The sequence below is a fragment of the Diorhabda sublineata genome, chromosome 9 (genome assembly GCF_026230105.1).
Source record: "Diorhabda sublineata isolate icDioSubl1.1 chromosome 9, icDioSubl1.1, whole genome shotgun sequence".
NCBI classification, from domain to species: domain Eukaryota; kingdom Metazoa; phylum Arthropoda; class Insecta; order Coleoptera; family Chrysomelidae; genus Diorhabda; species Diorhabda sublineata.
In genome coordinates this window covers 11,781,306-12,034,001 of record NC_079482.1, presented here as the reverse complement: position 1 = coordinate 12,034,001, position 252,696 = coordinate 11,781,306, and the positions used below count along the sequence as shown (strand labels likewise).

Here is a 252,696-nt window from a genome sequence, read left to right as displayed (position 1 = left end):
ATGAGGATAGACTGTTCCGTTTCCGCTTAACACTGGTTTTTGTCACGTTAGCTTTTTCTTTCTTTTGCTTGCTTTTATCAAGATTTGATGTGTCTTGCAAGGTTAGACTTTAGTTATAAGATTTATTCCTCCGAAATAATATTTTAGCCAAGTGTTGCCAACTTATCCGTTTTTCGTAATCTCCTTTTCTATTATCAAATTAATATCTACTTGCAGCTCATTTTTTAGAGAGATTCGCCAAAAACCACAGATTAGCGTATTTTTTGCTCCTCTTCTTTTAATGATGGCCACTGGAAGTAGAAATGAAAAAGAATGAAAGTTATCAACAGGTGAAATAGTTTGGGGTGGGTCAGGAGCCAACCCTCAAGTGGTAGTAGCAGCGGAGAATGTGAGTGAGTCAGGAACACAAGCTGATTGGGGCGTAGCAGAGGCAGCGGCAGATCTAGGTGAATCCGTAGTCTTTTAGGGTACATAGTCATGGTCGGTGCAGGTTACTTGTTTGACAGGTCAAATTCCAGTTTTCTGAAAAATGGTGATTGCCGTTGACATAGTTTCCAATATCGTTTTCATATAACTGGGACATTTCGTAAAGTGGAACAACTCATTCTGGCCACTTCCTGATAATAAAAAACAAGGTTTCACAAAACTCACGTCAAATGGCTACAAGCTATGGGTGTGGTGGAGTGAAAGGCATAACAAAATCCTGTTTTGTCCTTTGGTGATCGATTATATCCATGTCCTTCGTGTGGGTGAAATACACAGCCAAAAACAAGAGCATAAGTACCTCTTCCACAGCTCTGTTTCATTCTACAAACTCTTTAAGCCATGTATAAAAATTATTGGACTGTAGGTAGTTCGAGCTCTAGAAAATACAAGGGAGCATATAGGAATCAACAGGAATTAAAAAATACGGTTTTCAAATAACTATGAGAGCTTAAATTAGTAAATTGTATATTACACCACAAGGGCTGAAAATTGAATTTTCGGCCCATGTAGTGTAGTCATTATGTTACCCATCTTTACTTCGGTTTTTTAATTATTTTATTATATATGCATACTTATGTTTAAGAGGATAATTAGCTTCTCTTTCAATTGAAATAAACTATACATAATAGCCAAAGCAATGGTGAAGACGCCAAATTGTCTATGTCGAAAGTCAATTATAACAGACCAACGATGGTGTCCTTCAAGAACTTCTAAAGGACTAACTACAATCAATTTCATTTTAAAAATTATAATACATGAAAAATGATGAAGTTGGTTGATTTATGATAGAAGTAAGTTGCTTTTGAAGTTCGAAAAAGATTTGTAAACATGTGGTATTTTAGTTTCAAAAACCCAAACTAAAATACCACATATATATATTGGGGTAGTAAAATAACAAATTTTATTACACTTTATTATAATTTTATAATAAATCGTGAGAAAGATACAAATCGCATTCAATTCATTCATTATTGCAGTTTAGTTTTGTTCCTAATTATTATATTTGATTTAGGAATTTCTATTCGAAATAATTATTATTACAGAATATTTTTGCTGCAAGAATTTCTGTATTAATAAGTTTTTAGGACATAAATAAACAAAATATTTTGATTGGTTTTAGTTCTGTTTTCAGAGTGAATATATCAAAACAAAAAACCTAAATGATGTGATTGTTCTGATTGTAATAGCCGTGGCAACCCTGATAATGACCGTTATGACGTGGGGAGGAGGAGACCACAAGTCACTGATTCCAGTTTGCACTGCACTTTTTAAGTACTACTTCAAGTTAAGTATAACTTGAGATTCTCATTTTGTTTGTAAGGACTGTTAAGCTATGCTTAACATAGCAAAGCAATCCTTAATTTTAAAACCCTCTCGATCGGATACTTAAGGAGTTCTTGGCGATAAATCTAGAATATAATCTACATTTTTTGACGTTTGTGTGCAACTTCCAATATTTATTTATAATGGATTTGAGATATTCTAGATACAGTTGACCATGAATTTCCCAAATTAAGTATAAATGGTCAGATTATTTACACGAAATGGACGAATTTAATTTTTATAAATGGTCTGGATTGACAAAACAGACAGTTTTACAAGTTTTATTCAAATTGAAAAACGTTTGGAATTTGATACTGATGTGTGAGATGACTAAATTTTTGTTAAATAATCATAAACATAACGGTATGATAACAATATTTTTAGAAACAATAGTGTTTCTCCTATGAACCAGCTGCTACTGACAGTGCGTTTCTATGCTTCATCGGGTCACTTTATATCTATGACTGACTGTTTCAAGGATAAAAGTATCTGCTGCGCTTGCAGGATTGAGCCCTCAATAGATAAAAAAGTTTGAGATTCAGGCAGAGATACAGCAAGTGCAAAATAATTTTTTGCTATTGCTTCATTCCCTAAAGTGAGAATACCGGGTGTAGACGATGCTAGTTTTCAGGAAAAGTAAAGTCTACTTTTTTCTAAATGCTTAAGTAATATCAGATGCAAGGTTGCAAATTTTGGATCTGTTTGCCAGATGGCCTGGTTCCGCTCATGATTCTACAATTTTTAATAGTAATAAAATACGAGTTCTTATAGAAATAGAAATAAATGATTATTTCAATAATTTATAGAACAAATATATGGGCTATTGGAAAACTTTGTATTATTAGTTTCCTTTTTCAGTACTCAGTACTTGAAAAATCGCTAGTTTTTATTCAAGAATATCTAGCGACATTCAATTTCACTATTTGTGATTTTATTATCGTTTTTTGATGGTATACTCAGTTTTATTTATTAATACCAATTCTACACTGATATTTAGAATTTTCATTCAAACATCGGTTCTTCACGCCTCAGAACTCAACAGTGATTGTTTTTATAACAGCATTTGTCTCAATCTGACTATTTATTACTTCCATATATTGTATATTACTTTAGATTGATTTTGATGAATTGAAGAGTCCCTTAACTCCAATCTGAGAGGAATCTCAGTATTTGGTCCTATTAATTTGTTATTAATTTCTAAAATCTTTTTGTCCTATAATATATAATACCATGGAAATATTCGTGGATGCCAAATAATAGGAAAGAGATGAAACGATTTGTATTCTAAAATTCAGAAAATGCTGTAAGTGTTGATTGATATACAATATCTTCAGTACCCAAAGCTGTCTTGATCTGTATGTATATTGATTCGAATAACGTAATTTGATTAAGTTTTTTTTTGTATAATATCAGGTTTAATAATTGAACGTGAACTACTGGTATCTACAAGTAATTTTAATTTGTATAAAATTTTCATTCTCTCTTTTGTCATAGTTTGAGTGTTCGACAAAGTATGTTTGATTGGGATCATATCACCAGTATTCTGTTTCTGATAGTAATGTCGTTCGTCTGATTGATCATAGTCCTTTGTGAATAGTTTTTGGAAGTGAAATTTTAATTTTGTACATAATTTCGGAATAGTTGATTTTGATTATACTTGTTATTATTTGGCCATCTTTGACTTTTTGATAATATGGAGGGACTTCTGGAAGTTGTTGACATATGTGTTAGTTTAGGAAGTTGATTCATAGGTTTTTGGTTTGCTCTAGAAACGTTTTGTGGAGGTCCAAATACTTATATGTTCGTCGGATATCGTCTGGGGACATTTGTCTAGGTTGGATATTAATAGGTTGACTAGGGAATTGATTAGCTGGTTTATTATAGTCAAAGGAGTGATACGAGGGATGGGTTTGGCTTTGACGATAATACTTGGTTATGGGTAAGATTGTCGATTATTACCATTAATTCTGGTAGTCGATGCTCTACCGTTGTTATCTAGATTGCCGTATAATTTATCAAATTTTTCAAATTCATTAAAATAGGCCGTCGCATCTTGCAGTGAGACTAGATTTTTGAGATGCAGATATTCCTTATGGTACCACTACAACCTGCTATGAAAGTGCAGACATAATAGTTTATATGGCACATTTTCTCGGTGTTAGTAACGTTAAGATTAATAGTAATTTTCTATGCGATACTACTTTGTAATAATTGAATTCGACTTTCAAAGTTCATCAAAGGTTTGTTCCTAAATAATCTCATACTCGTGTTTTTGGACTAAATAATCAATATTTCTATGAACAGCCAAACATTGTACTAAGGCTTCTTTTAATTTAAGTCACTCTATTAACTCATCATGATTAGATAATTGTGCATTATTAAATTACCGGTAATCATTAATGAGGTCTCCGCACCTAATTAGAAATTTATTTAATGTGTTACTATTACTATTATATGGTTTAATGTTATCAATTCTAGATTTCAAAGGAGTCCAGTTTTAGAATTTATTATTTTTTTAAGGAATTGGTAAGTTGTTTATCAAAATTCCGTTAAGTGTTAATATTATTTTCGTTATTTAATTCTATATTTGAAATTTCGTGTTATTTATTTCATCAATATTGCTCATGAAAATAAATTGAAATCTATGTTTATAATAAGTAATTGTTCACAATGATAGAATTTAACTATCTTTATCAAAATCGTTATACTGTGGCAATTATTTTTTATTTTGCCAAACAGCAAGCGGCAGCTGTTCGTCTGGCGGCACTGGATCGTGGTTCAATTGAAAAATTTCAATAGTTACATTCAATATTTTGAGCGCCACAGAATTTTTGATGGCGTGGTATTCAGAAAGTTCTGAATTACTTGAGATAGAGTATTATGAAATAATAGTCAAACGTCCCCAATCATACTTTATTGTTCATAGGTGAGCAATAATAGTGATTATATACTATTATATGTAGTAGTGATTGAATGACAAAAAATGTGGTTTTCTGGACTAGACAATAAAATTCTCTAGAACAAAATTGAAAAAGAGATAATCACCAAAGCCACAAAAGCCCTGATAGTGTGCAGAATGTTTGCAGGGATGAGCTGGGGTTATAACCCAAAGATCCTTCGGTGGATGTACATGACAGTTGTAAGACCAATCATTACATATGGGGCAGTGATTTGGAATACTAGAACTAGTCTGAATACTACGAGGAACAATCTTTCAAAGGTACAAAGACTGGCTTGCTTATGTGCAGCTGGGGCCATGAAAACTTGCTTAACTGCTGCTCTAGAAGTGATTCTAAACCTCCCACTTTTTGACATAGTTCTGGAAAACGTGGCAGAGAAAACAATCCATTAGAATATTCATCAAACAAAACCCGTTCCTAAATAATGTCCAACCTTGGGACGTGCCTCAGAACGTTACATCGAAAAAGTTTAGTTTTGAGAAAAGCTTCATATCAATAATAAACTGTGAAAGCTAGTTGGATCAGATCAAAACACCATAAAAGAAATGAACAGAAATGCCATTAAATGGTATACAGATGGATCAAAAACAGCAGATGGACCTGGAATAGGAATGAAGGGAAATGGAATTGCTGATAAGCTCGCTAAAGCAGGGGCAGACAAGCCCTTCATGGGACCTGAAGACTTCTGTGGTATCAGCTACAGAACAATGGGGAAAACACTGTAAAAGAAGGTGGATAGGAGCAAAACTAATTATTGGGACAACCTACAAGGAATGAGACAGGCAAAGATTCTTATGGGAAACCATAACCAGAGTAGATCTACTCTACTGAAAGAATCAGAATGATCTACGAAAGCTAACAGGAATTATATCGGGCCATTATCGCCCCAATAAACACCTTAAGACGCGAGACTTAGCAGATAATGCAGCGTGCAGGTTTTGTTGCACATAGGACGAAACCTCTATCCACATTCTTTCGAAGTGTGAACACTAAGGAGCTCCAGAGAACTACATCTGGGAGCGGATGAAATAGGAGACGAATATCTCTGGCAATTAAATCTATCCCACACTCTAGACTTTTTAAAAGAAGTGGGATTGATGGATCAGCTGTAAACAGTGGGTTCCCCATTATTGCAGCAAGAAAGAAGGGTCGCAGTGTATACGAGACCCCAAATCCATACGTACATATATATATATATATATATATATATATATATATATATATAAATTGTAAAGAAGTCTTTGCCAGCTATATTATGAGTGGTTTTTTATTGGGAACGTGGCAAGAAAACACCAAAGCGGACTAACTTCAATATATATTCCGAGCTATCGAATACTCATGTATTCATCGTCTAGGACTTAAAATATGGTCAAGTACAATATAAAATGTATAAATGTATAATAATAATAATAAAATTTACTTACAGTAATTAATTTAGATTTGCGGTTATTTCGAATTTTGTTGATTCTTGTAAAAATCTTGAATCCATGGGTTTCAAAATGCAATATTCAAAATAACTTTTTATAGGAATATTTATTGATTGAAGTATTGATTCTGGTTAATATAGAAATCGTTATCAATTTTTATTAATGGTTAGATTATGAGTGACGATGAATTTTTATATACTAGGTTTTTATGAATATAGCTGTATATTTATTATTTCGATTTTAAATAATATTAAATTTTGTAGGTTAGGTCGTTGTGAGTGAAGTAAAGTGAACTTCATAGGTTAGGTGAAGTTAGTTGGTTGTTGGCATTGAATTTTCATAGAATTTGTTTTTTATTTCAAAATCTAAAAGGTATGTATAGGAATATATTGAGATTATTTAAATCAGTTAATACATAGATCACTTTGAGAGATCTATGTAATTTCTGATAATAGATGTTTTTTGTAGTTTATCTCAGTTGTATAACACATCTGAAACTGACTTCAACATTGAATTGATATTATCTTCAAACGTCAAATCCGTCATGTTTATCTCACCTATTTATACACCTTCATCATATATAAAGTCAGTTACCCCTAAACTTTTCGGAATCTTTAACAGCACAATATTCAGATAGCGTACAGTCAAACCCTTAATATCCAATCTATTTTTACTAAAGTAAAAGATAAGACTACAATCAATACATTGCCTAACATAGTATATGAAATACCTTATCTAAACTGTGACAAAAAGTACATTGGTCAGTCGAAAAGGTCACTGATTAGTAGGATAACTTCCCACAAGAGTGATAGCCGATTATATCCTTATAGATGTTCATTAGCGGCATTAATAAGAAAACTGATTCAAATAACCTTAGTGTAACCTATGCATATCTTTTAGAATTTGTGAAAACAGATTTTATAAAAATTCAACTTCATTAACAACCAACCAACCTCACCTAACCTATGAAATTCACTTCACTCACTTACAACGACCCAGCCTACAAAATTTAATGTTATTTTGAATAATGAATTTTGAAACAAATGAATTTGAGATTTTTACAAAAATTAACAAAATTTACAACCAACCACCGCAAATCTAAATAATTATTGTAAGTAAATTTTATTATTGTTATAAATTTATACATTTTATATTGTACTCGACCATAATCTCAGTCCCAAAAGATGGATATATATGAATTGTAAAGAAGTCTTTTCCAGCTATATTATGAGTGGTTTCTCATTGGGAACGTGGCAAGGAAACACCAAAGTGGACTAACTTCAATATATCAGGGAAATAATTAATTAAGATTTCCAGTGATTTTTGATATTATTAATGCTTGTAAAAAATTCATAATTCAATATAAAATGACGTTGATAGAAATATTTCTATATATATTGGCTTCTACGTATTCATTCAATCTTCTAAATTCAACTAAAAAATATCAATCTATTCATTCTTCAATCGTTAAAAAATATCTGTCATCATTCAACATTCATACATATTCATAGAAGGAATGAATATTCTTTCAATCTAGTTTTTGGACAAGATAAATTTCACTGATTTAAAAATAAAAGTAAGCAAAAAACTGTCTTATACATATTTAAATCTTAAAACACCTGACATTTTTATGTGGGCCGGCCGACCGGCCGGCCGATTGATAAATAATCATTGTAACTATAATTTATCTTATTATATGAAGAACAAGAAATATTTATCTATAAATGGATTCATTCAATATGTCTACGTTTTTTACTATTATAATCATAATAAGTTCTTCAATAATTCTACTTAACTAAGTAACGAATTACCCCTGATAATTTATTTTAATGCCTTACTATATGAACTTCTCCACATTCCACCATGAAAAGGAGGCTATAAAATTTAGAATAATGACTGAAATAAAAATAAGAAATATACTTATCCTCCACAACACTGTGAACACTAACACTATTACTGATGGTTTTGACCCAATTTATTTTTACGGCTTCCATTTTCTTGGTTGAACTCCAAGGATTAGTTGAGTTGTTGGATTGATAAGTGACCTTTTGGATTGACGAGTGTACTTTTTGTTACAAAATAAACAAGGAATTTCATAATAATAATAATAATGGATTGTAAGGTGATGTTTCTTGAAAATTCTGATATTATGTTGTTCCAAGATTTATGTAATATTATATTGAGCTCATATGATAATAAAATTCATATACACCAATTTCCGCTTAATTTAACGAAGTAATTTGGAATATTTCCATATTTATTTACAATGTTCATATTTAAAATTACAATGTGATATTTTTAGTCCAAGATGATGGATACCTCGGAATATATACAGAACAAAAGCATGCCGTGGGAATCGACAACAATCATCCTTCTGTAAGTTTCATCACTTTCATTTTTCTCAAAACACTACCACTATACCAACACTCATAATTGCATTGTCGCGTGTCGATAACCAAATTATCTTCAAAAATGAAATGAAATTTCTTGTATTTTTTCCTGCTGTCGTCAGGATAATACAATTTGATGTCTTCTAACGGTACTTTGAGTTTCAGAGTAGGTAGCATGTCACTGGTAATTTGACTTCAGTCCTAGAATACAAAATTATTTATTTTGAAACAAGTTCAATATATTTTCTCCTCCCAGTTCATCAAGCTTTTATTCAGTCTTCCCTTTTTCTAGAGTATATCTTGAGCTAATAGTTGTAGGATAAAGAAATGGAAAAAATGATTTCAATTATTTGAGTTCCCAATTATCTCATCTTTAGAAATTATTCTCTTACTATGGAGATCCCTGAACATTTCTTAACATTATATGGTAGAATTTTCACTTAAAATACTGTATTAGCTGCCAGTAGTAGCTTCATTGTATTTTTTCCAAGAGATCTTTTTATTCGAGATATATCTTTTCTCAAGCAATTTTTTCATCACTCTCTGGTGTATGAATGTTTTTGAGCAGAGAGTAAAACCGATCGATATTCATCGTGAGATCTGTGAAGTTTACGAACAAAACTTTATGAGTGATGGAATGGTAAGGAAATGGGTGTGAGTATTTAAAGATGGGGGCACAAATGTGAATGATGAAGAACGGAATGGGCGTCCTTCGGTCGTTAATGAAAATTTGGTGCAGAAAGTGGACGAAAAGGTGAGAGAAAACAGACGCTTTATAATTTCGTCATTATGCGACTACTTTCCTCAATATTTTCGTAGTGTTTTGTATCGCATTGTGGCCGAGGACTTGAAATACCGGAAATTGTGTTCACGTTGGGCTCCAAAAACCCAACGTTTAGGCATTGCATTGACTTTCCTTGAGCGGTACCACAATGAAGGTGAAATTTTTTTAGACCAAATTGTTACTGGTGACGAAATATGGGTGGCCTACGTCACACCAGAATCGAAACAACAGTCCATGGAATGGCGACATTCATCATCACCCAAAAAAGTGAAGTTTTAGCAAACAGTTCCTGCCCGGAAAATCATATGCACAGTTTTTTGGGACAGAAAAGGAGTATTGCTAGTGGAGTTTCGGCCTCGTAATGAGACAATCAATGTAGCGTCTTTTTGTGAGTCATTGAACAATCTGCGTCGTGTAGTCCAGAACAAAAGACGTGGCAAGTTGAGTAAGGGTATCGTTTTGCTGCATGACAATGCCCGTCCACATGTGGCTAATCGGGCAAAAGATCTCATCAAATCTTTTCAATGGGAAACTCTAGATCATCCTCCCTAGAGCCCTGATAGAGCCTAGCGACTACCATTTGTTCCTGCACTTGAAGAAACTGGGCGGTCAGCGTCTTCAAGACGATAACGAAGTTAAAACAGTTGTGATACAGTGGTTAACAAGTCAGGTGGCAGAATTTTGTGAGGAGGGTATTCAAAAACTGGTGCGACGTTATGTCAAGTGCCTCAATATTCACGGAAATTATGTAGAAACGTAGATTAAGGTGCAGGCTTTCATGTAAAAATAAAATTATTGCGATATCTTTTATTAATTATTTCAATTCCAAAACGGTACTTACTTAAAAAATATGCCTCGTATATACAGTTCAGTAAATGAACAATCCAAGCTACAATTGATTGAAGAATTTGCGTGATCCTCATCCTGGAAGGTCATTAACTTCCTTAAAACATGGTGTGAGCTGTTTTCTAAATGAATGTTTCCATCTTAGCGGGTCAGAATATCAAAATCAGAATTTCTACCGAGAAAACTTCGGCAATGTTTTTCATCCAATAACAATCAAATGTAAGCAAGCATATTGTAGAAAATAGGAATACTCCCATAAATTATCACAAATTTGTAGTGAAATAATTCAATATTTATTCTGCCTTCACAATAAATAGAATTAATACTATCATATTCTGTTAAAAGAATCCGATTAAAAATAGCTATTTTCATACCAATTCAAATTCAAGGAAACTTGAGCTGTAAATTTTGCTCTAAACTGACTAATTAATGATAAAAATTCTGAAAACTTGTTCCAATGAGAGAATGAGACAACAAAACTATATTTTAATCTAGTCGAAAAATCAAAATTCTAAGACTGAAATGATTAACAAGTTATAAGGTGAACTAAACATAATATTTTAACCAATATTCGTTATTAAAAAATATGATTATATACTTTTGCGTTTGACGTAAAAACCTCAAATAAAATAATCATCTGATATGACTCATGCTGTGGTTGTCGCAGGTGAGATTATTGTATTACAATTAGCGAAGAAGATCATTTCTGTTTTATTGTGAGCGTTTGTTAGAAAAATAGAAGAAGAAGGTGGTAGTGGTAATGACGTTTAAGACAGTTGAATTTTGTTCGGCATCCTCAGAAATTTTAGTGATTGAATTGTATAACAAGGCTCCAGTGAAACATTTTTTCAAGAAAAATTGTTTTTAGTTTTGAACACAATACTAGTACTAACTACGTCCTGAACGCGTACATATTATAAGATAGATCAACGTAGAAATTGCATTAAAATGAATATATAAAACAAACATAGTAAAAATGAATCCTTAAGTATACACAGATTTTCTCTGAAATAAACGAATTTAGATCTCTCTAGAGATTTAGTAAATATATCAGCATTATTCTCTCCGGAATTTCCAAAATTACATGTTTAAAACGTTTAATATTTTCATAATTTTTAATTTTATGGATTGCTTCCTGATTGCCCGTCCACTAACAAAGAAAAAGTATAGCTGTTCTTCAAATCACTCTTCGTAATAAATGATTTCACATAGCGATACGCGCAACATTAGGATAGCAGGCATGATATTGCAAGTTCAAGATGATAAAGAACGGGCTAGACCATACTTCAGCAAGGTGCTGTTAAAGATTGACAAGAAAGAATTACTCCTGGTCATAGTTAAGACCATTGCAATACTTCCATAAATACCTGTACGAACTTTTCGACTAAGGATTGACTATGCCTTTGACTTTTAAACTCGAAGAACCTAGAGAGATAAGTGGCATGTAGATTGAATTAATTCAAAAATATCAGTACAAGATTGAACACAAAAAATACCAATTAACCGATACTCTTGATGCTTTCTAAAGAAAACTTGCAAAACTGTTTGCAAGCCATCAGAAATAAACAATTTGATGATGACGATATTGGGTCTTTCTTCCCAAACATTTTTGTTTTATAGACCACTTCAAAAAAATATTGGAATTGCTTGTTAGGTTTAATTATTTGATAATAAAATCAAATTAACAAATTTTAAATCAAATTTTAATTGATTGTTCTGTGAGTGGATATCAAAAAGTGAAGCTGACAAATTTTATCTAGAGAACTTATGATTGTCATAGCAGTCGTAGTATTATCAAAATTAAACACTATAATGTAATGTAACTTCTAAAATGGTAATTACAAAAAAAATATAATTTTAATATTTAATAATAATTTTATATATAAATTTAATTATTAATATTTGAATTTTTTCTTTTCCCTTCATTAGTGCTAAGCTCGAGTTGCTCCTCTTGTAATATCACATAATCTCTTCTTCCGTTTCTTCAAATGAATTTATGATGCATGATTTCCATCAACAGAATATTTTCAAATTTGATTTTAAAATTATCTTGCATGGCAATCAAATGATGAACGTCTGAATAAGTCTGAACAAGTTTGAAAATTGTCAAAATATTTTCCTTCATAAATTTCAATTCATCATACTTTTATTTTTATCACATTAATTGTAAGTTGAGGTCTATAAATTTTTTGTCAAATACGCAAGTCTGCTTTAAAATTGATGAAGTTTTCTTCTAAATAAGGATCTTCACTTCCCAGAAACTTCAAAACTAAATTAAAAAGTAAATACCATCTTGATAAACATGCACCTTTCGACAACCAGCGTATTTCGGTATGTAACATCAATTGTTGGAAGTCTTCATGTTAATTGTACAATTGTGCTAAGAAGCGCGTATTCAATGCATTGTTTCTTATTTTCTTAATTGTACAAATCACAAATTGAAGCGATTGGTGCAATCTATCACTCAAATTTCTGACTACTGGATTTTGTCGGTTTATAACACAGTAAATTGCAGTTTCCTCTTTTTTCTTGAAAAAAAAAAAATAACTCAGGACATTAAATATTGATTTACCTTCAGTGTTCGTTTTCAAAGTTTGTGTGAATAGTAGCTTTTCATGAATTTCTAAAACTAAAGAGAAATAGAGGGAAAGAATCTATTAGGTTGTATACAAATATGTAACAGATTATTGTAGTGTAGTCCGTAGTCATCAAAAAACCGATCATGGGATGTCATGAAGCAGTATAATGTGAAGTCACTGTCACCTTATGAAGATATATTGAACCACGAATAAAGAGAAGTAGTTGCTGCATCAATGTGGTCGGAGACTACTTCGGTATATCTACGTACTTCTCAATCAGGTGAAGCCTTGGCGGAAATCATTCAATTCACTCAGTGTGATATTGGAACTTTCCGATAAGAGAGTGAATTTCAAATCTCAGGTGTTTCAGAAGATTTGCGAGATTGTGGGAATGAAGGCGACCCTCTGGTACCCCAAATTCTACGCAGTGGTGGAAGCATTTATTGAAAGAACCAGTTTCTAAAATTTTTTTAGCAAGTTTATTGGGAGGAACATATCACCTTGATACTGATGGCTTAGGATCGGAATTTTATATTTTACGTATGGTTACTGGTGACGTTGATTTTTTTATACAAATATCGTCAACAGGCTTACAAATAGTACATTATGTTACTAGGAGTAGAAGGCTATCATTATTGTTGAGCGCAGATTCTTGCACTGCCGAGGCGTTAGCTGAGGTTATGCAAGCGGGACGAAACATATAATGGGTTAGGTTAGGTTTCTGCTCCGAGTGACATATACTATTTTTTCTTCAAGCATAGGTGTACATTAAAATTAAAAATATTGTACAATGAAATTAAATAAAAATTAAATGACAGTTCTTGCCTACTTGGTTACAACGCTCATAATAAAACGTTGCTATCGTTTCTCATTATTTTGTTACTAGTACTATAATGAGCGTTCATTATTCTACTAGTAAAAGAATAGGTTATTTCTACGATCTGTTTTGCCGAAAATGATATAGATATTATTATACGCTTGAAGAAAAAGAAAATTGTTCGTTAGGTTAGAAGTGTAAGCATCAATTTGAAATAAACTTTTATCAGTTTTCCGGAAAATTGTTTATTGAAGAGACAATGGGACCTAATTTCTTTTTGAAAATTACTATTTCACTTATATATTTTATTTAAAAAAATTCTACTTTGTTCAAATATTGTTATGCTGATATTTTATTTGGAATTGTGTTTCCATAAATAAAGTTTTGGATTGAAGTTTGATTTTATTATATTGTGAAAGTTATGGTTCAAACTTTTTTATTCCATTATAATATTGAAGCTGTGTTAAATACGTTTTATAAAAGGACAGGTAAATCTTTTCAGTTGAAAGTCATTCTTCTTAAACGTTGAATGCAAAAATTAATGAAACGAATAAAAAAGTCATCGCACTCTCAGCGCGATATAGCGCATTTTTCACCGTTAGCAATTAGTAAATAAATATCAAAAACTCTTGATTTATTTAAGGAAGTTTCCATGAAAATTAAATTAAAAAAATATAATAAATTTCATGTATTTAATAATTTTGTCTCCATAATTTCTGACAATTCTCATATTAATTGGTTTATTATTATCGTGATTTAACAAATTTTAGTGGTGTTGATCTATTATTATTATTATTATTATATTAGGCTAGGTTCACATAATGAGCTTGCGCACTGTGTACAAGTATTCAATATTACAGCCTTCTGGCGATGCTATCGTCTTGGAACAACCGACCGTTTATCCTTATCTCATATCGACTTTTCGTGCGATCACTCTTATCTTGTTAAGGACTTCAGCTTGAATGAGCCACAATTGTCGTAGCAATTTTGGAAGAATCTTTGGTGTGAAGTTCTGGTTCCGATGGAGTACCAAATAGAAGGTCCCGTGGTGTATGCATATCCGATCCTAAGTCATCAGTATGAAAGTGATGTGTCCGTCCCAATTATCTTGATGCTTGCTGATAAATATTAGAAGCTGGTTCTCTAAGATTTCAATAGATGCTTCCACTTTCGTTTCCGCTTTTATTGACTAGGGACTTTACTACAACAATCAACCACATTTCTGTTGTATTCAACCCAATAGAATCTTTTCTTCCTATTTCTCTATTGTTTTAATCACTCCGAAGTGTGGCCAACTAGTGTAAGCACCCCTCGTTGTTTTCATGTGGACACGTTCGTTTAGGGTCTCTTCTTCTGGTCATCACAGCTCTCTTATATTCTCCATTAAGAGGGCTTGTAATAGGTTTTGCAAGTACTTTTTAGAAATCATCAGGAGTACCGTGTAATTGGTATTTTCAGTGTTAAATCTTGTATTGATATTCTTGCAACCATTCAATTCATCTTGCTACTTATCCCTCCGGATTCTTTGAGTTTAGAAGCCAAAGGCAAGGTCAATCCTTAGTCGAAAAGCTCGTACAGCTATTGCTCGCTAATGTTGATTGCATCGCTATGTATCGGTATTTATGTTAAATATAAGTTCGCAATCTGTTCTAAGATATGCCAAAATCTGGGTTGAAAACAAGGCCGCTTTCAAGTTGTTAAATGCATGTTGGCAATCTTCTATCTTCTGAAGGGTTTGGTCATTCTCAGTAAATTAATCGATTGGTCTAGCCACCTCAGTATATAACTAGATATTTTCCAGATTTCACATATGTTTTATATACACAAAATCAATCTCTAGACTAGAACTCTGCTTATCCCCCAATAAACGGTTTTTCCTCGTCTTCGAGTATTTCGACCCATCAGTATCTGTTTACCATGTACATAGTTGAGAATCATGGTGCATCTGCCAGAGAGTCAAAGATGTAATCAGTTCTTGACATAAAACACGCACCAAAATTTCTTTGTAAATAAAAGAGATATAAAATTGTACGATTGGTGATAAAAAAAAATTATACAAATTCCACAATGACCTTTATTAGAATTGTCTTAGATACATAAGCAACAAAGCGATACACAAAACTTTTACGGTTATATATTTAATATGTCAAGCTTAACCTCGAAATTTATTTCAACATCATAAAGATACTTTAGATAAAGATACTTTAAATTTCGTTTTGTTATATCTGATTGGTAAACATCCCTGTATACAGTTCAGCATTTCTTGACGTCATGCTCAAGAAACTTTCTCCACGCGGTTTTCTCCCTCCGTCTCTCACAAACCCACACCTATCAACGTTTTCTCAACGCTGAGTCTCATCATCATCAGAGCCAAATTAACTCTATAATCCAATCGACCATCCAACAAATCCCCAATCTCTAGGAGCATCTATACATTTTCATCTCCAGCTCTTCCCCTCTTCCAGTGGTTTAGATAATCAATTCAAAATATCCCTTCCTTGTCGTCTGTCACTAATTCCTGCTACTCATGCTCAACATCGTATTCATACTGGACACAAAATGGATTTCAATAGAATCAAAACATCGATCCACTTCGCTTCTTCAAGTCCAGAATAATTCGGGACGCTATCAAAATGGAAAAACACACGTCCAATTTATCTAAACACAAGGGATAATAGCCAGAAATTACCGTCAACCTGGAAACATCTTCATTCACCTCTTTCCGATGCCACTTCAGCCTGTTCCAATGTACGAATAGTAACATTTTCTCTAAAACTCTCGAAAAGCCGAGATCCAGATTTAATGTAGGTTTTCTGAACCCCTACACAGACCATTTCACACATACATCAATTTCGTCACTGCCCTGTACGAATGTAAGAGATTAGATAATGGAAGAACTCAAATTGAATTTTCTTATTTTCTCAGATCTCAAAAACTCAAAGAAATCGTTCTTCTCCAAAAAATAATACTTCGTTTACTTAATCGTCCTCATTTAATAATTGGTCTCCAAGTCCACAAGTTTTTCAAAATTTTAATAAAACACAATCTTAAGGATATAATATCAATCAAGATCTCAGTATCAAAATATATACATTATATACCAAAAACCAAATTAGAATTAGAAATTAGAATTATTCAATATTGAAGATACTGACGACCCTAAGGATTCTTCTGATATTAATCTCCAAAACTAACAATTTGAAGAAACTCAAAATTTTCAATTACGAGCTTCGGAATCGAGATAAATAATATGATTCAGCTGAAAACTTAGATTTATTCAACTTTCAAATTTAGAATCAGAAATATTGATTGATCCCGGTGCAAGCAATTCAATTATAATTCTTGAACCAGCTATACACCATATGTTTATCGTACGATAGATTCGATATATTAATAGGTAGTCAAGATTTCTATGTATTAAGGGCACTTATTAATTATGAAAAACATTTATTACATATAAACCTTATCAAAATACTCTCATATTTGCAGGTCCATCTCAACTTATTTACTTCTTATTCAGAATCTCTCAACAAACATTTTTCAAAAATTTTAGTGAATATTTATAATACACTGACTTACTTAAATAATATAATAATTCCCGAATATATAGCTTTAGCTAAAAACGGTTATTGTAGAATGCTTATTGAACAAGAAATCTCATTAAACAATGTTTTCACAAATTTTCGTGAACCTCCTTAATTTAAGCCCAAGTCATCTTAGAATAATATTAACATTTACAAACTTCTTCCAACAGATCACCTTAGTCCGGAAGAAAAATATGTAATCATTTCTCTTTGCAAAAATATATAAAAAATTCAAACAACGTTCACTTATCTAGCTAATCATCATATAAAAACTGTTGATGATACCCATTTATTAAAAACCATATAGATGTTCTTATCATTTGAAACAAGAAATTCAAACTTAGATCCAAAAACTGGGTCTAAGTTGTTAATTTTATATATTTAACACAAGGTTTTCACCAAATTGAGATACACCAAGATACAGCAGAAAAAACTGTTTTATAGTAGACAACGCAACGTTTCATTAACACAAATCTCCGTCCTTTTCTCTATAAATCATGTTTGGTATGTATAGTTGATATAGTTATCTTTTCCAAATCTCTTCAACACATAAAAAAATATTTAATGAATTAGAAAAATACAATTTGGAAGTTCTTTAGATAAATCTAAATACCTTAAAAAGGCAGTAGGTTTCTTAGGCCATGTCATAATCCCTAATGGTAATAGATCAAATCAATTCAAAGTTTTCCTTTACCTAAGAATTAGAAACAAATAAAATCATTTCTTGGTATGCTCTCATACTCATGCTATACTGTCAACTGAATAATATACTATACTATATCTGTGCGAAATTTCACAAAAGTAATTTAACCGATAAATAAATATCTTAAAAATGGGACTAAATTGGATATAAATGATCCAGAATAAATCAACGCTTTTCAAAAATGTGAACAGCTTCTCGATATCTCGATTTCACAAAAACATTCACTTTCACTACTGACGCTTCCAATATGGGTGGTGTAATTTCACAAGATTCCCATCTAATAGCATTTTTCTCTTCAACACTCAATTCCGTCGAAATAAACTATTGCACCATTAAAAAAAATCTTTTGGATATAAACATTTCCGATCATATTTTTTTGCAAAAAATTTATTATTGAAACTGCCATAAGCCATTATTCTGGCTACATTCTCTAAAAGATGGAAATTGAAATTATAAAAGTAAAGAGATTTAAGTTGCTGATGCTTTTGGTATGAAGGTTACTTTGGCCCTTTTCTAAGGCTCTAGTATATACTCCAGTTCTAGACTGCTTTTACTGATGCGGATCAAGTGTGACAGGATATCCTCCTGTTCTCTTTGAAGAGGGGTTAGGAAGACTCCGTTCACTCCCGGCGACTTAAGCAGCTTAAAGGTGTTTACCCATTTTGTTCTTTCTCTTGTGCATACTTGTTCAATGCAATTGCTGCAGTTTCTCTGACAGCTTCTCTATATTTTACCAATTTGCTTTCTGACGCCGGACCTGCACCTTCCGGAAAGTGAGTTTTTAGCGAGAGCTGGGCTCCATCCTCCTCACCATCCGTGAAAATACTATGTAGTTTCGTCAGTGCCATAGTTGCCAGAGCTTTCTTGCTTTGCTTTTCTAATTTCTTCATTGTAGGCAGTGAGTTTTCTGGTATAGCTGTGCAAATCCCCAACACTTTGCTCTGTTGAAGAGGTGCACTGTTTCGGTTCTTACCTTGGACAAATGATCATTTCACTTGGGAACATCACTATCTTCTTTACTTTTTAGTTTGTAGCAACTTGTTTCATACCCATTGAGATCTTGGTCCAGATTCAGTTGGTGTCTAGCCATTTTGGTTTGGATCCGCATTAAGTTATATTGTAGATTGGTGTTGTATGTTGCCCATCGGTTTTTCTTGGATTCCTGCTGCATTCTTGCTCAGTAGAATCGGTCACTTCTCTGAACATGATTATTCTATGATCAGGGAGAGACGGCTCATTCGATTCGATACCCTCCAGTTTTTTAGGTTCGTTGAACTTGATGTTATCCCTAAAAATTCTCCCCTTCTTCTTGATACAAATATTGGTGTGTTCTCTATAGTGTGTATGTTATTATTAGTTAAGAAATATTCTAAGAGTTTCTCACCTTTGCTGTTGGTGTCTTTGCTTTCCCAAACAGTGTTATGTTGCAACGCATCCTTGGTGTATTCGTAGCTTTTTTGTTTTCCACTAGTCTCTCTCTCGAAGTAAGGAAAATATGAATTTTTCTCGTATGAGAGGTATGCTCGAATTAGTACGAGATCTCTTTCTAAAATTCTGAAAGACTACCGGTTTTTACAGGTGATTCATTGACATGTTCCCTGTAGACCTAAGGTTCCTGGATTCGCACTATGTTAAGGTTTTCTTCAGTCAACATCCGGGCGACGACTTTTGATTCCCCTCTCGCTTGGTGAGCATTCACTCGGGCTATTTCGATACCCACCTTCAATCTTGAGGTGCGTACTAAGGGTGTGTTCCCCTTGGTGTTCTTCTGCGGCAGTTTCGTCGCAATCTATTTCCATTGGGGCCTCAGATTTTCGTTGTGAATCTAATCTGTGCCCTCTACATCTTCTTAACCGTCTCAAATGCCTTTATTAAAGCTGCTGTGAGCAGTTTTGTTTTTGTCCTTTTCGTCGTGCACTGGTATTTTCCAAACCTATAATGGATGGTGTTCGTATATATTTTCTGCACTTTTATAAGCTGTAGAATACGTTTTTCTTCTACTTCCTCACTCCTAGGAAAGAATAAAGTTGTCGTAACCACTCAGCTGCTTCTTTTTGCAGGATTTTGGGTTGGGGTAGACTACCTGAACCTTTCTTTTTTCTTTGCAGCTGTGGGTAGTGTTTTTGTTTCACCACCCTGGGATTTATGCTCAAAAGCTTTGGTTCTTGTGTCCTTTGGTGTGAATATATAATCGGCATCCTGCTATGATGAGTCCACGCCTCAGTGAGTCATTTTGGCAATATGGTAGTTTTTTTCCTTTTTTGTAGAAGAGGGAAGTTCCATTTCTACTTATTTTCGTGAGGTATTCCCATTTGAGAGTTGGATGGTTTCTCCGTTTTGTGATTTGTTCCCGCTGTTTTTTTATCTTTTTTTCTTTCTCCATGGTAGCTCCCACCAGTAGCTAGGGTTCACTCTCGATCAGCTAGAGTCATTTTTAACAGGATCACATGCAATCGAAATTACAGTATCCCAATTCTTTTGAGAGTACCTTATCGTCTTGTTGGCCAGTTTATGGAGGTGAATATGTGAAAATCAACAATTTGGCTACCCTGAAATTGTCCTCCTTCCACTTAGTTCTATCCCAATTGAAAAGATTTCCAGAGCCTTTCGACCATGAAATTATGGTCAGAGTACAAATTAAAAATATCCATAAAAGTATAACAATAACAAAAATTATTTACAACAATTAGTTAAGAAATTTGTTGTTTTTTTTTAAATCATTGATTTCATCGAATTCAAAAATAAATATTCAAATTGGCCATTGATATAAATATAAAGTTTATTGACTATAGAGAAGATTTCTACTATTCTTTATTCTGTATGGAGATTGTTGAAAATTTTGAAAAACTTTAGTGCACAAAAACAAGCAATGTTGAGGTTTAAGTGGAAAACTTAATTTATCCACATTACGGAGTAACAATGTTTTATATACATACATACAAACATACATTTATATTGTATGGATGAACTATACTGACATATCTTTTTTGATTAAAATTTTAAAGGCAACAATTTGGATCAAGTGGATCAACTTATATATATTTCACTCGCAAAATTGGGTACGTTTTACCTTGAATACAATCCGTTTCTTTCAATTAATTGTCTACACAAAAAAATATGTGGTTTACTACTGTTTTGGTCAATTATATACAAATAATAATGTAAAGAACATCATGCAATAAAAAAATTGTTTAGCAAAACTCAATAGGCGAAAACATGTTATTTGTTTATCTCCAACCGTTTCAACAATGATTCAATCATATTTTTTTCAACCTAATAGATTAATATAAATAATTATCTATTAGAATAGTTAATGATTCTATTATATATATTTTTCTCAAACTTCTTTTATACAGTTTTGTTGATAAAGTATCTTGATTTGTGGTCTCTTTTAATCAAAACACATTATCCAAATATTTCACTGAACTAAAATTCAAAATACCCAAAAACAAAATAAGTAATACCTTATATCAAGTACTTTGTAATTATTGTGACGCTGTCTGCATAGGGAGATGCATGCGTATATAGAAAATAGACTGAGAGTCATCAATACTATAAAAAATGAAACATCAACAAACCGCAAAATATGGAAAAAACATAGATTCAATTATAAAGATTTGAAAATTCTTGAAACAGAATCAAATACACGAAAAAGAAAATTCTAAGAAATGATTTACACACATAGGAACGAGAAAACTATCAATGATAAAAAAGGAACAACATAAGATGGAGAAAAAACAAGAAATGAATCACACGATAAAAGATTGTGAGAAACAGATTGGAGAAAATATGTTTGGAAAAAGATATTAGACATCTGAAGTCTAATTGTACGGATGAAACAGCAAGGTAGAAACTTCAAAGAAACCAAGACGGAATTGGAGTAGAATTAAGTAATAATACTAAAGTTCAGAGTAACATAGACAATATAAAAAATTTACAGAACAATGGTAATATGAGAAGAAATGACTAAAATAATAATCGATATAGATTGAACAATAGAAATGGAATTATTCATAGATTTAATGATAATAGGAGTAATAATTATAATAGAAATCAAGATGATTCCAGGGGACATTCATTTAACTATTTCGAGGCACGTGTTACTATAATATTAATTATACTAATAATGTTAATTTTACTTGGAATAATAACAATTATAACATAAATTTTAATAATAATAGTAATGGAGATGAGAAAATCAAAAGTTTTCCAAATCTAAGAACTTTGATGATGTCAGCACAAAGATAACCATAATAGAAAAATCTACCATATTCGTACTGGCATCCCACATCGAAGCACATCTTCATAGCTTGGAAAAATGTTTGGCAGGAATTCTTTGCGATCACCAAATATAGAGCACCGAAACGTCTGTCTAGTTATTTTTTAGGTCAGTACTAATGTAGCCACTTCTGTACAAACCTGAGTACTATAGTACACAGAATACACTCACGAACAACAACGTAAAAAATATTGGTATAACACAAGGCACTACTGCTATAATTAGCCTAGCTTAACCACAGATAAACGTTGTATTAAAAACTTTTCGCTGCATAATAATAAACAATAGTGATTTTAATTAAACTATCATATAGTGGCGTTATCGGAAACAATACTTCTAGAGAAAAAATAATTCTTATGACCGTTTTCGAAATCTAAAGTGGAAAAAGATTGTTGTAGGAACTGAAAAAATACCAACTTGTCTACATTGTCGCAACATTTCCGCACAATAGCTGATTCTCAACTTGAATTTTTACGCACCGCATTTTTACTGTTTGAGGAAACAAAAATTTCAACAGCATATTTGAGCAACTCTTAGAATATATTGATAATATATATTATATAATAATATTTTAACCAATAACCAAGAGTCAGGAAAAAAGTTCTGAACGTAACTTTAAGTACATTGGACCTAGAAGAACGGGTAAAAAAATGGAGGGTATCGAGTCGAGTGAGCCGTCTCTCTCTAGTCATAGAATAATTATGTCCAGACTAGAGACCAATTCCACTGGGCCAGAACGCAGCAGGAATCCAAGAAAAACCGATGAGAAACATACAATAACAATCTTCAATATAATTTGATGCGCATCCAGTTGCCTCATATAAAAAAGCAAAGAAAGTAGAGATGTTCCCTAGTGAAATTGGTTTCACTGATTTTTTCGAAGAATTCTGGTACACAAATGTCATATCATTTTTTTATATTTTCTCTTAAAGCTCTTAAATGATCTATAAGCGTAAAATAAAAATATACCTTTTAATGAAAGGTTGTCAAAGGTTACATGATGTATTAATATTTTATGTTTATTTACAATTTATTTCTAATTTCTGATTCAGAATCGGATATATATAGTATATAATACCATATATGTACATATACTACTCCATAGTGATTCATAAATTTAAGAAGGGATTCAACCAAATTTACCGTTGTTGGTCCGTCCATGGGATAAGCTTGCCTATATTTTGAAATTTATTATCTATGTTTTCAATTTGATTCCGATATGTTGATGATTGCATTACTACAGCCGTACCAAAGAATGATCCTCTAGATATAACCCAACCAATTTAGTCGTCAAGATATTTAAATTTCAATTCATGTCATCCTAAGTGACAAAGAAGATCAGTAATGATAAGTTTGAGTGATAGATCTATCCAACTATCAGATCCTGGATTTAGATGCTTAGCTATTCAAAACGCAAAATCTGCATTGAAAGAAAATAATTTTCCGGAAGAAATGATAAATAACATATTCAAGAAAAGGATAAATAGATACTACAATCAATTTAAAAACAAAACTGAAACGATACATCAAAATATAAAACATTTTTCCTTACCCTATGTACAAGGATTTTCCCAACAATTATCGAATTATTTCAATAAATATGATATTAATATAAGTAATAGATGACATAATACGTTATCCAAACATCTCAGTATTTAGAAAATAGACTAAGAGGTCATCAATACGATAAAAAAATAGAATCAACGAACTGTATTAACGAACCATGAGATATAAAAAAAAACATAAATTTAATTATAAAACTTCAAAAATTCTTTAAACGGAATCTAATACACCAAAAAGAGAATTTTTAGGAATGGTTCACATCTATCTCGATCTTCGCTTCGCAACTTTTTGAAGGATATTTTCGTAATTTCTCATGATCTGTTTGGTTACATTTCAGTATGTGAGTTAAGCATTATTTCATCCATGGTAGTATAAATTTCTCCAATTTCTTACTTCTTAGACCTCAAAATATAACTAAATCCGAAGAACTGATCAAACAAAACAAACATCTCAAAATTTTGAACGCAGAATAATAAAATGATGAAATATTTGATTGACAAGACAACTTACAAACAAATTAAACAAGACCTAAAAAATCAGATCAAAAACACTATAATAACTTCATTTGATCTTAGGAAGAACAAGTTATTTCGCCCTCAAATGCAAATAAAAATTTAACAATCAACAATCCCATACCCCCTAAAATGTACTGTATGTCAGAACTACACAAGCTCAACATTCTTTTTCGACCAATTGTTTCAAGAATGCAAACTCTTCTCACACCACTATCTAATTGTTTGAAAAATATTTTGGAAAATATTTTTATTACCCTAGTATTTGGTTAATTAATTTGTATTATACTTATAGTTATAACTTTGTCTAAATCTGAAAAATTATTATTACTATTGCTTATTTTGACTCAGTTAATCAGAAAAGTTAAATTTTTGCCGGATAGCTCAACTATATAATTCTTATAACAATAATAAAATAAAATTTCACATTCAAATTATATAAGGTGCATATTGATGAGACCTGAAATCAAGATATTATCACTAATTTCAGAAATAAATTGAAAAACTAATAACTACAAAGCAATATCAAACCTCAAAATATGTATAACTAAAACCAAAGAATTCATATATGAAAATAGAAATCTCAAAATTTTGAAAGCAGATAAATCTAATAAAACTGTTATCTTGAAATCAGCGGATTATAATAATAAAATGATGAGATTATTGAACGATAAGACTCCTCTCGCCGCATTAACTAAATATTTCAAAAGTATTTTGAAAAAACTTTTATATCAAAACAAAACACATGAGATTTCAAAGATAATATTAAAAGTATGAAAATTCCTAGCGAATATGGATAGATGGGGTTTCTTTATATACAAATATTCCTATTACCATTGATATTGACATTGATATTAATAAAAAAATGGGACAAAATTAAAGAATATACAGAAATACCTCCAAATGAATTTATAAAAGCTATAGAACTCACACTTACAACAACATATTGCAAATATGAAAATGAAATATACAAATTAGTGGTTGTGCTATGTCGCTACCATTTCAAGTGTTATAGCACATTGGAAATGGAAGATCTTGAGGTCCTAAGCAAACTTGATATAAATATTCCATTCTTTTTCCGATATGTAGATAATTGCATTACTGCTGTACCAAATAGTCAAATCGAAGACATAAGTGAAAAATTCAATCCTTATCATGAAAAACCTCAATTTACAATCAAGGTTGAGCAAATAATAGAATCAATTTTCGTGACATCACATTAAATAAAATTAACAATAACATAAGAACAGAATGGTATACGAAACCAACTTGCCCCTCAAGATATTCAAACTTTAATTCGTGTTATCCTATGTCACAAAAAGATAAGTGATAATAAGTTTGGCTGATATATCTATCCAGCTATCACATCCTGGATTTAGATGCTCAGCTATTCAAAAAGCAAAAACTGCATTGAAAGAAAATCATTATCCGGAAAATATGATAAATAACATAATCAAGAAAAGCATGAATAGATAAAAAAACGGAATAGAAACGAAAGATCAAAACATTTTTCCTTGCCGTATGTACAAGGACTTTCCCAACAATTATCGAATTATTTCAATAGATATGATATTAGTATAAGTCATAAAGATCATAGTACATTATATATATATATATATATATATATATATATATATATATATATATATCAATTTATTCAATTTCTTGATTTTAGGTCTCTTTCTTCTGTTTTAAAATTAGTTTTTTTAATAATTTTTGGAAGATAAATTTTGACGTTTCGACTTTGTGAATGTATACGTGAGATCATGTTCAAATATTAAATATGATTATTCTAAAAATATTGAGTTAAATAGCTAAATATTCAACTCTAGTCGTATGTTACTCGTATTTCTTTGTGTTCACAATCTCACTAAAATAGCTAGTGATCACACGAACCAGGTATAGACAGACTTTTTGACTTGGTAGTGCTTTTACAGCACCTCGCTATGGTACCGGATTGAAAGCATTTTTGAAATTGAGTGTAACTGAGTGCTGGACAACCTTTTAATCAGTCTATCAGACAGACTGAACTGACCGTCTTCTATATTTTTGATAACTCTTTTTTTAGTAGACATTGTCGATGAGATTCAAACGTTTATTTGGGTGGTTCTTAGTAACAGATTTTATTATTTTTGGTACAACATAATCATGTCCCAGCGGTTTGTCTAATTTGATTATAGAATCCGTCTCAATCAGCTCATCTCTTGTAAATTGTCATGTGCTGTTTGTTTCCACTTTCCATTTCAAACTTCCATCTTTGATTTTCGTATAGCTTTTATAGCAGTCTCGCAATCTGACGAGATCAACAGCCTTCTATCTATCCCCTTCCTGTGAAGGTTAAGTGTTAAGCTATACAGAATATTCACTACCGCGTTATATGTTTTGTATCCTGCGCATCCAATGTTCTACACATATCCTCCATTCATTCCGTCCTAGTTTAACGTTTGATAATATTCTTATTGGGCTCATTCAACACTATATCTTATATATATAATCTTATCTTCCGCAACTGGAAAAGATCAGAAGAAGTATTACAATTTCTGACAACCGTATTGAATCATGTATAATTTGAATTTGAGATAAGCCATGACTTTTGGGCTTCATGCTGCTACAGCGACATAACATAGACTAATTGTGTAATTAGAATTAGTATTTCGTTTGAATATACTACCTTTGAACCGTCATATGTCATATGAAAGTTAAAATTGAGCTTACACCTGTTTCTTACAATCTGTGCGTCAACCATCCCTACCCTTCATTGCAAGTTGCTGGTTTTTGCATGCAAGTAAATGGAATCTAATAACAGCTAAATATACTCATAATTTTCTTGTGGCTGTCGCCATATCCGCAATTGCATAATTTTAATTTCTTTGATGTAATAATTATGGCTATGCTCACGGATGCCCTACTTTATATATACGAATTTCATGTCAATGAAATCAAAATAAACTTCATGATTTTAAACCGTAATAAAAAATAATAAGCGAAACATAAGATTTGTTTTGAATATTGTTTCGTAAGAAAACAAATACGTAATGTGGTTAAGAAGAATTAATTTTAGAATACTTTCAATTTGTGAGAGAATCATTACAATGCTAATATTTTAATGTACTATTTATGAAATGAGATACTATCTTTGCATTTTTTCAACTTATCTCTTCACTGTTTCAACAATAGTGTTTCCAGTAAATTATATTCTAATTTGCATGAAATGACACGACTGTTGATTATTTGTTTTCTCATAAAGCCAAGTGTATGCTCGTTCCCTCTAAACATAAATATACATTAAATATGATACAAAATGTGAGTAACTGTGAGAGATTAACACTTCTAGCACTAATGAATAGGTTATTAAAGGGATGATTAAAGTTGAAACACATTTATAGTAAATAGTTGAATTCTGAATTCTGAATAAACCATCACAAGCAAGAGAATAGAGTCGAAAATAGAATTACCTCAACTAGTATCCTACGATAGAAGGGTTATTTTTCCACTTCTATTGAAGTGGCCAGATGCCTGTCGGATTCTGGTGGGGGATCATCGCAGCAACAAACACTGCCAGAGGCCCAGTTGGCATCCGGAACGATGTCGAAAGCGTGGTAACCAATTGAACAGACAAAGGTTGTCCAACCAGTATAGCCCCGGAGACCTGGGATTGGCAGTGAGACTGAGGACAACTCTTCCAAAAGTAGTGCCGGTTGACATAGATTCAAAAGAACCGAGAAAACTCCTTAGCACAAGCAAACCCAACGACGAGAAAGGAACAAAAATGAAGGAGTTGATAGCAGCTCGGAAGATACGGAGGATCTGAAGAAACGCCTTCAACCTAATTCGAAATATTCAGAAAAAGAGGTCAAAAGACCGTACCAAAGAGGAAAGGAAATTCATGGTGAAAAGCTAGGAAATGGTTACCATTGAAAAAAAAACAAATAGAAACCAGAAACCTTCCTTGAATAAAGGAAAAAAATCTGATCAGCCGAAACCTGCAAATAAATCGGACGAAAGATTCCGATCCACTGAAGAGGAGGGAAAATCCTTAAAAAAAGCTGTATCTGGTCCGGACTTCCCATTACCGGAAGAAGTTTACAGGAAGTCGCCAAAGACTATAAAAACCTTTGACCGGGGGCGGTTCTTATACTGTTATTGTTGTGGGATCATGACAATGAAATCCCAAAGTTTACTCTTTTGATCATCATCAGTCATCTTGTTTTTGAAGTTGAATATATATATATATATATATATATATATATATATATATATATATATATATATATATATATATATATATATATATATATAATTGCTACAAACAGTAAATCAAATCGTCTCCGAAATATTCTATTGTACCAAAATTATGATGAGCGTAGAAACAAAATTACCAAACCACATAAATACTCAATCGTTCAACTAATCATTTTATTAATATGGCTGGATTGGAGCTTTTCAAAATTATGTTGCTTGTATTCGGACCGATTTATTAGAATGATAACGAATGTATTAAGTTTATATCTTGTTTATTGAAGTATTTGTTGTAATAAACGAGTAGTTACATATTCTCCTCTTTACAACTACCCTGAGTGGGAGATGCAGCCCTCCACTTATTCTATATTACAAGAATTTTGTACGTGAAATTTATATACCTCAGTCGATCAATAGAATAAAACAAATAAAATATCTGATGCAAAAAATACAAAAGGTAGAATATGTAATTAATAAAATTCGTAGAATAATTCTAACATAAATCTGAATCAATGCAAATTGCGATATCACCAATTAATTGGATTATAACTGAACAAAATTGAAACATAAATGTGTGGAGTATTTAATGCCCCTTGGGTCTATCTTGTAACTGGTTTGATCATTTCTTGTATCATCTCACCCAAAAATGCTGCTTAATCTGTAGAACTACAATAAGGTGTATCGAGCGAATCGCTTTCTTTAGAAACTGGTAACAGTGCTCCGATTAGAAAGTGACCTGGGGTTAGTGCCTGCAGATCAATAGGATCTTGGGATAAGATGAAAATTGGTCTGGATTTGAGATAAGCTTCAATGGATGTCAGGAATATACTCTTCGCATGCTAGAGAACTAGAACTTGTTGGAATCCAACTACATACCTAGCTAAAATTATGTATAACACTTCAACCTATGTTTCCCGAAATGGTATGATTTTAATTAGGTTATAAAATAATAATTTGTGTTTTGTGTCGAAAATTTATCTCTAATATTGCTTTGAAATTTTCGCACTCATTACAGACAAGGGCTAAAACTATTGGCACACTGCCTTTCACGCATCGTGTCAATAAAAAACTTTCTCTGATTTCGGTGTATCAATAATCAAGTGTGAATCCTGGAGAATCTACCCTTCAGCGGAGAAGAAGTCCAGCAGGATACAAAATCGAGTAAAAATCAAACTCTGAAAGAAACTACGACACTTCAAACTTCTGAAAGTGCCATGTTTCCTTTGCCTTCCCTCACTTTTTTGTTGGGACAGATAGTTGTTGAGAATATTTTTGAAGATATTTTTATTTTAAACATTTCTGGAATAGTTCTAATTTTTTTTCAAAATAATTACTTCACTTCTATTCATTGTTGGAACCATTTACTAATTTGCATATTGATAAAATAAGTACCTAGTGAAAATTCAAAGTTAAATAAAAAGTCAAAAAAGGCAATAGAAAGTTCAAAATGACTCGAAAATTAGAAGGGAAATAAAATGGTGCTGAATACAAAGCCAAAATTGACAGAAGCTTTGATACATTCTTTTTCAGACAGAAGAAATTTAGATGATATTTCACAAGAACTGACAAGGGCTAGACCATTTAGAAACGAGAACGTAATCGATTTCGGTACTAGTTTTGGTGGTTGCGTGGGGTTGTGTCTTCTAACTTTTCTGTAGGAGGAAAATTGAAAAATTTTTTGAGAGGTTTTTCGATAAGATAAAATAGCATTATTAAAACATGTTAAACATTTTCAGATATTGTCTTGAAACCCAGTAATCCGAAAATTAAGCATTCTATAAAAACTACTGATGAAATTTCCACTCACAAAAAATTCTATAGACACCCTTATGTACATGGAAAAGAAATTCAGTGACAAATCAACGATATGTTAAAGAAAGAAATCATAAGAACTAACTTATCGCTATTGAGCTATCGCTTTAAGCAAGAAAATGGGCAGATCTAGATATCAAACATTGCGTCTCGTAATCAACTATCGTAAACTCAACGAGAGGACAATTTCAGACAGATATCCCACTCCAAATATGAACGACATTATAGATAAATTAGGTAGGGCACAATATTTCAGTACTTCAGATTTAGCTAGCGGATTTCATTAAATCCAAATGTAACCAGAAGAAAAATAGAATACAATCATGGGTTCAGAAAGGAACAAAGAGGAATAAGCAAACTCAAAGCATCACTGCGTTAGTTCAAAATACTACAAAAAAATAATTTTTTGTTCCATTCCTAAATTCCAATTATATGCCTGAAATTACATTTCCAAAACTTAATTTTATACAATATGAAATGAACACTATGAATATTATTCAAGACTCGACTATCTTAATGATAAAGAACGAGACAATCTTTCAGTTTTGTAGTGATTCCTCTGACTTTTTTAACTAGAAGAAAACCATTAGCCTTTACCAACGGAATAAAACATATGATAGATACCCAGAATTTGTAACATGTTTTGGAAAATCAAATAGCTATTCCAAAAACTATGAGTAAGTTGTGAAATATTATATAATAATATCTCTATAGTCATCACACGAAGGGGGTAAACTAAACTAATTACTTTTGCTTCTATTTACATGACATCTGATAACTAAGGGCCACTACTAAAAGCAATCCGGAATCTGAAAGAAGCAGCTACAGAGAAAACTGATGGTGCTAGGACGTAATGCAAATGGACATCACATCCAGTGATATCAATGAGAGAGGTGAATCAATTATGAAGTTTATACTATTTTATACTAACTACTAATCCAAACATGTGCAATATATGGGACACGCCCACCTTCGCGAATTGAGTTAGCGAAACGGTCATAGATCTTACGTTGGGAAAAAATTTGGAAAATGTATAGAAATAGAGAATACCTTTTTGGATCAAAAAATAATACTTTACAAAATTAACAGGAATACCTTCTAGGAATCCAAAAAGAACTGACTTTACGGAGAAAGTTAGGAAGGAGAGCGAAAAGAGGAAGCAGAATTGTAGTCTTCAACAAGCTAATAAATACTAAAAAGATGAAAAAGTCAGTAAATGAGCTAACGGAAATGTTATTGGAGGTTTTATCAATAAAACACGGGAAAAATCCAAATATCCAACAGAGGTTAAAAGAAAAAGAACAAGCTATATATATATATATATATATATATATATATATATATATATATATATATATATATATATATATATATATATATATATATATATATATATATATATTTATATTATTTCGTATTCGTTATATTCGTTATATATAATTTTATATTCTATAATCTTCCTAGTTTTCTTTCAAATTCCCCGATTTAACTCTTTTATAAAGCTTTCTTGCTCTTTTTCTTTTAACCTATGTTGAACTTGGATTTTTGTTGCGGGGTATCACCTCTCATCATTCTATTTGGCTCATCGCATAATGTTGATGATTAGGCTCTTTTCTTTGATTTTATTCAACAGCAATCCCTAGGAATGGCAAGTGTGCATTTTTGTTCGCCAAATGCGTTGAGTTTTTTAGATACTACCCCCGCGTGTGATGACTATAGATATTAATTGGTTTGTATCGTATTTTGACAAAATATTTGATTGGCCTAGTATTTCAAGACTCATAGTTTTCGGAATAACGATATGATTTTTCATTTATGGGTTACAAATTCTCGGTATCTATCATATGTTTTATTCCATTAGTGAAGAGTAATGCGTATCCTTCCAGTTAAAAAAGTCAGAGGAATTACTACAAAACTCAGAGATTGCCTCATTCTTCATCAATAAGATGGTCGAGTCTTAAATATTATTCACAGTGTTCATTCTATTTCTTTTCTTCAATCACGAACCATGTTAAAGATATCCAGAATGATTATCAGTTACAGGCATATAAGCTTTTCAAACCATGACCATGGGCGAATGAAGACAATGAAACTGAACATTGTAATGAGTATGAATTTAATAATAAAGATTTAGATATACACAGCAAGTTATTTTAAATATATTCGAATTTTTAAAAGAGGAAAATATTCAGCAATCTGATAATGCAATCATAATAAGAATTGCTGGATTAACTAGAATAAATAAATTTACCATTTATAGAGTAGTCACGAAAGGGGTTGCCGTGGATCATTCACAGAACCGAAAAACATGTGACGAAAAACTAATCTACTAAAGATTTTATACGTAAGACAATTTATTGTTTATATAAGGAGATCAGGGTTGCGACATTAGAAGTAATTATTCAGCAAAAGATAGCAGAATATCCAGAATACAATTATACCAGTTTGGAAACATTGCGTCCAGTTTTGTCAGCATGTGGTTTTAAATACAAAACACTGAATAAACGGATGGCAATAACCAAAGAAAACGACGATTGATTCTATACAAGCTGCTGCTAACTAAAACGTACCTTTGCTTGAAAAAATAGGAATAGACTTGTTATCAATTCAAATCGAATGTCAAGTTCAAGTCATGAAAAGTGAATTATTAACCTATAAAAATAGCTAATACTTTCAGAACATATGTCTCACAATGAAACGAAAGAAATTTCTATCAAAAGTTGTCAATATCACAAATTTATTGTTGAGGTATATATAACGAACATTATTAAGAATAAATATTTGTTTTTAAATTCAGATTCTTTTTTATTGACATTAATTAATTAAGGTAAGAGGTATTAGGTAAGAATCGTTGTAACTGTGAGTTCTATAGCTTTTATAAATTCGTTTTGAGGTATTTCTGTATATACTTTGATTTTATCCTATTTTTTTATTAATATATTTTTCATAATAGTAATAGGAATATTTGTATATAAAAAAAACATAGCTAACGATATGAATATATATTCGTTGGAAATTTTTATACTTTTAATTTTTTATTTGAAATCCCATGTGTTTTTGATTTAGTAATTGTTTTGAAATAAAATTTTCTTCAAAATATTTTTCTAATAATTAGATAATGGGGTGAGAGGAGTTTGAATACTTGAAACACTAAGTCGAAGGGGAATGTCAGGTTTGTGCGTTCTGGTAAACCATAAATTTGAGGGAGTGCGGCAATGTGAGTTTTCATTTTTTTTGCATCTGATGGCGAAATAAAAAGTTGTTCTTCCCAAGATCGAACTAGATCATTAATTTGTTTTTGATAGAAATTCGAAAGGTCTTGGTTAAATTTTTTTGTTAAGTTTTCTTATCGTTTACGTTTTGATGTTTCGTTTCTGGTTGTTTTCTAATTGATTGCAGTATAAGTTTATCCTTTTCTTGAATATGTTATTTATCATGTTTTCCAGATAATTATTTCCATCCTGCAGTTTTTTCTTTTTGAATAACTAAGCATCTAAATTCAGGATCTGATAGTTGATTTCGTAAACCTTTTTGAACTTATGTTATTGTTAATTTTATATAATGTGACATCAAGAAAATTAATTCTATTATTTTGCTCAACCTCGATTGTGAATTGAAGTTTTTTATGATAATAATTGAATTTTTTACTTATGTTTTCAATTTGATTCTTTGGTACAGCAGTAATGCAATCTACATATAGGAAAAAGAATGGAATATTTAAATGTTTGCTGAATTTTAATAAGCAGATTAATTTAATAAAACTGTTATTATGAAATCAAAAGATTATAATAATAAAATGATGAAATTATTAAACGATATGCCTATTGACTGTGAAAAATATATTAACAAAAAATCGGACAAAATTGAAGAATCTACAGAAATACATCATAACGAATTTATAAAAGCTATAGAGCTCGAACTCACAGCATATTGCAAATATGAAAATAAAATATACATCAAATTGATGGTTGTGCTAAGAGGGTTTCCATTTCAAGTGTTATAGTACAATTGTTAATGGAAGATCTCGAGGAAACTGTCCTAAGCAAAGTTGATATAAATATTCCATTCTTTTTCCGATATGTAGATGATTTCATTACTGCTTTACCAAAGAATCAAATTGAAAACATAAATAAAAAATTCAATTCTTATCATAAAAACTTCAAATCACAATCGAAGCCGTGCAAAACAATAGAATCAATTTTCTTGATTTCACATTATATAAAATTAACAATAACATAAAAACAAAATGGTTCCCGAAACCAACTTGGTCCTCAAGATATTTAAACTTTAATTCGTGTCCTATGTCACAAAAATATCAGTGACTATTTCCTTCGAAAAATTTAAGCCAACCAAAAAGCTGTAATATTTTATGTTTACCTAGCAACGATCAAATTTCAGCGATAATACAGCACTAGTGCCAAATTTTTGTCTAGGATTAATAAACATCATTTGGTTTTAATTTTATATTTTAAGAAAAGGAACAATTATTGTTTATTTTAAATAAAATTTTTCTCGGGAAATAGTCTGCCAAAATGCCCTCTCGTGCATGTCAAATTGTCTCATAATTTGACATGCACTCGGGACATTAATATTGATAACAAAATTTGGCTGATAGATCTGTCCAACTATCAGATCCTGAATTTAGATGCTTAGCTATTCAAAAAGCAAAAACTTAAAAGAAAGTAATTATCCGGCAAAACTGATAAATAACATATCCAAGAAAAGGATAAACAGATACTACCAATAATTAAAAAACAAAACAGAAACCATATTTGAATCTATACCATGTCACAAAAATGAAAAGATTAGTGATAATAAGTTTTTAAGGTAATAATATAACCAACGTACGGATCCTGATAGATCTATCTAGCTATCAGATCCTGAATTTAGATGCTTAGCTATTCAAAAAGCAAAAACTGCATCAAAAGAAAATTAATATCTGGAAAAAATATATATATTCGACAGGATAATTAGATATTAAAACTGATTACAAATCAAACCAGAAACTAAACATTAAAACAAAAAACATTTTCCCTTGCTATATTTCCCTGCAACTATCAAATTATTCTATAAATAATATTAATAATAATAAATAAAAACATGCACTCGTGTTGAAATGCGCTAGTATTTTGAAAATTCTCGAACTTTTGGCGCCTAACCATCATTAGGAAAGGGGTGGGTGTAGACTGGTTATTCGTTCATTGTCAAGAAGAAATTGTTCTATCAAATAACTATTATAAAGTGTAATATATCCAATTTTTAAGCAAATCAAATAATCGATAGTTAAGTAGTAAGTTTTTATTGAATAAATGTATCATAAAAACATGTATTAGGAAGGTTTTTCTGGGTATATGCCGCAAAAAATGAAATAAAATAGCATAAATAATATGGTTTAATATTATTACTTTTCATCTCACTAAACAACACGTTCCGCGAATTTTGTACAGCACCACAATAATTCTTCGCGGTGAGCGAACAACCAGCAATAATACGTCCTTTACTTCCTTTCACTTATACTTTCCCTCTCTATAAGATTTTAAACCAAAATTTGCGCGCGCATTACCCGTTGCAATGTTAAAATAAATACCAAAGTTGGCATACAGTGGTACTACGAAGTACTACCGTCAAATTTTCATTCATTTGTGATAAATTGAAATATCCACTAGATAGTGTGATCTATTCTTCAAACTTTCTAAATATTACATTTAACTATTATCTAATATACGGAACTCGTTTTGAACAATACTAGGAAAAATCTAATATATAGTGATGAAAGTTTGGAAAATGTGTCCTAAAAGCCAGTGAACAAATTAATCTGATTTTTTTAGTTGCTGTGAACTGTGATTTATCTTCTTTATTATCTGAAGACTAGAGTCAAACGCCAGGTAATTAGAAATTATTTTTTGTGATACCATTTTTTTCATTATTTTTATTCATAATTCAATTTGAGATCATAAAATATGGAATATTTATAGGATCGATTCGAAAGTAAAACTTTAGTGAAAGGGAAACTTATACACTATGTTCCGTGTTCGTAGATTGTTTTATTTTCATTTACAGTTATTTTTTCAACATTATATTTTGAAGATTAAGCAAAAATAATTACAGTATATAATTACAGTCTGATTTCACATGCTGAAATCATGTATTAAGTAATAATTGGCCTCTGGTGATATAGAAAAAGTTTCTTATTTAGGAAAGAAACAGTATACTTTATTATTCTAAGACTTCATCAAATCTATTAAACAAAGTATTAAATATTTTAAATAAATGATAGTTGATCTTTAAGTTGTTGCCCATACAATTCCTACAATTTTTTTAATACGGGAACAAATTGATTACTTACATCTTACAACGCAAACATTGAGTTTATATTAGATAAATAAAATGATATCTCAGTTCATCATTAAAACTAAGTTTTTATGTTTATTATGAAACTTATAATCAAAGAATACTAAAAACTCTTTGGCTTGAAAAGCTATATATATATATATATACCCAAACGTGCTTGGTCATCTAATTCTGTTAATAAGGTTGCTCTAATCATTCAAAAATAAGTTGTTTGATGATCTAACATAACAGTTTTACAGTTTTCACTATAAGTTGATTTCAGCATACATTTAACGATTCGTGGTTAAAATCCTAAATATAATTTGGGGGTGAAAGAAATTTAAAACTACAATATTTGTTTTCAATATATCTAAAATAAGTGAAAATACGAGGGAAAGATCCAAAGCAAAAAATATAAAATTTTTTATAAAATGGTCTAACAAATGATATTAAAGATGTATGATGAATATTTGCAATTTTTAAAAATATTTTTAATAAAAAAACAATCCATTTACGTTCTGATAAAAGATAAAAGTATAAATTTAAGTGCAATTTCAAACTGACTGCAAACTACTCCCGGTGAAAAGCACAAGAGAATATAGTTTATATCCATATCATAATAGTATTAACGAGAAGTGTACGCATGATTCAATCGAACTTAGACATGCGCGCTTTCATATCGTGTATCTGGGCGTAAATTAATGTGAGCCACATGAAGTCCATTCGCGTTTTGATTACAATCAATTGAATCAAAAACTACTGATTTAATTTGTAATTCAATAAATATATATTATTTAGATCGTATTTTTATGTTCTAAGTTGATAATTGATTGAGTTTTTTTATATTAAATTAAAGGACCTGTGAATTGTGAAATTGTAATGTGAATTCTGCTCATTCTGATAAAACACATATTAAAATTATTATTATTCATAATTTGTAAATTAATCAAAAAAACTTTTAATATCTTTTAATATATTCTTTAACTAATGTTAACGATGTTATAGAAAATAGTCCCTACATTTTTGTATATACCTTTTTCTCATGTCCTTCCACATTCTTTCAAAAAGTGACTTCTGGGGTAGTTTTCAATTATTTCAATTAATTTAATAGTTTTTAACTGTATAATTTAGAAATATACGTTAAAATTAACTGATAATGAAAAATGCAGTTTTGTCTATTAGGCAGGTCTTTTTTAATGAGAAAGTAATCTTATATAAAAAGTATTTTTTATTTTTTTAATTGGTTCTGGCCTTTATCAAAATATTTTGATGAACAAAATTGGAGACAACGGCATTCTCCTAGTCTGAAAAATATGTGAAGTAGATGTTTTATAAAAAGATAACTTTATTGCTATTAAGTTTTCTAATGTTAAGTCATCTTAACCGTTAAAATTGAAACAGAATAATTCTATTTTATTTTATTCACGATTAACTGCTATTGTATTATTGTATTATTCTTCCAATAACAAATATTTTCAAAAAATAATCGTTCCCTTTGAAATTCTCATAACAAGCCATAGAAGTTCTTATTAACTATTTTAACATTTACTACAGCAAATTTGATAATAAGGCGTTAAAATTTTTTCAAATAGAAAATCTGACTCATTTGATTACTCATCCAAAACGATGTAGAATTCGATTCAATTTTTAAATTTTTTAGATGAGATAACACAATGACATTAGCATATTTTAATGAACCGAAAATTGTCGATTATATAAATTGCGTGATTTTCAATTGAGAAAATTCAACAGACATGGCTGACCGCATTAACATTTATTAAGGCTTGAATTTGTGGTCGAGTTTCTGATGGAATGAAAATTTGTAATACTGTGCTGAATTAGTGTTACCTCACCTTAGTAATTAGCTCACAAGACATTTTGAACATGTGAAATTATCTACTATATGCTAAGGCAATCACCACTGAGATATAATCGAAATTTTGGTCACTTAAAATTCCATGAATTTTCACGTTCAAAAAATATTATTATTATTGTTTAAATAATCATTTTCTGAACAATAGAACCAATAGCAAAGGATTAGGGACAGTTTAACAAAGGTGATTAAATTTAATTTGAACGTAACGTGTTTGCAATAACGCAAATTGTGACATGAATTAATATTCAAAATCAGTATAGAATGTAATTTTTATATTTTATTTTGAAAGATGTACAATTGTTAAGCCTTAGAGATAAGGTGTAGGTAAGAGGTGTGACAAAATTACTATGAGGATATCGAAGATGCTCCCGAAATATTAAAATCTCTCATTTCAATCATGTAATTACTATTCACAAGTGCTATGACATTTTAAAGGTGAAAATGAGTAATGAGGAGTAATGGTCAAAAACAGATGAAAATGTGAGAAAGTAGACAAATCTGTTTGTTTGAACAGGAAATAGAGTGTTGAATAGCTCACTGAAAACTAAAAATCTTGTCTTTGCGAAGCATATAAATGAATGATTTTTGCTTTTGACTCGTTTTGAACCTCTAAAAGTCTCACTCAATATTTATCTGATCAGATTTATAATAAACGACTTCTGACCCCAAAATGGAAAATGTGGTAGAAGGGGAGTTCCTGATATTAGGAAGGCTCCAGAGCAGTTGAAAAGATATCCTGAAGAAGTACTCCTGAAATTCTACCATAACAGATTCAATTCATGATATTGAAGAGGCCACGCTAGCACATATGAAAATGCTTGGAATAAATAAAAATAAATCGTTGGAATAAATGCTTTACTAGCTGCGGAAAGTAGTGTTGTGATTTATGCTAGTAGATATGTATGTATCAGCGAATGGCAATGTCTTAAAGGGTAGGAAACGAACATCCAGAAACAATTACTAGAAAACTTTTTATGGAAGCTGATTCCAGAGCTTTATACTTATCCAAAAGAGTGGATAAATGTTTGATGTTAACTTCTCAAGAACGTTGATAATTTTCGTAAGAACCACATAAGACCTGATATAAATCCACATGCTTTCAGAGTAAAACTTACAATCCTAATAGAAGATGTGCCCCTCACAAGAAGGTGTATGCATGATGATGTTATAAATATAAATACTTTCCCATGCCGTTGTATCGGACCAGAATTTCTTACTGTGGCCAACAAGGTCACCTATATACAAGGAATACAATGAAATCAACAAGATCCGACCCTAGGCTACATCCCCCTTAATGATCAGAATCCATCATGCTGGCAACAACCAGAATTTTCTTCACAAAATCCAACACAAATGCAAATACGTCTTCAGCCTCAACAACTTTCTTAATCACAACAGTTTTAATCGATTCATCAAAATATCAAAATTTTCAGCTACAAGTTCCCCATACCAATCGACTTATCAAAATTCCAGTAGTCAAAACTCTGGATATTATGTCCTTAACAAACTAAACTTAACATTCGTCCCCATTCGAAAAATAGTGTAACAGATGTAGACCTCTCTAGATCAGTGATCAAGAAAGCAAGTCAGGAAACGCAAAAGAGATAAACCAAATTGAGATCCCGGGGGTATCACACCACCAATAAAGCTGCAAAACGGATACGGCCCTTTATCTCACATGAATGAAGGAGAACAAACTCAAACAAATCAACAAGCAAGAGAACCAAAATCACCTCCTATTTTTAAATACATCACAATACATACACGCCAAGGGGCTGCTTAATCATAAACAGGAACTTATCACGTTATTACATCTGAAAAAAATTAACGTTTTGCTAGTATCAAAAATACACTTCACTACCCTAACAGTATTCAAAATCCAATAATCCAACAACACTCCTTATCCAGGTGGTACTGCTCACGGGGGTTCCAACAGTAATAATTCGCCAGAACAACAACCTCAGAAAACTGCCTAACCTCCTGGACTTATTTATAACAAAAGGAATGTCAAGACACAACTGCATCGTAGAATCTAACTTTACCCTTAGCTCTGATCACACTCCTATCTTAACAAGTATAAGTAACACAGTTATCAAAAAGGCACTTCCTTTTAAGCTGACCTCAAAAAATACAAACTGTGATCAATTTCGCAATCTCAACCTGCAGCTGCGACTAAAATACCCATAGAACCTGGATAAAGCAAAACAATACTTTACCAAAATGGTACAAGAAGCAGCAGCAGAAATAGATATACTTAATAAGCACAAAGTACCTGGATATGACCTTATCCAATGGACAAATATTAAAACAATTACCACGTAAAGCTACTGTCCTTTTAAAAAAATTTTTAATCGAATCCTAAGCTTATCTGGAAGTATGCAGAGACTACATGGTGCAAAAACCAAGCAAACCCCCACAATCAGATATAGCAGTAACCCACTAACAGCTACTGAAGATTTACAAAATCGACTTGCTTCATGAGTGGTACATCAAATGGAGAACTAAGATCATCCCAGCTAAATCTCTATAAGTCACCTTCACCATGTGTCATAATATATTCCCTCCAGTAACTATGAACAACATACCTGTAGCAACTGAAATAAAATGGCTCGGCGACCTGGAAAAACACATTGAAGCTAAAAAAAGACAACTAGATATCAATGTTCGTTAAATGTACTGGCTCCTCGGATGGAAATCAAACTTTTCACTAACAAATAGCTGATATATAAATCAATCTTAAAGCTGATAGCGGGATCCAGCTCTGGGGATGCGCTAAACCTATTGGGATCTATATAATACAAAGGTTTCAATCCAAAATATTTAGAAACCTGGCTGATGCTTCATAGTATGTCAGTAATCATACACTCCTCATTTATTTCAACATTTCCTACGTCAAAAATGACGTAACTAACGTAACTTTGTAAAATAGTATATAAGGAGTATCGTTAATGAATTTTTCCCTTTCAAGTCAAACACAGTCAACTTTATACTCATATGTGCTGTAGATTATAAAAATGCAACTATGATAATAAAAAAAATCTTACCTCAATTTCTGTTAATGTTTGAATGAAAAATCTGTACAATATTTTTAATTGGATTAATTAAATGCTAACATATGCATTGTAAGCACATTCTATCTATAATGGACAATAAAAAATAATCGGAGCTTTTTTCGTGATTCACTGTATCTAGATGATAACGCGCTTTTGCCGTTCTGCAATTAGCTTGAGATCATCCATTCTCAATAGAGGCATCATTTTAGTAATATATATTTAGTTTGGGGTAGTGTTTAGCTAATTTTTTTGTTACAATGTCAGAGATCATCAATTAAATGAATTATTATCTTTATACGACGTAATATTCACACATTAAAAACATGCCTGTGTTTGCGTAAAGTGGAACTTGTAGCTCGAATTTACATTGTTCTCTTGAAATTGAGTCTTTCGTGTATTACAACATGAGCAGTGAAGTCTGTAATCTGGTAATTATGAACAAATGCTTAAGCAATTAATTACAAAATTGAAATTTCTATATGGTAATTAATCGCCTACCAATCGTTATATTGGCGTTGATAATCAGAATTACAACGATGCAAAACAAAAGATATCACAAGAGAAACATATTTGCCATAATTCTTATTGCAAATGATGAGTGTATATTCTTACCTATAGTGCCTATTGAGCATATGGCTCTAGAATCGACAACACTTGTGTTTCAATTATAGGTACTGCTTCAAAATACGATACCAGTCTGAGTTTCAAATTTCATCGTAACAAATCTAGCGTTCTTAACACAAATGTTGGTTTCTAAATTACTGAAATATCTCAACGCGTTTCTTAATAAGGCCCAAGGTTCATTTAATTACATAATCTAAGATCTAGTGTTCTGTTGACTTATGAAGTTCAAACTGTATATTTTGGAATCGTTTTTTTTAACAATTTACTTATTCATTGTATGATTTATCAACCTTCTCAAAAAAATCCTATAACAAATATCTATAGAGATATTCTCAATGTGAAATGATATTTTTTTCTCACTGTTTTAAACAGTGAGATAAAATATGATCTATAAAATACATTATTTTTCAAAATAAAGTAAAATCATTTATTAATGGGACAGGGAAGTAATTGCGTTATTAAGGGTAATTATTATGGGCATGTAACAATAAAAAAGCAAAGTGTTTTTTATTAAAATATTTATATATTCATCACTGAAGAATAATTATGACTGTGTATATAATACACAAAATATGAGTTTTATATGAAAAAAAATGAGAAGTTATTTCATTAGTAATTTGGAATTTTTGGTTAGCTCATAAATAAAAAGCCTAAAAACAATTTATTGTTTGAGTCGACATTGACCAAAATTATAAATTTTATTATCTTACATACTTTTGTTAACTTCTTTTTTTTATATTGAAATCTGAAAGATTAAACATTGTTCTTTCTGACGGAAAAGTTTCCAAAAGTTCATTTGCACCAATATACTACTAATATTCACAAAAAAGTCCAAACTTCCTAAATTTCAAAACTTTATTTAGTATATACTGGTTGGTGTTGAACAATCTTATCAGATGAGAAGCAAATATTTCCAGTTTCTGTTGTAGGAATCATGAATATATGCTATCCTTACTCGATTATTTGTAGGGAGAAAAGAACTTAACAACCCAAATCACCCCCTCTTAATTGTCATAATTAGGGGTTTGAACACTAACCAATTGATTATTAGTTGAGTTGGATCCCGGAAAGTGCATGTGAAGTCTAACTTGTAGGGTTTCCCTCTCGTTCTTGGTATAGATGCCACCTGGAAGGAGAATTGAGCTTGCTTCCAACTTCCTCTTCACATCTACATAGGCGAACCTGAGAAGGGCACTTTTGAGGGTATATTTTTACTATGTAAACATTCATCATAAGGTACTTGATATATAATAACACTTCGTTTGTTTTTGAGTGCCTTAGATTTCAATTCACTGAAATATTTTTATAATGTTTTATGTCTTTTATGACTATGAGTATGATATAATATTCATGCGATTATATTATGACTGTAGTTAGTTGAAAACAATATTCCATTAAGAATATTTTAACTAATTTTCTTTTTCTCATTCCGTATTATTTTCAATGTTACCAAAAAAATTTTCCCAAACGCTAGAAGCACATGTTACAATGGTATGGGATGATTGAAAAATATTTTAATAAGCAGATGCTAATGAGTAGATATCAAGGTCGAAAAGAATTTTGGTTATAGGTAAAGTAATTTAGGTCAGCAATGTAATATTCACTTCAATAACGCAATAGCTGCTTTGAATACAAATCATGTGTAAATAATCCGTTCATCTATTTGGTATTTATAATCACCACTAGTTTTTATTGACGTTATAGTAATAATATTAAATCACATAAGAGAGAGTACTTAGAATAGAGCAAAAAATACTCGTAATTTAGAGATATCAAAGCGTACCATGAGGAAGTATATATTAGGACCAGTCCTATACATTAAGTAAAAATAAAAGAGTTCGTAGATGCTAAGCAATTATATCGTAATGCAAAAAAAAATATAATATGAAACAAAACATACAATATTTACAATGTTAAGCTTTAACTAAGAATCAATCCGAAGATTTTTATAATGAACAAACGAAGTACATGACTTCTATTCCAATTTCAACATAGAATGTATTGGACCAACGATTAAATAATAAAATGAAATAGGAAATGTTGCGACATATTAGAAATCATTTTAATTCGACAATCGAAAGCAGAATTTTGTTCATTGGTATAAGTATGCTTTTTTTAATGTGAACCTGAATGTATGATTCAACACTTCAACAAAAGGAAATTGTCGATATCAGCAGCTCTTTAGAAGCATTTTGTGGATTAACTTTGCTACAATATGTAGAAGAAAGAATAAATCAGAAACTCTCCTCTCTATCTTTTATCATGTTTACTAGTTTTATATATTGATATTACACTTATTCACCTCCTCCGCTGCTATATTAAATAATAATTTGGGTCACATCTCACACAATGGCCCCATACGGAACTCATTTTTAGTGATACTTTGATTGAACACAAGAAGTTGCCAAACCATCAGATGATTTGTTAAAATGATGATGCCACTTACAGTTTATTTAAATTTTTTTTAAATGTATATTCTCAATCAAATTCTACAATTGTTTGGTACTGCAAGGGAGTGTATGTACATTTTAATAATTACCTATCAGTCGCTATTCGTAACAACGAAATGTTGATAAAAATAACAACAGTAAGTGAACGTGGTTCTACCAAAGGCTATTGACATCCAAAAGTTCATCTTTGTGAACTTTTATTTCTTTATATTAAGAATATTAGTCGCAAACAAGAGTCATTTCAGTAACAGTAAGACTTGAGACTTAAATTTCACCGGAACAGTACATTGAACTCGTTTTGAATAGAAAAATGTATAATTCTGCAGAATAAATAAACGATTTTTTATTATTCTGACTACTAACTTGATATATTATTCTTCTAGATTACAATGTAATCAAAAATTCATTATTGTAATAATTTAATTTGCATTTTATTCGTAAGAGGATTTTTTAACACCAAATCAAGTCTTACATTGATAATTGGTTACTTAACTAATTGAATAGAATTTCTCAGTTAATAAATATTTTGATTATATTATAAAATATCTGTAACATTTAACAAATATCACCTAAGGAATCACAGTATTTCTTATTTTGTCTATATTTCTGTAGCTATAGCTATATAAATATTAATTGAAGAAAACCTACATATATTTATTTTCAATCTTTATACGTTGAAATAAAAATGTTCAAAGGATATATGGAAATAATTCTTGAATTCTGACTTGCTGGGATAAGAATTTTGTTCAATGCCTCTATCTGCAGTTGTGTTTTCAAAATTAGTACCATATTCAATTATATAAGTTCATATCCTTTCCAGGAGCTTTTTAGAACAATCATAAGATCAACTCAATCTACCTTCGCTCCTATAAACATGGTATTTTCTATTTTCGATGGAATAAAAACCCGTCAGAGAAGTTTTCATATTAATTTTTAAGTAAATTTACATTTAGTTACAATTTATGTGACACTTTCGAAAATTGCCAAGAACAGGGTATCTGTGATCAAAAAATAAATGAAAATTGAGAAACAACAATATCAATATTTAGATATAAATTACTAGCGCAAATAGATTCAAAACTTAAGGCCCCTATTGTCTAAATGATTCGAAGTCAATTGACATCTTTTATCTTTCGAGATTAAAAAATATAGATAGAAAATCAAATCAAAGCTGAAACATCCTGTTTATTTACTTTTTACTTGCTTTTGTAATTCTCAAAAAAAGAACACATTCCCTTTGTATTGAGTATACAAAAAAGACAAGTACTATTTTAACGCACTTAGAATTCTTTGTATGGCTTAATCCATACTGACGTAGAACTGACATCAGTCATGTCATGTCATAAAATACGCTTAAGAAAATACATACATGTTTTTTATTATTTTTCAAGTTTCTCTGCAATTGTTGACTACTCTAAAGGTTAATTGATTGATGTCCCTCTGTATTAGGGAAAACCCAAAATTTTATTTAAATTTTTAGTTTGTGGAATAAACTATTTCAAATCTATAGAATTTCCAATAATGTAAAAGGCATTTCAAAACTTCACATCGTTAACCATTAATACTAGACTTTTTGTTTTCAAACACGATCTATGACAAAATAAACCACACAATCCTTCAATTGCATTATCAAGGGTGTCAGGGTCAAAATGAACAATTATTGTTGTTATTACAGTATTTTTAAATAACCGTAAAGTAATATATTGCAAGATACTTCTCAAAGCAAGTAGGAAAAGAAAAAGTTATGCATCATTACTTTAAAACTCAGTTTCAATCATACTAATACTCATATGCTGAATATGTTTATAAAGCTACTGAAAGTAATAAAATTGCATTATAGTTTCTCAATACTTAATAACCTATCTCAGAAATCTTCAGACAGATCTAAAAGTACATTACACAACTGTGATACAATAAACAAATCTTATATTCCTAGTGAAAGTTGTAGGTCATTTATTACAAAATACTAAACAGTTTAGCAAATTCAAACACAATATATAACGTAAAAACTAATCAGCATCATTACTGTCTCAGTACTGATAACGATTTATAATTATAAATTCATGAACATGTAGACATAATCAATAAAATAATTTTGTAGAACGAACACCAAAAAGCTGTACATGTTATATTAATTATCATTTAATTCAATAAAAAAAGTAATGCGCACCAAACCATGATCGATATAGATGTGCTGAAATAATAAATAGAGAGGAGAATTTATAAATAGTGTACAATAGCAGTCAGATTCACGGTACAATACTACACCATAAATTAAATGAAAAATGTCCGCATCACACTCCTCCAACGACAACACAGGTACAAATGACGTTGCCTATTAATGCTGCACCACCGAAAAAAATTCAATTTTTCAATTGGAAGCATGGCCAGGTTGAAGAAAGAGGTTTGAGAAGGGGAATACATTTAAATCATGAAGGAAAAAATTGACATGCTAATGTATATTTTTAAATGGTTTCTGAATCACTTGGTTTTCGAAGGACCAATTGAGTTGTTGATCTTTTCTACACATTATTGACATAAAATGAAAATTACTTGAATATAATAAAATATAATGCGTGATTATTCACTTGTTATTATCTGGGCTTACGCATGGGTATGAAATCTTGGCGGTGCCTTTGGTTTGTAATAGAGACATAAAAGATTCTTGCTATGGACCTCTCACTAATACCACTCTAACGAACCGTCTAGTCCAGAATAAAGCCCTTCTATACCAGGCATTTGAAATATTCGGAAAAGAGTACTGTCTATTAGGCGTTGGTTGAGACTTAGAGTTGCGTAGAAAAGCGAATGAGATGGATCCTGATACAGAGATAAAGAGAACCGGTTTCTCTGATAGAAAATCGATACAAATAAAAAGATTTATCAAATCATATAATAATAATTATAGTAGTTTTTAGTTATTTATATAATAATTTTGAAGAATACACTTCATTTTTATTACTGAATTCATAATTTTATTGTGCTTTATACTTTATTGCGTTTAATTTTTATTCTCTTCTCTTGCTCGCTTGCACCTTCAACTTGTACGAACAGAAAAAATTTTATGAATAATTGTTTACATATAATGAAGTGAGCACTACACATAAAATTCCGTGCTTTGGGTCACTCAATATGTTACTTTGAAAACCCATGTTTTGACTAGAATTTTTTTTAAATTATTTTATAAACGTTTGCTAAATAGATATGAATATTACTTTTCACTACATAGTATCGGAGAAATATAGTAATAATAAAATAAGTGATACAGATGTATTTCACATAGCTTAGTATATATTTCTGCTAAAATTAAACTTCTTACTACTATTTCAAGTGCAAAAATGATTGGATGGAAACACTGATTTTGAATACTGATTTCATGAATTCAATAATTTTTTAAAAAGAAAACAAAATTTGGGATACCCCAATACTCAACTAATTAATTATCGGATGTAGTATTTAAAAACTCGGAAGAAAAATTAGAAACAATACAGTTTGGTACTTAATTTCACCAGCACACCCACCAGGGATCAAGGCTTATTACATCTAAAGGAAAATGACTCAATGCAACTAAGCAATTAAGCAATTGAAGTGTGGAATTTTATCAACATGTGAAAACACGTAAACCAAAAAACTGGTAAACCGACCCGATTGCCATGCTTAGTTAACAGATGAACAGATTAGCAGAATTTCCAAACTATATATATATATATATATATATATATATATATATATATATATATATATATATATTTCTTATTTTTTAGATTTTTTGATATATTAATGCATCTAAATGTTCTTGATTTTAGGTCTCTACTGTTACAAAATTAGGACATAGGATGACTTGGTCATCAAGATATTTCAACTTCAATTCATATCATCCTATGTCACAAAAAAGATCAGTGATAATAAGTTTGGCTGATAGATCTATCCAGCTATCCTGAATTTAGATGCATTGGAAGAAAATAATTATCCGGAAAAAAATTATAAAAAACATATTCAGGAAAAGGATAAACAAACACTACAATCAATTAAAAAACAAAACAGAATCGAAACATCAAAACATAAAACATTTTTCCTTACCATATGTACAAGGATTTTTCCAACAACTATCAATTATTTTAATAAATATTATATAAGAATAAGTCATAAAGGACATAATACGTTATCCAAATATTCAACCAAATTGAAATATAAAACACCAAAAAACAAAAGATTATTATATATCAAGTGCCTACTAATTGTGACACTGTCTACATAGGGTAGACCTCTCAATATTTAGAAAATAGACTAAAACGTTATTAATACGATAAAAAAAAAATAAAGCTGCATTAACGAACCATAAAATATCAAAAATCATAAATTCAATTATAAAGATTTAAAAATACTTGGAACGGAATCTTATGCACGAAAAAGAGAATTTTGAGTAATGGTTCACATTCATAAAAACGAAAAAGCTATAAATGATAAAGAAGACCTAAATAATTCAAGTAAAATTTATAGCTTTATTTTGTAAATTCGAATAAAACTACAATTAATATGATTGATTAAATACTGCTACATATTTAAGATGTAAGGACCAAGGAAAAATTGATTTTCTCTTATTAGAACATTTTCTATTTTCATTTTATTCTTATTTGGACGTTCATTCATTCATGATGTAGGTGATCTATTGAATAGTATAAATACACAAATTGCCACTGTCAATATCATATTTTGATAAAAACTTAAAGAAAAGTTGAAGCATCAAAACAATATATATATATATATATATATATATATATATATATATATATATATATATATATATATATATGATGACAAAAACAAAGCCTCCCATTATTCATACTAATACTTCCCTGTGAATCCAATACTTTTGTAATTCCTCATTTAATTTATCTTCCTTTCCAGGCCAGCCCTATTGGTCACTAATTTCAAGAGATCGACTAAACTTTTATCTTTTAATATCTCAGCTTAAAAAACTTTAAACTTAGAGATCTGAAGAATTTTTTCAAATTAGTCAACATGTGCCTCAATTTCATCTACTCTCAACTTGTCAATCAATGTAATTTTTTGAATGGCAATGTAACCCAACATTGCCATTCAAAAAATTACGCCATAAATAATCTGTAATTAACAAGGCACTACCCTTTTTGTGAACCATTTCTATTTCGTACAACTGTAACTTAATTAATATTCTTTAGAGAGGTGATGGAGCATTAATTACGGTCACTCTCCACAACAACTGCGGCCATTTCGTTCTCAATTTGAGCATAACCTTTTTTAGTTTCGGTTAAAGCTCTACAGCTGTAAATAACTGGTAAATTATGTTGTAAAAGATTTGCACCGAGGCCATTTTGGGATGCATTCACGAACACCATCATAGGTTTATTTGGATCAAAATATTTTAGTATTGGAGTCGAAGTCATTGTTTGCTTGAGTTTATTAAAAGCCAGTAGTAAGTTGATTAAAAGTCTGCTGATTTTCATCCCACTGAAATACAGATTTTTTATTCAAAAGTTGCCTTAGCACCGAGGTTTTTTTCTTCTTGTACAAATTTTGATACATGAATTACTGAATCTAAAAACTTCTCAACATCTTTTTTAAATTTAGGAATGAGTGTCTCTAAAATACTAATTTTATCTTGATCGACTAGTTATTATGTGCCCTACAAACTTTACTTCACTTAAATTAAATTTACGTTTATTTTTATTGAACTTAATATTGGCTTCTTGAATTTTTTTTAAATACATTTCCTAAGTTAAAATAATGGGACTCTTGTTTTTTCCCAAAACAAGCAAATCATCCATATAGTATGAAATTCTAGGTGTGTTTCTAATATTTTGAAATTTTTCTAGTACTGAACTTATACCAAATGGTAGTCTTTTGAAAACATATCTTCACAAAGGACTAGAAAAAGTACACAATTTACTGCTTTCATTATCCACTGATAAAAACCCATGTGTATCGAGTATGCTAAACACTGTGGCATCTGCTAGTTGAGCCAACAGGTCTTCATTGTTGGCATCTCAAAAATTCTCTATTGATTACTTTATTTGATTCTTCTGGGTCAAGACAAATTCGAATTTGACCAAACGGTTTTTTAACTATCAAAAGATGGCACCAATTAGTTAGTTCTTCGATTTTGTAATTATTCCTATCTGTTCCAACTTGTTAAGTTCATTTTTAAGATGATTTTTAATAAACACCCTTTTCTAGCATGATAATTCACATAATTTCGTTAAATAGCTTATTTGTTTACATAGAACTCCAGAGCATATTTCTCAGGTTTATTTTTAATATTGCAAAGTAAATCACACATTCCTAAAAGCTTAATTTTGAAACCATTATAATTGACCAATTTTATATTTGATTTTTTCAATTTTTTGATTAGGAATATTTCTAAAAAAATTATTAGCTGGTGCTCCAGTATCTAATTTAAGGGAAATAAGTACCTGTTGATAATAACAGTCATTCTTCGATGTTCTCATTATTATCACCATTATCATTTGATTTATACTCTTCCGCCATTTAAATTTGCTTGAATTAACCCATTTTCTGGAAATGATTTTCATTTTTCAATTTGAAACACTCGGTTCCATATGCTGGACACTGATTTATTTTGTACACTTGGTCTGATCTATTCATAGTTAGACTTGCGCAAGTAACACACAGCTTACTCTTTCATTATTTATTATGTAACTGCTTTGAAAGAATTTTATGAGTTTTCAATAGTAAATTGGAGAACGTATCAGCTTATTGTATATTTCGGTGATCGATGTATTTTTTATAAACGTTAATTCTACCTGATTTCCAAGTTTTCATAAAACAGCTTTATTCTTGTTTTTAAGGAGTTTCAAGAAAAACATTAACATCATTTAATAGGTCCACAAGTACCGCTGCTCCTATCGTTTAGACACAGAAGCTGCTTTCTATTTAAGATCTCTATAAGAACTATATGCATCTTTTCTTATAACCTTGGAAAGATTCGATGGGAATAGATGAATTAACGTAGTTATTAAAATTTGTTAATATATTATTTCAGCTTTATTAAATTTGCAGTGTAACCACGCCTCCATCTTATATTTACTTCATAAATCGATTGAACGATTCATCATAGAATATACGGCAATAAAATCAGCAGAATTTGATGTCATTCTAATATTGGCATAGTGTTTAAAGAACGACCGTATCTCGAGTTAGTGATAAGGTCATTTGAATCTTATCATGAAATTGAGAAAATTACTAAAAATGATATAATAATGAGCTTGCATTAGATCGTTTATTTTGTCTAAAGATAGAGGTAGAGAACAAAACTCATATGTAGCTATATTCTTTCATTGTAAAGTAATTATGAATGATGGTACAAGTAATAATTATGGTTGATTTTCATATTATTTCTACTTGTACAGAACTAGTCCATTTTCAGAAAATTTGTCATTGATGCTGTTGAAAGTAAATAGTATAATATGTTCAAATGTGTTTTCCTTATGTTTAGCAAAACAGATATGAAAAAACCTAATTATTTCTAGAGTATAATTTAATAGACTAGACAATAATGCTGATTTAAAAGTTAGAATAACGGCAGAAATTAACAAAATGATCCCCGAAGTAATAAAAACTGTTATAGAGAATTCCAAAATCCCCTTAGTTATTATCAAGAAGTTAATGGTGGTTATTTTGAACATTTAATTCAATTGTAAAGAGCATTCTAAATATTATGCGGTATTATCTTCATTCTACGTAAATTTTTGTGATAGAGATAATATCAAAATTTTACATCTTAAAAATTAATTTTCTCAGTTATGATTGCACCAAATTTAGGAAAAATTTATATTGCTGAACAGAGGACTAAAATTCCTTTCCAACAAGGTACCACACGACCTCCTAGCTTATTTAAAGCTAAGGGGGATAATATTTTTATACCGTAAATTATTGTCAATTTAAAAATAAAAATCGACTAGTTTCATGTTTCTTTCACATACTAAATAAGAACGCTAAAATTGAATTTATTCTATACATATAAACCGCATTATATAATAGTTCTTTTGTGAATATTTGACCACCTCAATATAAACAGTCGAGTAAAACGGTTCTATTCAGATGAATAAGAGCTATTAAAATAATGTATAAACGTGTTTCTAGCAATTTTGAGCACCAATCAGCTTCCGAAAACTGTTATGGAAACAGTTATTTTTCGTTAAAAAACTAGTCTTTTGTGATTATTTGACTAGCTCAAGATGAACGATCGAGTAAAATGATCCTATTCAAATGAATAAGAGCTATTCAAATAATGTATAAAAGTGTTTCTAACTATTTTGAGCACCATTAAGCTTCCGAAAACTATTATGTAAACGGTTATGTTTCGTTAAAGAAATTATTTGTGCTACTTGGGAATGCATTGTTAAGGTGATTATGATAATACTAGATTATCACGATATGGAATAATAGGAAGTGGATATTGAATTGAATATTGGATATATTTAATTTATTCAGATTCATGTGATATATAATTTTTTTTTATTACAGGAGAAAATGACACAACATATGATCATCCTACTACTGTCCTGTCTTCTCTGTACATGCTCATCGTTTCAGGTAAAAACAATTTTTTTTTTCAAAAATACTGTACTATGGATGAAAACAGCGTCTTATACGTTCTCGTGCCTCATCAGTCCCCTATCATTTTCAAAAGTTCGGAATATGGAGATGAAACATTACTAATAACAAAAATACATTTTTTAAATAAAGTATTAATAACTTCATTACGATTAATGATGAGTATAGGGAAAACATATATACTAATATACAGTATTATATTCGAATAATCTTATATTATGTTCTTCATTATTTTATGGAAAATTATTATTTTGTCTGTATCTAAAATTAATACTATTTATTCTGACAACTTTTAAATAGTTTATGTTCCATTAGTTTATATAATATTCCAAATGTTCCTCAATTTATGAATAGTAAATTGCCCTTATGTTTTATTTTACATCATCCTTGTTAATACTTCTTTATATATTTAGATCACCAATAATTTTTATTCTTGTTTCACTTATCTTTTTCCCGTCTTATTATTTTCCTTCAGCCATCTTCTTCCCTTTGATATACCTTGATTATTCCGCTATTCCTCTGAATTTTGTATATATCCTTAATATATTGATTTTTCTCATTTCCATATTCATTTAAATCAATCAACCAATTGTTTCTACTAGTTGATTAACATCTTTTGATTTTTCTTGCTCTTATTTCCATGATTTTCCGTTTTCTTGTCAGTGTATTCTATTGTTCTACATATTTCCTCTATAACATCTACCGTATATTGTCTCAATCATCAAAATTTATTGTCTACTGAAGGTTGTGATAATATTCTGAGTTATTTGTTCTTTCTACCTTGTTCTTCTCTTTAAATTCCAGATAGTAGGGTATCTACCCCTTTATCTATTGTTGGTGATCAGCAATTCGAATTGCCCTAACAGCTTCTGTTCTCTATTTCTTCTCGTGTTATTTCTTTCTGATTTACTCAGTTGCTTTGGTATTGACTATATTTGGTATTGACGACTTATTACAGATTTATTGTTTTTGTCTTATCTATTATCAACTCTCGCAAAACTATATTGTTATTCTGTCCCTTAAGTTTCAGTTGATGTTTGTCTTATATCTAGTTTAGTTTCAATTTCAATTCAAATTACTTTCTCCGAAGAACAGTCGAAGGCATTTTTTTTATATTTCGGCACCCAGCTAGAATTTTAGTAACAAAAATGTTGTGGAGAGACTTTCTTACTTGTAGAATGAGGGTCAGTATAAAACCTCTTCCATTATTATTTTACAAAATTCTACTCTGTTGCCATGATGATCCTCAGTTAATCCGTTCTGTATTACTATTATTTCATAATAATGAAGCTAATTCTTCATAATAATGTTACAGAAGAATTAAATTTCAATATTGGTAATTGTAATTATAGTTAAATTTTAAATGTACATAATTACAATAAATACCTTTTATTGATGACAGCGAGGAACAATTTACGATAGTGAAGTGATACTACTACTTTTTTGACAGAAGCTATTTTAATTTCAAACGATTATTACTTTGGAACTATTAAATATAAAATTCTGCAGTCTTGACGGTTGTATAATATGTTTCCAAAATTAGTTATTTTACAGTAATAGTACACCCTGCATACTTTTAGTTCCCTTGTACGGTAGATTAAATTATTTAAAAAACTTTTATTCAACATTGTGTTCTGTGAACCATATAAAAATTGAAATTTGGCGAGCTATCTTACTTTATGAACACATTGTATGATAAATGAATACGAGTATCTCCTAAGTACTTAAAGAGTAATGAAAATTAAACATCCTAAATTTGTGGGACGGATATTCTGTTTATCACCTTTAGCATAAAAATATACTCGATTATAGAAATAATTTGAAAGGTTATAGGTCAATAAATACAATATTAATAGTTTAGTCACTTAACAATATGGTTTGACTAGCTTTAAATAGCAATGAATAATAATGATTATTTGCCCATGAATATTCACAACCAGTGTCAATATAAAAATACCAAGTGATGCTTCAAAAGTGTCTTTTGTACCTTGTCTTTTATTTTAATCCCTACACATATTCAAGTTCGTACATGACTGAATAAGTACCTATTCATTTCGATTTTCCTTTATCAAAAATATTGATACTGAAAATTTGCTTATTTATATTGATCACCTTCATCATGAATATCAAAATAAGGATAAAATCAACTTAGAACTTTGTTCCAATAAAAAAGATTAATTTTTTCTTTGGTTTCCACATCTCAAATATATAGCAGTAATCAATTAAATTTATTAGAATTTACAAAATAGAGCTCTAAATTTTACTTAAATTATTTAGATCTTTTTATCGTTTACAGCTTTTTTGTTCTTATGAATGTGAACCATTTCTAAAAATGCTGTTTATGTTTTTTTTTTTATATTTCATGGTTTGTTAATGCAGTCCAATTTTTTTATCGTATTGATCACCTCTTAGTCTATTTTCTAACTTTGATGTAACTTTGGCAGATCGATTGAAATGAAATTTTTAATATTCTCCTAAGCCTCAGTTAGTATATTGTGTAGGTTATTTCAAGTGTATATGATAATTGGGAGAACAAAATGGCTGCATATATTTTCACTTATATTATATAAATTTCTATCCGAGAACGCTCAAAGTGTGATATAATCATAATTCATAATCATAGTGTCACAATTAATTATACGAATTTTTTACCAAATTTCAACTTTTTACTTCTTAGAACTTTTCATATGATTTTTGTGAAAAATTGTCTTAATTTTAGGTCTTATTTTAGTGAAAATAAATTCAAAATAACGTCTAAAAATTAAAATTTCGACCTTTTTCGTTCTTTATCAGAATATGACTTGACACAGACAATTTGCCTAATTATATTGATCAATAGATCACCTACACCATGGAGATCAAAATGAAAATAAAATCAAAAGAAAAATCTGTTTTGAAAACAAAAATTAATTCTCCCTTAGTTTTTACATCCCAAAAGTTTGTACTAGGGTGTTTTCATTTGTAAGAATTCTACATTTCGATTATTTGATTCCGTTTCAAGAATTTTTGAATCTTTATAATTGAATGTGTTTCTCAATATATCGTGATTCATAATTACAGTTTTATATTTTCATCGTATTGACCTTTTAATGTATTTTTTAAATACTGAGATGTGTACCCTATGTCACAATTCAGCGTCCCAATACTACAAGGTACTTGATATATAATATTACTTCTTCTGTTTTTGGGCGTTTAAGATTTTTTTTGTTCTATTACAGACGTCACTCTTTTATTTATAATTTTAAACTGATTTTATTTGAAAAGAGATCTAAACAGTCACTCGAAAACAGTGTTCAACTAAATCGTTACTCAAAAATTTCACTGGCTCGTCTACTAATACCAGAAAACACTTTTCTAAATATTTTCATAGAAATGTCAATATCATTCTTCCTTTGAAGATTCTGTGATACAATAACAACAAAAATTTCATTGAGATAACAGTTAATTATATTACGTGTGACGTAGATTATTAGCAGCAGAAAACGATAGCAATTACTATATTTTCACTTCCATTCCTTTTGTATATTTTCATTGCCATAAAATTCAACTTTTATAAATGAAGGTGATTGAAGTACTTAATACTTAACAGATAACCTTTCACTGCGGAAGTAGATATTGATATTATGTTAAAATTATATTTGCTGAAATTATATGTGTAAGTATTCAGATAAATTCAAACCAAAAGGATATAAGAAGGCATTTGTGTCCCAATTTTTATAACTAAGCCAGTAATGGTGACATCAAAATCCATTATATCAGCAAGATCTACATATTCAGCATAAGAATACGTTATTACTTATGTGGTTGTGGTAAAAAAACAATGGAATAGCATTTCATATATGTTGTAACATCATCATAATTCTAATGATGTAACTAAATAATTTATTGACAAAAATTGTTCTAATTTTGTTCAAATCAATATATTTGAATGTTATATCTTTCGTTGAATATTGAAAATACAGGTGAAGTTATATGAAATAAAATAAAAGTAATGATAAATATTCACATATATTAAAATTATTACATCGATTTTTTCGAGAGAAAGTAATATGGCAAAAAATGATTATTGAATAATCAGCAAGTTTGATGCTGTAGTAATCAATTTGGTTTCAAATCCTTAATTTCACAATTTTGGTACTACAAAAGCAAAAGCAACATCAGCAGTGTGTACGGCAGTTCGATATTAGTCTCTTCACTTTAAATTAGGGAATTAATATTTGATATCTTCACAAATTATAAGACATTAATAAAGCTTCCACTCACTGTCGGTCTTGGTCATTTTCTGCTCCTTTTTTGTCTGTTCCTTTTCATTTTTATTACCCTTGATTCCAACGAAGGAGAGAATTAACATAAATAACACAATTATGTATGTTAAAAAAAACTTTTTCTATTACGGTAGTAATAGGATATCTAATATGAACATGTTCTTTGGAATCAGTGATCTAAGAGAAATTGTGGTGATGATCTTAAAAGCATTCACATTTCTGATATATTCAAAGGCTTGTTACAATATAGCAATTACAACATTTGTGAAAACTATATTGCAAGTTGGCACTTAGAAAATAAGTTTGACTTTTTGTAACCGCGGCTCCGAAGGCAATCGTAGTTTTCGAGGGATTATTATTTTCGATTGGAATAATCGATTATATCTTTGTTCAAACTTGATTATAGGAGGAACTCGATTGTATGATCTGCTGTGTATTGTCCCACGCAATAATAGTTAAACTTGTTTGCAGTTATATTGCGATATTATCTATTTCGTCGGTTCACACTTCATACAAAGGTATATTTGATGTTCAATATTATATAATATATGAATAGGAAACATATGATAATATAACAATTTTTCTTGTTTGTATGAAGATGGTTGTCCAAATCCTTATCAAAGACTTTTCTTTTCAATTTAGAATAATGTAGAGATGTCTAATTAAATAATATTATTTTTCTAATAAGATAAAATATAGCATAGAGAATCTCCAGAGGATTTTGAGAAAGAGGAATCTGACATAGATAAAATGGCTGACAAAATACAGATGATCCTAAGGTGCATTCCTGGAATCTTAAATCTTTTTTCTCCGGTGATAGTGTATAAACGTTTGAAAATAAGAAGGAACTCTAAGACCACTCCCACTATCCTAGTGGCTGCGCAAAATATGAACTGTCCTCATTTTTTAATAACAACTTGTCAATAAATTGGAAAATAAACACAAATAAATTTATACTAATTCCCATAATTTCAGTTCAGTTAATTTATATGAAAAATATTATTGGCCTTAGCATCCACAAATCCGCCGATCTTTCGTCGATTTAACTGATTTAGCATACGATTGTAATTCTTTTATATGTAGGAAGGAGATTCAATGTACTGTAACTTATGAACTGGAGCACCATTGTGCGAAAACAAAAATTATTTGCCAAATAATATCGAGTTGAACATTCTGAAGTAATTGTGGCAAATTATTCCTAAAGAAATCCAAACAATACCACTCCAAACGTTTATACGCTATCTAATTGGACAACGAGTTTTTACAATTACGGATTGTTTGTGCAATAATGAGCAATAATGAAATCTCTACCTGTTCAGCGGTCCATTCTGTGTTTAAAGTAACTTCATCGCCAAAAAGTATATATTCAACATAACATGGGGCGTTCATGAAATTATCATCGTCTGTCAATTTTCTGTGTAAACGAATTTAGTACGGATACACATTTTCGTAAAGGATGTTTACAGTATATCATACTCTTTCTTCGGTGGTAACAGTTTTTTCTTTTGTGTTTTTCATCTACCACTGATATAGAATATCAATCAAACAATACGAACAAAACTATTCGTTGATTTTTCAACTGCTCGTTTATTTGGATAGATAGAGAAAACAATTTCCCATATTTTCTTCTATTCTATTCTATAATTCTAAAGCTAGATAAAATTCATCAACTCATTATCCAAAATAAACATTCATTCATTTCAAATAATTTGCTCGTACATTTTTGTTAATAAAGCATCTTGATATTAGATCTCTTTTATTGTACAGCCTTTATTCCTTAGAAACTACAGAGAAATTTCACTCCACAGTTTAAGCAATATTTTGCTTGGTCAGGAAATACAATGTTTTTTATTTAAAAAATGATCAATTTCTGTAGTTGAGCTTTAGCTACTTGAAGTAGCACATTTGGGTCCGAATTACCATAGCTGGTTTTGGCCAGAGAGATTTCAGATAATTTTTCATATTTCCACTCTCCCTATATCTTCAGATAATTTTAGAAACGGTTGATCTATTAATAAAGTATTGATGGTTCATTTCAATATGCCTATAACTTACAAGTTCTTTCCTTGTTATAAAAGCTTCATAAAACTAAAATAAGTCATTATATAATATAAATGACATTAAGTAATCATTACAGTTCACTAATATTTGTTTATAGAACAGTTTTGTGACAGTAGGTAGGTATCTATTACATAATAGTAGTTTATTGTAACATTTTGTTATATACTTCGATACTGTCAAGTCGTAAACGGTTTGCTTTTTCAACATTTCGTTTTCCGCGATAGCCCCCGAAAATACGTAATAATTGATTTATTTATATTTGCTGATTTTCGTTTGCTCACGAAAATATTCCTACTTACTTTTAAAAATCACTTTAGTGTACACTTTTAATACTAAGGTATTCCATTTTTAAATGAACTATGTTTAGGTGGAAAATTATTAACGTATGCGTCTTAAATAAGTACACATGGTTTTTAAAAGCATGTATGGATATATATGAAATTCAACATAACAAAACATCTTACATTGCAAAAATTTATCGAAGTTATTAACAAATCATTGAAATATAGTTCTGTAATATTTTGCTTACTCAAGGTTGCTTACATCAACGCACTTGGGACCGTGGAGCCGTTTATTGAAATTAATTACAACAGGCACCAATCAAAGGTCAAAGGAAAACGGAAATGGTTAAATATATATACATACATATATATATATATATATATATATATATATATATATATATATATATATATATATATATATATATATATATATATAATGGTAATATTGATTAATTTCCTTTTGACAAGTTCATGTTTCTAGATCTTCCTGGCGGTTTCTTCTGGTTCAATCAGAAGAGAATTGAAATGGACGAAAAAGAATATATATCTAAATAAAGAATTTCTACTATCTACCTCCGAAATAATTTCGAAAATGTCTTCCACCGTTCTTCAAAGGAGAAAACAACTTCTTTCCTGGTCTTTTTGTCGATATTAACATCCCCAATGGCTCGTAATTGCATAGAGAGGGTGTAACTACTGACTAGTTTCGACGTTATTACGTCTCATCAGAGTAGTTTAACACCCCTTGTTCGGGTTTGATACCAGAACTGAAATCAATGTCAAACATTTCTAAAAATTCCCTTTTTCGTGTATTGGATTCCGATTCAAGAATTTTTGAATCTTTATAATTGAATTTATGTTTTTTTGATATTTCATGGATCGTTAATGCAGTTCTATTTTTTTATCGATGACCTCTTAGTCTATTTTCTAAATACTGAGAGATTTGTCCTTTGATTATAGCACAATTGTTAATGGAAGATCTTGAGGAAATTGTCCTAAGCAAACTTGATATAAATATTCCATTCTTTTTTCGATATGTAGATGATTGCATTACTGCTGTACCAAAGAATCAAATTGAGAACATAAGTAAAAAATTCATTCTTATCATCAAAAACTTCAATTCACAATCGAGGTTGAGCAAAATAATAGAATCAATTTTCTTCATGTCACATTATATAAAATTAACAATAATATAAGAAAAGAATGGTATACGAAACCAACTTGGTCCTCGAGATATTTAAACTTCAATTCGTGTCATCCTATGTCACAAAAAAGATCAGTGATAATAAGTTTGGCTAATAGATCTATCCAACTATCAGATCCTGAATTTAGATGCTTAGCTATTCAAAAAGCAAAAACTGCATTGAAAGAAAATAATTATCCGGAAAAAATGATAAATAACATATTCAAGAAAAGGAGATATTACAATCAATTTAAAAACAAAGCAGAAACGAAACATCAAAACATAAAACATTTTTCCTTACCATATGTACAAGGACAACAATTATCGAATGATTTCAATAAATATGATATTACTATAAGTCATAAAGGATATAATACATTATCCAAATATTTCACTTAATTAAAATCTAAAACACCAAAAAACAAAAGAAGTAATATTATATATAAAATACCTTGTACTAATTGTGACGCTGTCTACATAGGGCAAACCTCTCAGTATTTAGAAAATAGAGGCCATCACTATAAAAAAATAGAACTGCATTAACGAACCATGAAATATGAAAAAAACATAGCTTCAATTATAAAGATTAAAAAATTCTTGAAACGGAATCTGATACACGAAAAAGAGCATTTTTAGAAATAGTTAACATTCATAAGAACGAAAAAGCTATAAATGATAAAAAAGATCTAAATAATTTAAGTAAAATTTATAGCTCTATTTTGTAAATTCTAATAAAACTACAAATGATTTAATTGATTACTGCTATATATTTGAGATATAGGGACCAAGGAATAATTTTTCTTATTAGAATAAAATTCTAAGTTGATTTCATCCTTATTTTGATATTCATGATAAAGGTGATCTATAAATCAATATAAATAAGCAAATTGTCAGTGTCAATATCATATTGACATTCATGAAACGTCAAAATTCATCTTTCTCTTAAAAATTATCAAAAAAAAACTAATTTTAAAACATAAAATATATATATAACAATGAATATTAGAATATTTTCTTCTTTACACTTAACGAACAGCTCTACAACACAAATGTTGAATGATGATGAATAAAAATTGCATAATTAAGAAAGAAACTCTGGTGGAATTATTCTTCCATTTTTAATAACATATATTCTTCTTAGAATAATAAAACATACCAACAAATCAACCTGTAGGTTCTTTTATCTTCTATACCTACTAGCGGATTATGTAATGGATTACATTCTTTGGATTCTGCTATATCGCTATGAGTTTCAAGCTATTCTTTATCAAAAAGTATGTAAGACATAATTTTATTCTGTTCGTATGATGAAATTGATAATATACTATTATACTTATGGCCGTTTCCATGCTCAAATACAATTTCAATCAACTGATATAGGAGTCGAATACGTTCTGAAATATATATTTATCATCATCCATATCACCCATGCAACACAAAAATTAATTAATACAAACAGATGAAAAATAGAGTACTAGAAATGTTTTATGTTTCACAAAAAGAACCTCGAAATATTTTTTTCCACTCATTCACTTACCATTTTTTGGGACGAATTCTACATAATACTTCTACTATAGTGACTGGCTCTAAATGAAATTTAAAATGTAGTTATAATAATTCTAATATTCAAATCTTACCTATTCATAAATATTCAACAAATATAAATGAGTTATGTCTAAGCTTCCTGGAATCTTTTAATAACATGATATAAGTATAGCATAAATAAAACAACCCAAAATCCATTCTAGTTTCGGAAAATCAAAGATAAACACTGGTCGATCCAGAAAATTATCTCACACAAGTGATAGAACATGTATTTTATGAAGAGCATTCTACAGATTATGAATCTGCAAGAGTATTGACAACAGAAAATAACTACAAAATATTAATAAAAATATTGATTTAAGTAACCTTATTGTAATCTCCCCTCAGGGGCTTAGCATTCTTGGCTAAGTACGGATATAGTAATCCCAAGGCACCACTAATAGATTAGTGGCTCTACGATATTGAGACTCATTGGAATAACGCTTAATGTAAATTTAAACACAAAAAAGAAATCAAAATTACAAAAAATAGATGCTCCTCTGACGGAGGAACCAAATCCCTTCGTTAGGCGGCATTCTTTAACTAGAAAATCTCAAGGAAAAATTACGGGGCTCCTAACCTCTACAAGAAAAAACATCTCAACATCGATAGAAAATACAAAAGAAAAGAAAAACGAGGCAACAATGCAACTGGCTGTACGCGACAGGACAACCAGTATGTTGAGCTCAGGAAGCGTATCCAATGGTACCTCTATTGTTGAAACACACATAAAACTGTCGACACACTTTAAAAGAGGAAAGGACTGGAATTTATCTGAGATTTAACGAAAATCAATGAGTCACATAAGAACGTAATAGACGGTACGGAGACGAAGCTCAGAAAGAATCGAAAAAAGCCGCCACCCAAGCATCGGGAAACGGCTATTCTGGTCAAACCCGAGCCAGATAAGACGTACTCGAATATAATACGGGAAATACGAGCAACTGTAGACCAAACGCAGAATAAAGTAAATGGGGACGACTCTCAGGAAGACCAAAAACGGATTCTGTATCTTAAAAATACGGACAAACACACGAGACGATTATTCAACGCGCGGTTCAACATGCCGTTGGCGATGCTGGCAATTTGGCAATTCGGCCCAACTTGAGCTCGAGTCAGGGGAAGCTAAGTGAGTACTGTGGGTAGGACGTGTTGATATCAGATGGATACGATAACTGTAGAAAATGCGGCTAAACAGAACATTACGCAACGGATTGTAAAACGAGTCAACCGTCCCCTGTGCACCGAGGCCGGGCATGGCGACGCGGCACATTTTGCGTGTTCTGAAAGGTGTGCGGTTTTCCGATCTTCATTGGAGGAGCGCAAGAGACGGGCGGGACGATTGTCCAGATAATTCAAGCAAAATTGTTAATGCTATTACCACGGATAGCTGACGAATCCGACGCAGATATTCTGATTCTATATGAACTGTACAAAAAATAACTGTCACGTCAATGTCTGACTGACTCCCAACTGCTCCGCAACTGAATTCGAAAGGAAGGTGGAGAACAGAATCAGATATATACCTGGAGACGTCGTAGTCGCGGGATACTTCAATGCAAGAGCAACAGATTGGAGAATAACGCAAACTAACAGACGCGGTCGACTAATTCTGGATTCTGGAAATAGTCGCTAGACTAGATCTTGTGGTGACAAATATGGGAAACACTCCAACGTTCCAGAGACTGGGGTTTGAGTGCTCAATACTTACTAATATGTTGACCTCAGAGAGAATATTACCGTAAATTAAGGGATAGCGAGTTTCCGATGACTATATTGCCAGTGACCACCAGTACATTTCCTACGAGGACCCAACAGACATCGCGATGGAACCTTAAAAAATTAGACCTACAGAAATTCTCTGATAAACTAATGACTGCACCGGCTCCAATTGCCAATATCCCGGCTGGGCTGACTGGCCGGCGCGGCGGATGGCAGAAAAACTAGCAGATGAAACGGTTATACTAACACAGCGACTATGCGATGATACAATGCTAAAAACCCGACAGATAAGTCAAAGACGACCTCAATACTGGTGAACAGACAAAATAGCTGAACTGCGTAGAGCTTGACTGGTAAGCCAACGACAAGCTACGAGGGCACGAGAAGCATCCGAAAGGGATAATCTCCAAGCTACCTACAGGTCGCAAAACACTTATTAACGCTATACGAAAACGCGATGATGAAAAGACATTTGTGAAGAGGTGAACAAGGACCCCTGAGGAACCGGATATGAGATAGTTACTGGCAAACTCGAGAATCGATCCTTAGCCAGACCTCTAAAATGTCCAAACGATAGGACGGATCTTTGATGCACTTTTCCCGACACACCCTATACGGACAAACGCAGTTAGCTATACTGGGACTACAACTGCCCTCACCTTCACTCTAGAAGAACTCATGAGGGCATCAAACGCGATGCAAACTGGTTAGGCACCGGCCCAGAGGGGAAACCGGCCGAAATTATTCGACTAATGGTCAAACTGACGCTGGAGTCAGTCACCTTCAGTGACCGGTAGAAGATAGAAAGACTAGTTCTTATTTCTAAGGAATACCGAGAGCTACATACAGAATACAAAAAGAAGGTGACATTTCAGACCTGCAATTCGGCTTCAAAAAGGATCTATTAAGAACCGGAGTATACCAGAAGGTGGTCTACACCTGGGCAGACACTGTCACGCGGCGCGACCAATAGTGATGCTATCAACACAAGACATAAGGAATGTCTTCAACTCGGCCAGCTGAGTGGACATCCTAGAGGCACTTAAAGACTGTTTCGGTATCCCAGACTACTTGACTCAAGACCCTATTTCTTTTTCTATCGTTATGTTCCAAAGGTGTTGATTACTTATTTTATTTGTCCAGAGAATTTTATAAATAACTCATAAGAATTTTCTATCATATGTCCAAGTTTCGGCCTCATATTACAAAAAAGATTTCACATTGTTCTGAAACAGTCTTAGTTTTGTTGTTCTAGAGATTATTGTTGAAGAGTATACTTTAAACCAGGGGTCTCCAAATTTTCCATCCTTAGGGCCATACTGATTACTCCAGTAAGTTCAGTTGACCAAAATTATATTATCATTGTTGCCGGTGGTAAAAAGTGAAATAGTCCACTGATGAAAATGAAGGTCCGAAAAAGTACACAACGTTTAAAAAAGGCTGCAAATCGGACTAAAGTCCGCAAAACGGCAACACTGCATTTTATTAATTTTCCTGTCATTATCTGTAATTTCTAGATTGGTCGTAGAGTACGAGCCATGAGGAGTAACGTGACACGACATCTGGTGGACACAAGCGGATTTAGTAGTATGAAAAAGAAGCGATTCAGTATTTCGTAATTGAGTCCAGTAACAAGGCACTATGTTTGATTTGCAATGAAAGCATAGCTGTTCTCAAAGAATATAACATTAAACGTCATTATGAAACAAAACATTTTCAAAATTACTCAAAATATACGGGAAGTTTGCAGACAGAACAAGAGGCTGCAACTCTTGCCAGCTTTCGTGTGGCTCTTGAAATTGCAAAACGTGGAAAACCATTCACCGATGGAGAAATGATCAATGAATGCATAAAGTCAGTAGCCGAAGAAATGTGCCCTGAAAAGGTAAATTTATTAAAAACTGTCAGTATATCAGCAAACACTGTGGCTCGAAGGGTAGAAAACATCGCTGAAAATATATCCTCTCAGCTGTTCGACAAAAATGGACATGTTTTCTTTGGCTTTGGATAAGTCAATGGATGTGTCAGATACTGCTCAGGTGTTGATTTATATTCGAGGAGTAGATAAAAGAACTTCTTGATATGTATAGTATTCATGGGACAACTACTGGTACAGATATTTTTAAAGGAGTTGAAATGGCCATTAATCAAAAGAATCTTCGATGGAAAAACATGAGTGGGAAAGATAAAGGAGTGGTCACTCTTGTGTCAAAGGCTGTAGAAAATGACGGTGGTTTAAAACCATTAGTCTTACATTGTATCATTCATCAACAGTCTTTGTGCGGAAAATGTTTAAATATGTCTGAAGTTCTGAAACCAGTAATATCAATTGTTAATTTTATCAGATCTTTTGGGATGAATCACCGACAATTTATTGAGATTGGAGAAAATGACTTACCTTATCATACTGCCGTATGTTGGCATAGTTGTGGGAAAGTCCTTCAGCGCTTTTTTGAACTTCGAGCATAATCGAAATTTTTTTGAATAGCCCTCTTACTGAATTACAAAACAACGCATGGCTGTGGAAGTCAGCATTCTATGTTGATTTGACAAAACATGTAAACGAACTGAATTTGAGATTGCAAGGAGAAAACCAGCATTTTCCTGATTTATACACTAATATCAAATCATTCCGGAAGAAATTGATACTGTTTCAATCACAACTACGAAGTAAATGTTTTTCACATTTTAAAACTTGTGATTCAAGTTCATATTCAGCCACACCACTGAGACTGAGTTTCCTATCGATTTTGCAATCGAAACTTTGAGTACTTTGAAAATAAATTTTGATACTCGTTTCTCGGACTTTGATGCCATTGCGAATCAAATTAAGATTTTTCAGAATCCTTTTGATACTGACATTAAAACCCTGGCTCCGGAACTTCAAATGGAAATGATTGATCTACAGTGCAGTGATATAATTAAGAACAAATATCAAAACTCATCTTTGCTAGAATTTTATAAGAGTCTTCCACTGACACAATTTGATAATTTGCATAAATTTGCTTGTGGGCTGGGCTGTTTTCTGTTTTTTTGGTACTACTTATTTATGTGAGAAGACTTTCTCCAAAATGAAGTACACAAAAAATGTCTAAATTAACTGATGAGCATCTTAAATCTGTTTTAATAATTGGTACAAGTAAAATTAGTCCACAACTACGAACTATTGTCAATGGAAAATCTCAGAAAATTTCGTTTTTAAATATTTTTTTTGTTATCCTGGCCTTCTTCTTTCCAGTTAGCAGTTATCCACGGTTGGTTTTTCTTGTTTTTTCAACCCCATTGTTGTGCTGTATTCTCTTTAAATGTGACTTTATATGGTTTCCATACGTCGTTTACATCGTAATTTGTCATACATATGCCTTTCCAATTTTTTCTTGTAATTGTTCAGTACATCAGGTATTTCCATTTCCTTCATGCTATTTTTTTTATTTCCATGTTCGCTCTTAAATTAAATTTTAATTTTGCTGTGATTAGCTCATGATCAAACATGCAGTTTGCTCTCCTCATTACTCTTACATTATTTAAAGATCTCTTCCACTTTCCATGTAGTTTTATGTTTTTCTATCTTTATGTTGCCACCTATAACTATTTCCTTTTGGTGATAGTCGAAGTGAAAGATTTCCAATCAATCGAGTGTATGTTAAATTTAATTTTTTTATCTCGAAGGACCGTTGTGAATTACTTGATATTTAGGTTATAAACAAAAGAAGTTTCTAGTTTCGAGTAATTTATTATACTGATTACCTGATCCTAGCCGATGTCGCCTCGTAAACGAATTAAAGAAATGTACGGCGTTGTCGGCTCTATAAAAAGATATACTATATATAGATATGTACAAATACTTGCAGTGAACTGCAACATGCCGCCCCCTTTGAAAGGTTTGGTATTAAACTTTCAAGATAAGTAAAATTAACAAATACATTAATAAATTAACAATAATATGTTTATACATTCGAATCCAAAAAAAAACTTTGAAGATAAGTGAAATTAACAAATATATAAATAAAGTAACAAAAAATATGTTTATACATACGAATCCAACTAAAATTAAATTCCTTCATTAGGTAAAACACATATTTTTGAGACAGGCCTTTTTAACACTGCATTCACTGTTTTCACCATTACCACTCTCGTTATTCAGTCACTTCCTGGGTGAAGTTCGACGATTCTGCCCAGACTCCATTGAAGAGGTGGTAGATGATCATCCTTTATAAGGACAAGTATTCCAGGTTTTAGAAAATTTGGGTAATGATGTTTCCACTTCCTCCTGACTTGGAGTTCTGATATGTATTCTTTGGACCAGCGTGTCCAAAAGTTTTGAGTCATTTTATTGCAGCGCCTTAGTCTCGATAACAATGACTCCTTCACGATAGTACAATTTGGTGTTGGTAAAGCCGTAAGACCTTCTCCGATCAAAAAATGTGCTGGGGTTATAGGGTTAAGATCAGTAGGGTCACAGGAAAGAGGGTAGAGTGGTCGTGAGTTTAAACATGCCTCGATCTGCGCGAGTACCGTACTGAATTCTTCATAAGTGAGTATTGATTCTCCAATGACACGTTTTATATAATATTTCGTTGATTTCACTCCAGCTTCCCAAATGCCTCCGAAATTTGGAGATCTGGGCGGGATAAAATGCCAATTAATTCCTTGTTGTCCCATTTCAGTTAAGACCTGGCCTTCAGCTGATTTTAAGAATTTTTGTATTTCAGCATTAGCGCCAACGTAAGTTTTAGCATTATCAGAATAGATATTTACACATTTACCACGTCTTGACATGAAGCGATGTAATGCAGCGAAAAATGAGTCTGTACTTAAATCGCTAGTAACCTCTAAATGTATCGCTTTCGTAGACAGACAGACAAACAGACAAATATATCCCTTAGTTACATTAAATTTTCGAGTTTTCCGATCTCTTAATTTGAATGGACCGCAATAATCTATGCCACAGTTTAAAAACGATCTGCTTGGAGTTACTCGAATATCTGGTAAATCACCCATTAAATAATTTAGTGCCTTTGGTTTTACTCGGAAGCACGTGACACAATTGTGAATAGTTTTTTTTATTAGATTACGCGCCGATATTATCCAATATCGTTCGCGTAAAGATGCTAAAACTTGTTGTGGACCCGCGTGCAATAAACGGATATGTTCATATTGTACGGTTAATTTTGATAGAGTATGTTTGCCACAAAGTATTAGCGGAAATTTTTTGTCAAAGTTGAAATTTGATTTTGTTAATCTCCCGCCAACTCTGAGGATGCCCTCGCTGTCTAAAAATGGGTTTAGTTGTAACAAGTTACTTCCTTTACTTACTGTATTGGTTTGTCGTATATCGGATATTTCAGTACAAAACGTTTGAATTTGAAAGATTTTAATTAATGTTTTTAACGAATTTTCTAATTCTTGACAAGTTAAAGGAACGTACTCCTTATGCTCCGTCATATTTAATGTGTTGCTTCGAAATCTCAATATGTATGCTACTACACGTTGTAGTTTAGTCAATTTGCAGTATTTATTGAATAGATTCAAACTGTCGATCGCTACTAAAGCCCTTGCAGGTTTACTTTGCAATTCTACTTTGATTTCTTGCGAATAATTTGAGTTTATGTCATTTGTTATGTCGATAGGCCACTTATCTTCTGGTAACTGTAGCCACTCAGGACCTGACCACCATAATTGTAAATTTTTTAAATTTTCAGGATATACGCCTCTGGATATTATATCCGCGGGATTAGACAAAGTATTTATATACCTCCAATCGGTTTTATTAGTCAGATTTTGAATTTCTTCTACCCGGTTGGCAACGAATACCTTCCAAGTACTTGGTATAGACTTTATCCAATGGAGCGTGATCGTGGAATCACTCCATAAACATGTTCTATTGATTGGAAATTGTAATGACGATTTGACTTTATTAACAAGTCTCGCCAGCAGAAGAGCTGCGCATAATTCCAATCGCGGCATTGTGACCAATTTTAACGGAGCTACCTTTGACTTTGCGCAAAATAAGTTGATTTGACAATTTTCAATATTATCTATAGAACGCAAATATAGGCAGGCACCATAAGAAGTTTTGGATGCGTCAGCAAATCCATGTAATTGTATTAGCACTACGTTCTCGCATAAGAGATGACGAGGGATATGAATATTCCGTAAGTGATGTAATTGATTGTAAAATGTTTGCCACTCATTCAAAATAATTGTGGGTAATTCACTATCCCAATCAATTTTTTGTAGCCATAATTTTTGAAGCAGAATTTTTGCAATTATGATTACTGGTCCAAGTAGTCCTAGAGGGTCATATATTTGAGCTATTACTGACAGTATTGTGCGCTTGTTAATCAACCTTTGGTTATTAAATTCCCGTATCGTGTAACTTAACGTGTCCGAGTTAGAATGCCATAGTAATCCCAAAGTGTGTGTTTCATTTTCCTTGCCAATATTCAGTATAACATCTGACTGTGAATTGTAAATATTTTCTAATATTTTATTACTATTTGAAACCCACTTATTCAATGAGAATTGTCCTGATTTCAATATTAAACTTATTTCGTGATATAAAGTATGTAATTCCTCCAAGTCATCTGAACCTGTTAAAAGGTCGTCGACATAAAAATCATTTAAAATGATTTTGCTTGCAATGGGGTAAGTTTCTATATGTTGATAAGCCAGTTCGTGAAGACACCGAATGGCTAGAAAGGGCGCAGACGCTGTACCATACGTTACTGTGTTCAGCTCATACTGTTCGATTGATTTTGTTGTATCTGTACGCCACCAGATTTTTTGTAATTTTGTATCATCAGGATGTATTAAAATTTGGCGATACATTTTCGTACCTGCTAGAACAAATTTATGTGTACGAAATCTAGTGATTATCGAGAATAAATCGTGCTGAATTGTGGGCCCTACAAACTGTAAATCGTTCAATGAATACCGGGAATCAGTTTTGCACGATGCGTCGAACACGACTCGTAATTTAGTAGTTACACTTGATTCTTTCTTTACGAAATGATGTGGTATAAAATAGCCATCGTTTTCATCACGTTTGTTTTGCAATTTTGACATATGATTTAATTCAATGTATTCACTCATGAATTGACCATACTGCTGTTTCAAATTATCGTTACCCTTTAATTTATTTTCCATAGAATGTAAACGTTTCACCGCAATATTCTTTGATTCGCCTAATAGATTACTAGGGAGTTTTAGCGGCAATCTAACAATAAAACGTCCATCTTCTGCACGTTGTGTTGTTGTTTTAAATAGAGCTTCGATTTCTACATCATTAGATGAAACTGGAGCATTTTCATATTCTTCAATTTGCCAAAATTTCTTCAATTGGTTGTCAATTTCCGAATTTGAAATGAAGTTGCAACGCGTTAAGTAATTTGCAATAGTTTGTGGAATCTCGCCTGAGATAATCGACCCAAACAACGTTTTTTGTAGGACTGGATTATTGTGACCTAGTGATATTTGTTCAATTCGTAATAATTTCCAAAATAAGCTGGCGCCCACCAGCATTTTCTCTTGACTTGATTCGTTAAAGTTTGGATCCGCTAGCGTTACATTTTTTGGTATATCCAGAATATTTTCATCAAATGAAAATGCTGGTAATTTATCTGTAATTTGTGGTATTATTAAACAATTTATTTTAAATTCTATTGAGTTAATATTTGAACGTATGTTTACATCTGACGAATATTTAATTTGACTGCACGAATTATTTAAACCGGAAACGGCCATGTTTATTTTTGATTATTCGATCTTTAACTGGTTTACAAGGTTTTGTGTGATGAAGTTAGATTGCGAACCCGAATCAAGCAAAACGCGACATATGCGAGCATTTCCGTATACATCTAGTACCTTGATTAGTGCTGTAGATAGAAGAACTTGACTCGTATTTACACTTGTATGAACTACTACAGTTTGATTTTCAGATTTGTTTTCCCTCGAATTAGTTTGTCGGCTTGTTGTTGTTGCATTTGACTCACCCTGTATATTTTCGAAGTGTAATAAACTATGATGACGCTTTTGACAACCTTTACAGTTCGAGTTACTGCGACAATCGGCATTTTTGTGGTTAGACTTATTATATTATATATTATATATATATATATATATATATATATATATATATATATATATATATATATATATATATATATATATATATATATATATTTATATATATATATTATTATATAGGCAATTAGTACAAAGACGATGCTCTTTAACTACATTGAATCGTTTATTTGGTGTTAGTTTAATAAATTCTGGGCAAATTTGCAGTTGATGATTCATTTTACATAGACTACACGTTAAGTTTTCATTTGATATGAAAGCTTTCCATTTTATATTTTTATCATATGACGTTGATGGTGATATCCTTTCCAGAAATGCGCATTTTTCTCTTAAAAATGTCGTTAATTCAGTTAGCGACGGTAAAGGTTCAGCCTTTTGTTTTTTCTCCCAATCGCGGCGCGTAATGGAGTCTAGTTTATTTGAAATTATGTATATTAATAACGTATCCCAATGTTTTACGGGTTGTTCAAGAACTTCTAATGCTCTTGTATGCTTAATGAAACCGTCAAATAGCTGTCGTAAGGCGAAATATGATTCTTTGTTTACCGCGGGTAAATTAAAAATAGCTTTTACATGGTTATTAACTAAAAGAACTTTATTTTCGAATCTTTCTGTGAGTAGCTTCCAACGGATATCATAATTTGCTGCGGATATTTCCAAGGAATGTATTATGTCTGCTGCCTCGCCCTTTAATGATAAATTTTTGAATTTCAGATATGTCCGAATTGTTGTGAATTATTGATTTAAATGTATCTTTAAAATAAGCCACTGACTGTAATTTCCGTCAAAACATGGTAAATTTATAGTAGGTAGCTTAACGTTACTTAATTTATTTGAACGTAATGAACTGCCAGATGATGATGATTTACGAATTTCCTGTCTGTTTGAATCAATTAAACCTTTGGCAAGAGATATGCAATTATAGTATTCATCTTCAAAATTTTGTCTTTCTAAATTTTCAGTCTCGAAATTATCTTCAAGTACCTCAATTTGACTTTGAATGTCGCAAAATTGTTCCCAATTAATTTCTAATTTATTTAAACGTATTTCTAACTGAAGTATATCTGGATTGTCGGTATCTAATTTGTCATAAAAATTTTTAAATCGAGTTAAGCTACCTTTAATGGATGCTCTTTTTATCAAAAGTTCTCGAAGGTTCGACATTTTGTGTTTATTTATTTCAAGTTTTAGAAAAAATGCCTGAATTGAATAGAATTAGTAACAAAAAACAGTATTGTTTTCCGCTCAGATCGAAGGCATGCATAAAATCGTAAACATAAAGGAGTCAGCAAAAAATAGGAAAGCACTGACCTTGTAGTTTTATGTGATAGCTGGCTGCGACAAGCGAGTTGTGTTTGTTATTCGCCAGATTGGAACAATACCAAACCAAATGCACGTTGTGTAGACGCAACTATTATGCGTAAATTGAAGTTGATCACAATTTATTTGCTGTTTCACCCGGCTGCGAAAGGTCCAAAAATATTGCTGTTTCATCCGGCTGCGAACGGACCAAAAATGTAGATACTCGAAGTGAAAGATTTCCAATCAATCGAGTGTATGTTAAATTTAATTTTTTTATCTCGAAGGACCGTTGTGAATTACTTGATATTTAGGTTATAAACAAAAGAAGTTTCTAGTTTCGAGTCATTTATTATACTGATTACCTGACCCTAGCCGATGTCGCCTCGAAAACGAATTAAAGAAATGTACGGCGTTGCCGGCTCTATAAAAAGATATGCTATATATAGATATGTACAAATACTTGCAGTGAATTGCAACACCTTTTGTGAACAGATGTCTATCAGTCATGGAGCATTGTGGTACACCATTACACCAGAACAAAAATACAGCCGGAATAGAAGACCAAAAAAGCAAAAACTGAAATTTCAACCAATAAGGCGCGCTATTGTTGCAGGAAAATTCTCTCCGACTCCCTGTTTACACTGAGTTCCCAAATTAATAAAATAACTTAGTAGGAGAACAAATGACTAATCAAAAGAAGAATATTTGTGACGGTCCTTCCAATAGTTTGGATTTTCAGATAGGACTTTAACCTTTAACGCGAACATCGTGATTAATTTCATTATGAACGTTGTTACCTATAAAGGAGTTCAAGCTATAATTGTAAAAGGGAATGGGCTAGCTGAATCTTATGATCTCTATTTCACCTCATCTTACTGAATAAACTGTTTAAAGTAACACTACACCAACACTCACAATTACACTGTACAATTTACCTTCAGACTCTGAAGATGATAACTTGGTTATCGAAACGTGCGTCAGACAGGGTCATTGTGAGTATTAGTGTAGTGGTAGAATCAGTAGTATCTTAGTATGAATATCACCAACGGTTCCAAAAATTAGAACTTAGTAACCTCTTCTTCTTAGGATGCTATAAGATCCATAAACCTGTTCAGACTAACCAGAAAAGTATATTACTATTTTGATAGTTCCACTAGGGAATATTGTGAAAAATGAAAACATCAATGCAAATGACATACTGAATACTTCATTAGTAATGGAAGTCATAGAAGAAAACTTCTCAGGCTCCGGAAGCTTAGTACTTGATATATTGAATTTATTGCGATATAATCCCAGCACGTTGTAACGCTTGTTGAACCAGAATGTCGCGTCGTTGGAAAATTAATAACGTTACTTGTAAGCCATGATTTATCAAAATCTTCTGATTTTAGTGAATTAAATAACACGTTTTGCTAGAAGAAAAATTCCAATATGAAATACTGTTATATTACATATTATGTAACTCATAATAAGGTCTAGTGAATAAGCAAGCCTTGTTTTCTTACATTTTTATTCATTAAGGTCACAGTACATGTTCAGTACGTAGTAGATTCATTTGAATAAATTTCGATATAAACTATTATACGAGCTTTGATGAATTACCCAGCTCAACTGTAAATGGATACCAACGTACTACGGATTTACTAGAAAATATTTTGAGAGATATCATCATACATTCGAATTTCTTTTTAATTATGAGATTATTGGGAACCTCTAGATAAACATATTACTACCGTTCATTGAGTACTTTTAATGAAACTCATTCAAATGATTACTTCTGGAAAATGAATAGACTTCTGTTTGATGTTACTTAGAACCTCTCAAGCAGTTACGAAAACAGGGAACTACTTTCAAGCAGCTCAGTTATATATGGAGATAAATGAAAATATTATGTGATTCTGAAAGTTTTTAAAAATATACGTTTTCTAATCAAAACCAAATAAGTGTTCTGACAGATACCATCGTGAAACTCTCACAATATAAATGCATGGTATAGTAGTTCATAAGTAAAAAGGAGATAGGATAAATATACTACTGGTACCATGACAAGCAATTGAAAAACTTATATTGTTCGCAAAAAAAGAGTATCAACAAGATATATATGAGTGAATATTCAAAGACATTAACAGTTGGAATAACTATAACCAAATGTTTTACGAAATGTTGTAAAGATCTTTCAACTACACATTAACTATCATGCAAAAATACTGATATTCATGATATTTACTTAAGATGTTACAATCAATAAAACCTGTTTAAGAAGCATCCAGATTAACATATCATTGTATGTTTTTATAATGCCAAAATCAAAACAGCAGTTTCTAATTTTGCAATCTATCCAATATCTTTGAATTGATAAATTACTATCATAAAAAGCAAAGTGTTTCTCACTTGTCTGAAAAATGACGATTAAAGCTAGTTATTAATTCTCTTACAGATCCACAAACAGATGAGTTTGGAAGAAATCAAGCGTACATTCCATGTTGATAACCATGACCTTGGTAAGTTTCCACTTTTTACATAGTAGGGAAGTAAAGTGTTATAGAATACGAGGATATATGGAAAAATTCTTAGCCTACTATAGAACCAAACAAAATTTCTATGTCAAAATATTGTATTCTCCTCTTAATTGGATACATTTATTACAGTGAACCTGCAACGTCACTAGAACTTTAAAAAAATGTTTCTTCTTGCTCTGCAAACCAGACCTCCACAGCTTTTATCACCTCCTCGTTAAAAAAAATTACGATTTTTTAAACTTTTTTTCCAGTTGAGGAAAGAGATTATAGTCGGACGGTGCCAAATCTGGTAAATAAGGGGGTGTTCTAGTAATTCAAACCGTAAATTTTTTACATGACAACAAAATACCTTTGGATACTTTCCGCGACTTTTCTCTCTCAATTTTTTCCGTAGAGTGGTCAGTAATTTCGAATAGTAATCTCCATGGCAATTCCAAAAAATTGGAGCAAGAACTTTTCTAGCAGATTTTTGGACACGAAACTTCTTAGGTCTTGGAGAACCAGAGTGTCGCCATTCCATCCATTGTTGCTATGTTTCTGGATCGTAGAAATGTACCCAAGTCTTATCCGTAGTAACAATTCGGTTGAAGAAGTCTACATTCAAACATTTGGGGATCCATTTTGCAGCAATTTTTCTCATGTCCAAATTGACGTGAATTATATATGATGAATGACATATGATGAACGCGTTCGTATGAAATATTAAGTGCTTCAGATATCCGTTTTAGCCCAATTCGGCGGTATGATAAAATATTGTCAGGATCTTAAATTTACCTCTTTTGAAACTTGTAGTCCAATTTTTCACGGTCGCATACGAAAGACATTGCTCACCAAGGGTATTAAGCATATCTTCGTAAATCTGATTACCTCTTAAACCTATAGCGTAACACTGGTTTACTTTTCTAACGCAATATTTTGTTTATACATGGAAATGGTCTAAGCTAGCTAAATATCAATACATCCTCGTATAATATAGGTAATTGTATTTTATTTTGTTAGATTAAGTTAAGGGGGAACAGAAATTGGATGTTAGCCGCCATTGCTTCAAATAATTTCTTATCCATGAGTATGGAGAACAATTTTGGGACCCTCATATTTCCATTCTCCTCATTAATGTTTGTTCTTTGCTGACTTTAGTTCGTTGTATTAATAAAAGAGAACATGGTGAATTTCATACCAAGATAACACACCATCTCAAATGGCTATATATAATTTCTGGCCCAAATAATTACAATTATCGAACGGTTTTCATCTTTTTTTTATATGTATTTACCCAATACGGAACTACTACTTTAGAATTCTTGATATCATATTTTTCATTCTAATGTTAATTTGAATGTTTTTGGTCCGTTTTTAAATGAATATAGGTAGGTGCTCATAGAACCCATAGAAATTATTTCACTTTGTTTACCACCGAAATTTCTATTCCCATAACTAAAGTTATAATCCAATTTGACATTCAATTTGCTTTTAGATTGAGAAATACTTGCTTAGTTAACCATTTCAACCTTCCATATTGAAGAAATTAGTTGCTTTATTGACACATTGGAATCATTCTTATGTCAAATGCAGTTTCTGGAGAATGGAAGTAAACATTGGTAAATCATTAGGTTTTTTTAGGTTTTTCAAACGTTGAATAGATGATTTATTCGTTTCTGGATAATCTTGATATAGCATATATCATCACAAAAAATATCGACACACGGGTATAGTTCTGATCTGATCGTCGCACAAAACATTGATAAGATGTTATACGATGAAACTGATACTGGCATTACGAATGAGTTTCAACAAATCAAATAACAGTCAAATACTTAATTTAAATACTGATAGTTGATTAGAATTCAAACATATATATACTATATATATGATATAATAAAACTGCATTACATAAGTATCTTATTCTGAAGAAGAGTAGGTGAAAGTTATAAGAGCAATTAATAATGTTGTGCAACATTTAGAGGCAAATGTCAATGTCAAGGTATTACGCCTTCAGTGTTACATAAGAACAATGATGTATTTACAACCAAGCTTTCTACTGAAGTTACCTACTAAGTACTACTACAAAAATTACGAACTCATCAAAGAATATTGTTTATATGAAAAAATTTAGAAAAATGAATATAAAGCAGCAAAATATAATACAATAATAATAAAAAATCCGTTTCATACGATAATTTTATAGTAAAAGAATTGGTTGATATCAATATCACTTACGATTCTAGAAATTTCGACTCAATCAACAATGGATAATAATGCCTGTGAAAATTCTAATAAACATACTCATATACAAAACTAGATAAAAAGAAACGATCCAGGTTAATATTTATCATCACTCGTCACACTCTTCTTTAAAAACGAGAAATGAATCTTAATCGCCATTATAATCATGGAAAGCAGCAAACATCAAAATTTCATGAGATTATATTTAAAAACTTCGAGCTCGTCACCAATATCAAAAAAGACATTGAATAAAATAATGACCATCGTAATCTTATTGGCAAACGAATTCAAGAACAAGAACAAGAACAATCGAATACAGAGATTGTTAGTCAAAATGATTATCATGTAAATTACTACGGAACATATGATTTATATAGGTAAATAAGATCCAAATAGTACTAAGAATATAATTTATGCATGAAGAAGCATGTTCATTTAAAGCTCGAACTGGATACTTATGTCAAGATATTTTGAAAAAAACTAATTTTTAAACAGAAGAGACCCAAAATCAAGAACATTCAGAAGCATAAACTAATCAAAATATATTTTTATAAAAACTTAAAGAGAAGTCAAAATGTCAAAATTTATCTTTCTAATTTAATGTGACTTCAAGGAAGTTAATTTCATTACTTCGATTATCAGTTCAATTTTTATGAAAAAACTTGAGATTTTTATTTGTGCTTTCGATTTGATTTTTTGGTTTAGCTGTAATGCAATCATCTACATAAAGAAAAAAGAATGGGATATTTATATTGCTTAAGACAGTTGTCTCAAGATCATTTATTACCAATTGTGCTAAAACACTCGATATCAAAATGGATCAGAAAGTCATTTGTTTCTGAAATATCAGATATAGTTATAAAGATATATAGTAATAGTTGTATTTTTGGGTACAAATTTGGCACAAAATATTTCTATTCGCGAATATTAGGTACCTGTAGCAAATATCTTATGTTGAATACAGTACCAATCATCTAGATAATGTAAGATCTGATACTTCTACTCGTAATATTATCACTAGTTTAAAAAATAAATTGAAATTACATTATTTATCCACCTATTCTGCTCATGCTTACGAAACAACTATAAAAATCAACGAAAATCCATTAAGCAATTTAATTATTTTTCCCTGTATACAATGTAACGAAATTTTCTGAAAAATGCATCACGCATTCAATTTTTTTGTTTCTTCAATGTATCAAATTTGGATTTGGGTTTGAAAAATAAAAAAATATCTTCCAGTTCCAGAATACGAAGTGGTTCCAATACAAAATAATGAAAGTTGTTCGCTAGACGCTGAAGAAAATTTAATAGAGGATGATGAACTGGACTCAGTGACAAGCAAAATTAAAATAAAGAAGTCAGTTGACAATGGTACAACAAAAATGAAATTAAGAGCTTTTGGCAAACCCTTCAATCTTAGTCTGGTACCTACAAGAGGTTTATTCAAGAAAGGAAAATTAAAATTGTGGACTATCGAGCCTAATGCGACTGCCCAACATGGAGTGGAGTACGTTGAAATACCAGAGGTGAGTATTTGTTATTTATCGTTCAATGTATAAATGTGAACACTTCCAATTTTATTCCAACCAAACACAATACTCTATTCAATTTGGAATTTCGAAAACTATTTTTGATATTTATACTAAACACATTATTCCCTCCTACCACTCCATCAACACTCACAATCACAATGTTCTTCAGTCAGTGTGTTAAGTAAATTAATTAATATATTATTCTCATTAACAATGTAATATTTCAAAGGTCTACCAGACAATTGATAATATATTCGAAACTAGAACACTAAAATTAAAATATTAGAGATTCGCTTTTTGTAACTTATTTTATTAATAATATTAAATTAGTTACTATCTATTTCACATCACTCCCTCTTTGAAACACATATATATTATTATTACATTAAGTATTCCAATTTTTCCTTCCAGACCTTGTAAAGTTAACAAGATTGTCTGATCCTTTACACATCAGATGCCTAACATTTCTTCTCGTAATTTATTCGGGAATATCATAAAACATCTCGAATGGGTGTAGTTTTTGTACTAGCCTTTGAATATAACATCTGTTGTTTTCAATTTAGTTGAATTTTCTCCTAACGTATTCACTCTATATTTTTGTTTGGAATGTTTCTTCTTAGCGCGGCACATATTGCATTCAAAATATTCATTTTATTTATTTTTGACACCTTCATTTCTCACTGCTAATACTTTATCTACTTTATTTCGACCTTTAGTCTCGTCTAGTTGTTTGCAAGTTTGTTCACTAGTTTTATACATTGCTACAGATTTGGTCCAGTTTATCTTCTGTTATCAATTTCTCTCTTACTTGATTTAGTCTGTCTTTTAACATGTCTTCGAGTAAATTGTCGAATTCGCATTTGCTTCGCCTAGATTTTTTTCTAGCTAGAAAAATTCTTCATCCTCGTTTTGTACAATTTTGAAAAATATATATCTTTCAAACGATACATTCTTTTTGGTGGGAAGTAATCTTTAAAGTTGTTATTAATGATTCACTGCCATAAATGTTGCTGCCTAGACAGATGGCTTTTAATCTAATTGAAGAGCGTACCACTCAAACCCTTGTAAGCACTTTTTCCAGCAGGTTGATTTTTCCGAGTCAGTTTATAGATTAGCTGGCGGATTTAATCAAGATACTTCGTTGTAGCCATTTGACAGCTTTCTCATGTTTTTTCTTTTAATTTACACGTTTTTCTATAATTCTGACACCATATAACTTTGTAGCTAGGACTTTGAAGAAAATAACTAATGATTATATAACCTGGCAAACTTGTCATTTTTTTCTGTTAGTTTAGCCTTCTTTGTGAATTAATTTAATGACTACCCTTTCTGCTACTAACTATTCGTGAAATATCGAATTTTTACCTTCTTATTGAGTACCTTCATCCATATTTTTACAGTTTTCAATTAATCTTCTGATCCAGCCAATTAAACATACAAATTTATTATTTTAGATGATTTCCATGAATTGATTTAGAGATTATCTTCTATCTACACTAGTAACGCAGTTGTCTACATAAAAACTATTTAGTAACACAACTATTACATTTTTAAAAAAATGCTATTTCTCCATTTTCACATTCTGTTAGTATATTCTGTAAATGAAATAACAGCTAACAACAACAATGAATATGAAGTTCTTCCAAAGACAATGAGTGCATGTTAATATATCAAAATTTGTATCTAATGGAGAATGATCATCTATCCAAAGCATATTAACTATGTAGAAACTATAGTATCTCCTTTTAATTTTGTAGAAAATGCTCAATAACCTTCACTTCATTTTATTTTTGTAATTCAGTTTCTGTTGGATCTTTAATTCCTAGTGTATCGAGACTCCATAATTCTTATAATTGCATATTATTAGGTTATGTTGATGTTACTGCCATAAATGAACAGGAAAGAATGTTTTGTTTCGCCCATTAAACATCAACCACGTTTTCTTTCTGATGCTGTTAAGCCACACAATAATTCTTGTTTCCTTCCGGTAAATAATTTTCAATGTACCTGTTATCTCACCAAATCCTTAAAGTTCTTGTATCCACTTACCTTCACCCACTGATGGTACATAATTGCATATGACAGTTTTATCAAGTGCTTCAAAATTACAAGTAAACTCTTTATTTAATATTTTTATTCTGATATGATAACGTTTATGATAAAAAATGTCTGTTTCTTCACCACCACACCTAACCTAACCATAAATGAATAATTTGTTCCTCTCCAATTGCATTCCAGTATTTGCTATCTCTGTGATGTAGATGTATGAATTCGAGCTTCCCATATTTCATCTTCATGCATCAAATTAAAAGTAGTATCTATAAAAAGATTTTTATGTGTATTGCATTCATTGAAGTGATTGCAGAATTTGGAATATTCTTTTCTTGTGGGTACGTAACTTTCTTGGTGAGTCTTGGTGACATTATGGTTACGTAATTTCCACGACATAATGGTAACATGGTCTACTTCTACAGTGACGTGCTAAATAATAAATAAGCATAAACAGGAAAGAAAACATGCATTTTCTGTTACCTTTTTCTTTCTTTCTTCGAAGTTCATTGTTTGTGCTTTATTATATTCTATATGAATCTTTACAAAATAATCATGCCTCGTTATATAATCCCGATACTATTGGAATCGATTTCTTTTAGATTTCTTCTAACTTTGAATTTATTTTGTTTGTCAAATCCCGATATTGCTCTTTCTTAAACATAAATTTCAAAAGATTGTCCAATTGATGATCATCATTATTTAAGGAACTTTATTGACATACTAAGAATAAATCTTCATTTATACCCGATTCAACAATAGGATAAAGTTTCTGAACCTTGTATCGGTGACTCAATGATATCATAACATATACTCAACTTATTTTTGTTGTGAACCTTGTTTAGTACAAAATTTTGTAGCTCCGGAACATAGACTACTAATAGCATACTTGTATTCCCAAATCTAGTTTCCATACGTTCAATTTCTAAGTTTCTTTTGTGGAGGGATAACTTTGTAGTAACAGTCTAGCTCTACTATTGCGTGCAGTTGCTTGTATCAAATATTGAGATTTATCGTTGAAATCTTATTCTGTATGGTTATGAATTTGACTAAACTGATTCCACAATCCATTCTCTCAAGTCTACTCCAGATTTTTTAAATTCTATCGTTGGCCGTTTCTTTTTTCTTCCATAATAGATCTATCGTCTGTTCTATCTTCGATATATTTCTTCATCCTAGCTCTAGGTTGTCACTCCACCTCTTTCATGGTTAACTCCCGTGCTTAAATTAGAGATCTATCCCTTGCTATATTTACCAGTCTATCGTCATTCCACTGTTGGTTCCATTGTTTCTTACATTGTGATACCTAATCATTGTTATCACTAGGAATTTTCATTTCTGTGGTTTCCAAGATTTGTTTAGTTTTTGATGTTTTAGTACATCAGTTGGCTGTTTATTTCTACTTTTTGTAATATCTACTGCTACTATTCTAATGTCCTACCACGTTTCGTTGACTCAATTTCTCTACTATTAGTTTTATTGTATGATACTAGTATATTCCATAACAATATCTACTTCACTAGTAACTCGTTGTCTAAATTTAATAAATTTTCCATTATTACTGAATTCAATTCATCGATAGTTTCATTCTTTTGCTAAAGTATCTTTATTTTACTATGAACTTCTCTTACTTTCTTCTTATAATCTTCTTTGATCAGTATTTCACAAATTTCATTGTAAATATCGTAGAACTGATTCTTCGTACCTTCTACGAAGTTTTTTTCTTCTCATTTTTCTATTATCTTGTCACGGTCGCCAAATGATGTTATATTTCAAGGGTCTACCCGAAAATTGATCATATATTCGTGACACAGCACTGGAATTCAAATATTAGAGATTCCCTTGTTGTGACCTTTTATAATTGTCTGTCATTCTTTTCTATTTTAATTTTTTTAAGAAGTATTGAATAACTCAATATCATTAATGACATAACATTAGGTACAGAATATTTTAGAGACTATATAAATAAATAATTCTAATATTCTGCTAATTTACTTGATGGGTGGTTGTTAAATTGTATAATTGTAAGGTTTGATCAAACTTTGTTCCTCTGCTCACTTGTTATCATGACATTAAGAATATATTAAGTTGTGAATTAGCACAAATCCTGAAATTTGACGTACTTCGCTCATATTTTTAAAAACAATATTATATGTAGCGTAGAAGGAACAAGTATTTGATATATTATGAATACAAAAATACTGTTATATTGGAGAACAAACAAGATACATAATATTTACCGTGATCAATTATTAATAAGAGTGAACTTCATTGATAGCAAACTTCATTAATAGTGAAAAATAAAACATCTGAAGCAACCGAAAAGCGTCTTCAAATTTAATTTATTCAGTATATGGGAGTTTATTCCTTAATTGCTGTGGATAAATTTGTTATCATTTTTGAAGAAAGAAATAATGATGTATTTGAAAGTTATCTACAGAGTTAAGAAAATAATGAGATGGGTTTTTAATTTTAACTTTTTTAATGCCTGGGAAAAAATAGTACCTCTTAAGATAAATATAATGATATAATTTGTTTGATAAAAGTGAAATGACTTGGTATAGGTTTGTCATAAAGCCCTATTGAAAGAATTATTTTAGAAGGACTAATCTTGCTTGCTACCAACTGAAAAACAAATTCAACGCCATCGGCAACCAAATAACCTTATTCAACCTATAAAATTTAATATCATTAATAATCGCACCAATAACTATCCAGCTCCATTCATAATGACATAGCCTATAAAAATTATTTTATTAACATTATCTTACCTATAAAAATTTAACGTCATACATAATGTAACCAATGAATATTTTGATTAATTTTATGTTAAGTAACTTTATTCCCAGACGATGAATACATAAATATTCGAAAACTCGGAAATATATTAGAGCAGGCACCCCATTGATGAGATTAGCAGTGATAAAAATGAACAAAGCATCTCTGATAACCAAAGGATAGTTTTTGGATCTATTCCATACATTCCATTCAAAACTTTTTTTGAAAAAATTAGTAAGGCAGTCAAATGGGAAGCAAACATTAGAACATTTTTCACTGAATTAAAATAACCAAAAGATCCTTTGAGAAAAACAAATTTATATATAAATGTAAAACTGTAATAAGACATATGTAGGTATGACATCATAAAATTTAGAATCACGATGCGGTCAACACAAAAGCGATGCAAAGTTAAGTAAAGCAATATGTGCATTATCTGAACACATAATAAACGAGTTCCACCATATAGATTCTGGCAACATAAAAATTCTAGATATTGAAAGAAATAATAACAAAAAAAATTCTTGAGAAACCAATGAATAAAAGATCTTATGTTGAATTACTCAGCAAAATCTATCTATTACACTACAAAAATGTCCAGTCTGCGAACGAATAGTTTGAATCCCAATGATTGCTTTAAGGTGGTGAGCGGCAGATAGTGAGAGTTCTCCTGCTTCCCAACTAATTATAAAATTTTCAGACTCCACAACAAAATTTACTATCCAGGTGGCACAGTTTAGTTACGCGTGCTGGTGATCTCCATCTGATTAGAACTTAAGGTGAGAGATTAAGTTTATCTGGTTTTATGTCCACAATTTTTATTTTTGATCATATACAAAAAACTAGGTAATTCATTAGATATAATCCTCAAATCACAATTTTACAACCAGATAATAACTAATAAAACATTAATAATGGACACAAAAGATTACAATGATAAAATGATAAAGTTACTAAATGACAAAAATATTTATCAAGAAATTAAAATAGATAAAACTAATACTTTTCAAAATACAAATAATAAATTCATTAAAAAACTTTTGAATAATAATTCAATCGATAGAATAAAATATTAATAATGGACATAAAAGATTACAATGATAAAATGATAGTGTTACTAAATGACAAATAATTATTTTCCTAACAAGTGCGGAAAGTGATACTTTCCCGCATGCGACTGCAGTTGTCCCGAACGACGCGGAGCGGAGTTCGGGCAAGCGGTCAAGTGATGATTTTTTCTACGACCGTATATACAGAAAAAGTTATTATTTATAGAATTATTTTATTCCAACAAACATAATAATATACAAAACTTTAATTAAAAACTACTAATTATTATAAATATTAATATTGAAAACACAATTTGTTGTATTCTGTAGACTAGTAAGAATTGCCGATCCAGTGGAGTTATTTGGTTTTAACTGGAAAGTAGATGACGTCGATGAGGATGGCATCGGTTGCAGGTCGCATAAAGATGACGATGACGGCAACGGTTTCAAGTCATTTGGCAGCTCGGAATTAGTTTCATTTGCAGCCTTCAAAATGGCTTCGGGAAGTTCTTCGTCGGATGAATCTATCAATATTATTGTATCGGATTCGGTTTAATGTGGTTTAATTTAGAAGAAGATTGCACTTATTCGGTCACTTCCAAGACGTTTTGAACAATTTTGACGTTTTAGTAACAATTACATGGTTATATAAAAAATATCTGTATTATTTTATATTTTGAAAAAATTAAGAATGCTACAAAAAGCTAGACAAGGTTTAAATTTTATTTGATGGACTATTTCGTAAATATTTATTTACTTATAGTAACAATAGTTATAATCTCAGAAGTAAAAAACTATCTAATAAAGTCAAAATTTGCATAATTTTACTTTCCCACACTTTGGTGTGGGTTAAAACGCACGGTCGTAGAAAAAATATTTATCAAGAAATTAAAACAGATAAAACTAATACTTTTCAAAATAACAATAATAAATTCATTAAAAAACTTTTGAATAATAATTCCATCAATGAAATTGATGCAAAAAAATTACAAACAATGAATGCAATACCACCAAAACTATATGGACTACAAAAATTACACAAGTCAAATATTCCAATGCGAACAATAATATCATATATCCAGTCACATCTAAATATCTAGCAAACATTTTATTAAAATTATATAAAAGATTCATTCATGCTTAAACAATTTTTAGATACATTACATACATCCGATAATTATAAAATGATATCTCTAGATATCGTCTCAATGTACACCAATATTCCAAATGATATAATAGCACATGTTTTAAAAGAAAAATTCAATTCAATTCGATTGAACAACATATCTCTCACTTAAAATGAGTTTCTAGAAAGCATAATTCCAAGATAATTTGTATCAACAACTAAATGGTTCTTCCTACTTTGCACAATTTGTATTGAAATATATAGAAGAAATAGTATTGAAAAACATTTTATTCAATGTAATATTGAATGAACAATGAATTGAACACTTGGTCGAAGGAGAATGTCAGGTTTGTGTAATTTTGGTAAACCATGTATTTTAGGGGGTGAGCAGTGGCGGATTAAGCTTTTTGCCACCTTAGGCCCTATCTGATTAGCCGCCCTTTTTCAACGGATGAAATTTTATTTCTTTGAGTCCGTTTATATTATTTAGATATAATATTTATTTCGTAAAAAATAATTGTTAAACAATACAAATAAATATTAACAACATAAATAACAGTCAATTTTCTTATACTATAATGTATTACTTAATTTGTAAATATCTTCTTTCTGGCTTTCGTCTGAGCAAAATTATCAACTATATCGTTGTAATTAATTTCTTGAACTAGTTGAGCTTCAATTGAAAGTAGTGCTAAAGCATTGACTCTTTCTTGAACCATACTTGCATGTAAATACGTTTTTACTCTTTTCAAGGTGGTAAAAGATCGTTCTCCTGAACAGTTCGTAGCCGGAATACTCAAAAAAATACGTAAAGCAATGTCTACATTCGGATAAACATCTTGAAGCTTTTGAGAATACAAAAAATTGTATAATCCTTGCGCGGAACGTATATCTATCGTGTTTAATAGAGAATCTTTGAGTTGACAGTGCAAATGAATACATTAATTCGCGAAAGTCTCTTCCAAATCATTAGGATATTTAATAACTAATTCATCTGCGCGAATTTTTAATTAATTTGTATGAATTTCATACAAATTATCAAAAAAATTAAATTTTTCGTAAAGATTATGATAACTACTTTCACGTTCTTTTAATTGTACACTTAAAGTATCTAAAATTGGATAATAAATGTTGGATCGAAAATTTTCTTCTCCAGATACAACTGTTCTTTCATTCTCCCGTGACTCGTCAGGATGAAGTTTTCGGGTTTTTTTACGACGGGTGTCATATCGATAGTAATTTTGAACTCCAGATGGTGCTTTGGCTTTTTTTCGTAGTCAGAAAATTGTTTATTTCTCATATCTTGTAGAAATAATGCTAAAGAACTGTATATGATATGTATATGATAAATCAGCTTGAGAATCCTGCAGTTTTTTACTCGCAGCATTGAAGCGATCCAAAATTGCATTCCAAACAATGACTAGAATTGCTGTTTCTAAATGTTGTAATTTTTGCTGCAGTCCCTTATCTTCCGCTCGCGTAGCAGGTTTTTCATCTTTGTTTTCGCCAATAAAGTTCAGTGCAACAATTATTCCAAGCCATTCTTTTTCTAATGTGTAGCATGCATCAGGTCGAGCAAACCAAAGAGTTTGAGAACGACTTTTAAGTCTTAAACTTGTATGCTGTGTCAAAATCTCCCAACGATGTGTTGAAACGGTAAAAAAATTATATATTTCTTGCAAAAGTAGAAAAAAAGTCTACGGCTTTGGTAACAGATTCAGCTGCACAAGTTCCCACTAAATTTAAAGAATGACCAGCACAAGGAACATATTCAGCTAAAGGATTACTTGTTTTGATTCGTGCTTGCACTCCTGAATATAAACCTGACATATTGCTTGCATTGTCGTAAGACTGACCACGACAATTTATTATATTTAAACCATTATCTTCAAGCGATTTTAACAATGCATCTTCAATATCTTTAGCCTTATGGCCAGTATTTAAAATGAGTTCTAGAAATCTTTCGACATTTTTACCATTGTTACGTACATATCTAATAATTATCGTTGATCAACATGAGCAATGTCAGGTGTGGAATCCACAATTACACCAAAATACTTAGCAGATTGCACTTCTTCAGAAATATGTTGCAATACTTTATTTTGAATTAATAATATAATTTCTTCGTAGATTGTTTTAGATAAATACGAAATATTTCCACGGCCAGCCAATTTTAAATGTTCTGATAAAAACGGATCAAATTCAACAAAAAGCTCAACTGAACCTAAAAAATTACCATTATGAGGATCTCCAATTCGTTCTGAATGTCCTCTAAATGGCAGCCCTCTTATTGCGAGGGATTTAATTATCACAATTACTCGATGCATAACTTTTTTCCAATATAAAATTTTTTCATCAAGCTGCATCATTAAACGTTGATCAACGCGGCCTTGAATGGCAGCTCGAGCTTTGAAATGACTGATGTTAGTTTTGTGAAAATCAGAATTTATAACGTTATTTTGAATTTCGTAATTTGGATGACATCAAAATGAGAATAATTGTAAATTCTAATGAAACTACAAATAATTTGATTGATTAAGTACTGCTAGATATTTGAGATGTGAGGACTGTTATTAGAACATTTCCTATTTTGATTTTATTCTTATTTTGATGTACATGATGTAGGTGATCTATTGATTATTATAAATAAGCAAATTATCAGTGTTAATTTCATATTTTGATAAGTCTGAAGTTAAGAAGAAAAGTCAATTTTCAACTTTCTTTTCAAAAATTATTATAAAAAGAACTAATTTTGAAACAATGGAGACCTAAAAACATTCAGAAACATAAACCTATCAAAAGGTCTAAGAATTAAGAAATTGAAGAAATTTATACCGGCAAGGATGAAAGAATGCTTACCTATCCTAACGTTGAAGACATATGGAACTGAAGCCAAACAGAATCTGAAAAAATTTCGAAAATATCTCCCTCAAAATTGCAAAACTGAAAAACCGAAAAATTTCTCTACTCTTCTTCTTCTTCTTCTTCCTGCTGTGTATAGGCATCATTGCCTGTTTTTCTTCACGTCATTGCCTCTGCTCAGTCACCTGGGAGGTTGTCACTCCATCTTTTCCTAGGTCTTCCAATGCTTCTTTGTCCTGCTGGTGATTTGTCCCTTGATATTTTCACAATTCGTTCTTCCGTCATGCGGTCAATGTGCTCATTCCATTTTATCTTTCTATCCAGTACCCAGTCATTGATATTATCTATTCCGCATGTTCGTCTTATGTTTTCACTCCTTTCTCTATCCAGTAGTGTTCTTCCCGCTATTCTTCGAACTATTTTCATTTCTGTAGTCTCCAATATCCGTTTCGTTTTAGAGGTCTCAGGTCGGGTCTCTGCTGCATATAGGTCTGATTGCGGTCTTGTAAATACGGGCTTTTGCTTCAGTTCGAATGTATTTGCCGAAAAATTTCTCTACTCAGATGCAAAAAAGATAAGTTGATACCTACATTTCTAAATTTGAAATTATCCCATATAAAATTTTAAAATGTACAAATAGTCGCATGCAGCGATATATATATATATATATATATATATATATATATATATATATATATATTTTGATATATTAATCTAAATGTTCTTCATTTTAGGTCTCTTCTGTTTAAAACTCTGTTTTTTTTTATTTGATAAAAAAAAAGATAAATTTTGACCTTTCGACTTTTCTTTAAGTCTTTATGAAAATATGATATAGACACTGACAATTTGCTTATTTATATTGATCTATAGATCACCTTCATCAAGAAATAAGGATAAAATCAACTTAGAACTTTGTTCCAATAAGAAAAATAAATTTTTCCTTGGTTTCCACATCTCAAATATATTAAATTTATTAGAATTCAAAAAATAGATCTATAAATTTTAATTAAATTATTTAGATCTTTTTTATCATTTATAGCTTTTTCGTTCTTATGAATGTGAACCATTTCTAAAAATTCTCTTTTTCGTGTATTGGATTCCGATTCAAGAATTTTTGAATCTTTATAATTGAATTTATATATTTTTTTGATATTTCATGGTGAGTTAATGCAGTTCTATTTTTTTATCTTATTGCTGACCTCTTAGTCTATTTTCTAAATACTGAGATGTTTGCCCTATGTAAATAGTCACAATTATTACAAGGCATTTGATATATATTATTACTTCTTTTGTTTTTTGGTGTTTTAGATTTTAATTAAGTGAAATATTTGTATATGTCTTATGTCCTCTATGACTTATACTAATATCATATTTATTGAAATTAAATTCGATAATTGTTGAGAAAGTCCTTGTACATATATGGTAAAGAGAAATGTTTTATGCTTTGATGTTTCGTTTTTGTTTTGTTTTTAAATTGATTGTATCAAATATGGAAATGAAATATACAAATTGATGGTTGTGCTATGAGAGCTTCCATTTCAAGTATTATAGCGCAATTGGTAATGGAAGATCTTGAGGGAACGGTGCTAAGCAAACTTGATATAAATATTCCATTCTTTTTTCGATATGTAGATGATTGCATTACTGAAGTACCAAAAAATCAAATTGAGAACATAAGTAAAAAATTCATATCCTTTCATCAAAAACTTCAATTCACAATCGAGGTTGAGCAAAATAATAGAATCAATTTTCTTGTTGTCACATTATATAAAATTAACAATAACATAAGAACAGAATGGTATACGAAGCCAACTTGGTCCTCAAGATATTTAAACTTCAATTCGTGTCATTCTATGTCACAAAAAAGATCAGTGATAATAAGATTGGCTGATAGATCTATCCAACTATCAGATCCTGATTTAGATGCTTAGCTATTCAAAAAGCAAAAATTGCATTGAAATAAAATAATTATCCGGAAAAAATGATAAATAACATATTCAAGAAAAGGATAAACAGATACTACAATCAATTTAAAAACAAAACAAAAACGAAACATCAAAACATTTTTCCTTGCCATATGTAAGTACAAGGAATTTCCCAAAAATTATCGATTTATTTCAATAAATATGATATTAGTATAAGTCATAGAGGACATAATAGATTATCCAAATATTTCACTAAATTGAAATCTAAAACATCAAAAAACAAAAGAAGTAATATTATATATCAAGTGCCTTGTACTAATTGTGACGCTGTTTACATAGGGCAAACATCAGTATTTAGAAAATAGACTAAGAGGTCAGCAATAGGATAAAAATAATAGAACTGCATTAACGAACCATAGAATATCAAAAAAAAAACATAAATTCAATTATTCATTCATTTTCAAAAATTCTTGAATAGGAATCTAATACACGAAAAAGGGAATTTTTAGAAATGGTTCACATTCATAAGAACGAAAAAGCTATAAATGATAAGAAAGATCTAAATAATTGAGTCTTTTGGTACAAGCGCCCAAATGGTGTGTTGCTTCCCATTTTCTTTGCCATTTAGTTAGCGTGTTTTCTTTTTCTGTTGTTTTAACTGCTTGCTCTTTTCCATGTGTGGCGGTTCACTCGTTCACCAATAGGTCTATGGGTATTATACCCGCCAATACTAATATTGCCTCGGTGGATACAGTACGGAACGCACTGCATATGCGGATCGCTAGTTTTCTCTGTATCTTGAGGAACATAGATCTATACTTCAGATGTTTCAGAGATTCTTGCCATACTGGTGCAGCGTATAGCATAATCGAGTGGGCTACCGCCGACAGCAGTTTGCGCTTACTTGACGATGGTCCCTCTCTTTTCGGCATCAGGCAGCTAAGAGCCATTATCGTCGCTTCAGCCTTACGGCTTGTGTTTACAATATGAGCCTTCATTTTAGCTCCCTGATCGAAAAATACCCCTAGGTATTTAGTTTGTGGTTGAGTGAAGACCGGTGTGTCTATTATATCGATAGTCACCTGTTTAACAATCTTTCTATCAACCAGCAACGTTGCCTCTGTTTTTTCTGACGCCAATTCTAGTCCTCTGGATTTCATCCATTCCACAACCCTTTGCACTGCTAAGATGGTCACAGCTACGATTTGGTTCTCCGTCTTCTCACTCGCTACTACCGCCAAGTCGTCAGCGAATCCAATAAGCACGACTCCTGGCGGCATATCCAGGCGTAGTACATCGTCGTAGTAGACGTTCCACAAAGTGGGTCCAAGTTCAGAGCCTTGCGGTACACCACTTGTCACTTCCATGTTAGTTCTGTCGCCAATTAAGATCCTTCGGTTGGTAAAGTAGCTTTTTACCATTCGTATCAAATATGGTGCTATCTTTCTTTTTTCAAGTTCTCTTACGATGCCTTGCCAGGGTGCCGAGTTGAAGGCATTTTTGACATCCAGGGTCACTAGCAAGCATAGTTTTCTATTTTGATATGCGAGTCTTTTTGCTTTATTTACCTCTTCCATTACTCTCAGCATAGCGTCTATGGTCGATTTCTTTTTCACAAATCCAAACTGTGTATCAGCAAGGCCTCCTGTTCTGCAGATTTCTTCAACTATTCTTTCTTTTATAAGGTGCTCTAGTAGTTTTCCCATTGGGCAATTTATTTGGCACAGCGGTCTGTATGTGAGTTTTGATTGTCCTTCTTTACGTGGTTTTTCTATGAGCAGCAATTTGGCGGTTTTCCAGATATCTGGGAATTCGCCCTTCAGGATTTGCTGGTTCATTACATTCAGACAGATTGGTGAAAGTCTTTGTGCGACACATCTAATTATCTCCGGTGGTATATGGTCGAGTCCTGCAGCCTTTTTTAATTTGATCCTGTTTGAAGCTCGATCCAGCTCTTCTGCCGAGAATAGTGGAATAATGTCTCGTACCTCAGTGGTACTCCACTTAGTTTTCTGGTGTTGTGGGAACAGCTTCTTAGCTTCGTCAAGCATGAGTTCTTCTGACAACGCAGGAGGTGATCTCAAGCTTAGTTTATTCATCACTATCTTGTATCCCAGTCCCCATGGGTCTTCTTCAACTTCTTCAATGACCCTTTTCCATTTAACCTGTTTTGCTCTTAGGATGGCGTTCTTTAGCCGCGCTCTTTCTTCTTTGTAGGCTTGCCGGGATGTATCTTTTTGTTCTTGCGATATATTAGGTTTTTTATGGAGCCTTGTCATATTTCTCTTCCGTGTAAGGCATTTTTTCCGAGTCTCGGCGATTTCCGCTGACCACCAGTAAGCTGGTTTTTTCCTGTCACTTGGGATACCCTTTCGTTGGAATGTATTATCACATGCATGGCTGATGTTCTCAATTAATCTCTCTGGCTTTAAGGTTTGTTCTCTTGATGGTAATTTGCTCCGCAGTTCATTTATGAAGTAATCCATTTGTGTCGTATCCACCCTCCAGCCGCGGCTCTTCATCTTCGTTCTTACGCTATCTTTCTTAATAGCTATATCAAAATAAATGTAATTATGGTCTGTAAGATTTTCCTCTTCAGGCACTCTCCAGTTCGTTACTAAAGGCGCTATATTGGTTGCCGCGAATGTTATATCGATAATGGATGAGCTTTGACCTCTACGGAAGGTAGGTTCACATCCGGTGTTCAGTGAAATTAAGTTTAGTTCTGAGGCCCATTCAGAAAGAATATCTCCTCTAGAGTCATTTGTTGTTGAGTTCCATCATTGATTTCGCGTTGAAGTCCCCGCAAATCAGGCACTTATTTTTCCGTGTAGCCATACTATTTTTCAGTTCATTCAGTAAATGTTGGAACTCTTCGAGCCTTATATTTGGCGGCATATAACAGCTATATATAGTGATTTTGATGCAGTCAATCCAGACAAATCCATTTCCCTGTCCCCAACCTTGTATCGATATGTGCTTGCTTGCTGGTAAGCAAATTGCTGCATCTATATTGATATCTGTGTACCAGCCGCTCTTTATAGCTAAATTCTTGTTTGGTTCGCTTATGATTGCAATGTCTATTTCATTTGTAGCTGTTGTTTGTCGCAGTAAGTCATGTGCTGGAATACGCCTACCTAGGTTAATTTGAACTAGTTTGAACATTTTGTTGGCGGTTTGTTCGCAGCCTTTTTATCTCTCCTCTATATAAAGGGCACTTTAGGGAAAGTGGCCTATGACCGGGGATGTTGCATAGTACGCAGTGAGCTTCTTTCGTGCAGTCTTTTTTCTGGTGGTTATCTCCCCCACATTGTATGCACAGTCGTGTTCTATCAGGGCCCTTGCAGAATTTGGCTATATGACCAATTTCCCAGCATCCATGACACGAGTCCACTCTCACCCTTTCTCTCACACTGCAGTTGACCAAACCAATTCTTATTTTGCCCATTTTGAGTAGGCTATCGGCAGTTTCTTTTGGTATAAAGACGGTAGCTGCTTGTGTCCCGCCATAGTTAGGCCTCAAAGAGCTAACTCTTATGTCTCCTGTTGGTTTTCTTCCCTTGTCGATGTCTCTGATAGCAGCTTCCACTTCTTGTTTGCTAGTGACAGCATCAATGTTCTTAATATGGAGGACAACCTCCGCTTTTTGGACTCCTCTTGGCGCTTTAACTCCATTCCTTCCCCTAAGAGCTTCAACTAGTCGTTCTGCGCCCCCAGCTGTTTCCCCCATTTTGAGGAGTAGGTTTCCAGACTTCGTCATGCGGACACCCCCAACACTGTCACTTAGTCCTTTCTCTTGCACTTCTTTTTTAACCTCCTTAGCCTCCGGTTAGCAATGATTACTGCCTCTCCTTGTTTCCTGGACTGAGCTCTCGTTTGTCCCTTATTGTTTGATTGCATGCAGATGACAGCTTCCACGTTATTTTCTCTACATGCACACTCTAGTACCTTAAGGGCCTGGTCTTCGTCCCATTCTTTTGAGGGAACCACGGTGATGTGCTTGACTCCTTTGTGCCTCATCGCCTCTGTAAGTCTTTTACATGCCATATACAGTTGGAACAAGTCTTGTTCTTTGTCTTGTTCATTTGGCAAGCCGACAAAGAATGTGAAGTTTACTACTTCAGTCTCCCCTTCATCTTCCATCCAAATCTTGCTGTTACTTGCCACACTTATAACTTTTCCAGGCTGTATTTTGTTTGCTTCGACAAGCTTCCAAATGTGTGGTATTCTGACGGCGACTTCCTGCACAATTTTGTTTTCTGCAGCTTTTTTTGTATCCATGAATATGGCTAGGTCTCTTCCATCTAACACTCTCCGCATATTTTCGGTTATTTTTTTTGTTTTTTGGAAACACTCATTTCTCCACTTCATTCCAATCAAATTCTTCAGGGATTCTTCGTTTAGGCCTTTGGTTAAATGTGTGTCTATTTCGTGTGGCGTTAGCTTTTCTGGGCCGACAGTTTGGGTTGACGAACATGTTACTGGTCTTTCGTTTGTTTGAGTGCCCACCTCACGGGTATTTATCTTCACGGTCTTCTCATCTTGCGGCTTGGGTTTATCCAGGCTGTCTATAGCTCTTTTTAGAGTGTCCTGGGCTTCTCTTGTCGTGAGTTGCTCTGTTAATCTTAGCAGTTTCGTAGATATTTCTCTAATTTCCTTTTTGGTATTTGTGCTCTCACGAGCAGTATTCACTAAGGCTTTCGTTTCAAGCACTAGGGAATCGATAATCCTCAGGATTTTGGTTCCCGGGTCTATTGTTTTCCTACTTTATGACATAGCAATATCAACGATGCTAATATTTTCTAGTCGCTTTCTTTTAGCCAACTGCTGTATGTTTGAAGTCCAGCCAGTGTCATCATCAGTTGACAAATTGGGAACGGATCCTCTTCTCCCAGGGGGAGATCTTGCTAAAGAGCTTCTCCTTGCAAAGGGGTCTATTTCCATTCCAGTCACCGTATCCCGCACCCCGGCCTGGTCTCCTACCGCGGGCGCATAGTGGTCGCTTGCTGACGGTCGAGGGGGGCCCACTCTCTCACCACCACTCTCGACCGGTACTGAGGTATCCCTCCTCTGCACCGTACTTTCCTCATTATTTCGTTCCATAATTCATTTATTTTCAATGTTTTTGGAATTTGTTCGGGTTCCTTTCCTCGATCAGCTGTCTTCTCCTCGACTAATGAGCCCGATCTACCCATTGATGGCCGCCCGCTTCGGTTCAGACGTCATCCTGCCAGTTTTTTGGTCCGCGCCGACTATTTAATTTCGCCGGTACCTCCCATATCTGGGAGGAGTGCCCCTATCCGCCACCTGGGGACGCGCTGGATGGGAGTACTGGCATCTCCACACCAGTTATATATATATATATATATATATATATATATATATATATATAGTTTTAAGCTCTAAGCTCATAGAATTCAAAATTCAATTGGTCAATTTGAATATTGAAATTTGAATTCTATGAGTTTCAAAATTTTTACAATCTTTAATAACATCAATATATATATATATATATATATATATATATATATATATATATATATATATATATATATATATATATATATATATGAATTTATGAATTTTAACCATGTCTTCGATAGCCGGAGTATAAGCTTTATAATACTTATATACCCATCGTCTGGAGAATAATTAAGATTTGCATACGTCATATTACAGACAATTTGGAAAATGAGAACTCTTTATGAAATTATAAATCCAAGCTTTCGCTCTTGCAAGCTTCCCATTATCAGAGAAATTACAATATACATGGAGGAGCGATAACAAAATCAAACCAAGTGTAAAACATGTGTATTCAAGGGTATATTATAAAACTGACTCACGAGGATGAATTCCTAGGTATAAGCCATGGTAGAAGTAAGGTTTATGAATTATGATTCACATTTAATATGTATGTTGTAATTATTGAATTGGTTGAAAACTCATGAATATGTGAAAACATTCAAAAATATGTAATTAAGATTGACATAAATCTTGAACAATGCACATTTACAATTTTTGATTCTTCTTCGAATTTGCTAGATTAATAAGAACACTAACTACTCTGGCATCCAATTCTTTTCCTCTCAGGCGTATTAAAAATGAGTAAAATAAACCCTGGTCCACTAAAGATTTACATATATCTGCAAAGAACATGCGATCTTTATCTCATCTAAGGAAATTCTTGGATATTGTCTTCAAAAATTACGTGAAAATATACAGATAAATTTATCATAAGACAATAAAAGCTTCCAAAGATAATAATCATTACAATAGGAGACTCGCCAATTCTCGTAAGGTTTCTAAAGAAACATAGTCCATTGTGAATGATCTAAGAAATAAGGCTTCTTTACAGAGCATAATCTCTATTTCACCCGATGACCTCAATAATTATCACTTTGTGAATGTAGCCAAAAATTTATCAAATTCTATAACTTATTCTCTTTATCCGCTTTAATATATCCCTCATGCTAATGCTAACTTACACAGTTTCTTCTTTATTCCCGTAGTTTTAGCAGAGCTTCGCAGTGCAAGAAGTAATGACATCAAAAATAAATACTCATCTGGAACTGATGGACTTACATTAAAACTGTTTTCTAGTCTGTCCGATTGCACATTAAATCACCTTACCACTTTAATTAACGTTTCGTTTCAAAATGGCACTCATTTCCAAGTTATCTAAGATCATAGAAAGATTGGTCAAAAAGGAGGCTTTTATCATTTCTGCTTTTGGATATGTTATTTATCATTCCTCCCGGATAATTGTTTTTGAATGGCTAAAAATCTAAATTCAAGATCTGATACTAGGATAGTTCTAGCAGCCAAAATTTTCATCACTGAAAATTAATTTTATTATTTTCTTCAATTCGCTAGTGAATTGGAGTTTCTATGATATGAATTGAATTTTTTATTTATATTTTCAATTTATTTTGATACCGCAGTAAGGCAATCATCTAAGTAACGGAAAAAGAATGGAATGTATATATTAAGTTAGCATAATAATATGTCATAATTAAAATACTATCCCATTGACACTGCTGTTAGATACCAGCCCACAAAAATATGATATCAATAATATTTCAATGACATAATTGTGTAGTGAACATTTGTAATGATCGAGCAAAACATTAGGTAGGTTATTGAAGAATACAATTGTTACCACCCATAAAATAATAAATAATATGATGTACTGCTAGTTGTTACTAAGAATTCCCACTCGTGAAATATACCAACAAATTCTTGTTGATATTTTGTTGATTTTGTATATATAAGTTTTCACAAAAATGGAAGGTAAACAGGCATTATTACTCACTTCACAAGTAATCCGTAGATAGTAAAACTCTTAGTTAAAATAGGTGATCTTTAAATCCTTGTGAAATTCGTAAATGAGCCAGACTCTGCTCCCATAAAGGCTATAACGAATTATTTATGCATGTAGCTCTTTGAATCGTTTTCAAATGGTAGTTTGGTGCAATCAGTGTCTCAAACAGCAAAAAAGGCTCCGTTGAACAAAGTTATACCCTTAGATATAACCTTCTATGTTCGTCAATATCTATTTGTCCTTTTAGTGTATCTAATTTCTCCCTCACTTGCATGTTGCTTATTAAACTATAACTGACATGTTTAACTGTAGATGTTTGACAATTAATTTAGCAGCCAGTTGTTAACTTTTGTGGTCTACTCCCACCGAGAAACATATTTTGCAAACATAATACCTGTGGAATATTGACATTATTAAATGAATACATTTTATTACAGACTGATGATAATATTGGAGAACTTTATCAAGATGAAGAGAATGAAGCGGCCATATTATTGAGATCTGAAGAAGATGGCATAGTAGTGGTGAGTTTTTGCAAATCTACATTATGAACATATATATATGTATATATGTATGCCTTTAAATGTTCTTGATTTTAGGTCTCTCCTGTTTTAAAATTAGTATTATTTTTTGACAAGTTCTGGAAGAGAGATAGAAATTGATGTTTCGACTTTTATTTAAGCTCTTATAAAAATTATCAAAATATGATAATGACACTCACAATTTGCGTATTTATATGTACCAGTAATTAATTAAATTATTAGAATTTACAAAATAGAGTTAGAAATTTTACTCAAACTATTTAGGTCTTTTTTATCATTTATGATGAGATGTCTACCCTATGTAGACAGCGTCACAATTAGTACAAGGCACTTGATATATAATATCACTTGTTTTCTGGTGTTTTAAATTTCAATGTAGTGAAATATGTTTTATGTCCTCTATGACTTATACTAATATCATATCTATTGAAATAATTCGATAGTTGTTGGGAAAGTCCTCGTACATATGGTAAGGAAAAATGTTTTATGTTCTAATGTTTCGTTTCTGTTTTGCTTGTTCATTGATTGTAGTATCTGTTTATCCTTTTCTTGAATATGTTGAAATGAATTGAAGTTCAAATATCTTGAAGACCATGTTGGTTTCGTATACCATTCTGTTCTTATGTTATTTTTAATTTTATATAATGTTATATACAAGCGTTTTCTTATTGGGAATGTGGCAATAAAACACCAAAGTAGACTAAATTTAATATATTTTCCGAGCTTTTGAATCCTTATGAATCCATCGTTTAGGATTGAAATTTTGGTCAGGTACAATATAAGAAATTTGTATAAATGTATAAAAATAATGAAATTAACTTATAATAATTAATTAGGATTTGTGGCGGCTTCAAATTATGTTAATTCTTGTAAAAACACTTAATTCATGGGTATCAAAATTCGATATTCGAAATGACGTTTAACAGAAATATTGATTCTGGTTACTAATTTTTATTAGCTATATTATGAATAACGTTGAAATTTCATAGGTTAAATAAGATTAGGTGGTAGTAAATATTGGTTCCATAATAAATAACATTAAATTTTACAGGTTAGTTCGTTATATGTGAAGTTGAGCTTCATAGGTTACGTGAGGTTAGCTGGTTGTTTGTTGAATTTTTAGAGAATTTATTTTTTCAAAATCTTAAAGATATGCATAGACTACATTAAGGTTATTTAAATCAGTTTTCTTGTTAATTCATTGATCATTTCGAGGAATATATGTTGTTTCTAAAAATAAACGTTTTTTGTAGTTTTTCCCGGTTGTTAAAACTAGCAGATTCATAATTCATATTATGTCCTTTGCGGTTGACATGTGTCGCTAATTGTCAGGATATAATTTGTTATCACTCTTGTGGGAGGTTAGCTAATTAGTCAGTCGATTGATCAATGTACTTCTTGTAACAATTTAAACAAGGAATTTCATATACTATGGTAGGCAGTTGTTAGTATTTTATCTTTTAGTTTAGTAAAAAAATATATTTGTATGTGAATTGAAACGAACTCTTTGCCAGCTATATAGTGAGCGGTTTCGTATTGGAAACATGGCATTGAAACACCAAAGTGGACTAACTTTAATATATTATTGGGACTGAAATTACGGTCAAATTCAATCTAAGAAATATGTATAAATGTATAATAACAATTAAATTTAACTAACAATAATTAATTATTATTATTAATTATTATATGATAAAATTTTACTTACAATAATTAAATATTTCTAAATATTCTTGATTTCTGCTTTAAAATAAGTTTTTCATAATTTTTAAAAGATTGATAAAAATTGACGTTTCACTTTTCTATGCGTATTTATATAGACATCTCAGTATTTTGAAAATAGATTAATATGTCATCAATACGATAAAAAAAACAGAACTGCATCAACGACCCATAAAACCAAAAAAAAACATAAATACAATAATAAAGATTAAAAAATTCTTCAAACGGAATCTAATACTAAAGCTGAAGAAGAGAATTTTTAGAAATGGTTCACATTCATAAAAACAAAAAAGCTATAAATGATAAAAAATAATAATTTAAATAAAATTTATAGCTCGATTTTGTAAATTCTTATAAAACTACAAATGATAAGGACTAAGGAAAAATTATGTTTTTTTATTTTTATTCTAACAAAGTTCTAGTTTGATTTTATTCTTATTTTGGTATTCATGATGAAGGTGATCTATTGATCAATATAAATACGCAAATTGTCAGTGTCAATATTACATTTTGATAAAGACTAAAGAAAAGATATAGCGTCAATTTTTATTAATCTTTTAAAAATCATTAAAAAAACTAATTTACTAATTTTTAAACAGAAGAGACCTGAAATCAAGACCAATAAATCATATATATAATATATATATATATATATATATATAAATATATATTGAATATAGAGATATAGAAATATAGAGTAATAAAATCTCATTAGGTATGCAGCAAAGGGACCACAGAGATTTATAGTTGGTATTGATTTCATTGTAAAAAAATTTTTTTCTATCAAGTGCAGGCAGTACCACCCGGGTTGGGATCAATATATGGGTTTAGCCTATTTTTATCCATTCACAAAACTGAAAATAATGTGCCAAAGACGAGCCGGTAAAAAAGAAAGAATTTTGTTTCAACAGAATAAAAATTAGGCATTATGTACAGGTACACTTATTTTTTATTGAACATTATACAAAAAATACATTATACAGAAATTAAATTATAAAAAATCATAATATTCTTCGTCATCTGAGGAACTGGCATCTCCTCTTGACGTTATAATTAACGGGTCAACGATCTGATCGATCAAGTATGACATGCTGTACTGCTTTTCGCCAGTTCTCTGGTGTCACCTCTTTAATGGCTTGATCAAACTTTAGCTTAACGTCTTCAATTTTGAATATCGTATTTTGTCTTGGTACAAATCCTTTTACTTGCGCCCATATAAGTTCGCAATGATTTGACGATGTGCGCAGCACAGTTACACTATGTTTTTCTGCTATATCTTCCACGGCGTATTTCATAAAACGATGTTTGTGTAAATTTGCTATAACTAATAGATTTTTTTATCAAATTATCTTCAAATTCAATACTTTTGGTGGTTAACCAGACAATAGTTTCTTGTTTTCTCCAAGATGAAGTTGGAGTCTCTATGCGTCGAGAATGATAACTTGCGTTATCCATAACTACTACTGCATCAGCCGGAAGATATTTTATCATTTCACCAAAATAGTCTTCAAAAACATCCAAATCCATGTCCTCGTGGTAATTTCCCGTATGGCACGACTGAAAAGTTCTTTTTTTAAAAATTCCTCTTCGCTTCCAATGTGGACGATTATTAGTCTTTTCCCTTTACCTGAAGGCACCTTAACAGGCCTTCCATGAAAGCTTTGCGAACAATGGTTATATTTTGTCCTGCCACATTTTTGGTACTGTATAACCTTCATTAATCCACGTCTCATCAAGATAAACGATTTTCTTCTGCTCTGTTCGGTACTGCTTTATACTTCTTAAGTATTTTCGTCGCCAGCAAACAATTTCATCGCTTTGCAGTAAAAGTGCTTTACGGTTATGCTTTTCCCAGGCAAAATCCATATTTCTCAAAGTGGTCCATAAAAGTTTTTTAGTTATTAACGTAATACTGTCATCCTGGCCAAGCATCATTAAAATCTTATCTAGGGTTGGTATTCCTTTTTTAAAATAAAAAGAGTGAACTTTCTCTTGAATTACACTTTTGGTGTCTTCATCAAGGACTTTTACTACTCTGCCTGGACTTTCCTTGGGAGGTCCAGCTTGGCCTGCTATCTTTCTCCCCCGCAATAATTTAAAAACGGTGGACTCCAGTCATTCGGGAACGTCGGTCGACAGTTTCTTGTACAGTAAATTTCGGGTTATAGTATGTTATGCAATCGTGAACATTTAAAATACATAATAAGTTTTTCATTCACTGATAGTGGAGAATTATTGGAACATCTTTTCGTTGGTGTAAATGTCGCCATTTTCTCACTAATTTTATAATACTGTGAACACTATTTACGGCTTAACAGCAAATACTGATGCGTTAAACTAAACAAATATACTTATGAAGGTTTAAAAATTTTGGGTAAGACACCATTGCTCTTAGGGCGCATGGTTAAGCTAAATCTGAAATAGGTTGGAATTAGGCAGAGGCACTAATAGAAGGTTAAACGGTATCTGTTAAACGCAAAACGTAACTGTATAATATACTACCTAAGTAATCCTTACACAATATTTCAAGACCTATACCTATGGCCGACACCGAAATTGAGCCGAACTGGACGGAATTCCACATTTTATTGCTCTGTACATTTCTGAAATAGACTATAATTCTTGACATTTCGGCTCCCACTTTGGATGGTTATTCGTTCATTGATAAGAAGTGATCCGATTCTGTGGTCTGAATCTGCCTCCTCAATAAATCACCCCTTGTTCCTGGTTTATTCCAAGGCCTCAATCTGCCCACTCATTGGAATTTTACCGAGGAAATGAAACAAAAAAAAATACAAAATGATTAAAACAGAAAATAAAGATAATATACTTACCATGAAGAACACTGTTGACACTTACACACTCACTGGTGGACTTGAGCTAACAGTAACAGTTAATATTTCGATTGTGGTCTAGTACATTCCCGATTATCCCTTGAACTCCTGTATTGCTCATCAGTAAAATGGTTCCCATCTTAGTTGCAGTAATGGAAGCTCCATTCTTTGCAACAGAAATGTTTATGAGTGTCTTCAGGTCAGAAAAGGTGCTGGCGGTTTATTATATGGTTAGAGACACCTGAATCCAATAGGAAAGAAATTTTTCTTTCTTTATTTGCTATCTGAAAGTTTCCGGCCATAAATGCCAAATCATCTCCTCTCTGTGGATCAGGTTGGATGGTCTGCTTCACCTCCTAATTTCAAATTAAGTAATTTCTTTAAACTCTTAGTTGTTTTGCTATACTTTTTCGCTCAAAGATATTGTCTAATACAGCAAAAATTTGTTTTGACGATTCCGGTTTCGCATAACTTAAATACGAACACCACAAATATTCGATTAACACATTTCTCGCGGTTGATTCTGATTTCTTCCATTTTGAAATTTAATTTGTACTTTAATATTTTTTTATCAATCAAGAACGTAACCTAGGCCCATAACCTTTTGGATTATGTATTATTATGAAGAAAAACTAAATGCGTTATAAATAGGCAGATTATTTTATTTCTATTAGAGTTTCGGAGATACTACTACCTACTACCAAAATTTAATATATTTTGGGTTTGTATTATAGATTTTATATTTAAACTTATACCTGGTTTTATGACCTGTACCTCGAAAACGTTCTTTTCTTTATTTTAGGAAATACCAAAATATATTCCTCAACAAGGTTAAAAATGTGCTCAACAGATGTTTTAAAATAGGAAAATTTATTACCAAAATTAAATTGAAGTATAATATCTCAAAAGAGAAGATTTTTGCATTCAATATTCCCACATTAGTTGTTTGGAAAGTTTGATCCTTTGTATGATATATTATTGTCTATTACTTCGCTGGATAAATCTAAATATTAATGTTTCTTCATAATAACATTACATATGTCAGATGACTATCAAATTTGGATTTGCTTTCTAAAACTTTTTGGTTTTATATTCTAATTACAGTTGATCGTTCAAGTTCATGAATATGGTTAGTTAAAATGTTGATTGCTTTAGCTATAACCACCTTTCTGTCTTATTTATTTTGTATGAAGGAGGGTATGTAATCAATATCACTCAATAAGACGTGTAACTGACACACAGATGGCGCTGCCATTGTCAAATCCATAAGACATTTATGAAGTGCCAGTTTTCAAAAGATTATTTGTAAAATCTTAAGACATATGAATTAGTCAGTAAAAAGTGACAGCCATTTTAGTGAAGCTACTTGTTACTTTCAAAACAATGAATTTAAAACAATTTCGTGTGTTAATTTATCATTGCTTCTTGATGAAAAAAAAAATACTGTACAAGCTCAGTAATGGCTTCACAAGTGTTATCCGGACTCTGCTTCCAAATAATAGTTATTGAGTAGTGAACTTCCCATATTTTTCCACATAGAATCCACTGGTGTGAAGAAGAAAGGCTAATTTCCATTCAGTGCTAATTTCCGAGACCCTATCAAATTTTTTGCCCTCCAAGCGTTACTTGGGCAATTTCTAGTAATTTTTATTTGTAACGTTCGAAAATTATTTTTCCTTGTCACACCAAATTAATTGAAATAAGTGTGAACCATGATGGTGCCAATAAAGATTCATTGAAATGTATCGTAAATTTTATTTCAAAAACTAGCATAACCGGAAGCCGTAGCTAATTGAAAATATTTTACTTGAAACGAGCCCCTTGGAAAACCACAGTAAACAAATTTTCAGAAAAATATTACTCAATAGTTTCCGATGTACGTGTTCCGTTAGCTCGTCGTGGTATACTTTGTATATGTTTGGTATGTGTAAAATGTGGAAAATCGAAAGAAGAATTCCGAAAGGAGTAAAAAACAATTGCTCATTCAGTTTCATTTCAAGTTAAGCCAATCAATTAACAGAGACAATAAAATTGTTTGTGCAAATGTGTGAATTATTACCCACAAACGTTGTATTTTTCATAAATTTGTGGCGAGATTCTTGGAACCTTCACATGTAGTAGTGTTGTTTATCTTTATTAACAACATCTGTATGTGAAAATTATATTGATTCGAACTCAACATTCCACTAATAGTTATACTGCTAGATAAAACGACAAAAACGACCAATTAACAATATCAATTTCCCTGGTTTTATTGATTTATATATTTCCAAGAACATCTCACGGACATAAAAAATTATTGCAAAAATCAAAATTTAAATCTAAACTTTGAACACCCCGTATCCCGGAAACTAGCAATATTTGCATAAGGCATGTTGAGCAGAATCATCATATTTTGAGCTCTAGAATCTACAGTTCAGAGATTGGACATTCTTAATGAATCACCCTGTATTATATAAACACAGAATAGTGTTCGTATAAATTGTATGTAGCAACTTTTGTTTATTCGAAGAAATGTGCGGCGTTAAAGAAACAGGTTATATTGGGCACAAAGATTAGGTCATTTATCTGAGGCATACCTAAGAGAATTGGAGCTTCTAGTACTAACTTAAGAGTGTCATCCGTAATCCATATATGGAGTGTAAAACACCGAGACAACCTTTTGAGAAGCTTTTGAGAGCTGACTCGCTCAAAAGCAGTGGGAGAGCTTTTCTATTCAGATATTGGTGTATTGTATTGTATAATGGGTATTTTTAGCGCCCATTCTTTACAACCAATAATTTTCAGTTTACTTAAATCAGTCGCAAGATAAAGACTAACTGGCATATTACTTTTAAAATCATCTGCAGGACATCTACTCAAATTATAAGCTGCACTTTTTACAGCTTCACCCCATAAACGTCTAGGTAGGTTTGTATTAACAAACATTGATCTGATTTTACCAAGCAATGTTCTTACTCACATCATTTTGCCGTGGTGTATAAGGTAGTGTGTACACACATCTTATTCCATTATGTTTGCAAATTGTTAAATTTCTCACTTTTTATCTATTTTTATCTGACACTATGTGATCTTATGTTTTAAATCCTCTTATAAAAGTCATCAAATTGTTCTGTGCATCACATTTTCCTTTCAATAAGTAAACAAAATACGAGGATATATTGATATATAGTTAGCCTAGACCAGTTCCATGCATAAACAAAATATTGCTTTACCATAGCAACGAACAATAACTTATTAGAAGTGTCAGTGTAAAGTTTGACGTCAAAAAAGAAAACTAGAGTTACGCAATAAATTAAAAGAAAAAAGATGTCTACCGAAATTGTGAAAATCGAAAAACTGGAGTATTGAGCCACCATCATGTACTTGTATTTAAAAGGGTTAATATGTAAGCAGATTTACGAAGATATATTACTTAAACCGAATTGTTACTATGGATAAAACTTTCTACGATCCAGAAACAAAGCAACAATCGATGGAATGGCGACACTCTGGTTCTCCAAGACCTAAGAAGTTTCGTGTCCAAAAATCTGCTGGAAAAGTTCTTGCTTCAGTTTTTTGGGATTGCCATGGAGTAATCATGTTTGATTTTTTTGGATAAGGGTAAAATAATATCTGGAGATTACTATTCGACATTACTGACCACTCTACGAGAAAAAATTAAACACAAAAGACGCGGTAAGCTATCCAAAGGTGTTTGGTTTTTGCAAATCTCATGTTGCATTGCAAAAAATTTGTGATTTAGGGTTTGAATTACTAGAACACCCCCTTATTGACCAGATTCGGCTCCGCCTAACTATCATCTCTTTCCTCAACTGAAAAAAAGAGGTTGTAAATTATCTTCCAACGAGGAGGTTATAAAAGCTGTGAAGGTCTGGTTTACAGAGCAATAAGAAACATTTTTTTGGAGGTCTAGAGACGTTGCAGGTTCACTGTAATAAATGTATCCAGTCAAGAGGAGAATATGTTGAGTAATAAAATATTTTGACATAGAAATTTTGTTTGGTTCTATAGTAGGCTAAGAATTTTTCAATATATCCTCGTAAAATGAGAGTAGTCATCAATATTGGTTCGGTAGTATTTTTCATCGTCACTGGTAGGAGTTTGGATTGGTCCACCAATATCTAAATAGAAAAACTCTTCTTAGGTGAACCTCAAATAAATGGTCTAATCTTTTATGCCAAATATCACCGATAACTGCAATGCTGCACATTTCTACGAGTTAACTGAAAGTTTCTATATACAAACTGCCCATTGTCAAACATTTTATATTAACAATATTCTGTGTTTTCATAACAGCTATTTCTTCGATTTCCTCCTTAATATTCAGCAAGTTATATATTAAATTTAGTATATTCAAAGTATCAACCTAACCTAACCAAATGGTCTGTTCCACAACTGTCTAAAATAAGGTTAACAGTAGAGTCTCTCACCTTTATATTTGGGAGCCTTGCACTTGAAGCTACTGATATAAATGGAATCTCACTCTCATGAGCTTGTTCTTGCTTATTGTCACTACTTACATTAGCGTGCCTAAAATTGATTCCTCTACCTCGTGAATCAAAATGTCTTCTGTGGCATGGTAAGATATTTGGTGTTGCGAGAAAAGAAAGCTCCAAAAGTATATATAATGTCCCTTACCGCATTAAATAATGTAATAAATTCTTATTGTTGCAATCTTTGTTGCTTTGAGTTTTGAAAATTCCGTTAATTCTCTCAACCTCACTTTGATCCTCCTCTTGACATGGGTCGACGTGAGCGTTAGTCATGACGTTCTCGCCGCGACCACAACGATGGTAGTCGCTATATTGGGCGTACAAAAAAATATGTGGAATGCACCAAATTAAGAACAACAACTCAATTTCTCACATCAAAAGAACCACGTTACATATCATAGAACTATAATCTAAATTTTACAGAGTACAACAACATCAGATCGATTGATATGGATACGAGATGTACATAGATGCCTATACAAAGGTTATACGAACAAGAGTCATTAATTTAACATTGAGTTGCTATATTTTGTCTGGTTTTGGTTTAATACCATCTGCAGTTATTATATGTTTTAAGAAAGCTACTTCTTTTTCTATCTTTATATAGATCTGTTGTTGAGTTGGAGTATCAGAGTATTTAAATTACTTCCAATACTTATTTTCGCAATGAGGTAGAGAAAATTATAATGTCATGCAAGTAAACAATTCTTGAGGAATTCTGAAATGTGGAGGAGCTGTTACTTAATCCAAATGGTATTTGAACATATTGGTAGTGACCAAATTCCAATGTAAATATTGTCTTGGGGATATCATCATCGGTCATTTTTATTTGATTAAAGCTTTGACTGAATCAAGTGTTGTAAAATATTGGCTAATTTATTATTACTAACCTTATTGGTGAAGACTATGGTAGTAGACAATGTCTTATCATTCCTTCGTTTAACATTGATCCAATTGCTGGTGTTTCATGTCTTGTTTTAATTCTACCTTGTAAAAGTAAGCGACTCGTCAATTCAATGAAATTATCTGGGAATATATGCATATTTCCATAATTTTTTTTCTTTTCTCCTAAGATCATATGGTCTGTTCTAATAACAGTTTAACTTAACATTTTTCGTTAGAGGTTTGAAATTCTGTTGGTAAAACTGTATATAAATGATAACCATTTGAATTTATAAGATTGTATCGTCAATGTCATTAAATTGTTTCTTTATATCAATTAATCATAAAATCCTGCAATTCCATTTTTAGCTTCGGTTAATGTTAATCGTAGATGTGCACAAAATATTTATTCATTAGATGAAAATTTTGTCCCTTCATTTTCTGTAAATGGTACGGCAGTACAAATATCAACGAAATCCTTAAAATCATTATATTAATTATAAGTACTCAATGTGTATTAACATTTCAAATATGCATGTTAACTATTCAGTAATAATTATTTATTCAGAAACAACAACAAAAATCACGCATCATAAGCACAAACTTTCACTTTTTAAGTCGATTACTTCTAAGTGTTACTTGTTTAAAATTTATGTAATACATTGAGGAATAATATACAAAAGTTTATACATTATATCTGTAGCAAACAATTGTATGGTATATTATTTAGAATAAAATGAAAGCCAGAACAAATAGTTTGCTCAAAACATGTATGTTATATTTGATCTTTTTAAAATTGCCACATTAATCAAAAATCAAATCTATTCGTCTAACAGACCATTATAAACATTCTTTGATATTTCTTTGTAGCAGCCTACCAGAAATGTTTATGATGTTTTTCAAGGCCCACCAACATCTCGACACATCCGTACAATTTAAAAATATAAGAAAGGCATTTGTTATTGCTACATAATTTTCTTATGAAAATATTCCCAAACCGTCACACAATTTCAAATTTTACTAGGAGTATCTGTTGGTTGTGAAATTAATTTAAGTTGGACTAGAAAATTTACCTTTATAGCTACTCAGAACACATATAATATTAACTGATTCATAAGTCAGATACCATAAGGTTCTTCCTCAAAATTCTATTACAATGTAGCAAGTAGTTTCGACTTAGAAGTAACAATTATAAGAAAATTTCCAGTGTCCTGTCTCCGAAAAGTAGATGCCGGTAATTTTTTAGTAAAGTCCATACAAATGTACTTCAATATCTAGATTTTTAAGTAAATACGTTCAAAAATGAAGTACATTCTTTTAAATTACATTATACGGATGACACAACTCTTTATGTGCTGAATTGTTAACATAACTTTTTGATAAAGTGGAATTTCCATTCGATTACGCATATGCCCAGAAAAATTGTTCGACAAGATTACCACGTTATTTAAAAATGTTTTATGGTAGATTCTATTAGAATCAGTCGTGTGGTAATGAGTTTTTGTTCAGAAATTTTACTTATTTGGCGTGTCGGTTGCATTGTTTATGTCAGACGAATATTTTTTCGCTAATTATATGATAAAAAAAATATTGATTAAAACAAAATTTCCGATGTGATCATATTTTTTTTGTATTTATACACACACCACTCCCATAATGCGCCAGCTCCGACATATTTTGTCCGAGTCCACCCAAAAAAAAACAGATACAAAAAGTTTCGATGGTATCATAAATGAAAAAGTTACTGCTGGGCCCAAGAACCATATCACAAAAAAGAAATATCAGTGATTTAAGTTTGGACGATAAATCTACCTAACTATCTAATCTGGAATTTCAATAAAAATAATTATCTCAAAATGCAAATACTATAATCAATTAAGAAACAAAACAAAAACTAAGGATCAAAACGTGAAGCACTTTTCAAATTATTCCAATGAATATATTAGTAAAGTCATAAAAGACATAATACATTATCAAAGTACCTTGTAATGATTGTGACTCTGTCTACATAGGGCAGATATCTCAGTATTTAGAATCAATATGAAAAAATACAACTAAAAATTTTTTTTTCAATTTTTAAGCGGTGCGCCGTTCTATTTCTCAAAATAAGTGTTTAGTAATTTTTTTGATAATTTTCATCAGAATTTTAGAGCTTGCTACCAAGATTAAAGTAGAAGTAGAACTTTTGAAAAAAAATTCACAAAATCAGAGTTTGTATGGGAGAAAGTTTTTTGACTGTTCTGAAGAAAACTATTTTAACATGTCGCGATATAGCTTCCTCTCTCCACTTTTCCTCACTTCTCTCCCCGTTCACTGCTTTCATACTGCATGCATTGTATCGCTCTTTATCATTTGATTAATTATATTATGTATCTGAGTATTTATAAAATTAAGAGTTTCTTATTTTTATAATATCGTATTTTAAAATGTTTCACTCAGGGTAGCGACCCTTACAAATGCAAAAATTCTGGTGGACTGCTTATTTTATGTCGTACAACAGAATGACCGATTGCCCCAATATAAAATCCCAATTTGATTTTTGAGCATCACCATAACCCCCTGGCTAAGGGGTTACGTGGGTTCTTCCCCAGAGATTTTAATGCAAAAACACTTCTTCTAGTTCTATGTCAGTGAAAGTTTTAATCATTTTATTTTCAAAACTTGGTGCTATAAATTTATGTTCTTAAAGTTAGTAAATAATTTGTAAGTCACAGCTATTCTGAGCCTGGTATTGTACTTTTGATCCTTAAGATGCCCCAGCGGTACAGGAAAAATTAATTTCAAAGTACATAACTATGAGTTTTCATTAATTCAACTTTCGAATGTGAAAATAATACTTTTTCCATATACATTATTCACAGGAGCTTATGAGATGATTTTCTCTTTTGCTTATGAATGTGCGGCCTTCATTGTGCGAGAACTATCCTTTTGGAAGTGCAGTAAAGCAAAGCTGTTTAGTCTTCCTTCAGTTATTGTGCTCCGGAGATATGTTTTTGAGTGACGCAAAGCTAAAGAATTTCGCTCTGCTGTATAGGTAGTTACAGGAAAGATGCACAACAGTTGAAGTAGTACTATGATGTATGGTAGACAACCTGCAAACTTGTAGCTTACGATTGGAGCTTAGTCATCTTGTTTCCAGGATTTGACATCCACATTATTTTCCAAATTGCCGTCAATTCATTTATAATAAAATTTAGAAGGGGGATGGATGCATACTGTCATGTGAGAGTAGTTCTCAAATGACTCTGCATGAACATTAGATCGTGCCCCTGAGTTCCCTCTAGATCCGCCACTTCGCGGGAGTTATGTCAATCGGTAGCTTTGCTCTTGGGAACCAAGTCGCTATGACACGTTTCTCTAGAGCAAACCATGCGTTGTGCTAAAATGAATTTAAAAAAAAAAGGTAAATCGGCAAGTGTAGTACGTAGAACATTCTGAAATATTCGTAATTAAATGATGCTCAATGCATCCGACTGATTGGAAAATGGATCGAGAAGAGTAAAAAGGTCAGATCAACACTGAATACAATGAAATCCGGGCGTCCAAGGCCTTTTAGAACAGTTATAAATGTAGAAAATGTAAGTCGATCTGTTCGGAAGTATGATGTTGTCTCAAACGTGCATAGATCATTATTATTTCGAATTTTACACAAAGATTTGGGTCTGATTCAACCTTAAAAAATTAAATTTGGCAAGAATTGAAGTCTCAAGATGTTGGTGAGAGGCTTGACCTTGACCTTGAGTGCATTCCAACGTTCACCAACATCTTATTTTCGAAAGAAGCTCAGTTTCATCTTAATGGACATGTCAACAAGCAAAATTGCCACTACTGGAGTGCAACCAACCAATATACAAACATCAGAAACCCCTTCATTCGCCAAAAGTATGCGAAGCGATGTCAGCGCGAGTAATTATAGGCCCTCAATATTTTTGAGATGAAAAGGGACGCACAGTTACAGTGAATTCAGTGCGTTATATCCAAACGTTAGACAACCTCTTCGTGTCTGAACTATAAAACTTTATGAGTTATAATCAAAGAACATGGTTCCAGCAGGCCGGAACAACTTACACGTCCAACAGATCTCTGGCACGAATTCGTGAAATTTTTCATGGCTTTGATCTCCAGGAGAGCTGGCATTAATTAGCCTCATCGCAGTCCGGATTTAACACCTATGAACTTTTTGTGTGGAGTTATGTCAAATCAAAGTTCACACTAACAAACCGACTTCCCTGGTACTATTAAAAATAGTATGCGTTACGAAATGGCATTAATCACGGATGAGAATACTTGCCGAGCCGTCATATTCAATTTTATTGCCCGATTTAATGAATAAGACATTTTTCCAATAAACTTATTACTTTTCTCAAAATTGTTTTTTTTTTTTAAATATGATTTGTTTAACTCCTTGTAACTATGCATGTTGTTAATATCAAGTCATATCATGAAATAGATCGAAACGTTAAATGTTTTGTTACTAACTTATTATAATTTTTTCTCTTTATAATTCGAATCTTTATATCAAACTATTAGATATTCAATGTAAGTATAATTATAATAATCAATAAAAGTTTCATGATAGCAAATAAAGCGATACGATTTTTCGAATACCTTATTAAACCATTCACTTATTTTGTACAAATAAAAGCATGAAAAAATTAATAATATTTTTATTACAGGAAGGAAGTATTGGTTCCCATTTAGTAATTCGCCCTCTACCTACTCGCTTAAGAGGCTCTGTCATCCGATTGAAAAATAACTTCAGCAAAGAAAATGATACAGACGATTTAATAAATGATGATGAAATGTTTCTTGATCAAGATGGTGAACTAAGTTCGGAAATAGCAATAGACACAGGTCTACCAATAAAAAGAAACAAAAATATTAATCATCACATAATATATAAAAAGACACAAGAAGAACAAGAAAACTCTATGAGCGATTATGGTGTGGTTCTATTACAATTTATAAGTATTTTCACTATCCTTACATATGTTTTGCAGCTTTTATGGAACCAGATCGTTTGACAAAAAGATATAAACGTAGCACAAATAGAAATAGAAATAAAAGAGAAGCTCCATATACAATTTATCCTGAAATTTTGGTTATAGTAGACTATGATGGGTATAGGTTACATGGTGGAGATAACTTACAAATCAAAAGATATTTTGTGTCATTTTGGAATGGAGTAGATTTGAGATATAAATTATTGAAGGGACCAAAAATAAGGATTTCAATAGCTGGAATAATTATTAGTAGGGTAAGTGAGGATCGTTAATAAAGGTTAATAGATAGTAATGGTACCAAACAATACAAAAAATGATTGAGCAGTTTGTTATTGGGAACGTTATTATATCAATATATATATATATATATATATATATATATATATATATATATATATATATATATATATATATATATATATATCTGTCTATATATATATATATCTTCTGTTCTTTTGGATCATGATTTTAAATTTTTAACAGCTAATTGACCATAAGTTCTTGAGATGATTTGTAAGTATATTTGTATGTGAATTGTAAATAAGTCTTTGCCAGCTATATTATGTGTAGTTTTTTATTGGGAATATATATATATATATATATATATATATATATATATATACATATATATATGTATACAATATATGAATTATGACGAGGTCTTTGCCAGCTATATTATGAGAGGCTTCTTATTTGGAACGTGACAAACCAAAATGGACTAACTAATATATTTTCCGAATTTTCGAATACTTGATTTCGAATAATTAATTAATTGATTAATTGAGATTTGTATAGATTCTTGCAAAAAATTTGAATTCATAGGATGACGATAGAAATATTTCTATCAACATCAATTTGAATATTGAAACCGAAAATCTGAATTAATTATTTCCCCGACGATGAATTCATAAGTATTCGAAAGCTCGGAAAATATATATATATATATATATATATATATATATATATATATAAATAATATATATATATAATGTACATATATATATAAAAATAAAATATATATATATATATATATATATATATGCATATAAAAATTCTTGATTTTCGGTCTCTTTTGTTTCAAAATTAGTTTTCGTTTCGACTTTTCTTTATCAAAATATGATATTGACACTGACAATTTGCGCATTTATATTAATCAATAGATAACCTTCATCATGAATATCAAAATAAGAATCAAATCAAACTAGAAAATGTTCTAATACTTAAATTATATAAGTCTTTTTTATCATTTATAGCTTTTTCGTTTTTATGAATATGAACTATTTCTAAAAATTCTCATTTTCCTGTATTATATTTCTTTCCAAGAACGTTTGAATCTTTATAAATGAATTTATTTTTTTTTATTTGATATCTAATGGTTCGTTAACGCAGTTTTATTTTTTTATCGTATTAATGACCTTTTAGTCTATTTTCTATATATTGAGAGGTCTGCCCTATGTAGGTAGCATCAAAATTATTAAAAAGAACTTGATATATAATATTATTTCTTTTGTTTTTTGGTGTTTTAGATTTTTATTTAGTGAAATATTTAGATAACGTATTGTCCTTTATCACTTATACTAATATCATATTTATTAAAATAATTTGATAGTTGTTGGCAAAGTCGTTCTACATATGGTAAGGAAAAATGTTTTATGTTTTGTTTCTGCTTTGTTTTTAAATTGATTGTAATATCTGTTTCTCCTTTTCTTGAATTTGTTATTTATCATTTTTTCCTGATAATTATTTTCTTTCAATGCAGTTTTTGCTTTTTGAATAGATAAGCATCTACATTCAGGATCTAATAGTTGGATAGATCTACCAGCCAAACTCATTATCACTGATCTTTTGTGTGACATAGGATGACATGAATTGAAGTTCAAATATCTTGAGGACCATTCGTCGTATACCATTCTGTTTTTATGTTATTGTTAATTTTATATAATGTGATATCAAGAAAATTGATTCTATTATTTTGCTCAACCTCGATTGTGAATTGAAGTTGTTTATGATGAGAATTGAATTTTTTATTTATGTTTTCAATTTGATTCTTTGTTACGCCAGTAATGCAATCATCTACATATCGGAACAAGAATTCATATTCGAAGTACGAATACGTTGTTGTTGGTGTGAGTCCTATAGCTTGTATAAATTCGTTTCGAGGTATTTCTGTATATTATTTAATTTTGTCCCATTTTTTATCAATATATTTTTCACAATGGTAATAAAGAATGTGACATAAACTTTAGTACAATGTGAAAAAGATCATAAATTGGAATGCTAAATGGAACAGAATGTTTTTTTATTTACTAAAGAAAAATAATATTGTGCATATTGTGCAATATTGTGCAAATAATAAGTGCAGAAAGTAAGGTGATAAAGGAGAAAGAAGGCTTGTTATTCAAATGAAATTGATATCGTTGTAATACATCGACTCGCTTTCTTGGTTTGCTTCTGCTGGCCTTCCTTGGATGCCACGCTAAAGCACGTCCTTGTAATAATCAAGGTTCTTAATGGCTTTCATTTCACTTTAAAGTGTTTCTGAGACATTTTTAACACATCTCGAATCTTCAAGAAGGCCACCAGACCTTCAGTTGTTGCTGCAGATTCTTTAGCTTATTTCGTCTCTTGGTAATGGTTTATACGCACAGAGTTAGTTGCAGTACAGGGTACAGGGTTTCCCCTTTTACAATCACATTGTCATTGCTGTTTACCGACAACTAAAGATGCAATTTCTCTGGTTTAGACCATCAACTGCTGTTTTCCAGCACAACACTTTGCCAGCAATGAAATTTTTTCTTTCCTGTTTTCAAAGATCTCCATGTAATCTTCAGGCTGTGCAGGGTCCTTCACGACGAGCTGAAACGATATGTATATGGGAAAGTACTGCGACTAGTATTCTGAAAATTTGCTTGCATAGGTTTTCCGAAATGCTCGTTTCGCCTAAAATAATTTCAGTTTTCTGAAACCTCCGGTTATACCGGAAGTGGACCCAAACTTCATTATTTTAAGCGCAATGCTATGGTTTTTATTAAATTTTTGGAATCTACGCGAAATTTCAATATAATTTTAAATAAGGCATCGTATGCCTCAAGTCTACCATTTTTTAATCATTTCACATATTCGAAATTTTTGGACATATGCAGCCCTCCACTAAAAAAATCATATTTCTAAGTTTAAGTGAGTCAGGTCCAATATTTTTGTGATTTGGACAAAAAACACTTACAGCTTTCAAACTCTGTGAAAACCTTGACAAAAATTTATATAGGGTGTTCAGAAAATAGTGCCGATTTTCGCTATCTAAAAACTTTCAAATGACAACCCTCATTTTTCTCTTTACCATTGGATTCTACGCTTTAAATTAAAAGGACTTCGTTAGTAAATTCATATATCTCAAATTAACGGTTTTTGTAGAAGCTTGAAAAAACAGAAATTTTTATGGTTTTTAATTATCGGTTGTCTTCTGGAGCGACCAAAAAAAAGCTAACATATCAACAAACAAACAAGTAATGAAAACAGCTTTACGTTTAAGTGTATTCGTTCATCATTTCCCGTTTAGGATTTATTAATGAAGATTATTTCAATTTGCTGGTAATATATGGGGAATTTGATAGGGTTATTAAACGAGCCTGCGATACTTTCCGTTTGCAATATCCGGATAGACCACGACCCACCCTGATACACTTACGCGGCTCATTCATAATTGCAAACGGTCAGTGTGTTGCACCGTACAGCAAATTGAAACCTGTCGTAGACAATGAAATTACAGTTTTGGAATACTGCAGAGCATATCCTGAAAATTCATTAAGCAATACGGAAAGAGATTTGGGAATATCAGAGATAAGTATTCACAGGATTCTTAAAAAACACAAGTTCCATCCGTATTCAATCTCGTTGGTACAAAATTTAAAGCCAGGTGACGATCAAAGAAGAATTGCTTTATGTGAATTTATAATAATTAAAACTCAGGAAGACGAAAACTTTTTACAAAACTTAATTTGGCAGATGAGTGTAAAATCAGAAGAATGGAATATTTAATCGGCGTAACTCCCATTATTGTAGTGATACTAATCCTCACATGTTACGTGCATGACAGTAAGCTGGTGGTACATTTTTATGACGAAAATTTGAATGGTAATCTTACTATTTAAATTTGGGGGTGAATTTTACTTCAAATTTTTATTTCTTTCAGGTAACAGATATCTAGAAATATTTTTTTTTATTCTTTGTTGAAAACTTCAGTTTTTTCAAGTTTCTACAAAAACCGTTAATTGGAGAATTTTGAGATATATGAATCCAATGGTAAAGAGAAAACTTGGAAATATAATTTTTTAGTGAAGAACTGCATGTGTCCAAAATAATTGAAAAATGGTGAACTTTAGGCATACTATGCCTCATATAAAGTTATATTGAAATTTCGTATCAATTCCAAAAATTTAATAAAAACCATTGGATTCCGTTTAAAATACCCAAAAGTTTGGGTCCATTTCAGGTATAACCGGAAGTTTCAGAACACTGACATAATTTTAGCCTAAACGAGCATTTCGAAAAACCCATGCAAGCAAATTTTCACTTTCAACACTAGTCGCAGTATTTTTCTATATACATATCGATTGAGCTCGTCGTGAAGCACCATGTACAATCATGCCTTTTTTGTAAATATGTTTCTTAATTCGTCCAAAAATTCGATATGGCGTTAAAAAGGTGTGGTCTACTATTGAGAATATTATTTCAACTTTTTCAACATGTGAGGGTGTCATGTTCAAAGAGCCAAAGCCCCAGCATACTCAAATTGTCGTGTTTTTATTTTGGCCACCATGGCCACCACAGAAGCATCTTACTTTCTGACTCTAAAGCGTACCTTCGCAATATTCAATAAAAAATGATAAGTGGCTGAAGTCACTCCATAAGAGAGTCTGTTCATTTCCATTCCAGTGAAATATGAAAACATTCTTTCTCAGTCTTTTTTTTTGTTGTGGTTTGTAGTGACCTTGAACAATCGTAAGATGGTATTTGTATAGCTGACGATAGTAGTATGATTAGGGACTCTAGGAAGGACTTGATTTTTTTCGTAGCCGAAGAAAAACTTGTATATATTGGGGTTATTTTATTTAGGCAACTACAAAACACTTTGACTTTAAAGCACATTGCTCTTGGTCCTCGAAGTAACTTTTTTGACGTCATTGCCTAACTTTTTCATGAACAATGTGACAACATTCCTTCGTCGAGTTAAGGACCCTTTTAACCAAAATATGCAGAAAATTAGATTTCAAAAAAATATGGATAGTTGGTTTTGAGCATATTATGTTCAAATAATTTCCTTTATACATGTAAGAGACATATATATCGATATGAAGAAGCTTTTGATCACCAAGTGTGTTGTAGGACCTTAGAATAAAGTTAGTTTTGTTGTCTACTGAGTATATCAGTAGCTCTGCAAGGATATTTCCTAGACCTGGTGCTTTTTTATCTCAAGTTTTTGATTGGCTGTATAGAGCTCTTCCACTGTGAATTTTAAAGAGCGTTGTGTTACTGTTACGTCCTTATGGACTAGAAAAAGGTCACGTATTACGTCTGCCGATAGTTGTTGGGTCTTTAGAGAGTAGCTGTGTTTGGCTTTTCTTGTAGCATTATTCAATTGTTTTTTATATGCTTTGTAGACATCTTGTCATTTTTTAACTTCTGGTCCATTCCTTCTATCGCATCTTATACTAATTCTTCTTCTTGTGCATTCCTTCCTTAAGTATGCGATTTCCTACGACCACCAGTATACCAAGTTACCTCTTAAGTGGATCTTCCTTCTAGATATAGAAGTATCGTAAATATTAGAGTGTATTCCATAGAAACTTTTGAGTCTGGTATTGGTTTATTTATGGTAATGGTAGAGACAGTTGTTATTCAACTTCCTAAGATGCCACCCCGTGTCTCTTGCTTTCTCAGTTAGCTTGTTGGGTTTTGTGTTCTCATTTACGTCAAATATAATGTAGTTTTGAATCGCTAAACGTCTCTTTGTCACTCACGTATTAAACTGTTATTACAACATCATTGGTTGATAACGTTATCAGTTATTGACGACCTTTGATTCCTTGAATTGTGGATCTGTTTCCCTGGTTTTGATAGCAATCCATTCCACTTGAGCTTCTTCCCTTTTTTCCGTGTAACCCATTCCCCATTGAACAGATTGTCCATTGATATTCCCAACTATAATACTTTTTTCTTCACAAATTCTAAGAAAGATTCCTATTTTAGTTATAATTTCGTCGTTTATTTCTTTATTTAGAGGGGCATACTAACCATATCCCTGGCATTCAACTGTTGAGTTTCTATTTAGAATGTTTATTGCTGTATCAATTTCTGTATGAAACAACCAGTCCCTTCTATTTGTTTATAGCATTTTTCACTAATCAAAATATTCTAATTTTTTCTTTCCTTACAGTGGCGATTGCCATATCATGTGCTCTAAGACTTCTATCTGTGGTTATTGGCATTATTCTCACTTTCTTGAATTTAATTATTTTGAACTCAGCACATACCTCGACTTGCCGTTTGATCGCGCATTTCCTTGCAATTTAAGCAGAAGGGTATTTTGTGTCACTTATTCCGGCATCTCATACACAACTTATCCCTGTTGGGCCCAACATTTGAAGCATTCATCATCTTTTTGTCTCTCAACCATCCGACAGTCTATCCATCTGACCGTTAGAAGATTCACTTTCAGAAGATTCTTTGCGTTTCATTCACTTGCAATTAAGTTCTTAGTAACTAACGTCAATACAATTAAATAACGCAATTCACCAACTTGCTTTTATAAAAACAATTTATTTAGCAAAATGAGAATTTAATAATTTAAAGTTACAATTAGTTACAATAATCTGACTAACGTACTAGACGAATATCAAATTAAATGAAGGTCTTATTATTCCGTCACCTAACATTTGTGTTATTTGCCTTTGTACCTCGGCTTTGTGTATGTAGGGATACCTATATGATTTTGTATGAATCGGTATTTCATCTTTTGTTTTTATTTCATGTTTGACACTATTAGTGAAAGTTAATTTTTCGTTAGGTCTATGTAATACTTCTGGAAATTGAGAAATAAGTTTTTTTAATTAAATTTTTTCTTCCTGATTAAGATGATCTGATCTGATTAAAAAGAAGTCATAATTATAATTGATATTGGCAGAATTTATGTTATTTAAATCGAATTGTGGTTCTATTTTTTCATTCAATATTTGTTCTATGCTGAATATTTCAAAATCTGCGGCAAGAGATAATTCAGCTTTTTGTCTTATGGAGACAGGTTAAAAAGGTACTATTACGCTTTCGTTTGTAAGGTTTCTTATTTCTAAATGTACTGTTTTATTTTTTACTTGTAATAAGCTAGGTAAGATTTCACTAATTTGATTGTTTATATAAGGCATAAAGAATTCGGTATTTTCTTCTAAATCGGTATTGATTCTTTTTAAAACTACGGAGTTGGCGGGAATTTCAATTTTTTGTACGTTAAAATCTTTTCTATAGTAAAGAGGTAGTCTGATAGTAGGGCTAATTAAATAACCATTATTTAGGTCTATATTAAGTTTTAATTTTCTTAATCGTGTAATCCTAAGATTCCGTCAAAATAGTCGTGGAAATTATAAAAAATGAATTCTAGTTTTTCTAGTAAATTAAATTCTTTTAGCAAGGGTATTTTTGCTTTGTTTTTTATTTTTTTATTACTGGTACATGTTACTAAGGTATGGTTCGAGTGAAATATTTTATTTGGGAAATTTTGTTCAGCTATATATGGTCGTAAGAAGGAACTGTGGCATCCGGTATCTATAAGTAATTTTAAAGGTGGGTTTGATATTTGAATGTAAGGTAATATATTCATTTGAATGCTATTTATGTTTGATACTAATTTGTTTCTGATTTTGTCTAGGGAAGTTTTTTGACGGAAGAGGTGTTCTACTAGTTGTAGACATTGGTACAGGTTTACTAGTGGGTTTATGGGAATTTTCTGGAGAAAATACATTTTTTGGTCGTCCGAAAACTTGTTGATTTGTAAGGAAATGCTGGTTTACGGGTCTTGACTGAATATTTATTGGTTGGCTTGAGAATCTTGAAGGTGTTTCTAGATTAGTATTGTGGTTCGGTTGACTAAAATAATTGGGTTTGTTATGCAATTGAGTGCAAGGATAGTAATGAGAAGGATGTGATGTACGTTCCCTGGGTTGTTGATGCATAATCTTTGGTTTTATATTTGTTTTATGGGCAAAAGGCTTATTAATATGAGAACATGAAGTAATTTGTTGTTGAATCAAATTGTGATTGAAAACAAGACTGTTTGCATCTTCTAGATTTTTGGGGTTATGGATCATTAAAATTGTACAGAGCTCGCTAGAAACATTTGCCAGCAAAACAGTAAGGGCTGTTGATTCGGCTTGCTCTGTTAAAGCAATTTTGGTTTGGAGTGCTAACATATTATCGGCCAGTGTTTTAATTGAAATTTTAGATAATAATATTTTTAATCTTGTTTCGTTTTTATTTTTGCACAAAAAATTAAGTTGTTGCAAAAGTACATTTCTATCTGTTTTATAGCCAAATTTTTGTCTCAGAGCACTTCTTATATCTATCCATGTTTTTAAATCAGGTCTACATAGAAGAAAATCACCGGCTTCATCTACTAATTTGGAAGTTATAGATGCAAATACAAACTCTTTCAGACTTCCATCTGTTGAATTTGCAGCATACCTATTATAAAATGTATCTACACAAAATATTCTAAATGTTCACTGCGATCGGAAAAAGGTCTTAGAGTATGTGCAATTTCTTTAGCTACTGTAATACTCATTTTTCTAGCTTCTGGAACTTCTATATTCAATTTAGACAATGTACCTATTAATGATTCGATATTTGACATCCAAACCTAATCTACTCTTGATCAAATTTGACAGCGAGACACGAAAATAATAATCTGACTAACGTACTAGACGAATATCAAATTAAATAAACTAAGAATTCATAGTTATAAATGGTTACACCAATCTGACTAGCGTACTAGACGAATATCAATTAAATGAACAAAATATTAGTTTCACAGGTTTCTTTATATATTAGTTCTTATCATATACCATAATAATTATAAAATTAGATAAATATATTTATGATTCATTATTGTCCCATTTATGATAATTAACTGAAGATGATACTTTAATGGGGTTGAAGTGGAATCTATTAAACTTACAGACAGACTAAACATATTCAAAATTTATAGCAAGATAACTTAAAGAAGTTAGAGTTCATAATAATAAATAAGTAATTGATGATGATGCGCCGCTGCGAAGAGGGTTTTGGGTAATTTAACTATATCATAGAGTTTGAAATTTTGTCTTTTATCGCGTTCCTAATGATTTGCACTTTGTCTGTTCCTTTACGGATTTCAACCATTAGGTCTCCTGTTTTAGTTTTATGTACATCGTTCATGTCTACTCCTATGACAGTGGGATTAATCGAAGTTTTTCTCAGTAGTTCTGCCTAAGTTTTAGTTTTTAGGATCTGAGAGGGCTTCCTCCTCAGAGGATCGTAAGCCACGACTTCTATCAATTCTGCCATTCTGTGGAAGATTGCCCCTGTAATTCCCTCTAAGAACGACAGCGCCAGTTTATTCCTATTGTTCTTTAGAATAAACATCCTATGTATTTTAAGAATTTTTAATATATATATATATAAGCTTTATAAGCTGGAGGTTCAAATCGAGTTTCATTATTAATTATTATATTATATACACTCCCTACAGGTTCCATATCACTTTTTATTCCATTTATGCCATCATATTTATTGCTTGTGTTTCTCACGTTGTTATTTACTCCGGTTATATCCTTTGGAATGTAAGTTTTATGTATTTAATAACCTTATCTAGTGTCGTAATCTGATTATAAAGTTTGTTTCTAAACTATTTCTGTGGTCAACTCAATTTCTTTTTCAACATTGCTTTCGGTTTCGGAAAACTGTTCTATACGTTTCCGTTTTTTTGGGGGGCTGATTGGATATATTTTCTGTTGCTACTGTAATCATCGGAATTCTCTGAGTCTAGGTCTGGTAAAGAGTTTACTCTTGCTCTAGGCCAGGGATGGGGAAACTTTTTTCTTCGTGTGCCGATTTTTGTTAACGAAATATATAGCGGGCCAAGTTGTAGCATTACACTACTTACTAAAATAAAAGTATTACTTTAATTTTTCTGAAACACTAATTTATTGTGCAATAATAAAAAATAACATTTTCAATTGCAATTAGTTGAACTCAAGTTAGCTACGAAGTAAAAGGTTGAGGGGCGCTGGTCTTTGTGAGAACATGTGACATATAGCAGGCCAAGTTGTAGCATTACATTATTTACTAAAATAAAAGTATTACTTTAATTTTTCTGAAACACTAATTTATTGTGCAATATTAAAAAATAACATTTTCAATTGCAATTAGTTGAACTGAAGTTAGCTACGAAGTAAAAGGTTGAGGGGCGCTGGTCTTTATGGGAACATGTGACATATGGAATTGTTTTTGTTTTTGCATGACTTCATCATAAGCCGGTTCTATTTATGATGCTGAATTGTTAACAATGGAAAAAGGAGGTCATCCGAAAGCCTATTACGAAGATAATTTTTTCTTAGATTCATTATTGAAAACGTTTGTCCGCACAAATAGCTTGTACCAAACATTGCCATTAATTTCTGGGTGTGGGCAACTATATTTGGGTATTGTGACCTAGAAAGGCTTTGCGGACCGGAGATGGGCCGCGGGCCGTAGTTTCCCCATCCCTGCTTATTGGATCCCTTCTTGCGACCGTCTTGTCTCTCATAAATAGCTCAGTATTATCTTTTATTTTGCTCTATAAAATTTATTTCACACCGGAATAGTTTCCTACCGGTTTTACATAGCATTGGATAATAATGATGGCGGTCGAAGTGAGCTCACAAATATCGATCAAAGCAGGTTAGACATAAGAGTTTTAGGACCCTCCTAACATATCATAACAATGAAAAATGGAACACTTATGAAATAATGCAAGGCAAGAAACATTGCAAAAATCAATAATAATCTAATAAAATGGTTAGTATGAAATCAGAAGATTATAATGAAATTATTGAATGTTAGGGGAAGTCGGGGGAATACCGCGCGCCTAAGGAGAAATGTCCAAAATTTGATTAATATGAAATGAATAAATTTCATTTTTACCCCACGTAGACTGAATTATATTAGTTGCTCAAGGAACTACCCAAAAGCTTATTGTTGTTAATATTTGTAATTTGACTAATAAATTTATGAGGTGGTAGTAAAGCGCGGTATTCCCCCGCATAAAGGGTAATGCCGCGCATGCTCTGGGTAATACCGCGCATGTATATCTAATATGCCTAATGAATAAAAAAAACTGTAAGAAGCTAAAGTAATTATATTTGGAAATGTTTTATTGTTCGATATAACATATAAACGAAAAATCCAACCAACATTCTTAACAGCAGTATTTTAAGATTAAAAAAAATACATAAGTACCTAACAAAAGTATTTAATTCTCAACAATAAAATATGGTTTGTTATTTATTGAAATTCCGTATTATGCGTCTGTAGTACACATATCGCAAGTATATCCATCAGCTGTACTCCATCCACTACACTCAGAATGTGACCAATTTGAACAGAAATTACAACGGTACCATAATTCATGATTCTGTGCAAATTCTCCGCAAACCATTCAAACGTCATTATTTTGAGATTCTACATCGTCTAGTTCATCATCATCGCATAAATGTCTTTTATCATAACTACTTTCAGAATCAGAGTCTTCTACTATTTTTCTAACACAAGATGGTTTTCGCGATAATTTTTTTTTATTTGCTGTCTTATTAATAAATTTTTCCTTTCTTTTTCTCTTTTTGTCTTCTGTAAGTTTCTTCTTGTCTTTTTTTTCTTGTTTAGCTTCCAGTTGTTTTTTCAGTGGAGTGGAAGTAAAAATCTCCGAATGTTGTTTTTTGTAGGATTTGGCTACAGTTTTCTTCTCAGTCATTACTGGCAGCGGTACTATTTTCTCTATTCAGATAGAATAAATCAGAAGTGATTTATTGAGAGGTGAGTTTTCTTTAAAAAACTGAGTAGGTTTATTTCCTTTTTGACGTGGAGTGATTTCATTTTTAGCTTGCATAGCAGTACTAGGTTCTTGCTGGATATTAAAATGAACTTCTCTTACTGTATTATTCTGTTTCGAAGTTCAAAGTTGTTCTATATATTCTTGGTTCGATGGATCCATTTCGTTAGTGGTAGTTTCACTAATGTCAATTGAGATTTGGATATTAGTGGCGTGTGTGTGATCTAATGTAAAAAAGTCGTCATCTGAAAATTTGTCAGGGCGCAGGGGCCATATTCCAACAGCCCTGAATCCAGAAATTCCTTTTTCCATTGAAGCTGCTTTTAGATATGCTTTATTGAACAGACTGGCTAGTTCATAATGCGTTATTTTTTCGTAAGCACTTTTTTTAAGATATAAATCACATTTACGATTAAAAGCCGCTTTGAGAGGTCCGAAGAAAGTTAGGTCGAGTAGTTGAAGTTTATGTGATGTGTGCGAAGGAATTGATACCATAACGATTCCATTAGCTCGGCAATATTCATTTATAGTTAGAGAAATATTGCTCCCGTGATTATCCAGCACAAGCAACACCGGATCATCGGTTGTTGCCTTAACAAACTGATTGAAATGTACGATCCAGTCAAAAAATAATCCGTTGATCCATCCGTTTTTGGAGCAACCATATATAGCAACAATTGGCTCATCTTTCTTCTCATCTGTATGAACCATACGCGCCCTAAGAAATATAAACATCGGTGGCACTTACTGAACAAACTGCAGTGAAATTTTTTCCCCTTTCCCAAAATGTTATCGAGCCAACTTGTTTCTGACCCTTTGCAGCCAATATTTTTTAAGGAGTTTGCGCAGTCGATATTCCTGTTTCGTCAACATTGTAAATACGATTGGCTGTAAATTTGTACTTTTCCATAACATCTTCTAAGTTCTTGAAAAACCGGTCTACTTCAGGTTTGTTGAAGGCAGTAATTCGGTTTTGACTTGTACCTTCTGGTTTTCGAAGGCTTATCTGGGAATTACGATTTAAAAATAGATCGACCCAATCTTCACCAGCCAACTTCTTTTCCTTATCAAATCTTTCATTTCTTTGTTTATTTACTGCAAAATCATAGGTCACAGATCTAAGTCTTAAACGAGTTATCCCGTAAGAAACATTGGCTAATTTAATACTGTGTAAAGCAAGGGATTGCTCCTCTTCCTTAGTGAACACTGGACGTCTTCCCAACTCAGACTTTATCAAATTGTTAGCTTTTTTTCTATCCTTTAAAGTAGATTCCGATATACCGAATGCTCTACCAACTTCCCTCGCTGCTTCTATTGCATTCATAGCCATTCTCAACTGCTCCTCAGTCCACTGACCCCTTGTTGTTTTTCTTTTATATGTCCTTGGCATTTTTTCTATAATAAAAAAACTCTTACCAAAGAAAATCCATATGATGTAATTCCGCGCAGCGTGCTATTATTCCAAAGTAAATGCGCGGTATTCCCCCAAAGCACGCCTTCGAATAAAAAACAGTTTTTTTGGCAAAGGGTAAAATACTACTGAACTATTCATAGTCAAGATGAAACAGTATATATTAAGCAACAATTCAAAACAAAAACGATACTTACAGCATATAATAAAACAAACTCACCTCCACTTGAAGACCACAACAAATTACATAAACATAACCTAAAACGCACAAACCTCACGTTCTGCAATACACTGAAATTCTAACGAAACTCGGCGGATGTTTGTTTCTAATGGAAGAACATATGCAATGTTGCCAAGTCTTTAAGAAGTTTATAGATTCTGATTAACCTGGATGCGCCTTATTCCCCTGTGCGCAGTATTCCCCCGACTTCCCCTAAGACAACGAATTCATATGAAAAACAAAATAATAATCTCATTCGATCTTGGAAAAACAAATTTTTACTGCGTCATCAGATGCAAAAAATCGAAAATTAACACTAAAATATACTGTCAGACAAAACTGCAAAAACCTGACATAACTTTTCGACAAATTGTTTCAAGTATACAAATTTCTCTCATCTCATTATTTAGGTACTTTCTGGAAAATATTTCGAGAAAAATTTAATACCAAAATAAATATATCAAAATCAAAAAATAACATATCAAAAACAGATGAACTTTAAAAGAAAAAATAGAAAAAATTCTGAAGAATACGAGGATATATTGAAAAATTCTTAGCCTACCATAGAAACAAAATTTCAATGTCGAAACCTTTTATTACTCAACATATTCTCGTCTTAATTAGATACATTTAATACAGCGAACCTGCAACGTCTCTAAGCGTTGGAAGAAAATTTACGACCTTTTAAACTTTTTGTTCAGTTGAGGAAAGAGATGATAGTCGGACGGAACCAAATCTGGTGAATAAAGGGGGTGTTCTAGTAATTCAAACCCTAAATCACGAATTTTTTGCATGGCAACATGAGATTTGTGTCCTGCAAAAACCAATAACCTCTGGATAGCTTTCCGCGTCTTTTGTATTTAATTTTTTCTCGTAGAGTGATCAGTAATGTCGAATAGTAATCTCCAGTTGTTGTTCTACCCTTATCCAAAAAATCAATCATGATTACTCCATGGCAATTCCAAAAAACTGAAGCAAGAACTTTTCCAGCAGATTTTTGGACACAAAACTACTGTAGTAACAATTCGGTTTAAGAAGTCTACGTCGTTTTCAAATCCCGCACAGATCGAAAGCGATGCTTCTACCCTTGCACGCTTTCGGTCTACATTTAAACATTTGGGGATCCATTTTGCAGCAATTTTTCTCATGTCCAAATTGATGAGAACTATATGATGAACGTGCTCCTATCAAATATTCAGTGCTTCAGATATCCGTTTTAGCCCAATTTGACGGTCTGATAAAATCATGTCATGAACTGCATCGATATTTTCGGGGACTGACACATAAACTGGCCTTCCCGATCGGTCATCATTATCAACAAATTTACCTCTTTTGAAGCTTGCAGTCCAATTTTTCAGGATCGTATACGAAGGACATTGATAACCAAGGGTATTAAGCATATTTTCGTAAATCTGCTTACCTCTTAACCCTTTTAAATACAGATACTTAATGGCTCGATACTCCAATTTTTCGATTTTCACAATTTCGCTGGTCATCTTTATTATTTTAATTTATTGCGTAAGTTTGGTTTACTTTCTTGACGTCAACTTTACACTGACATATCTAATAGGTTATTATTCGTTGCTATGGTAACGCAATATTTTGTTTATGCATGGAACTGATCTAGGCTAACTAGATATCATTACATCCTCGTATGTATTTATTTCATCAGATGTTGTTTTTTTTATACCAATATTCTTATTACAATTGTGAAAGAATATTGATGAAAAAATGGTACAAAATAAAAGAATACCGGAACATACCTCAAAACTAATTATCAAAGCTATAGAACTGACACTTACAACATACTATGGGAGCTCCATATCGAGTGTTATAGCACAATTAGTAATGGAGATGTTGAGGAACCTATCTTAAGCAAATTTTATATATATTCTTATTCCATTATGTAGATGTTTGCATTTCTACTGTACAAAAACGATCAAATTGAAAATATTAATAAAATATACAATTCTTGTCATGAAAAACCTCACAATCCAAATTGAACAGAATAATAAAATTAATAATTAAAAATAATAAAATTAACCAACTGTATCCTCAAGATATTTGAACTTCATTTCAAGTCATCCAATGAAAGTATCTGAAAGGAGTGGTAAATAACACATTAAAAAAAATAGATATCATAATCAACTAAGGAGCAAAACAGAATCTAAACATGAAACATAAAACATTTTTCCTTTTTATACGAACAAGAACTTTCCCAACAACTATCGAATTATTCCAATAAATATGATATTGGTACAAGTCATGAAGGACATAATACTCGTAAATTATCCAAATATTTTACCAAACTAAAATGTAAATAACGCTGTCTACATAGAGCAGACATTTCAGTATTTGGAAAATAGACTGAAAGGTCATTACGATAAAAAAACATGAAACTGCATTAAAGACTTACGAACTATCGAAAAAAAAACAAATTCAATTATAAAGATTGAAAAATTCTTGAAACGTAATCAAATACACAAAAAAGAGAAATTTTATAAATGATTCACACTTACAAGGAGAGGTTTGTACCCACTAACTAGCTTCGCGTCTCATCAGAGTGGTATAACAAACTCTCATTTGGGCTTCAAACCCGAACTGAAGACAACGTCGAAGAGCGTCGCTATTTGGTTCATGTAATCAAAACATTTCCTAGCGCTATGTTCCCTTCCAACCTCAAACCACTAATCAATTGGAAATCTAGCTTTGTCGCAGATAATATAGATTCTGATGGTAAATGAGGTGTATGAAATATATCAAAATAAATGATTTCTACTATTCACCTCAGAAACAATTTCGAAACTCGTCAAAGAGCCTCGATATTTGGTTCATGTAGTTAAACATTCCCCAGCCAACGCTAGCTGGCGCCATCCTCACTTCCAACTGCAAACCACTGTCCAGGTAGAAATCTAGCGTAGTCCCCGATAATATAAATTCCAAAGGTAAAGGAGGTGTATAAAATATATCAAAATAAATGATTTTTACTAACCACCTGAAATAATTTCGTTGATGAGAATAATAACGTTCAAACTAGTCAATAGTTACAAACCTCTCCTTGCAATTGCGAGTCATTAGGAATGTTAAGAGGGGTTAAGATTGTAAGAGGGGGGGCTCGTTAGCTTCCACATAGAGGCTTTCCACTGAACTGGTTCTGTAAGCCCCAATTACAAGTCATAATGCAGTGTTTTGTAAGACGTCCAGTTGCTTCAATAGGTAACCTTTGGCTATAGAACCATAATCTAGCTTGATTTGAATTTGTGTTTTATAGACAGTTAGTAATTGTGTGGTATCGGCTCGTCAATTATGATTTAATAATACTAATAATATTCATGTTTTGCATGCAGGATTTTTTAAGTTGTTGAATGTTAGTGTTCCTCGTGAGTTTTGTATCGAGATTCATTCCCAGGTATCTGTGTTCACTTACGTACTGCAAATTCTCTTTGTATGTCAAATTGGGCAGGTTTATTTGGTTTTTTACTGAAAAACACATTGCTTTAGTCTTGTTTATAGAAAAACGTAGACCTGTTTTTTCTGATCATTCTTCTAGAGACGGGATGGATTGTTATACCATAATTGCAGCCGTGTAAATATTTCTGTTACTAACATAGATGACAAGATCATCTGCGTATAAACCAATTTGTACCGGAGTATTAATATGGTCTACTATTTGATCAATTGCTACTAAGAAAAATGATGCACTGAGTGTTGATCCTTGGGGAGTTCCATTATCTTAATTATATGAGTTTGAAAGTTGGTTATTACATCTAACTCTAAAATTTCTGTCATAGGCAAAGTTTTTTACGAATGCCAGGAAGTTTCTATTTATACCCCACTGTTTTAATTTTAATAGGACATTGTATTTCCAGACAGTATCGTAGGCTTTCACAATATCGAAGAAAACAGCTAGTACTTGACGATTGCTGGCAAATGCTTCATTTATGACAGACTCTAGTTTAACTAAGTTGACCATTGTACTCTTGTTTTTCCTAGATCCGCTTTGTTGTTTACATATCAAATTGTTAGATTCCAAAAAGTATTGTAGACGTTTGTTTAGTATTTTTTCTAATAGTTTGCATAAAGTGGATGTTAAAGAGATTGGTCGATGAGAATTCGGATCTGACTTATCTTTGTTTGATTTTAAAACAGGAATTACGATTGCTGTTCTCCATGAAATAGGGAATTGCTTCGTACAAAACAGAAAATTGTATATGTCCAAAAGGTATTGTTTAGCATTTTTTGGTAGATTCATGAGGAAACTATAAGGAATTTCGTCATGTCCTGGACTAGAGTTTTTCACATCATGGAGTGTTTCTCTTAATTCACTTGTACTAAGTGTTAAATTCAGTGGATAATTGTTTTCGGTGATGACTATCTCTTTTTCTATGTTGTTCTTATTTTCTATAAATATAGGGTTTGATTCTGCGAATCATTTGCCACCTTTCATACGGAGTAGTATCATCAGTTATTGAAGGGATATACTGTTTTCAAGACCCACGTTTACTTTTTTTAATGATATATCTCGCTTTTGCTCTGTACTTTTTAAAATTAACTAGGTGTTTACGTTTCGGTTTGTTTGTCTTTTCTATGGTTTCTTCTACAGCTTTTACCAGCATTGTAGTAAATTTTTCGATATTACCTTCCAATGTTCCTAGATGTGGTAGGGAGTTTGTAATAATGTTTTGATAAGACTCTCAATCTGCATTTTCTGTCTTCTGAGTATTCACATATACAGAGATCTATGGCAGAATGGTTGCCAATAACTGAAGTAAAGCGAGTTTTTTCACCCTTATTAAGTAATGTAAGATTGGTTGGTAATTTCCGTATCTGATGGAAGGTATATGTTGCATATAGAGAATTGTGTTGGGGAATTATTTTAACTGCGACGACTTCTAAGTTTGATTGAATGGGTTTTACTTCTGATTCCAAATTTGAGTTGACATATATAGATACGCCACCGTTGGCTTTACTTGTGCTGGTTCTGATTTTGTGATAGGCATAAAATTGTTTTAAAGAATATTTTTAATTTGTTTTGAAGTTTATCTCTTGTAGGCAGACTTGTGGAAGTGTTTGTTTAATTAAAAGTTTAAGCATTTCGATATGTGTAAATACCCCTTGAATGTTCCACTGAATAATAGTCATTTTGTTTGTTTTAGTTTCTTTAATATATGCTACCCTGAGACGCCTCGGTATGTTCCGACACGTCAAACCGGTTTCATTTTCTTCTTGACTCTTGTAATCCCATTACTCTATTACTCTTTCCTACAGCTTGGAATATATTTTTGTTAGCATGTGTAGTATGCCTTGTGTGTACTCCAGAGCAATATCTAAAGGGGTGGAAGAGCCGTGTACGTCTTCTAAGAAGCTTACTAATTGGATGTAGTTTAGTATATATGGCAGTGATGCTTTCTGAATAAGTTGTTTAGTTGGTTGTAACAGTGACACAATATTAATGGTATCTGAAGTAGTAGTGGCTAGTTTATTGATTTTTTTTCTTCTTATTTTATACTGGTTGAGGTTTTGAAAAATCTACTTGCGGTGTTTCTGTAGGAGGGGAGTAAGCTGGAGATGATATTTCCGAGTTGGAGCGTTTATTAATATGATTCGGATTAGAACTTTCTCGAGAATCCATATCTTCCCGAATTTCGTCAGTTGAATGTATTTCTTTATTCTGTTGAGAACTAGGAGCCATTAATTGTGAACAGGGGTATTCCTGAGTTTGGGAGGAGTTGTTAGCAGGTTGGAACGCAGGTTGTGGAACAGTAACGTGAGAGGGAGTTATAGTGCAAGCTGATGATACGTGACCAGCTTAATGACATTTATAACAAGTTAATCCATCAGAAAGGATGATTCGATATGAAGTATTATCGAAATCAATTAGGACTGAGTCAGGTACAGTAAAATTGTCGAATGGTGCATAGTATACTTGCTTTAAAAAACGAAATAGGCGACATTAATTAAAACCAAGAAAGAAGTAATCTGTTAGCTGGGGTAATTAGTTTGCGTGCTTTTATAGTGTGTTCTTCTATTTTAATTTCTCCTTGTTGACTCAGAAAATCGTCTACAACTTGTTTACTTGAAAGGTAGATGCAGATTCATCCATTTGGTATCCTTGATGAAAACAGTACATTTTTTGGTTGTACTATGGTTCCTACTGCAGTGATATACTCTTGAAGTTTTATTGTGTCTACTGACGGAAAAATTATTGCTTGGTCCTTAGTTGGAAATTTTGGAGATGGTTGTTGTCGTATGATTGAGGAATATGTGAAAGTTTTTTGATCGGGATTAGTTGACGGACCCCTGTAGTCAGAAGCACCACTTGACATTTTGTAAAATTTTGAGTAGCTTTCTTGGTTTTGAATTTAAATCGAATTTTCATTTCGGCGATAGTTTAAACATGAATCCGTCCGACTCGGTTTATTTCCAGCGAAACCGACAGGTTTGGCTATTAATGATTTATGATAGTGTTAGAAACTGGAGCCAGTTTTTAAGTTAGTTGATAACCAAAAATTTGTTGATATTGTATCAAAAGCGATATTTCAATTGATCTATGATTACTGAAAAAAGTACTTAATGCACTTAAAGATCACTGTAAGCTCGGTCTTTATTATGTTTATGCCGGACAATAGATTATTCGTCGAAATATGACTAAGCGTTTGTCTATTCTCCTGGGACTTTAGCTAAAATTCGGATAACAAACTATTGGGTTTTCAGAATATTGCATGTCAATCAATCATTTATTGCAACACGTGGAGGCTTGGTAACATTGTGATATACATTTTATTTTATTTTTAAAACAAGAACACCGGGTTGTTTCACATTTTTTATTTGCGGGCTTGCATCCACATTTTTTAAACCCTTGTCCTCCCGAGACTGACTGCATAGAAGAAGCTTCTCGTAATGATATTAATTTTTCTTTATCGACATCGCATATATCCAATAAACCAGCACCTGCTTTCCTTATATCACTCCGAGGAAACCAACGATTGCTTATTCCATCTTTCGTTCCGACCTGATAAACACCATACCGTGTGTTAATAATTGCGCCGACAATTAAAGGTTCAAGCTGTCCTCGATCGACTGGTGGAACTAATAGTGTTATATAATCACCAATGGACAGAGGTGGAAACTTTTCTTCCGAAATGTTTTTCATTTTTTCAGCTGCTAAACAGCATCATCATCAAAATTCAGTTCGGATTCGCAAATACCTCAAGTCACCGTATTTATCACAATCTGATCTGCCTCGAAAATATCTGAGTTAGTCATAGCTACCTCTTGAGTCTTTCTTTTTTTTTTAAGCTAGATTACCTTCGTATTTCTGAGGCGTCCCATCGTTTGATTGCCTTGAAGTACTTTCCAGCGTTTGATACACGAGTTCTTGTTCTGAACTCAAATTATTTCTTGGTACATAACACTATCCATATTTGTCACCGCTTCTGCCGTTTCTTCCATGCAAGTATTGTTTAACTGTGAAATAACTTGCTCTAAATCTTCTTCTGTTTAGGTGAAGAAAAATTTGTTATACCGCATCGAATAGGACCAACAATAACTTCATATGGAGTACCATTAATTATCCTATGTTTAGAAGGGTTTTTCTGTGAAAATAAAAAAAATTTGAAATGTTATTGATATATAGAATTTTAAATAAAAAAATTATTACCTGCACTTCAAAGCAGCCTTGGGACCAATTTTTTTCTACCATATATATGCTGTAAACATACTTTTAACGTTAGCATTTTCCCTTTCAACACTACCTTGGCTCTGAGGATGTCGTGATCGACTATGGACAATCTTACATTTAGGCCAAATTCTTCTCAACTCCAGTATGACAGCTGCAGTAAACTCCCGTCCATTGTCACTCCGAACGTGAAAAAAATCTTTGATAACTCTTCAGCGACATTAACTGCATGTTTCGACTTGAGTGGCCTTAACTGCAAAAATTTTGTCATAAGATCCTGGTAGTTCATCAACCATTTAAAACTTTGGTCATCATCACTGGACTGAAAATCAATGAGGTCGACTTGCCCTCGACTATTGCAACCCTGCGACAAAATCGGCTGAACCACTACACCTTACCTTAACGTTTACGTCTTTCTATTACAAATGTCACAATAACCAGTAAACATTTTGAGTGCAGCAATCGATATTTTATCTTTAATTTTTAAATTGTACGCCATCTTATCTCGTCCTCCATGACCAGTCTGACCATGAGCTTCTAAAATTTTTGTCATAATACTCTTCTACAGGTACACAGTAAAGAACAGTATCACTTTGTTTTTTTCACGATTACGGGACATTCATTTTCAATTTGCAATAGTTCATAGCTATTCACATAATGATAGTAAGTATTGTAAGCTTTGGGTCCAGCTTCTCTGTCTCGAGGACCAGCGAGTAAAATTTGCTGTTCTTTATCCCATCCATATACCGCGATTACTTTTCTAACTATTAAACTATTTCAGCACCTTTTCTGATTAATAATATTACTGATATACTGATTAATAATATACAGAACTGGACAAGACACTGTATGTTCGACAGAAGCGACAGCACGACTGATGAATCTGGAGACAATGAGAGAGAGAGAGAGAGAGAGAGAGAGAGAGAGAGAGATGAAGAAAGAAGAAAATACGGAAAGTCAAGAAAGTGCTAGTGCCAACCTCAGTGTGAACTCAAAAATAAAAAAAAAACATTGTCCAGCATTTAGCTAATATCATCTTCTCAAAATATGATAGTGACACTGACAATTTGCTTATTTATATTGATCTATAAATCACCTTCATCATGAATATCTATTCAAAAAGCAAAAACTGCATTGAAAGAAAATAATTATCCGGAAAAAATGATAAATAACATATTCAAGAAAGGGCAAAACGGTTACTACTATCAATTTAAAAACAAAACTGAAACGAAACATCAAAACATAAAACATTTTTCCTTACCATATGTACAAGGACTTTCCCAACAATTATCGAATTATTTCAATAAATGTGATATTAGTATAAGTCATACAGGACATAATACATTATCCAAATATTTCACTAAATTAAAATATAAGGCACCAAAAAAGAAGTAATATTATACATCAAGTGCCTTGTACTAATTGTGACGCTGTCTATATCGGGCAAACATCACAGTATTTAGAAAATAGACTAAGAGGTCATCAATACAATAAAAAAATAAATTCAATTATAAAGATTCAAAAATTCTTGAAACGGATTCTAATACACGAAAAAGGGAATTTTTACAAATGGTTCACATTCATACGAACAAAAAAGCTATAAATGATATCTATATAAAGATCTAGATCTAGATAAAGATCTAAATAATTTAAGTAAAATTTATAGCTCTATTTTGTAAATTCTAATAAATTTAATATATTTGAGATGTGGAAACCAAGAAAAAATTAATTTTTCTTATTGGAACAAAGTTCTTGGTTGATTTTATCCTTTTTTTGATAATCATGATGAAGGTGATCTATAGATAAAAATAAATAAGCAAATTGTCAGTGTCAATATCATATTTTTAAAAAGACAAACAGAAGAGATCCAAAATCATAACATTTAGATGCATTAATATATTAGAAAGAAATAAGAAATTGAGCAAATTTATATATATATATATATATATATATATATATATATATATATATATATATATATATATATATATATATATATATATATATATATATATATATATATATATATCATACGTACTTCGTGCACTGGATACTATGATACTATCTAATAATTTTATTAAAACAACACATTTTTTGAGGTAAATACTCGTAATAAGCACTTATACATAAGTTGAATAACAATAGTATACATATTAAATCAATCAACTCAGCATATTGCTCTTCTTATGATGATACAACGGCATACAATATAAATGTAGTACACATTCGAGAAAAAAAAGTTCTTCTCTCTAGAGTATGAGCTATTAGTAATATCTCAACTTTACTGAAGACCTATTGAAAAATAATAATTATGGAGTTGACATGACGTATATATTAGTATTTGTGTTAGAATTCAAGAAGCCAGACTAGATGCAACTCGTGGTCCGTTGCCAACCTATGGTCTTGTTGAGAGTGTCCTTGAAAGTCCAGATACAAAAAATAGGCTTTCAAAAATGACTGAATGAATATAACATCTGTAGTTTGTATATTCTTCATAAATAAAATCAATATAAAATTCTAACATGTAAATTAGACACATTACATCTATTTCATATTTTTTATATTTATTACAAATAACGCGGCAACTTGAAGTACAATTACAATTCTTATTTAACAGCACAAAATTATAATATTTATTATCATCTACATTCTCATGTCAACACAAGTCGCTTAAGAATTATTGGAATTTATCAACTGAAAATCCGGCACCTTCATCAGTTTCAATACCAATATCTTCGCACAACTGTTTTCTAGTTTTTGGATAACTATCTAGAATTGTATTCAAAATATCGAGACCAATCCGCCTTCTCTTTTTCATTTCCTTCAAATATTTCTCAAATTCTTTTGAAACTTCTTGCTTTTTCTGCGAACAAATAAGTTCACAATCACTATATCCCTTTAACATGTTCTCAATATTCTCGATTTCTTTTTCGAGATTTACTTTTCTATATAATGCAGAGGTTAGACTGACTTTTCCTTTTATGTCTGATACTAACTTCGTTTTCCTTTTACATTCGTCACGAAGCTCTTTTAGCTGCAAAGTTTTCTCGTTTATATCTCTATCCAATTCTAAAAGTCGCTCTTGCAAATCTGAAGATGATTCGATAGCATTTTGAATTATGCAGTATATCTATAAAAATAGTAATAGTTTAATAATAAAGTATTCATAAGGGCATCCTGATATACATAAGTTGTACCTTCCATACATTGGATTTGCAAGTGAGGGTGAGTACTTCATTTCTTGTTTCTACTTACAAAATAAAAAATAGGGAATTTAGTTAGATCGAAGAATGTCTAGAAAAAAGTGATAGGCAGTTAAACGCTTTGATTAGCATTTATACAAATTTAAGTAGGCTATTTAGCATTAGGACAGTGCAATATATATTATAGTTTTATTGGTATTCCAATTATCATACGCGAATAAAGCTAATAATAAGGATGACTAGAAATTTTCAACTGAAACTATACCTTTTGCTTTCCATATGTTTTCTCAAGTATTTTTCCTTTTTGAACCAAAAAAACCAGTGCTTTCATAACAGCAGATTTTCCAAAATCACCTTTTACTCCACTCTGGATATCATTTGCAGAATATGGGCGGTTATGATATTCCAAAAATTTCAGAACTGCCTCGTTACAAGCCATTTCTCAAATCTGAAACATTATTACAAGGTATAGTTCTTGTTAATTTTTTTCAGGGTAGGGATGCCACTCCTTATCTAGAAAGAAACAGAGTAGGTAGAGATGCCATAGATTCAGCGGCAGCTTTAACAGACATGGGAAAATATTTATTCAGAGAGAGGAGGCTTCCTGTATATGATGTAGCAGTCGCCATAACAAAGTACGTATCTTCGTTGGATTGAGATATAAATAATAACATAATATGTGAGAAATACATTTCTAAAATTGTTCAGGAAATTTTTGAAATGGCCAAGTTTTCTAATTAGTACTGAGAAAAATTTCAAAAATAGTTCCTTACTTTATTAGAATGTGACTGAAACAAGGATCAGTTTAATATGAAAGACTATCACAAATCTAAATTCATTGCATTTTTTACATGAAAATGATTAAGAGTTTTTCATAAAAGTATGCTGTTGGACATATAATATAGAGTAGTAATATATAGCTTGTAGAGTGAATCGTTAAAAACTGATGAGACAATCTGGCAGGAATTCCTAATATCGATTGGGGAAACATGTATTCTAGATGTAATGTAATGCAGAATGTAATTAACCACCTTATTCACGCAACTACAGCATTTACAGCAAAAAATTTTGAATAGCAACCAAGTAGAATGGCACCTCTCATCGACAAAAATAATCTAGCTCACTGTTAACAAATTGTATGCGTGACTCAATCGGATTTGCAATATTAGTACTGCTAACGAAATTTTACCCTGCTACCAAAATTATTTTTTGTAAAAAGACAGATGACTTGATTATTTATATTTCATAAACTTCGCGCTTTCCTTTTATTTCCTTCACTTATTAACTACAAACTCTTTACATTGATAATAGACTGTAGCTAATTATTTTTTTCTTTTATTTTGTATGATATTTAAAACTTGTTGCAGACACATGTTGATTCTGTCAATATTTCATCAAGTCACTAAAAATAATGTTTGCCAGTAATGTGATCTAATATTAATTGAATATACTTAGATCTTGAGTCAGAGACATGTCGTTATCATAATATTTTTGTCATAATACATTAACGCTAGATTGTTTACATTGATAACACACTATACGTAATTACCTGCTTTATGTAATGATTTCTTTTTTACACTATTTAATGATTTTATGATATACATCACTTTTCAAGTGTCCCCTTCCCCTCTTTTCTTTCTGAATGGTGATACTTAGACTGATGAAATTGGGAGTGTGAAAAAGTACTATTTCTTCTTTGTAGAGTAGTAATGGGTGATATAATACGCATCGTAGCGTCACCAGGTAACTGAAACCAATAATATTAAATAGGCAAATGTAACCTCGTTTGGAAAATATTTAAAATACCTATTCAACCATTATATTTTTTTATTCGCTATGTTGCGATGGTTAAGATTGTTGGACTTGATGAAATGTGCCAGGAGTGATTGCCGTACATTTTTCAAGTTCGTTGTTTTAGAACGTCAACAGTGTCAGGAGCTATAGCGTAAACTTTAGATTTAAGGTATCCCCACAGAAAAAAATTTTGAGGTGTTTAGGTTAGGTCCTGTGATCGAGTTGCACCATCTTGTTGGAACGTTATTTCCAAGTTATCAAATTTATTTAAATTATCTTCCATAATTTAGGGAATTAATGATCCAATTGCATTTTCTTACATTTCGAGATATCCAGATATATTTCACTGGTTAAATAAGAGTTCCATATGTGGTTTTCCAAAATACCTACCCAAACATTTACTTTTAATGACCTCTGTGCATGTCACTCCAATACCTCATCTTTTGAGTATTAACATTTCCATCAAGGCAGAAATTACTTTCGCCACTAAAACAAATTGTCCTTACATAATTTGGGTGTTGGAGAATTTTAATGGACATACTGTCACAGAAATACAGCCTTCGGTCGGGGTTTTCATGTGAAAGTTGATACACAACTTTCAATTTGTATGGATGAAATTTGTTATTGGTCAACACCCCGTGTACTGTACTATAACTGACTTCACCGTTAGACTATACTAGGACTGTGAAAAAAAAAGAAACTTTGAAAAAGCTCCCTCAAATACGTCCCAAATAAGTCCTCGATGTAGAGTGATCAGAGTATGCATTCCGTTGCATGAAAATTATTTCTACTTTCACCAATAAATAGGATTGATCTAAAAATTCATGATATTATCGCATGTAAAAAAGTCAATCACAAAACTTCAACTTTCTTGATAATTTTAGTGTTTATTAATGTTAACCATCGATAACATGGTAAATAAAAGAAATTGTATGATTGAATATCTAGATACGTCACAAACGAGGTCCAATTTAATATTATTGGTTTCAGTTACCTGATGACGATGCCTATTACGTCACATATTACCACAAGTAGAGAATATTACCACAGTTCATTCTGTGATCCAAATTTCATCAGTCTTAGTATCACCGTTCAAAAGAAAAGAGGGGGCCTTTTGAGAAGCACTGTATAATAATGATAATGACTTAAATTTATCAAATTTCTACATCTCTATGCGTTTTCTAAGAACTAAATACTGTAGAAATAAAATCTAATAAACCATTAAAAATAACACACCAAAAACAATGTTAATATTCAAACACATTAGTCAATAAGTTCCGTGCCTGGCATCGTCTTTTTTGTTAGTATAAAGTAATGCTGCATTGGTTGTATTAAAAATGGATAAAACCACGTGTTGCATATTGATGAAATATACATTTTGATGGAAAAAGATACTAAGCAAGTAAAACTCACATTACATCAATAACAACGGTTAAAAGGTGCGGAACATACAAATATAGCAAGACTATATAGCAATTATATATCCCAATTATACAGCAATTATCCGAAGGGACGCGTTGCCAGAAACCCCTGGCACTGTTTTGATAAAAAAATTCTTAAAATGGGTTGGAGCGATCGTAAATTGAAGTTGCATGAAATAGTGATGGAGTTAAAGATATCACAAAAAAGCGTAATAACTTTTTATGTTTTGTCCAAAGCTTTGCTCAAATGGATACCATGTTTGCTCACCGCTGATAAAATGCAACGGCGCACCACGATTCATAGTGATGTTAGGAGCTCTTTAGGTGAAATAGAACAGGATTTCTACAAATATCGTTGGCCTTATGGCTTCCGTTTGTTGGGACGAGCATGTTATTTTATTTATAGACTCTTTTGGGAAAGATTAAACTATGAACAATGAATATTGAAGTTTTTTTAATCAATTGATAAAACAAATTTTGTTTCGTCGAGACAATCCAAGGAAACGGTGATAAAATTGAACAAATTGTATTTCTAATTGCTTAACCACCCAACGTGTTCTCCAGATCTGGTCCCTATTTACGAAAAAATGTGTTAGGCCGTGGACTTATTGAGTACGTGAGACTGATGTTCTAGATATTATTATTTTAAGAGGAACTATATTTAACCTTAAGAAATAAATAAGAATATCGATGATGTATTGGAAGGAAGTAAGTTGCTTGCTGTCATAATTTACAAGACACTTACACTGAGGCGTGTTCAGTAGTATCATGTCACCTTAGGAATATCATGTAGAACTTTTCCCTCTAAAGATCCTTTTGATGATTTCACTATTAACGAAGTTTTTTTCCTACATAAAGTTTCTAAAAGAAGTTATGCAATAACATTTTAATTTTTTCATATCAAATTTTGATAATTGATCAATAGTAAATTTAGAAAAACTCTACTTATTGCAGAATTCATTTAATTACTGATTTTGTAAATAAATGATCTATCTTTTCAATAACTTATACCAACATTCCAATTAAGATTGAAAATATCTAAGGAAAATATTGGTATTTGTTCAAATTAAGACAGGTTTTTTTGGAATCGAATCACACATAAACTTACAAGATTAATACGTTTTTTATTTAGATATGACATGTGCCGCCGTAGAAAAGGTGGACGATGTACCAAAGGAACAGCGGGTAATTTATGCGCTAATTTTATTATTTAGTTTATTTATTCATTAGCGTGTACATATAAATAGCTGAGATTACTAACCCGGATCAAAAAAGGACAAATTGAGAGGGTGGTGCCAATCGGATGGTGGAAATGAGAACTAATATGTTATTCTAACAAATAAGCAAAATATTCACCAAGAGATATTTTATTACGAATCTATACATTAGTTTATTTTCAAATCAGTTTTCTAGAAATTATCAAATGTTGAAGTAGAATACAAATAATTTTCTAACTACAAAATTTACCTATCATATGCCCAAAGGATGCATTTGTTAATATCTTCAACTGTATACGAAATATAAACGATGATCTAGATTTACAACAAGTATCTCTTGGTAAATCACATATTATGTGGAAAATGGTTACCAAATATTCTTGTTTTGTGCAACAGTATGTTTTCACATTAATAATAGAGTGTGCTGAAATACAAGAATAGATTGAATCACTCAACCTATCATATTTATAAAGTTGCACAAGAGAGGAATAGATATTCTAAAAATAAGAGTCACATTTTGAATATTGAATCAATTTTTTCCAGACTAGACATGTGCAGAAAATCATACCCCAGTGATGTTTGCAATCGCGGAACGGCAGGTACCAAAAAGCAAAAATTCAAGCACTTTCTTTCCGTACACTAAACTACTCTTTATTTTTCTTCTAAAATATTGTGGATTTGAAAAGTTATCTTCTTAGTATTAGAATCAATTTATGCACATTATACAATGCTAGCAAGAACAGCCTAAGATGTATTGTAAGTTCTCAGGTTCCTAAGCACTTTATCTATTATGTAATTATTTATTTTCATTTAATGTAAATTCATTCATAGACTCGATTGTAATTTTTTTAATAATATTCAATGTACCTTAGCAGGTCAATTCATTATGCTTCACATGGACTAATCATTTATAGCATTTTTATAGACTTCCTGTTATTTTGGTGCCCATGTCTATCTAGGTGAAATCTTATTTTTGAAAGTTGAGAAGCAATTCTGGCAGTATTATTTTCACTTTCCATTACACCAGTACAACTTATATATAGATCAATTCTAGTTGATAGTTTACATATTAACATAACTTCTATTTTTTATTTTTGCTTAATTCAAGATAAAAACTGCCTTTCATATCTTTCCATTTTCCTTATTCTTTACCTTTCCCTCTATCTAGTCTAGCTCTAGTAAAAAGGGGACACAAAAGATCTTTCAGGTCGTAGTGCACGTACAAACTTCTTATACATCAGTCCTAATTGAATCTTACCTTTCTCTGTTTAGTGTTTCCTATAATGTTTGGTGACCCGGCAACTCTGTATAATTTTGTTGGGGACTTCGATGTTAAGAAAGGAACAATTTGAACACATATATTTTGAAAATTTGAGTAGATGCAAATTTTCTGTTATAGATCTAATAATAGAACAAATAATAATTCATCAATAAACAATTTGGCAAATGCAAATATCATGGACTAAAACTTTTGAAAATTAAATTAACCAAGTTTTCGGGTCACTATAAACATTGGCTGCAATCTAGAGATACATTTGATTCTTTAATAAATCAAAATTGAGTTTTAAGATATATTCAATAGTTTCACTACTTTCGCTCGGCCTTAGAGGGTAGCACAGCCCAAGTTATATGTGGTTCTGAATTCTCCTAAGACAGCTAGACAGATGCATGTTGCACCCTCAGCATTAGTTCACGTGCAAAACAGATTAGGCGAGTTGGATATATTCGTTTGTTTCTGGATTCATCAGCTCAAACCAATAATATTAACTAAAGAGTGCTGCGAGAGCCTTAGTCTAGATTATATTTCGATTCATATATCAGTCATTGGTATCAACCAGGTCACTTCCTCGGTTGATAGAGTGGGTACAGTTTCCTCTCACCCAACGTTTAACTTATTCAAATCCATCCTTTCCTGTCTTATGATTCCTGTGATAAATGGAAAATTATCAGTAAAAAATGTCGACATCACCAATCTTGATATACCCAGCCATCTTTTGCTCACTAATGCAAGATTTGCAACTGTTGGTAAGATATACATTCTTATAAGAAGTAGTATCTTCGATAATGGTCTCGATCAAGTGCGACTAGGTGGATCAATTTCCTGATACTTCTATAAATACGTTCAGTGCTTACTGGTGAACTGGACACGTTTTCGTGCGATGAGGTTTAACGACACCGGTATTACGTACTCCCAAGCTTGCTTGTCATTCTATACTTGAATGGGCCCATTCAACAATCAAACCATTCATTTCTCCTCCCATACACTCACCATCTCACTAAATTTTTTGTTTATCTAAGAACACACTAATTTATATCGACTTGGTCCCCAGAATTTACTCTAGGCAATAAGGATAGATATTGGGCCATTAATGCGAGAACACTAGTCCGGAAAATTGTTCGCAGATGTGTACTTTGCTTTCGTATAAACTCTCCAGTGAGTATACGTATTATGAGAAGCCAACCTAAACAGCGTGTCTATCCATCATTTCCATTTCATACTATAGGAGTGGACTATACGGGTCTTATCCTAATTAAATCAAAATCAGGTTGTGGCACAAAGATCACTGCTTTCCATTTGTTTCATGACAAAATGTGTAGAGTTGCTTAGCGACTTATCGCCAGAATCTTTTCTTAATTCGTTTCGTCGATTTATAGCTAGATACAGAACACTGTTTGAAATAAATTCCGATAATGGTACTACCTTTCTTGAGGTAAATTGGAAATCAAAGATTGAGCAATTCATTGTCGATAACTAAAATAAATTGCAATTATCTGTTAATAATTGTGGGATGAATGTACATTCTAAAAATTGTGTATAGTTTTGACAGAGATCGAGGGCATTTTGAATTCACGATTCATTACCCCTCTCTCTCCTGATCCTATTCTTTCCCAAGCTCTTACTTTATCACACTCCCTTATTGGACTTACACCTACTTCACAACCCGATCAAGACATAACGCAATCAGTGTTGAATCAGTTATCAATATTCCAATATGTCCAACGACTGCTACATTTATTTTGGAACTCAGATCATACCCAAATTGGAAATTCAACCAACGCTTCTTGACTATCGAATCACTAGTATTTTTGAAGAAAGTATTTTTAATCACACTCCACCATTTAAATAGCCATTAGGACTTGTGGATAAGCTCTATTTCTGCCTCGATGGTGCTCTGCAAGAGTAGCAGATGTTAGAATTGGTTCTAAAACAGTGCCCTGTTTATTTGTATTTCCTTTAGAAGACAATTATTAGAGAACAATGGGGTTTTCCTTAAAACCGCACCACCTTCAATCTTATTCTAGATCAATAATATTATTGATCTAGAATCGGAAATACATAAAACCTTTGCAATAAAACAACACTGCATAAGAGTATTTTTAGATATGCATAAAGCCCGCGATACGGTCTGGAAATAATAATATAAACACGAAGTGACTGGTCAATACGAGGCAACATATTGGAATATATCTATAAATTCTTACAATACAGACAGTATGAAGAGCCAATAAATGGGATATACTAAATACGAGATTATTTCTTATAGCAATAATCTTGGTCACAACAAAAATGTAAATCGCGAGTAAAATGCAGACTATTCGCAGATGGTTTTTTATTGCAGAGTCAAAAATATTTCAAAAATAACTGAATGAAATCAATTGGAAACTACATAGTCTAACATCAAAGTATACCGGGTATTAATTAAGTCCAATGGCAACCTGGAATTAATATACTAAAGTCATTCGCATTGGAAAACTTGAGCGCAGATTATTGATTAGATCTAAACGGATTACGGAACGATCGTCTACAACTCTACTGAGAAAGGTCTTTTTGAATCAGTGGAAGTTATTGAGAATACAACACTTTACATTTATTTGGGTGCCACCGTACAAGTTTTAGCCAAAGCTTTTATTGGGAACTAAGAACTACCAATTTCTTAAACATATCTTATGCTGTTTCTGTAAGATCTAACAAAAGAAATCTAGTGACCCTCAATGTTCTATCTGATCATTTCAAAAATAAAGTTTTTCTTTCCAGCCCAGTTACCATTTCCCTTTTCTATGGCAGAGTCAAAATATATCTGCTCAAAACAAGTTTTGGATTTCCCATATAATAATGACATCGCATCAATAAATTCTCCTCTTATCTACATCAGAAATCAGAAATTTTAGTATTCACATACGATTCAAAAAACAAGATGAAATTGAAGCTAATCCGCCTTTTACTTCGAGTACTCTGTCAAATCCTTCATACTCTCATCATTTCTTTCTGTCATTTTAAAAGCGATCAAGAAACCAACCTTAAAAACGTTCTTATAATATCCGCCTGTCAAAGTTGACTAAAAACCTGCTGTTAATTATAATCTTCTCGTCGTATAGCCACTCTAATTGCGACAGAGTTACTAAATTGCAGAAATAGTTACATAGATGTTGATTTCATGTGGGTCCCCATTAACAGAAAATGAGAAAGCAGATCAAATAGCGAAAAATACATGTGCCAACCAATAATCATAAATGAACAACTTTATCGTACAATACAGATTTGAAAGCGTATAATAAATGCAAAATGCATGGCATAAAAAACAAGATACAAACAATACAAATACTATAACTCTTTAACTCTAAAAACATAAGTAGAAGTGAACAAGCCATTTTCTCGTTATATGCTATGGACAAACATAGTATTACTTGGATAATCAGCAGAATACCCATAAAACATGAGTGACGTTCAAAATATAACTAAAATTGTACATGTTTCAGACTTCAACTGAGTAAACCACGTTCTATCCGCTTTCCCTTGTGTAAAGTTAGTATTACCACAAAATTGTAAGGCCATAAATGTTTGGAGAACACATTTAGTGGAAAAAACATATTTTACAAATAAAATTAGAAGCACTAAATCTGTATCCTGTAAAATAGAATAATATAATCTGTTTATTCGAATGAGACATCTACTGTTACATTTGGAGTTACAATTATTTCAAATAGCTTTACATTTACATTTATTGATAATATATTTAGTTTTCCAGTTACATCGTTTATAGCCCTATCTCCTAAAATTGACTGTTTGCAAGAAGTAAACTTTTTTTCCGGTGATCACAGAAATTCTCATTACAAGCAGAAAACTGGTTCCTGGAAAACATTTCCGTCGATATTTCCTCTCTTGTTTGCTACCTTATAAAAATCGTCATCGATTTTCTCGATACTGAGAGTATCTCTGAAATCGCATTCCACTCGATCAATGTCTGGAATTTTCACTCTCACTGTATTCCCAACAAAACATGGAAGAAACTTTGAATCAGAAAAAGCTCTCAGCTAATGTGGATAGATGCCGAACATCAAGCCCGAATATGGCAGTATAAGGAGCTTGTTGTATTCCATCATAGTAAGCCCTTTATTTCAAATCAAATCTCAAACCTCTGACCATCGCTTGAAGTTTTCATCATCCATCCACATCATGAGCATATTTTGTATATTCTAATTTGCCCTTTCAACTCTGCCTTGTGACTGGCTATGACACGGTTTGCCATATACAATTTTAGAGCCACTCCATATGGTACATAACATGACATAGTTCGCGATCTCATGGCTGTTGTCCGATTGTAATATAGAAGAGGTGCCAAAAATACAAAAAATGTCTATCAGGATTTTAGCAACGTCCTCCGTTATAATACTCCCTTATACATTTTATTCTCCATTTGGATGGGATTGCATTTCAATTAGAACCACTTGACAACCGCTACTCATCTCTGAAAAAACATAGATTTAACCACAAGACCTCTTTTAGTTTCTTTTGGCACCCTTTACATAAGCGCATACGTTTTTAACTCACTATACATACGATGTTTTCCACCATGTTCACTAATCAAATGTGCATCATGCAAAATATGAAGCATTTCGTCGTTTGTGACATAATATTTTATACTAGACTCATCTGATGATAACCGAGCAAGTTCTTAATTGAAATAGAAACTTTGAACTTTCCGGAAAATACCAACTCATTGAAAACTTCGAAACTTTTCCCAAGAGAAAACAGTTACCCAGTTAAAGCACAAAATATGTACAATTTTAGTTATATTTCGAACTTTACCCATGTTATTTGCATGGTATTATATCGAAATGAATAGAAATTTAAAATAATGAGGAAAATTAAGGATTATCAATAAGTATTATAGACTTCAGTAATTAGTAAAAGAAATTTTATTAAATTATGTTGAATTGTCATTGTTATTTAGGTGTTCCAATTTTTTTACCGGATCCCACATATTGTTTTATTGAAACAGTTAATTATAATATAATGATATTCTTTAAAAAACTTATTAAATCCAACATAAACTTATATATTTTGCACGCGCCATTTAACATTATGTATTAGCTTTCAAATGTTAGATTTCTGAAATTTTTGAAAATATACAAAAAAACAATTTGTTCAGTATGTCTCAACATTATTCTCCCGTGTGTAATTGTATTCAGGATTCCTGCAAATAGTAAAATAATTTGAGTTAATGTTAAAATATGTGACTACCCATTAGAATTACTGCTTATACATATGAACAATCAATAATAGAAGGAAATTTGAAAAAAATTGCAAAAAATAATATGGGAGCTATATCATTTTTATTAGTAAATACTAATGTCATTCACCTAGAACGATAATCAGTTTCTTTGAAATTGAAATGAAAATTGTAATTTTCTCCTATACTAAATATAAATTACAAATCTAAGAGTGAAAATTGTTTTTAGCAATTTTGATTAGATTGAAAGAGATGGAAATGAAAAATAGTAGTCATACTATTGATATGTTTTATGAATCGATCTATTATTAACAGTAGTCCTTCATTATAACTTTTATAAATTCAAAGAACAGCGTAAAAAACCTGCATGAATTACAACTGTATTAAAACGTCATTACTACTACAACTATCGCAATTTATATACATAACCTGTAGCTGAATTTCTATTTTGACAATCATTTCATTTCTAAAAATAATTATTATATTATGGTAAACATACCTGAATATTTGTTCTAAATCACTGATTGTTCGATTTGTCTACAAATTATCTTTAATTTCACCGTACTTACTGCATTTTTAAAATCATAATAATTTATGTATTTAAATCAATCAATGTAAATACAGGGTTACTATCTTGCATCCCATACTTTTCAAAAATCTTTTCAACTAATTTACTTCAATTAAGTTAAATCCGTCTCTGACATCTTTTTACATTAAACCCATACCATTATTTACTACCACTAGAATAGCAAGAGCCACTAACGTTGCTATAAACTTACTATTGTTTTTTATTTAATCACTCACTTTCCCACTGTCCTATCACCTTCTTGTTATTGGGCCAAAGCACCTTACACTAATCGTTATTTTCTTTCAGAACAATAAGGTCTCACCATAAGGTCTTCATAGGTCAACGGTGCTTCTTCCTCAGAATAACAGAATATATGAGTATCCCAATTTCATAGTTTTCCACCCATATGGGGGGCTGTTTCATTTTTCTATTTTGATAACAAGAACCTGAATATATTTAAGATTTCATCAAACTCGTTTACATCCGTAAAATTGTTTCAATCTGAATCAAGTTCCAAGTCCTTGTATTAACTCTTTGACATTATTTATATATTTTCAATTTGCTTCGTCTTATCTATACTACCTGCTATATCTTCTATCACATTCAAATATTATAGTCATTTATTGCTTGTAAGGTTTTATTTTTGTAATATTAATTTTTTGTTTTTCTAATGAAGTTTCTCTAGATATTGCAGTAATTTACTAGTTTACCACACAAACATTAACGATTGAGAACTATACCATAGACACTATACTACGTTATTACTTTTTTATTCGAAGTAACACCTTATACATTAAAGTTTATTATATCTTATGTCAGGACCTCAAAATTCTACACCTATGTAATATCAACCAGATGCATAGTATCGGAGTACAATACTCTGAACGACAATAACACTAATTGCGATCACAAATTCTCATATGACATTAAATTATAATCGATTAATCGTGAGTATACGATCCATTTGAAAAATTGCTTAGACACTGTAGTAATGTCTATTTTGCTTTAATATCAACGAAAATATTGATTAATTGATATCGTGTGTTTAGGTTGTCTTATGGATGTAGTTTGAGAATATTCACAGCTCCTTGTGTGCTTATTTTATTACATAATTGCTAGGTTCTCCAAACATATTCAATTTACTATTGAACATTAAGATGACGGCAGAATTATCCCAACGATCATCATTATCAACAATTTCATACTGACTTTACGGAAAAATGTAGTGATTTGTAGTAAATATTTGATGGAAGTAAGCATAGCAGTGGTGGCCTAAAATAAATAATTTCATAGTCTTGGGTTTTCGGCTGCTTAAAAACGAGATTATCCACTATTTATTCTTCGGGACTAAATTTATGGTATTAAATGTGAAATAATAGAATGAACATAGTGTATTTCACAAAATTCATGGTAGTAAATTTTATAATGAAATATTGTTTTAAATTTAGTTCAAACAACTTTCAAGAGGATATGGGATGTAAATATGGATCTTTTATTTTTGAAATTGACATCGGTTCAATTGAAGGTCGTTGAAATTTCATTTCATTATTTTGAAATATATACCATAAATTACAATAAGGTTATTAAAATCAGTTTATTTACTAATACACTAATAATATTGAGTGATTCTTTCTTGGTAGTTATTTTTAGTTATTGGTGTATTTATAATCGATAGATTATCCTTCATGAAATACGTGTTCAGCAAATGAATATCTGTTGGAGTATAATTTGATGTCACTTTGGTGAGATGTAATCCGATTAAAGAGTGACTTTCTAGATTAATCAATATATTTCTCCTTGCAATTTAAACAGGGAATTTCATTATTTTAGTTTCGTTGGTGTTTTAACTCTGATTTTACTAAAAATTGACATAAAGTTATTTATTTGCAATTTTCTATTGTCGTTTGAAAATTCTGAAAAGTTTCGAAGTAACTGATTTTATACATAGTGTAAAAGTATAGACAAGCTATTACTGTTAGGTATAGTATCACTTATGTGAAAGTCAATATCAGGAGTATTTTAGGATTTTTCATAAAGTTTTGAATTACAAGTTGTTAGAACTTCAGTTTTATTTATTTGATTAGACTAATCTTAGTAGTGCGTGGGTAATATGAATGATAATTTATATATTTTCAAGAATACATCGGTTTCCTATAGCAGTCGATTAAAACTTTCTTGTCGTTGCGCCTTATAAATTGATAATCATGAAAAGATAAGGATTTTTCCATATTTTATCTTTTTGAAGTGAATTGTTATAAAGATTGAAACTATTGAGGAAAAATAGTATATTTAATTCCATGGAAGGGAGAAAATTATATCATCCACATAATTTTCAATGAAGAATAACTTGGATATATCTCTTATAAAAATTTATTTTTCCCTATAGAAAAACATTATTCATATAAGTATATAGTTGATTAATATTATTTAATCTTTTGCGAACTAAATATATAGCTTTGACTAACTATCTTACAATTTTGTGAAGACATTATTCTCTTGCAATAGCACCATTAGCTAAAGAAGCTTTTCACTTGGTGGAGGGTTGACACATGCCAAGTACAATAGATATTTCATCCTTTCGAATGTTTACCAGGATTCGCTTACGTCGGTGGAGCATGTGTGGTGAATAAAAGACTGGAAAAAGTCAATTCTGTTGCTATTATTGAAGACACTGGAGGATTTAGCGGTATAATTGTAGCTGCCCACGAAGTTGGTCATTTGTAAGTATATTAGTTTTGTATTTGTTGATAATCAATGTAGCTTATTATAGTGATTTCAAATCAATAATTTCTAAAAGCTAGTAAATTTGAAGAGTTATTTGTGGTGTTAAATACCATATTTTTCAATATACTGTTTGAGACAGAAACAAAACTCTGTAAACAATCTCGAATGATTTGGAATTTAAATACGAGTATTCACAAAATATCCCTGAAAGCAACTTAGTCATACTGCAAGTAACCATGAATAAAAAGACAGCCATCGGCCATCGTTGTTACTTGACTCCTTATACTATGACAGAAAGACGGGGGATTTGTTAGTAGTATAATGGAAAACATTCTTTTTATAGCATTATTTGATATTTGTTTTTAGTTTGTTTGAATAGAGTTTCCAATACAGTTTGATGTGTCAAAAAAATTATTTTCTACCAAAGTTTAATACCTTAAAAAGGATTTGTTATTAGAATAAATTCATAAAGATCGTTTTTAATGCATACGGTAATACCTTGTATTTTTAAAATTTCGTCTATTCTAGAATAAATCACTCCTTATTCCTCTTATCATTTTATAGACTGGGTGCTGTACATGATGGAAGTCCACCACCATCTTATCTTGGTGGTCCAGGAGCTGAAAAATGCCAATGGACTGATGGATTTATAATGTCTGATTTACGACACACAGAAAGAGGTTTCAGATGGTCCTCTTGTAGTGTGGCAAGTTTCCACCATTTTTTGAAGTGAGTTAAAAATAAACTTTGACACCGGATATTAGAAGAAAAAATTATATTGAAATCATATTTTGTGAAGTTTGAGCATTTTCTTATTCAATCAGATAGATTACTTTATTATTCAAAAATTCTATATTTCAGTGGAGATACAGCTACATGTTTATATAATGCTCCTCATGAAGACGAGAGTTTACCAAGAGTGTTACCAGGGAAATTATTAACATTAGATGCGCAATGTAGAAGGGACAGAGGGACTAGCGCATGTTTCGTAAGATTCTTACTTATTTTCATAATAGAACGAAGCATTAACAATGTTTATTTTCTATTTTCAGAAAGACGATAGAGTTTGCGCTCAACTCTTTTGCTTCGATTCGGGTAGTGGCTACTGTGTAGCCTATAGACCGGCAGCAGAAGGCTCACCGTGCGGAGATGGACAGGTAAATTAATAATATCATATTTTGATATTTGACATTGATAAATTTTTATCTATTTATATATATATATATATATATATATATATATATATATAAATGCATATAAATGTTCTAGATTTTAGGTCTCTTCTGTTTAAAAATTAATTTTTTCATATAGTTTTTAAAAGAAAGATAAATTTTGACGTTTCGACTTTTCTTTAAGTCTTTATCAAAATATGATATTGACACCGCCATTTTACTTATTTACATTGATCTATAGATCACCTTCATCATGGATATCAAAATAAGGATAAAATCAAACTAGATGATTGCATTACTGCTGTACCAAAGAATCAAATTGAAAACATAAGTAAAAAATTCAATTCTTATCATGAAAAACTTCAATTCACAATCGAGGTTGAGCAAAATAATAGAATCAATTTTCTTCATGTTACATTATATAAAATTAACAATAATATAAGAACAGAATGGTTTACGAAACCAACGAAACATCGGAACATAAAACATTTTTCCTTACCATATGTACCGGGTATCCCAATAAGAATGGCTTTCAGCCATATCTCGGGAACCGTTTATAGTACAGCTTCGGGAAAAAAAATTATATCAATAGTGACCTCGAGAAAAACCTCGAAATTATTCACAGAGTAGTTCACCGCCAGAGGGCGTAATTAAATAGCAAAAATTATAAAATGAATAATTTACAAATATTGCTTAATTAAGATGCATTTAAAGTATTATTATCATATTCTTCAAGAAATTCAGCGTATATTTGATTTTGGTTTTAGTCTCTCTTCAAATAAGAGGTGGGGGGAAGCCGGAACTTTATTATGAAAAAACGCCTGTAAGTCCAGTTCTACTTAACCTATCTATGCAAACTTAGTCTTTTTGAAGAGAGCTCCTTTCTACCAATGTAAGAGTTATAATTTCGAAACAACCTAATGAGTAACGTATACGCTAGAGAGCGCTATTTATTTATTTTTTAAATCTAGCTATCCTTGAAAAATGTTGAATGGAAACATGCAGTTTTAATTAAGAAATATAAAAGTAAACCAAATTAGCAACAGAATAGCGAAAACCGCATGTCGATATCTTTTTCGTATTACGAGATATTCTAAGATATGTATAAATTTTAAGCAATAGACTAAGAGTCATCAATACGATAAAAAAATAGATCTGCATTAACGAACCATGAAATATAAAAAAAAACATAAATTCAATTATAAAGATTCAAAAATTCTTGAAACGAAATCAAATACACGAAAAAGGGAGTTTTTAGAAATGGTCCACATTCATAAGAACGAAAAAGCTATAAATGATAAAAAAGATCTAAATAATTTAAGTAAAATTTATAGCTCTATTTTTTATATACATATATATTTATATATATTTATAGACTATTTTGATTTTATTCTTATTTTGATGTTCATGATGAAGGTGATCTATTGATTAATATAAATTGGCATATTGTCACTACAAATAATTTAATTGATTTCTGCTATATATTTGAGAAATAGGGACCAAGGAAAAATTAATTTTTTTATTAGAACAAAGTTCTAAGTTTATTTACTTCATCCTTATTTTGATATTCATGATGAAGGTGATCTATAAATGAATATAAATATAAATATAAATAAACAGATTATCAATATTAATGTCCCGAGTGCATGTCAAATTGTCGATAATTTAATTTTCTCGAGTGCGCGAATGCGCACGAGAGGAAATTATGAGACAATTTGACATGCACGAGAGGGCATTTTGGCAGACTATTTCCTGAGAAAAATTTAATTTAAAATAAACAATAATTATTCCTTTTCTTAAAATATAAAATTAAAACCAAATGATGTTTATTAATCCTAGGCGAAAATTTGGCACTAGTGCAAATTATCGATAATTTGCACTAGTGCAGTATTATCGCTGAAATTTGATCGTTGCTAGGTAAACATAAAATATTACAGCTTTTTGGTTGGCTTAAATTTTTCGAAGGAAATAGTCAGTGTCAATATCATATTTTGATAAAGACTTAAAGAAGAACATTTAAATACATTATATATGTATTTATATATAAATATAAATATATATATATATATATATATATATATATATATATATATATATAAAATCAAATAAAAATCAACCTACGTACTCAAGAAGTTTTAATAATTAAAAAAAATATATTCTTAAAATCAATACGGCTATCAACACATAGATATGTCTTTTTCTAATTATTTTGAACAAATTCAATTCATATATTGATTACACCTCAATTAAAGGTCATTAGGCATAGGGATTATTCTTAATAATGTTGATAATTTTTTTCAGTACTGCCTTAACGGAAAATGTGTTGCAGAACACGAAAATATTATCCCAGATTATTCACAAAATACACCTTCTTATGTAAGGAGTAATTCAAGACCATTGTAAGTATACTCAAAAAAGGAAACATTTTAATCAAAAACATTGTTTATTATTAGTATTTACTCTTAATTCTTGGATATGTTGTGATTTGAATATGTTATTTTCAATAACTATCAAATATTTAACTAATAAAACTGATGAATCATCAGAATATATTCAAAAATTCCAAAAGATCGTTGTCGATCTCTCTATTTAAAAAATATAACGGAAATACAAATAGAATTGTAACAAATAATATGACTTAAAAATGAGAAAAAGGAAGACTAATGTAATTGTGAGGATAGAGTAATAATTCAGGAAAACCAAGAAATGCAATGGATAACTAACTTGAAAAAAATCTAGGACAATCAGCATATCTACTTTGTAAGACCCCAACCCCAAGAAAGTTAATGATGAACAAACAAAAATTGGGATTTGTAGAGAAGAAACATGTATGACATGTCGTCATACTCAACCTATAGATACTCAAAGAAACCCAAAGGAAGGCGAAAGAAGAAAAAATAGGATAAAGTGAACTATTCATATAAACTCAGGAATATTAAAGGAAACAAAATATAAAAAAAAGAAACCATAAAATAAAAAAATTATTATTAGAAAAAAGAGCGTGGAATTTAAGAGGTATGTACGACAAAGGAGCCCTGAACGTTTTAACGCAAAAAATGAATAAATAGATTTCAAAATCTTAACAGTATAAGAAGCAAAACAAGAGGGAAAGTTTCGTGAATAAAGCAAGAAGTTCAATAGTGGAGATGCATTAAAAGAAGCGATATCAGAACGAACGTTACGTGCAAGTTAATATAGAAAAATAAAATATGAGCATAATAAACATACATGCACCAACCGAAGGACATGAATATGAACCCCAGACATAATTTGTGAGGATTCTATGTATACATCAGTAATTATAAAACACTCTTATTTATTATTAATAATAGAAAATTGTAATTAACGTAGGAAAATACTAAAACATATTCAAGCACAACCATTGCATCCTTTTATTCGGAAAAGCTATGTATTACTACGATTAAATCATGAAAATACGAAATTATTGAGCTTTCAGTTATCAACCATCTTTTACTTAAATATGTCGTCCTTTGCAGCACTTTATACCTATTTATAAATTAAAACAATTATTTATCATCACCGATTATGTATAGACACACACTTGAAACTGACAAGTCTAAAAATTTTCACTCGTATTCACAGTAGCAGCCATAATTCAAGATAGCCACTCCAACGCAAATTCAAAAAGATTCGGGGGCTAAATTAAAAAATCTGTAGTGTTATAATGAAAAGGTGGTGTCGTGAGTTTAAATGTGTTAGGAGTCGCGTACAGACGAAATTCGGAAGAAGAAATTTATTCACATGTTTTGCTAAAAGTATTGTTTTGGTATCTTCTATTCTTGCAATAAAGCAAAAACTCAACGTCAGAAATACTAAGCTACGTTATACAAACCAGTTGTCATAATCAATTATTTTTTGCGTTTTTATATTAATAAAAGCAATAGTTGATTCTATTACTATTATTTTTTATTGAGAAGAAGGGAAAGCACTTTTTTACATAATAAGATAGTTTGTCTATGCATAGAATCAAAAGGCCACTCCACTGAAATATGTTCGATATTTATTTTAGTACTTTACACCAGGGGAGGTGAGAATTTGAGTGAATAATTGGGAGTAATTTTAGTAGGTCCTAAAAAAACTGGAAAATATAAACATATCTTCCTATAAACCTACTCCCCCGCTTGGCAGGGAGTTAATATGTTAGTTTGATTTTACTCCTCTGAGTTAAATATCAATGTAGTTCATTAAGATAGTCCCTTGTTCGTTATTTCATTTTAAAATTATGCTTAAGACAGGCTTTCATTGAGCCGTTGTGTGAAAAAAAGTATTACTCGTCTTGTGTATATTATTATTACATGACCTGCATAATCGTATTTAAACTTATAGACCTTCTCAAATTCCATTTTAGTGATAGCATATAGTCTGACGGCGGTGGAAGCCTGGATTTCACCTGAAAATCTATCAGTAATTATTTTCACCACTTAAATCTTAGCATCGGCTTCAGATCAATAATGATCATTAATTTAACTTTTTGTAGCCAATATTTTTTCATTCTATATTGTGAGCGCCACATACTGTTTTCTTTTCTATAAAAATCAGATTAAAATAGTTGTTAAAATAAAAATAGGGCGAATTTTATCAAATCATAGTAGTCAAATTTTTACATGCAATTTAAAACTGATTTTCGTTGAAACGAATAAATCAAGGCAAATCTTCACGAAAAATATTCTTTTGAGTGAAATTTATAATTTTAACTTCACATACAATTGAATTTGTGAACCAATAATACTAAATATTTAAATCTTAGTCTTCACCATATTTTGCGTAAATACAAATTTCACGTAAATAAACACAAACAAATGTTTAAAGGCACAACTTAACATTCTGAGGTCCTTATTGACATTCAATCCTTTTAGGTTCAAATTTCATAAAATTTCTAAAAAGAGTATAAAGTATTGGTAGGTTGACATTATTACATTGTAAGAAATCAAAACAAGTTGAATGAAATAAAATAAAGTATAGTTCAAATTATATTTTATAAGTATGTAATTTACGTTTTGAAAGTAATTCACTGAACTGTGTTATAAAAATATTTAAGTCATTGATTTATAACTGTAATTTTGCAAAAATCAGAATCAAGCTATTGACATAAATGGTAAATTATGAGTACATTTGTGTCAAGAACATTCCAGATATATTTTACCCAAGCCAGCACATCCCACATTCTTAGGATGTAAATATGTTAAGTATATGGACCAATGTTTTTTCAATTTTTATCTGTCATGAAATTTCGTATTTTAATGATAATGTAGTGATACATATTAAATTTTTATTTCAAATTTCTTTTTATTTCATCTGATAATAAAACAGGTATCAAGAATCTCAAGAGCATCAAGAAGTTCACAGTGAAAAAAGACATAAGTCTTCAGTACAAAAACCGCATGAAAATTATGAGAAACAATCTGAACTTTATACTAGGAAAAAATCTGTAAACCACAATCAATACCAAAACATTCAGACCCAAACTCAATATAAAAGCCCCTATAATGTTCGAAAGGTTCACTCTACCGGAGTTCCTTCTGAATATAATACCACTAGTAGTATTTTTTTTTCTAATTATCCTCAATTCTCTACATCAAAATCGCCTTATAATTTCGATCTATACACGAAAAGTACATCAGAATCACCTTCCCCTTTTACAACGATTGGAACTACAAATCACTTCATAGGCAACTACTATCTGCTTAGGAAGCAGACAACTAAAAATCCATACGATTTTGCCAACTTTGGAAAATCTACAAAAAATCCATATGAGACCAATAACTACAATGAAAATACAAATAATTACCTGAAGCGATCTTACAGCGACGTTAATTACTTCAGCGATAACAATACGGAGTCTTTAAGCAGTCATGCTTAATGAATTATAATAGGGTAAGAAGAAAAACATCGATTCAAGATCATTCTTTTTCATCTTTCCTGTTGGCATTCTATTTAATTTTTTAGAGATCATTTCAACATAAACTTCTATTTCTACTCCTACATCTATTGTAATAAGAATATTTATTGATTAAGAAGTGTATGGTCATATCAATTGTAATGGGAATAATAAGTTTACATCATATAATAAAACAAACTAAATCCTATAATAATTATTTATCTGTCACGTGAAAAGTAATTTAGAGAAGCGATATATCTATTGTCACATCTTTGGAAGCTCTCATAAAATAGAATGGACATTGATGTATGTGTGAAATGTCTTTATATAAAAATACAAATAATAATAAATTCTCAATCACCACCCCCCGAATGCATTCGCAATAGGTATCTCGTATTAGAGTTGATGTTTCATATATTGTGATGTTTTATTTATTTGAACAGTTTTTAAACGGTGATGTGATTTTATACACACTATTTTACACAATTTATTTCTAAACTAACACTAAATACAGTGAAATATTCACCATGCACTAATACTTGACACACTAATTTATCTAAATACACCGTTCGGTATATTTTACTTTTTATTTATATATTTGATTTTTGATTTGTTCTATTTTAAAATTAGTTTTTTTTATTAATTTAGATAAAGATAGATATAAATTGACGTTTCGACTAATTTTAAGTTTTTATCAAAATATGATATTGACACTGACAATTTGCGTAAATATTTAGGTCTTTTTTATCATTTATAGCTTATACGTTCTTATGAATATGAATCATTCCTAAAAATTCTTTTTTCGTGTATTAGATTCCGTTCCAAGAATTTTTGGAATCTTTATAAATGAATTTATATGTTTTTGTTATTTCATGTTTGGTTGTTGCAGTTCTATTTTTTTTATCGTATTGATAAACTATTTTCTAAACACTAAGATGTCTGCCCTATGTAAACCACGTCGCAATTAGTACAAGGCACTTTATAATATTACTTCTTTTATTTTTTGGTGTTTTCGATTTAAATGCAGTGAAATATTTGGATAATGTATTATGTCCTTTATGACTTATACTAATATCATATTTATTCAAATAATTCGCTAGTTTTTCAGAAAGTCCTTGTACATATGGTGAAAAAATGTTTTATGTTTTGATGTTTCGTATCTATTTTGTTTTTTAATTGATTGTAGTATCTGATTATCCTTTTCTAGAATATGTTATTGATAATTTTTCCGGATAATTATTTTCTTTCGATGCAGTTTTTACTTTCTGAGTAGCTAAGCATCTAAATTCAGGATCTGATAGATCTGTCAGCCAAACTTATTATCATTGATCTTTTTTGTCACATAGAATGACGAGAATTGAAGTTTAAATATCTGGAGGACCAAGTTTGTTTCGTAAACCATTCTGTTCTTATGTTATTGTTAATTTTATATAATGTGACATCAATAAAATTGATTTTATTATTTTGCTCGACCTAGATTGTGAATTGAAGATTTTTATGCTAAGAAGTGAATTTGAATTTTTTATTTGTTTCAATTTGATTCTTTGGTAAGTAAAGCAGTTATCTACATATCGGAAAGAGAATGGAAAATTTATATCAAGTTTGCTTAGGACAGTTTTCTCAATATCTTCTATTACTAATTGTGCTACAACACTTGAAATGGTAGCGACATAGCACAACCACTAATTTGTATATTTCATTTTCATATTTGGATCATATTATAAGTGTGATTTCTATAGCTTTTATAAATTCATTTGGAGGTATTTCTGTATATTCTTTAATTTGGTCCCATTTTTTTATTAATTCTTTTGCACAATGGTAATAGGAATATTTGTATATAAAGAAACCCCATCTAACGAAATAAATTATATTCGTTAGGAATTTTTATGCTTTTGATTTTTTTCTTTGAAATCCCATGTATTTTTGATATAGTATTTATTATGGTATAAAATTTTTTGCCAAAATATTGTTCAAATAATTAGATAATGGGGTAAGAGGAGTTTAAATACTTGAAACAATCGGTCGAAGGGAAATGTCAGGCTTGTGCGGCTTTGGTAAACCATACATTTTAGGAGGTAAGGCATTGTGAGTTTTCAATTTTTTTGCATCTGATCGCTAAATTAAAAGTTATTCTTCCCAAGATCAAAATATTATGTTTTTGACAAAAATTCGTATGGTCTTGTTCAATTTTTTTCTAAGTTGTCGTATCATAAGTCGGAACATTCGAACATGTTAATCGAAGGTATGTTGATCTGTTTTCCTATTTTTGGTCTTTGTTTATATTATATAGTGACTGTTTTTTCATAAGCCTTATGAAAAAACATTAATTTCAAAACAGAATGTTCTTGGTTTTAGGTATCTTCTGTTTTAAAATTAGTTTTTCCAAAAATTTTTGAAAGATTGATAAAAAATAAATGTATCGACTTAACTTCGGTCTTTATCAAAATATGTTATTGACACTGACAATTTGCATATTTATATTAATCAATAGATCACCTACATCATGGATATCAAAAAAGAATAAAATATTGATAGAAATTTATTCTAATAAGAAAAATAATTTTTTTCCTAGTCGTTACGTCTCAAATATATAGCAGTAATCATTTAAATTATTTGTAATTTTATTAGAATTTACAAAATAGAGCCATAAATTTTACTTAAGTTTTTAGGTCAGTTTTATCATATATAGCTTTTTCGTTCTTATGAATGTAAAAATTGGAAAATGAATTAAAAAAACATTGCAATTAAAATAAGTGAAGTAGTTCTTATTAATATTTTACAAAAATTTGTAGAAAAAATTCGAGAAAGAGTTGAATCTTTTTTTTTAATAAATGCGAAGATAAAAATATTAAGAAAATTGATAACTGATAATTGTTTCAAATGAAATAAAATCAAAATGGATCGAAAATTAAACTGATAATGTCATACTAGATGCAGTGAAAGAAGTTTTATCTTTAGGTCCTCCAACACCTATCATCTAAATAACGAAATTCAAAATAGAATAAGATCTGATACTTGTAATATTATCACTAATTTTAGAAATAAATTTGAGAACAAACAAAAATATAGCAAATGATAAAATTATCAAACAATGAGACAACTTACAAAAATAAACTTAACAAAACCGTATAAATTCTTATCAAAAGCAAAATGATGATCTAATTGGATCTTAGGAACAACAACTTTTTATTTTGTCATCAGATGCAAAAAAATTGAAAATTTGCAATGCCTTAACCCCTAAAATATATGGTTTAAAAAAGCTGCACAAGCCTGACATTCCCTGTAATCGATTGTTTCAAGGATTCAAACTCCTCTTACTCCATTATCTAGTTATTTGGAAAACATTTTGAAAAAAAGTTTATACCAATACAAAAACTATATCAAAAACACATGGGATTTCAAAGAAAAAATTACACTCACGACAAAGTACTTCAAATATGAAAATGAAAGGTTCAAACAAATTGATGGTTATGTTATGGGAGCTACCATTTCTAGTTTACAGCACAATTAATGATGGAACATCTTGAGAAAACCATCCTAAGTAAACTTGATATAATTATTTCATTCTTTTTCCGATATGTAGATGATTGCATTACTGCCGTACCAAAGAATCAAATTGAAAACATAAATAAAAAATTCAATTCTTATCATAAAAATCTTCAATTCACAATAGAGGTCGAGCAAAATAATAGAATCAATTTTCTTGATATCACATTATATAAAATTAACAATAACATAACCACAGAACAGAGGATTATTATTCGAAGCCAACTTGGTCCCCAAGATATTTAAACTTCAATCCTAACAACTATCAAATTATTTGAATACATGTGATATTATTATAAGTCATAAAGGACCTAACAGGTTATCCAAATATTTCACTAAATTAAAATCTAAAACACCAACAAATAAAAAAAGTAATATTACATATAAAGTGCCTTGTACTAATTGTGACGCTGTCTACATAGGGCAGACCTCTCGGTATTTAGAAAATAGACTAAGAGGTCATCAATACGATAAAAAAATAGAACTGCATTGACGAACCATGAAATATCAAAAACCATAAATTCAATTATAAAGATACAAAAATTCTTGAAACGGAATCTATTACACGAAAAAGAGAGGTGATTAAGTTATTAATATAAATTCGCATATTGTCAGTAATTTTAAACCAGATCAGACCTAAAATCAAGAACATTTCGATGCATTAATATATCAAAGGTCTAAGAAATAAGAAATAAGAGAAGTATATATATATATATATATATATATATATATATATATATATATATATATATATATATATATGATGATGATGATGATGATGATGATGATGATAATGATGATGATATAAATATGATTCTTGAGGAGACGTGCTCCATTTAATGAAGGTTGGCGACAATTTCGGTCCTGAGTGGTGCGAATTAAAGATGAAGTGTTCGTACCAGTTCAATCGCGTATGTTTTTTAACATAAATGTTGTCTGCTACCAGGTCCACGTTTTCCTTCGGTTTTTTCTTCTATTATTAATTTTAGTATATCATACTTGTTACGGAATATGTGACCCAGATAAGCGGCCTTTCTTCTCTTTATTGTTGTAAGTAACTTTCTCTCCTTTCCCAAGCACTTCTAAGAACTTGATCACTATGTTGAGTCCATTATATTTTTAGTAGTCTACGGTCCACATTTCAAAACCCTCAAATCTGTTCATTGTATCCACTTTTAATGTTCACGTTTCTGCTCTATACAAGAAAACTGAGTGCAGGTACGCCTTTGCAAAACGGTATCTTAAGTTTAAGTTCACCGTCCCCTAACCTAACCTTAGCTTCAATTAATATGTTAGAACTGGACTTCTCGGTCTATATCAGTGGATGAGTTTGATTTTATTATGAAATTGATTCGTCTATTAATTAGTCTAAATATTTTAATACAGAATCTAAAAATGAAATTTACCTCAATATATGCCTCGTGTCTGTAAAGGTAAAAAGGCGTCAACATTGAGTAAGCAAAGTATAAGGGCAATAAGGCAGTATGCATTATTATAAAAAAATTTCACAGTTTAACTTCAGTCTCTGAAAACGATAACTTGGTTATCAAAATGCGCGTCAGATAATGTAATTGTGAGTGTTGATGTAGTGGTAGTGTAACCAATGTGTTCAGTATTGGTTCAAACTATATTTCGTCTGATATTAACGTCGCTATCAGTTGTATGTTGTTGTATGTTATTCTTCAGGTTCTATTGGGTTCGAATTTTATCGACACTGTTTCTCATCTTTTTGATTAAATCAATCTTGGTGATGCGTGTATGATATTAATGATAATTATTGATACATCTTCCAGAACTAAGTGACAACAAATTATACTCTGACAATAACTTACTTATTACTTACCAAAGTTTTAACAATAACTACATTAACTACAAAAAACCTCTGTTTTCAGAAATAACGTACAATGTTCAATATGATAAGTTCATTAATAGAAAATCAATTTAAACAATCTTAGTGTAATCTATGTATATGTTTCAGATTTTGAAAATACAAATTTTAGAAAAAATTCAGTAATCAACTAACCCCTATTGAATTCAACTTCGACCATAACGACTCAACCTAATATAACCTCTTAAAATTTAGTGTCATCCATAATGACTTAACTGAAGCTATCTTATAATTTGACGTATTGAAAAATGAATTGAATAGCAACAAGTACCAAAAAACTATATATTTGTGTTATTTTGAATATTGATTTTTGAATCGCATGATTACAATGATTTTTTAGGAAAAATTCTCTATTATTTACTGTAAGTAATTTTTAACATTATTATACTTTTCCACATATTTTAACATTATACTTGGAAATATATTAGATTTGGTACACTTTGGCGTACAAAAACGAGATAAAAAAATTTATTCAGTTCAATTTTAAACTAATTAATGATGATGAATGCATAAGTATTTAGTATTTATTTTTGCTACAATCTCATTTTTCTTTAAAAAAAATATTAAATATTCAACTAGTTTAAACGTTATTATTGTGGAACTAATGCAATTAAACACAAAAGTGTACTCTTTTCTAATATGTATTCCAAGCCTTCTAATAACTACGTATTCATCATCAGGGACGGAAAACATGGTCGAATTATTACATTGTACGTATGTAGATAGGGGTATTAAGAAACTTAAAAACTGCACACATCAAATACACGAGAATTGCACATATGTTTTTCATAAAATCTTTGTATCATTATATTCAAAATCACTCTTCAAAATGACATAAATAAAACTCAAATTAGGTGTCTTGAACATAATCATAAACAGCACCCTACCAGATGACAAATTATAGGCAATAATTCTAGAAGGTGTTGTAAACTTCTAAATCTTATTTCGAATTTCATAATAGAATTCGACATGTCTTGAATCTTCAAAATACTTATCAATCATTGAAATTTTAACGGAAATAACATATCAGGTAATGACTTAAAAACTCAAGAGTATTGCTACGTAGTTAAAAAAAGACCCAATAGTTATATTAATGCGGACTAAAAATCACAAAAAATTTTAATACTGAATATTCTAGCAAATGATTTTCAGGTTTCTATGAGCCAAAATAATAATCAAAAAATATTTTTTCGAATACGAATAATCAGAATTATTCACATAGTGTTCAAAATATTTTGAACCCAAACCCAAATAAAGTATTTCGAAATCCAGTCCCCATGAGTATATCTACAATAAATATGTCTAGATCCCAAAAACTGTCATAATAGACTCCAACAAAATGTTTATGATCTACCACAAAGTTTTATCTTGTAAGAACTTCATAATATTGACGATAATGATCGCACTAATGAAGACTCCGATAATTTTTTAAAAATACCGGACTTGGAACGAAATCAGACATCATTGAATTGTTGAATATCAATAATTCAGAAAGTATTACTCCCCTTAATAATCTTGAAGTTTTAGTCGATACCGACAGCACACTGCTTTTGGTAGCAGCCAACAAAACAACTACTCTGTCATTCTTGTCCCCAAAATATTCAATTATAGGGAACCACTCAACTTGGGAGTTCCAAAATTTTTATTATTTGCCAGGATTAGGTAACTTTATATTGCTAAATGCTATTATTGATTGAAATAAAAATATGTTAATGACTCTTCACGTTCTTCCATTATTGTCAAAACGTTCGATGAAAACGAGCACACTCTTAACCCAAATTTATATAACTATCTAGTAAAATAAAACATCACATTAAAACTTCTTGCGAAATAGCTCTCTATTCTAAATCTTATAGATATCCTGAAATTCATTGGGTATATATCCAAAAATGAGTTCAAAAAAAGTCAAATGAAAATATTATTCTTCTAATTCTCTCTGGTCCAACAACATTTGGATAGTACCAAAACAGTTAGATACTTCTCAAAAACCAAAGTTTCGACTTATTGTTGACTATAGGAAACTGATCGTTATCACAATTGGAGATCGTTATCCATTACCAGGTATTACAAAGTTACTAGGAAAGTTTGGATTATGTCAATATTTTACATTTAATCTTATCTCTGGTGTCCATGAGATCAAAATGGTTGAAGACGATATTTCAAAAAGGGCCCACAACCTTTTAAAGAGTCATATATGTCATATATGTCACCTTAATGACTTGAAGAAGTTTTAAAATAGACTAGGGCAGTCTGTGTTACCCTTCAAATTTTTCTTCATTAAAAAGTATGTAGATAATATAATTTCGTTACCTTTTCTTTATAATAAATTTATAAGAAATGAAGATTGACTGGTATAGGAAACCAATAACTTCTGGATGATATATCAATTTACATTCATATCACCCACATTACACTCAAATTAATTTCATCAAACTGATGAAAAATAGAATCCTCAAAATTTCTGATCCAATATTTCATAACAAAAATCATAAAATACTTTACTTTTATAAAAACTCGTCTCCTCCATATCTTTTGAAACGAATGTTGTTCAACACATCTGACATTTACTTTGACATCTTACCAATATCACTTAAGCTTAGTCTTATATCTTTAAATTTTGAAAAAACAAATTCTATAAAAGAAATTCCTAACCTATGAAATTTAACTTCACTCATAACGACCTAACCCATAATAATAAAATTTAATGTCATTCATAACTTTGTATAACAAATCTGACATAACTTAAACATTGAATCATCATTTTCAAACGTCAATTCTGACGTATATTCGTAGTGTCAATTTTATATGCTGCGCTCCGCCTCACAACATATATTGCTCGTAAAAAATATGCACTTTTAATCCTTATAATATAATATACTATTTTCGTCAATTAATGGAATCAAATACCAAGAACATGGGTTCACTTATTTCACCTAGATATATATTACATGCATCAAGCTTGGCCAATGACAAAATTTGTATATATATAATCGAAACAGATTGTAGGCAAATTTTTAAATAATCATGGAGGAGAAATAACTATTAACGGCCCTAACTAAATTATCCAGGTAGCTTTTTTAAATATTGGACTAAAACTTATGTCAAATATAAAATTTCTAAGAATTGGTGTTATTGTTTTCTCAAAATCTAAAAGATATGTGTAAATAACACTAAGATTATTTACATCACAGTTTTCTTATTAATGCATTGATCATTTTGAGCAATATATGTTTTATACGTTTTATGTAGTTTGTTTCAGTTGTCAAAACATTGGCAGATTCACAATTTATATTGTGTCCTTCATGATAGACATGAGTAGCTAATGAACATATTTCGGGGATATAATCTGCTATCACTCTTGTGGTAGGTTATTCGATTTTCTCTACTGATCACCTTTTGTCACAATTCAACAAGGTATTTCATAAACTATGTTTGACTGTATGCTATCTCAATATTGTCTTGTTTATAGATTCCAGAAAGTTTAAGAGTAGGTAACTGCTTTTATATATGGTAGAGGTGTATGAATAGATGAAACAGAAATTTCAGAATTGACGTTTGAAAATGATGATTTTATGTTTAAATCATGTCAAATGTGTTATATAAAATTCGTTTCAAAATACGAGAATACGAGTTTTCATGAAAAAGTTTAAGGTATTTCAAGTTTTTTTATGAAATATTGGATCAAAAATTTCGGGGACTCTATTTTTCATCTGTTTGATGAAATTAATTTTAGTGTTACGTGGGTAATATGAATGATAATTGATTTGCTATACCAGTCAATTGAAATTTTATTATCAATGCATCTAAATTTTCTTGGTTTTAGGGCTCTTCTGTTTTAAAATCAGTTTTTTTTAATAATTTTTGGATTTGACGTTTAGACTTTTCTTTAAGTCTTTATCAAAATATGATGTTGAGAGTGATAGTGCGTATATATACTAATCAATAGATCACCTACATCATGAACATCAAAATAAAAAAAAATAAAATCAAAATACAAAATGTTCTAATAAGAAAAATTGATTTTTCCTTACATCTCAAATATGTAGCAGTACTTAATCAAAATATTTGTAGTTTTATTAGAATTTAAAAAAAAGAGCTATAAATTTTAATTAAATTATTTAGGTATGTTTTATCATTTATAGCTTTTTCGTTTTTATAATTGTGAACCATTTCTGAAAATTCTCTTTTTCGTGTATTTCATTCCGTTCCAAGAATTTTTTTTTCTTTATAATTGAATTTGTTTTTTTGATACATCATGGTTTGTTAAAGCAGTTTTATTTTTTTTTTATCTTATTGATGACCTTTCAGTCTATTTTCTAAATATTGAGAGGTGTGCCCTATGTAGGCAGCATCCCAATTAGTACAAGACACTTGTTTTGTTTTTTGGTGTTTTAGATTTCAATTTAGTGAAATATTAGGATAAAGTATTATGTCCTTTATGACTTAACCTTTTCTTGTTGTTTATCATTCTTCCGGAAAACTATATTCTTTCAATGCAGTTTTTGCTTTTTTAATTGCTAAGCATCTAAATTTTTAGAAATGTGTCACATTCATGAAAACGAAAAAGCAATATGAAAAAAAAAACATGAAAAGAATATTTATAGCTCTATTTTGTAAATTCTGTTATTTTCTCTCTTTTTATTGAATGGAAAGCACTTCTGAAGTCAATAAAAACTATATGTATTTCTCTTTTATATTCCACTGTCTTTTCTATTATTTGGTCTAGAGTGTGGATTGCGTCGATCGTTGATCTTTCTGGTCTAAAGCCGTTTTGATAATCCTCTAGTTCTTTCTCTGCGAGTTCTTTCAGTCTTTTGTTTATGCTCCACTCGTCTAGATTTTGTTTTGTTTTCACATCTGCTCTATTAGTTGATAGATATGATAAATATAAGCCATTCATTATTTTTTCTTTTATAAATTACATTTACTATATTCCTTTCCCTTTCATATTTGTCCCTATTGTCCTGTTCATCGTTTTTGTTCAGCCATTTTGTTCTCGCTGTTTTTTGTTCCCTTGCCTCCTCACATTCTTGGTCATACCATTCTTTATCTTTCTTTTTTCCTTTCTCCCTATTTATTGTCACTTCTGCCGTTTTTGCTATATTGTTTTTTTATTTCTCTCCACGTTTCGTTTACCTCTTTTTTTGTCAATTGAGTAATTTTCCGTGATCGTAATATTGGGGAATCATGAATTTGTTTATTTATTGCTTGAATGTTTTCTGAATGTTATTGCATGTAATTATAGATAATTTGTTCTTCACTCAATTCGAGAGGGTTACGATAATCCGGTTTCCTCTAACGATTTGAAACAGTGTATATTTTAGAGCGTTATGGGTTGAATTGTTATAGGAAAGTATGGCGTAATTCATTAATTGAACAATATTCGCATTTTTATCTTTATTTTTCAGGGTTACTATGGTTTCTTGTAAGGTGGAGTGAAATCTTTCGATAGGACTATTAGAGGTGGGATTTCTAGGTATACAGTAATGCATTTCAATATTGTGTAAGGAACATAAATTTTGTAGATTTTCGTTTTTGACCGTTATCTGATGTTATTTTTCTTGGTATGCCATAATGATTAAAGTATATTATTAATTTATCTATTATTTCGGTGCCCGTTTGAGTATTTAAGGGATAAGCTTGACCTAACTTAGAAAAACTATCAATAATTGTCAAAAAATAATTATTATGTGTTTTGAAACTGTCTATTAGTAGAGGATCCGTAATAAGATCGTCCTTCACTAGTGTGCCAACCAGAAAAGAATAATATTTTATCAAATAAAATAAGTTTCTGAATATAATTTAATAAGGCAACCCTTTAAAAAATTTTCATGGTTATAATTAATTAAAATTATAAAAAATTAATATTTTTCAAAATTTCGCCGGCGTGCCTGCCAAATAAAACAAATTCCAGTAAAAAGTTTATAATATACACAACATGCAACACCACAGTAGCATACTTTTCTCTGGTCCCTAATACCTGGCAACTTCGTTCAAAAACGTAAATTGATATAAGTAACTGCACTTTTCTGTCAACCAATCGCAATTAATTTTAAAATGAAAATAATTTAATTACAAACAGCGGAGTATAAGGTTGCTTGTGAAAATTTATTTATAGATACAAGTTGTAAGACTTTGAAACTGAAAAAATTGAGCGGGCAGAACTATTAGACAGAGAGACATTGCGCGTAGAATTCCCTGCTATAGAGAAGGATAAAGTACTACAGAAGAGAGTGAGCAGTTTTTAGACTCATAGTAATGACAAGGATGAATGAATTTACTAGAGAGTGATATTTTGAAGGAGATAAGATGATTTTTTTGTAATTTTAGTAAAAAAGCTTTTGAAAACCTCAGTATGTGTCAAAACGAAAAATGTATTTAAAACAAACAAAAGAAAAAACACAATATTTTTCAAAAAATTTTTTAATTCATGTTTAGCAGGAAAATAAAAATTTTTTTATTCAATAATAAATACATTAAAATAAGTAACATTACTAAACAGTAATAAATAATTTTTATTCAGGATCAGCGTCGCCGGAAGTTGTATCGTTTTCTAAATCAGGGGAAGCTTCGTCGTTGTCTTTTTCTGTCATTTCAATAATATCATTTATTTTTAAAGGTGTTTGGTCTCCAGCAAATCCTTTTGGTTTAAAATATCCATCTAGGATCCAACCATAATTTTCAGGGTTTAATTTCACACAATTTGGGTCAGTTGCATGTAGCCACATCGAATTTACACAAATAGTTCGTAAAATTTTTTGTTTGAGTGATTCCCAGCATGGTGGTATTGTATTCGAGTCAAAACTTTTAACTTTTTTGAGAAAATTTTCATTATCTTCTTTCGCAGAAAAACTTTTAGAAAATATTAGATACCTTGCGTCATTTACTTTGTTACACTTTTTAATACCGTACATGGCCGAGGTAAATTCTTGAATGACATCCATTTAATAAAATATAATATAGTTAATATTGATTAAAAAAATAACTAAAATACCTTATTAATCTTATCAGGAGAAGGAGTTACCACATCACCATTATTTTCTTTATCCTCAGTATCCTCAGAAGTTGTTGTCAACGATTTTGGATGTAGATTGCCTAAATAACTAAAATAATTCGTTGAAGCAAATTTCGGAAAAAAATTTTTATGATAAAAATATTTTTTAATAATATACTTACTTCAAGATTTTTTACAAATAAATCAAATTCATCATTGTAAATATTTTTTAAAACTGTTACTTTTTTATAGCAAGAAGAGTGATAACCTACAACATCAATTGAGTCTTTGGTTAAATTGACGTCAGCATATTTAAAACCTTTTAAACGCCGGAATGATAATTTTATAGAACAATTTTCGAATGACTTGTCGTTAAAAAGAATAACTGAGTCAGTTTTTTGGCATAAAAAACATTTTTTTTTTGTCATTTTTAATTTATTTTCACAATACACGACGTGTTTACCAACAGATAACCCAAAACATTGCTCTATAGTAAAGCTGCGCACTCTCTTATGGCTTACGGCGCCTGTGCTCACAGCTGTAGTACTTTGTCCTTCTCTATAGCAGGGAATTCTACGCGCAATGTCTCTCTGTCTAATAGTTCTGCCCGCTCCATTTTTTCAGTTTCAAAGTCTTACAACTTGTATCTATGAATAAATTTTTTCACGCAACCTTATACTCCGCTGTTTGTAATTAAATTATTTTCATTTTAAAATTAATTGCGATTGGTTGAAAGAAAAGTGCAGTTACTTATATCAATTTACGTTTTTTAACGAAGTTGCCAGGTATTAGGGACCAGAGAAAAGTATGCTGCTGTGGTGTTGCATGTTGTGTATATTATAAACTTTTTACTGGAATTTGTTTTATTTGGCAGGCACGCCAGCGAAATTTTGAAAAATATTAATTTTTTATAATTTTAATTAATTATAACCATGAAAATTTTTTAAAGGGTTGCCTTATTAAATTATATTCAAAAACTTATTTTATTTGATAAAATATTATTCTTATCTGGTTGGCACACTAGTGAAGGACGATCTTATTATGGATCCTCTACTATATGTAAATATGATCGAAGGGTTCATAGCTTATAGAAGTAGGTTTAAATACTAATTTGTTTGGGTGTCTCTCGTATTTTGATTTCTGACAAATCTCGCAAAGGTTGACAAGTTTTCACATCGTTCTCTAAATTTGGCCAATAATAGACTTTTTTAAGGGAAGCAATGTTTTCTGTTATACCTCTATGAGAAGTTTTAGTTTCATGATAAAACTTTATTTTTTCTTGTTGGATGTTATTGTCTGTTACATCTTCCAATATTGTATTGGGTATATATAAAATGAAAGAACCTTTCTAAAATATTTTTGAAAAACTCTTAATATTAGATGTTCGAGGTTTTTATTTTCGAAATACATGCAAGTCTATTATGGAATGAAGTTTTCTTTAATTATTTTGTAAATGTTGTTTTCAGAGGGATCATTGGGTAAAAATATGTATGATCTTTGTTTATCAAAATTTTCAATAATTTGATTGTTTATATAAGGCATAAAGAATTCGGTATTTTCTTCTAATTCAGTATTGATTTTTTTTAAAACTACGGATTTAGCGGGAATTTCAATTTTTGTACATTAAAATCTTTTCTATAGTAAAGAGGTAGGGCTAATTAAATAAACCATTGTTTAGGTCTAGATCAAGTTTTAATTTTTTTGAATCGCGTAATCCTAAGATTCCGTCAAAATAGTGGAAATTATAAAGAATGAATTCTAGTTCTTCTAGTAAATTAAATTCTTTTAGCAAGGGTATTTTTGCTTTATTTTTTGTTTTTGTATTACAAGTACATGTTATTAAGATATGGTTATAGTGAAATATTTTATTTGGGAAATTTTGTTCAGCTATATATGGTCGTAAGATAGATCTGTGGCATCCGGTATCTATAAGTAATTTTAAAGGTGGGTTTGATATTTGAATGTAAGGTAATATATTCATTTGAATGCTATTTATGTTTGATACTAATTTGTTTCTGAGGCTGGTATAGGAAAATTTTCGTTATAGTTAAGGTCGGAATTATCATTTGGTATTTCGTTTGAATTATCAAAATATTGGTACTTGTAATTATCCTCTGGAAAATAAGGATTTGGATCGTAAACGGAATTTTCATAAGAGTTTTCTTCTAAGTTGTGTCCATCGTTGACATAGGTAATTTCAGTAGATATAAATTGATGTTTACGGGAGTTAACGAAAAATGGATTTTGTCTGAAGAGAAGGTGTTCTACTAGTTGTAGACATTGGTACAGGTTTACTAGTGGGTTTATGGGAATTTTCTGGAGAAAATACATTTTTTGGTCTTCCGAAAACTTGTTGATTTGTAAGGAAATGCTGGTTTACGGGTCTTGACTGAATATTTATTGGTTGGCTTGAGAATCTTGAAGGTGTTTCTAGATTAGTATTGTGGTTCGGTTGACTGAAATAATTGGGTTTGTTATGCAATTGAGTGCGGGGATAGTAATGAGAAGGATGTGATGTATGTTCCCTGGGTTGTTGATGCATAATCTTTGGTTTTATATTTGTTTTATGGGCAAAAGGCTTATTAATATAAGAACTTGAAGTAATTTGTTGTTGAATCAAATTGTGATTGAAAACAAGACTGTTTGCATCTTCTAGAGTTTTGGGGTTATGGATCATTAAAATTGTACGGAGCTCGCTAGAAACATTTGCCAGCAAAACAGTAAAGGCTGTTGATTCGGCTTGCTCCATTAAAGTAATTTTGGTTTGGAGTGCTAACATATTATCGGCCAGTGTTTTAATTGAAATTTTAGATAATAATATTTTTAATCTTGTTTCGTTTTTATTTTTGCACAAAAAATTAAGTTGTTGCAAAAGTACATTTCTATCTGTTTTATAGCCAAATTTTTGTCTCATTGCATTTCTTATATCTACCCATGTTTTTAAATCGGTTCTACATAGAAGAAAATCACCGGCTTCATCTACATACTAATTTGGTTAGGTTATATATATATATATATATATATATATATATATATATATATATATATATATATATATATATTCTATTCAACTTTTTACTTCTTAGACCTTTTTATGTTTTTCATAATGATTTATCTTCATTTAAGATCTCTTTCATATATATTTATAAAATATATTTTCTTTTTTCAGTTGAACCAATTTTATGGAGAATATTTCTTCATCCAACTGCCACTGCTTCTACAAATAGTTGAAGAGACAATATCAGTGCCTGTGATTTATAATATTTAAGTTTGCAATGCTATAGAAAAGACAATCGAAAATTAATAAAAGTGAAAGTCGATGTGTGCAAAATTGAATAAAACATGTATATTTTAGATAAATGAGCATCAAACAATCTAAAATTCAGTCCGTAATTTTCAATAATATGAATATATATATATATATATATATATACATATATATATATATATATATATATATATATATATATATATATATATATATATATATATATATATATATATATATATATTAGGTTGTTCGTTATTTATACTTGGTGAAATTTTTCTTTGAAAATCGTTTGTATGCTACCCAGCATTACGTTCTATGACATGTAAAATGAACGTGATTCAAATTTGGACTTGATTCATAAAATTAAGACGTGTCGCAAAACGATATTGAAATCTACCTATCTGATGTACGAAAATTATCAGTTCGTAACGAGTTACAAACGTACAGTGGCACTGGCAGTGCAACTGAACGAGTTACAACTTGTTTATCATTCTTGGGAAAACAATCGAGGTGAAGCGTGCGTAGTTCGCTGTTCTCAGTATAGTTTGTTTTCTCGTTTTCGTAATATGGCTGGTATTAAAAAAATACGAAAGGATGACGATATCTTTTTAATTGGCCCTGTGTGCGAAAAAATTACGGGTAGCAGATTACCTTCTAATCGTCAAGTCCTGGCTTTGTTATTTTTTCATTTGCGCGAAAAGAAAACTGTGAGCAATAGTGCGAATTTTGTAGTGGAAGAAGTTCTGGAGTTCTGGACCAAAGCTAGAATTCCAACTAAAGCGAAAAACAAGTGTGTAGTACAAGTAGTGAAACTGTACAATAAGCTAAGAGATCTCCATAAAAGTAATATCAAGAAGCGTGAAGGAGAGCGACAAGAAGGAGAGAAAGAAAAAGAAAAACGAGAAGAATTTGTGAAACGTTTAGAAGATTTATTCGACATCGCTCATCAAAATGCTCTAACACTTATCCAAAATAAAGAAGACCGACAGTTTTTAACATTGCAGAGGCAGCCTGGAAGACCCGGGTATATGGCAGGAATTGATAAAAATTATGCTATATTATGGGCGGTTTTTTATTGGGAACGTGGCAAGGAAACACCAAAGTGGACTAACTTTAATATATTTTCCGAGCTTTCGAATACTTATGTATTCATCATCTCAGACTGAAATAATGTTCAAGTACATTACAAAAATATGTATAAATTTATAACAATAATAAAATGTATTAACAATAATTAATAAAGATTCTGCGGTTTTAAATTGTATAGTTTCTTGTAAAAAACATAAAATTAATGGATTTCAAAATTTATTATTCAAATTGACGCTTGATAGAATTAATTGATTGATTCTGGTAACTAAAGAATCATTATTCTCATTGATTGAGTTATGAATGACATTAAATTTTTGTAGTTCTATAGTATAGAAAAACTCCTTTTAGAGAACATATTTTTTATTGCAAATTGAATTTAGTTTACTGAAGTATTCTAATTTTATGTTGAATAATTATTAATATGACATCTACATTGATATGGTCATGGGCTAACTACTCATAACATTGTTGTAGGCTTATTGTTATTGTTTTTGTGATAAGTTGGATAAAGAAACACAGAATTTTAATGAGTAAAGACATGTATAATATGCAAAAAATTTAACTTCAGAATATAATAACAAACAAATTATTGAAATGAATCCAACTAACATTTTATACATTTTAAATAAAAACATAACTTATAACAAGCATAATGACATATGAAATACTAATGAAATTTATGTAATTGAGATTTTCCACTGACAATAGTTTGTAGTTGTGGACTAATTTTACTTGTACCAATTATTAAAATAGATTTAAGATGCTCATCAGTTGATTTAGATCTGTAAACATTTTTTGTGTACTTCATTTTGGAGAAGGTCTTCTCACACAAATAAGCAGTACCAAAAACAGTAAATAGCCCACGAGCAAATTTATACAAATTATCAAATTGTGTCAGTGGAAGACTCTCATAAAATTCCAACAAAGATAAGTTTTGATATTTGTTCTAATTATATCACTGCACTGTAGATCAATCATTTCCATTTGAAGTTCCGGGGCTAGAGTTTCAATGTCAGTATCAAAAGGATTCTGAAAAATCTTAATTTGATTCGCAATGGCATTAAAGTCCAAGAAACGAGTATCAAAATTTATTTTCAAAGCACTCAAAGTATCGATAGCAAAATCGATAGGAAACTCAGTCTCTGTGATGTGGCTGATTATTTCACATGTTTTAAAATGTTTTAAAAACATTTACTTCGTAGTTGTGATTGAAACAGTATCAATTTCTTCCGGAATGATTTGATATTAGTGTATAAATCAGGAAGATGCTGGTTTTCTCCTTGCAATCTCAAATTCAGTTCGTTCACATGTTTTGTCAAATCAACATAGAATGCTAACTTCCATAGCCATGCGTTGTTTTGTAATTTAACAAGAGGGCGATGCTATTTATTCAAAAAAATTTCGATCCCTGCTTGAAGTTCAAAAAAGCGCTGAAGGACTTTCCCACAACTAAGCCAACGTACGGCAGTATGATAAGGTAAGTCATTTTCTCAAATCTCTTCAATAAATTGTAGGAATTGTCGGTGATTCAACCCAAAAGATCTGATAAAATGATGAAAGTTGATATGACTGGTTTCAGAACTTCAGACATATCCAAACATTTTCCGCAAAAAGACTGTTGATGAATAATACAATATAAGACTAATGGTTTTGAACCACCGTCATTTTCTACAGCCTTTGACACAAGAGCGACCACTCCTTTATCTTTCCCACTCAGGTTTTTTTCTCCATCAGTTGTTATACATTTCAAATTTCTTTTGATTAATGGCCCATTTCAACTCCTTTAAAAATATCTGTACCAGTAGTTGTGCCATGAATACTTTACATATCAAGAAGTTCTTCATGCACTTCATAGCTTTTATCTACTCCTCGAATATAAATCAACACCTGAGCAGTATCTAACACATCCGTTGACTCATCCAAGGCCAAAGAAAACCACTCAACATGTCCATTTTTGTCGAAGTTGAGAGACTATATTTTCAGCGATGTTTTCTACCCTTCGAGTCACTGTGTTTGCAGACATACTGACAGTTTTTAATGTATTTACCTTTTCAGGGCACATTTCTTCGGCTACTGCAATTATGAATTCTTTGATCATTTCTCCATCGGTGAATGGTTTTCCACGTTTTGCAATTTCAAGAGTCACAAGAGAGCTGGCACGAGTTGCAGCCTCTTGTTCAGTTTTGAGTTTTGTAAATGAAGATTGCTGCGATTTCAATCCGCGCTTCATAGCTTCGAATTTTTCCGTCCGCAAACTTCCTGTATATTTTGAGTAATTTTGAAAATGTTTTGTTTCATAATGACGTTTAATGTTATATTCTTTGAGAATAACTAGGCTTTCATTGCAAATCAAACATAGCGCCTTGTTACGTTACTGCCATCTGTTAGCGATAGAAGATACTACCTATTTCCGCTTGTGCTCACCAGATGTTACGTTACTCCTCATGGCTCGTACTCTATGACTAATCTAGAAATTACAGATAATGACAGGAAAATTAATAATATGCAGTGTTGCCGTTTTGCGGACTTTAGTCCGATTTGCAGACTTTTTTAAACGTTGTGTACTTTTTCGGACTTTTTTTTCATCATTGGACTATTTCACTTTTTACCACCGGCAACAATGATATGGTTTTGGTCCTCGTAACTTACTTGAGTAATCAGTATGGCCCTAAGGCTGGAAAGTTTGGAGACCCCTGGTCTAGGTCGTTATGGATGGAGCTGATTATTTATTGATTCGATTATGAATGACATAAAATTCTATAGGCAGGTCGTTATGCGTGATATTGAATTCCAAACGTTAGGAGAAGTTAGTTGGTTGTCAATGGCGTTGAATTTTTCATAGAATTTGTTTTTCCAAAATCTAAAAGATATGCATAGATTACACTAAGGATATTTAAATCAGTTTTCTCGTTAATGCGTTGATAATTTTTGGCAATATATGTTGTTTCTATAAATAAAAGAATTTTGTTGTTTTCTCAGTTGTCAAAACTTTGGCAGATTCATAATTCATATTGTGTCCTCCAAGGTAGATATGAGTCTCTCATGAACACCCTATCAGGATATAATCTGCTATCACTCTTGTGAGAAGTTATCCGACTGATTAGTGACTTTTTCGACTGATCAATGTACTTTTTGTTACAATTTAAACAAGGTATTTCATATACTGTGTTAGGCAATTTATTGATTGGTGTTTTATCTTTTAACAAGATTGAATATTAAGTGTTTGACTGTATGCTATTTTAATATTGTGTTGCTTAAAGATTCCAGAAAGTTTAAGAGTAACTGATTTTATATGTGGTAGAGTTGTATAAATATATGAAATAGAAATGTTATAAATGACGTATGAAAATGATGATTCAATGTTCGTGTCAATGTCAAATGGATTATACAAAATTCATTTCAAAAGATATGGAGGATATGAGTTTTCATAAAAAAGTTTGTCAAGTATTTTAAAGTTCGTTCTATGAAAAATTGGTTCAGAAATTTTGAGAACTCTATTTTCCATCTGTTTGATTGAGTTAATCTTTGTGTAACATGGGTATGATAATTATTACCTTTCAAAATATTTGCCTGGAACGGACGATCAAATCAAAACAAACAATGCAGTCCTTATCAGAGTAAATGCGGTTCGTGATTTGGTGGATAATATTAAATGGAGGATAATAGCTGATTTGGGACACATAACCTGTTTACTATAGTATATAGTGTGTCTACTTACGTTGGAACCATATGGAAAACTTTTTTATTAATGGTTTCATGAAAAAAAGTTATTAATTCTTGATAAAATGTTCTGCATAGTGCAAAAGTTAAAATGCAACCATTAGATATTAAAATTGTTTAAAGCAGTATACGAGGTTTGTTAAAAAATTTGAATTTTGTGTAAGAGTAAAGTATTTTTATTTTTTACAATTCAGAAAAATACTATAAAGTTGTTTTGAATTAAAAGTTATATTTAAATATGCAATTACAGCTATGTATTATGAAAATTCAGGTTTTGTGACTATTTACTAATCATTCCGTATCGATTATTCTGGCTGGATACAATTTATCTCTCTTGAATGGATGAATGCCTAATAATTATTTATTGTAGATATTGAAAAATCTATACAAGGAATATATATTAAACCAAAACAAACATAATTAAATTTTAATTCAATGTCTTACAGATTCGACATATCCATCTTCTTTTTGTAAATATTTAATTGTTGTTTTTTCAAACTCTTGTACTACTTTCCGTATCATATTTAGAGTTATTTTTTGGCATTCGTCAGAAATAATCTTCTCCAAATGGTCTGATAAACCTTATGTTTTGAGTAACCTCATAAAAAAAGTCAAATCAACGTCAATTTGCATATTGAATTTTGAATTCTATGAGTTTAAGAATTAATACAAGCAATAATACTATCCCGAATCAACAAACAAACAATAGACAATCTCGGAGAGAAAACATAATACCTAGGTCCATACCATCAACATACCATACAAATACCCCCTCAGAATATACCCCCCCAGAACATACCCATTCGCTCGTATGCTACAGCAGTGAACAACATAAACAACGACTTAACTGATAAGCTTACTAATTTCAAAATTCAAAACAGTGTTTTCACAGTTGATCAATCAAAATAGCATGATACTCAACATGCTTATCACCGTCATTAATAAATTGGCAAAGTAATGGCGCCTCCGGATTCTATAAGAATTGCTGTTTGGAACGCCAACAGGGTATAGAACTACAACCATACAATACGAACAAAATACAATCTAGTCAATACATTTCGATGGCCACTGATCATAGGAGGATAATAGAGCCCACAAAGGCATATTATTACAGCAGACGAATACAGTGACTTTTTACAACCACTATGATCCCACTTCATAGTTGCCGGCAACTGGAACGTTAAACACACTTCTTGAGGATCAAGATTAATCACTCCAAAAAGAAGAAACTTGATGCATACCATACAGCTATTGAACCTAAAAACCTTATCAACAGAAGAACCAACGTACTTGCCGACAGATCTAAACAAAATACCGGACCTATTGGATTTTGCAGTAAATAAGAGCTTATCAGATATTTACTCTCATATTGAAAGCGACTTAGTTTTAGATTCAGATTATACAGCTATATTAATAACACTAAGTGCAAACGTTAATCTGGAGAACACCGCCCACACAAAGCTCCAGGATATGATCTCATCACCGGGAAAATATTGAAACATCTTCCAACGAAAGCGAATGTTAGCGAATCTAGAAATCCAGCGAATCCAGAAAAACCTGACCATGAACCCAGCTTATACAGGCCAATTAGTGTACTACCACAACTATCTAAACTCTTCGAAAAAATCCTTCTACGTAGAATTAGCGAAATAGATATATACAAGTCAAAGTCCTAACCTCCTTATCCAATTATCAACCCATAAAATCAGGTATTCTCATCTGCACCTTATGTATACTGCTGTCATTGCAACTACCGACGATATTTTAATCGCTACTTTCGCAGATGATACTGCAATAATGTCTTCAGATAAAAACCCTACAAGAACACCAGAAAAGCTACAATACCACCTAAATGTTCTACAAGAATGGCTACATCAGTGAGAATGAGAATCAACGCATACAAGCTAAAAAAATAGAACTAATGCTAAAACTTCAAAATATGAACTGGCTAATCGGTAGACGATCGCAGTTAACAATAGAAAATAGGATACAATCTAAAATACTTCGCACAATAGCTAATACTCCATGGTTTACTAGCAACTACACATTACACAGATCTCGGTATTTTAACTATCGATGAAGTTATTCTGATATCAGCGATAAGAAACAAAAACCGCAACGAAAACCACCAATGTCCACTAATATCCAACTTTTCACTGATCCAATAGAACAGAGAAAATTGAAAACATGCTGGCTGGAAGACCTCATAGAGTAAACTACGGAGATCCATCAGTGGATTGTGCTCGACTCAAGTCATTTAACAAGAAACGATATTATTTACTTATTACTCAGTATTTTTTGAGTAGATTGTAAATTTGCAATGAAATAAAAAAAATATAAACATGATATATATATATATATATATATATATATATATATATATATATATATATATATATATATATATACAAAATGATATTTGTGCTATGGGAGCTTCCATATCAAGTGTTATAGCACAATTATTAATTAAAAATCGTGAGGAAACTATCATGAGCAAGCCCAATATAAATATTAGCGGCCATACATAGAGACCTTTTGCCTGCTTTTATTATACCATTAAAGAAGCAGATGGTTTTGTACGTATTTATGCTCTCATTGTAAAATATAAATTCTGAAAGTTGAAGGTAGCAATAAGCTCCTCAAGTACATTTTTTCAGTCGCACATTATGAATGAATTTATCATCCCAACAAACATTGATGTTAATTATTTATTTCACGATTTACCTATCCATAACTTTCTACAGTGATAATAGAAACAGCCTATTTAAAAATATAGAACAAATTAATTATTTTTAAAAAATGTTACTTATAAAAAATTCTGGAGAATAGCAATTTATAATTTCAACTGAAGTAGTTGGTGTCTTTTTTGTAACTTTATAACTATATTAAATATGACGCCTTGGATATATTTTCTGTATTGCACTTTAATGGGTTATAATTTCAAAAATATATGACTCATGCTTGATTACCTATAACAGATTTGTGAATAAAATCATTTTGTTAAATTAGTACCAGTAGTAATATAAATACATTTAACTCAATAATGAGCTCAGTTTTAACATTTCTATATTATTTCGTGGTTAATCCAAAAGGTATAAAATATAATACAAAAAATATTTTCGATTATTATAACTTTTGGCTCTCCAATGTGAAACCAAGACCGGTCCTGGTTTAGTTGGTACACTTATCGGTAAGAATAAGGCCATTTTATAAATATCTTTACACAACGATAAAACTGAAATAACGATAATAAGAAGGTATTTTAGTAGTAGTTGACAGGACAATTTTTTATCTTTATTAGAAAAAGTTTTTTTATTTATTGGTCTTATCCAAATTTTCTCATTGATCCGCAACTTTCAATACAAAGCCAATGAATATAAATTTATATTAAAATCAGATTATTTATTTATTATTATTTATTATTAGATATCTTTGGTACGTATATACTTATTTGTATATTTTTTATTTCTGGTTTTATTACAATTCTTTTGAATGGTCTTTTCTGTTTGATTTCAGAAACCCTTATTAAAGATAAGTATGAGAGTGTTTTTACCGTTGTTGTGAGCATACCTAGAAATTTCAATGATGTGTAGTTGTTTTTGAGAATGATACACAGGTATGAAATTATCTAAAACACAATTCGAGAAAATTCTGTCATTCCGACGATGATAAAGATAATTAAGGAAATTCCAAATAAAGGTACTACTAGTCGTTATTCCATTTATGCCCGTTATTGAAATGAGATAAATTCAAATTTTTGAACATAAAAAAATACTTTACCATAACCATTACAATAAATATGTATGTTAACATGGATGTTCCTTATTTCAGGTAATGCTGTTTTGGCAAACCTAAGCCAGAAATCAGTAAGAAATAAGCTGATCTGCAGCAAACATTTCAGTAAAAACATTAGTCAATCTAAAATATTGCCTACTACGGCTGTACCATTCCGCTACAAAAATGATGAAGGTTCAGAAAGTGAATCGGTAAGGGAAAATTTGGATGAACAAATAATCCAATTGAATGTTTCCTCAGATCCACAAACATATTCAAATAGTGATTTTATTGCCCCGATTCATTTCACAAACATTGACATGACAGAGAGTTCTATCAGTAACCATGAAGATGAAGAGTGGTTGAAAGAGTTACAGAACCTTCCATCTTGTTCTATGGGAATTGGTGTTAGGAAGCAATCATTGCAAGAAGAAAAAGAACAGTTGAGAAAGGAACTAACCAATGCTAGAAAAAAAGTCAATAACCTGAATACTCAATTGAGAGCTAAAAAAAAAGGATTATGAAAACGCAACTCTGTGCGAACGTTTTGTATAGAGAAGGAACTCTCACGAATTTTAGAAAATCTCTTGTGAATATGCAATTACGACATAAAATGAAATCCCCATGGTTACTATCTGGAAAGAAAACTGCCCTGTCATTATTTTATAAAGGACCTAAGACATACAGATATTTGCGACAAAAAGGGTTTATTTTGCCAGCAATAGTGAAATCATGGGTTGTCAATTTCCGTTGCAAACCTGGATTCAATAAAAAAATTTTTATGCACCTTACTTTGAAGGCAGATACGATGCTGCCTTACGAGAAGAAATGTATTCTGATGTTCGACGAAATGTCTATTAAAAGGAATCTTAAGTACAACATGAAAACAGATTTATTTGAGGGTTTCAAAAATCTGGGCGAGTTTGGAAGAAAGCCTTTGTCTGCCAGTGAAGCTCTAGTTCTCATGATCAGAGGAATCTATAGCAACTGGAAAATTCCTATTGCCTACTTTGTATCGAAAGGTGGGGTGTCATATGCTTCTTTATGGTGTATAATTCCAAGGTATTGGAAAAACTTAGACAAAACTAGACACTATAAGCATAGTATGTGATTTATCAACTACCAATCAGAAACTCATAAAGCATTTGGGGGTTAACAAAAACCAACTTTATTTTTTTCATAATATTATTATGATTATGCTTTTTTTGATGCTCCCCATCTGTTGAAATGCGTTAGAAACAATTTTTTGAACAATAGTTTCATATTTAATGGGCAGTTTATATGTTTTTCTGACATTCTAAAAATTTATGATCTTGATAAAAGGAGCAAAACAGGAAAGGCCTTATTGAAACTGACTGATAAGCACATCCGAATTCTTTCGAAAAAATGAATGTTAAATTAGCTGCCTAATTGTTGAGTCACAGTGTTTATTCTGCCATAATGACATCTTTGGAAACTGGTGAACTTATTTCAAGTACATCTAAATAGATGGTTAACTTTGTTCTAACCATGAACAATTTATTTGATGCCCTGAATTGTACACGTTTACATTTAACAAAAGCCTGTAATCATTGGAAGTTGGAAAAAAGGGAAATTTTACCAGACCTGATAGCTTTGATGGTTTTCTTCTCACCATTAACTCCGTTAAACAATTTGCAAGTGACCAAAAAAATAAAGGTTTCAATTATTTATTCACAGGCAAACTAATTCAAGATCCACTTGAAAATCAATTTCCTGTTTATCGTCAAAAAGGAGGGTATAACAGAAACCCAACAGTGATAGAAGCATTTCGATCTGCATTTAAAATAAATATTGTCGCCAATTTAATGAGGCCAGCCACCTAGAAGTGCTAATGCAGGCAGTCAACTGGATGATTATGATAATATACTGCTTTTACCAACAGATGATAATGAAGCACTCGCTTCATTAAATGTTGAAGAAAAATCATCATCCGAACAAACGGATTCATCCACCAATTCAATTTCTTCCGAGGTACATTCAAATGATATTGCGACGTTAGAAAATTGTTCTGTAGTATATTTTGAGGGTTATTTAATTAAAAAATGTTTAGATCGCTTTAATTACAAAGACTGTAAAGTCAGTTTAGAAGCTCCTGATCACATAAACAGTGGACAAGAGCTTCTTATATTCTATAAGAATTATTATTTAAATGATAAATGTGTATTGAAAACTTCAACACCATTATTGAAAAATTTCACCATGATAGTACTTAATAGCTTCGACAAAAATATAGGGAAAATTTCAGATAATGAAATAATATTAAATTTGACAAAGAAAATTGTTGGAAAAATAGAAAAAATTCTTCCCGAGTGGTATGCAACAAATACAATCTGTTGTAGTCATAGGCAATACATTTTCAATTTATTAGTGCGAACGGAGATTTTCAAATATTGTAAAACTTTCAAGTTCATTAAAAACTTGGACAAACTAAAAAAAATGATAAATTATCAATAATTCAGCATAACTTAACAACCAATATATTTTGTATGTTTCTCATGGTATATTATGGTGTATTCTTTCTGTTTTCTTTTTGGTAAATCAATACACAATCTTTTTTATGTCAACGTTTCGGTAGCGCTCATCCAGCTACCGTTATGAAGAATAATAATAATAAAATAATAATAATAATTATAAATAATAATAATAAATTATAAAATTGTTGGTCCCTAGCTGACATTAATGAAAAAAATTGAAAACTAGAACATCAATATTATATATTATTATATATAATAAGATGGTTTAAGACTGATGCAAAAAATTGTCGTACATTTTTCAAGGACCATTCACAGTAGATTATATTTTGGATAAAAGGAGAATATTGAAATATTTGTATAAATTGTGGTTTTATTCCAATATTCAACAAGAAAAAGAATAATGAATAACCAATAATAATCAACGTTTTTATTTATAGTAGGTGTTTCAATAGTAAATGTGATTACTTGACCCAAGAATATCTAAAGATCATTGCGAGTAGATTCTACATGTTGTACTACATTTTTAGGTTTTTATAGTCTTCTTAACGGAGATTCAGATTGTTTAGTCGATTTTGTCCATTTCTTTCTGTGGTCAAAATTAATAGCTACTTTGTATATATTTTCTTGATAACACATAGTACAAATTGGTCGGGTACTGGTTATAAAAAACAGAATTTCCAGATAACAAAAATATTAGAATGTGAATAATGTTCCGAAGCAACACTATCATACTTTTCAACAAACATTTTTTTGAGAATTTGAAAAAGTTTTAAAATTACAATAATTTTACTCAATTTACTCAATGTTGTAGCTGTAAAATGCACAAGGAATATAAACAGGACCGTACTACTTGTAGTTTCTGATGATTTTTTCAAACGCTCAGTCTATAATTCTTATAATTTTATATCAACAATTTCATAAAAAGTGTAGTTATTATTGTTATCTAATATGAAGGATGCGTTTATGCCAAAATCTAACTTTTTTTTATTTACATTCATTTATTTCAATTTATTCATAATGTACTTCATAACTTCACATTGTATTGAAAATACAAAATTTTAACTCACCCCACTCTATTTATATTGAAATCCGTCTGTTTACAATTTATCTGAAACTCCAAGCTTTAAGTAATGCCATAAGATGTTTATTGCGCAACCGACCTCTGACCTGTTAGAACCTTCATGCTAAAAAATTATCATCTAGGTATCTTTAGAATTATAAGCAACAAATAGATTTAGTAAGTTCCGAATATCGTCGACGGCATTTCTTCAAGAAAGGACATATTGCACAATTGAAGAATTCTACAAAGTTATTAATTGAATTATTAGGTACTATATTGTATTATGGTACATTTAGTATATTTCATCTCATTACGTTTAAAATATTAGTATAGTTAGAACTTTTTACAAGTTATTGTTTTTGATTTTACCAAATATCTTAAAAGAGTACGAAAGCGGAACAAAATCAAAAATATTTTCCCAGGAAGAAAGGGGAAAATGGATAAATCACATGAATCAACTGAAAGTTAAAAAAAACATACTTAAATAGCCAGGACTTATTTTTTCGCCTCTACAAAATATCATCAAAATGTGAATGTTTCAAAAATACATTCATAACCGAGGTTCTGAAATCGCAAATTCATTTTATTTCAGTCACCAAAGGAAAGTGTATATATACATATATATATATATATATATATATATATATATATATATATATATATATATATATATATATATATATATATATATGTCACCTACGCCATTGCCCTTAGGTGGACAGTATATTGTGCTGATTAAGAACTTATTTTATTGTAGAATTGCTTAGCTTGTGTTTACCAAAAGATTATTTAATTCACGTTTGTAATAAAAAATATCAGTCTTGTAATTGAAGTTGTTGGTAGAATTTATGTTAGAAATAAAGTTAGTTTTTAAAAACACGGTTCCAGTAAATTAAAAGTTAAGTTATATATATATCTTTATCCATCTATATACCTTTGTGCAAGAATCCTTCTTTCTATCCCAAATTTAAGTGATTAACAGATTAATGAAAAATCATTTGTTTCATTTGTTAGTGCTATACGAACTCATCCAAAAATCTTTTTTTTTGAGCATTGAAATTGGTGACAAGTAATTAGTACTGAGATTAAGTTCATTTTCGGTTCGAGATGAATACATGCTATAACATTAAAAACATGATATTTCAAAATACGCGCCCCATCTATCTATTATAAAGTTTCCTAACGAATAGGTAATTTGTGTGACTTTCGCAATAAAAAGTAAAATCGGCAACAATGTACTGTCGGTTCGAATTTTGAAGATAAAGAAAACTTCACATTTAGTTTGGATCATTCCAAAAAAAATTAGTTCTTGAAAATAGTACTGTTTATTTCAGATGGCACTAAGCTACGGTTCATTTTTATGAAGAACGAGTGTAAAAGTAAATAGATGGCGTGCAAAATTACCTCAAATGGTTTTAATATTGTCATTGTTCTACTATCCTATTCTTTATACAATGACACTAATGTTAATAATATCACAGACAATGGATTCTCGTAGCTTGAATAAAGAGAACCCCTACGTCGCCTCCTTCTCCCACCACCAGTCAAACAAAGCATTCCAAGGGCGAATCGGTCTGTAGCGCTCACCACGCGCCATCGTTTGGACACTCCGTGTTGCTGTCAAAACAATAACTGGACGTTGCATATTCTTATGCAGACGTGGCGACAGAATGGTGTTCTTTGTCCTGCGTGTGACTTACGTTGGTTTTTTTGTTGTATTCATTGTGTAACATTTACAATGGTGGTTAAGTTTATTTTGGACAAATTAATTTCTCTCCAGCAAAATAGACAAGCTACAATTGCATCATATGGACTATCCTTATTGATAGCTAAAAATAGAGCAGCTCACTCATTAGGGGAGAATATTGTTTTACTATCAGCTCAAATAATATCTGTTCATGTCTAATAAGTTTTATTTACTTAAAAGGCAACAAAAAAATCGGTTAAATTGCTCTTTCTATTACAACTATAAAAAAATAGATGAAATGTAAGATGCAGTAGAACAGTTAATGGTTACAGTTTTAAAAAACAAAGTGAGTACTTTTCACTTCAACTTGATGAAAGTACTGATGTTGATGGCCAAGCCAATCTATTAGCCTTTTTAAGATTTGAATCTAATGAAAGCAGAGAAGAACTTCTCTTTTGTAAATCTTTGTCGTCTAAAACACAGGGGAAGAAATTTTTAAACATCTTGATGTTATTACAGATAATGAAATAAAATGGTAAAATGTGTTGGACTGACGGCTGATAATGCGCGTGCTATGTGTGGGGTCTACTAAGGTTTGATTGCCAGAGTGAGTGCAGTTGCTCCTTCTGTTAAGTGGCTCTCAAGGGTAAAGTCAAGATTCGTGATGAATAGAGATTGTTTCTGTTGGAAAATGACGATGGGGCAAAATCGGCAGCCAAATTTCTGGCAATGTTACAAGATAAAAACTGGCTAATACATCTCGCATATTTAAGTGACGTTTTCAGTACCCTCAACATTCTTAATTTGACACTTCAAGGAAAGGACGTCCACAAGTTCTATGTGCAAGATTATATCGAAGCAAATATTAAAAAACTTGAAAGATGGGCTAAAAAAGTGGAAAAGAGTTCTTTTGATATTTTTCCACTTCTCAATGAGTTTTTAGAAACATATGGATATTCAAGGTTAGCAAAGAAATTACTTCTGCAATAAAGGAACATCTTATAGCATTGGCTACCAGTCTCAGGTAATTAGTACAGATTTTTTATGAATAATACAATTTTTACCAACTGATATTTACATAATCTGAATATCCTAAAAAGTGTATACCTAACACTGGTTCTTGTTTTAAGAGGTATTTTCCAAAAATACAAGATGAGCTTCTCTGGATAAGAAATCCTGAATTCCTGAGCAAAGTACAACTCTCAGCATCTGAAGAAGACTCCCTTACAGAACTATCTTGTGATTTTGCTCTGAAATAAACATCTAAGTTGAGGTTGAAGTTAATTCTATTTTAGATAAAGGCCAGGGATGAGTATCCACTTTCTTCGAACACAGCCTTAAAAGAGCCGATGAAGTTTTCAACCACAAATTTGTATTAGAGAGCATTCTCTACTTTGGTATTTTTAAAAAATAAATACAGAAATAGGCTTTGTGTGGAAACTGATCTGGGTTTAAGCTTTCAACTTTCAACCCAGACATAGAATCTCTTGGAAATCATCCACTCAGATTAATTCTTAATTATTAAGTCTTTTTTAATTTTTTCCAAAAATCTGCTGGAAAAGTTCTTGCTTCAATTTTTTCGGATTGCCATGGAGTAATCATAATTGATTTTTTAGATAAGGGTAGAACAATAATTGGAGATTACTATTTGACATTACTGACCACTCTACGAGAAAAAATTAAAGAGAAATGATGCAGAAAGCTATCCAAAGGTGTTTTGTTTTTGCAGACAATGCACCCGCACACAAATCTCATGTTTTCAAGCAAAAAATTCGTGACTTAGTGTTTGAATTACTAAAACACATACTTATTCACCAGATTTGGCTACGTCCAACTATCATCGCTTTCCTCAAATGAAGAAAAGTTTAAAAGGTCGTAAATTTTCTTCCAACGAGGAGGTAATAAAAGCTGTGGAGGTCTGGTTTGCAGAGCAAGACGAAACATTTTTTCTGAAAGGTCTAGAGACGTTGCATGTTCGCTGTATTAAATGTATCCAATTAAGAGTAGAATATGTTGAGTAATAAAATATTTTGACATTGAAATTTTGTTTGGTTCTATAGTAGGCTAAGAATTTTTCAATTTATCCTCGTAGTTTTATTTTCAGGTTTCATATTACTCTGTTGTTTTCTGTTTCTCAATTTATTTTTAAAATTAGAGATAATATTACAAGTATCAGATATTATTTTATTATGAATTTCGTTTTTCAATATTATATATTAATATAATATAATAGAAATATTTTGTGGAAAATTGGGACCTAAAGACCAAACTTCATTCATTTCATCTGGTATGCCAGTATTAATTGAATTTTCGATCCAAATTAACTTTAATTCATAATTAATAGGAATTACTTCACTTTATTTATTTTGATTATTGTTTTTCACGTCATTTTCTTATTAGAGTAGTTGATTCGGTAATAGATAGTTGTATTATTTGAAAAATAAACCTAGATAAAACGTGATTTTGATATTCATGCTGGAAGCGATTATTTGTAAATTTTTTATAGGATAATTTTAAATTTAGAGAGGTAGGTATCAACTGATCTTTATCCAAAAATTGTTCTTCTTTTTTGTGAAGAATATATTCGTAATTTTTCAGATTCACACAAATCAATTATCTGAAAAATATGTTATTTCTTTTCTTCCCAGAAAATTTCTGTTCAACGGATAATAAAGTTTGATTTCCGCGCTGATTCTTTCATTCACCTCTGCTTCTTGATTTCCATTCCATTATTTAAAATTCTTCACTTGTTCCAGCCGTATTCCATCTATTTCGATTTTGAGTTCTTCCTCATTACCATTATTTTTGTCTTTTAGATATTGATATGTTCCTCAATTTTATTAGCCGTTTCCATTTTAATAAATTATGTTTTCCAATTCCGCTACATTTTTAGCGAACAATATTAAATCATCAGCAAAAACACATTCAGAGATTTCAACTATTTCCATATTTACGAGTATATATCCTACTTGTTATCTGTTTCACTTTTATTTTCACTTCTTTCAGTACATATCCATTGTCATTATGAATAGCGGCAGTCTACCTCTGTCTTAATCCTTCTTTAGTCATGAAATCATCGAATTGTTCATTGTATTTCTTCAGCTGGTTCCTTGTTGTTTCATACATATTCTTCTAATATTTTTCTCAATCCAACTGCAACTCCTCTTTGTTGTAAATTATTCCATGTTTGATTTCTTCGAACGCTGTCAAATGCTTTTTGGATGTAATACCTTATAATGTACAATTTTCATGGTTTTTCCTTTTGGAGAAAAAACATATAGAGTCGAAGGTTTGTCGACTCTTGAGCACGCATGCGAAGGACGTGGCAAATCAAGGTTTATTCCACACACTTCTAACGATTCACCTTGGGATTTATTGTCATTGCGATTGCAAGGCGCAATGGAAACTGAAAACTTTTGAATTCAAAAGGAGAGTCAGTTAGCAGTAATGGTATTCTTGAAGTAAGCACGTGTTCGCCTTTCAACTTTCCTATGATTATAGTGGCTTCAATTAAATGTTTCATACATTTTCTAACAGTGAGTCGTGTTCCGTTGTACAGTTTTGATTGATTCAGATTGCGTAACATCATAGCGAATCCAATGAATTTCGGAATTGATTTGATTAAGTAAAAGAACTATCCAGTTCTTTTACTTCACCTTTTTACTCTAAATGTTTATATTTAAATCATCATAATCCATTTTCTAATCTCACATCCCAGCACACAAAACACGTCTCTAAACTATTATCAAAACAAACAAAATCAAACCAACAATTAAATAACTTTTTATTGCTACATATTTTTTTAAATAGGAAAAAAACTATAAGAAATGTTCGAAGTGGTCACCTTGCACTTCTACACATTTCCGGAGTCTACGGAGGACATTTCTTTGTACTTAGAAGGGCTTTCCAATATTCTGCTTTATAGCTTCATAATGAATGTTTATTCTATTTTCGGTTTTCGTTTCTTGTGTTTAGCACTGTTGCATATACCTAAGATATCCGCAAAAAATGAATTCATTGTATTTAATTCAGGAGAACGTAGTGGCCATGCAAATGGACCTTCTCGACAAATCCACCTATTACGAAAAATGTTATTAAGATGATTTTTTACATCATTTAGGAAGTGTCTCTGCGAATGAGGAATATCACAAAACATGGGTGAGAAATAATTTTGGAGAAATTCTAAGTATCTCTGACCAATCAGGTTATTATAAAAAACAAATATAGATCTATAGTCTATTTCAGAAAGAAATAGAGTAATAAATTGGGGAATTCCGTCCAGTTGGGTTCAATTTCGGTGTCGGCCATAGGTGTAGATATTGAAATATTAAGTAGGAATTACTTAGGTAGTAGATTATACAGTTACGTTTTGCGTTTAACGGGTACCATTTAACCTTCTATTAGTGCCTCTGCCTAATTCCAAACCTATTTCAGATTCGGCTTAACCATGCCGTAAGGGCCGTAAGGGCCAAAATTTTTAGACCTTTATAAGTATATTTGTATATAGTATATAGTTTAACGCATCAGTATTTGCTGTTAAGCCGTAAATAGTGTTCACAGTATCATAAGATTAGTAATAAAATGGCGACATTTACACTAACAAAAAGATGTTCCAATAATTCTCCACTATCAGTGAATGAAAAACTTATTATTTTAAATGTACACTATTGCATAAAATACGATTACCCGAAAGTTAACGTACAAGAAACTGTCGACCGATGTTCCCGAATGACTGGAGTTGGAAAGTCCACCGTTTTTAAATTATTGCGGGGGAGAAAGAGAGCAGGCCAAGTAGAACTTCCCAAGAAAAGTCCAGACAGACCAGTAAAAGTCCTTGATGAAGACACCAAAAGTGTAATTTTAAAAAAGAAATACTCACCCTAAATAAGATTTTAATAGAGCTTGGCCAGGATGATAGTATTTCGTTGATAAAAAAAAATTTCATGGACCACTTTGAGAAATATGGATTTTGTCTGGAAAAAGCATAACCCCAAAGCACTTTTACTGGAAAGAAGTATAGCAGTACAGAGCAGAAGAAAATCTTTTATCTTGATGAGACGTGGATTAATGAAGCTAATACAGTACCAAAAATGTGGTAAGACAACAATATAACCATTGCTTGCAAAGCTTTCATGGAAGGCCCGTCAACCGGTATTAATGTTCCATATTGGAAGCGAAGAGGGATTTTTTAAAGGTTTGCTAGCCTTTCAGTAGTGTCATACGGGAGAATACCACGAGGACATGGATTCGGATGTTTTTGAAAACAATTTTGGTGAAATGATAAAATATTTTCCGGCTGATTCAGTAGTAGTTAAAGATAACGCAAGTTATCATTTTCGACGCATAGAGAAGACTCCAACTCTAAGACTCCATCTTAGAGAAAACAAGAAATTATTGACTGGTTAACCACCAAAAGTATTGAATTTGAAGATAAATATAAAATAACTATTAGCTATAGCAAATTTACACATACAACGTTTTATGAAATACGCCGAGGAAAATATAGCAGAAAAACATAATGTAACTGTGCTGCGCACACCGCCATATCATTGCGAACTATAACCTATAAAACTTATATGGGCGCAAGTGAAAGGACTTGTAGCAAGACACAACACGACATTCAAAATGAAAAGACGTTAAGTTACTGTTTGATCAAGTCATTAAGGAGGTGGCACCAGAGAACCGGCGAAAAACAGTCCAGCATGTTATTAAAGAAGAGGAAAATGTGGGATCTTGACTACTTGATCGATCGGACCGTCGACCCTTTAATTTTAACGTCAAGAGGAGGTGACAGTTCCTCAGATGACGAAGAATAAAATGATTTTTTAAAATTTAATTTCTGTATAATATATTTTTTTATAATGTTCAATAAAAAATAATTGTACCTAATACTGTGTACATAACGCCTATTTTTTATTCTGTTAAAATAAAATTCTTTCCTTTTTACAAGTATCCTACCGGCACGCCTTTGACACTATTTCCACTGTTTGTGAAATAAACTATAGTAAATTATTACCAACACATTAACACAAAATCGATGTTGATTCTTTGTTTGAATGATTGCGTGAGAATTTCCATCTGCCCATCAATATAAATTATAGGAATTAATAAAACCATCTTGTGTGAAACCAGTTTCATCAGTAAACAATACTTTTCCATCAAATGTATTATCAACTCGTTGTTTATCTAGAAACCATCGAGCGTATGCCAGTCTTGCTGGATAATCCTGTACTTCCATGGCATGTACTTTCTGGATGTGAAAGGGGAAAAGAAGTTGTTCCTTGAGAATGCTATGTATAGTTGTCATTGATAAGTTGTATTGTAATGTCATTTCGAGTACGTTAGTTGTGAAACCCTATTCGCCAGTAGAAGCTTTCTTAAGTGTCTAGTAATAGATAGCTTCTATTTAAAAACGTTTGTGCAGTTACACTTCACTCTTTAAACCAGACATGAACGGATTTCTTAGTCTGCCTAATATACTTCCAGTCACAATCCCCACAGCTACATTCATATATACTACTCTCTTCCAAATTTAGTATCTTATCCTTAAGATTACCCAACAATTGTTTTAATATTTTGTTGGATCTATTAACCAATTTAAAACTCACTCTGTTAAATATCACTGGGCGACAAAAAAATCACAAGAATGAATAGCATATTGTGATAAAATGGACCTATACTAATACGAAAATATGAAAAAATAATTGTAACACGTAAGGTTTTTATGTTACATTTATAGAACCATATTCATTGGTAAAATATCCAATATTTATTAAGAAAATAATTTCAAGTAAAACGTATATATTGAAAATATTTATAGTTTACATCTAATAAACATCTATTAAAAACAAAAACTTCGTCGTAACTCTCCCTGGAGTCCCATTAAAATTCCAATCACCTTCAGGTCCCAACATATCTACCACTTATACTTGTTAATTTTGTCTGAAAGCAAGTTTTTATCATCTTCACAGAATGTGTAACTGATATAGATGGTTTTAAATTTCTATCACTGCTTTTAAACTGTATTTAGACGAGTCAATAAATGGGCGCCATCCACTGGGATTATGCTCAATATCAAGTTCATTTATTAGACTATCAATATCTGTAGAATGCAGAAAATGTAGCATTTATTTTTCTAAAGGTCGTAATTTTTGCCTCTTTGGCTAACTAGTTCCATTCCTTAAAAAGGGAAACAAGAAGTTAAGACTGTTGCTTTGATAACCCCAAATCACGTGCTAAATCATTCAACTCACTTTGAACAATGAAATATGGCTCGTTCCATTCCTAAGACGGGAAACAAGAAGTTCAGACTGTTGCTTTGAAAATTCAAATCACGTGCTAAATCATTCAACTCACTTTGAACAATCAAATGTGGCTCGCCGGAACTGGTACTTGGAGTAAAAATAGAGTCGGTACATTGTTCTTCGGATCTAAAGGCGAAATCGGTAGTGGTAAATCTTCGATATGGAGAACAGGTCGTGTAGCAGAAGGATACTCGATCTTGTGCTTTCCTTTCTTAGAATAACCTTCAGTTTTTGTTAGACAAAAATAGCAGTCGTCAAAATGGTTAGTAGGTTCCCGCCATACCATTGGAATTGCAAAAGGCATGCTTTTTTTCTTCCCATTCATACACTGCACCAATTATACGCTACAACCAACACAGCACGCGTGGGGGTCCAACTGCTTGTCTTGGTCTCAAATTAAAGTACCAAAATATTTGAAATAGGTTTTTTCCACATTTTCGGAAAATGGCCTGGCTTGTGATTTCACCATAAATTCTCCACAAATATAGCAAAATTTGTCAGAAGATGTTTCGCAAATGCGGCGCATTCAACTTGACGTTTTCATCTTTATAATCACCTTTTGCACTATGAACAGAGAACCACTTATTATGAAACTCAACAGAATACTAATTTATAATGTTATTTTTATGTTTATTATTCTGAATAATACAGTTCAGGTATTATTCCGGCCATAAAATTTACAAATTTACCGATATACCGCCCCTTTATAAAATTACCTACGTGCTAATGTAAACAGGGATATTAAGCTATTGAAAAGTGGTACGTGTTAGAGCTCAATAAATATTTTTTTTTCTGTTATTGGAAGGTTATTTCCTTTAAAAATAAGTCTCGCATGTGTTACAAAAATCGGCCAGTGTATTCTTTCCAACCCCTTTATATATATATATATATATATATATATATATATATATATATATATATATATATATATATATATATAAAATTAATAAACTTTACGTTTGAGCACTGACGCGCATTGTTCGTTTTGATATCGAAGCCCCAAAATTTTTCATTCCACTATTGCAAAGGAACCTATCCAACAAAAATTGTGATGTAAGTATTTTTTATAACGCCAAAAAAATTCATATAGTTACGTTATCGTACGTTTTTATATCGAATACCCAACATTTTTTCAAATTTTCTTCAACTATTGCGATGGATACTTAATAAGTAATCTATTTGCTCTCGTTCCTTTCAATCAATATGAATCCAACAAGATATTAAAACAATTATTGGTAATCCTAAAGATAAATACCAAATTTGGAACAGAGTGGTATATATGAAATTAGCTGTGGTGATTGTGACATGAAGTATATTCGGCAGGCTAAGAGATCCATTGATGTCTGGTTTAAAGAGCAATTAGCTCATTTTAAATATGTACAAACCGAAAAATTTAGTATTGTCATAACCATCACAAATATTGATAATATGAAATTGATAAAAAATATATTCAATAATATATTGTTGGATGGAATTGAAAGCATTGAAATTGCTAAATGCAGGAACTGCTTAAATATGGACAAAGGGCCAATTACTTACAGCCCACTCTATAGATTAGTAGTCAAGGAATAAATGTGAAAATTCCCGCCAAAGATTTGGAATTAATTTCCGTGAGAGAAGATTTATTGGTGGAAAAATTCAGTATAAAACAGGTATATCAAGTTAATAGGTTTTAGTTTACATACAGTCTCTGAAGACGATAACTTAGTTATCGAAACGCGCGTCAGAAAGTTTCTAAGTTGCCCGCAATCTCTGGCTATCGTCCCTTGTGTGCAGACAGTTTGGACGATTCTCTTTTCGATATCTTCTTGAACAATGATGGACTTAAAAGAGCGTTGTGGGGCGATATTTTTGGTTCTATTGAAATCGAGTGTTTGTCAGGTATAGACTCAATGTTGGGCAAGGGTGGAGGAAATATCGGAATTAGTGACAGACAACAAGTGTTCCTTGACTTTGACGAAAATACGTCGATATCTCTGGCCAATATGGGAATAGGGACTATCTGAGCAGAGGATTTCATAAACTTCATGGTGGGAGAGTTTCTGAGTGGATTTGACGATTTTGCGAATACCGTGGAGGGGAGAGGGGATCCTATGAGAGCACCTTTTGCCTACTACTCCTTTGGTTACAAGATCCAGGCGACTTGCTCTCCAATTAGCTGACAAGTACTGAGAGTGATATTGTCAACAGTTTTTTTGATGGTGAACATGTTATTTTTTTTTATTTCAATCACTATATATTTTTGTTTCATCTTTTCATTTCCTCGGTGAAATTTCAAGAAGTAGGCAGATCGAGGCCTTTAAATCAACCAAGAAAAGGTGTGATTCGTTGTGTAGAGTAGACAGATTGAATCCTCGGAATCGAACGAATCACTTCTTACCAATGAATAACCAACATATCCCCACCATATATATATATATATATATATATATATATATATATATATATATATATATATATATATATATATATATATATGAAGGGGCCAGGGGAAGAACATGATAACTCCAATTTTTTTCAATTTTCAGTTTATAAGTGATTTAGGTTGGTAGAATTGAGTTCTACAAGATGACAAAATACTGTGGGGAACAACATGATAACTCCAGAGATATTTACGAACAAAATAATCAGTTCCAGGGGAATAACTCGATAAGTGCCAGTCGCTCAGGGAAATAACTTGATAACTCCATAGTTCATGCGTTGGCCACCAACAGCAGTAGTGTATTATTGTTTATACTCATAACGACAGAAGGTTATGTTTTGCTGTTATTAAGTTAGTGTTGTGTCTTTTCAGTTTTATTAACATTAACTAGTGTCTAATTAGGCCAAAGTTAAGTTTATAGTTTAAGCCTACAATGGAAAGTGCGTCCTCAGAAGAAGAGATCGAGTGCAAACCACCGTCAGCAAGAAAGAGGCCTAAACACGGGCGATTAAAGGAGGTTAGTAAAAAGATTAATTTACAGAGCAGAGAGGCAGGTGAACCTTGTAAATGTAAAGACAAATGTTTTGAAGCTATTACTGAACGTGAAAGGGCCGAAGTTTTACGACATATTAACTCCCTTCAACATTTCGTTCGGATATCCTTGAACCGATACATGTAGTTCATGTGATAAATATGCTGTACAGAAAAAATTCCTCGAAAAACAGTTTGCCGAAGAAAAGGATGAAGAAAAAAAAACAAAACCTATCCAGAGATATTCGTAAAATGGATATTGAACATGAAGTTCATTTAACTAATGCTCAGGTTTTCTATGATAGAAAAAAAGCAGCAAGAAAAGCAAGCAGAAAATCACCTCATAAGGAGGCAATTTGTATGGACTATGCGAAGAATTATCCCTGCCCAAACATTGCTACTAATGACGTATATTACAAAAGACAGTTGTCTGTTTATGCTTTTAACATTCATGTCATGTCTGATAGTAGGAGCCTATTTTATATATATCCCCAAACAATCGCAAGTAAAGGGAGTGATGAGGTAGCATCATTTTTCCATGAATTTATCTACAATCACTTAGACAAGAAAGTCAGACATCTAGAAATATTCTCTGACTCATGCGCGGGGCAAAACAAAAATAAAACTATACTCCGACTTATGCATCATGTAGTTCATGTGGAAAATAGATTAGATTACATCAAAATGACATTCCCTATCCGAGGGCACTCGTATTTAGAGTGTGATAAGAACACTGCTTTGGTGAAACACACTGCACCTGCTGAAACTCCCCAAGATTGGGTAACTGTTTTTCAAAACGCAAGATGTAAGCCATCTCCATTTACTGTTGTAGAAGTAGACCAGGAAATGGTAAAAGATTGGTCGTCGTTTTTAGATGAGAGGTACAAGTCAAAAAAGCTGCCATGCAAATCAAGAGAAATAAGGGAATTTGAAGTTTTGAAAGAACACCCTGCTTTAATAATAAACCGCCAAAAATTCAATGGCCCCTGGTATGAAACCCCAGTTTTGCCTAAACTGAAAAAGAAGAAAGAAAAAAATCTGCCTCCTGAAGAAGTGCAAAGAAGATTTACGGAATGGCAGAGAGGAAATCTTTCAAACGGGGAGTTTCATTTGCCCGATCCTGTTTATGAAGGTAGGTGATTTTACCTCTATTTTAAACTAACCTTAACTCAACTTAGTTATCCAAGCCTATCCAGACTAAGCCTAGCCCTTGTTAAATTTTCCTCCCTACTTGACACTAAACCTACTTTTAGTTTTGGACTTTTTTATAGTTTCTTTCTTGAAGTCACTACACAAAAATTATAAATCTTATAATGTGTATTATTGCCTATTAGGCCTACAAATTTTATGTGGTTTTCAGGTCTTATTCCTATTGATAAAGCGAAGTATGAACATATTCAACATTTAAAAGAGTTTTGTCGACCAGAAGCTGCAGTTTACTTTTCCCAGTTGCCACACACATAGAAACAGTAACAATAAAACATTACCATGGAACTGCTGGAAACGATTTTATTACTTCAAAGACACATTTTAAACTTGTGAAATTTGTCAATTTTATCATTTTATTCATTTGATTCAATTTATTTATGTTTATAAGCAATAAATAAAGGTTTTAAACTTTATTTTGGTGCGTAATTCAAAATCCTCATTATTTAATAATCTCTCAGTTTTCAGGGGAATAACTTGATAACTCCGGGAGATATCAAGTTCTTTCTATGACAAATTTGACTTATATTGAGTTTTCGCGTAAAAAGGTAAGTTTTTATAAAATTAAATGGTTGAAAATGAGTATACACGTTTAAAATTAAGTATATAGATAGTTCAACATTTATTTTGCAAACTACAACAAAAATTTGACAAAATACGAGTCTCCAAACTTGTTTTTTGCTCTCCTGAAAAATTTACGCAAAGGCTGTTATCAAGTTCTTCCCCTGAACCCTTCATATATATATATATATATATATATATATATATATATATATATATATATATATATATATATATATATATATATATATATATATATATATATATATAGATGTATCTAAATGTTCTTGATTTTAGGTATCTACTATTTTAATATTTTTTAATATATTTTGATAGAGAATTAAAGAAAAGTCGAAATATTCAACGCCATTAACAACCAGCTTAACTCACCTAACCTATAAAATTTATTGTCATTTATATTCTAGAATATTCAACTATATTCATAACGACCTAGCCCATTGAAATTTAATGTTATCCATAAATTTACCAATCAATATGAATATCATTCACTACAACTTATCTTTATCTAACCTATAAAAATTTCAACGTCATTCATAATCTAACCAATTAAACATTAATGAAAATTCCTATAGTAACCAGAATCCATATTTCAATTAATGAATATCAATTCTATCAACGTCAATTTGAATATTGAATTTTTAATTCTATGATAATTTATACAAGCATTAATACATCAAAAATCACCGATAATCTTAATCAATTATTTTAAGTAAAATTTTATTATTGTTATACATTTTATACATATTTCTTATATTGTATAAGTATATTGTATATATAGCGGTATATCTAAATTACAAATAAGAGCTGTTAGATATTTACTCACTTCTTTAAAAGATTAAAAATTCTTCCTTATTAATCTTTAAATCAGTTAGCTTAATTCGTAAGCACGCTTCTCCATTTTCAGAAAGATTGTTGCATGGCTATCCACTTAGGAAAGCGAAGCACGACCTTTACTACTCCACATTCAGAATTAGTTAACGCTCAATATTTTACAATGCAATAAAAATGCAGAATTAGTTGCTAATTGAAATCAAATCGATATCATCTTTTCCCGCATTCCGCAATCATTTGAGGGCATATTTACTAGAAGTGCCTTCTAATCTGTAAACGACTATTCTAATAATAATATTTAATTCCAGACATGCTAAGGACTTATTTACTAATTATTATCTATATTATCTATTACTATTACCTATAATTTAGTTACTCCTTATTGTTTTATTCTGTATATTGAAATTTTATTTCATTTGTTTTATCTTTATTTAGTTATTTTTATGTTTGTTTACAAGCTTTTGTCTACAAATTGTAACAATTTTTTGACAATAAAGCATTTCTCTCTCTCTCTCGCTCGCTCTCTTGTAGTCTAACTAATAAATAATCAGCTACATTCATAACGACCTAACCTATTGAAATTTAATGTTATCCATAAATTTACCAATCAATATTGAACATCATTCATCATCATTGAAAATTAATGAAAATTCTATAGTTAATTATTAAAGTTAAAATTTAATTTATGCTTCTAAAGCTTCTTGATTTTAGGTCTCTTCTGTTTCAAAATTAGTTTTTTTAATAATTTTTGATAGATAGACGTTTCGACTTCTCTATTAAGTCTTTATCAAAATATGATATTGACACTGACAATTTGCTTATTTATATTGATTAATAGATCACCTTTATCATGAAGATAAAATAAGAATGAAATGAAGTTAAGTTGAGTACATATCCAACAGCTCTCTTTTGTAGTTTGAAGATTCGCTCAAATTGAGACGCACCACACATACCCAGAAGGGAAGGGCATATCGGAGATGCGACTCAATAAAGGCGTATTAGATTGTTAAGGAGGGATAAGTTCAGTTCTTTAGAAACTGATCTCGGCGCAAAACATGAGAAGCTTAACTTTTTAGATAAGGCGGCAATATGTAACTCCCATTTCAAGGAATTGTCCACAATAAGCCCTAACATTTTTGATGTGTATCTATCAGTTCCAGATGAATATTTATTTTTGATGTCATTAATTGTACTGCGAAGCTCTGCTAAATTTATGGGCATAAAGAAAAAACTGTATAACTTAGCATTATATCAAATTATAGAATTTGAGTACATTTACATTTACAAAGTAATTATTGAGGTTATCAGGTGAAGTAGAGATTATGCTCGATAAAGAAGGCTTTCTTAGATCATTCACAATGGACATGTTTCTTTATAAACATTAAGAGAATAGACGAGTCTACAATTATAATAAATATCTTTGGCAGTTTTTGTTGTCTTATGATAAATTTTTCTCTATAGTTTTACATAATTTTTGAAGAAGACACTATGCGAGAATTCCCTTAGGTGCGATAAAGATCGCTTGTTTTTTGCAGATATACGTAAACTTTTAGTGGACCAGGGTTTATTTTGCTTATGTTTCATACGCCTGAGGGGAAAAGAATTTAATGCCAGAGAGCATATGTCAGTAAGTTGGTTGACAACTACAAAAGAGCAAAGAGAAATATACTATTGATGAGCAATATGAAAAGATTAAGGAAATGCAACGCAGAAAGTCATTGATACTAAATATATGAAAAAAAGTAACGAATGGTTTAACCAGGATTGTACAATAAAACTTAAAGAGAAAAGATAAGCTAGGTTGAAATTTCTATAAACTATGAAACAAGATAAAGAGATTATAAAAACAAAGAGAATAAAATGGCTAAATGACAATATGAACAACTTGGAAAATGATAATAAAAATAATGTCAAATTATATCAACATACAAAGAAACAAAATAGAAAACTAACCAGAAAAAATAGGAAGGAATAGGAAGGAAAAAATGGAGTCAGTAGAAGAAAATAGTGAATACGAAAAATATGATATAAGTGAATAGTGCAATACTAGAAAATAAAGAAAAACCGACGGAGTGAACTAATAAAATATGGGTGGATAACCTAAGGAGCAAAAATATCGCAAGTGTATAGGAAACAGGAACAATTCCTAAAGAGTGGTCCACTGAATTGATTATACCAATAATGAAGGAGGAAATTCCAACATATGTAGCAATTATAGAGGTATTAGTTTGCTAAATTCCATATACAAAATACTAACACAATAATAAATAAGAGGCTGAAAAAGGTAATGAACCAGAAATAGGGGAATATCAAAAAGGTTTTAGACAAGGAAAATCAACAGTAGAAGTCATATATACTATAAAATAAGTGATCGTAAGCTATGACACAGCACAGCACAATATTAGTATGCAAATGCTATTCATCGACTTTCAAGCATTAGACAGTCTGAAAAGGAGGACAATTATAAAGGATATGGAAAAACTACGAGTAACCCAAAAAATGACAACATAAAAATAATTATGCTAAATTCTAGGACAAGGGTAATAACAAAAAACCGACCATCTGAGGAATTTGAAATAAATGCTAGAGTAAGGCAGGGTGAAGGACTCTCAGCAGTATTGCAATTGAAGGTATAGTAAAATGACACAAATAATGGAACAAGACAAAGAATTCTTACCGGATATAGGACATATAATAAGTACATACGCCGCTGAAACTACTATGCCCATATATATATATATATATATATATATATATATTCCTAAAGAACAACTAGAGATATATGAAGGGAGAATGTAGAGGACTTATGAACTATGAAATTATGAATTTTAGAAAATGAGGATGTAAATACAATTAAAGCAAAATGAATACAATGATACGGGCACATTAAAAAAATGAAAAAATGGCACTGTATAATTCACTATAGAAAGAGAATGCTGAACAATTGTTATCTTTTCTCCACACCAAGGAAACAAAAATAATTTTAATTGACCAATACAGTTATTATCTCCGTTATTAGATTTAGCGTGTGTATAAATTCAACCCACCATTTTGTGATTAAAGGCTGTTTACATAAACATTAAACTAATTATTATAGAAAAAGCTTCATAACTTTCTACCTAGAATTCTGTTGGTGCTTTCAATTGAATGCACCATATATTTTCTAAAGTTCCTAAGAATTTTAGAACACCTAAGTACACTGCAAAAGAATGTGTGTGTAATCATATATGCAAAGGACCAGTTTAAGGAAAAATATGAATATGTAACCTCGATACACGACTTCCTCGTGAAATTACTGCACACTTGGGTAAGAACTCTTATTGAATTTAGCAATTCCACCTCGAGGCCCTTTCTATCACTCGTCCCCAGTACGATGGCTCCTCCCTTGAAATTCCAACAGTACAACAAATGACGCTATCGACATTTTTCTTCTTAACCAATGGTTATCTCCAGTAGTATTTTCACCGAGCTTGCAATCAAACACTAAGCCACAGCAGCCTCAACTCACTACTGAATAAAACATTGGCAATTTGTCGGAGCTGAAGACTTCTCAATCTGGATTTTCACTGGACTTGCTTGCACTCAAACTGTCCACTGCTGTTGCATTTCACTACCAAAGAGGATATTCACATAAATAAAGCTAAATATATAACTTTCTACCTAGACTTTTGGCATTTATCTAAAATGAATCTGTAATTTTTGTCGTGTGCTGCTTTTACAATCTCATCCTAAAAACGACATACTTCAGAACAGAACCAAAACATTTTAGAATACCTAAGAACACTACATAATATTTGATAAATGCATGATCATATAGTCGCAAGTCAAGTCACAAGGGAAACAAGGATAATTTACAAGCATTGTTGCATTTTTCTGTAAACCTTATTGATGTGATTGAGAACACAGATCTATGAATCTAAATAAGGATTTTCCAAATCAGACATCTACTTTTATTTGAAACCAAGCTGGTATAACCTGTTTATGTTTAAAATGATATCCACAATCTATACTTTTTCACCAAATATAATACGTAAATCCAAATAATCCATTTATTCAAGAAACTTGGGATTATATTTACAGAAATGTCTACTTATTTTTAAATTACAGGGCGGAATAAATACACATTACTATTATCAGGGTGTCTAGACCTGACGTGCATCTCAATTCCCGCAGTTTTCCCGCTTTTTCCTGGCAACTTTTTCTAATTTTCCCGATATTAGTAAACCAATTTTTAGTAATATTCAATAAACAATAGCATTCAATACAAAAAAAATAATTATCGCTTTTTTATTGTTTTTTCATAAAGAATGATACATATTAGTTACTCATAACAAAATATAAATGAAATTTATTATTGAATTAATGACTACTTATATTAATAGCGAATCACAATATGTTCATTTATTTATTCTTTTCTAAATTTTTGATTTGGTCATTTAAAGCTGATGTTTGTTCTAACAAGTTCTTTCATTTTGCTTTCAATTCTTTAACTTCTTCTGCTTTTCTTTTTCTTTCATTAGACTCCTTTTGTTTTTGTGCATCTTCATTTTATTTATTCTGACAGAACTCCACATATCTACTATGCGCCATTCGCACGTTCAACATCATTTTAGATGTGATAGATACGTGTTTGATGCCCCCTGCTGCAGTAACTGCATCATAAATGATTTACAACGATTGCCTCTTTGTTTACGGAAAATCCGCGCTCAACTGCTGCATTTCCATGAGATAAAATGAAAATTATTTCTAGAAAATTAATCAAGTTCGGGCAGGTCAAACCGGAATCTTCTATCAATTCTATCCAAAATTTATCAAGCCTTTTTACACTTCGATTATATATCTTCATGGATTGAATGGTGTTAGAAAATTGTAGAATATCTCGATACTCTTTTTTTATTTTGTCAGCCGTCGAGCCAGAAATCAACTTGTTCGTGTCAACCAGAACAGCCAAGCAAGAGTCAAGTCGCTGTAGAGCTACGTTGGATTGATGTGCGATTAAATTTGGATTCACACAAGTTATGTACTTTGTAAGTTTATACAATAGAGGTGATCGTTCTTGAATTTTTTTAATAATTTTAACGAAACAATTCTTACAATCAATCATGAATTTAGTCAATAATTCACCAGAGGGCTTGATTTTAGCATTCTTCAATGCGCTCTTAGTTGAAAATCCTATATCAATTTTGCTAGCAGGAAGCAAATTATGTATTGAAACTACAACTTTCTGTGCATTTCTCCGAAAATTCCCGATCTCGAAAAAAAATCCCGTTGTTTTCCCGTCTTTTCCCGCTGCCAAAAAATTCTCGCTTTTTTCCCGCTATTTCCCGATGGCTGTATTATATTCAGAGCCAGTGAGAGTAGAGATTTCTTGACATATCACGGCATCTAATAAATAGAAAAGTTGCTAAGTTCATAATAAAATTCATATTATTAAAAGATAATATCATTCAATAACTGAAATTAAAAAAGCAAATTAGAAAAATAGATAAATTTAATCAAATCCCATTGTCAGAATTTCTGATCAGTTCTGCATCTAATAAAATAATACAATTAAATAAACAAGCTTCAAACTGGAAAATACTATATTACCAAAATCAAAGTTACAATACAATATTTAGTACAAATTTCGCCATAAATTGTAAATAAGTTTGATAATATATACGTCTTTAATCTGAATAGTTTTGACAAAATGTGTCAATTTAAATGAAAATAGAATTCGTAACCTAAATAATAAATATTTTATTTATATTTTGTTTACTGATTTATGGTGTGAATCTTAACATGAAAATTCAAAAAAGTCTTGCTTGATGCTTACATGTAATAAAATATAATAATTCAAATTTATCTTTACTTAGCACTACCAACAATAGTATATATATATATATATATATATATATATATATATATATATATATATATATATAACAATGTATAAGATTAATGAATATTTAAAACAATATCTGCATTTAGTTCCGACGAGGTCCTGTGAGTCCACTGGCTCTACCAGCTATTCTAAGAATCATAGCCACAGACAATAAACAGACAGCACCTGCCGGCATAATTTTACCCGAATTATAATACCTATAACCCATTACTCCAGCCAGAATTGAAGTAGTTGCCAACTGAAATGTATAGTTTGAAGGATCTCTACTTGTTTCAAAAGCTCCATAAGCTAGAGCTCCCCCAAAAATCAGACCAGCTGCTAAAGAAGGAACAGAACCTACAAATAAAGATATAATCTTTTAACTTCTTTTTCCAAAATACAAAGATTTCATTGAAATTTACTGCATTAAGTATGTAAAAATATAAGCCGTAGAGTGAGGCCTGTAAGACCTGTAAGAAATTATTAATATAAAGGGGAGTTTACACAGTGCCAGTTGCTGGGCTGATCAGTAAACAGTAGCTGTACTTGGCGAGTGGGGACCAAAATATGCAGTTGTTCACCCGTTTACACCTAGTTAAGTAGCTGTACGGTATCAAAATTCTGCGAGGAAGTGAGCTTGCGGGTCACAAACAAAATATGTCGAAAGTAAAAATTGCGATACGCAAGGTAATACAATCTTTTTCCTTAATTATGTGCGATGAGTTGATTAAAGAAATGGAAAGTGATCTGAAAAGAAAAAGAAAAAGACGGATTTGGGTCAGAAATTGGTTGCAAAATAAATCCTCAGGAGCTACAAGCATGATTATGAAAGAGCTATATTATCAGGACCCTCGTGAATATCAAGCTGTTATGCGATTGACGCCTTCACAGTTCGAAATTCTTTTAAATTTAATTGCTACAGGTATTCAACGCAGTGACACATTTATGCGTAAAGCTATCCCAGCTAGAGTGAAACTAGAAATAACCTTGACTTTTCTGGCCATTTTATAGAAGGCTTATAAATGTCGTCTGTACCACTACCACTTTTCTTACTTTTCTCCATTTTTATGAGTTCTTGGTTATATGTTGAACGCAAATTTTTAATTTTTTTAGTTACATCTTTCTTAGTGAATCCTGGGATATTCATTTCTTTAGCAATATGCTGTAACGAAGTTCTCCGTGCATCTCTATTTTTATATTCCGAATCGAACAAATTCCATAAATTTTCTTGGTCTCGATACAGGTTAACGAATTTCACGTTTTCTTGGCCGCTCCAACGTTCCGCCATTTTAAGAAGTTCGGCGAGCGCGCCGTCGCGTCTACTGTCTAGCAAGGTACTGTACTCGCCGTTCAAATTAAACGAATAGGATGCGAGCTACTGGCTTAATGTCTCGTGGGGGAAGGCAAGTGGCTAGTTAAATCAAAAAATCTTGGAGTTACTCGCATTCAGTAGCTGCCCATCCTTGAAGAGACAGTAGCTCGGCGGATCCATTTAAACGGTAACAATAGCTGGCATACAGTTACTTGCCGTCTCAACTGACCCGTTAGCTCGCACCGTGTAAACTGGCCTTAATGCTAACCAGATTAAAATTTCTGGAATCTCACATGTATTGCCTAACGATGCTTCAATAACCAAGTTATATAAGTTATATAAGTCAAGACAGTAGAGATTATTACAAGATGTACAAAAAAATGAAACATACCAAAACTATACTAAGTTGGAATTTTTGGAATCATTGGTGAGAATCATGTTTACACTACCATTACACCAACTTTCACAACTACACCTTCAGACACGTCATTTTCAGTCCACATTCAGTCTCGGAAGACGATAACTTGGTTATCAAAACGCGCGTATGATAGTGAAAGTGTGAGTGTAGTGGTAGTGTAAACAGTGTGTTTGGTACTAAATCTTTAGTAATTTAAGTTTAAAAAAAATCTGACGAACATTACGTGGATTTAATTACTCCTTATAAAAACTCAAAAATCTTATCATATCAAATTCTTCTTCTATCCAGATTTTATAAGTAAGGAGAATATTGATTAATTAAAAATAATTTGGAATAATCTTAATTATTCTAATTATTTAGTTGAATTAATTTTAATTCATGTTTTATTTAACATTAATAATGTTTCACATAATATTAGTTCTAATTCTTGTGAAAATGCTCCTAACGAGAAGCTAAATGATAAAAACTGGAATAAATTGAAAATCAAATAGAATATCAACCTCCGAGCTCAGGATATTTCAATGAAAATATATAAACTACTTCAAATTCTTACTTCTTAGACACTTTCACATGTTTTCGTTAGTAACTCGTCTTGATTTTAGGTTTCTTTTAATAAAAACGAGTTCTAAAATAGGTGAAAATATTGTGTTGTGCCACATCTCTTTAATCTCAATTACGAGATCCACATATTTGGTCAGTTTCTCCTCGTGTTTGTTGAAAACGTTATGAGTGTTCGGTATAGTTACATCGACAAGAAGGATTGAATTGACTCTTCTATCAACCACTACGATACCAGGTTTGTTATTCGTCACCTGTCTATCGGTAATAATGGACCTATCGTAGTAGAGTCTAAAATTGTCATTTTCGAGCACCTTCTGCCGCTGGTACTTGTAATACGGTGTATACGTATTGAGAAGACCGAACTTGTTGACCAGTTTCTGGTGGATAATGTTGCACACTTGGTTATGCCGATGTACACAGTCGGTATTAGGTAACACTGATATTTGTTGGAACTTTCTGCATTTGTCAGATTGAGTGTTCGGATCTTTAATAATATTTTTCTTGTAGTTATTCGTATTAATAACTTGATCCTGGAGAGTCATCATGAAGCCTTCGGTCGCTGGAAAGAGATTGACGCTAGTAAGCCATCTGTTTGAAGCTTCTTTGTCAATATGTGGTTGGTTGAGGTCATGATGATGTATACCGGGTAGTGCCTGTCGTGACCACTGTTCCAGCTTCTCGGTGTCCAATACTATATTTAAGTCAGATTCTAGCATGCGAAGTTGAAGAGTGAATAATCCTTATGCGCTTTGGATATAATCCGGTGCAGAGTTGAGATTTACGATTAAGTACGAAAGAATTCACGTAGTATCATTACCTATCGAGAGTGCAGGTTAAGAAGGTCAATCCAGCCTCTTCCACCCTCCTTTCGGTGTAATGTAATACCCTTTCTCTGGGTATTGAGTACGGTACTCTTGCATCCAGTATGGATTTTCTGTAGCCCAGTACCGATAAGTTTGATGATTGACATGATCGTTTAGTAAAAATCCGAGAAAAGAACCTTTTTCAAAAACATCAGATCTGTTATTTTGTTCCATCAAAATTTCACAAAACTCAATTCTTCTACCAAAATCATCTTCCATAAACTCTTGTACTAAACTTACTTTGTAAGGATGCCACTTTTCCTTCTTAACTTTCTAAAAACTGTTGAATGTCTATGTCATTATCTAATGCTACTTGCCATGAACTGGTATGGGGATTATCTTGAAAGGCAAACAGAATATCTAGTTGTTTATTTTCTGATATTGGTTTTCTACTATATTTAGAGTTATTATCAACGTACATACTTCTTTCTGCATACGTGCTTTATTTCCACAACCAATCATTATTAGAATTTCAATTCTTTGCGTTTTTTTATTAATGGTTTTATGAAACAAAGTTATTCCTGATAAAAAGTTCTGCATGGTTCAAAAATTAAAATGCAACCATCAGATATCATTTTTTAAGCATTATACGAGGTTTGCCAAAAAATTTGAATTTTATGCAAGAGTAAAGTATCTTTGTTTTTCATAATTCAGAAAAATGTTACACAGTAAAGTAATTTTGAATTAAAAGTTCAAAAAGCATATTCAAATATGCAATTACAGCCATTTATTATGAAATTTCAGGTTTTGTGATTATTTACTAATCATCCTGTATTAATTATTCTGGCTGCATACAATTCATCTCTCTCACCTGTAAAAATATGATAACCTTTCTATTGATTAGTTTTTGAACAACCTTTCAATCTTCATACATAATGAATGCATAATAATTATTTATTGTAGAAATTGAAAAATCGATACAAAAAATATTTATCAAACAGAAACAAACATAATTAAATTTTAATTCAACGTCCTACAGCTTCGGTATATCCATCTTCTCTTTGTAAACATTTGATTATTGTTTTGTCATACTCTTGTATTACTTTCCATATCATATTTGGAGAAATTTTTTGGCATTCTTTGAAATAATCCTCTCCAAATGGTCTACATCAACAAATGGTCCTTGCTGATGAACCTGCTGTTTCACCCCATAAAAAATTCAAGGGGAGTTAAATCAGCACACCTAGGAGGCCAACAAATATCTGAATACCTGTGAATCATCTTCCCATTAAAAATATTTTCAAGGAGTATTCTATCTAATGTTTAATCACTTAATTGATTATCTAATAATTGACATTTAAGAAATGTCGAAAAATAAAGGTCCAGCTAATTTATTTTTGTACACACCATACCATATATTCGTTTTAAAAGAATGTTTGTTCGGAGTTTCTATTACAAAGTTTGGATTACTGTTAGACCACCAGCGACAATTATATGATGAGACGGTTCCGTTTGAAGGAAATGTTGCATCATCAGAACATATTATAGTTGTGAAAAACGGGTCTTCATCCAACTTTCCTTGGATCAGAGCGCAGAATTCATAATGAATATCGTAATCCCTTGGTAGTAACATGTGTACAACGGTTTGTATACATGATATTTATCACCTTTCAAAATATTTGCCACTGTATCTTTACTCACTGAAGTAGTTTGGAATGCAGAGGCCCTTTTTCTTAATGACATTTTTGGATCTTCTACGACAGATAGCATCACTCCAAATTCAGTGTCTTCATTCATAGTCTGATTTCTGCGTTTATTTTTAAATGTATTTTTTATTTTTCCCCTAGTCTTAAATTTATTTAAAATTTTTGTAACTGTTGAATGTCTAATGTTTCTATGCAGATGTCTATTATTAAAAATATTTGCGGCCCCTCTGTGTGGTTTGTAATTTTCTCCAACAATTACTTAACACAAGTTCTATGTTTTCTTCACGATTGAGTAAATTTGCCATTTTTATTATAATGTTATAAACAACAACTCACTCTGACATTCACTGTCCTCACTGTTAAATTTTATCCCGCCAGAATAATTAATACAGATGATTAGTAAATAATCACAAAACCTGAAATTTCATAATAAATGGCTGTAATTGCATATTTGAACATAACTTTTAATTCAGAACAACTTTACTTTGAAACATTTTTCTGAATTGTTCAAAAAAAAAGAAACTTTACTCTTCCGCAAAATTGAAATTTTTTGACAAACCTTGTATACTGCGTTGAAAGATATATATATATATATATATATATATATATATATATATATATATATATATATATATATTTATATTTATATATATATATATATATATACATAACTTTTTGTTGTGCTCTTAGGTTGACTGAGAAAAAACAGTGAGAAAGAGAGGTATTACAAAAGTAACTGTAATTATTCTGAAATGGGGCAGACTAAGCTATCTGTTATCATTTAGTTTAAGGAGCAACTATGTCATTTGAAATTACTTTTGGCATCTAAAGATGACAGCTGTTATCAAAATGCATGTCAGACAATATAATTGTAAGAGTGGTGTTGTATTATAAGTAAGGTAATGCAAATTTTCAAAGTAATATTAGTAAAACAATGACACATGACACCTCATTCTATCAGGCATTTTGATAAAATTTCTAGTGAAGTCTAACACTCTTAGCTCTACGCAACTATGAGAAACCAGTTTATTTGTAAAAATATAGCTAATGAAATCCTGCACTCACCTGCTTTATAATATCCAAAAACACCGCCAGCAGAAACTAATCCGGCATATAAAAATCCAGGAATATCCATTTTGTTATTACTTGAAATAGATTATGAATACGTAATGTGTAATTGTTGAAAGAAATCGAGACTATACTCAGTTTAAAGCACTTATCACTACCACTTTCGGGTTTGACACAAGCAAAGAATGACTTCTGTCAAGTTTATTTTGACTAAGTTTGAAAACATCACAATTTTTCCTGTTTTAAACCTGTCTTAAATGAAATGAACATAATAATTTATAATGTGTACTCACCAAATTAACTCCTGCCTCTCTTCTCAAAATAATACACTCCTAATAAGTGGAAATATTGAATATGTAGATCTGCCAATTTCAATAATTTGTGATTATTATAACTCTAACATGTTAATTATCCCTTGAAAATGCAAATCACAAATCACATTCACTAATATTAGATATTCCCGTATAAAACTACTTTTTTTGGGATAGAAAATAATAGTAAAAGAACAGTTCATAGATAAATTACTAATACAATAATTTTATCTATGTTTTATGTGAACAAGCTCGTTTTGATAAATTCGTAGGAATAATTGATGAAAAGTTCGGGCAAATAGATGTGTCAACTACGGTATTAAGTACCTCACGTTCAGTGTCAATTTTTTTTCTTTTCAACTAAGTCAAACTCGTTGAAAAATGTTTCCCTGTCTATAAGTCAAAATGATTCGGAATCAGACCCGCGAACAAGGACCTCATGATCTGCATGTTCGGAAACTAAACCGGATAACTGGTCATTGTTGTTCGGAAACTGATCAAATTAATCGGATGTAGTCATATGTTGTGACCCTTTCTAGCTCTCACTTATATGCCCCTCCTCTATCTTTAATATTTTCTCTATGGTCAGGATCCGCTATCAACTTATAGGTGATCTACCTTATTAAATCGGGTAGAAGTTTCCAAAAAATCCTATTCTCATTCGCTGTCATATATGTAATACTCGTATAAAGAATAGAATAGTAGGAAAACCTTATGAGGATATCATTTGACAAGGTGGACGCCACCAATTACCCCAATAACAGATGGAGCCAAAATTATTTAAAATATTATATTCAACCCTTAAGCTGTGTTGTGAAATTTCTTATTTTGGGTGACTATAGCAAAGTTGCTTTTATCTCGAATAACTGACATCACTAATGATTATTCTTAAATACGTTTCTGTTGTAAATACTCGTTTTGATTTTGTCAAAAAATGTACTGAGAGATTTACTTTAAACATTACCTGTGTTTTCGATATAAAAAAGAACTTTTTTAACCAATGTAATGTCCATAATATAATCACCATTTTTGTCCATTGTTCATTTTTGTCCTCGTATCTATTAAGGGTAAAGGGTAAGAATATAGTAATGCCATATACCATCTTACGATTGTTAAATAATTTCAATAAAAATGAATTTTAGTTTCAATTTTATTATATATATTGGAAAAAACACAGTTAACAAGAGATAATTTTATTTGCTAGTAAGTAAACGCTGTTATGAACATACATACTTGGTTCAGATAAATAGACCTTTTGCCTGGTTTTATTATACCATTAAAAAACAGATGGTTTTGTAAGCATTTATGGTCTCATTGTAAAATATAATTTCTGAAAGTTGAAGGTAGCAACAAGCTCCTCAAGTACATTTTTCCAGTCGCACATTATGAATGAATTTATCATCCCAACAAATATTGATGTTAGTTATTTATTTCACGATTTACCTAACCATAACTTCCTACAGTGATAATAGAAACAACTTATTAAAAATTATAGAACAAACTAATTATTTTTAAAAAATGTTATGTATAAAAAATCTTGGAGAAGAGCAATTTATATTTTGAACTGTAGTAGTTGGTGTCTTTTTTGTAACGTTATAACTATATTAAATATGACGCCTTGGATATATTTTTTGTATTGCACTTTAATGGGTTATAATTACAAAAATATATGACTCATGCTTGATTTACCTATAAAAGATTTGTGAATAAAATCATTTTGTTAAATTAGTACCAGTAGTAATATAAATATATTTAACTCAACAATGAGCTCAGTTTTAACATTTCTATATTATTTTGTAGTCAATCCAAAAAGTATAAATAGATAATACAATAAATAATATTTTCGATTATTATAACTTTTGGTTCTCCAATGTGAAACCAAGACAGGTCCTGGGTTAGTTGGTACACTTATCGGTAAGGATGAGGCCATTGTATAAATATCTTTACACAATGATAAAACTGACAAAACGATTATACCTAAGTAGGTATATTAGTAGTAGTTGATAGGCAATTTTTTTTCTTTATTAGAAAGAGTTTTTTTTATTTATTGGTCTTATCCAAATTTTCTCATTGATCCGTAACTTTCAATTCAAAGCCAATGAAAATAATATTTATATTAAAATCAGATTATTTGAATATTTTTGGTTCGTATATACTTATTTGTATATTTTTTATTTCTGGTTTTGTTACAATTCTTTTTTGTTTGATTTTAAAAACCGTTATTAAAGATAAGTATGAGAGTGTTTTTTTACCGTTGTTGTGAGCATACCAAGAAATTTCAATGATGTTTTGTTTGTTTTTGAGAACAATACACCAGTATGGAATTATCTTAACACAATTCGGGAAAATTCCGTCATTACGACGATGATATAAGATAAAATTAGGGAAATTCCAAATAAAGGTACTACTAGTCATTATTCCAATTATGCCCGTTATTGAAATGAAATAAATTCAAATTTTTGAACATAAAAAAATACTTTACCATAACCATTACAATAAATATGTATGTTGACATTGATCTTCCTTATTTCAGGTAAAGCTGTTTTGGCAAACTTAAGCCAGAAATCATTACTAAATAAGCTGATCTGCAGCAAACATTTCAGTGAAAATATTAGTCCATCTAAAAGATTGCCTTCTACTGCTGTACCATTCCGCTGCAAAAATGATGAAGGTTCAGAAAGTTAATTGGTTAGGGAAAATTTGGATGAACAAATAATCCAATTGAATGTTTCCTCAGATCCACAAACATATTCAAATAGTGATTTTATTGCCCCGAATCATTTCAGAAACATTAATATGACAGATAGTTCTATCAGTAACCATGAAGATGAAGAGTGGTTGAAAGAGTTACAGAACCTTCCATCTTGTTCTATGGGAATTGGAGGTAGGAAGCAGTCATTGTAAGAAGAAAATGAACGTTTGAGAAAGGAACTAACCAATGCTAGGAAAAAAATAAATAACCTGAATACTCAATTGAGAGCTACAAAAAAAGGATTATGAAAACGCAACTTTCTGCGAACGTTTTGTATGGAAAAGGAACTCTCACGAATTTTAGAAAATCTCTTGTGAATATGCAATTACGACATAAAATGAAATCCCCATGGTTACTATCTGGAAAGAAAACTGCCCTGTCATTATTTTATAAATGACCTAAGACATACAGATATTTGCGACAAAAGGAGTTTATTTTGCCAGCAATATCAACAGTGAAATCATGGTTTTCCAATTTCCGTTCCAAACCTTGATTCAATAAAAAATTTTTATACACCTTACTTTAAAGGCGGATACGATGCTGCCTTACGAGAAGAAATGTATTCTGATATTCGACGAAATGTCTATGAGAGGAATTTTGAATACAACATGAAAACAGATTTAATTGAGGGTTTCAAAGATCTGGGCGAGTTTGGAAGAAAGCCTTTCCCTGCCAGTGAAGCCAGTGAAGTTCTCATGATCTGAAGAATCTATAGCAACTGGAAAATTCCTATTGCCTAATTTGTATCGAATAGTGCAGTGTCATATGCTTCTATATGGTGTATAATTACCAAGGCATTGGAAAAACTTAGTGAGACCAAACTAGACACTATAAGCATAATATGTGATTTATCAACTACCAATCAGAAACTCATAAAGCATTTGGGGGTTAACAAATACCAACCTTATTTTTTTCATAATGAGAAAAAATATTATGTTTTTTTTGATGCTTCCCATCTGTTGAAATGCGTTAGAAACAATTTTTTGAACAATATTTCCATATTTAATGGGCAGTTTATGATTTTGATAAAAGGAGCAAAACAGGAAAGGCCTTATTGAAACTGACAGATAAGCACATCAATCCGAATTCTTTCGAAAAAATGAAGGTTAAATTTGCTGCCCAATTGTTGGGTCACAGTGTTTATTCTGCCATAATGACATCTTTGGAAACTAGTGAAATTATTTCAAGTACAGCTAAAAACACGGCTAACTTTGTTCTAACCATGAACAATTTATTTGATGCCATGAATAGTACACGTTTACATTCAACAAAACCCTGTAATCGTGTTCTGAGAGATACGAATCCAGAAGTGTTAGCAGCTTTAAGCTCAGGATATGATTTATTGGAAAATCTTTACAAAGTTGGAAAAATGGAAAATTTGACCAGGCCTGATAGCTTTGATGGTTTTCTTCTATTAACTCCGTTAAACAATTTGCAAGTGACCAAAAAACTGAAGGTTTCAATTATTTATTCACAGGCAGACTAATTCAAGATACACTTAATAATCAATTTTCTGTTTATCGTCAAAGAGGAGGGTATAACAGAAACCCAACAGTGAAAGCATTTCAATCTGCATTTAAAATAAATATTGTCGCTAATTTAATGAGACCAGCCACCTAGAAGTGCTAATGCAGGCAGTCAACTGGATGATTCTGATAATACAGTGCTTTTCAGATAAAAGTATCCACCTTTAATAACTTTTGTAATACTGGTATTTAGAAAAAATCCAAAAACACGTCAATTTATGTTGGAAGGGGCAAGCATTATGGCTTATTTAAACTTACTGGAAAAGCCACCCCCTCACCCCTAGCAGCATCCCCTTTATTTTTTTAAATTACTTGTCATATTTTTTATGTAAAATTTGGATACTCCTCTTTGAGCTGATTTCAAAAATGTATGATACTTGTAGGTTAAAGTGGTTAGTTCATGAGATAAACAATTTTTCTTTTAAGAGCACAAATTTTACTTATTATTTACTTTCACCTTATTTGCCTGTACTAAAATGGGTTGTACAACAGTTCAAACTTTTTAATCTTTTTAACTGTGCTATTTATTCTACTTAAAAAATCCAAACAACAAAAAACTCTACTTTTTATTAAAGTTTGACATTGTCAACCAGAATTTGTAGTCACTATTGATAGTGTAATTTGATACATTATTTATTTTGTTTCTCTGACATGGTTTACTCTTTGCAAGAAAGAATTGAAATTGTAGGTTTATACTACCAAAATAATAATTGTGCAAGAGCTGCTGCTAGAATATTTAACGAATTACATGACGGAAGACATGCAACTCATAAGTATGTAATTCAACTGATGGAGAAATTTACCACAACAGGGTCTGTTTGCAATAAAGTGCATAAGCGAGAGGGACTCGTAAATAACGAAGCAATCCAAGTGGCAATTTTAGGGCAAGTCAGCTTAGAGGCTCAACAACCCCAATCGTTGTCAACAATAAGTAGAGCGATCGGTATTTCGTCTTCTACAGTTTTCCGAGTTCTACATAAATTCAAGTACCACCCATACAAAGTTAAGTTGGTGCACGAGTTGAATGAAGATGATTTTGATCGTCGTCTAGAGTTTTGCGAATCAATGACGCAAATTATCAATAACAATCCACAATTGTTAAACAATATTTGCTTTTCTGATGAATGCTCATGGTCATTAAATGGCTTAGTAAGTAGGCATAATTGTAGATATTGGGCTGAAAGTGATCCACATATTATGCGTGAATTCCATATACAACATCCCCAAAAGTTAAACGTTTGGTGTGGTATCCTAGGTGACCACATTGTCGGACCTTTCTTCATCAACGGAAATTTAAATGGTGAATCATATCTTGAGTTACTCAGGGAAGGGGTTGACCCACGTATTACAACAATAATAGAAAATGATGATAACCTTTCCGAAGATTTACTGGTATTTCAACAAGACGGAGCTCCCCCACACTATGCTATGCCTATCCGACAATTTTTAAACGAAACATTCCCCGCTCGTTGGATAGGTAGAAGGGGGCAGATGATGGAGTGGCCACCTAGGTCACCGGATTTAACACCCCTAGACTTCTTTTTATGGGGGTATTTAAAAACAAAAGTTTATGCTACCCAACCAGAATCTCTGGATGATTTACGAGAGAGGATAGAAAATGAATGTCGACAATTAAATCCAGCCGTATTAAGCAATGTCAGAGAAGCATTTCAAAATAGATACCATTGTATGGAAGTGAATGGTACTCATTTTGAACACTCATTGTAACTTCATAATAAATAGCACAGTTAAAAAGATTAAAGAGTTTAAACTGCTGTACAACCCATTTTAGTACAGGCAAATAAGGTGAAAGTAAATAATAAGTAAAATTTGTGCTCTTAAAAGAGAAATTGTTTATCTCATAAACTAACCACTTTAACCTACAAGTATTATACATTTTTGAAATCAGCTCAAAGAGGAGTATCCAAATTTTACATAAAAAAATATGACAAGTAATTTAAAAAAATAAAGGGGATGCTGCTGGGGGTGAGGGGTTGGCTTTTCCAGTAAGTTTAAATAAGCCATAATGCTTGCCCCTTCCAACATAAATTGACGTGTTTTTGGATTTTTTCTAAATACCAGTATTACAAAAGTTAATAAAGGTGGATACTTTTATCTGAAAAGCACTGTATATTGCTTTTACCAACAGATGACAATGAAGCACTCGCTCCATTAAATGTTGAAGAAGAACCATCATCCGAACAAACGGATTCATCCACCAATTCAATTTTCAATTTAATTCCTCTTCCGAGGTACATTCAAATGATATTGTGACGTTAGAAAATTGTTCTGTAGTATATTTTGGGGGTTATTTAATTAAAAAATGTTTAGATCGATTCAATTGCAAAGACTGTAAAGTCAGTTTAGAAGCTTCTGATGACATAAACAGTGGACAAAAGCTTCTTATATTCTACAAGAATTATTATTTAAATAATAAGTTTGCATTGAAAACTTTAACATTATTGAAAAATTTCACTATGATAGTACCTAATAACTTCGACAAAAAGATAGGGAAAATTTCATATAATAAAATAATATTAAATTTGAAAAAGAAAATTGTTGGAAAAATAAAAAAAATTCTTCCCGAGTGGTATGCAACAAATGCAATCTGTTGTAGTCATAGGCAATACATTTTCAATTTATTACTGCGAAATCAGATTTTCAAATATTGTAAAACTTTTTCAAGTTCATTAAAAACTTAGACAAACTAAAAAAAAATGATAAATTATCAATAATTCAGTATAACTGAACAACCAATATATTTTGTATGTTTCTTATGGTATATTATGGTGTATTCTTTCTGTTTTCTTTTTGGTAAATCAATGCACAATCTTTTTTATGTCAACGTTTCGGTAGCGCTCATCCAGCTACCGTTATGCAGAATAATAATAAAATAATAATAATAAATAATAATAATAATAAATTATAAAATTGTTGGTCCCTAGCTGACATTAATGAAAAAAATCGAAAACTAGAACATCAATAATATTATATATTATTATATATAATAAGATGGTTTAATACTGATGCAAAAAATTGTCGTACATTTTTCAAGGTCCATTCCCAGTAGATTATATTTTGGATAAAAGGAGAATATTGAAATATTTGTATAAATTGTGGTTTTATTTCCATTATTCAACAAGAAAAAGAATAATGAATAACCAATAATAATCAACGTTTTTATTTATAGTAGGTGTTTCAATAGTAAATGTGATTACTTGACCCAAGAATATCTAAAGATCATTGCGAGTAGATTCTACATGTTGTACTACATTTTTAGGTTTTTACAGTCTTCTTAACGGAGATTCAGGTTGTTTAGTGGATTTTGTCCATTTCTTTCTGTGGTCAAAATTAAGAGCTACTTTGTATATATTTTTTTGATAACACATAGTCCAAATGGGTCGGGTACTAGTTATAAAAAACATAATTTCCAGAAAACAAAAATATTAGAATGTGAATAATGTTCCGAAGCAACACTATCATACTTTTCAACAAACATTTTTTTGAGAATTTGAAAAGTTTTAAAATTACAATAAATTTACTCAATTTACTCAATGTTCTAGCTGTAAAATGCACAAGAAATATAAACAGGACCGTACTACTTGTAGTTTCTGATGATTTTTTCAAACGCTCAGTCTATAATTCTTATAATTTTATATCAACAATTTCATAAAAAGTGTAGTTATTATTGTTACTGTATTTAATATTTCTGTTCGATATTTTCTAATAAATTCAGTTGCTAAAACTTTGAGTGTTTTATTTAGTTATCTAATATGAAGGATGCAATAACCTCAGAGCAAAAATCCGTGATCCTGACGTTTATGCCAAAATCTAACATTTTTTATATACGTTCATTTATTTCAATTTATTCATAATGTACTTCATAACTTCACATTGTATTGAAAATACAAAATTTTAACTCATCCTATTCTATTTATGTTGACATCCGTCTATTTACAATATATCTGAAACTCCAAGCTTTAAGTAATGCCATAAGATGTTTATTGCCCAACCTACCTCTGACCTGTTAGAACATTCATGCTAAAAATTATCATCTAGGTATCTTTAGAATTATAAGCAACAAATAGATTTAGTAAGTTCCGAATATCGTCGACGGCATTTCTTCAAGAAAGGACATATTGCACAATTGAAGAATTCTACAAAGTTATTAATTGAATTATTAGTACTATGTTGTATTATGGTACATTTAGTATATTTCATCTCGTTACGTTTAAAATATTAGTATAGTTAGATCTTTTTACAAGTTATTGTTTTTGATTTTACCAAATATCTTAATACAGCACGAAAGCGGAACAAAATCAAAAATATTTTCCCAGAAAGAAAGGGGAAAATAGATAAATCATATAAATCCTATATGAATGTTTCAAAGATACATTCATTTTATTATTTTATTTCAGTCACCAAAGGAAAGTATATATATATATATATATATATATATATATATATATATATATATATATATATATATATATATATATATATATATATAAGTAGCCGTATTAAGCAAAATAGATTATACCATTGTATGGAAGTGAATGGTACTCATTTTGAACACTTATTGTAACTTCATAATAAATAGCACAGTTAAAAAGATTAAAGAGTTTGAACTGTTGTACAACCCATTTTAGTACAGGCAAATAAGGTGAAAGTAAATAATAAGTAAAATTTGTGCTCTTAAAAGAGAAATTGTTTATCTCATAAACTAACCACTTTAACCTACAAGTATTATACATTTTTGAAATCAGCTCAAAGAGGAGTATCCAAATTTTACATAAAAAAATATGAAAAGTAATTTAAAAAAATAAAGGGGATGCTGCTAGGGGTGAGGGGGTGGCTTTTCCAGTAAGTTTAAATAAGCCATAATGCTTGCCCCTTCCAACATAAATTGACGTGTTTTTGGATTTTTTCTAAATACCAGTATTACAAAAGTTATTAAATGTGGATACTTTTATCTGAAAAGCACTGTATATATATATATATATATATATATATATATATATATATATATATATATATATCTTTATCTATCTATATACCTTTGTGCAAGAATCCTTCTTTCTATCCCAAATTTAAGTGATTAACAGATTAATGAAAAATTTTTTTTATACATTGAAATTGGTGACAAATAATTAGTACTGAGATTAAGTTTATTTTTGGTTCGAGATGAATACATGCTATAACATTATTAGAAAAATTATATTTCAAAATAAGCCCCATATGTCTATTGTAAAGATTCCTATCGAATAGGTAATTTGTGTCATTCTCGTAATAAAAAGTAAAATCGGCAACAATGTACTGTCAGTTCGAATTTCGAAGACAAAGAAAACTTCACATTTAGTTGGGATCTTTCCAAAAAAAATTGTTATTGAAAATAGTGCTGTTTATTTCAGATGACACTAAGCTACGGGTCATTTTTATGAAGAGCAAACAAACAAGTAACTAGAAGGTGTGAAAAATTGCCTCAAATGGTTCTAAAATTTTCACTGTTCTACTATCCTATTCTTTATACAATGGTAATACTTATATATGGTTACTTTTTATAAGTGGAGGCTGTTGCGACTAAGGAAGACAGTATGATAACGCTTTCTCTAACCTCCAAGGTTCCAGCTTGATTGTATTCTCAAGCATGCGCAACCTGAACGAGTACATTGTCGGCACCTGTGAGACATTCCTTCCATTTAAATTGTCCATATCAGTAGCACAGAGGTAAACCATCGCATCTCCATTATAGAGAGTTTTGAGAGTTTTCGTCTATTAAAAAAATTGCTGAAAATTGAAAAATAGCAGGAACTCCTACTCTTGCACTCCGTATCAATACGCTCTGCATGACAAAAAGAAATATTCATTGTTTCCATAACCCATACCTGAACTTGATTTTGTGGACTTACGACTATTTACTTCAACATCAAATAGCAGGTAAAGGGTAGTTACTACTCCTCATTTAATTTAAAAAATCATATTTTTAAACTGAAATTTTATTCAAATACACAAAAAGAAACATGCACTGAATGCCAAGCTTAAAAAGACAAAACAGTTAAATTTATTCGTCATCGTCTTGCACATCTTTTGATGCTACCGGTATATTTCTGTAGTAGTCATGAAAGGTGGTCGGGACCCACTTGAGAAGTGTAATTAAGTGATCTTTCTTCTTTTTGTTGACCCCCTTTGGACTATTTCTTATGGCAGGTAAGTAGTCAGGTAGTTTCATCACCTGCCTAACAGATCTTGCAAAATTAACAGTTTTGAAGGTTTCTTGGTCGAATTTTGTTTTATAATAAATAATGGATGGTGACTCAACACGTGCCTCCAACCAAACAACTGCAGATATTAGAAAATTTTCTTTGTCCGTATTTTGTTTCCTGCTTGTGAAGGGTGCTTCAAAATTTTAAAATCTTCTATTTCCATACTGAAAACTGTTGCACTGTTGCACCAGAAACTCGTATAAGTTGCTCCCAGTCCCAAGGAGTTACATTTGCAAGTTATACAGTAGGATTTCTTATTGGTAGCATCGTATATCGTGAGATTGAGTGTCCACAATTTTAGCAAATAGAGGCTTTGGCAATTCGACAGATATGGAATGTCTAACATTATTACCTTGGTTTTTTCAAGGCCCCTACTCATTCTTTATCTCGCTTTTTTTCTTGGTACCGTCTTTCGGCTTCGTCAAGGTGAGCACGGTAAGCGTGTTGAGCTTCTTGCTTATCTTTTTCGCCAAGAGAGTTGTCTTTAAGTTTCAAAACAAAACTGTCACAAGTATCACAGGTGTCACTGGAAGGTTTCTTAAATCCTAGATTGAATTCATTATCAAAGACACGATTGTAAGCCCAATGCTTCACAATTTCATTCTGTGTAACATTATCTTCTACACTCTTTTGTTTGTACAATTGGTAAAGCCTCTCTGTATTTAGGTCACTTCCCAAATAGCTTTTAGCACTTTTCTCGCGGCTGTAGTGACTCTGATACAAAGGAAATGCCCTGATATGAGATCTAACTCTGTTGAGGACATTTTCCTGAAGTTTGTTTGAAGGTACGTGTCGACCTCTCATATCACGTGCAGCAAAACCCCCCAGAGTTCCCTTTTTCAATGACGTTCTTACTACAGCTTCTGAGATTCCTAATGCATTTAGGAAAAACACTTTGCAGACTTCTATTCGTGACCCATTTACATCAAAGTAGTAGGAAATTGTTTGCTTCCTTTGACCATTCCTGCTGCCGTCTTTCGATCTTACTCGATTCGGGGGCTTACTGCTGACATGTGATATTATAAATTGCCGCTTTACATCCCAGTTTTTTTATGCGTCCCAGTAACTGTGGAATATTTCGTTTCGTACATCTTGTTTAATTTTTTCTGAAACTTTTTCTTGCAGGGCCCGCATGCTTGTTGCATGGATTTTGCACATATTAACTTGCCTGTTTTAGAAATATGCTCTTTTCCAGATAACGTCTTCACTGTTCTCTTGGTTGCTTTCCATTGGTCGATATTTCTTAGTTGTTTCCTAATCTCCTTTTTTGCAGTCGGGTTTGCAGCACCATGTAGATTTTCGACATTCTCTTGTTCACTTTCCAAATTTTGGATTGAGGCTTGTTCTGTTTCAGATTCTGAACTTGGAACGTAGTCAGGATCCGCGTCGCTGTCATCACCAAGATAAGCTTCCCCAATCCCATCGTAATCATCAATAGCTGCTGGAATCGTTTTACTTGTATTTTCTTCCATTTGTTTGAGGTGTGAGTCAGTAGAACTGCTAGAAGAATGGCCTAGTTCTGCAGCTATGCTTGAGAGAGGCAAATTCTCCTCAGATTCGGTTTCGGAAATGGACATATCTTCTGGGTTGCTTAATTCTGTACAGTTATTTCTAAAGTTCGAAGCCACTGCTTCTAAATTCTACGAAATTTCAAACTCAGTTTAAGATTCCCTTTGTTCTCACTTCTCTATTTTGCGTTTGTTCTAAGGGAAAAGATTCAGGTTGAATTTCAAGGCGAGAATTAAGCATAAAATCATAATTTGCGGTTTCAGACACAGTATCAAAAATTTCTACAATTTCCGTGACGTTTTTTACAACAGCTTCATCTGATGTGTTTTCTGAAACAAAGTTTACAGATACCTAAATAGCCGTATCTTCAAAGTACATGGTCAGTGAGAGAATCATTTCTCTTTTATTCGTAAGTTTATATGAAAATTTGACTTACCGTATGTGATATTATCTTTCCTTGCATTGTCGACACTTTTTGCTATATTTTTTCTAACTGGGACAGATTCATTAGTAGTAGTTTCTGAAATGAAGCTTAGAGGTAAACAGTCGTATCTCCAAATTGATTAATTACTGAGGGCATCATTTTTTCTTGTAACAGACAATCAAAAAATGTGTTCTTGTATAATGTTCACGTTTGTCACAAGCGTTCATTTAGTATTAGAATATAACAATACATTACTTTGCCCAGGATTTTTAAAATTATAACCTCAAAACGTACCATGTTTTCATGTTAATTTAAGCTATCAGTGAAAATTTTACACACCGTATCTGTCATTACCGTTTCTTACATTTTCCAAAGCCAGCTGCACAAGATTTCTGCTTCTGCTCGTCATTATTAGTAGTTCTAAACAGGTGGAAATCACTGAAGAATGGAGATACGATCATTTACCTCTACTGAAATCTAGCTTCAGATTCATGCGCAGTACCGCTCGGTGGAGTTACTATTATTTACTTCCGTGGGTACAGGAGATACTACAGTTTCTACCTCGAATATCTCATATACTAAATGCATTGATACTTACGATCTTTTGCCGTTATAAAAAAGAAAATTTTGTTTGCGGTAAAGTGTAGTGAACTCAAATTTGGCTAAACGTGGAGATGCGACGGTTTACCTCTGTGCTACTGATATATAGCTATTACATATATGTTAGCTGTTCGTTCAATTCAGAATTTTTAGTAACATTGATAACGAAGTATAGAGTCCGAACGTAATGTTGAAGGAACGGCATCCAGTGAGGGTACAGATATTTCACCGGTAGGGCACAATACTTTTCAAGAAGTACTCTTTTAAACATTTACGCAGAAAGTCTCATTGCTATTGATAGTTCTAAAAAAATATTTTGAAAAACGTGGAATTAAATATGTTCGAGAATTATATTCTCAAACCAATGAATGATCATTCGATTTTAGAATCGATGATCTTTCAAAAATGATTAATAAATTTACGACTACCTGATCTCAAAAAAAAGGGAGTGAGTTGTCAGTGCATTTAAAAATGAAAAGTCAAATTAATTTCTCTTGATGAATTAACATAGTTCTTTTATTCAACTTACGTTTCAAGTGTTATTTACTGTATTTGGGCGCAGGACAAGTTTTGTGTTTAACATTTTGTGTAGTGTAGTCATATTTTATTATAACTTTTTATCCTGAAAGTGTCTCAATTTATATCGACAGAAGTCAATAAGGCACTGTAGCTTTACGACCTAAAGTAGTTGCTAAATAAAAGATTATTCATAGTGGTGTATGTCTTTTAGCCTTATACTAAAATACCGTTTTGTGCTACCAAAAATCAGCAACTGCTACAGTCTAAGTGCTGTACAGTTAACAAGTACGTGCAGCGCTCCTCACGCTTAGATATAAATAGGCGTGTGGGTAAAGTGGTTGAAGAACACGGTCATTTTCCAACCAAAATACAATAGGCATCAAACCATTTTGTTGCTTGCTGCTATTGACATAAAATTGTTCATAAGTATTGTGAAACAAGATAAGTAATTCTGGAATATGTGTGTTCCAGTATTTCGATGTTTGAATTCTTTTCGGTTGTAGAGGAACATCGTTTGGGTTTCCCTTTTTTGAATTTTGGATCTACTAGATTAATTATTCCTTTCATAAAATCTCTAGAGCTATCTGTTAAATATTGCTATGGTCGTTTAAAGATTGGAGAATGTTATTTATCTCGTCAATACCACTAAAATCTTCTCTGGACCTTCCTATTACTATTGGTTCAATTGTTGCCATAGTACTTTGAAGAAAAACATTTTGACAATATGTCAGGTTTTTGCAAAGGATGCTAATCCATCGAATGATAGGAAGATTTTATATGTTGTATCTTCAAATTTTACTACAAGAGAGGACAGTAGACTAACTTGCTACGTAAATTTGACGTTCGAAAACTCATTATGTGTACGTTATCGTTCTCTGGTAGACTACATTCGAATATTCCCGTTCAATATACTCGCCTCGCCTCGCCACACACCTTTCCATACGTTTTTTTCCAATAATCGAAGCTGTGCTGGAAGTCTTCTTTGGTGAGTGCCTTTAGGAACTCTGCCATTTTTTGCTTTACCGCTTCCGTCGACTCAAATCGGGTCCCTTTCAAAGCAGCTCTTTTTCTAACCTTTCAAGGAAATCTGAGCAAACTCGTTGAACAGCTTTTGATCAGGAGTGAGATTTTTTGGCACCAACTTCGCACAGACTATTGTTATGTGTAATTTCTCGTTTAAAATTTTTCTAACCGTTTCTAACGAATCAGCGTTTACAGCCTCGGCAATCATTCGGATGCTCATTTAACAATCTGCATGCGCAATTTGGTTGATTTTGATCACTGTTTCCGGAGTTGAAACAGTTACAGGTCGACCTGGACGCTGGTCATCCTCAGTGCTCTCTCGGCTTTCACTAAAGCGCTTACATCACTCAAAAACACGCGCACGAGATAGATAATTGTCCCCATAGGACTCTTGCAACAATTTCAAGCACTCAGTCGGAGTTTTTTTCAATTTATCAAGAAATTTGAGGTTGATACGTTGCTCCTGTTTATCGTCACACATGGTTTTCGGCACGAGAAAAAAACAAGTTCGTTTCAAACTGCTACTGCACAAATACTATAAGTAACGGAAACGTGTTTTGGAACGTGCATAGACAAGATATTCATATATTGGTGCGCAGTTTCGTTAACCAGACCTCGTATTCTTGAAATGTAAAAAGTAAGAAAAAATTCTTATCATCAAAACAGATTTCTATTTTAATTTTCATGTTATAAGTGATCTATTGAATAATATAATCATGCAAATTGTCAATGTCAAGTCATGTTTTTATAAAGACCGAAATAGGGCGAAACGTCCATTTTTTAGCTGTTATTTTAAACTGATTTTATAAGAAAGGAGATCTAAAATCATGACATTTTATCAAGAAAAAAGAAAAGCTTATATAGAGGTCTAAGAAGTAAGAAGTTAAGAAAAAAAATATTTCTGTACAATGGCTAAATTTTACCTTTTGATGGTCCTACTGGCCTGATATTTCATCGCGGCATGAAAAGTTGAGAGTAAAGGTACAAGTGCAGTATCTGTAACACAAAAAAAGAAAAATGCAGTATGCACAGCAGTTACATGTGTGGAAATTTAAAGGTTTATATTGTAACGCTCTTTCGTCGCTACGTAACGGTTTGATGCCAAAGCTTAAGTATCGGATTGCCTCGGGCGCCAGTTTTTTATCGTGGTATGCTCCACTTGCTTCGGGTGTCTTTTACTTATGAAGCTTCTGAGGTACGGAGTCGAATAAGAAAGTGAAACAACGGTTAAACAAAATTTCCTTTCTTCAAAACTAAAATAAGAATAATTTATACATAAGAATACATCAAGAAAAATGAATCTGGAAAAAGCAACGATAATAGAAGCGTAAACTCTACAGTTAGTACCTAATAATTGCCAATTGAGACAAACGGTTACTAAGTGGTGCGACAAAGCGAAAGCGGATGCATGCAAAAGCGGGGTTAGTGGCATGCAAAAGCTCTCGGTCGGTCAAAGCTCTACGGTAAGGGCTGTGGTTCCTAAATTTCGCGAATTATATATTAAAACTTCGAATTTGGATTTTTAAAAACAAAAATTATAATTACAATATATGTTTATTAAGCAACGCTAGAACAAAGAATAAATTATGAAAAGAAATACAGTTTTTATTATCTTCTGTGTTTCCGCGAAGTCATCACATTTGTTATATGCTGTCAGCTGTTACTTCATATGTAACTCGCGTTAGCAAATTACCGCTTGCGAGTTTATCAATTCCGGGAACAACTATTCAAACTCGGTTTGCTGAAGGTACTAACACGACCACCACTGGATGTGAATACCATATAGTTTCGTGGCACATACTGGAGTATGAATACTCAGCGCCTCCAATTGCAGTTTCCATACCCTCGGTATAATCCATTAGCTGAAGGTCCCATCACGAACACCACTGAGATATGAATTCTCAGGGCCCTTAGTGTCATTTTCTTGACACATGATATCTAAAGCTTGGCGGTTGAGAACAGCAATCCCATAAATTCTAACCTTAACGGTTCGGTACGGTCTTCGGCGGTTGTTTCAGACACTATTATTGACCTACCTCTCACAATTCAATGAGTTATACCGGCTTACCTGGGTTTCTCCAGCTTAAGTTTGGACGAACTGGCGCAGAAACCCTTTTATGGACTTTTCGGACTCTTACTCTGCCCCGGGTTTTCTCTTTGCTGTAGACTCCATGGTGGACGGGCTGCTGGTTCTTCGATAACTGCTTTCTTTTCTTCCAAATAGTAAGGCTTTTCCTTATTAAGGTATTTCCCTTCTACCACCTACGCGGATTAGGTTAGGATTTCTACTTACAACGACTTGAAAAGAAAAGAGATATAAATTTACATTTAAAATAGGTAATTTCGTTGATTTCACGTTTTAGAAAAGTAGTAAATTTAAGTATTTGAACTGTCCTCGGCCATATACTCTGATAGGGATTTGAACCTTCAACGCAGGGTAAATGGGGTCATTGACGTCTGGCCTAATGGAGCACTCAAAAGTACGTCTACAAATATTAAAGATAGTTATATAGATCCTTATTACTATTAACATCTTGTAGCTACACGTATATACACACACACACTATCAAAATAAGTCTCTACGTGAATAGAACGAAGCTGCTTCTGTACGACTAAATACGTGCTTCAATAATGTTAATAAGCTGTTTTGTGTAGGCATCCCCTATATTATATCGATGCTGTTCTGTGATTGGCTAGACACCATAGCTCCAAAAGTCAAACCAAAAATATGATCAGTGTATGATCAAAACGTGAACAACCCGGGCGAAATGGGGCGAGGCATCGTTATTGGTCCAGAGGTACCATTATACACCACAAATGAAAAGCCGCGTGGAAGGGACCAGCGCCGCATTGTTGCAAAAGCCGCTAGATTAGGTGTAGTACATGACGCATCGCCAAATACGTGAACAGAGAAATATTCAAAATGTTTTAACAAAAACGTAACAAGCCGATTGGCATGTTTCAACGTTATTTCCAGATATTTCGGGAGTATCTTCTGTATCTACCGAATCGTTCATGAGTTCAGAGTTAATCATTCAGTGGCAGACCTAAAAAATTATCCATCAAGAAAAAATTTATTGATGATCATGAGAGGAGCGCCATCAGAAATTTTTTTCTTTCAAAATGAGTAACCTACAGTGGATAAAATTTTGAGAGTATTTAAAGAAGGATTTTGAAAGATGAACATTTTATAATGGGATTTCAATACAAAAAACTGGTTGAAACATGGGTAAGCATAATAAGGATAAGATTTGGGTAGACTCTTACCTACAATTCTCAAGGCAAGCATTCTTGGATGGTTTTTCGACCGGATTAAAAACCCATTATGTAGGTAATATTACAAAAAACTAATTTACAAGTTTTTATTCAGTGTCACCTGTCTGTGTATGTATGTGTGTAATCAAATCTAAAAAGTTAATTTTGATTGGCATCTACTTATCTTCTCTTCTTATTTGATCAAAGGCTATCTCCAAAACTATAAAACCTTAATGAATTTCCTTATCTCTATTTATAATTCCTCACTTAATTGTCTAAATCTAAATATCAAGTAATTTGAGCTTCTTCCATTGTTAAATCCATATTTATTCGTCTAAAATTTCATTAAAATAAAAGCTTGTTTCTAGAAAGATTTTTTTAATATTATTTATTATTGGGTGAACTTTGATAATTTCCGTATTTATTACAATTAAAGAGAGCTCAATTAATAAGACATTTTATGTTTGGTTGTATACGTGTATCATTTTATAGAGAAAATTTAATTTTAGGAATAAGACAGAAACTGACAATTTGTCACATTGGTAGTGAAGATAGATTTCTTGCAGATGCTGTGTGGGTATTTGAATCGAAAAAAACCGGAGACTATCACGTATCAGCTTTGGCAAATAAACGATTTGGAAAGACAAAGAGAATACATAGTTAGTCATACCATACACTAAACACCAATGATTGAGTCTCATAATCTAAGAGCTCAAATGAAAAAAATATCATCGTAATTAGTTATGTTAATTCCTATTATAAGACTGAGTTAAATTTGAAAGAGGTACACTGATTGAATAATAAAATGACGAAATACTATATTCACATTTTTTTTTATTTTATATTCTTCATATTTTTTTGAAGACTGGTTATATTAAGTAACTATACCAATAAAAATACTTGTATGAGAGCTTGATGTATATTGGAAAATAGTACTTGCCCACAAGCTTATGCACTATATGTATCATATTCATTTGACCCACTTAACACTTGAAAATTTTTAATAACGGATATCACTGGAAATTAGAAACTTTAGCACGATCACCATGATTATACTACTGTATATGAATAATAATGTCGTTATTTAATCTATCCCTCAAGTATTTATCTGTCTTGCAAACTTTGTGATTTCAGTCATTAAATTATTTTCTTTAGAACATTTGGAAGCTTTGTTTTGTAGTATATTTTTGTTGGATCTATTATTTCTAAAAACATGTTATGACTTTTACAAAAAGGTTAGGTTATTATCAATGTCATTTTTGTCTTTGTATTTTAGGATTATTTGAAAGAGTAGAATTTAAAGATTTTTCTGAAATTGGGAAACTCAAAACTGGATTTTCTTGCGCGAGGTATATGCTTTATTTTACAAACTTTATTTCCTAAAACTTTTATTACAAGTTGAAACAAACAGAAAATATGATAAATAAAATAAAGGGTGTGGATGTGTTATTCTTTATCTTTATCTGTTTGGAAACATCTCGGCCTAGGTCTTGGGTTGGTGATAACATCATCGGCGGATTTTGTTGTCTGTTGATGTTTGCTACCAGATTTTAGCTTAAAAATTCCAAGCATGACTGTAATTACTAAACTCAAAGGTGTGGACCAGGTATAGGAGTAGTTTCTAGAGGTATCCTGGATGAAAGTTCCTTCGTTTTTTATCTATATTTCTGAAAGTAGTGAAGGTCGTCCTGAAATAATTTCTTCCTGGCTTACAAATAGATTTCTCGGTATTTGGAAGCTGCAACTCGATGGTAGTTATATGAAGTAGGTATCTCTTAGAGATATGAAATCGGTATTGAAACAGTTAGTTTGGATTTGAGGGACACTCAATAAGGAAAACAACTCGTTCATTAGAGTAGTGAGAGTCAATGGTTAAAATTTCAAAGTACTTATTAAGAAAATTAAGGAAATAATTGGGTAATATTTTAATAAAGTATCGTCTATAAATTCTAGATGTTCGAACTTTAGAATACTATAATGTAAGGTTTCCAATTTTCAAAATGCAACTAAAGTTTCTGTGTTATTAAGTATTTATATTAGAATTTTTCGCGCTGCAAGGATTTTATCAAGATTATTTTTTGTTAAGAAATACGATTATCTGATTAATGAAATACTATTATTATAATCGTCTAAGGTTTTACTGGTTCATGATATCTGTTTATTTAATGTGTTAGCTATATCTTTCTAATTTGAACCTTTGCCGTTTTCTGCATCTAAGTTTTCAGATATGCTTTTAAATATTGTTCCTAAACCATTAAAAATTCCACTCTTTTAGTACCATATATGTAATTTTTCTTTACAATGTTTTATTTGATATCTTATTTAATTTATAAAAAATTTCATCAGCAAAGACTTGGTTTTTGATATTAATTACTTGCAAAACATTTTTGAACTGATTTTTTATGTGTCTGTTCTCATTTGTTTTCTCTAATCATTTTGGTTGCCATATATTCGTTTATCGTTTTATAAATTTCGGCAGTAGTCTTTTTATGTTTAGTTATGTAATTTGAATATAATTCTTCATTGATGTCAATATTAAAAGGGTTATTTGTCTCTTAATGTCCTGAAATGATTTACATTTGGCACTAATTATTATATAGTAATGTTTTTCGTATTTATTCATACTCTTTCTAATCGTGGAGTAATTTAATTAACCCTGTCTCTTACATTCTTAATTTATTTACACACTATACCAGGGGTCTCCAAACTTTCCAGCCTTAGGGCCATCCTGATTGCTCCAGTAAGTTCCGAGGGCCAAAACCATATTATCATTGTTGCCGGTGGTAAAAAGTGAAATAGTCCATTGATGAAAAAAGAAATCCGAAAATTACACAACGTTTAAAAAAGTCTGCAAATCGGACTAAAATCCGCAAAACGGCAACACTGCATATTATAAATTTTCCTGTCATTATCTGTAATTTCTAGATTAGTCGTAGAGTACGAGCCATGAGAAGTAACGTAACACGACATCTGGTGAGCACAAGCGGAAATAGGTAGTACCTTTTATCGCTAACAGATGGCGCTAATAGCACGTACAGAATAATCTCGTTGGTTCGAGAAAGTTCTGGTGTCTTCCACTCACTTCTAGATGGCGGTAATTGGAATATACAAGAAGGGCTAGTGGCGCAACCACAAGTCAGTTCCTATGACACTGATTTGAAATAAAATAGTGCGTACCTCCTTAAAACGTGTTTGTGCGTGTTTAAGTTTGAGATATCCAGTATTTTGATTTGAATTCTTGCTTTTGTGTATGATTTAGTAGTATGGAAAAGAAGCGAAAAATTGATAGTTAATGCAGAAAATTCAAAGATCAGTGGAACATTCAGTATTTCGTAATTGAGTCCAAGTAACAAGGCGCTATGTTTGATTTGCAATAAAAGCATAGCTGTTCTCAAAGAATATAACATTAAACGTCATTATGAAACAGAACATTTTCAAAATTACTCAAAATATACAAGAAGTTTGCGGACAGAAAAATTCGAAGCTATGAAGCGTGGATTGAAATCGCAGCAATCTTCATTTACAAAACTAAAAATTGAACAAGAGGCTGCATCTCGTTCCAGCTTTCGTGTAGCTCTTAAAATTGCAAAACGTGGAAAACCATTCACCGATGGAAAAATGATCAAAGTATGCATAATTACAGTAGCCGAAGAAATGTGCCCTGAAAAAGTAAAAAATAAAAACTGTCAGTATGTCAGCAAACACTGTGGCTCGAAGGGTAGAAAACATCGCTGAAAATATATCCTCTCAACTGTTCGACAAAAATGGACATGTTGAGTGGTTTTATTTGGCCTTGGATGAGTCAACGGATGTGTCAGATACTGCTCAGGTGTTGATTTATATTCGAGGAGTAGATAAAAGCTATGAAGTGCATGAAGAACTTCTTGATATGTATAGTATTCATGGCACAACTACTGGTACAGATATTTTTAAAGGAGTTGAAATGGGCCATTAATCAAAAGAACCTTCGATGGAAAAATTTGAAATGTATAACAACTGATGGAGAAAAAAATGAGTGGGAAAGATAAAGGAGTGGTCGCTCCTGTGTCAAAGGCTGTAGAAAATGTCGGTGGTTTAAAACCATTAGTCTTACATTGTATCATTCATCAACAGTCTTTGTGCGGAAAATGTTTAAATATGTCTGAAGTTCTGAAACCAGTAATATCAACTGTTAATTTTAACATATCTTTTGGGCTGAATCACCGACAATTCCGACAATTTATTGAAGAGATTGGAGAAAATGACTTACCTTATCATACTGCAATACGTTGGCTTAGTTGTGGGAAATTCCTTCATCGCTTTTTTGAACTTCGAGCAGTAATGGAAATTTTTTTGAATAAAAAGCATCGCCCTCTTACTGAATTACAGAACAACGCATAGCTATGGAAATTAGCATTCTATGTTGATTTGACAAAACATGTGAACGAACTGAATTTGAGATTGCAAGAAGAAAACCAGCATCTTCCTGATTTATACACTAATATCAAATCATTCCGGAAGAAATTGATCCTGTATCAATCACAACTACGAAGTAAATGTTTTTCACATTTTAAAACATGTGAAATATTCAACCACACCACTGAGACTGCGTTTCCTATCAATTTTGTAATCGAAATTTTGAGTGCTTTGAAAATAAATTTTGATACTCGTTTCTCGGACTTTGATGCCATTGCAAATCAAATTAAGATTTTTCAGGATCCTTTTGATACTGACATTGAAGCAAATATCAAAACTCATCTTTGTTGGAATTTTGAGAGTCTTCCACTGACACAATTTAATGATTTGCATAAATTTGCTCGTGGGCTTGTTTTCTGTTTTTGGTACTACTTATTTGTGTGAGAATACCTTCTCCAAAATGAAGTACACAAAAAATGTTTACAGATCTAAATTAACTGATGAGCATCTTGAATCTCTTTTAATAATTGGTACAAGTAAAATTAGTCCACAACTACAAACTATTGTCAGTGGAAAATCTCTCCGCGAGCCGGACAAAATCTGCCCGCGGGCCGGATTTGGCCCTCGGGCCGTAGTTTGGAAACCCTTGCACTATGCAATACACTTAAGTTTTAATAATTTACTTATAAATATCATTTAAATAATTGTTCTCGATATCCGATTTTGGAGAAGACATTTTGTTTTCGACGTCAGCGGAAATGATGGTTTTCAATGATAAAATTTCGACAAAAATGTCACTCTTCATGGTCGAAACCGTCGATATTAGTCTTCGTGGTCAATATATCGTCCTTTATTGTGGAAATATCAGAGTTGAAATCTTCTAGTTCTTATTGACCGAAATATCATTTCTCTTAGTTGAAATATCGTTCCTCATTTCAAAAATTGACAAAGTTGACAAAAACTCGTCTTTGAATAGATAAGTTTCTGGATCAAATCCGTCACTTACGAGTGCCACTTTGAGTAATTATATTCATTCACTTTTCTTACCGGACGTTTTCAATGCGCGATTCTCCAGCTCGGCTATCAGATCCGTCACTTTCAGGTCACTAAGTCTCTTCGCCATGTTTATGTCACTATTTATCTACAATACCTCTTTCTGACACCAATGTAACGTTTTTCGTATTTATTTACACTCTATTCGTGGGGTGTATTAATAAAAACTGTTTTTTACGTTCTTAGTTTATTTACACACTATACAATACACTTAACTTAACTTTTACTAATTGGTTCTATTTACTACGACTATTTATTTAAAACTAACTTAATGCGCTAGATATACTTATTTATATACCACAAATAGAATTCTACAATGTTCTAAAACCCAAAAAATGAATAAATAGACTTTCCTCGAAATTATGTAAAAGAAATACCGTAATAAACCGCCTTCTATAATAAAAATTTCCTCAAAGGTGCGTCCGCCATTTATAAAAAACAGATGAAAGGCGCCGCGTGAATTCGTCGAATTTTAAAATATCATATTAGCGGGGCCGGCCTAAGCACCCATTTCGCGAGCTTGTTTGTAACAATATCAACAATAAAATTGCATAAAATATTTGATCTTTGATGATTCTGATATGTTCAATTGGGGTCGAGTGGAATATTCCTATTATGCTATTTGGATTTGGATTTGATGCGGTGGTGTAATCAGCTCCGATTTTTTGTAGTTTTGCGAAATCTTCGATAACGTGATTTTTTAGTTCGATACATCTGACTATTTCCTTCGAAAAATTTAAGCCAACCAAAAAGCTGTAATATTTTATGTTTACCTAGCAACGATCAAATTTCAGCGATAATACTGCACTAGTGCAAATTATCGATAATTTGCACTAGTGCCAAATTTTCGTCTAGGATTAATAAACATCATTTGGTTTTAATTTTATATTTTAAGAAAAGGAACAATTATTGAAAATGCAATTAGAATATACAACTTTACTGGAGGCCGACGATGGTGTTTCTATGCTGCTTCCACCACTTCTTATTGTTACTTCGCTACTGTCATTTCGCATTTTTTGTACAATTTCCTCGTGGTGTTCACTATTTACTTGGAGGTAACTCTTTATCGAGGCCTGATTTGAGTGTCCGGTAACCTTCATAATTTGATTTTCTGAAACCCCAACCTTGGCAAGCTGAGTAACTGCCGCAGCACGGTTCGAGTGATTTGTCACTTTTATTCTTTTCGTGTCAATTCCTATAGCGTCTATTACTTGCGTGGAATTCTGCCCAAAACGTAAACTCATTTTGAAATATTTTTTCACGAACAAAACTGTTGTCAATAAGTTACCGTAGATACCAATTCAACGCCAATATGATGATCGTCAACTACGGTATAATTTAAAGAATAACAAATTTTAAACACAGAATTAAGTTTATTTTAATTAAATGCCTCTCGTGCATGTCAAATTGTTTCATAATTTCCTCTCGTGCGCATTCGCGCACTCGAGAAAATTAAATTATCGACAATTTGACATGCACTCGGGACATTAATATTGACAATTTACCTTACATTACCAACATTTTAGGTGTACCGTGATGAGTGAGGAAATTCATAAAAGCCTTAGCTATATGTGTTACAGTTACTGCTACTAAATGATATACTTGAGCGTATTTACTTAATTTGTCAATTTCTGTCAAAAAATTTTGTCCCTTAATTGTAAAGACATCTGCGTTCACTATTTCGAAAAGTTTATTGGGTGTTGGTGTTAATTCGAATTTATGTTTTGGAGGATTCCTATCATACGTTATCCTTTGAGATAACTCGCAATTATTCGTATAATCAGTTAGAGTACTTAGACCAATTATATTTATGTTCAATTTCTAATTCTGCCTCTATGATTATTTTTGCTTTCATGATAAATTTTCACCTTTTCTACCTGCGAATCATGGTCAACTACATCTTCTAGTATTGCAGATAATAGTTCTTTGTAACTTTTTAATCTAATAGATCCATATTTATAGCAAAAAATCAGTTTTTATAGGTAAATTCTTTAAATATATTGATAATTTCAAGTTCGAAGTTTGGTTCTGAAATTTGTATAGTGGTTCTAGTTTTATTGTCGTATAATCTAACAACATCCTGTGCTGCTTGTGAATGGAAAACAATTTTAAGAAATATTTGAGTTTGAATATTAGTGATAGGTGTTTCTGATTTAGGTAGTGTGTATCGGTTCGTCATCATCATCTGGACTTATTCATCAATTATGTTCGCTATGTCATCGTCTATTATTTGAGGTGTTTCGTGAATATGATCGATTCATTGTCAGTAGGTACATTCTGTTAATTATTTTGACCACTGTTAATGTGAATATGTAGATATATTTTTGTTAAAATCGTCTATGTATTAAAAATGTAATTAACATTAGTTTCATTTCTTTTCATTCTAGAAAGTGCGTCTACGTTTTAAATTAAGGTTCCTTTTCTAAAAAGAATTTGATAATCAAACTCTTCTAGTTTGAGTCTTCATCTCGTCAGACTCTCTTTCGATTGTGCTATACTTTTGTTCTGCTTGGTTTAAAATCCTTGAGGCGTAAGCCACAGGTTGGTCTTGGCCCACGGACCCTTGTGAAAGTACAGCACCTATTGCAAATAGGCTGGCGTCTGTAGTTAAAATAAAGTGTTAAGTCAGGATATATTAAAATAAGATTATAACTTTTATAAAGTTTTTCACATGTTTAGAAACACTGAATATATTCTGGTTGTGAGTTCTATCTTTGAACCCTTTTGTGCAGAATTCAGTGTAAATTTCCTATAAGGCCTAAAAAGTGTTTTATTTCTTTAGTTTATTTGGAATGGGGAATAGTTTAATAAGTTTAACTTTATTAGGATTTGGTTTTGTGATAACATGTCTTAAATGGGCGGTTTCCTTTATTAGGAAATGATTTTGAAATTGCTTTTTGATAATCGTTTATTGAGAGATCAAAGTTTATCCTGAAACTGTTGTCAGGAATATCGAGTTTAGTAATGGTTTGACCTGGAATAAATTTGGACACAACATTTTTTTAGTTGGCTTAAAATAATGAATGGGTAATTTTTCGACTTAATTTGTAAATTGGGAAAGTCAATATTAATTTCAAGTGAATGCAATAAATCTATTCCAATTAAACCACCAAAAATACAATTAAATTTATTATGCATAAATCGTAATATTTTTATCTTCATTGAATTCTGCGAATGCAGGAATAATTACAGAAATATTATGACGTGACAATCCAAAGGACGTTGAAACAAAGTAAGGTTCATGACATTTATATTGCAACGAAATATTTATTAATTATTTCTGGAGATAAAAAAGATTTAGTTGCTCTGGAATCGATTAATAATTTTAGAGTAGTATTTTTTATAGAAATAGAGGGTAATTCCATGAGATGAATTGAGATATTCTATTTCGCGTTGAGAGGTGAATAACAGTAATCAACATGATTGTTTTCTTGAAATGCGTTATCTGTATCATTATCAACATGTTCTACATTATACAATTCTACGGATATCACCGTATGATCATTAGTACAGGTTTAGGTAAATTATTTTGATTATAATTTGGATTAGTAAAACTTGGTAAAACTCTAGAGTGATAACGATGGGCCAAGCTTGGTCGCCAAGACTGGGCCAAGCTTAAGCCAATTAAGTAAAACTCTGGGCCAAGCTTGTAAGCCAGGCTTGGCCCAGTCTTGGTAAAACTCTGGAGTGATAACGATGGGCCAAGCTTGGTCGCCAAGACTGGGCCAAGCTTGGTCGCCAAGTCTGGGCCAAGCTTGATCGCCAAGACAGGGCCAAGCTTAAATGTCAGGGCTGGGCCAAGCTTAAATGCCAGGCCAAGGTTAAATACCAAGACTTATTCATTACATAACTTTTTCTTCTTTATCTTTATTTCATTTCTCTATTTATTTTTTACTCAATATGATTTTTTCGATTCTAAAAATTAGCAAACATAAATTTTTATATTTAATCTTGCTCTTACTGTAATTAACAACATAATAATATCAGTTAATTAGTTAAATAAAAATATTCACAAACTCAACCACTTAAGTTAGCATTAGTAAATAAAATAAAATTACATTTAAAAAAATAATTTCTGTCCTATACTATAAGTCAACATTAGTTTTCTCTCTGTTGTGCCTAGCGCGTCAACCATCCCTATATTTTGCTCCAGATTAGAAGGTATAAGTACCTTCTGTGGTGCAGTAGTGCGGTAAGCTGCAGTTATCACCATTATTTTTTCTTTTGCTGTTTTATATGTTGCCATCAAAAATTCTGAAACAATGATTATAATAATTAATCCAAATTTTACATAAAAAGAAAGCATTAACTTACTTTCCATAACTTTGTAAGTTTCAGTTTCCTTGAAACTCATATTCCCTCCGCCTTTTATTTTCTTCCACGCCCACAGTATTCCAGCTGAACTTCTTTTTTTAACATTTTCTCCATTAATTTATGGACATCATATTAATATTGAGTACACCCAGCCGAATCCATTTGAAATACTTCAGTCTGTAAATATTTTATTTAATAAAATGTATTTAATTTGTACATAATATTTACATTTAATAAAATGTATTTAATTTGATTAAATAATAATTTAATGATTTTGAAATCTGTGTAAGTAGTATTTAAATAATTTGATATACCAATGCCTCGCGTTTGTCTTCGTTATTTTTTAAAGATTCATTGAAGACTTTAAACGTTACTAGGTCTCCCTATTGCAAATCGTCACCGATGATGTTCCAAGCTTTTTGTTTACTTGGTGCATCTTCTGACAACTGGAAGACTTCTAATACTATATGGGAAAGTATAGTGATTAGTGTTCTGAAAATTTGCTTGCATGGGTTTTCCGAAATGTTCGTTTCAGTTAAAATAATTTAAGTTTTTGAAGCTTCCGAATATACCGGAAGGGGACCCCAAATTATTAAATTTTGGAAATCTACGCGAAATTTCAATATAACTTTATATGAAGCATAGTATACCTTAAGTCCACCATTTTTTAATTATTCCACATTTTCGAAATTTTGGACACATGCAGCCCTCCACTAAAAAAATTATATTTGTAAGTTTAAGTGAGTCAGCTCTAATATTTTTGGGATTTGAACAAATAACACAGCTTTCAAAATTTGCGAAAACCTTGACAAAAATTTATATACGGTGTTCAAATTTTGCTATCTAAAAACTTTGAAAACTTAATTTTTTCAAATGTCAATCTCCATTTTAACCTTTACCATTAGTTAAATCATATATCTCAAATTTCTCAAATTAACGGTTTTTGTAGAAACTTGAAAAACCTGACATCTTCATGATTTTTAATTGTCGGTTGTTTGGAGCGATTAAAAAAAAGCTAACAAACAAAGAAACAATGAAAACAGCTTGACGTTTAAGCGTTGCAAAATTGTTCATCATGTCCCGTTTAGGATTTATTGATAAAGATTATTTCAATCTGCTGATAATATACGGGGAATGTGATGTGGTTACTAAACGAGCATGCGATACTTTTCGTTTGCGATATCCGGATAAACCGTGACCCATCCCTAACACACTTACGCGGCTCATTCATAATTCTAAAACCCAGGGTCAGTTTGTTGCACCGTGAAACCTGTCGTAGACAATGAAGCCAATGAAATTACAGTCTTGGTATCCTGAAAATTCATTAACCGATGCGGAAAGAGATTTGGAAATATCAGAGATAAGTATTAACAGGATTCTTGAATTCCAATCGTATTCAATCATTGGTACAAAATTTAAAGCCAGGTGACGACCAAAAAAGAATTATTTTTTGTGAATTTATATTAATTAAAACTCAGGAAGACGAAATATTTTTTATAAAACTCAATTTGGACAGATGAATGTAAAATTCAGAAGAATGGAATATTTGACCTGCGTAACTCCCATTAGTGGAGTGATACTAATCGTCACATTATGCATGAAAGACAGTTTCAAGGGAACTGGAATTTCAAAGTTTTGGTGATAAATAAAATGACATTATGCTGGTAGTACATTTTTATAACGAAAATTTGAATGGTAATCTTATATTTATATTTAAATTTGAGAGTGAATTTTACTTCAAATTTTTGTTTAATCATTCAATTCAGGTAACAGATATCTAGAAATTTTAGAAAATTATTTACAAACACTAAATTTGAATAGGAATCAGCTGTAGTATCAGCACGATGGAGCCCCACCACACAGTAGTACGCTTGCAAATAACTGTTTACAGACTCATTTTGAAGACCGATGGATAGCACACGATGGACCGCATCAAAGGCCTCCCAGTTCACCGGATACCACCCTTTTAAATTTTTTTCTTTTGGTTGTATAAATGATATCGCCGCTAACTACAAAAAAAGTGTGTCAGGAAATGCAATGCATTTCGAACTCTTTTAGCTCAAGAAATTCGAATCGCCACTCATCACGGATTTTTAAAAAGAATCCATAAATGTTTGGAAGTTGGCAACCATTTTCTTTAGTTTATTTTTTAATTTTGTTCTTCTTTTAGTGTAGTGTTTTTGAATATTTTTTTAAGTGACTAAAGTATTTTAATTTTTGATACGTTAACTTTTGTTATTCGTTTTTCGCTATCGGCAGGTGACAATTAAAAACCATGAAAATTCGACCATTTTCTGAACACCCTATATAAATTTTTTTCAAAATTTTCTCAGATTTCAAAAGCTGTAAGTGTTATTCGTCCCAAATCCCAAAAATATTACAGCTGACTCACTTTTTTTAGTGGAGGGCTACATGTGTCTAAAATTTCGAAAATGTGGAATAATTGAAAAATAGTGGATTTTAGGGATACTATGCTTCATATAAAGTTATATTGAAATTTCGCGTAGATTCCCAAAATTTAATAAAAACCATAATAGCATTCCGTTTAAAATAACGAAGTTTGGGTCCACATCCTGTAAAACCGGAAATTTCAGAAAACTGAAATTATTTTAGCTGATACAACAACAAATTGATGGTTGTCCATTCTTTTGCCGGTGTAGATGATTGCATTACTACCGTACCAAAGAATCAAATTGAAAACATGAATGAAAAAATTCAATTCGCAATCGAGGTCAAACAAAATAATAGAATCAATTTTCTTGACGTCACATTATATAGAATTAACAATAACAATAACAATAATAAAAACAGAATGATAACGAAACCAACTTGGTTCTCAAGATAGTTAAGCTTCAATTCGTGTCATACTATGTCACAAAAAAGATCAGAGGTAATAAGTTTGGCTAATAGATCTATCCAAATACCAAAGCAAAAACTGCATTGTAAGAAAATAATTATGCGGAAAAAATGATAAATAAATGATAAATAACATATTCGAGAAAAGGAAACAAAACATCAAAACATAAAACATTTCTCCTTACCATATGTACAACGACTTTTCCAACAATTATCAACCAACAAGATTCAAAAATTCTTGGAATGGAATCTAATACACGAAAAAAAGGGGGTTTTTAGAAATGTTTCACATTCATAAGAACGAAAAAGCTATAAATGATAACAGAGACCTAAATAATTTAAGTAACATTCATAGCTCTATTTTGTAAATTCTAATAAAACTACAAATAATTTAATTGATTACTGCTATATACTTGAGATGTAAGGACTAAGGAAACATTAATTTTCCTTACTAGAAAGTGTCAATTTCATATTTTGATAAAGAAAAGTCGAAACGTCAAATGGGTTACGTCGTTATGAATGTAGTTGAATATTCATTGGCTAGAATATACATGACAATAAATTTTATAGGTTATGTCGTTATAGGTGAAGTTGAAATTTATAGGTTAGGTGAGGTTAATTGGTTGTTGATGGCATTGAATTTTCATAGAGTTTGTTTTTTCAAAATCTAAAAGATATGCATAAATTACACTAAGGTTATTTAAATCAGTTTTCTTATTAATGCATTGATCATTTTGGGCAATATAAGTTGTTTCTAAAATTAAACGTCCTTGTAGTTTTTTTCAGTTGTCAGATTCATAATTGTGTCCTTCGTGATGAAATGATGACATGAGTCGCTAATGAACATCTATCAGGATATAATCTGCTTTTACTCTTGTGAGAAGTTATCTGACCGATCAGTGACCTTTTCGACTGACCAATGTACTTTTTGTCAAAATATAAACAAGGTATTTCATATACTATGTTAGGCAATTTGTTGATTGGTGTTTTATATATTACTTTAGGAAAAATAGATTGAAGATTAAGTGTCTGACTGTATGCTATTTTAATATTGTTTGGCTTAAAGATTCCAGAAAGTACAGGAGTTACTGATTTCATATATGGTAAAGGTGTATAAATATTTGGAAACGAAATGTTAGAAATGACGTTTGAAAATGATGATTCAATGTTCGTATCAATGTTAAATGAATTATACAAAATTCGTTTCAAAAGATATCTAGGATATGAGTTTTCATAAAAAAGTTTGTAAAATATATTTTGTGCGCATGTTATGAGGTTTGTCGATGAGTTTTCGGTCACTTTCGATCACTTCTTACGAGGGTTTTCCGGCCTGCAAAACTTCTTGCGCTATTACACCGCTCTTATTTGAGGTATAAACCCCACGTTACAAAAGGTAGCATGGTAGCATTTTCATATACGACCTGTGCTGACCTTTGGCGTTTGGTGATGTACAAGTAGGGGCCGCCAGATTACATATATATATATATATATATATATATATATATATATATATATATATAAACATATATATATATAAACATATATATATAAACATATATATATATATATAGATGTATAGATATATATATATATATATATCAGTAGCACAGAGGTAAACCGTCGCATCTCCACGTTTAGCCAAATTTGAGTTCACTACACTTTACCGCAAACAAAATTTTCTTTTTTATAACGGCAAAAGATCGTAAGTATCAATGCATTTAGTATATGAGATATTCGAGGAAGAAACTGTAGTATCTCCTGTACCCACGGAAGTAAATAATAGTAACTCCACCGAGCGGTACTGCGCATGAATCTGAAGCTAGATTTCAGTAGTGGTAAATGATCGTATCTCCATTCTTCAGTGTTTTCCACCTGTTTAGAACTACTAATAATGACGAGCAGAAGCAGAAACCTTGTGCAGCTGGCTTTGGAAAATGTAAGAAAAGGTAATGACAGATACGGTGCGTAAAATTTTCACTGATAGCTCAAATTAACATGAAAACATGGTACGTTTTGAGGTTATAATTTTAAAAATCCTGGGCAAAGTAATGTATTGTTATATTCTAATACTAAATGAACGCTTGTGACAAATGTGAACATTATACAAGAACACATTTTTTGATTGTCTGTTACAAGAAAAAATGATGCCCTCAGTAATTAATCAATTTGGAGATACGACTGTTTACCTCTAAGCTTCATTTCAGAAACCACAACTAATGAATCTGTCCCAGTTGGAAAAAATATAGCAAAAAGTGTCGACAATGCAAGGAAAGATAATATCACATACGGTAAGTCAAATTTTCATATAAACTTGTCGACAATGCAAGGAAAGATAATATCACATACGGTAAGTCAAATTTTCATATAAACTTACGAATAAAAGAGAAATGATTCTCTCACTGACCATGTACTTTGAAGATACGGCTATTTAGGTATCTGTAAACTTTGTTTCAGAAAACACATCAGATGAAGCTGTTGTAAAAAACGTCACGGAAATTGTAGAAATTTTTGATACTGTGTCTGAAACCGCAAATTATGATTTTATGCTTAATTCTCGCCTTGAAATTCAACCTGAATCTTTTCCCTTAGAATAAACGCAAAATAGAGAAGTGAGAACAAAGGGAATCTCAAACTGAGTTTGAAATTTCGAAGAATTTAGAAGCAGTGGCTTCGAACTTTAGAAATAACTGTACAGAATTAAGCAACCCAGAAGATATGTCCATTTCCGAAACCGAATCTGAGGAGAATTTGCCTCTCTCAAGTATAGCTGCAGAACTAGGCCATTCTTCTAGCAGTTCTACTGACTCACACCTCAAACAAATGGAAGAAAATACAAGTAAAACGACTCCAGCAGCTATTGATAATTACGATGGGATTGGGGAAGCTTATCTTGGTGATGACAGCGACGCGGATCCTGACTACGTTCCAAGTTCAGAATTTGAAACAGAACAAGCCTCAATCCAAAATTTGGAAAGTGAACAAGAGAATGTCGAAAATGTACATGGTGCTGCAAACCCGACTGCAAAAAAGGAGATTAGGAAACAACTAAGAAATATCGACCAATGGAAAGCAACCAAGAGAACAGTGAAGACGTTATCTGGAAAAGAGCATATTTCTAAAATAGGCAAGTTAATATGTGCAAAATCCATGAAACAAGCATGCGGACCCTGCAAGAAAAAGTTTCAGAAAAAATTAAACAAGATGTACGAAACGAAATATTCCACAGTTACTGGGACGAATAAAAAAACTGGGATGTAAAGCGGCAATTTATAATATCACATGTCAGCAGTAAGCCCCCGAATCGAGTAAGATCGAAAGACGGCAGCAGGAATGGTCAAAGGAAGCAAACAATTTCCTACTACTTTGATGTAAATGGGTCACGAATAGAAGTCTGCAAAGTGTTTTTCCTAAATACATTAGGAATCTCAGAAGCTGTAGTAAGAACGTCATTGAAAAAGGGAACTCTGGGGGGTTTTGCTGCACGTGATATGAGAGGTCGACACGTAGCTTCAAACAAACTCCAGGAAAATGTCCTCAACAGAGTTAGATCTCATATCAGGGCATTTCCTTTGTATCAGAGTCACTACAGCCGCGAGAAAAGTGCTAAAAGCTATTTGGGAAGTGACCTAAATACAGAGAGGCTTTACCAATTGTACAAACAAAAGAGTGTAGAAGATAATGTTACACAGAATGAAGTCGTGAAGCATTGGGCTTACAATCGTGTCTTTGATAATGAATTCAATCTAGGATTTAAGAAACCTTCCAGTGACACCTGTGATACTTGTGACAGTTTTGTTTTGAAACTTAAAGACAACTCTCTTGACGAAAAAGATAAGCAAGAAGCTCAACACGCTTACCGTGCTCACCTTGACGAAGCCGAAAGACGGTACCAAGAAAAAAAGCGAGATAAAGAAATGAGTAGGGGCCTTGAAAAAACCAAGGTAATAATGTTAGACATTCCATATCTGTCGAATTGCCAAAGCTTCTATTTGCTAAAATTGTGGACACTCAATCTCACGATATACGATGCTACCGATAAGAAATCCTACTGTATAACTTGCAAATGTAACTCCTTCGGACTGGGAGCAACTTATACGAGCTTCTGGTGCAACAGTTTTCAGTATGGAAATAGAAGATTTTAAAAATTTCGAAGCACCCTTCACAAGCAAGAAACAAAATACGGACAAAGAAAATTTTCTAATATCTGCAGTTGTTTCGTTGGAGGCACGTGTTGAGTCACCATCCATTATTTATTATAAAACAAAATTCGACCAAGAAACCTTCAAAACTGTTAATTTTGCAAGATCTGTTAGGCAGGTGATGAAACTACCTGACAACTTACCTGCCATAAGAAATAGTCCAAAGGGGGTCAACAAAAAGAAGAAAGATCACTTAATTACACTTCTCAAGTGGGTCCCGACCACCTTTCATGACTACTACAGAAATATACCGGTAGCATCAAAAGATGCGCAAGACGATGACGAATAAATTTAACTGTTTTTTGTCTTTTTAAGCTTGGCATTCAGTGCATGTTTCTTTTTGTGTATTTGAATAAAATTTCAATTTAAAAATATGATTTTTTAAATTAAATGAGGAGTAGTAACTACCCTTTACCTGCTATTTGACGTTGAAGTAAATAGTCGTAAGTCCACAAAATCAAGTTCAGGTATGGGTTATGGAAACAATGAATACTTCTTTTTGTCATGCAGAGCGTATTGATACGGACTGCAAGAGTAGGAATTCCTGCTATTTTTCACTTTTCGGCAATTTTTTTAATAGACGAAATAAAAACTGTTTTCGTTAATTTCTTAAAACTCTCTATAATGGAGATGCGACGGTTTACCTCTGTGCTATTGATATATATAGGTTTTCGCGGTCAGTATTATAAACAAAAGAACTGGGTTTAAGGGTTGAACCACGTTGGAATTTAAAAAATTCTCGACGGCTCTCCACTTTGGAGCCATTATCAAGAGAAGGGTGAGAGTATCAATCTGCCCACGTCACGCAACGAATCACCCCTTTTTCCTGGTTGATTCCAAGGCCTCAATCTACCTACTCCTTGGAATTTTACTGAGGAAATGAAAATCTGAATCAAAAAATATAAAATGATTAAAATAGAAAATAAAAATAAGGAACATTTGTCTGTCACTAAGTACTTCCACACTCGTGAGAACTTTTCCCACTTGTTGCACAATATAACATTGTTGAATTCACAATATACGCTCAGTACGTCATGGATCTGCTTGACACAGTCATTCTCAACCTACCCTTCAAACTTCCGTTCCTAAAAAATATGTTAATGACATCATTTGTGCTATTCCCAACGATGCCTTAGAAGAGACCCTAAATTCCCACATACATCCCATAAAAATAAAAAACAAAAAATATCCTCTTTTAAACCCTTATATAAAATAGCTATCCAAAAAGTCTCCTTAAAAGCATAATTTGGAAAACCATAACAAACGAGGTGGTTAATGACTTACAGAACAATGAAAGCACTGAAACAACCCCTACAGTAATATATGGTTCTATACCACACCTGGGCCAATGATCACAAAAAATTCAACAAACATAAAACTGCAACCAAAAATATCTCAACAATTAACTGAATTTATTCAAAAATAAAACAAAAAGAAGAGAATTATCAAAAAACTTGCATTTCCAGTATTCCTAGTATGAACTGAGACAGGAAATACACAGGCCAAACCTCTACAACTTGTATAACTATCACACAACACCGAAGTGATTGCAGAACCATTAAACGTAGTTGCGCCCTATCAGATCACGTAATCAATACGGGCCACAATATGAACATTAAAGAAGACAAAATTTCGGATATAGAGAATAAATACAACAAAAGAGTAATTTTAGAATCCTTCTATATAAAAAGAAAAATCAGTCAAATTTACACTTATTTATTAGCTTTATCGAACAACCCAAGGGAAACCATTGTTGATTCCAATTTAAGAAACTAAGTACACAAAGAAGCACCATTTCTATTATCTCACATGTTTTTTTTATTTTTCTTCCATCATATATCGTCTTATTTTAATATAAGAAACAAGTCAAGATAATGTATATATCAACACTTAGAGAGTTTCCTGAATTTCAGAATCCTAATTACTTCATCTCTTTTCAATTATCTGACTTCCACGAGTATTTCCATGGTATTATAGGACTAAATGATTCAAGAGATATGAACTTTAATATTGATCAAATGAATAACAAATTAATAGGACCAAATACTGAGATCCCTTTCATATATAGACAGGAAAAAAGCCCAAATATATTATTCTCAGTAGAGCCACGCCGTTCAACCAGTGAACCTAGTTCTTTTGTTCATACATATCAGGCAACAGCAAATATGGAAACTATATTCTAATATACAGCGGTAAGGATAAAAATGAAAGAGCAACATCAGGAGTTGGCTTACTACTACACGAAAGCTACGAGACAAATCAGCAATATAATATACGTTAACTACAGAATACTTCAGGCGACGATCAACTTACAAAAATCAAGACCAACGCATATAATAAGTATCTACGCACCCGACAGCAGCAAAACACAGGCGGATATAGACATATTCTATCAGACATTACAAATAGTCTTAGACGATATACTCAATGATGACGAAATAATAATCTTTCAAGGCAAATGAATGTATGGGATTTCAATACAAGAATTGGCGATGACCTTATTCCCGGTATCAAAAATCGATTTAACAAAGAAACAATCAATGAGATTGGTGAAAAAATGATACAGCTATGCATACACAATGAACTCAGAATTAATAACACCTTCTACCCACATAAACCACAACATAAATATATATTCGAAAATACACGAGGACATAAATCAACTATAGACTACGTTGCTGCTAATAATATCCAAGAGACAGATGAAATCGAAACAGCATGAATAAAACTAAGGACTAATATACTACAAGCAGCAGAAGAAGCCTGTGGAAGAAGGACTATAAAAAAAGGGGGAAGAACAAATACAAAACCGTGGCTTAGACAAGAAGTCAAGATCCTAGCCGAAGAGAAAAAAAAATCGTACCTGCAATACAGATCCAATGCAACAACGTATAATGACTATAAAGCTGTAAGAAATTGAGTCAACGAAAATATTCGAAAAATTAAAAGAAATCTCTAGGAGAAGTTTTTGAATGATATGGAACATGACTTATATGGGGGACAGAAAAAAATATGGAATCTTCTGAGAGA

General features: G+C 31.4%; 3 protein-coding genes across 9 annotated transcripts; 1 reads left to right on the top strand and 2 right to left on the bottom strand.

The window, feature by feature from the left end:
• Window positions 1-35,865: 35,865 nt before the first annotated feature.
• LOC130448956 (A disintegrin and metalloproteinase with thrombospondin motifs like) lies at window positions 35,866-176,391 on the top strand. 4 transcript variants are annotated; one of them, XM_056786568.1, is made up of 16 exons: window positions 35,875-36,189; window positions 53,164-53,232; window positions 76,177-76,240; window positions 79,724-80,010; window positions 99,564-99,650; window positions 114,279-114,546; window positions 114,603-114,859; window positions 139,722-139,864; window positions 144,205-144,260; window positions 153,335-153,461; window positions 154,030-154,194; window positions 154,327-154,453; window positions 154,518-154,622; window positions 156,939-157,036; window positions 159,969-160,532; window positions 176,134-176,209. In XM_056786568.1, the coding sequence occupies exons 2-15, from the start codon at window positions 53,170-53,172 to the stop codon at window positions 160,516-160,518; spliced, it is 2,397 nt and encodes a 798-aa protein (XP_056642546.1). In that variant the 5' UTR covers window positions 35,875-36,189; window positions 53,164-53,169; the 3' UTR covers window positions 160,519-160,532; window positions 176,134-176,209. The 4 variants fall into 4 exon arrangements, with proteins under 4 accessions (XP_056642548.1, XP_056642546.1, XP_056642549.1 ...); XM_056786569.1 differs by lacking the exon at window positions 144,205-144,260 and adding an exon at window positions 143,577-143,629 and having other exon boundaries at window positions 35,922-36,189; XM_056786570.1 differs by lacking the exon at window positions 159,969-160,532 and having other exon boundaries at window positions 35,866-36,189; window positions 176,134-176,391.
• On the bottom strand, window positions 138,552-215,212 carry LOC130448957 (homologous-pairing protein 2 homolog). Of its 4 annotated transcripts, none has more exons than XM_056786573.1 (3): window positions 214,961-215,212; window positions 139,495-139,677; window positions 138,552-139,156 (listed from the first exon to the last, which is right to left on the bottom strand). In XM_056786573.1, exons 2-3 carry the CDS (start codon window positions 139,666-139,668, stop codon window positions 138,704-138,706), a joined length of 627 nt encoding a protein of 208 aa, XP_056642551.1. In that variant the 5' UTR covers window positions 139,669-139,677; window positions 214,961-215,212; the 3' UTR covers window positions 138,552-138,703. The 4 variants fall into 4 exon arrangements, with proteins under 4 accessions (XP_056642551.1, XP_056642552.1, XP_056642554.1 ...); XM_056786574.1 differs by lacking the exon at window positions 214,961-215,212 and adding an exon at window positions 168,539-168,687; XM_056786576.1 differs by lacking the exon at window positions 214,961-215,212 and adding an exon at window positions 168,623-168,687.
• Window positions 208,501-214,861, bottom strand: LOC130448958 (transmembrane protein 14C). The gene is made up of 2 exons (XM_056786577.1): window positions 214,665-214,861; window positions 208,501-209,156 (listed from the first exon to the last, which is right to left on the bottom strand). The coding sequence occupies exons 1-2, from the start codon at window positions 214,732-214,734 to the stop codon at window positions 208,903-208,905; spliced, it is 324 nt and encodes a 107-aa protein (XP_056642555.1). The 5' UTR covers window positions 214,735-214,861; the 3' UTR covers window positions 208,501-208,902.
• Window positions 215,213-252,696: the final 37,484 nt, after the last annotated feature.

Excerpts from the sequence above, each read along its gene's own strand:
- LOC130448957 (XM_056786573.1), bottom strand. The coding sequence starts at position 139,668 with ATGGCTTGTAACGAGGCAGTTCTGAAATTTTTGGAATATCATAACCGC. Across the intron at positions 139,157-139,494 it reads AAACATATGGAAAGCAAAAG|ATATACTGCATAATTCAAAA; the intron begins GTATAGTTTCAG and ends CTATTTTTATAG.
- LOC130448958 (XM_056786577.1), bottom strand. The coding sequence starts at position 214,734 with ATGGATATTCCTGGATTTTTATATGCCGGATTAGTTTCTGCTGGCGGT. Across the intron at positions 209,157-214,664 it reads TTTTGGATATTATAAAGCAG|GTTCTGTTCCTTCTTTAGCA; the intron begins GTGAGTGCAGGA and ends CTTTATTTGTAG.
- LOC130448956 (XM_056786568.1), top strand. The coding sequence starts at position 53,170 with ATGACACAACATATGATCATCCTACTACTGTCCTGTCTTCTCTGTACA. Across the intron at positions 114,547-114,602 it reads AAACTCTATGAGCGATTATG|CTTTTATGGAACCAGATCGT; the intron begins GTGTGGTTCTAT and ends TATGTTTTGCAG. Across the intron at positions 114,860-139,721 it reads CTGGAATAATTATTAGTAGG|GGTAGGGATGCCACTCCTTA; the intron begins GTAAGTGAGGAT and ends AATTTTTTTCAG.